This window comes from Bactrocera tryoni, chromosome 1, assembly GCF_016617805.1.
Source record: "Bactrocera tryoni isolate S06 chromosome 1, CSIRO_BtryS06_freeze2, whole genome shotgun sequence".
NCBI lineage: Eukaryota > Metazoa > Arthropoda > Insecta > Diptera > Tephritidae > Bactrocera > Bactrocera tryoni.
Window position 1 is genome coordinate 90,114,962 of NC_052499.1, and position 243,073 is coordinate 90,358,034.

Here is a 243,073-nt window from a genome sequence, read left to right on the forward strand (position 1 = left end):
TCGATACCAAACGAGGTTTCAGACAAGGCGACTCCCTATCGTGCGACTTCTTCAACCTGCTCCTGGAGAAAATAGTTCGAGCTGCAGAACTAAACAGAGAAGGTACCATCTTCTATAAGAGTGTACAGCTGCTTAAGCAGTTTCTAGGCCAATTAAGAAGAAGAAGATGGTTGGGTCATTGCACTATTTTCTTTGTTTTTGCACTGCACCCTTTTATGTTGTTGTTTGTTTGTATATACATATATGTTGTATGTAAGCACATATGGTTCTGTTTTTTTGTGTGTTACTGCATTATGTTCTCGCACTTTGTTTTTTTATTTTTGTCTTTTTGATTGTATATAAGTATAAAACTTTTTTTTTTCCTTTTTCGCAGTTTTCACCTAATTTATATATGTAAGTAGGTGTATAGGCATGTTTGTTTTTTTTTTGTTTTGGGGCACTGCACTTTTGTTTTTTTTTTTTTTGTTTTGGGGCACTGCACTTTTGTTTTTTTTTTTTGTTAAATATTTTTTTTGTTTTGTTCGCCACTGCACTTCACCGCACTGCACTTAATTTTGTTTTAATTTATTTTCTTTAAAAATCCATAGTGCCTGTCACTATGGCTCGAAGGACCATGACTAAAAGTTGACCCAATTTATTGGGGAATACCAATCACTGTATCTTGAAGGTTAATTGGCACTCACACTCGCCCGAGTCTTTAAAAGGAAAAGATGTATTTGAAAATTTAAATGTACAATTTATTTTAAAATGATCTTTTGTTTACAGTACAATAGTTTAATTAGTTTATCGCGTCGAACTGTGTTGGATCGCTGTCAGTCGGCGCGGGTGGAACGGTTTTGATTGAAGCAAGTGCGGCACAGTGTCGAAAAGGAAAGTCCAAAAAGGATGTTGATGTGCGAAAATGTAAAAACCGAATGTGTCCGCTTTCCCTTTTACCCATCCTTTTAGTTGAGTGGATTGATTGATGTAGAGGTGTGGTGGGTTGTGTTGAGTGGTAATGTATTAATATGGTGTCATCAGATTGTGAATTGAGCTGTCTTTTATTAGAGTGCGCCAGTTGTCCCGGATAGAGTGGGGGCAGGCTGAACTCATTTAAACAATCAGTTATTAATAACAAATCAATAGAAAAGTGAAACATTTTTGTACTCGTAGAGTAAAATCACGAAACTGGACGAAACAAACTACAATTTGGAATCATTAAAATAAATTTGTGGATCGTAGGAAACGTTTCGAACAAATAATCTATTATCTACTCCTAGGAATATACTTTTTAAGTAAAATTAAATTTTTGCGTACAAATATGGTGTTCATAACATTTAAAAGCAGGTTGTGTAAAATCATATAAAATGCATTCTTGTTAACTACCGGTAACGCCATTTAAATGAGAATAACTTATAAATCTGCAATAAACATTAGTTAAAAGTCAACAAAACTTTTCTTACTTGTTGTTAGGAAGTTTGAATGGGTTAATACGAAGGCATTTTCTTATGCGCAGCGCATCAGTTTTGTTCCTAACATTTTTGGCTTCGTAATAACTTCCGTAACTAAATTAAATTGTTTTGATTATTCGTTTAAAAATTTTCAGCTGTTTAATTATCTGTCAAATTATTATTTTTTAGATTGGCAATACGAATCACTTCAACTGAAAATAGTTGAAAATCGTAATTCCAAAAAAGAGTTGAGTTGATCTGAAGTTGAATTGCTCTAACTTTAACTCCACCGAGTGGAGATGAAAACCGTAATAGGGGTATTAGTAATTAGCTCAAATGAGATAAACGTGACATAAATCGGTATATTGTGTTTAGAGGAAGATTCATATTGATTGCACTAACTTTTGAGATTACTCAAGTATAGTGGAGAACCTGTATAAACTCAGCTTCATGCATATAACTCGCCCACAGACTGGCATTCATAATTGATCGTAGGTTATTCGCGAACTGTCATCATATATTTCTTATATTAAATTAACGATTTCGTATAATACGTTCATTTAATTTTACTAAGATATATTGTCCGATATATACTAAAAAGAAAGTATGGACCTGAAAGTATAGACCTGATTTTATCTATTTTTGACACAAGAGCACATTCTGCCTGGAAACTATTCTGTCTGAATTTAAATAAAATACGGTGCATAGTTTTACTCCGATAATTTCATTTGTGCTTGATTTGTATACTGTAGAGAGAAATAATCACATTGGTTAACAATTGCGATATAGTAGTAAGGAAGAACTAAGATCGGGTATAACCAAATATTTCATACTCTTATAACCGTGGAAATACTTTCAAGTGTTGGCAAAACCATATACTATGTATTAAAAAATGTTGCGATAAAATTCAACGCTCATTATTCGACGAAAGCGAATGGTTTACAATCAAATTTTATTAATTACCTACAATATATTATAAGCCAATGCCCAAAATAAAAGGCGGACATCCAAAGAAAGCAGTTTACTGGTGGACTGACGAAATCCGAAATCTTAGACAAACTTGCCTGCGCAAAAGACGACGGTATACAAGAGCTAGAAGAAGAGGAAGAAACGGAATGGAAGAACATAAGGAATATAAAGCTGCGGAAACTGAGCTGAAAGACGCAATAACAAAGACAACCCACCAGAACATACACAAGAGAGCTCTTGTCCGCCTTTCACCTTGAAGGAAATGAATACGGCAGCAAACACTCTAAAGACCAAAAAAGCCCCTGCCCAGGGGAAGTGTTAAAGCTAATCGCTACGGAACGCCCGCACTTACTGCTATCCATGTATAATGCATGTCTGAATGAGGGCATTTTCCCAGAAATATGACCCTAATAAGCAAAGGCAAAGGAGACTCAGGAAAACCATCAGCATACCGACCCCTATGCATACTATATACAGCAGGAAAGCTACTGGAAAGACTGTTGAAACCCCGCATCATAGCCGCCATAAACGATGCTGGAGGCCTATCAGAGCGGCAACATGGCTTCAGACCAGGCAGGTCCACCATCGGAGCTGTGGAAGACGTCGTGCGCAGCGTGGAGGAAACTCATCGAAAGAACAACTTCTCGAGGCCAATAATCCTCCTCGCAACAATTGGCATAAGAAATGCATTCAATAGCGCAAAATGGGAAAATATGATCGACGCACTAAAAAGTCGCTTCAAAACGCCCCTCTACTTGATGAAAATGATACGAAGCTATAGTAAAGACAGGGAACTGCTGTAGCAGACGAGTGACGGCCCACAAAGTAAGGAAATAACCTCCAGAGCAGCGCAGGGATCAATACTTGGACCAGATTTATGGAACGCCAGCTACGACGGAATTTTAAACGTTGAAATTCCTGACGATTGCTACCTCGTAGGCTATGCAGAGGACATCGCCGCCGTCATAACCGCGCGTAATACCGACATGGCCAGGCGCAGACTGACACAAGTTATGCTACGAACACAGACATGGTTGAACTCACACGGCCTCAGCCTAGCTGCGGAAAAAGCAGAACTGATCCTACTCACTGGGAAACTCATCCCGCTGGAGGTAAATATGCAAGTTCATTCAGAAACTATTCAAACGACGAGCGTCATCCCAATAGACCTTCTCGCAAAGGAGAGAAGACAACTCTGGCTATGGAAGAAAGACGGAATAGAAATACACATGCCCACAAATCAACAGGCGAGGAAGCAAACTTTTGAACTCTGGCAAAATCGGTGGACAAGGTAGAGCAAAGGAAGATGGACCCGCAAACTGATTAAAGAAATAGAGATGTGGCACAGTAGAAAACACGGCGAGCTAAATTACTACATAACACAGATGCTGTCCGGTCACGGGTATTTCCGAAAATACCTGTACAACATGGGAAAAACAGAAAGCCCAGCATGTATTTACGGAGACGAACCGCTAGACGATGCAAACCATACCTTCTTCAAGTGCCACCGCTGGAAAGAAGCACGAAGAACTGTAGAAAACAAACTCGGAGAACTAAGTACGGAAAATATTGTAGAAAAAAAAAGCGAAACTGGGAAATAATTGCCGGGTACGTGGAACATGTTCTACGCACTAAAAAAAGAGACATGGATGCGGACTCCCAATAGAGATGAGCCAAATCGCTTGATGCTGGCTACAATATCGAAGGCATCCCTGGACGCAGGGAGAGTAGAAATTGACCTATAATGGGTCCATCTTGGGAACCTTGCCCTGAAGTAATGCGAATGCGGTCCCGGCGTAGGGAAAAAATCCATGATAGAAGGGGGGAGTGTTTTAGTGGGTACACCACTCCCTATACGGTGCGAAGGCATTTTAAACCCTCCTTACGGCCTAAAAAAAATATATATATATGTATATATATTATAAGCCATAAACTAAACCTTGTCCACTTGATTTTATTAGAACATCTGACATGTTGACCAAACAAAACAAACGGTTTAAAATCAGCTGGAAATTCGGAAATCACTAAATAGGGTATATTGAGCCTGAGCTTGTCGCATTAACATTTGACATTGCTCAGGTATAAACGAGAACATATTTTCAGCATACGGCTTGTTAGAATAACGAAAATCAAAAGTATATTTTCAGAAATTCTCGGAATTAAACTAAAGTATATCGAATATTATACATTCAGTTAATTTTGCTAAGATATCTTTCATATTGACCAATAAATATTGTCTAAAGCCAATCGGAAGGATAGGAGATAGGTGTAGAATTGACGCAATTTTATCCATTTTTGGCATTACTATACATATATTACTAAAAGAAAAAGGTTCTCTCTGAGTTTAATTAAGGTACCTCACATATTATGACCGACCAATATTTAAGGAATAAAGTCAACCCGATTTCCCCCCAAATTTTCAGCACAAAGATGCATTATTATTAGAAAACTATTATCCGTAATTTGTCTATTCTTGAAAAGTTTAATAGTAGTAGTAGGTGTATATAGGGAGTAGGCGCGTTTTCTATGGTAACATAATAAGGTCAGAATAATGTTAGTCGCCAAATTTAGCTGAAACCAGTCGAACAGGTCTCGAGATATGGATTTTCACCTAAATGTGGGCGATGCCACGCCTATCTTCCAATTTCGACAGTATCGACTACATAGCCTTCTATCATGTCGGATGCAAAGTAGTATCCATCTGTCGCATTTATTTATAGATTTATCGCAATTGCAATATTTTTCATCCGATTTCACTAATTTTTGCACTGTCGATAGGGGTGCTAAAAGAATTGTTCTGAGCAACAATTTATTAGTTTTCGATTAAAGGCGTTTTGGAGGCGTGGCAGTGGTTCAATTACACTTTTGGGTAAAATTTAGAATAGCATCCCCGGATTTCGGGGATAAAATGGGTATCAATGGAAAGGTGACGTTCTCCAGATCACGAATATATATATATATAGTTGCCGCTGACTTATAGTTGTTGCTTGCATTTAAAATTGAAAAATTGACAATTTTTACATTGATAATTTGTATATTGTGAATAACTTTTTCACTTATAATATGCACTTTTCACTTACTAACACTTCACTATAACGTTTCTGTATATTAATTTTTTTAATATTTGTTGTAAATAAAGCTTTATTTTAATTATTTTATTTTAGTTAAATTCTCTGCATTTGCACAATAAGAAAAAGGTTGCCATGTCTATTTTTTTTTTTGAAGCGCGGCGCGAAAATAAAAAGAAATAAAGCTTTATTTACACAAATAAGTAAAACTCTATGATAATATTACAAAGTTTATATCATATCGGTGTGACTGAAGTACTTTCGCGTAGAACACCTTTCTGCGTTGGTCGAGCCAATACTCGGGGTGACTGAAGTATTTTAGCGTAGTACTCCTTTAAAAACGTAAGTATTTTATTACTTTATTACGTAATATTATTATTCAATACTACTTAGTGGGTTTTGAAACTTAAATAAGAAAATATCCACATGCATAGAAATATTTTTTATACTCATTTTAATTTGAAATATAATTTGTAGACACTTGTTTTTATTACAACTAAGATTGCTAAATAAAGCACGAAGAATTATAGCGAAAAAAAAGAAATTTCAGCGAATTGCTCATATTTGCTTATAATCATATGGCAGCGCTCCATTTCCTAATAATTGTTAGCACATAAATGATGCTCATCACGAATGTAAAAAGTAATTTTTAAAATATAGAGTTCTTATTTATAAAACCTGCAAAAAGTATAAATTGTGAATTTGTTTAAATGTTTAAGGTTTAATTAATTGAATTTGAAGTGAAAACCCTGCATAAAGTGTGCTAAATGCAGTGAAATAGCTTGTTGAAATGTTCGAATTTTCGGAATTTTTGAACTTTGAAGTCGAATATCTCGTAAACTAACCGTTTGCGATACCTATAACCCAATATATTTTTTAAACATGGGGAATTGTGCCAGAGGTACAAGTAATTTTCATATACTAATTCTTGCTACATATACTAATTCTTGCTACTGAACCAGACGATTTTTTTCTCACAACCGAAAGTTGCAGAGATAGTTACATTGCCAGACATTGCGGCCAAGGAGTCTAATTTTTGAGCATTTTGTATTTCGATAAATTTCTGAAAAATAAAAATGTTTGTGTCTATTGAATAACTTATAATGCAAAATAAGTACAGTTAAAAACAACAAAATATCGACTATGCTATCTGGTTGATTCTACCAAATTATCGTCGATTCTCTTTTGTTCTGGCACCCCTGATCGTCACCATACAAAAATTTTAGAATATGATATGAAAGGAAATGAAGAAATTTTCCTGAATCGAGTTATACTGTGTTCACATGAAGACTCTAGTGCTGAACACATAGAGCACGACACGACATGGCAGCACGACAGTGAACTGTAAATGGCGTCGTGAATCCTTCTACATGAACATTTGTAAGAAGGCAGCGATATAACAATGGCCGGCATGTACACAAGACAACACAGTTGTCCATTTTGCATGTACACAATTTCGTTGTGGCCATTCTATTTCACTTCAATGAAATTTTAATATTTTGTTCAAAGTGAAAATTTTTATGCAAAAAATAAGTATGTAAATAGGGAAATTTATTTGTTTTAAATTATCAATAGTGGGGATGTTCGAGTCTCAATCTTCTTCTTCTTCTTAATTGGCGTAGACACCGCTTACTCGATTATAGCCGAGTTAACAACAGCGCGCGTGACCTAGCCAGCGTAGCCGCTGTCTTTTAATTCGCTGAACTATGTCAATGTCGTCGTATATCTCGTACAGCTCATCGTTCCATCGAATGCGATATTCGCCCTGGCCAACGCGCAAAGGACCATAAATCTTACGCAGAACTTTTCTCTCGAAAACTCGCAACGTCGACTCATCCGTTGTTGACATCGTCCAAGCCTCTGCACCACATAGCAGGACAGGAATTACGAGTGACTTATAGAGTTTGGTTTTTGTTTGTCAAGAGAGGACTTTGCTTCTCAATTGCCTACTCAGTCCGAAAAAGCACCTGTTGGCAAGAGTTATACTGCGTTGGATTTCTAGGCTGACATTGTTGGTGGTGTTTACGCTGGTTCCAAGATAGACGAAATTATCTACAACTTCAAAGTTATGACTGTCGACAGTGATGTGAATGCCAAGTCGCGAGTGCGACGAGTGTTTGTTTGATGACAGGAGATATTTCGTCTTGCCCTCGTTCACTGCCAGACCCATTTTCTGTGCTTCCTTGTCCAGCCTGGAGAAAGCAGAACTAAAGGCGCGGGTATTGAGGCCGATGATATCAATATCATCGGCATACGCCAGCAGCTGTACACTCTTATAGAAGATGGTACCTTCTCTATTTAGTTCTGCGGCTCAAACTATTTTCTCCAAAAGCATGTTGAAAAAGTCGCACGATAGGGAATCGCCTTGTCTGAAACCTCGTTTGGTATCGAACGGCTCGGAGAGGTCCTTCCCGATCCTGACGGAGCTTTTGGTGTTACTCAACGTCAGCTTACACAGCCGTATTAGTTTTGCGGGGATACCAAATTCAGACATCGCGGCATAAAGGCAGCTCCTTTTCGTGCTGTCGAAAGCAGCTTTGAAATCGACGAAGAGGTGGTGTGTGTCGATTCTCCTTTCACGGGTCTTTTCCAAGATTTAGCGCATGGTGAATATCTGGTCGGTTGTTGATTTGCCAGGTCTAAAGCCACACTGATAAGGTCCAATCAGTTTGTTGACGGCGGGCTTTAATCTTTCACACAATACGCTCGATAGAACCTTATATGCGATGTTGAGGAGGCTAATCCCACGGTAGTTGGCGCAGATTGTGGGCTCTCCTTTTTTATGGATTGGGCATAGCACACTTAAATTCCAATCGTTGGGCATGCTTTCGTCCGACCATATTTTACAAAGAAGCTGATGCATGCACCTTATCAGTTCTTCGTCGCCATGTTTGAATAGCTCGGCCAGCAATCCGTCGGCCCCTGCCGCTTTGTTGTTCTTCAGGCGGGCAATTGCTATTCGAACTTCTTCATGGTCGAGTAATGGAACGTCTGCTCCATCGTCATCGATTGGGGAATCAGGTTCTCCTTCTCCTGGTGTTGTGCGTTCACTGCCATTCAGCAGGCTGGAGAAGTGTTCCCTCCATAATTTAAGTATGCTCTGGGCATCAGTGACTAGATCACCTTTGGGGGTTCTACAAGAGTATGCTCCGGTCTGGAAACCTTCTGTAAGCCGCCGCATTTTTTCGTAGAATTTTCGAGCATTACCCCTGTCGGCCAGCTTATCAAGCTCTTCGTACTCACGCATTTCAGCCTCTTTCTTCTTCTGTCTGCAAATGCGTCTCGCTTCCCTCTTCAACTCTCGGTATCTATCCCATCCCGCACGTGTAGTGGTCGATCGTATCGTTGCGAGGTAGGCAGCCTGTTTTCTCTCCGCTGCGACACGGCACTCCTCGTCGTACCAGCTGTTCTTTTGCACTTTCCGAAAACCAATGGTTTCGGTTGCAGCTGTACGTAAGGAGTTTGAAATGCCGTCCCACAGTTCCCTTATACCGAGTTGTTGACGAGTGCTCTCAGAGAGCAGGAGTGCAAGCCGAGTAGAAAATCGTTCGGTTGTCTGTTGTGATTGCAGCTTCTCGACGTCGAACCTTCCTTGTGTTTGTTGGCGTGCGTTTTTTGCTGCACAGAGGCGAGTGCGAATCTTAGCTGCAACAAGATAGTGGTCCGAGTCGATGTTAGGATCTCGGAGCGCACGCACATCTAAAACACTGGAGACGTGTCTTCCGTCTATCACAACATGATCGATCTGGTTGGTAGTTTTTCGATCCGGAGACAGCCTGGTAGCTTGATGAATCTTCTTATGCTGGAATCTAGTACTACAGATAACCATATTTCAGGCCCCGGCGAAGTCGACCAGCCTCAACCCATTTTGGGATGTTTCGTTGTGGAGGCTGAATTTACCGACCGTAGTGCCAAATATACCTTCTTTGCCCACCCTGGCGTTAAAGTCGCCAAGCACGATTTTGACTTCGTGGCGGGGGCAGACCTCATAAGTGCGCTCCAAGCACTCATAAAAGGCTTCTTTGGTCACATCGTCCTTCTCTTCCGTCGGGGCGTGGGCGCAAATCAGCGATATGTTGAAGAAGTCTCAATCACTGCGGCAATATTGCAAAGCATCATATTCGACGCAAAAATGTAGCAACTTTTGCAAATGTCAAACGTTCGAGCAAATCAAATTTTGAAATTTCGTGCGCGCAAATGTGACAAAATCGGCATCAGAAATGAGGCAAGCGAAATCGCTCTTTATTTTTGTTTATAACTAGTTATTATCATTAATTGTGTTTCACGAGTCAACCGAAAATGTGATAAATATATATCCGGAGGATAAAATCGAATTGTTTTAAAGAAGTTTTGCGATTTCACTATTGCCCTCTTCTTTAAAATTTCGGTCATAAGCCACTTTTTTTACGCAAAAAAGTTTGTTTCCTTGCTTTTTTGTATTTAAGAAGCAAACTACACTCACTGTCCACCAAGTTATCCACTGTTAAATTGATAAAAAATTCATTTTTAAGACTTCTTAAACTTCACTTCTTCAATGCACCTGCACGCCGCGCAAAATATTTGCAAAATATTTGCTTAAGTTAAAGTAAGGGGTTAACATCCCCTGTTATTAGAAATGATATAACAGAGCTATTTTATGTTTTTATTTACGTTACGTTACGTTAGTTTACACGTCAGGTTTGTTAGAGCTTTGAATAATTTTGCATATTACATACTACATACCTCTCTACTGTCAACTCTACTGTCGGTGGCAAATTTAAGAATATTTTGAAGTTAGCGAGAGCGACAACTGACGGCCTGCAGTCGTGTAGTCGTGCAACTGTCTAAATAACTGTGTCCATAAGAACGTGTGTATTTTAATATTTGACAGATGTCGCTTGCAGTCTGTCGCGCTTAGTTCTTGATTATATATATATGTTCTTCGTGTGTAACCAGCTTTAAAAAAATGCAATCGATTTGTCATCGTTAGCGATTGTTTTGATATTGTCCAGTGCATTCGATGTAATTATAAGAGGGAATATTAATAAACTAGCGTTGTCAAAAATGGTTTTAGCAAATGTGCTACTATTAAGCCAAATTGCTGGTCATGTAATATTAGTTATATTATCGTTGTGCATGATGGTGCCTCTTGGTATGAGTGTCCATGAATTTGGGTAGGTACCTTTTGGCCAAGTAAGACGAAATGTTTTGGTGCGTAATAAGTTGTTATTTTTAAAGTGGGCACTGTTTGCTTTTTACAACTGGTAAATGGCGTGAAGAGGATGGAATGTTTGAAGTAAAATGGTCTTCAAGAAGTTTTTGCAGCTTTCCACTTTTTACTGCAATGTTTCTATTCTTGATTTCAACTTTACAGATTTATCGGTATGAGTCCGCATTTTTATTTGATTTTAAATTTAATAGAGCGTTTATATTAATATAGATACTCAAGAATGAAAGAAGAAGCTTCGTTTCTTTCTTTATTCATTGACGTTGTGGTTGGTATTTGGATGCTAGCATTTTCAATTCTGTCTGCAATTATGGTTACTTTAGGATTTATTGTATGGTGTGATGGTATGACTGAACGATTTCCGTCATGTGAAACAGCAGCAGGACAAAATATAATTCACGGAGACCAAGACCATATTGACACATCTGACTTCTATATAGAAATGGGGACAGCTCAGGTAAATAACATTGTACAACAATAATAAGAATTTTTTATACATTGTATTGTTCAAAAGTTCGGCGCTTGGGGTTCTTTTGCAATATCAGTTGGAATAGGTGTTATAGCACTTCTTAAACTCATTCAAAATCATCAAGTGCGTAATATTAAAGTTTCAATGTACTTGGAACGTCAGAAACTAGTAAATCAACATCAGCATCAATTAGATGGACAATCTACAACACCGACAGTTTTTGAAGATAATAATAAATAAACGTTATATGTGATATAGATAATTTTAAAAAATTGTTTAAACACTGCTCTCATGTTGTACATTATACATATGTATATATTTTTTATGTTTGCATTTTAATCGAAATATTGAAGTTATATTACATTAGCAATTTTATCAGTTGAAAAATTCATCCTGCTCTATTATATTTATAAACTTATATAAAGTGAATTAAAAATTAAAATAAAGTGATTAAGTTTAATGCCAAAAGTTCAAGATATTGGTGTACACCTTGTATCGATATGTTATTGTGAGTATTTAGACCCTGCTTGAGGAAAGGTAATATGTTAGCTATCATCGAAGTCATTTAACGGTAAGTCCAGGTGACGAGTTGTTCGAACCAAATAGAGAAGTGTGTTAAATGAGTTGGTTTCATTTAGCATGCAAAGAGTTTAACTGGCTACAATACTCAGGACGAAACTGCGTTATGCTCCTCTATAGGAAGCATGCGGGGCACACTCTGTTGGTGTTCAATGGGAGACATCAGGAGTCATCCTGTTATAGTCTGGAGTGCGACACCTTCCTCATCTGCGTCCTGAAAAAGTGCAGACTGTCGAATTTTACTTCAAAAAATTAGGGAGATCTAAAAGTAACCATCATCGCCGGAAATGTCGAAACCCAGGATCTCTATTAGAACAGTCATTTCACAGGACGATTTGTGGTTGAGGTCACGAGCATTTATGACGCTAAGTGTTTTAGACTAAGGTGGTGTGTGAAGATCGGGAGTAGCAAGGACCCAAGAATTTTCGCTCTGATGAAAGGAGACTTATCGGCTGGTGAGATTCCTCTAGGTTGACAGGCTTCCCAGGTTTCAGTATTTTGAGATAGCTTACTACCGTCGAGCCTAGGTGTTATTTCATCAACATATTTATATCGTCTGGGCCGAGGGATTTTGATGCCTTTGAATTGTTGATGATACTCGTAACCTCTCCATCGGTGAAAGCAAATAGTGCGCAGTCACATCTTTTCGCCTCGTCCACTGAAGGGTGCAGTATAAATTGTCGACAAAAGTAGCTCGCGCACTTCTTCGTGTCCAAGGAGATACGACCATCGAATTGGATTTCGACCATCGTCGGCCTCTTTGGATTAGACTCCAAAACTTGCACACTCTGGCGGAGGGATTGCATTACTTCAGGTGCTCTATCCATTTCGTCCGCTTATGCCGATTTACCAGTTGCCAAATCTCCAAGTTAAGGTCCCTTATGTGGAGATCACAGGGATCGATCTGGCGTAAAGAGTAGCTCTCACTGGCTAAGACAGCTGCTTAAGGAAATTGAATCGTAGTTCTTGAAATTGAATCGAATTCTTGAATCACGCTGACGTCATGTTCCGTTAAAAACTCCTAAAAGCGGATTAAATCAATAAATACATATCTACTATCCCTATATCAGAGGCTTTGTACTTTTTACTTGGCCTGACCTGACTTTTATAGAAGCTGTGGTCAAAAATGGACGATGGGCGTGGCACCACCCCATTTCGGTGAAAAGATATCAGTCTGGACATACTACCTACCTTCCGATACCGACCAAATTTGGTTATAATGTTACTTTGACATTCCAATGTTCTAGTGCGCAAACAAACGACATCGGACTAAATCCACGTCTACTTCTCGTATAATCCACTTTTAAATTCCATCTGATTCCTTCACTCCAAATTGCAAACCAAGCACCAATGAATGTATCAGGGTAAAACTTTGAGCGCTCTTAAAATAGGCCACCTTATGACCAAAAAATCCTCAGATACCGAATACATTGATTAAAGGTCCAGTTGTTAACTTTTTATTTAAAATATCAGTATATCTGTGAGACATATACATATGTACATATAGAAATTCGGAGAGAATCCTCTTCGAATAATAATATGCCTGTATGCAAAAAAAGGGTTGAATCGAAGCAATAATTTGTTTAGCCCCCACATATTTTAAAACTTCCAGTTGACTTTATACCGCATATATCGAGTGTGAGTTATTTTTCTGATAACGGTGCATCTTTGTGCCTAAAATTTAAAAAACCGGGTGAAAATTTGCCAAAGACCCCATATAACTTACAAACCTTATGTACTTGAAGGTATTTCCTTGGATTTGACCTGGCAAACTGCAAGAGTATGAAATATCCGTTTACACCCGAACTTAGCCTTTTCCTTACTGGTTTTAAACGATATTTCTTCAAATGAATTAATACATATCATTATACCCTGAACAGGGTATATTAAGTTTGTCACGAAGTTTGTAACACCCAGAAGGAAGCGTCGGAGACCCTATAAAGTATATATATAAATGATCAGTATGTTGAGCTGATTTAGCCATGTCCGTCTGTCTGTATATATACGAACTAGTCTCTCAGTTTTTAAGATATCGGTTTGAAATTTTGCTAACGTCATTTTCTCTTCAAGAAGCTGCTGTCGGAACTGCCGATATAGGACCACATATAGCTGCCATACAAACTGAACGATCGGAATCAAGTTCTTGTATGGAAAACTTTCACATTTGACAATGTATCTTCACAAAAGTTGGCACAGGCTATTTTCTAAGATAATAATGTAATATGCGAAGAAATTGTTCAGATCAGCTTACTATAGCATATAGCTGTCATACAAACTGAGCAATCGGAATCTAGTGCTGGTATGGAAAACTTTTGCATTTGACAAGATATATTCACGAAATTTGGTACAGACTATTTTCTAAGGCAACAATGTAATCTCCGAAGAAATTATTCAGATCGGTTAACTATAGCATATAGCTGTCATACAAACTGAATGATCGGAATCAAATGCTTGCATGGGAAACTCCCTCATTTGACGATATATTTTCACGAAATTTGGTATGAGTTATTGTTCATAGAAATAAGGTAATATCGGTAGGAATTGTTCAGATCGGCTCACTGTAGCATATAGCTGCCATACAAACCGAACGATCGGAATCAAGGGCTTATATGGAAAACTTTCGCATTTGATGTGGTATCTTCACAAAATTTGACATGGATTACTGCTTAAGGTAATAACATAATCTCCGAAAAAAATGTTTATATCGGATTACTATAGCATATAGCTTCCATACAAACTGGACACATAGTTACTAAAAGAAATGCACCTGAGAAGGGTATATTAACTTCGGTGCAGCTGAAGTTAACGTTTTTTCTTGTTTTAAATTTATTTATGACAATCCATTGCACAAATTCTTAACAATAAAATAGTTTTGTTTGACAAATTAAAGGCAAGGAAATATTTAAATAATTAATTTTATTTTGTTGTACTAATAATAATAATCTCTTTAAATAATTATGTTAAACCTTTGGAATATGAGCATTTATTTTAATAAAATGGTTTGAATAATTTTGAAAAGTTATAAATTTTGTTGTTAAGGCAAAATAGGCTAAGAAGCGGAAAATTTGACATTTGCCGAGGGCGGTAAATTGTCTCTAGCCGGTCCAACTATAAATACACACGTTCTTAACTTAATAAACTTTTAAACTAATTTATGAAAATTATTAGGAATGAAATATTTTTTTGCCGGCACATGCCCTATAAATAACGAAATCAGTATTTTTCGCTTAACATAATTAATAATAGCCATGTTTTTGACCTTATTATTTATAAAGGCTTTTCCGTAAAATGATTGGCTACCAACAATTCCCCAAAGCACGAACACTATGTGGCAGTAAGAACATTCCATTCAAATCGAGGATTTTTCGAATGTGTCACCGGTAAACATTCCGGTTCAACCAATTTCCAGATACCGTTCTCCATCTCCTCGACAGCGCCTAAACTGCAGTATGGTATTTTATGTATCACTTGGCGCAATTCATTTGTAGTACGTGGTTCGGCACCAATTAATTGTCGTGTACACGTGTCAAGGGTAGTTGCATGTGCCACTATTAAAATGTTTCCCTCTACAATACAAAAAAAAATTCAAATGAAAAGAATCAATGTTAATCATTTCACCAATGTTGGATGATTTATAGCTCACTTGTAGTTTCAATGATTTTTCGCAAAGTTTCATAATTACGAGTATAAAACTGTTCTGTGGTTTCCTTGACGCACTCATTCAATTTAGTGTTAGAAATGAAAGGTTGATAACTTGCATCTATGTTGTAATCAGCATCTAGCAGCTCTGACTTACTCATCCAATCTGGCACACCATCTGGATACCAAGCCATCCATTCAAACAAACCTGGTTCTAGTTTAACTTTAAATTTGTTACGCAAGTGTAAACCTATATGTTTCAGGTTGTACCGAATTACAGTATTTTTATTATAGTACAGCATTAAATACTACTATATTCTAACCTTCTAATGTACTCATACATGTTTGAACACAGCGATAAGCTGGAGAGCAGTAAACATGGTCGATGCGAGCATTGCATTCAAGTAACGCTTCACCCGTCAATTTCGCTTGATAAAGTCCAATGTTTGTGAGCGGTGAATCATTTTGCCAACCGTCTGGACATCTTTGCCTTTGCACACAAAAATTATTCATTACTTATTGGTAAAGCTTCTAAAGACAGTTTTGCCATTTTAATGGGGTTATGATTTCGAGACCTGCTGTCTTACCTACCTTCGTGGTAATCTCTTGGGCATATTTAAATCTTTGCGCACATAATTGTTGAATTCATCGAAACAATAAGGTATCCAAGTACCGAAGGTAAAATCAACACGTTCACCATGTCGCATTATATATAATCTACGACTCTTGTTCGGCGATGCCTCAAGGCTTGTAACTTCATTTGAACGATCGGAATTTATACTAAGCGTGTCATCTGCACGTGGCGTTGAAATACTAATCGGCTCAACCATTATTTCCATGTCTCTTCGCTTCTTTGCCACTTCCATTGTGTGTGGCGAACTAATTTCGAAGCTGGGCGTTTCTTGTTGTAAAATGCATTCCGACTGATGTTGTATATGTTGCGGTTGTGATAGTTGACTACTGTTGGGCATTGAATTATGATTGCCTTGTACAAGTGGCAAATCTAAACAAGGTTTTAATGTTTTACGTAAGTATTTTTCCACACTGTTCTCGGATTCCTCATTAAAAGAAGTGCCCTCAATTAATTCATGCGACAAGGCAACTATCACATCTGAAATAAGACAGAAATGGATAACAAATCTATATACGGTCAACAATGTAGAAACAAGTAGTTGCACCGACTTTGATGATGCAAACGTTTCTCACGTTCGTCGGGATCAATAGAAATGCTGTGACCATCCACAATGTCAATTTCTTCAGCCGATATTAAAGATGGGGTCGTTGATTTAGATAACTGTACAACGCGGTGAAGTGTCCACGCGTCTGATTCAGCGGTTCGTTCAGTGTAATTCACAGGCAAGTAACCAACACTTCCCGTTAGCCAGGAAATACCCTCTGCCCAGCCATCGCTGGAATTGTCTACAGCATCCGTGTTCAAATAAATATAATCACCGATGCGCAACTCCAATTCATCGATCTCATGGGGGCTATGAGGATACACCACTTTGTGCACCTACAGAAGCGCGAAAATAGTGTTGTTTTGAATTATCAATGGTTGAAAAACAGCATTTATAAAAAAAAAGAAAAAGGAAACAAAATTTTAAAGAAAAGTTATTAATAAAGAATTAATCAAGAAAAAAATATATGTATAAGGGTAAATGATGCAATGTACTTGTTTTGTGGTTAGTCGTGGGTCGCGCGAATACAGACGCAGCTCCCAATTTGAGGCAGAAGTTGCATTGAGTGATTCCACTAAGGTTTTCAGTGAATTAAATTGATTCTGCGGAAACTGATATGCTAAGGTAAGATGTAGTGATTTTACGTGCGGCTCCAAAGATATTGCTAAAATATACACATATATGTACATATATTGTATTTGTAGACAAAAAAGTGGTATTAAATTTTTTATATATGTCTACGATTGCATGCGAAATTGTATATATGCATTTATATATATTAATACTTTCAGTATACCAAATAATTTTTAACACAAAAATAATGTTCGGAATTGAGTCTCCAAAACAAGTAAAACTACAGAAGCAATGAATTACAAAGAAATATAATTTCAAAGGTGGTTTCAGTATTAGAATCCAAAAATTTTTGATAATAATTTCACACGATTTTACCCATTCTATTTTATTCGAGCTTAAATTAATTTAACACTCATTTACTGGCCGTAATTTATTTATCTTTTGCATAAACATCAAAGCCAAAAGTTTTTTCATACATGGGCTTAACATTGTTCAATCAATTTGTGTGACAGCTACTTATATGCTACAATGGTCCGATCCGAACAACATACTCGGATATTGTAGCATTGCAATGAGCTTTAATCCGCATATATGTATGTACATAATACTAAATAATACATACAGACTGGCATTGTTAAATCGACGCGGCTCGTCACGCTGATCATTTATATATACATATGTATACTTTACGTTATTTTTGATATTTAAAATATAATTATGCATTTTACACCGGATTCAGAATGCTTCTGATAAATAGTGATTAAAAAATTAAATGTACATATGAAAGACAAATCACAAACACAATTTTCTAAAATAATTGTTATTTTTCTTACATCGACTACTACGCGGTATACAACGTGTACCAGATGAAACAGCTCCGCACCATGGGAAACAAGCAACTATTGCATCAAGCTGCTCGTATGTATCGCTTATGACTTTATGAAGTTTTTTTAGCAAAAACAATTTTTAGAGTTAAGCACAATGTTACAAGTTCCAATGAAAGCGTTTTAAAGATGTAGAAAAGAGCACCAAAAATTTACCATTTACATAGTTAAAAATATTTTATAATACCTCGGTCACAAAAAATATGACAACGAAAAATTACTAAAAATAATTTTCATACAAGAACAGTTTTCATACTTGAATTGGAAACCTCCTTAACATATTGTAATGAAAGTCGTTTCATATAGTTTGCGTCATCCTCGGCTACAAAAAATCCCATAAAATTTTGACTCAAATAAGGCTCTAATTTCAATGGACGATCTAGAAGTGGTCCACTCATATCAACTACTTGTTTCAAGGCTTTAGATAGATGCAATGAACTTTCGTCAGGAGCCTTCATTAAAAGGAGAAAAGTAAAAACAAAAAATTAATGATCATGCTCGCATGTGCAAGATTTAGATCAATATCTTTTTAACATTTATTTTTACCTTAAAAAATGAAACCAATGTGATATGTGGCACATAATTATGAGCACCATTCCAACCACACATTATCCGTGATTGGTTCCAAAATTCCTCCAGTTGATGTAAAAATGAGCCAGTAGGGCATGCGTACAGAATATATTCTCGCGGACAATTTTCATCCAAAGTTGAATCATTAACATGCGCAAGCAGCCAATCAGATGCGATTTGAACACCTCGATTACCAGTTGCTGCCAATGCTTTTTCTCTGTATTTAAAAAATAATATTGACATGTGGTATTATCTATATACACATAGCAAAAAATATCTTTGAAAAACATATAAGCATTATTTTCATATATACAAAATTCACATCTTGCGTGGGTCACACAATAACCGACTTTTATGCTACAAATTGCGAGCGAGAAGTTTAAATACATACAAAATATAAAGGGCGCTAATAATTTGTTACCAGCTATCTATTCGCTACAACCTATGCTAATATGCTTTGTTCTCATTATTAAACCGTGTAATAGTTTCAATACAGAGAAATATACGCAAAGTTCTTACTTACTGGAACTATTTATAACTAATGTAATTGTATAAAAAATTGTATTTCTTTAAAATCAATTATTTTATATTATCGTCTTGTTTTAACAATTGGTTAATAAAACGTATTTATGTAGCGAAATTGTAACTCAGGGTTTTGTGGTTATAATATGGATATTTTAAAAAGGCTGGTGGGTAAGAAAAAATATGTTCACATTATTGGTTATTTGCCGATACCTCTTGGTAAGTTAGAAATATACACAGTAGATTTGTCGACTTTTATAAATTTATATATAACATCCAGTTTGTATATGTATATAAACGTGAGTTGGTTTCAATTTATCAATAATTATATAGAATCACTTTTTACACATTTATGATGTTAACTTACGCTCTGTGTTTGGTAAAACCCATTTGCAGTAACGTCTGCAACGGTGATAAGTGCTGCTTTGAAATTCTAGTTGGTGTCAGGTTCTTTCGCGGCGGGAGTTGAGCCATGGTTTATGTTCCTTCTTATCAAAACCAGAACAGTGGTAATGAGGTTCCAATTAAAATTAAAAATTATCCTCAATAGTTATGATTGGGTACATACACTCTAATAACTTTTGTTTGATTTATTATGAATTTATATGATAAGATAACCTGAACCTTATTCACTTTTTCTTTCTATCGTCTACTTAATCGAAACTGTCACGTTAATGAAGCTGAGCTAAATAATCCTAATAGCAGCTACATACGTTAGATAAACTACGTCACAAAACGAAAAAAGTTAAATATACATTTTTTATTATTCATATTTAAAACAAACCATCATCCAATGTTTAAATATTTGTGTTGTGTTGAAATTAAAATATATTCCAAGAATTAATAAAATTGAAAGTTAAGAATGATCCTTTGCTAATACCAATATCAACTGATGGATATTTTACTGCTGTCCCTAAATAAAAGTGGCAGCGGCAAATTACTGTTATAATTTGCTTACGCACATAAATTTTGAATGATGCATAGATAGATAGATAGATAAATTAATGAGGATTGCACCGCGACCTAGGGTCTATTGTGCCCTCTCCTGACTCACAGAGTCTCAGCTAGCCCCAGCAAATTGATGAACTCCAATATACTGCTAGGTGCTATTGAGGCGATGTGATCCCTATTTAGAAACATGGATCCTAGGGCCTTGGTCCTGCGCCTACAGATTGCCGTGCAATCCATTAGCAGGTGTTCTGAATGAACACCATGTTGAATAAGTGCTTCTTCAGCTTGCAATGGCCGGTGTAGAAGGCGATCAGTAGCCTGATTTTATTTCTTGGGAGATTGATTATGCATTTAAACCTTTTGAGGTTATAACTCTTCATCAGCAACTTTGCGTGCCGCAAGCCTGAAAGGTGTTGCCAATGTATCTCCCTACCCACTGCTACATCATTGCGGACCTGCTCCTTTATGGTGTGGGGACCCACCGCTATGAAAGGTTCCGGTCCTACCATGCTGGTGGATGCTGCAGAGCAGGCAAGCTTATCGGCCAGTTCATTACCGGCGATGCCTCTGTGGCCTGGCACCCAAATAAGGTGCACCTGGTTGCATTCTGCAAGACTGTTGAGCCGGTCTATACACTCCCTGCACCAATAGCGATTTTATCTCGTAAGACGAGATCGCCTTGAGTGCCGCTTGGCTGTCGCTAAGTATAGCTATACGTTCGTTGCGATAGCCGCGTTGGAGGTTCAACTCTACACACCGACTTATAGCAAATACCTCCGCTTGGAATATGCTCGGAAACTTACCCATAGGTATGGAGAGTTTTGTGCGTGGTCCTGCGACCCCTGCGCCAATTCCCTCCGACGTTTTCGAGCCGTCGGTGGTACCACCTGATCGAGCTATCCCTGAGTAGCAGCTCGAATGCGGAGTCGCTCCATTCGGCCTTGCTGCCGAGGGTGATCTTAAACTTCTTAGTGAAGTTCAGCTTTTTGTTAATGCCGTCCTTGGAAGAGGAGCCAGTGGTATAATGCCACTTAGCTCTTCCATGCGTTGGGACGAGATTATTTTACCTATGCCAGTCCCTCTGCTGTCATTTGAAGCAGAGTGTGGCAACGACTTGACCAATTAGTAGGTGTGGCGGGGTGAGCTCCAGCAGGGCCTCAAGTGCAGCTGTCGGGCAGGTGCGCATAGCTCCTGTCATACAGACGCACGCAAGCCTTTGCAGTTTCGATAGTTTGAGTGCTACCGTCGTCTGCTCTGCTTTCGGTGCCCACACCACCGCCCGTAGGTGACAATTGGTCGCACTATCATGGTGTACAACCATCTGATGATCCTTGGTTTGCACCCCCAGGATCTACCAGCCAGCCGGTTGCACACCATCAATGCCTTAGTAGCTTTGACCATGTTCAGGTCAATGTGCTGCTTCCATCTTAACGTGGAATCCAGCGTGAGACCAAGATATTTGACCATGTTTGTCATCTCTATCTCTCTGCCTCCGAGTGTTAAGTTTCTCAGGCCAGGCAGAGACCTGCGCCTCGTAAATGGGACGATGGTCGTTTTCAGGGGGTTGATGTTTAGTCCAACACTGTTGCACCAACCCTTGGCTAGACCTAGTCCCCTTTGTACGATATCGCAGAGAGTACTCACAAATTTGCCTCTAGCTATGATAACAATGTCGTCCGCATATCCTTGACAGCGAATTCCATTGTTTGTTAGCAGCACCAGTAGTTCGTCCACGACTATGCTCCACAACAGGGGGGATAGAACTCCTCCCTGTGGGCAGCCCTTAGTAGTACCGAGACGGATAGTGGTGCCTCCTGATGTGGTTTCAGCTATTCTGGTGCGCAGTACAGCTTCTATCCACCTGCGCACTGTAGGTGCCACATTCCTTTTCTCCAGTGCCCTTGCCACGCTCCCGTGGGACGCATTGTCAAAGGCACCTTCGATGTCTAGGAAGGCGCATAGCGTCACCTCCCCCGTATCGCTCTGTATCTCCGAGGTTAGCTGGTACAGGGCGGTATTCGTCGACCTGCCCGCTCTGTACGCGTGCTGATTTGCATGCAGGGGTGCAGTTTCAAGTGCCTTCGATCTTATTTCCTGGTCTAGGATCTTTTCCATACTTTTCAGTAAGAAGGAGGTTAGACTAATCGGTCTAAAGGATTTAGCCAGCGAATAGTCTTTTCCTTCCCACTTTCGGTATAAAGATCACTTTTGCTGTCCTCCAGGGTTCAGGGATATACGCCAGCGCCAGACTATCTCTCATCAGCTGTACAAGGGTGTGGCAGTAAGATCTGCTCACCTTGTTGCAGAAGCGCCGGAAAGATGCCGTCCGCACACGGAGACTTGAATTTGGCGAACGAGCCGTGGCCCACCTGACTGAGTCCGCAGTAAACAGATTTCTTGCGAGCACCCAGTCCAGGCGAGATGGCTTGTGCTCTGCGACAGGTAGGCACAGGTCCACCTCAACCGTCTCCGGAAAATGCGCACGTAGGAGTACCGTAGCCCTCTCCTCCGCATTTGTCGTATAAGTGCCATCGTCTTTTGAATCGCTAATTCTGTGTTCGTCTTCCTCTTGGCCAGAGCTTTGTGCAGTCTAGCTGCTTCTGGTACTGAGGAGACGTTCTCACAGAAATTCCTGAAATTTTCTTGTTTTGCAGACCTAATCTCTTTATTATAAGCAGTTAGGCTGCTTTTGTAATCCTCCCAGTTCCCAGTACGCTTGGCTTTATTGAAAAGCTTACGTACATTCGATCGGAGATCCGAGAGTTTACTAGACCACCAGGGGCATTTACGCCCCTTGGTGATCGTCTTTAGGGGCAGCTGCAGTGGTACGCGTTTGTGATGGCTCTGGTTCAGCGCAGATATCCTGCTCTCCAAACCCAGGGCTGATGTACCTCTGACCGACTTCCCCTCTCCTGACAGATTCTGTTCTAACGCATCCCGATAAACAGTCCAATTGGTGTTCTTGGGAATGCGTTTAGGGGGAATTTTCATGAACTCCACCCCTAGCCCGAATCTCAAGATCCTGTGGTCTGACATTGAAGGTTCTGACGATACCCTCCACTGCGAGACCACCCCTGACATGAGCTCGTTGCTTAGGGTGATGTCCAGCACCTCCCTTCTATTGCTTGTGACAAATGTGGGTTCGCACCCAACATTTTCAATACTTAGATTATTGCTAATGATAAATTCTAGGAGAGACTCACCTCGTACATTGCAGTCCGTACTTCCCCATTCTGTGTGATGCGCATTCGCGTCACACCCCAGAACCAGGGGTAGCTTATACCTCCTGCAGTAGTCTACCAGGCCCTGCACCGCTTCCGGGGGCGCAGTAGGTGTGTCACCTGGTAGATAGGCCGTAGCCAAAACAAAGTCCGCTCCCTCCTCTTCTCTGACCTGCACCGCAACTAGGTCCTGTGTTAGGAATTCTGAAATACATAATACATCAATATTTCTCTTAGTTACTATGCAGGCTCGGGGTCTCTCACTAGAAAGATCCCAGATTACCTTATTGTTGTCCACATTGAGGCCTCTGACTTCGCCTCTGTGGACCCATGGCTCCTGTATTAACAGGATGCCCAGGTTATCCGTCATACTGTGCATGATCGGGATGTCCTCGCCCCTCCTGACGCAAAGACTGGGCCCTTTCCAGCTAGTCAGCTTGGGAGCGATCTCCCTTAGCCAGTTGACGCTGTCTTCATTCCTGCAGTCGATCTGCATAAATCCGCCCTTGAAGTGCACCCCAAGGAAGCGTACTGGGTTCTTATATCTACGCTGTCCCTCAGCTGCCCGCGAAGGATTCGGTGCAGGGATCTGGCCTCCAGCTACCTGGGCGTAGTTGCCCCGTTGTCTCTTAGAGTTTGGTGGCTCCTGTGGCGTAATTTGGCTGCTCTTGCGTTTGGCTGCCGGGGTTGCTATCCTGACACTACCAGTCCTAGCGGTTGGATTTGCGTTGACACGACCGCTGCCCCGAATCCCGCTGCTCCCTTTACAGTTGGATGCGATGTTTGCGCCCTTACGCACCTTCGTGGTCGGGGAGGCACTGTTGCCTCTGACTCTGTTCTTTGCCAGTCTCTCGGCCTCCTCAGGAGTTCTTCCCTCCTGGAGGTGCCTAAGGTACCATTTAGGCTGGCACCACTCATACCCCGCCTACGGGGTCATCGTTCCCACCCGGACGACCTAATGGTGGTAGAGGGGCAGTCTTCCCCTGCGCCTCCTTTTCCTTTGCGCGTGCCTCCTGCTGCGCAAGATTGTTGCGATTCCTCTGGGCTGATCCCGGTTTGAGGAGTTGCGGAGTGGTCCGCTGCGTTGTTAGCGGGTGCAGTGGATGCCGCCTGTTGAGCACCGCTGCATGAGGGCATGTCATCATCATCGTCTCTCGCATGCTCCTCAAACAGCGCTCGCTCATCAGGCGATAGGGCGTCCAGGAAGCTGAACTTACGTTTAGCCCCTGAGCCTCCCTTGCCTGCAACAGTACCGCTGTTGTTGCCGTTGTCCATTGTCGTCTGCTTTGTGGAATGATGCATACCTAAATAAACACGTCAACGCTAAGGGTTGAAATATTCGATTTTAACAGAGGGCTAAGAAGACATTTTTCTTAAATATTTCTTGTCGCGCGTTGGTTAATACATGTATAAATAAATGAACGTATTATTAATAAACTAATTTGTTTACATTTTATTTTTTTTTGGTGGATTAAATCCAGGCACAGAAAATAACAGCTATTTCATAATTTTTGATTAAAAAAATGATTTTGAACGTATATAATATATCTACGTTCTCTGCCACAAGTCTGTCACTGGCATAATTGAATCGTGACATAAATTCGAAACAGAGAACATATATAGTATTATATACATATTACTTGTTCCCGGGTGTAGGCCCGAGCAAGTCACGACTACCGAAACCGAGTGCATCGGAAAAATACAACTTTTCTGGCTTTGTGTCACAGTTCGCACAGAAACAACGAAGCGCAGAAAAAAGGGTATGTAGTAAGGGTAGCAAACTATGGTTTGGCAAAGAATAAAATAATGACAGTTGCCCCACATTTTGCTTGGCTTCGCATCAAAAAACTTTTTACGTGAACGTACATATGTGCTGTTAAACCAAATGTCTGACGGAAAACGAAGCAAAAGTTCTAGGTGAATTGGCCATTAGCTTTCACTGTTCGACACAAAACAAGCCTAAAGTGCTGAACACAATGAGCGCGACACGACATGGCAGCAAGACAGTGAACTGTAAATGGCGTCGTGAATCTTTCTCCATGAACATTTGTAAGAAGGCAGCGACATAACAATGGCCGGCATATACACAAAACAACGCAGTTGTCCATTTTGGATGTACACAATTTCGTTGTGGCCATACTAATACCTTTCACTTCAATGTAATTTTATTATTTGGTTCAAAGTGAAATTTTTTATGCAAATAATAAGTAAATAGGTAAATTTATTTGTTTTAAACTATCAATTATTATTCCAAATGATATAATAGAGCTATTTTCTGCTTTTATTTTTAAAATAACGTCGGGTTTGTTAAAGCTTTGAATAATTTTACCTTTCACATATTAGTGACCTCTACCTCATCTCTCTACTGTCAACTTTACTGTCGTCCTACTGTCGTTGTCAAATATAAAAATATAGTGAAGTTAGCGAGAGCGACAACTGTCGGCTGTGTCCATAAGAACGAGTGTATTTTAATATTTGACAGATTTCGTTTGCAGTCTGTCGCGCTCAATGTGTTCAGCACTTAATGTGCAACAAATAGAGAGCGACACGATATGACTGCACGACAGTGAACTGTAAATGGCATCGTGAAGCCAAAAGTCATTTTATGCAAAGAATAAGTAAATTAATTTGTTGTTAATTATCAATTGTTTTTACAAATGACATAACAGAGCTACTTTGTGATTATCCTTGTAAAAAAACGTCAGGTTTGTTACAGCTTTGAATAATTTTGCATATTAGTGACATCACTACTCCTCTCTACTGTCGTCACCAAGTTTAAAAATATTTTTAGTTTAGCGAGAGCGACAACTGAGAGCCTGCTGTCGTGTAGTCGTACAGCTCTCTAAGTTCGCAATTACATGAGGCAACTTTAGTTGCTAATTCTCGGGCGATTCTCTTTTGCTGTCGCCCATTACCTTCACACGAGCAACTTGTGTTGCGCAACTCTGCTCGAGTTTTTTTCTCATTCTCCTTCACTTTACTTTAAACCATTGTCTACTCTTTACTTTAACCCATTGTCGTTTCTTTTTCCTTATAGGTATTTGGGCCACTCTATCACATCTATTAATCAGCTCTGTCAATTAAGAAATACATTTTATTTATTAAAACAAAGATATATCACCCTTTTTACTATCGTCTGAATCAATTTGTATGGCTTCCTCCATACATTTCACAATATCTTTAATTAATTCGATTTTTTCATCATACTCCATTTTCTAAAATATTTATATTATATTATGTATATTTGTATACATATTTGTAAATTAATTACCAAAAGATGAAATTAAATTTTGTAAATATATTCAAAATATTAATTTCAAAAAAAAGATACGCAAATGCAACTATGTACTACGAAAGAAAGAAGACGAGTGCCGAAAAACGTCGCAGCGAACTGTTACGAATAAGAACACAAAGCGAGTTGCTGAACACTGGAAACTCGGCGCGATTCCCCTCTCCTCGTCGCCCCCTCGCCTATAAACCAAGAGTTGCCGCAACAAAAGTTGCTTCGTGTGATAAGACTCTAATAGACCATGGCGCGGCATTATGACTTATTTGGAGTGCATTTATAAGAAATGTTCCCTCTTTAAACTTATCAATCAAGTCTTGTAACGTTGAACCTAGAACCGACTGTCGTGGGGTTTATACTTTAAACTACTCATATATTTAGGGGTTTTATATAGTCTTATAAAGTTATAACGAACCGAAAACATAGCGTTGAGAATTGTAATTGCTTACACTCATTTGTGTATGTAATCCAACAATTGTTTTAAACCAGTTTATTTATGATTTTATGATGCGTTATGACAAGATGTGAGTCCTCTAAATACCAACGAAATTTGTTGATCCATTTACTATATGTATATAACTCTAGACATATCAGTTAATTTTAGGTCTTACAAAAACACATTTACTGAGCCAAAATACTGTAGATGTTAAAAAAACACAAAAATGCAGGCTTGTTTTGGTTAAGTATTTAATAGTGTATCTAACTATAATCACTTATTTTCTACATACATATGTACAAACCATGAAAAAGAATGTTCAGCTTGTTATTTCCTCAAGTTTCAGTAATTGCTCTAAAAAGGATACAACGTAAAAAAGCTCTTTAGTTTCCATTCAAACCGTGCTTAAATCATTTTACTTCATTCATATATTTGACATGGGATTTTTTAATGCAACTTTGGAAATGACGGACACTCTAAAATACATATATGTACACACATGAAAAAAGTAATTTCCTTATTGTGCTCAAATACGAGTTTATGTAAAAAATATACATTTTTCGAGTTTTACCAATTTTGTATGATTCCACAAAAATATATTTTTTTGACAGTTTAACCAAACTGAATTAAAATTTCCTTTACTCTATTCGTTACCCTATATAATAAAATATACGTATAACGTTTTATGTGAAAAATATCCAATTAAAATTTAAAACGTTGAGGAGAACGCAACCGTAAGTGGTAACTAGGTAAATATATGAATGTGTTGGATAACTTTTATTGTACAAGCATTTTTTGTATTTTTTAATTCCGTAGTTCAGCCATTTGCGCTTCGAAAAGAGCAGTATTTATTTTATGTTTAAGGCCTAATAACACTTCACGATTCGTTATGTTACGCATTTCATTAGATACATATTCGCCATAAGTAGTATATTCGTCGCGTATATGACCTGATGTATGAAATACTTGCGGTCCAGAATTCGGATTGGTTGGTTTATCCAGATTTCGTCCTGGCAAATGTTGCTTTTGTTGACTGCTGATTTTGATTTTGGAATTTAACAATATGTTTGTTGGATGTGTACCTGCAGAAGGCGTGGATGTTATAGGCACGGAATTTTGTTGTCCTGTGCTGCCATAGAAAACACGTTTATCCTCATGTGACGGGTCAGCTTCATCTTCATATTCAATCTCTTGGTCATTGCATGAATTATTATGTTGAGCTTTTATAATACGTGTAGATATTGTTTGCTGATTATGAGAAATATCACAGCCATCAGCTCCTGTCGAAGATGTGTATGTGATTTCTTCCTCTTCCTCCTGTAATTGAATAGCTTCCAATTGTTCTTCATCTCCTTCTGCGTTTATTCTATGACTATTCATTTGGTCTTCAACTTGCATTTCATTGTTATAACATTGCTGCTCCATTGTAATAGTCATTTTTTGCTTATCATCAGCTTCATCAATATCTTTGGTAGTTTCTTCAATTAACTTTTCTAATGCGCGTGATCGACTGGTATTACGGTAATGTTTAGAGTTGCTTATGGGCTCTATCGCAATAGCAGACTTTTGATGTATTAAAAATTCTTCATTTACATTGTTATTCAAGTTCACAGAACTTCCACTGCTATCGTGATGAGTATTCGAATCTCTTATAATATATTTTGGTGTCACTGTCCCATCTTCCGTAATTTCATTTTTAATACGTCCTCTCGAGAGCCGTCGCGCCATTGGAGAACTTAAAAACTGCAAGTTCTTGAAACCAAACCATTTGGAGTTGTAGGGCTCTTTACGATTCATTCGATTTATTTCGCGATGGTATTGAGTACGCAAAGTGTGGAATTTCTTTTCGATCTCGTTAACGGATATGCTTCCACCAAGACTATTACTCACTTCCATCAGAAGATTCTGTTTAATATCCTTTTTCCTATAATCATCATGTGTCATATCCCATAGACCTCGTCTTTTACGGTATTCATTAATAAGTGTAAGTGTTCTTTCTCGCGTCCATTCCATGATTTATTGTTAATATCCACAATAAAAGTTATATTGAAATTATTATCCAAATAGAACTCTTAAAGTTTCTCTAAGTCGTTAAAAGAGCTCGATTGTTGATAAAGGTCCCATATAAATTTTCGGCTAAGGAATATGATGTAAAATGTTCTTTAAAAATATGCTCAAATCAATTCATACGCTGATGTATGTATACAGATGCTTAATTAGACAATATTTATCGGTAAACAATTTTTCATTCACCTAGATGTTACAGTTTTGTTTTAGTCTCCATGTTTAACAATCGGGGACCCAGTTATCCACAAATTGTTTTGCTCCATCTTGGGAGACTTTTTGACATTTATTAATCTAAATTAGAGTTACCACTGAATCAAGTTACAAATTTCTTCCTTTAGAATAGTTACTCCGCAGTTGCACGACGTACGCAAGTACCTGCTTTAAAGCACAGTACACAGCAAGAATGATAGAATCCAAGATTAAGCCAATGACTTACAGTGCTTGTCAAAATTATGAAAATTGAAAGCCGTGACTTGATAATCGATAATAATTTCAAGACGCCGCACATAGGAGCATTTTCCTTCAAAAACCGAACAAAAATGAAAATTACAAACTTCAGCGATGCTACTCAAAATTGATTTTTTTTAGTACCTAAGTAACGGTTCTACAATGAACCGACTAAATGAATGACCTTCAGCCCTCTATATTGTCACACAAGTAGTCATTTTCCTTCAAAAACCAGATAAAAATGAAAACATGACAACATTACGTATTTAATATTAATGTTATAAATTTAATTTAGTTAATGTATTATTTTGTTTTTTTCGGGGAAACAATGAGTCATTAAAAAAATAAAATTTTTTTTTTATTTTTTTATAAACTACTACAGAGTTTCTACTTAACATATAAGCTTAAACTTTTCCCCGTCTTTCCCAACCCATTTAAAAAAAGCGCGTTGAATTAGGTTGGGCACTTGCATAAAATGAGTACTGCTTTATTTATTTTTTTAATTACTGAAATCCTGCTAAATTATTCTATACGGGTGGTATATAGATGGTATAAGGGGGTTCTATCGGAACCGGTGTAAAAATTGGACGATGGGCGTGGCTCCGCCCACTTTCTGGTGAAATCCCATATCTCGGGACCGGACTGACCGATTTCGACAAAATTTTGAACATAACATTCCTCTCATATTTTTATGCTACTCGGACTACAACCACGCCTACTTCCCATATAACACTATCTTGCGGTAATATTTCCCTTAAAGTAAGCCACCGTTTGACCAATAATTGTCCAAATCCAACCAAAACTGTTCAAGCCCCTAGGTACCGAACATGTGGACCCGATACCAATAGTTGACTTTTGACCGAAAATATCGTTTAATGTGTGAGATATGAAATTAAAATTTACACAAAACCCTTTTATGGCAATAATATTTTATTCTGTCAAATATGGGTTGAATCGGGTCAGTACTTTCCTGAGCCCCCATATACCTTTATAAAGATTTTAGAACTTATAGGTGACTTTATGCTGAATATATCCGCCAATATTTAGGCCAACTCAATGAAAATTGCGGAACATGTTTTATTCAGTATTTCTTTGCGCCTAAAATAGATACAATTGCGCGAAAACTTGAAACCATAGGGGTATTCTCTTGCTCTTGCACAACCTTTGCACGGTGCAAAAATTGCATATATTTCCTTTTGGTGCACCGGCACTACAACAAACACACTCAGAAAATTATTTGCAATGGCTGTAAAATATGTCAGACCAAAACCCATGTATATTTGCGTGCAATGTCACGCAAAAATATAATTACAACCCTGTTTTAGCTGCCATTTTATATAAAGACATATTACGTCGTTAAATTGTTGAGGAAGGTAAGTTTTAAATAGATTTTATAATTTCTATTTAAATTACAAAGATTTGTAACAGTTTTTTTTTGTTAAAAATGTATGCAGAAGGTGCGCCATTCACAATTGCCATGTATAATAGTCATTCTCAATAAATTGACCGAATCAGCGGTTCATATATCACTAGATTCTGCAATGGGTGCTCTCGAGCCCTTGTATATTTTGGTATAGTATTTTTGCAATCTGCAATCTTGCAAGAGCAACCAATACCCCTCATATAACAACAAGTATAATTGTTCTAAATTATTAGGGGTATTCTCTTGCTCTTGCAAGATTGCAGATTGCAAAAATACTATACCGAAATATACAAGAGCACGAGAGCACCCATAGCAGAATCTAGTGATATATGAATGGCTAATTCGGTCAATTTGTTGTGAATGACTATTAACCATGGCTATTGTGAATTGGCGCACCTTCTGCATACATTTTTAAGAAAAAAAACTGTAACAAATCTTTAAAATTTAAATAGAAATAATAAAATCCATTTAAAACTTATCTTCCTCAACAATTTAACGTCGTAATATGTCTTTATGTAAAATGGCAACTACAACAGGGTTGCAATTATATTTTTGCGTGACATTGCACGCAAATATACATAGGTTTTAGTCTGACATATTTTACAGCCCTTGCAAATATTTTTCTGCGTGTGTTTGTTGTTGTGCCGTTGTAAATCTGCAATTCTTGCACCGTGCACCGGGTTTTGCAAGAGCAAGAGAATATCCCTATTAAAAATAGCTGTACATATTACGCTGTTTTCTTGTTTCGTTTGCAAAATATAAAGATATGGTAACGCCATTTACTGGTATACAACTGTACTCTATCGTTCTTGTAAAAACTATTTGTTGCTGTCTGTATAAATCGAAGTGAATAAAAGGCGAAATATTAAATAAAAGTTATTTTAGAGATAATTTATACAAAAAAAGAACAATGCAAATAATTTAGTGATGGGCTAATTTATGAAAAGTGTATAATATGTAGAAGTGTAAATCTCTTTACAAATCGACAAATTACTTAATTGAAATTGGTGAATTTATGAATTGTAAATACAAATATCTGAAAAGCTAAGATCGCGGCAGCTATATAAGTATATGCATAGAAATTTTTATATAGATATTAATACAATAATATGAAAAGGCAAAATGTTCGTACGCTATCCTTGGTCGTTTGTACGTTTACATATTTGCTTATTGGTGCGGCTGTTTTCGACTCACTGGAATCACACACAGAAGCGAAGAGATGGGATTTTCTGCAAGGTAAATAAAAAAAAAAATATAAAACAACCTTGTTAAGGATGACATGATACGGGCCTCTCATTTTCTCGGGTAAATTTTAGAATACCATCCTCCGACCTCTGGGTTAAAATGGGTATGTTCGGATAGAGCAGATCGGGGAAACTTTGGGTTGGCTTACTTTAGTATCTCATTTTCATTGCTTATTCCTCTTAAATGCGTGCACGGATTTTTTTAAATTTATATAGCACGGATAGCCAATGAATTAAACTTTGGTTTAAATGTAAATTTATTGTTAAATGTTAATTTGTTTTTTAGATATAAGTAAGCAAAAAACGCACATTTTCACATTTGCTCAAACAATGGCTCTCTTCTTTTGAAGTTTTTGTTGCACTGCTTGCAAAAAATTTAACCAATTTAACACACATACATTCTTTGAAATATATTTAATTGAATTAATGATAAATTATGAATTTTAATTTGCAATTTTATGTACAATTTAATAAATAAAACAGCTTTAAATTACGTGTTATACTGTTCCTTTAAATGTAAGCAAAATTACTGAATTTGAACTGTCAAACGACGAAGAAAATAAGCACAAAAGGAAGACAGTAATAACCCAACGAATCAAAATGGTAGGTCTTATATACATTTGGGTTACTTTACATAGGACTCGTTTCGGATCGAAGGTTGAAAGTAGTAACAAAATACGTCCATATAACGAAAATTTGGAATAAAAAATCGCGCGATTTTTTATTCCAAATTTTCGCCTGCGGCGCTTGTTTCAATGTAATATATTATACTGAAAACATAATGAAAATTTTGAATAAAAAATCACTCGATTTTCAAATTTTCGCCTGCGGCGCTTTTTTCAATGTAATATATTATACTGAAAATCGCGCGATTTTTTATTCCAAATTTTCGGTATATGGACGTAATATATTGCCCACTTTTCAGGGTCTTGTGTAAATGGCTGGTTGGGTTATCTTGGTATTACCTGTATATCTATCGGTTTTTAATTTTCAGTGTTTTTATTATTTAAATAAAGTGGATTTCCACTTTAATTCATTGAAATAATAAAAATAATAAACATAGAGTCACTCTATGCGTAAAAATACATACATTTTATAATAATTAGTGAAAATTGTATGGAAAAACTGCGATTTTACACCATTTTCAGGAGGCTGCCCTGGAGCCCCCCGTGGTCCTAGGGGGGGAAGGGTGCTATTATTCAAAAGCTCCATTCATTACCTTTCAAATGAGGGGGGTACCAAGCCCCCAGCCCCCTCCCCCTTTGCGCAAAACCTCTTCAAAATGAGATACTAAACTAAACATTCCCCGAAACTTAGTATACCATCCCACTATTTCAGTGTTAAAAGTGGTATGGTTGGATAGTGTGTCAAGAGTTTTCTTCGAGTAAAACTACTTTTGGGTCGGCTTTAGTATACCATCCCACGATTTCAGGGTTAAAAGTGGTATGGTTGGATAGTGCTGATGCTCCAGATTAAGAATATATGTAATTATTGCCGCCGCAAACTTATAGTTTTCGAGATATTTGAATTTAAATTTGAAAATTTTGCAAATTTAATTTTGCAATTTCTCGACTTATGGTTAGTTTTTCTTCCGTATTATGCACTTTTTATACACTTACAATTCACTACAATATTTCTACATATTTATTTTTTATTAATATTTTAGATATTTGCTTAAAATAAGCATTTTATATTTTACATAAATATTACTACACGCACAATAACAAATAAGTGTTCCGTGTTGTCAAATAATAAGTGTTACCATATCACAAATGATTGAAAACAATAAAAATAAATAAAAAAAAACTCAAATGCATGAAAAAAATTATACTGGGCGACCAACACCTGGGTGTGTCAGGTTTTTACGATTGAAAATCCTTTTTGCGTTGGCGGCCTTCGGCCGCGCTTAAAAAAAATAACCCTGGCCGATCCAACATCGGGGTGTGCCAACACCAGGGTGTGTCAGAGTTTTCTTCAAGTAAAACTACTTTTTGCGTTGGCGGCCTTCGGCCGCGCTTCAAAAAAATACCCTGGCCGATCCAACACCGGGGTGTGCCAACACCAGGGTGTGTCAGGTTTTTTTTCGAGTAAAACTTCCTTTTGCGTTGGCGGCCTTCGGCCGCGCTTCAAAAAAATAACCCTGGCCGATCCAACACCGGGGTGTGCCAACACCAGGGTGTGTCAGGTTTTTTTTCGAGTAAAACTTCCTTTCCTATTTTTTATTCGTTTGATAAATGTGTAGATATAGCAATACTTATTATTTGACAACACGGAACACTTATTGTTATTGTGCGTGTAGTAATATTTATGTAAAATATAAAATGCTTATTTTAAGCAAACATCTAAAATATTAATAAAAAATAAATATGTAGAAATATTGTAGTGAATTGTAAGTGTATAAAAAGTGCATAATACGGAAGAAAAACTAACCATAAGTCGAGAAATTGCAAAATTAAATTTGCAAAATTTTCAAATTTAAATTCAAATATCTCGAAAACTATAAGTTTGCGGCGGCAATAATTATATATATTCTTAATCTGGAGCATCAGCACTATCCAACCATACCACTTTTAACCCTGAAATCGTGGGATGGTATACTAAAGCCGACCCAGCAGATCATCCAGATCAAGAAAAAAAATATATAATATATGATTTATGGTTTTTGAGATTTTTGCATTTAAAGTTCAAAAATTCAACTATTTAAAATGGGTGGTTCTACTATTTATAATGAATTTTATACTTATTTATTTTATTTTTTTTTTTATTTTATAAAAGCTTACATAATTACATACAATTATTATACAAACTTAAGAAAATACGCAGCACTAGCATCATGGGCTATCGGCCGACTGGTTATGTTATATGCGTCGAAGAAGGTCGCTGTCTTTCAAAAAGTTGTAGATTTTCGAAATGTTGTTGCTTGAGGGATCCATCAATAAAATTATTGGATCAGTATTATTGAAGTTTGACAGTCTATGAGTTTGAAGTGCTGGACAATGTTGCAGAAGATGCAATAGATTTAAATCTGAATCACAAAATGGGCATTGGTTGATCTGAGTGCCATTTAGTATGTGAGCGTGTGTGATAATGGAGTGGCCAATGCGAAGTCTGATAATGGAATGATAAAAGCGATGACGGAAAGGATGGTTTGATACGATTTGAATTTATTCTAGAGTAGTGGTGTCTGTAATTCATCCAATCAAGCGCCAATTTAGTGGATCTTTGTTGAATAATAAGCCGTTTTATATCACTCTTAACAAACAAGGCAGATGTAGTTGTTGGAGTGATGCACACCTCCTTAGCCACCGAGTCCGCAAAAGTATTTCCAATGATTCCAGAGTGACCGGGTATCCACATTATTTTTAGTCTATGTGCTAACGAAAACAACAGCGATCTAATGCCAATAATGACGTCATTGTAGTTACTGCGGTTTTTTAAAGCTTGAAAACACGATAGACTATCTGTACAGATGATGAATTTACCAAGGTTTTGTTGGGCATACTGGACAGCTTTGAGAATACCCGTAGCTTCAGCGGTAAAAATTGAACAAAATGGAAATAATAAACCATACGATATTCTTTGTTGGTTATCATCAACTACAGCAAAAGATGTATGCGACGATTTGGAGCCATCAGTATATATAAACTGCCAACCAAAAGATTTGAAGTGCGCAGATAATTCCAAAAATCGAGATTTATACACAGTGCTTGGAGTGATGGATTTGCGAAGAAAAGTAAGATCACTAATGAAAGAAGATTCATTTACTTTCCACGGTGGAATATATTTACTGCAAGGCAGCAATATTTTAAGCGGCAACTCATTGGTTTTAGCAAACAAAGCACTTTTAAAAAATAGAAGACGGTATTTTAGGAGACCTCTTTCTGCAAAGTGATGATTGAAAGTCCTTTTTATAGTAAAGTTCGTGCTGAGTATGAGTTTTGAATAAAGCTTATTTAAGCTATCTTCCACTGCATCTTTTAGAGAAGGTAGGCCAGCTTCCGTCAGTATGTTTTTAATTGGCGATGTTGGAAACACTCGAAGAGAACAACGAACTGAAGAATGATAGGGCGCAGCAAGCATCTTTAGACGATTCTTAGAATGATGTCCATAAATTTCCAAGCCATAAAATCTGATAGAATGGTACTGATTTCATCAAATGCAATAGTAAATAGGATCACCGAGAGCGGTGACCCTTGTGGGGTACCATTATCTAATGGTAGAACAGAGGATGAAACATTGGATATGATAACACTTAATTTACGGTTGGATAGGAAAGATTTGACAAAGTTAAAAATACGAGAACCCACTCTCCACCTACTAAGCTGTCTTAACACTACATGAATCCCAATCCTGTCAAATGCTTTTAGGAAATCTAAAGAAAGAATAGAAACATGATTTTTGTGGGACAGAGTATCAGAGATAAAGTGATCAAGGTGCAGGAGAGCATCCAACGTACACTGCCCCCTCTTGAACGCAACTTGGTTGTGCGAAATGAGATTATTAGATTGAGCATACCAGGCGAGTCTAGTAGCAATAATCTTTTCAATCAATTTACCAAGGCAAGGAAGAAGGGAAATGGGACGATAACTGCTGACCACACCAGGAGGTTTACCAGGTTTTAAAATAGGAATAATCGCGCTAGTCTTCCAGAGGACAGGGTAGTTGCCACTGAGAAAAATACTATTGTAAAGTTTGACTAGACGGGATATAAGGAATGGAGGAAGGTGCTTGATGATAAGGTAAGAGATTTTATCAATGCCAGGAGTTTTGCCCTTGACTGACGAGAGGGCTAAATTAAAATCAAGTTCAGATATATCGGCATCTAAATATTCAGCTGATTGAGGTAAGGTGGAGGGAGGATGGTAAGGAGAGCAAAGAGAAGAAAGTTTACTAGAGGAAAAATCAGAAGAGAAATTGGAGTCCAAAGAAATATTGGAAAAGTGGGTGGCAAACTCTAAGGCTATATCTTTGGGATATAGTAGAGTGCCCCGAGGAGTATTTAAATAAGTGATAGGAGAAGAAGGTGATAAACCAGCCAGTCTTTTCATATCAGTCCAGATTTTTCTAGAATCCGAAGAAGAAGTGATATTATTCGTAAATTCTTGGAAACAATGAACCTTAGCAGCCTTAGCTTTATGGCGAAAAAGTGCATTGGATTTTTTGTAAGCTATTAAGTTTGCACTAGAACGTAAACGTTTAAATTGATGCCATGCGATCTGTTTCAGATTTCTTAGTGCAGAAAGCTCATTATTCCACCAAAGAGGAGCAAGCTTGACTGGTTTAGAAGAAGAAAGGGGAAAAGAATAGTTAGAAGCAGAACGTATAATTTTTTAGATTCTAGAAGCCTCTTGATTTATATTGGAAGAAAAGGGGAAATAACGTGAATGCGAAAAACAGGCTTCTTCAAACCTATCCCAATCAGCCGAATCAGTTTTAAACCGAATCCTGGGCTTAAAAAAATGAATGAGGGCGAGAAGTAGATATTTTGGAAAGGATGGGAAAATGATCACTGCCATGGAGATCATCAATACAACACCAAGATATTTTTGAGGAGAGGGAGGCAGAACATATGGAAAGATCAATATTAGTGAAGGTAGAGTGAGTGGAAAAATGGGTGGGGGAACCATCATTTAAAACAATGCAGTTGGATCTTAGTAAGGCATCCTCAATGCTACGTCCCTTGGAGTTAGCCGAAGCAGAGCCCCAAAGGGGACTCCAAGCATTGAAGTCACCACACAAGATAAAAGGATTTGAACCGGAAGGAATAAGATTTAAAATTCAGTAGTAGAAAATGATTGATCAGGAGGGGAATAAGCACAGATGATTGAAATTTTATAGGGGCGAGGATCTCAATAGCTACAGAAGAAAAAATTGAAAGGGGTATGGGAAGTAATACGTGAGGTAGATTTCTTTTAATTAGGATGGCAACTCCCTGCTTGTTGGTGGTGTTATGTGGGAGATTAATAAAATATCCCACATAAGCCCTAGGGGTAAAAGCTGAGGCATTATAAGATAGGTGAGTTTCATTCAACAGGATAATAGATGGATTGTACGATCCCATAAGTAACTCTAAGTTAATATAATTATTAACATAACCGTTAATGTTCCATTGAAGAAGTGTAATCATATCATATGTAAACTTATAAAAGAAAAAAGTTAAGCTACGAATATTTTATTTAAACTAAATGTCTTCATTGTAAGAAGGAAATTGGGTAATGCAAGAGGATCTTGCGAGCAGGAGAGGGTGGGGAGGGTGTGATAGGACAGGAGGAAAGGATATTGAGAGGAGAGTCAGAGATGGATAAAGGGGAAAAGAGAGGGGAAGGAGAAGTGACAGAAGAGGAGGTAGGATGGGTTGGAAGGGATTGTTTAGATGAATTGATGTCTGTAGTTGTTGTTAGATTAGTTTTGGTAGGATTGTTGGATTTGTTATTAGGTGTTGTTTCATTATTGATTTGATTAGTATTGTTAGAAATTTTAGCTATAGAGGCAAAAGAGTTTGCATTAGAAGTTGTATGAGAAAATTGAATTTTATACTTGGTAACAGCTTCACGTATACTACATTTATAAATAGTTTTAATTTTTAATATTTCTTTGGATTGTTGATATTTAGGGCAAGTATTAGATGATGCCGGGTGGTCGCCCGAGCAATTTGCACACATTATTCTCTTACATTCAGTAGGTGGGGTATGATCGGAAGGGAGGTTGCATGAGACACAAGAAGGTGAATTACGGCAGTATTTTGCTGTGTGGCCAATTAATTGACATTGCTTACAACGCATAGGATTAGGGTAATACGGACGGACAGTGAGGTTCCTCCAGGCAACATCAATTCTTTCAGGAAGTTTGTATTTATCAAAAGTTAATAAAACTACACCCGTAGGATTACGGGAGCCGTCAGCAATTCGTGAAAACTTATGTACAGCAGAAACACCCTGCTCCTTAAGACCATCAACAATATCTTCTTCTGATAAGTTATTCAGGAATGGGGCGTATATGGTGCCTTTAACCGTATTCAAAGTATTATGAAGCTTGACATTGATATGACCTCCGCCAGGTAAAATTTTTGCAGAAAGAAATTTGCTAGCTGTTTTGTTGTTATTTACAAAGAGCAGTAGGCTACCATCACGTAGCTCAGTAACTTTACTTACTTCCTTACTGATTGCTTGAATACCTTTATACGTAGCGAAGCATGATAACGAATTAAGTGGCTTGTTGTCGTCCAGCGATGACATGACCAAAAATTTTGGATCATCCGTGTTTGAGACTGGTAATTCTGGAAATTGGTCTAACGGGATCGGATTTGGTTTTTTTCTTTTCTTTTTCATTATTGGAGATAATAGGGAAAACCTATTATCCCCTAATTTGGTGGCCCCAGGGGCCATAGTAAACGCGAATTTTAGTTTAACAAATTAAGAAATTAAGTGATTGAAAAGATATAAAACGATAAAAAAATTAATTCACAAACAAAGCACGAGCGTAATATAAACGCAGAACAAACCGTTATACCGTTTTAACAAACTCAATAATCACAGAGCGAAAAGCAACCGGTTACGATGACAGTTCGACGGTGTATGATTTTATACTTATATTTTTAACTTTTATATCCAATAACACTTCATTAATTCGTTTCTACCCATTTTTATTTATCATAAATAGTGTAAAAATAACTTAAATTCCAAATTAAACTCTGTTAAAATCCATTTATTCATACAATAAGAAAATGATTGCAAACAAGTTTAAAATTAGTGTTGCCATATTTTGTAATGGAATAAAAACTAGAAAAAATAGTGATTATGCCGTCAATACGAAATTCATTATCGCGTGATGAGTTATGATAAATCCCGGTGTTGGTCGAAGGCCGCCAACGCTAAAAGGTGCTCAACGCGACAAAGCTGAGCACGCCCAGGGGTTGGTCCGACCAGGGTTATTGTTTTGAAGCCAACGCAAAAAAGATGTTCAACGCGAAAGAACTAAGCACGCCTAGGTGTTGGTCCGACCAGGGTAAGCGTAAGGTAACACATTATTAGTTAAAATGCAACCCTTTTGTTATTGTGTGAACAAACAAAAATAATTGAACAATAGTTGAATATAGAATTAAAGTTATTTTTGCACTAATTAATACAAAACAAATGTGTAGAACCGAACCTCTACATATACGTACATACGCATTTTAACCCCGAAATCGGGATTTAGAATATCCTAGCTGAAACGTTCATTATAATATCATGATATTTTATAATGAGTTGTATGCCTCTTTGTTATAGTGTTATTTTTTATTATTTTATTATCTTATATGGTTTTTGAAATTTATAATATGAATACACGTATTTAGGGTTGTATATGCGCAATAAAAGTGGGGGCTTAAGGCTGTAAGCCAAGGATTGTTAGGTGGTTGTGCACCATGATTGTGCGACCGATAATCACGTACGGGGCGGTGGCCTGGGTGGGTCGGCTTTAGTATACCATCCCAGGATTTCGGGAATAAAATGGGTTATGTTTCCTGTATTTAGGGTATAATATTTCTTTATTTTTTTGTTTTTTTATTTTAGTTTGTAAAATATTTTACCATAGTAACACTGATTATTTGACACATTTATTTTTACAAATTATGTCGATAAGGTAACACTGATTGTATGACAGTTTGTAATTCATTTGTTATTCTTAAATAATCAAATTCAACAATATTTTAAATGTTTATTAAAAGCTATTTTTGCACTTTATTATATAAAATAAATGTGTGCAAATGAATAAGTGATGTGTTAGCGTATATAAAAGTGAAAAATATAAGTGCAAAATTAATTTTATATATCGAAAATATGTAATTAGAATATTGCAAATTTTCAACTTAAAACGCGAATAACTCGAAAACTATAAGCTTCCTGCCGCTATAACCATATATATTCGTGATCTGGAGAATCTCCTCTATCCGACCATACCCCTTTTATTCCCGAAATCCTGGGATGGTGAACTAAATTCTTCCCGAAAAATGTGTGAAAAGTGGGTTAACATTGTGAAATAATAAGCATTACTTTTAAAAAAATTTTAACTTCAAATATAAATTTGGCGACAAATGGATAAAAAACTGAATTACAATCACAATTGCGAGAGGGCACGGAAGCGTAAAACATTAAAGAGCAACAGAAAGAGACAACGAAGATAGAAGAAATGAACATAAGCATGATGTCAACAGAGGTGTCAACGCAAGAATAGACGCAGGTAACCTCAGAAATGGTAGTGAAGTCATCACCAATATTGGCAAAGTGCACTTAAGAATCACGACAACTTTGGAGAAATTAAACGGCGGTGCCATTAGGCTGGTTGTCGCCATTCAGTTCCGGAGAAGAAATACTAATAGGTTTAATATACGTAAGTACCAAACCATTAAAGCTAATATGACAAATTAAAATTTACTAGAATCGCGATCGATCAATAAATACACAGACATTACATTTTATCCCCGTGATAGAATGTGGGGGCTTTATAGGCGTGACACCGCTCTCTATTAGGTCAAATCTCACCTCACCAAGGTCCTCAACCTGTTGTTGATCACTATTCAAATAACCGATGTGTGGAAAATCGAAAGAGCGGTTCCACCACTGAGACCTGGGAAACCTGCCAAAAAAGGGGAGTTCTATCGTCCAGGACTGAAGAGGTGGACCATGAACTACCTGAGCGATCGTCAATCATCGGTACCCTTTCGAGGTAAAAACTCAAAACTGAGAAGAATTAAACAAGTGGGTCCGCAGGGAGGTGTCCTCTACTCGTTATTGTTTAACTTCTAGATCTTGAAGCTTTCGTAACCACCAGAGGGAATTTCTATCACTTCGTACGCTGCTGATTGCACGATATTGACGTCATGCAATGGAATCGATGGCATGTGCTCAAAGGTACACTCCTCTCCAAGCAGTTCCTGCTGAACTGCTTTTCCAGAAGTGCAGTCATCTGCTTAGAGCGGAACCGCCTCCTAAGAGCAACAAGAGATCATTCCTCAATTACGTCAACGACTTCAACAATAATGTAAAACAAAGCAAACTTTGCTCAGGTAAAATCTTTTCAGCACCTTCTCAGACAGTATGAAAATGAGTAATACTCCTCATATAACGGCATGTTTAAAACTGCCAAAGGTAGCTGATTCTCACATTACGGTATACAAATAAAGCACCAATGAATAAAACTATACTAAATATAAGGATTTCAAACTTCCGGCCACCTATAACTTTAATGCAGAAAACATGTAAAACTGTTCTACGAATTATCCTAGCTTCCATATACTACATACATATATATTATTACAAAAAAGTACCAGGAAATTGTAAATTAAACGCAAAATATATAATATACATATGTATGTTTTTCAAACCTTCAAAGTAATCCCCACCAGATGTAATACATTTTTGCCAACGATTTTTCCAGTTCTCGAAACACTTTTTACCTCTTCAATCGACTGTAAACGGGTTCCATTCCGATGATTGTACCTATGTCTTATCAACAGTTATAGTGCTCTCCATGAATGTGTGATCGGAATTCGTACGATCATGTCCAAAGAGATCCCTTTTCCCTACTCTTCGGGTCGTCCAAAACGATGCATGTCTTCAACGATCTCTCGACTGTCTTTGAAGGCTTTGTAGAAAATTGTCCGAATGAAGTTGGCGGACTCATATCGGATATTCCGCAGCGGCCGTTACTGTTTAACTTCCATATTTCGAGACTCTCACAACCACAAGAGGTTATTTCCATCTCATGCATATGCGATATTGAACAGCTGTAATTTCTTCCTTTTTCTGCCTCCCACTTTTTCACTAAATCCACAGCGGTAATATCGTATTAACGAAATAGACGAAGGAGTACGTACGGGATCCCAATATCACAGTCGATGACGTTAAATGTCCGATGTAAAATTTTAGGCGTTACATTTGAAAGCTTAAGCTCGTTTCTTGGGCCTCCCGTTAGATGACTGCAATGACAACTAACTTAAACCTTGACACCGAAGCGGGTATTAGATAACCGCTACAATAACAATAACATTTTCAAGTTATTGGTTCACATGTAGTAAACAATCCTTTGGCAGTCATGTTATTAGATGATAGTAATGAAACTATTAGACTTAAAATACAACATGTTCTATGTTACTACGTTATTAAATGTATAATTAAAATTTTTATATAAACATTTGTATTTAGAACATATTGTTATATTGTATATTATTTTTGATCTCATGGGAGATCAAAAATATAAGTCAAATTATGGTTTTGTTATCAAATTTACTTATTATTTACTAAAATAGATTGCAAATAAAATGTATTTAACAAAAAAAAAAAAACATGTAGTAAAAGCTTAAGTTCTAATTTACCTAACGTTGATATCATTTTGTTCGCTTACTGAGGAAGTTTTATGTACTATAATGTTAAACCGAAAAATCAAGTTGCAATTATAATATTAAACTAATTATAAATCGGGCCAAAACGGCAACACTGTGAGCGACACCAACAACAACCTATTTTTGTTGTTACCTTGTACGCAGACTTTTTCGACAGTATGTATGAATGTTCGTTTATAAACCATTTGAAAAGCGGTACTACCAGAAAAAAAGTAAATTGCCCATTAAGAATGAATTGAACGTCATATACAATCATTATTTGCATCAATAAACTTTTAGTTAAATTAAAACAAATTTTAAATCAGTTGTTTTATTGGCGGTCTACAAAAAGCGTAACGGAAATGGTGAAAAGAGATTGCTAACTATAATGAGCTGCTGATTGAGCTGCACACCAGAGAACTGCAACGAGTAATAAATTTTTTGTTTATACTTAAGTATTGATCCCTTACTCTGTTTGATTCTGTCAGTTCGGTTCATGTACACGAAGCGAACCGTTTGTCTTCAAATCAGCGAGAGAGAACAACTTTGAATCACTGGTGATCAGCTTATACCTGATTTGTTTATGAACGTTCGCATCAGCAGAAAATACCCGAAGTGATGCAAACTCATGCTTCGAAGATTGAAATGATCGACTGCGCTCGGTTTGTATATCATCCCCTAAACACTGATTTACTCGTGCACATCTGCTCTATTTCAAATACATATATTTGTATATTCATGCCAGCCACGGCTAACCACTTTTCTCAAATATTTTAATACGCCCTGCCAACCATGAGCGGGTAAAAAACTAGTTAATCAGTGGGTAAGAAAGTGGGTAATCCATAGGGTAATCATGTGTACTTTAGCATAGGCCGAGCGACAATTTTACCCAGTCACGTACGTATACATGTGATCATACATCTTTGTTGCGCTCATTCAGCAGTGTCATATAAAAAAGTATATCTGTCCTGCTCTAATATCCCCAATCGACGGCTGATGTAGGGTTGCATTTTCTCTTTTTAAATAGCTGATGCAGGGTTGCATTTTTTAATTCCTACTTTTAAAATTTCAAAGAAAACTTTTTAATTTTTAAAATTTTTATTTTATTTTATTTTTTACATTTTTACATAAAATTTATTATAATTTATATATAAATAAAAATATATTTAATTTAAAAAATAATTAATATCTGAAAAAGATTAATTAAAGAAAAGAATTATTACAACCTGAAAATAAAAGAGCGGAAAAATATTGTAAAAGACAAATACCTGAAAATAAAAGAGTCTCTGAGTATCTGAAAAAAAAGATTAATATTATCTGAAAGAATAAAATATATCAAATACAAAAAGAATTTACTCTGAAAGCAAAGATTAATTAAATAAAAATAGCGATAAAATCTGAAAAAAAGAATAATTAAATAAAAATAATAATAACTTCTGAAAGAAAAGATAAATATTATTTGATCATTTAAAATATAAAACAAACATAAAATACATATGTACATATGTATGTATTTATTTTTGCGTATTATATTGGACTGCGCAGTCCAATTTCAAAGTACACACACTTTTTTCACATACTTACTTAACAATTGATATTTGCCGCTTCTGATGATATAGCTGCGGCTGCTACTTCCAATTTCCAATGCTATAAAAATAAATGAAGTAATTACATAGTTTCAAAATATTGTTAAAAAATCACATAAAATTCATTTACTTACCTTCTTGTCGTACGAGCCTCCTTTACGATGGTACGATCACGAACGACATGCGTCTTTCAATCGCTTTTTTACCCTTTTCGGGATATTCTATTGTCACTATTGACAATAATGTTTTCTCCTTCGCACTCATTCAAATAAATCAAAAAATGAAACAAACTTTTTTCATCGCATTTAGGTAAACAAAAAATAACCCGAAAATCTGCGTTGATGTTAGTGTATAGAGAAAAAATGTGTAGTTGGATTGGAATATTTGTCTCAAGCGGGTAGCCGTGGTTGGCAGGGCAACTATACATTTATTGTCTATGCACTAACACCAACGCACATTTTCGGGTTATTTTTTGTTTACCTAAAAGTGTAAACACAATGACTGCGACAGACTGCAGCAGCACGACAGTGAACTGAAAACGTCGTTGTTCATCGTACTACATGTACATTTTGAGAAGCAACAACAACACAATGGCCGGCATGTACACAAAACAACGCAGTTGTCCATTTTGTATGTACACAATTTCGTTGTGGCCATACTAATTCCTTTCACTTCAATGAAATTTTAATATTTTTTTCAAAGTGAAATTTTTTATGCAAAAAATAAGTAAATAGGTCAATATTTTTGCTTTAAATTATCAATTGTTATTACAAATGATATAATAGAGCTATAATATAGCTATTTTATGCTTTTATTTGTAAAATAACGTCAAGTTTGTTAGAGCTGTGAATAATTTTACATTTTACATATTAGTGGCATCACCACTCTACCTGCTCTTTCTATCTTCCATTCTACTGTCAACTCTACTGTCGTCCTACTGTCGTTGGCAAAAATAGGAGGATATTGAAGTTAGCGAGAACGACAACTGTCGGCCTGCAGTCGTGTAGTCGTGCAGCTGTCAAAATAACACTGCCCTTAAGAACGTGTGTATTTTAATATTTGACAGATGTAGTTTGCAGTCTGTCGCAGTCATTGTGTTTACACTTTAAATGCGATTAAAAAAGTTTCTTTCATTTGTTGATTCATTTGAATGAGTGCGAAGGAGATAACATAATTGTCAATAGTACCAAAAGAAAATCCCAAAAAGGGTAATAAAAAAAACGATTGAAAGACGTACATATGTCATTCGTGATCGTACCATCGTAAAGGAGGCTCGTACAACAAGAAGGTAAGTGAATGATTTTTATGTAATTTTTTTTTAATAATTTGCAAATAAATACTTCATTTGTTTTTATAGCATTGGAAATCTGAACTGAATTATAAATAGTAGCAGCAAAGATAAATTGTTACCTATGTGAAAATAAGTGTGTGTTTGAAATTGGATGGCGCAGTCCAATATAATACGCAAAAATAATTACATACATATGTACATAAGTATGTATTTTATGCGTTTAAGGCGGCCTGCACAATCCCAATATAAGCAAATGTTTGTTTTATATTTTAAATAATCAGATAATATTATTCTTTTCTTTCAGATATTATTATGATTTTTATATAAATATTTTCTTTCAGGCATTATTATCATTTTATATAATTAATCTTTATTTTCAGATAATAATTTTTTTATTGAACACATGTACGTATTTGTAATTCTGTAAAAAATGTTTATTAATAAGAAAAATAAAAAAAATTAAGTTTAAAATGTTTAGAATTTCAAAAATATTTTAAATTAGGAAAGAGAAAATGCAACCCTGCACCAGCTGTTTAAAAAGAAAAAATTCAACCCTACATCAGCCGTCGATTGGGGATATTAGAGCAAGACAGATATACTTTTTTATATGAATATGTATACGTACGTGTGAGGCGAAAAGTGGTTAGAATCTTCACGCGGCCTAAGGCAATCTAACCTCTTTTTCACTTCTTTACTATCTACTGTTTCACTGGTTTTTAAACCGCTCGTGGCTGGCAGGGTGCTATGTTATATGTATAATGGAAATTCCATCGAGTACATAAGTACATACAACAATTGTAGGTACGCTGTGTTCATTGAAATAGCAGTGCAAGAGATGCTAAAATATATAACGGTTTTTTTGCATTAGATTTGATGCATTTGATGCTTTTTTCATATTTTTTGCGAAAATCTACAACTTTTTGGCTGTTTACTGAAATAGCAGTTTTTAATTTTTCTCGACGAAAAGTGCCGAGAAAAATTGTAAAATTTTGGATAATGAGTTCGATTAAGTTTATTATTGTAAGTTAAATGACAATACACTGTAACAATGAAAAAATTAAAATTTTAGTGGGTAAAGGACCTCACTGCTCCAAGAGAGATTGGCTTTTGATTGTTGAGCTTAAAAAAGAGGGGAAAACATACAAAGAAATACAAAATCGCTTAAAATGTTCTGCCAAGATGGTATACAATGCCATAAATTATGAATTGAAGCCCGAAAAACGTGGTGTCCTACGCAAAACTACAAATTTAGAGGACCGACGCATAGTGCGCTTCTGCAGAAACAATCCCTTTGCATCCTCTAGGGAAAAAAAAGCGTAGCGGAAATTGGGGATCAGCGACGAAACTATCCGACGACGACTGATGAATGAAAATTTGAATGAGGGAAGCCCACAAAAGGTGCCTTTACTTAGTCAAATACATATCAAAGCCAGGTTGGAGATTGCCAAAGCCATTAGAACTGGCCAATATCACAACGGGGCGATATCCTTTGGACAGATGAATCCAAAATGGCTCTAGACAGTACGTCCGTCGACCCCCAAACACGGAGTATATTCCAAATTATACGGTCAAGACAGTAAAGCACGGTAGCTTTAAAATTTTGATAAGGACCTGTCTTTCCTATAGCGATGTAGGCCCAATACATATGATCGTTGGGATCATGAAACAAAATGTGTACGTGGAGATATTAAGGAACGCTATGCTGCCATATTCCAGTTGGAATATGCCCTTAAAATGAACACTCCAGCAAAGTGGCCAAAAATCGGCTCAACCAAGAAAAAATCGATTTGATGCCATGACCAGCTCAATCCACGGATCTCAACCTCACTGAAAACTTATGGGGAGACGTCAAGAGATTTATTTCAAAGCAATCCCCATCTTCTAAGCCGCAGTTTTGGCAGGTTGTTCGAGAGGCATGGCGTAGATTCCCTTAAGCATTGCCAGGACTTGATCGACTCCGTACCACGTAGGTGCGAGGCTGTAATAGTCAATAAAGGATACACGACAAAGTATTAAGACAATACCAAAATGTTATTTAGTATAAATGAGTTAAATAATGAGTTATGTTGATTTTTATACCCTGAACAGGGTATATTAGGTTTGTCACGAAGTTTGTAACAACCAGAAGGAAGCGTCGGAGACCCTATAAAGTATATATATAAATGATCAGTATGTCGAGCTGAGTCGATTTAGCTTTGTCCGTCTGTCTGTCTGTCCGTCTGTCCGTCCGTCTGTCTGTATATATACGAACTAGTCCCTCAGTTTTTAAGATATCCTGTTGAAATTTTGCAAACGTCATTTTCTCTTCAAGAAGCTGCTCATTTGTCGGAACGGCCGATATCGGACCACTATAACATATAGCTGCCATATCACCTGAACGATCGGAATCAAGTTCTTGTATGGAAAACTTTCACATTTGCCAATGTATCTTCACCAAATTTGGTATAGCTTATTTTCTAAGACAACAATGTAATCTCCGAAGAAATTGGACAGATCGGTTAACTATAGCATATAGCTACCATACAAACTGAACGATCGGAATCAAGTTCTTGTATGGAAAACTTTCACATTTGACAATGTATCTTCACCAAATTTGGTATAGATTATTTTCTAAGGCAACAATGTAATCTCCGAAGAAATTGTTCAGATCGGTTAACTATAGCATATAGCTACCATACAAACTGAACGATCGGAATCAAATGCTGGTATGGAAAACTTTTGCATTTGACAAGATATATTTACGAAATTTGGTATAAATTATTTTCTAAGGCACCAATGTAATCTGTGAAGGGTATGTTAGCATCGGTGCAGCCGAAGTTAACGTTTTTTCTTGTTTTAATATTTTTTGTTAACACTGCTATTTCACTGAACAGCACAAATTAGCGCTTTTATTTTATTATTCATTCATACTTAAAAAATATAGAAAAAAGTAACCCAAAAGAATTTCTAAATAATAGAAAAATACATAATTTATCACTTCTAAAACATTTTTTATCTAATATTGGTCTTTATAATAGAATTTGTCCATCTAAAACATACAGGTCATCTGCACTGCTATTTCAATGAACACAGCTGTATGTATGTATGTACGTACTCCTCCATTTCCATTGTTTACGCTTCGAAAATTTGTAACATCCGCACATTTTCAAAGCTGATACATTTTTTGCCATACATGATTCAAATCAGTCCAGCAGAAAATTGTTGTTGTTTGCTCTACTCATAGATTTACTCATAGGTTTACTTATAGTTTACCCAAAGTTTCACATTAATTCAAACAATCGTCGCAACGCTATGAACTAACATGATACGATTGGAACCGAAGCCAGTCATACCGTTTACTCGATCGTGATTACCGAAGAACAGTGTGAAGTGTTTTGTTTTTCTTTTAACTTTTAAGTTTTTGAGTTGCTTACAAAATATCGGGTGATTTTTTTGAGGTTAGGATTTTCATGCATTAGTATTTGACAGATCACGTGGGATTTCAGACATGGTGTCAAAGAGAAAGATGCTCAGTATGCTTTGACATTTCATCATGAATAGACTTACTAACGAGCAACGCTTGCAAATCATTGAATTTTATTACCAAAATCAGTGTTCGGTTCGAAATGTGTTTCGCGCTTTACGTCCGATTTATGGTCTACATAATCGACCAAGTGAGCAAACAATTAATGCGATTGTGACCAAGTTTCGCACTCAGTTTACTTTGTTGGACATTAAACCAACCACACGAATGCGTACAGTGCGTACAGAAGAGAATATTGCGTCTGTTTCTGAGAGTGTGGCTGAAGACCGTGAAATGTCGATTCGTCGCCGTTCGCAGCAATTGGGTTTGTGTTATTCGACCACATGGAAGATTTTACGCAAAGATCTTGGTGTAAAACCGTATAAAATACAGCTCGTGCAAGAACTGAAGCCGAACGATCTGCCACAACGTCGAATTTTCAGTGAATGGGCCCTAGAAAAGTTGGCAGAAAATCCGCTTTTTTATCGACAAATTTTGTTCAGCGATGAGGCTCATTTCTGGTTGAATGGCTACGTAAATAAGCAAAATTGCCGCATTTGGGGTGAAGAGCAACCAGAAGCCGTTCAAGAACTGCCCATGCATCCCGAAAAATGCACTGTTTGGTGTGGTTTGTACGCTGGTGGAATCATTGGACCGTATTTTTTCAAAGATGCTGTTGGACGCAACGTTACGGTGAATGGCGATCGCTATCGTTCGATGCTAACAAACTTTTTGTTGCCAAAAATGGAAGAACTGAACTTGATTGACATGTGGTTTCAACAAGATGGCGCTACATGCCACACAGCTCGCGATTCTATGGCCATTTTGAGGGAAAACTTCGGAAGAACAATTCATCTCAAGAAATGGACCCGTAAGTTGGCCACCAAGATCATGCGATTTAACGCCTTTAGACTATTTTTTGTGGGGCTACGTCAAGTCTAAAGTCTACAGAAATAAGCCAGCAACTATTCCAGCTTTGGAAGACAACATTTCCGAAGAAATTCGGGCTATTCCGGCCGAAATGTTTCGAAAAAGTTGCCCCAAAATTGGACTTTCCGAATGGACCACCTAAGACGCAGCCGCGGTCAACATTTAAATGAAATTATCTTCAAAAAGTAAATATCATGAACCAATCTAACGTTTCAAATAAAGAACCGATGAGATTTTGCAAATTTTATGCGTTTTTTTTTAAAAAAAAGTTATCAAGCTCTTAAAAAATCACCCGATATAAAAGCCGGCATCGATTAATACAAGGTGGGTTCCACAATAAACTGGACTTTTTGAATCTAGCGCCCCCTGGTAGCGCCATCTATATGTTGATTGCGTTAGAATCTGCTATCTTTATCGATTGTCCAGTGAGAATTTCATGACATTTCATCGATTAGAAGTGAAGTTATTGCGTTTTAAGTGTCAGTATGTTTGTGTTATTGGTGCGAAATTGAGTTTCGCACAAAGAGCCAACATTAAATTTTGTTTTAAAATTAGTAAAACTTTTACCGAAACGTTTCAATTGATGAAACAAGTTTATGGCGATGATTGCCTTTCCCGAAGCAGAGGGCACGAGTGCTTTCAACGTTTTCAAAGTGGTCGTGAGGACATAAATGACGATCAACATGTGGGCCAATCAAAATCCGTGATCACCGGAAATCCATCGAAATTGTGCGTGAATTCATCAAAAATCAGCCGAAATCATCATTGAAATTCATGGAAATGGAATTGAACATCTCCAAAACATCGATTTATCGCATTTTGACCGAACATTTGGGCTTACGAAAGATGTGTGCACGGTTTGTTCCGCACAAATTGACCAACGAACAAAAATTGCTCAGAATCCAACATTAAATCGACGCTTGTGACCGATTATTTGACCAAAAATCACATTTTAACCATTAACCACTCCCCGTATTCACCTGATATGGCACTGTGCGACTTTTTCCTTTTCGGAAAAAGCATTTGCCCATGAAAGGAAGCGTTATGCAGACGTAGAGACGATTCAAAAGGCCTGCACCGGAACACACCTTGTACATAAAGGTGAAGTGTGCATATACTCAAAATGGAAGATAAAAATTAGAAAGTATTTTGTGACTAATGACTAGAGACTGTATTGTGATGATAGCAACTAGTCACAAATTCAGACTTTATTTCCAAATGTCTCCAATAGTATTTATGTAGATGCTGCTTACTGAGTTCCGCTATTAGACTACTTTTTGTAGTGGTGCACTGACAGTATGGCTTTCATAAGATTTGGGGAGGACCATACAAAGTCATACAATTTACGAACTGATCTAACTAAAAATGTATTAATTATGCAGAGTATATTAAGTATGGCACCAAAGAAAGCCCAATAATCAAATGATCAAATATAATTTCTTTTTTTTTTTTTGTAATTTTTTCTCTTCTAAATTTAGCTGTAAAAAGCAATTTCGTCAAAAAGTATAATGTTACTGCCGAAGACTATCGGATGATGGAAATAGTGATTATCGAAAATAAACCACACAAAGCCGGGCCGCAGTGGAAATTTGCCGGTGCCTTTTATTTTGCTACCGTAGTTCTGGCTATGATTGGTTATGGTCATTCAACACCAGTCACAATAGGGGGCAAAGCTTTTTGTATGGCATATGCAATGGTAAGTATTTACTTTACATTATTATACATAAGATTGCATGATATTCGTCTATTTCCTATATATTATTTTCGTTATTGTAAAGAAATTTATACTGTATACATATATTTCTCAAATTATATAGTAAGTATTAAAATTGTGTGAAAAAATTTTTCATCATACCATATTATTTATATGATAAATTGAGTTATTAATAACTGAGCTGCTTTGTACTTAAAAACGGCAGCCTAAGGCCTCAAAATGAAGCACTGGTGTTGGATAGTTAACATTGCCAATATAATGATTTTCGTCTTTCCATTTGGCTTTACATTTTACTGTTTGTATTGGTTAATTTGTATACTTAACTCAAGTTAAGTTTTTTTGTTTTCTTAACCACAATGTATCCAAACCTTGGTCCAGGCCAGATACCACTAACTTTACTTCCTCTAACACAGTCCGTCCCTCTGATTGACTTTATCTTCATGTAACCAAGTATTAAATATCGTGCCCTTGGATGAGTTTATATAATACGTATTTTATTTGACCATCATAAGCTAATAGCTAAACCATAGACAAATAAAACGCATTTAGCTTATTTCATATTTTCGCTTAATGCGGGAGGGAACAGTCAGCTGATAGTCAATTTGTTTCAAAATGTCTGATGTGGAGAATTTGAATTCTTCCATTTGTGTTTAAACGGAAGCAAGAAAAAAATACCATATTTTATTTTAAATAAGTTAATTTAATTAGCAAAAGTAATTTTTTTGTTTTACACTTAATTAGAGAATATGTAAAAAATTTAAAGGTACTCGCTACGTGCAAATGTACGATTAAAATCCACGGCGAGCGGACGAAACCAGATGATTTTTTATTAAAAAGGCTGAGCGTAGCGCGCAGGATTGTTCATTTCGGAGCGAAAGGTGTTTTGCGAATTTTTGATGGTAGAATGTTGTTGATTGTAGGTGCTGGCGAAAGGTGTCGACGCGGCGCAGTGTGTAAACGAAAGAAGACTCCTCTCCTGTGTCTATCCTTTTTGTTTAGTGGGTAGGAGCACAGGTGTGGTGAGTTGCGTTGAAATGTCATCAGCTGTGGTGAATTGCGCTGTCGTATTAGGGTGCGCAAGTTTTGAGTGAGGGGGAGGCTTAACTCATTTAAACATCCTGGGCCCCCTAGGCGAATATTTTGCCTAGTAATCATGGATTTGACAGCAAAAGTATTTAATAATGGCGTTGTAATATTATCATATTGTATATGGAAAACAGCTTTGGTTTAAAATATATCACATGTACATATTTGAATATGAATTTTTAAATGCAAATAGATTCCTAAGAGAAGCAACTTTATTTTGTGGGTTATTTATTATTTGGCTATTCTGTGTTATTGGCAATGGTTGCAATTTTTTTTATGATATTTAATTTATGATCGGCTTATGAAGGATAGTAACACCACGTCTGGCTCAGGTATGGCCAGAATGGGTACTCCTTAGCCTTGGAGTTAGGACTGTGACAATAGAGGGATCTCGCGAGAGAATGGCCGTGAATTGCGAACGGCTTCATTTCGAATTGTATCGTGGTAATTTCTAGCCACTTTTTTGAAGTGGAATGTTTAAATTTGACAACAGATTCCCATCCACTACTCTTATGAGAAGCGCTTATGTAAGAACAATAAGAACGACCTTTGCTTTTTGTAATTCTAGGTGCGTCACACTATCGCATTGGGAATATGGTGCTCGTTGAACCTTAATTTTGTTTAAGATTTTATTTATTTTGAAAATTTACGAAAAATGTCGATTTTTCGACTTTTTGATACAACTTTGATTTTGTTTTTTGTCAACTTGAGTTGTCATAGCGATAATTGGTTTTGTAATTAGTCCACTTTGCGTTTCGCTGTGCAGCGTTTGAGCTTTTTGTGCCTTTGAGCAACATGGTGTCTCTTGGCAATTTTTAAAATTGTGGATTTCAGGATTTGCTTTTGCTAAACCCGTGGTTCCTTTTGTGTAAGCGCTTCTTTGGAGTAAGTTAGGATATCTGCTGTAATGAAGCATTGAATGGTGTCTTTTGGGGCAATGGAAGCAATTAAATTTGCTTTTGCAATTTGTTCTTTTTTTTTTTGATTATTTTTTCTTCTAACCTTTCCTCAATTTCATATTGGGTGGTGAGAAAATCTTTCATTTGTTGCCACGTTGGACATTTTTTTCGTGATGAGAGCGATTGCTCCCATAGAAGTAACGACTTTTCTGGTAATGTGGCGGTACATATACTTACCAGAATAAGGTCCCAGCTATCTGTGGGAATATTTTGTGTCTAGAATCGACAAGCAATTTGAAACAGTGGCCTCTAGTTTGATGAATTCTACACTTGTTCCTTTCTTAACTTTTGGAAAGTTCATTAGTGTCGTTACTTCCCCTCCCAGAACCACCAGAAGGAGTTTCTATAACCTCGTACGCTGATGACTGCACGATATTGGCGTCGGGCAATGGAATCGATGGCATGTGTTCGAAGGTAAACAGCTACCTCTCCGACCTTTCTCGTTTCCTCACTGCACGAAATCTCACACTTTCCCCCACCAAATCCACAGCGACCATATTCACAAACTGGACGAAGGAGTATAGACTTGAGCTTAACATTGCAGTCGACGGCGTCAAAATTCCGACTGTCAACAATCCTAAGATTTTAGGTGTAACATTCGACAGTCTATGCTCCTTCTCTCCTCATACGACCGCGATTATCGCCAAAGTACAGAGCCGCAACAAAATCCTCAAGTCGCTAGCCGGCAGCACATGGGGAAAAGGCAAAGAAACGTTGTTGGCAACATACAAGGCAATCGGCCGGCCGGTCCTCAATTACGCAGCCCCCATATGGTCGCCTGGATGCAGTGGTACGCAGAAACTACAGACATGTCAGAACACTGCACTCCGGACCACTACAGGATGTCTTTTGATGTCTCCCATTGAACACCTACACAGTGAGACGCTTATGCTCCCAGTTAAGGAGCATAATGAACTCCTCTAAGGCAGTTCCTGCTGGGATGCTTTCGCAGAAATCACCCCTGCAGTCATCTGCTTGGAGCGGAACCGCCTCCTAGGAGCATCAAAAGGTCATTCCTGGATTACGTCGACGACGTCGTACAGTACGCCGACCGGACTTCGGACGCAACTAACTTCAGACAGGTACTGACCGCCATTCACAGCGGAGCCATCAACACCTTCACCTACTCCCTTCCCGTGAATGGCGTTCTTGGAATCAAACCACCACCCATCGCAGACGAAGAGCTCCAGCTGCCGCGAGAAACGCGTGTGACCCTTGCGCAACTTCGTTCTGGATACTGTAGCAGGTTAAACTCCTACTTATCCAGAATAGACCCTGACATACCCGACGTATGTCCTGCATGCAACGAGTCTCCGCATGATACTGACCACCTCTTTGCATGCCCCACAAACCCCACCCATCTAACACTCTTCTCCCTTTGGTCCGACCCCGTCGAAACAGCACGTTTCTTGGGCCTACCGTTAGATGACATCGACGACAACACAAATGACATTTACCATCCCAACGGGGATTGAATTTCCGTTAAAACAACAATAACCATTACGTCTGCTTGACCTTTAGTTTTGTATCTAAGGTGATACAATTTTTGCGCCTGTGATAATTTTGGATGGTTTATGTCCACGGCTGTGAACATGTCCCGGAAGGACGGCCATTGCTCATAACCTCCATGAAATATTTCTGTATCGCACGCTGGGGCTTTGAGATGAATGCCTGAACTTGCCTCTTGACTTTGACTTTGTCGCAGCTCTACTCTCGGGTGTGGAGTAGCTGCAATTGCTCTTAATAGCTTTACTTGATCAGAAATCATCGCTTTTGTTTCTTCGAACTGTTCATACTTGGCGTAAGCCGAGGATTCAAAATTTTCTGGTAGATCTGATTCATCAGATTCTACGATTGCGTCATATGCAGCTTGGAGACGCGTCCAAAAAGTGTCTAAATTGCCTTTTTTGATTTCTAATATCGATTCCGAATTGTCTTAAATCGGTGAAGATGAAAATCGAGTGCAGTATCGTATCAAACTGTCAATCTCAGCAATGAATTTTGTATACGAAATATATTTACCCTTCTTTGTAGCACCTTGCTTTGAGCGTGTAGTTTCTGCCGGTGTAAATGGACTTTTTTCGTCTGCCATCATTTTTGGTATTTGTAAATGCTTTGAATTTTTTGATTCTTTTGAATCTAAGTTCATTTAGAAAATGTAGTCTTTAAAATAATTATTCTCAGTGTATACTGATTATAATGATTCTTTGTAATTAAAAACGGAGACCGAAACTCTTTTACTAAATAAGAGTTTTTTTCGATTTGTTTACCAGAAATCTAAGATATAAAATTCTCGTGTCACGGTGTACGTTATTGAACTCCTCTGAAACCGCTCGACCGATTTTCGTGAATCTTAGCGTGCATATCGGCTAGGATGGAGAATCGGGCAACATCTATTTTTCATCCTCCTAAATGTTAAGGGAAATTGGAAAATTACCAAAAAGTAACATTTTTCAATACAAATTTTTTTTTAAATTTTTGTTTGTTTTGTTTTTCAATATTTTTATTTGTAAAATATTTGAATCATTCAATTTCGGTCGCATGCTTTTTTTATTCTGGCTATATACATATATATAACAAAGTTGTGTTAGTTACACCATTTATAACTCAAGAACGGCTGAATCGATTTAACTGAAAATTGGTGGGAAGGTAGCTTAGAACCAGGGTAAGGACATAGGATACATTTTATCTCTTTTTGTCAAAATTTAATTCAACTCATAAATACAAAGATTATATTTCAAATCATCCTCCTTTCCTTGAATATATGCGTACAATTTTAAACAGATTCTTCCTCAAAACTAATACAATTGCTAAGTATTTGGAATAGTAGAAAAGAACTGTAACCAAATACGCAGTGAAATAGATTGTAACTGGCTCAGTAATTCAGCCGATTTTTTCGTCTTTCCACGCCTGAAAACCGGTTCACCATGTGCAGTCCACTAGAATGACTGTCGGTTGAACTCCAGTGAGAAATGATGGAGCTATGTTTCTATTGTCACACACCGACGCAAAAATTCGGTTTTACTTCAAACACTTCTCAGAATCAGTTATTCGTTGTTCTGTTGGATTATGAACTTGCGAGGCAACCACTTTGTACAGAGCTTTCTCCTCTTTAGAGCATCATTGTCCTCGGTTCCCCAAAAAGCAATGCTTTATTATTACACGAAATGCTTTATGATCCATTTTTTTGTAAACTAACACAAGTTGCTTCAGAAAAATGCTATATCTTATTAACGAATAGTTATAATGCAACTAATAGAAATCGTAAAGATGGTAGTAGTAGTATTATCTATGTATCAGCCACAGCGAAGCGTGGACGGGTCCTATAGTAAATATATAAATTTTGAATTTTATTTTAAAATATTGCACATTACTTGTTAACCGCACTTTTTGTTAATAATATTTATAAATATGTATTGTATATTATATAAATATATACATATAAAATTTTTTTCTTTTTTGTTTATGTCCTTCTGTTGTATGTAGGCGCACCCTAATACTTAGACTTGTATGTATTTTTTCTCGTGCTATTAAGATCTCGCTGAAGAGATTAATGCACTATTAGGTGTATAAGCACGCGTTGTTTGTGCTTTAATTTTTTGTAAGCATTCCTGCTTGCCTTTTGCAAGGGGTATTGCAAGAAAGATGCCGATATGGACTTTGAAGATAGTTGAATGGTTATGGTAATTCGACCATTAATATTATATATACTTACATATGTATGTATATAAACCTTTTTTTCTCAATTATATTGAATTGGCGTAATTTTAATTTACCGTACCAGTCAATTTAAAGAATTATTATATTTATTATTATCCTTATCAGGGTATACCGGCATAAGCGGGTTGTATGTTGTTTTTGGGGGTTTGCATGGTAGAGGGTGGGTGCAGTATTGCTCTACTCCAGGAGCCCTACGCCACCAATGGTGTGGTTCAGGGTCTTCCTGGGGGCTTTAAGGTCTTTACTGACCTTAGAGCTAACGCTGCAATAGTTGTGAATAATCCACGCTACGATTTGTGGAGTTGGGAGTTGACGAGCAGATTGCTCGTCTCTATGAGGTTGTTTGGGGGGTTAATGATAGGGTTTTTCGTAGGTATGACTGTTCCAGAGAACTTAAAAGTATAGAGAAGGTGCAAATCGAAATCTGTATGATGGTTCGATTGCGCGGCTAACAGAGCTGATAGAATCAAAGTAAGGAATTCACCATTCACGCTGCTATTTAGCAGAATTGAGCATGTGCAGTGGCAGAAATATATATAAAATGAGTAAATACATGCGAGAATAAATAAAGAGAGCTAAAGCTAACACTCAACGAACACGAATACAATATTAAAAGTACCAGACTGCAGCTTTTAATTCACAGCAATAATATTGAATTTTGGGATTCCCCTTTTTACAAATAAAAGCGCGTTTGCATCAGCTGTACCAAGACTTTTGTGGAACGTCAGTAAAGAGTTGCCAACAAAAACGTAATCTCCTCGCTGATCAAGGTTGCCGAAATGGTTAATTTTATAAAAATTAAAAAGTACTATTACTAGCCATAATAACATTTTCGTTATTTGGCGTTTGAATGAAAAACACCTGCAAAGCAATACAATTCGCAAATCCAAATTCACTGTACCTTCAGTTTTGTGGAAGACTGTACATACATATATTATTTCTTTGGCACATTTGTCTGTATGTTTACGAAAGCAAATGCGAGCCACATACATATGTACATACATTCATAATAACAAGTGTCGCACGCTTCTTTCGCATCTCCGTTTTCATGGTCAACCAATGGCCGAAACTTGCGTTTTGCCAAAGAGTCAAGTGCTTAACAAATTGAGCACGACAGACTGCAAGCGACATCTGTCAAATATTAAAATACACACGTTCTTATGGACACAGTTATATAGTTGTGAAGCTGCCTCAATAAATGTGTCTCTGAGAACGTGTGTATTCTAATATTTGACAATTGTCGCTTGCAGTCTGTCGCGCTCATTGGTTCAGCACTTGTGTGATGATAGAAAATCCAAGCTGTGCCGAAAAAAATAAACGAATGGCCGCCTATTGACCGCTTCCCTTGCCGCTGTAACAGCTTCGCCTACAAACTAGCGTGCATATGTATGAGCTTGCATACATATCGACGCAGATTTTTGCGAGTCACAGAAAAATATTTTAGACAAATATTGTAAATCGACAACGGCTATGTTGCCACTTTTGTCACTTCTTTCTGTGAAGAAGCAACAGAAAGATGTTCAATTTATGATTTTTAGCTTTTGCCATCGTCGCGAAAAGACGCTTGTCGGCAAAGGCATGCTCGGGCAGATGTTACGGCGTCTGTTTTCATGAATGAAGCGAGGTTGCTTGTGGAATTTGCGCCTGCGTTTATGAATGAAAATGTTTTTGTTGTAAGATTTACTACATTTGTTCTTCGCCAATTTGGCTGCCATATTGACTTGTGGTGCTTTTGCTATGTAGACAATTGTTTTTGTAGAACAATGCTTCAATTTTGTGTTGGTGACATATTCAAATGTGTACGCATATGTATGTATTTTTGTATGCTTGTGCATTATTTGTTCGGAAGTGTATACAAATCTATGTACATTAGGGTGATTCAAAAAAAATTTTTTTTTTTTTTCAATTGGTACTCGCAAAAATAGGTTCCTAGACACCTCTAAGAAAGCCTCTCCAAATATGAGTTTTTAATTGTAACGGGAAGGTCCTCCGCCTAACGGTTTTCTATTTTTTCTTATTATCAGATAGAAAAATTTATATCTCGCTTCCAACTACTTGAAAAAATATCTTGTCAATTAGGTTTTATAGGAAATTGAATGCTCTAAAATATGGTCTCTTATGATTTTTTCGTAAACCCAACCGTTTAAAAGATATTAACGGTTGAAATTTGACTATTTTTGGAAAAATTCTTTATTTCTTATTAATTTTATAACTCAATGAAAAAAAATTATTATGAATGATGAAACACATAGTTTTGTAGGAAATTTACTGCTCTATAAAAATGGCCTACGATGATATTTCGATTAAGTTAAGCGTTTACGAGATATTCATCGTCAAACATCAATGCATATTAGGGTGGATCAAAAAAAAAAAAAATTTTTTTTCGTTTGGTACTCTGAAAAATAGGTTCCTAGACACCTCTAAGAAAGCCACTCCAAAAATCTATTCATAATAATTTTTTTTCATTGAGTTATAAAATTCATAAGAAATACAAAATTTTTCCAAAATAGTCAAATTTCAACCGTTAATATCTTTTAAACGGTTGGGTTTATGAAAAAATCATAAGGGACCATATTTTAGAGCATTCAATTTCCTACAAAACCTAATTAACAAGATATTTTTTCAAGTAGTTGGAAGCGAGATATAAATTTTTCTATCTGATAATAAGAAAAAATAGAAAACCGTTAGGCGGAGGACCTTACCGTTACAATTAAAAACTCATATTTGGAGAGGCTTTCTTAGAGGTGTCTAGGAACCTATTTTTGCGAGTACCAATTGAAAAAAAAAAAAAAATATTTTTGAATCACCCTAATGTACATACTTATAAATATGTATATATGAATGCATGAACATGCAGATCAATGCGCGCGCATGTAATACATTATATTGATAAGTGATAAAATCATGATATGAATTTCTGAATGCGCACATGCGTACATATGCATAATAAGATCATGATATGAGCATGTGCAGAGACATAAGATTGATATGATAGAAGATGTACAAACATGCATACACACATACATACATACATATGTATATATTGTGATAAATTTAATTTCAATTAGTAGGAAATATAATACAAAAATATTTATTAGTATAGTATATTATGTAAAAATCAAATTAAATTATTAAATATACAAGTCTAAATTGACTGTAAATAGTACTATGCATGCATTCATACAAAATTATACTCATATCATAATTATTACATGCCAATACATACATACATATGTAAATGCCGACGGCAAAACGCAAAAGCATACATATTTGCATACAATGCGAAAGCAAAAATTGAACCATGAAAATATCACAATGCTGTTGTTAGGATATGTACATATATTTATGTCTCTTCATATTCTTGGGCATGTGAGACAAGAACATAAAAAATTTGTTTATGTTCTCTGTGTGAGAGTGTCTTTTGTACAAATTATTCGCTGTTAAAAATGGAATTAAATATAAACAAGCAAAACGAAAATCGTCATGGGCATGTTAATATATTTATCTCTCTTCATATTATCTGCTTTGGCATATATGCCATGCCATCATATGCCGAAAATACATACATACATAAGTATATTTCTTTCTCTCATATTCTTTGTTGAATATGTGGAGAACTGTTAAAAATGTTAACATTTCACAGCGTGAATTCTGTATTTGTGTGGTGAGATTCCGTGTCGCAAATTTATCAAATGTTCGCTGTCGAACCTGCACCTTCTCTATGTTTTAAGTTCTCTGGTTCAATTTGGTTTGCTAATAGATTTTTGAGTTTTTCACATGCAATAACTGCTTCTTGGTCTAAATCCAGTTTTACTTTCTTTGACGTATGTATGTTGGGAAATTATTCCATTTTCTCCTGACAAGTATCTGGTTAAGGGTTTTGCTATTAAAGCATAGTCTTGAATAAATTTCCTATAGTATCCTGTAATTCCTAAAAAACTAATTGTCTCAAAGTAGATGGAATAGGGAAGTGTTTAATGCACTCAATTTTTTTTGGGTCTGTTTTAATAATTCCTTGGGCAACCATATATCCTAAAAACTCGACTTCGGTTTCATAAAATTTTGATTTTTCTAAAGATATTTTCATATTGGCATCCTCAAGTGTTTTGACTATTACCTGTAAGCGTTCTCTATGTTCTTCTATATTATTTGAATAGATTATTATGTCATCGATATATACATGACAAAACTTTCCTACATAATTGCGTAATATATTATCCATCGCTCTTTGAAATATGCTAGGGGCATTCCTTAATCCGAAAGGTAGTCTTAAATATTCATATTTGCCATTGTTGACACTAAAAGCTGTGTTTTCTATATCCTTTTCCTGCATTGTAATTTGATGGAAACCTGACTCTAAATCTAGAGTAGAGAAGTATTTTGCTGTTCCTAAGTTTGCTAATATAACATTTGTGTCTGGGATAGGGTAATTATCGGGAACTGTATTTTCATTAATTTTCTTATAATCTATAACTAGCCTAAGTTTTGGTGTACCATTTTCATTTATTCCTTTCTTTGGTACAACCCATATTGGTGAATTATAGGGGCTTTTACTTGGACGTATTATACCATTATCTAATAGATTCTTTATTTCATTGTTCACAAAAGTATTAACGGACAAGGGGTATGGGTACTGTTTACTCCATATGAGAGTTTCAACAATTGTGCGTATTTCAGCTTTAAGGGGCTATACCAGTGTGACACTTTCAAAAAAAAAAATTTTTTTTTTGTTTTTTCGATAGCTTATATATTCAAAAATATCCTGTGAAATCGGCGAGGTCGTATTTTAAATAGTTTTTGAATGGCAGCGTTCTAAATAGCGACCGCTCAGAGGTGCAAACATATATAAGTGAAACTTTAAACGCGTTTTTCTCGAAACGACATTTTTCAAATTTGCTGACATTATAACTCAACGAGAAATTAACCGATCGACTTCAAATTAAAACTGGATATAGTTGAATACATTTGCTATACAATAGAATACGATCTTTTTGATTGGCTGAAAATTGTCAATTTGGCATTAAAAAAACGACAATTTTTTTCGTAAAAAAACGATTTTTTTCAAAATGGCGCCATTTTCTTAATTTTTGATATTTTTCAAAGATCGTAGTCCATTGTATAGAAAATATATTTAAGTTTAATAAACATTTTGAATTTTTTTGTTTCAGCTACTCAATCGACCGGAATCATGCCAGCAGTTGAGGCACTTTTTTTGGCACTTCCGCAGACAGCACATTACTCCGTTATTTTTCAATATTTTTGTAAATTTTTTTTTTTAATATAGCTAAAAATATACTTTATTACGTCCATAGAACGTCGAAACATTCAATCTAGTACTTTCTTTTAAAAAAATTTACGAAAATCGCCTAATTTTTCATGCGTCACACTGGTATAGCCCCTTAACGTCCGTTCTAAAGGGTAAATTTGTATTTATATTTGAATGAATTTTTTCGATTTCATTCTTTGTTTCTGTTTTCAAATATTCAAGATTTCCATTTTTTAAATTATTATAAGCGGTATTATTCTTCGCTGGCTTTCTAGGATCTTTTTGTCCCAGAGTAGTACTTAAATTACATAATTGCTGGCATAATTCATCAGCGGGCGCCATAGGAGCATTTGAGCTTCCCAAGGTAGTATTAAAATTTCCATTATTATTTGTTGTGTTTTGTTATTATATTTTAATATTTAATTCTTTAAATCTATTACAACTTCTGCTTTTTTCAAAATATTAAGCCCTATTAGCATATCTGCTTCTAAATTTTCGATTACGTAAAATCTCTGTATCGTATTGAAGGTATTTACTTCACTATAATCTTCAATAGCGGTGAATCCGTTAATTGTTTTACTCTTTTAATTACATCTAATTTATCTCTATATAAAAAAGTGTTTGGTTTGCAATAGCAACAAGTGGCTCCTGTGTCAATTAGGACTTTTAGTTTTCTTCCTGTTACTCCGCAGTACCTATAAATGTATGGGAGTCCTGTCTTCAGCCTAAAAAAGCTTGTTCTTGAATATTAATTATGCGTTGAATTTTAGATGGAGGTTGTGGTGTTCTTTTATGTTCTTCAAAATTCCGTTTGGCGTATGTTTGTTCGTGTTGAGTTTGTTTGTGGTACTGGTTGTACGTATTGTTGGTTAGTTTTGTTCTGGAATCCTTGGTTATATCTTTGTGCATATTGTTGGTTATTTTTGTTTACTTGAGGGAATCTTAAATTGTTCTGGAACTGGTTATTTGTGAAGTTTAGAGGAGATGTTCGACGATTATGAACTTGCAATTTTACTGGGTTCGGCTGAGCCTGACTCCTACTGAATTGGAAAGCAAAATTTGCTCTCATATTGTTTGAATTTAATTCTCGAGCTTTCGCTAAAGCATTTGGTAAATCAGATGGGGCTAACGAGAACCAAATGTTTGATAGGGAACCGTTAAGTCTTGAAATGAATATTCTCAAGGCATTTTTCCTGTGTTGGTCATTAAGTTGATCTACTAGTCCCTTATTGGAACCATGTGAGACATTATCGTCTTATTAATTATCAAAGTCAATTTTTTATTGACTTCGTTATAATAGTCAATAATGGGCAAGTTTCCTTGTCGAAGAATGCTTATCTCTTGTTCAAGGATATGGATTGGTCGCTTATCGGCATAGGCGAAATCCAAGCGACTTATGATCGCGTCAAAATTGAGGATCGCACAGTGTTGCGAAACCGGAATTTTTTTGGAAATCATATTGCCTAAACTGTACTCGATGAGAAACTTCTACAGATTGGTCAGAATGAAATCCCAAACAGAATGAGTAAAAAAAAATTTACACCGAAAAAAATTGTTGGGTCAAATTTTCAACAAAAGTAAAATAAAAAAAAGTTGTTCCAAAAATTTACAAAAAAAATGTATTTTAATTCTTCTTTTATTTCTGATAAATACCCTATGATTTTTTTTAAATAAAGTATAGGGTGGTCCGAACAAGAATTATAAACGTCAAATTTTCATGATTTTTCGATATTTGTTGATAAACTCTGAAATTTTATATAAAACCAAATCTATTTCATTTCTTATTTGAAAGGTGGCAATAATAGCTTTAATTTGATACCGCTTTGAAGTCAATAGCTTCAGTTTTAAGAGAGTTATGCTCATTTTTGTGGAGTGCTAGAATAAATGTAGAATAAAAAAAATAAGTGATTCCGAGAATTTCCGTTCTATTTCTATGGAATAAATACTGAGAGTGATATACTAAAATCGCTATAACTCCCAGGTGGGCAGGTATGGGCAGCTGATTTTTTCACAGTTCGTTGAAAACAAATTATGTAACATTTCTGTAGTGTTTTGGAACTGGGACTCTCTGGGACTTTTTAGATATTGCTTACCTAACCCAAATTTAAAGGAAAAATGGACCTTTAGTCGGGTTTTCGCTCTAAAAAAGGTGCATATGAAAATGTCTCAAACAACATTCCTTTGTTTTACAGAAGATACTTGTCCGAAGGCAGATTTTTTTTCCGAATCAAAATATCTGTCACCAAAATCAAATGAGATCATTTTGAATACAGCCCTGAAATCCCCTCTTTTCGTGAAAATTTTTTTATATTTGACTTCTAATATCAATTAAAAATCAACGGGCCAACATAAAAATAAGCTTTAGCAACACAGTGGACCGTTCCGTGATTTGTAAGAACGTCATTTGCGTATTGTATTATTTTGTTTCTTAATATCGTTAGTGCGGCAAAGTATCTTTTGCTACCACGGTTATACAAAGATATTGAGTTATGGGCGACTTCTCGCCAGCTAACGTATGCTTCAGGTCTTCCTGCAAACTCCGGTAAGGATTTTATTACCTTTAATGATTCGTCGCATCTAACATTTGCGTCAATAGTCTGTACTGTGTATTCTGTTATATTATCTCTCGTCGTTAATTGAGTTATTTGATTTTTCAAAAGTTCTATCTCATTCTGTGGTATTGCTTGCTACACTCATTTTGCTAAATTTTTCTATAATTTTATCCAGTTTCACTAATATCATTCACACAAATTTTTCTCAAAGGATTTGTGTCAATCGTCTGTCGTATTCTAACAATTAAGTATGTGTATTCTTATTAAAGTCTTATATATATATATTATATACTGTATTATATTATGTTATATAGATATTTTACTTATACTGTTCTTAAAAATAAGCTTACGAGTATCTTTTTTTCTGTGGTTGTTGTTGCTATTACCGCTGTTCTGCTGTAGTTGCTTCTACCGTTGTTGCTGCCACTGCTGCCGCTCCGCTGTAGTTGTTTCTGCTGTTGTTGTTGCTATTGTTGTTGTTCTTTATACGCAATGTTTTTTTATTATTATTTATTTTCAAAATTTTATTAAAAAAAAAATTTAATATATTTTTTTTAAGTTTATAAATGTTTTAATTTGTTTTATTTTTCTTTTCTCCCTTTCCTTTTCTGGGATAGGTACTTGATTAATTTTTTTTACACTTTTTTCTCCCTTTTATGGGATATTCGATTTATAAGTTTGTTTCCGTTACCTTTGTTGATTCGGGTAACCTTATGGAAACTTGGAGGTTTATATTATTTTTTTATTTATGGACCCACACTTTCTATATGGACATCCGTGTCCTTTTAGTGGAGTCGAACCCCACTTGATGAAGGATATTTTAGTGCGGGTCCCTGCTCGGGCGCCAATTAATTTTTTATTTTCTTTATTGGTTTTTTTAAAAGTAACTTATAACTCTCGCTTATAACTTATAACTCATAACTGCCCTATTTATCTCTTAATTTTAGTTCTTATAGTATTATAATGCTGATCATGCAAAAGGGATGGCTGTGGCATTTCTTGTTGCGGGATCAAGTTCTTCTTGTAATTGTATTCCAATAGATTTTATGATGACTTTGCAAATTGGCTATTGTTGATTTTAATATTCTTTGTTTACGTTAATTCTATTTGTTATGATAGGCGGTTGGCTTGATCCTATGAATGAATGTGGTGTCGACTTACATCACATACATCTGTGTCTACTAGAGATGAATGGGATAGGGGTTTATTTTAGTGGGTTTGGGTTGCATTAACTTGCATTTGTAATCAATTGCCCAAACCTAAGTAAATAGGTTTATATTATTTCTTGAGTGCATGCATATTACATATTACATACGTGCCTGCATATATTTTTATGAGTTTATTTATGTATGTTTTGTATTGTCTCTGCCTTATCTAATTTATGTGGACTGTATAACTTATTACAATAGCTAAAATATTTCTTATCTTATTTAACATTTGTTTGCTGAGACTTATCGCTCTTTTAGTAGTTTTGAACACATCGGTATATACAATACCAGAAGCTCTGGTCACACGTTGTTTTAGCTATTAAATAGTATTATAAAAACGTTCCAATATAGTGAAAATATTATGTACGAATGAATACGAAACATTGTTGCCGCTACCTAATGAATTGGACTTAGGTCAAATTTTTAAATTGTTTGATATACATTTTTTCCCACTGAAAAATTAAAAAATTTTCAAAATCTAAACTGCGGTTTTTTTATATTTTGTGGTCTTGAGGCTTTTTTTATAGGCATAGCGAAAATTAAACAATGAAAAATTCTTAAAATCTACGCTATTCTGACGGTGTCATTGAAAAATACTGAAGAGGACAGATGCGCCAATGCCAAATTTTAGAACTGAATTTGTCAGCACCATTTTTTGTTTAACATCGCCAACTGCTGCAATTGTTCGAAAGTGACAGGGAAACTGTCCATTAATAGAAATCAATAGTATAATAAACAAGTAAGGAAGGGCTAAGTTCGGGTGCAATCGAACATTTTATACTCTTGCAACTTGCAAGAATCAAAATAAAAAAAAAATTATATATTTTCTGAAAGTTATCCAGTTATATCACATTATCCATATATATCACACCTTGACCGACATTTTCGGTCAAAAGTCAACTATAGGTACTGGGCTCCACATAGTACCGAATATGTCTAGGGTCTTGAACAGTTTTGGTTGGATTTGAACAATTTTTTGTCATAAGTTGACATACGCTAAAAGCATTATTCGTGCAAAGTTTAATACCATTATATTAATTGCTTCTTGATTTGTGTTCTGGAATGTAAAAGAATCAAGTGGAATTTAAATATGGCGGGGCCACATCCACTTTTTCAAAATTTTTTATCCACAGGTGCCCCTTGCTACTGTTGTCCCCTGTGCCAAATTACAGTTTTATATTTTAATTAAGTGCTTAGTTATGGCACTTTATAGGTTTTCAGTTAATGGCGATTTATGAGCGTGGCAGTGGTCCGATTACACCCATCTACGAACTCGATTTTTGTTTTGTACTAAGGAACCTGTTTACCCAGTTTCATCAAGATGTCTCAATTTTTACTCAAGTTACAGATTGCACGGACGGGCGGACGGACAGTCAACCGAATTTCAACTTTTCTCGTCATCCTGATCATTTATATACATACTATATATATATACAACCCTATATCTATCTTGATTAGTTTTAGGTGATACGTACAACCGTTAGGTGAACAAAACTATAATACTCTGTAGCAACTGGTTGCAAGAGTATAAAAATTATTTAACGAGTGATTAATCCGCCATCAAAATCAGAAAACAATTCAACAGAGTTTGTTTACAAATCCTGTTAGTTTTTTGTAAGCAAAAAATAGTAAGACTTTTTAATTTCAATTTCGCGCGAAATATTTTTTTTTTAAGTTTGTAACTTCTTCTTCTTAATTGGCGTAGACACCGCTTACGCGATTATAGCCGAGTTAACAACAGCGCGCCAGTCGTTTCTTCTTTTCGCTACGTGGCGCCAATTGGATATTCCAAGCGAAGCCAGGTCCTTCTCCACTTGGTCCTTCCAACGGAGTGGAGGTCTTCCTCTTCCTCTGCTTCCCCCGGCGGGTACTGCGTCGAATACTTTCAGAGCTGGAGTGTTTTCGTCCATTCGGACAACATGACCTAGCCAGCGTAGCCTCTGTCTTTTAATTCGCTAAACGAATGCGGTATTCGCCGTGGCTAACGCGCAAAGGACCATAAATCTTTCGCAGAACTTTTCTCTCGAAAACTCGCAACGTCGACTCATCCGTTGTTGACATCATCCAAGACTCTGCACCATATAGCAGGACGGGAATTATGAGTGACTTATAGAGTTTGGTTTTTGTTTGTCGAGAGAGGACTGATCGGACTTTGCTTCTCAATTGCCTACTCAGTCCGAAATAGCACCTGTTGGCAAGAGCAATCCTGCGTTGGATTTCTAGGCTGATATTGTTGGTGGTGTTTACACTGGCTCCAATGATCTACAACTTCAATGATTGTCAACAGAGCCAAGTCGCGACTGCGACGACTGTTTGTTTGATGACAGGAGATATTTCGTCTTGCCCTCGTTCACTGCCAGACCCATTTTCTGTGCTTCCTTGTCCAGCCTGGACAAAGCAGAACTAACGGCGCGGGTGTTGAGGCCGATGATATCAATATCATCGGCATACGCCAGCAGCTGTACACTCTTATAGAAGAGTGTGTAGTGAGTCTATTTAGTTCTGCGGCTTAAACTATTTTCTCCAAAAGCAGGTTGAAAAAGTCGCACTATAGGGAATCGCCTTGTCTGAAACCTCGCTTGGTATCGAACGGCTCGGAGAGGTCCTTCCCGATTCTGACGGAGCTTTTGGTGTTGCTCAACGTCAGCTTATACAGCCGTATTAGTTTTGCGGGGATATCAAATTCAGGCATCGCGGCATAAAGGCAGCTCCTTTTCGTGCTGTCGAAAGCAGCTTTGAAATCGACGAGGAGGTGGTGTGTCGATTCTTCTTTCACGGGTCTTTTCCAAGATTTGGCGCATGGTGAATATCTGGTCGGTTGTTGATTTTCCAAGTCTGAAGCCACACTGATAAGGTCCAATCAGTTTGTTGACGGTGGGCTTTAATCTTTCACACAATACGCTCGATAGGACCTAATATGCGATGTTGAGGAGGCTAATGCCACGGTAGTTGGCCCAGGTTGTGGGGTCTCCTTTTTTATGGATTGGGCATGCTTTCGTCCGACCATATTTTACAAAGAAGCTGATGCATGCTCCTTATCAGTTCTTCGCCGCCGTGTTTGAGCAGCTCGGCCGGCAATCCGTCGGCCCCTGCCGCTTTGTTGTTCTTCAGGCGGGCAATTGCTATTCGAACTTCTTCATGTGGTTCTCCTTCTCCTGGTGTTGTGCGTTCACTGCCATTCAGCAGGCTGGAGAAGTGTTCCCTCCATAATTTAAATATGCTCTGGACATTAGTGGCTCATCTTTGGGGGTTCTACAAGAGTATGCTCCGGTCTTGAAACCTTCTGTAAGCCGCCGCATTTTTTCGTAGAATTTTCGAGCATTACCCCTGTCGGCCAGCTTATCAAGCTCTTCGTACTCGCGCATTTCGGCATCTTTATTCTTCTGTCTACAAATGCGTCTCTCTTCCCTCTTCAACTCTCGGTATCTATCCCATCCCGCACGTGTAGTTGCCAGGTAGGCAGCCTGTTTTCTCTCCGCTGCGACACGGCACTCCTCGTCGTACCAGCTGTTCTTTTGCACTTTCCGAAAAGCAATGGTTTCGGTTGCAGCTGTACGTAAGGAGTTTGAAATGCCGTCCCACAGTTCCCTTATACCGAGTTGTTGACGAGTGCTCTCAGAGAGCAGGAATGCAAGCCGAGTAGGAAATCGTTCGGCTGTCTGTTGTGATTGCAACTTCTCGACGTCGAACCTTCCTTGTGTTTGATGGCGTGCGTTTTTTGCTGCACAGAGGCGGGTGCGAATCTTAGCTGCAACAAGATAGTGGTCCGAGTCGATGTTAGGACCTGGGAGCGCACGCACATCTAAAACACTGGAGACGTGTCTTTCGTCTATCACAACATGATCGATCTGGTTGGTAGTTTTTCGATCTGGAGACAGCCAGGTAGCTTGATGAATCTTCTTATGCTGGAATCTAGTACTACAGATAATCCGAGGCTGTCGTTGGTTTTTCATTGGAGTGTTTTTTACGTGGCGGGTTCCAAACCCAGCACACAACCCTATGTGGGGATGTTTCGCCTTCTCACTTTAGCTCGCCTTCAAACGGATGTTCTTAGGCTACCCAGAGGATACTTGGTCAAAGACCGGAAGTAGTGAGCTGCTTGAGCCATGTGTAAAAGAATTGTTTCTGGTCACTCCCAAGTGAATGGCGATCAGAGAACTTTCCTCACTTGCAAGAATTTCTACACATGACTCCATCCTTGGTAACATCTGTGCCAAATATCACATCAAAATAATCATTAGTGTTTGCTTTCTGAAGTACCTATGTAAGTGCGTTTGGCGATTTTGACGACGAGTAAATTATTCAACAAAGAAGTTCCATTAAATTTTGTGTGCGATTTACATTTCTGGTGCCAAAACGTTCAGAATGTTGGAAAAGGTTTGTCGCGTGTTTTGATTGGTACAAATTATTCAAAGAGAGTGGAGAACGCGCTCACGACAAATCACTTCCAAGACGACCATCCACATCAACTGATGATCAAAACGCCAATAAAATAAAGAAATTGGTGCTTGAAAATCGACGATTAACAGTCAGAAATCCTACTGGCATCGTTGGAATATTGGAAGGATCATTGAAAACGACAGATTTTGGGCCTAAGAAAAGAGAAAACACGATTGGTTCCAAAATCACTAAATTTTTTTCGAAAAACAGCGCCGCATTAACGTCATGAAACAATACTTTCCGACTACCAGGATTTCATGAAACGTATTATTCGCCAGTAATGAGTCTTGAATCCATTAAAACCCGGAAACAGATAATCAATCGACCGGATATAGTGGCAAAGGCGGCCGAAGCAAAAAAAAAAAGTTTGAGATTAAGTGACACTATTTTTGCGGTATTGTTCCGTTACCCTTTAGCTTCCACATTGGAAATGATGCAATATCCTTAGTTCTTGTAAATAAATTTCTTGTGTTAATTCGGGTAAACCTTTTCTTTTATTGAAATAATGGTGTGGGGCTGCTTATCTGCTAACTGAGTTGGGCCATTATATAAGATTAATGGAATTATGATTCAATACGACTACAAATGTATTTTGGAGAGTGTTGTCCTATGCTGAGTGGGAAATGCTATTGGCGTCCAACTGGACAATGACACAAAGCACACTGTTAATATGACAAGTCTTGGTTTGAAGCAAACAAAGTGGATCTTATGGACTGGCCACCATAGTTACCAGATCTCTATCCTATTGAGAACTTGTGGAAGCTGGTTAACAGGCGCATAGAGAAGAATAAACTTGAAAATTGTGATGAACTTTTTAATAGACTCAAGAAGCTTGGCAATCGATTCCGATGAAACCCATGGATAATTTAATTGCTTCAATGCCGAGAAGATGTGCCAAAGTAATAAAAAAACAATGGATTTGCAAAAAAATATTAGTAAATCTTATTTTTTTACCATTGTTCCCAATGGTTGCATATGTTTTGTCCACGTAACTTAAGAGTTAAAATTAAAATCGAATTTTTAACTTTGTTTAATGAAATTTTTTTGTTAAAAACGTAAAATAGAAGTAAAAATACCAAATTATAATAATTTCACGTTCAATCAACTGTCTGCATAGTTTAATGGCAAGATATACTTGTATATACTTTTTCTATAATAATGTATTAGTTGCATACCACTGTACGTACTGTAATTGAGAAATTGCCTAACAAGAAGTACACAGGATATAACAAATTCCCATCCATCTTCTAGTATCCAATACTAGAAGAGAATAAGGTGTTCCCAGAATATCATTTTGGTTTTCACAAACAACAATGCCAATGTGTACTTAATTACATTACTGGCTTCCTAGAATGCCTCTTAATACGTATTAATAATAAAACATAAAAATTTAGGAGGAACTATCTATTAATTTTTTTCAATACCATCATAAAATTTTCTTGGAAATACACAAAAAAAAATTCCATAGAAATTTGAGCCCTTAATATTAACATTAAGGACTGGACCAAGGCATGTAAAAATACAGGACAATCGTTATTTTTTATCTTTAAATTACGACAGATCAGAGGTATTTTATGGCATCGCTTTGCCTTTAGACGCATATTTCTCAGAATTGTTCACTTTACAAAAGTGCCCAGTGCAACAAAGTCGTAACTCGCACCGGCGAGGTAGTACGGGGCTCCAAACCTGACATTTCAGCGAAATTCGCATTTTTTTGTATATATCTCGTAAATGACAAGAGCTATAGAAAAAATGTACATGGAAATTTTATTTGCTACAAAAAAGGTCCGAGGTCAAAATCGCCATCATTAATACTTCTCGAGATATTCGACTTTTTAGGTAAGGCTGTATGGAATTTTCATAGATTTTTTATTACATACCATTTATGATCGCCGGTGTGAGTTTCGACTATGTCGCAATGGGCACTTTTGTAGAGTGTTCAATTCTGAGGAATATGTGTCTAAAGTCAAAGCGATGCCATAAAATGGATCTGAGCTGTAGAAATTTAAAGATAAAAAATCACGATTGTCCTGTATTTTGTATGGAAAATTTTTACATGCCTTGGTCCAGCCCTTGATGTTAATATTAAGGGCTAAAATTTTTAGGGTATTTCCAAGGAAATTTCATGATGGGATTGAAAAAAATGAATAGTTAAAAAAAAACACCCTAATATGTGCACATATAAATTCTTTGCCAACATCAATATTAGATTAACGACTGTAAAATGATATCGTTGCAGGTTGGCATTCCGTTGGGCCTTGTCATGTTCCAGTCGATTGGAGAACGTTTAAATAAGTTCGCTTCAGTAATAATACGACGAGCGAAACGTTATATGCACTGCACTCAAACCGAGGCAACTGAAATGAATTTAATGTTAGCGACGGGTATGCTATCGTCCATCATTATAACCACTGGCGCAGCAGTCTTTTCACGCTATGAGGGCTGGAGTTATTTCGACAGTTTCTATTACTGCTTTGTGACGCTTACAACCATCGGATTCGGTGACTATGTGGCGTTGCAAAACGATCAGGCGCTGATCAATAAACCCGGCTATGTTGCGCTCAGTTTGGTGTTTATTCTATTTGGACTTGCGGTAGTCGCTGCCAGTATCAATCTGCTGGTTCTTCGCTTCATGACCATGTAATAGAAATAAAGTGTTGGGTACATAACACTGAATTTCATTTCAATTAAGTTTCCGCACATCGATACTCGTACGTCGTTTTGTCAACGGCGTACGCGTATTAAGATGCAGGATATTTTCCTTATAATATCAGTGATGATGAAATGCATATTTCGACTAATATTGTGGACATTACTTTTACAGGCAAGCCGAAGATGCAAAACGTAACGAACAGGATGCTCAAGAAGCCGCGGCAACTGCTTTCTCTCATCAACAACTAGCCTACGACGTCGAATCCAGTAATTTCAATATGCATGGTAAAATGTTACTGAACTCAAATTATACGACAGACTTCGATGAAACTTTATCAATTTGTTCATGCACGTGCCTTGGGGGTACAAAGTGTCTAAATCATGAACCATTTGTTGATCCCGATTTTCGACCTACTGATATCGTTGAGAGTACGCTGAGTTTGAAGCGTGCATCGGTTTGATATATGGCAACAAAATAATAATGTTTTATTGAACAATGTTAATTGTCATATGTAGAAAAGCTAATAGACAGATGTACATAGGGCATTAATTAAGGTTGAAAAATTATATGATTATGACAAGGTTAAGTTAACAATTTTGTTTAACTCCAGTTATTATTATTTTTCCTAAACGGTTGCCCTCCTCTTGCCCATTAGAGTATTACTTGATTATAAAATATATAATGCATTGCAATCTAATCTAAGCTAGATATGTAAGTCATGAACGCAGCAGTGGCGACTGCCCGATACTATAATATACTGAACGAATTTTCATGAAACCTTATACAACACATGTTGCAACTCATTAACTCTCTTACATATACACAAAAGTTTCAAATAGTTTCGGAAATACGATCTAATGTAACTCATAGGAACAGAAAATTTGAAAAACACTAGGGGAATTCTCTTGCTTTTGCAAGATTGCAGTTTGCAAAAATCCTATACCGAAATATACAAGGGCACGAGAGCACCCATTGCAGAATCTAGTGATATATGAACGACTGATTCGGTCAATTTATTGTAAATGACTATTGTGCATGGCTATTGTGAATTGGCGCACCTTCTGCATTCATTGTTAACAAAAAACGGTAGCAAATCTTTGTAATTTAACACTAGAACTACCCAGACCGTCATTTTGACGGTTTACAAATTATATGCTTAAAAATTTGATTATTATTTATATAATTGTTCCAGAGTTTTATTGCGACTTTTAATAAAATATAAGAACAGTTAATTATTACTATTCAATTTCCCCTCATCGACTTTAATTTCCATAATCAGTATGACCTATATATACCTATATCTATACCTATATACCTATTTTTACCAAGACCCGTCAAAATGACGGTTATAATAATTTATATATCATCGATGCAATGATGGACATCAATACATACATATGTATATATACATATAGTACGTTCATTACATCGCCTCCAGACATTTTATACTGAAAAATCCAAAGTGTGCGGAAGACGTTATAACGCTGTTAGTTTAGAACTAAAAACTCTAAAAACAGAGCGACTTATACTTACAATGCATGCAACAAATATGTTTGTGGCAAGTGTTCAACTAATATAACATGCACATGTAAAATATGTGCCTCATTCAAATAGAAACTGTTTTTGTTTTTTTTTATAAATAATTAATGAATTATTATATTAAATGTTGTTATTGCTAAATTGTATTCTTTTATTTACTTAAACTAACTCAAAAGTTACTATAAAAGCTATAATCAAAAATCCGTCAATTTGACGGGTGCGGTAAAACTAGGTATGTATGTATATATTTAACATCGGTAGTTCTAGTGTTAAATATAAATTATAAAATCTATTTAAAATTTACCTTCCTCAAAAATGTAACGTCAAAATATGTATTTCAGTAAAATAACAGCTAGCACAGGGTTGCAATTATTTTTTTACGTGTCATTGCACGAAAATAAACATGGAATTTAGTCTGACATATTTTACAGCCATTGGAAATAATTTTCTGCGTGTGTTTGTTGTTGTGCCGGTCAGGAGGAAATATCTGCAATTCGTGCACCGTGCAAGGGTTTTGCAAGAGCAAGAGTATACCCCTACTATGTAACGTGTTATCTGCATACATATTAAAGGTTAGATATGCATATGTATGTTTTGTTTACATTACTCAGAGTCCGCAATTAGAATAGTTTAGTTGTTGAATCTGCATGAAACAAAACTCAGTTTACAGAATACTGACAAGTGATACCTTTTTGGCGGGCATACAACAACAGACAGGAAATATGTACGCTAATCTTAATATCGGTTTGTCATTCGTAAGCATAGTTCGAAAATCATAAATCGGACGAAGCCAAAAATTATTGTATAACCACAAAACGTTCGTAAAGTTCGATAGAAGAAATCTGAATGTCTGGTCTTATAGAATTGAATATACTCAAGAATAGAATGGAAAGATTATCCTTTGAATATTCTCTGTGGTTTTTATGCAATTTGATTTCGATTTATTTTATTATACTTCCCGTCATTTCAATATGAACTTTAACAAATTAGGCAGGACTATGATCGATCCTAAGTCTCAATGGCTACAATCATATTTCGTAGTTTCATTATTATATCGTCTCCGTCCCAACTAAACGGCTAAACTTATGCAGTGAATCAATAGCTCTATTAACACACTTCGTATGTTGTACTTGAATAATTTTTTTTTACAATATACAACTCCATACACACGCGCAATGACCAGACATTAAATTTACTAAACATATCTGGGTCTTATCGGAAACATCGAATTTCATCAAAAGAGTCCCTAAACACTGCCTTATCGACGGAGTGGGATAAAATATCCGGAAATGACACCAGCAATTTAGTGAGGAGTACGCGTCTACTTCTGGAAGACATTATTGTAACAAAAGAAGGGGCCACAGGGCATAAAGCATCGTAAAATCATAAATTTTTATATTAGTTTAAAAAATTTGTTGTTGGATTGCATACTAAAATAAGTTTACGCGAATACAACTCTGAACGCTATGTTTTCGTTATAACTTTATGAGACTATGTGAAACCCCTAAATATATAAATAAATAATATTATGTGGTTTGTGTTTTCTGGAGTGCTGCAGGTTGCACATTTGTCATCGTTGTAAATATTATTTTTGTTGAGAGTAGCTTTGCAAAAACTGTGGGCTGTAAGGATTCGGTTGAATTGTTTTAGTTGTGTGGTATTCATTTTGGTATTTTTGTTATGAAACCATGTTTGTTTGATTAAATGAGGGTATACATATTGCCCCGTAGTCTTTGCCCTTTGGCATTATTTTCCCTTTGTAGTCTTGCTTCCATTCTTCTTTGATTCTATTTGGGATTTCTTTTATTGCGACTTTGATTGTCCATGGTATACGTATTCGTTCTCCCATTTGTGTTGCTGCTTTCGCCACCTCGTCGGCTTTATCGTTCATTATTATATTTGAATGTGCTGGTACGTGGTGGATTTCTACTGATTCTATTCTTGAGGTGTTTATTGTTTGAATAATGTTGTTTCTTATATAGTTGTCACTATCGTTGTCTTTTATTGTTGATATTCCGCTCAAGCTGGCCGTTAGTATAGCAACTTTGAGGAAACCTTGTTGTATGGCGAATTCTACGGCTTTATCTATAGTTTTCCGTTCCGTTCCGTTGTCATTGAGGATAGATTTTTGTTACAATAAAAGGACTTAGTTGTGTGTGATTTTTCGTGTATAAATACCGCTCCTGATAAGTTGTTTTTTACCGATCCATCGGTGTATATAATTTCGAATTGCTTTGTTTCTAGTTGATGAATTTTTTCCTTGAATATTGCGTTAATTATTGTTTGGTTAGCTTCCCTTTTGCATTTGTATTTGCCTTTGAAGAATTTTGTATCTGTTGTAATTTTTGTGGTATGTGTGATCGTGTTCTTTACTGGTACTATGGTGTTAGTTCGTACTTCTGGCTTATTTTAAAGTAATTCGTTTTATTGTTGAGCTGGTTTACAAGTATCATTCTTTTGACTGGCAGGTTATATGCTATACATTTAGCCATCTCTTTCGCCGTGGCTAGTTAAAATCTGTATTTAGATGGTAGTTCTGCCGCCATATGGTATATGATGTGGGTTGGAGAGGTTCTCATTAGTCCTAGGCATCGGTCTTATATTTGCGTTACAGCAGGTGGTTAGTTTTTGTAGGGCGTATTCTAATTTTGCTCTAGCAAATGGCTTATATAATTGTAGTGCTCTGGTTGGTGATTTGCCGAAGGTACATCCGTTGATGATATTTAACCATTCACAAGTGTTGTTGGTTTTTTTAACAATGTGGTTCACGTGTTTGGTGCATGAGTTGTGTATGCTTACGTATCTTCCCAGGTATTTGATGTGTTTAACTTGCTCTAGGTATGTATTGTTGATTCGGATGTTAATTCGAGTGTTTCTTTGGTTGAAGAAAATAGTTTTGGTTTTGTTGAATTTTTTTTTTATGTTGATTCTATTGCATTCGTTTGTAAATTCCTGTAGTTTTTCTTCTAGTTTTCTTTGGGCGTTTTCATGTTTTCATGTGAAAGCAGATTATAAAGAAGTCGTCTGCAAACTGGAAGAGGATACAGTTTTCGTCGTTTATTTGGTGAAGTTTCGCCGTGTAGAGGTTAAATAGCGTTGGACTGGTCACGCTTCCTGTCGTGATTTTCTGTTGTTCGAGGATTAGTGTTCTTCTTATCAGAAAGGATGATATCCAATTAACTGCTTTTATATTTAATTGTGCTTCTGATAGTGTCTGCTGAAGAGTGTTAATATTGACCGAGTCGTATGCTTTCCCCACATCTACGCATACATCACCTGTAGTTTTCTGTCTTTGTGGTAGGTGATTGTGTTGATTAATTGATACATTGTGCTGTCGAGTAATGTTTTCTGAAACCGTATGATCTTTCCGGTATGCAATTGAGTAGTTGGATTCTGTTATCTTTATGTAATTTAAGGATTCCTTCTATTGCTTTAGCGAGGACTGAGATCAAACATGTTGGTTTGTAGTTGAATATATTTGTTGGGTTATTATCTTGACTTCTCTCCATTTTTCACGTATGCACTCATCTTGCCATACATTTATAATTGTTTTAAATAATTTTTGTTGTTCCTTGGGTTGGAGAAGTGTTAACATTTTATAGGATATTTGGTCCGCACCCGTTGATGATTTTAAATTTCTGGATTGGAGGAATTCATTCAGGTTTTCTATTGTTAATTGCGTGGGGTGCTCTTGCTATGAATTCTAGGTATTTTCTTTACTCTGTTGAGTTCCAGGAGTTTCTAATATCCTTTTCACATTGGTATTTTTTTAAATTGTTTATTTTGCCCAACATTTCTTTTATGTTTTTGGTTTCTGATATTTCTTTTATTGCCTTGTTAAGTTGTTTTTTTTTTTTGGTATTTGATGTGTTGTTTTAGGTTTGTTTTCGCGGTGATGAGTAGATTGTTATTTTCTATTGTCTTATATAGGTTGTATTTTTTCCTTGCTGCGCTTCTCAATCGAAATAGTTTTTGCGACTCGTTCGTCCACCAATTTTTGGGAGTGTATTTGTTCTTTTCGTGGTTTATGGTATGTTTTTGTGTTATTCGTTGGATGTTTTTGTTGAACTCTTCTAGATTGGCTCCTACTTTGAGGTTAGACATGTCCTTAAGTATTTTAGTAGTTAATACTTTTTTGGGCTTATTTCGGATTGTGAATTTGTCAGTAAGTGTTGTAATGATGGGACTGTGCTTGCTGTTGGTTATTTGTTGTAAGTTTTCCAAGTGTGCTGTAAGTAGTTCACGAATGTTACATCTATAGTTGATGATATATTATTATGTGTGAATGTTGGTGTGCCATCGTTTAGACAATGGTATTCGTTGTCTGTTGCTATGTTTTCTAGAATCGTGCCTTTATTGTTTGGTGATCCCAAGATGCTGATTTTGCGTTTAGGTCTCCGCCTATAACCGTTGTGCCATGTAGTTGTCTGGTATAGGTGAATAGTATATCAATGTTATTTTTAAAATTTGTTGCTGTTGCATTGGGTGGACAGTACACGTTGATAACATTCAAGTTGTTTTTCAAGTCTAGTGTGGTGATACCTATATTTTCAATGTATGTGGGTATTTTGAATATCGAAAATCTTATAGTTTTCTTTATATAAATTCCTACTCCGCCATATCTATCTTGTCTATTTGCGAAGGCATAGTTGTAGTCTTTAAAGCTTGTTTCAATGTTGTTATTTAGCCAAGTTTCTGAGAGGATTGCTATATCAATTTCGTTATTATGCATGAACACTTCTATTAATTGTTTGTTTCCCTGCTTTTTTAAATTTTGTGTGTTATATTGTAAGATTTGTATCGTTGCCGTCATGTTATGGGTCATCTTTGTTAATTTTCCATAGATCTAAACTTACTGTCATTTGCTTTAAAGTACTTTGGATATATAGTATATTAAGGTTTCGTATAGGGCCTTGTTATTAGTTTGTGTTGCGCTTTGCGTTAAACAGTTGTTTATCATTTGGTTGATTTTTGTCGGGAAGTTGTCCTGTTTTTGTATGTATTTATCTAGGTTGGTGGGGTATGCTAGCATTTTATTATTCGCCGTTATTGCGTTTTCTAGTGTTGATTGTTTCCATTCTTCCATGGTCTTTTGTGCATTGTTTTCTTCTCTTGTTTTGTTGTTGTTCGTTTTCGCGACTTTGGCATACGAAAATTGTTGGTGTATATGCTTCATAGCTTCTGCTGTATTGTTGTGTGTTTGTATCTTTCTCCTCTTTTGCAGTTGGGGAAATTCCGTGTCAAGGACAGCGTTGTTGTTAAATAGTTCGAAACGGTTTCCTAGTATATTTTTATATTTTGTTTGTGCCTCTTTGATAGTGAGGTTTTCTAGGGTGGTTATCCTCTTAATTGCGTAGGCCTTGATCCTTGCTGGGCAGTCTTTGTTTGTAGCTTGATGGTTCCCTTTGCAATTTACGCATTGTTCCTTGCTGCACTTTATATTGTTGTCGTGGGTAATTCCACATTTTGCGCAGATCGAGTTTAGCTGCTTGCAATCCTGTGCGAAATGGTTGTACCTGTAGCAACGGTAGCATTGCGCAAATGCTACAAATGGTTTCACCTTTATCTTGGTGTAACCGAAGGTTACTTCCTTCGGTACTTCCAGACCGTCAAACACTATTTTAACTCTCCGTGTGGGAAACTTCATCCATAAAAGCGCTTTGTAAGATGTTTACTTTTGCAATTCATGAAAGTTTTCCGACTGTTGTGGTTCCGACTGTGAATGGTACAGTGTGTGCAACTTTTTGAGAAGCATGCCAGCAGTTGCATTTGCTGGAACATGATAATCACTGGAAACAGACGAAGGACAATGCGATAGTTACTTCGCATGCCACTGAAGTTCGCATACTTTTCGCGAAGATCATTTCGACATATCAGCCTTCAAATTCGCGTTAATTATGGGATACGAAAAAATGACATTGCAGATGAAATTTTACATTGTATTCGCGAAGAATCGGAAATGGGCAAATTTCGGTTGATACTTCCAGTGGTTTGATATCAATTTCACATCCCTTTTGTCAATTCATTTCAACGGAAGATGAAGTCATCACGAATGTTTATCCGCACATTGGCAAAATTATCGTAACTGCAATTGCTTGAGTGCAATTTTAGTTGCCAAAAATACCGATGTTAATGACAAACTGGAAGATTCAAAGTCAAATTTCGGGAGGTTTGCGCTCATATAAATTGATCGATCGTCTTGACAAGAAAGACGAAACCGTAAATTATCCAGTGGGATTTCCAAATTCTTTGGAGAGCCTTGGTATGCCCCAGCATCATTTGCGTCTCAAAGTTGGATCTGTCATTATTATGTTTCACAATCTTCATGCGCCGAAACTGTGTAATGGAACCCGACTGATTATGACGCAGTTATCGAATACAAGGGATATCCATTTCATTTCAAACGTATTCAATTTCCAGGGAAAATTGCCTTTGCGTTGACAATCAACTGGACACAAGGAAATCGGGAAATGCTATGTTTTTCACACGGCCAGTTATATGTGGCGTGTTGACGAGTTGGAAACCGATCTTCTCTGTATATTTACGCACCAGAACAGAAATCAAAAAAATTATGTTTATTAAGCTGCGCTCCATTAAAAAAATGTAGAAAAATCGAAAATAAATCATTTTCGACACAATATAATTTCAAAGCATATAATTTCACGCAGGACAACGGCTGCGGGGTCAGCTAGTATTTTATATTTTTTCCCCTTTTTTCGGGTTTAGTGTTGGTTGCTCTCTAGTACACGTTCTTTTCACTTTCACTGTTCACTCGCGAATGAATGAAAATATATATTAATACCATGTTCAGACCGACACTTAATCACACGATTTCGGCTGTTGAATGGATTATCCCACTAATCTTAAAAATTTATCAAGATTTCGCCATACAAAAATGACAGTTCCAAATCACTTCATTGAAATGATTTCAGACTGATCCACGCCACAGAGAGATTTCTCTGTGCGACTCTGATTTTGCGCAATCTACTTGTCAGCACTGGAAATCTGTTACATTATCAGAGCTGATTTAGACACTACAAAGGGGGAAAAATGTAAACAAACACATTTTTTTTAAAGCAATGAATATAATTTCACCTGAAAATCGACTTAACAAATGAAAAAATGCATCTTTATTTCTATTATATGGAAAATATTAAAAAAAAAGACGGCTTTTATTTGAAAATGCTATATGATGCTTTTGATAAATATTAAGCGATGTGAATTCTTGAATGACAATAACAGCTGTTTTTTGATCTTTCTACCGTGGTGAGAACACTGTTGGGTTATGAAATGCTTAAATGTAATCTAATCTTTTAAATTTTCGGTCTGAACATGGTATAAAACCACAAGATATGTATATTAATCTTAAAACAGATTAGCTTGTTAGAGATTTATAGACCTAGGTGTACAATTTATGTAAATTTTTTAATCACTCTATATTGTATAAGTAATACAATTCCTTTAGAATTTGTTTTAAAAAATTTTATTTCCCTTGGTAATCCCAAGGGCAGCAGGTCTCAGCGGAAGAGTTGAAATAACTGACTACATAAGAGTGACGTTAGCGTCTAAATACCTACACTACTTTGCCCTAACTTTAGTTGCTGCACGTTATTGGTCGCGTGACTTCTTAGTTGCTTACACTAGCAACTGTTTACCCAATTCTTTGCTGTCTTGCGTTTATTTTGTTGTTGTCACGCGCAAGGCTAAAAGTGTTCGATCAGTATAGTGCTAACTTATATATGTATAATCGCATTAACGTTTGGCATTACTCAAGTAAATTATATAAATATACTAGCCTAAACCCGCGGCTCCGCTCGCTCTTTGTTGTCAATGATATCATTTATCGTGATAAATACATAAATATATATGATGTAACAACATCTTCACAGTCTTTGTATCTGAATCGACGGCTAAAGCCCAGATACTACACTTAAAAAACACAGACTTGATCGTTCCTTTTAAAATTTGCATTCTTCTGTGCAATGCTTCAGAATCATTTGTCAGCTATTATGCACTTATCCCAAATTACGATCCAACCTTTTTCTTCATTCAGTTACATTTTTATTTGTATTGTTGTATGAAATTTTAACATAAAGAGATAAAAAGTATCCTAAGTCCTTACCCTGGTTCTAAGCTACCTCCCTACCAATTTTCAGCCAAATCCGTTATGCCGTTCTTGAGTTATAAATGGTGTGACTAACACAACTTTCTTTTATATATATAAGTAGATATGGATATGGGAGCTGGGGTAAATCGCAGAACAAAATCATATCTTTGGCACTTAACTATACACTTGGGGGTCAATAAAAACGCATCAGCACTAACGATGGAAATGTAGACTTCACAATAGGCTCTACTAATAACGAATCGTATGACCTCAATTGAATTCCTTGTACCGGATCATACCGAACCAGTTCTAAAATCTGTATTCTTTATTATGTGTCATAAGTGATCAATGGAGTTTAAATCGTGCGAGTTTCCAGGCCAATTCGAGCATTGAATACTTAAATCTTTAAATGTGTATAGATATTTAATACAAGATTTGTTTCTGGGCAAAACTTAGTCATTTTGAACGATGACATGGCCCAGAGTCATCCTGGAAGATTACGCTCTTCAATTGTGGGGAACCTTCCGGCTCTTATAAAAAGTGCACTTTTTAAGTAGTCGCTTAAACTTTTACATCGCAGTAATTTGTCTGTTCTCTCAGTTGACTTTAGCAATAGTTGAATGGCTGCGACCAATTAGAGCTGTTATTTGTCGAGAATATTACTTTTCTTCCCCTAATGCTAATATGTGAACTTTTTGGTTACGCGTTAATTTCTTCTCATTATTCTCATTCCCGTCTGAAGAACAAAGCGGCAGGGCGGATGGAGTGCCGTCCGAGCTATTCAAACACGGCAACGAAAAACTGATAAGGAGCATGCATCTGCTTTTGCTCAATCCACAAAAAGGGATACCATGTAATCTGCGCCAACTACCGGGGATAAGCCTCCTCAACATCGCGTATAAGGTTCTATCAATATGAAAGATTAAAGCCCACAGTCAACAAACTGATTGGAGCTTATCAGTGTGGCTTTAGACCTGTCAAATCAAAAACTGGCTAGATATTCACCATGCGCCAAATCTTGGAAAAGACCCGTATTGTAACGTTGCCTGGTCTCTCCACGGCACTGCTCATCCAATGGTTTCGGTTGAGGCTATACATAAGGTGCTTAAAACCCACCCCACAGTTCTCTTATACCGAGTTGCTGATGAGTGCTCTCAGAGAGTATGAGTGCAAGTAGAGGTTCGACGTCGAGAAGCTGTCTGTTGTGATTGCAGCTATATACATACATATGTATGTATACATATGTATATCTTTTTGAACATACGTAAAACCAATATTCGAATCATCTGTTTACTAATGTGACAAAACTTGCAAATGAAAACATTTGTAAGCAATCCTATTAAAGTTTTTAATGAGTTCCGAATTAAAAAAAGATTTTAAGAGATAACATTTATCGAATGAATAAAGACGCATTTGGGTGTTAAATTACGTTTTGTAAATCTAATATCTTTAAATATCCTGACTTTTTTTTCCAAAATTTCAATAATTAAGACATTTCGTGTTTTATACTTATGTTTTCCCTTATAGAAATAAAGATAAACTAATTCTAAATAGTAAAATATCTTGATTTCTTATTAAAATTGGTTTCCGTGACACCCAAAACCGATACAAATTCTGTTTCGAATACGAAATCTTTGATATTCTGCCTTTGCAAAGCAATTGCCCGATGCGACTCGCCTGTACATTTGTCGGATTCATATTTGTTACTAACTTATGTTCTTGTTAAAAAGTAAAGACGTATTTGGGTGTATAGAGTCACTCCGATTCCAACTCGCTTCATCATTCTGATCATTTATATATGTATATATATACATACATATGTATGTATGTACATATATATGTATAACCCCTTATCAAACTCGATTATTTTTACCATAAGTGATAAAAACAACCGTTAAGCGAACAAAAGTACTCTGTAGCAACATGTTGCAAGAGTATAAAAATATACTATATTATTATAGGTATTATATGTATACCTATGAACTTTAACTTGCTTAGTTTACGTTATTTTTAACTATCTATTGCAAATTCAAATCGTCAAGTATATCAATCAGTGCTCTCAAAAAATTATTTACAACGGATATCAAACTGATTTTCAGCCGTGCTAAAAGGATCAGATTATTTTTAACCTGAAAAATATTTAGAGTGTGAAATATGATTTTGTTTTTTCGTAAAAATAAATGTTATTAAATATCAATAATTACTTTGCAAAAAAACACTACCTTGTTTCTACTATTTTGTGGTAGTAACGTATTTTTTAAAATTCAATCAATAGAGCTGTTTTTCAGAATTTTTTTACACAAAACATATTTTGAAAAGATTTTAGTCAGACGAGAGCGTATTAAAAATTAGTTTTTTATTTAAATTGCGAAACTGGTCCAGTGATCAAATATAATATCGAAAGTGTACTAAGAGCCCTGCAATTTTCTCTTACTAATTCATACGCTCCTCTTAAATTTAATCTAATCTTCGTTTCCAATTAATCCAATATTCTTTGCCTTTTAGTAATTTATAATTGATAACAATTACCAGTAGCAGTAAAGGCTCATAGTTTTCAGACTTTAAGCGTTAAAGGCAACTTGAAAAATGCGCGAAATCGTACATATACAGGCCGGACAATGTGGCAATCAGATTGGCGGTAAATTTTGGGAAGTGATATCTGATGAACATTGCATTGATGCCACAGGCACTTATTATGGCGATAGCGATTTACAACTAGAACGTATTAATGTGTATTATAATGAAGCTACTGGTGCCAAATATGTACCTCGTGCCATTTTGGTCGATTTAGAACCGGGCACTATGGACTCGGTACGTTCTGGGGCTTTCGGGCAAATCTTCCGTCCGGATAATTTTGTATTTGGTCAGTCAGGAGCGGGAAATAATTGGGCCAAGGGCCATTATACAGAAGGCGCAGAACTGGTGGACTCCGTACTTGATGTTGTACGCAAAGAGTCGGAAGGATGTGATTGTCTACAGGTGTCGAATGTACCGCATATATTTGAGTATGGTAAAGACTAACAATTTTATTAATTTATAGGGATTTCAGTTAACGCATTCTCTTGGTGGCGGCACAGGCTCTGGCATGGGCACACTATTGATATCGAAAATTCGTGAAGAATATCCTGATCGTATTATGAATACATTTTCTGTAGTGCCCTCGCCTAAAGTATCCGATACTGTGGTAGAGCCATACAATGCTACGCTGAGTGTACATCAGCTGGTAGAAAACACTGATGAAACATACTGCATCGACAATGAAGCTCTATATGACATCTGTTTCCGTACGTTAAAGCTAACTACGCCTACCTATGGTGACCTAAATCATCTGGTATCTGCAACAATGTCTGGAGTAACGACATGTTTACGCTTTCCTGGTCAGCTAAATGCAGATCTGCGAAAGTTGGCTGTGAATATGGTGCCATTTCCTCGTTTACATTTCTTTATGCCTGGTTTCGCTCCCTTGACCTCTCGTGGTTCGCAACAGTATCGGGCACTAACCGTACCTGAATTAACACAACAGATGTTTGACGCTAAGAACATGATGGCTGCTTGCGATCCGCGTCATGGGCGGTATTTAACGGTAGCAGCCATATTTAGAGGGCGTATGTCAATGAAGGAAGTGGACGAACAAATGCTGAATATTCAAAATAAAAACAGCAGCTTCTTTGTGGAATGGATTCCAAATAACTGCAAAACAGCTGTTTGTGACATACCTCCACGTGGCTTAAAAATGTCCGCCACATTTATTGGAAATTCAACAGCGATTCAGGAATTGTTTAAACGAGTTTCCGAACAATTCACGGCAATGTTTAGGCGTAAAGCTTTTTTGCATTGGTACACCGGGGAGGGTATGGATGAGATGGAGTTTACCGAAGCAGAGAGCAACATGAACGATTTGGTATCGGAATACCAACAATATCAAGAAGCGACCGCTGATGAAGAGGGAGAATTCGACGAGGATGAAGAAGGAGGTGGAGATGAATAACAGTTCCCTCAGATGTAAAGATGATAGCTAATGTGTCTAATTCATAAGTTTTGCTAAATTTTAACTTTGGGCGCAGAATGCAATTGTAAAATTGGATTGTAGCATGCTTAATTTGTAATTTATCCCTCAGTCAGCACTTTGTGTTCATATATAATATTTGATTCCTATCTGCTGTATACACGCATTTCAGTGGAATTTATTTTTCTTGTAATCTTTTTGAATAATTTGTCAATAGAACGAAACTAAATACACAATTATGTATGTCCAGATCAAATTAAAAAAAATAGAAAAATTTTACATTATTACTACTTCGTATGTAGCGGATGTGAATATTTGTAAATCAAATTTAACGCAATCGAACTGAATTGAGTTTCTGAATGCTGCAACAGTTTAAAACATTAACTTACATTTTATGCGGATATTGAAGCACTATTTTTTTTAGCGCCAAAAAATTCAACAAAAACAGGAAAAAAGTTAACTTCGATTGCACCAGATACCTTTATTAGCTACATTTCTTAGAGTAAATATTTGTTTAACTAAATCTGAAAACGTAACTGACCAACGGTTTGCATCCAGGAGAAAACGTTTTGCTAGTTCTCTCTTGATAAAAACCTACCTGTCTCAAGGTATATATTATAAAAATCTTTCTTTCGAACGTTAATTTTAAATGGCTGTTTTACGCCGATCTGAACAATTTGTAGCTATACCTACAAACGTCATTTCCAGTGTAAGAAACGTTGTGGTTAGAATTTGAACAACAGTCGAGTAATTTGAAAAAGATTGGTAAGTAATTTACTAATTTGTGAATTGATAACATTTGTGATAGCGAAAGAGGGTAAACCATTCTTAATTTTTAACAGTAATATATCGTCGCATGAAATGCAAAATAACGTAACATCACTCTTCATAGGTTTATAGAAGAAGTAAAAAAAAAAACTATTTGAAACAAAATTTTCATATATGTAGCACCGCAAAGCAAAGCAAAATTTTCAAGCGCACACATACCGATCGAACGCACTTGTGTGCTCGTGTATGGGCGCTTTAAATGAACCATAAAGTGTCGAACACATAGAGCGCGACAGACTGCAAGCGACAGCTGTCAAATATTAAAATACACACGTTCTAATGGACACAGTTATTAATACAGCTGAACGACTACACGACTGCAGGCCGACAGTTGACGCTTTCGCTAACTTCAAAATATTCTTATATTTGCCAACGACAGTAGAGCGCCACTAATATGTAAAATTATTCAAAGCTCTAACAAACCAGACGTTATTTTACAAATAGAAGCATAAAACAGCGCTGTTATATCATTTGTAATAAAAATTTATAATTTAAAACAAATAAATTTACCTATTTAATTATTTTTTGTATAACAAATTTCACTTTGAACAAAGCATTAAAATTTCATTGAAGTAAAAGGTATTAGTATGGCCACAACGAAATTGTGTACATGCCGGCCATTGTTATGTCGCTGCCTTCTTACAAATGTTCATGTAGAAGAATTCACGACGCCATTTACAGTTCAGGGTCATGCTGCCATGTCGTGTCGCGCTCTATGTGCTCAGCACTTAAGTATGAGAAGGGAATGTTTAAGTAAAAATGCGTACATAGGCAAGAATGATTGCAATTGATAACATTATAATTGTACGTAATATAATTAGTCTACTTGCATTATTATTCAAGATCTTGTGTCTTGCTTGATAACCTTACATAATTTATACTAAATATGAGCCAATTGTCGAAACGTAAGTAAAATATTAATATATTAATTTGTCGTCTAACATGCACCGGAGAACGTTAAATATTTTAGACGTTCTCTGCATACAGAACATTTGTATATGCTCTTAGAGATTATGCGATTGGTTCTACTTCAATTGAAAGTTGGTGAAGATAAATCGTCGAACATACATAATGCTGTTGACAAAATTGCTCAAGCTGTACATGAATATAAACCTCGCATGGTAACTTTGCCTGAATGTTTTAATTGTCCTTATGGTACCAAATACTTCAGGAAATACTCTGAAACAATACCAGATGGTTACACTTCACAGCAGCTTTCTGCCTCCGCAAAGGCTCATGGTATTTATATTATTGGAGGAACGATACCAGAGCTAGGTGAAAATGATCGCATTTACAATACTTGCACTATTTGGGACCCTACTGGAAAATTGATTGCGAAATATCGTAAAATGCATCTTTTTGATATTGATATTGAAGGAGGAATTCGCTTCAAAGAGTCGGAAACCTTAACTGCGGGTACCGATTTTACTGTGGTAGATGTAGACGGTCATAAAATTGGTGTTGGTATCTGCTATGATATACGTTTTGAAGAGTTGGCCCGAGTATACCGGAACGAAGGTAGTCCTCAAACAATATATGTACATACATATGTATGTATATAATATATGTATATGTCTGTAAATAATTTTATGTACTCTAATTAAAGGTTGTGAGATGATAATCTACCCCGGTGCATTTAATATGACTACAGGTCCTTTACATTGGGAGCTTTTGCAACGTTCGCGAGCCAACGACAATCAATTGTATGTTGTAACGACATCGCCTGCTCGTGATGAAAATGCTGAATATGTGGCTTGGGGTCACTCAACTGTAGTTAATCCGTGGGGTCAAATTTTAAAAAAAGCTTCTCAAAACGAAGATTTAATTTCAGTAGATATTGGTAAGAAAATATATAGAATACATATATGTATCAGAATTATAGCGTGTACGTTTCCAGATTTTTCAATCGTAGAACAAGTTCGTGCACAAATTCCAACTTTCAAACAACGCCGCTTGGACATGTATGTAACAACACGTTTAAAATAAAATGTATGTAGGTGGTTTTGCTATTGTTTCTGAATAATAATAAATTTTCCCAATTGTGAAATTACATTAGTAATGAAAAAAATTTTTACTAAAGCTGTCTGAGCTGTATAACCGTAAATCTTCTACATACACATACATATGTATGTATATCCATAGGTAAGTAACCTGCATACCAAGTTTCATCAAGATATCTCAATTTTTACTCAAACTCTCGTGGACGGACGGACCGACAGGCAGTCACTTTATACTTATATCTGTATTATGTACATATGTATATGTATAACCCTGTATGTCTCTCTATTAGTTAGGTCAACAAGACTATTATACTCTGTAGCAACATATTTCAAGAGCATAAAATATATACTATACTTATATCCATACGAATATTATAAATGAGAATATAAGCACATATGTTTCTTACGTCCCGCCGAAATCACGTGACCGATCTTAATGGAACTTTATTCATACTATCAGTCGTATGGTATTAGAAAGGACATTTATTATTATATTTTTTACGTTGTGAAAAACAACTATTTTGACAGATCACATACAATTGTTTTTCAAATAGATTAGAAAATTTTAAACTTGAAAAAAATTATATTGGTATATATGTATAGTATGATTAAGGTTGTTTCATAACTACTATATGATACTAGCTTGCAAAGTTTCTACTGGAATTCAAATTCTCACTTTAATTCTAAAATTAGTACAATTGAAACTAAATGCAGAATGAACTAATTTATTAAAAATACTATATCCAAGCATTAAATATCGCGTGTTAATGAATTTTGAAGAAAAATTAAAAACATTTTTAAAGCGATGTTAGACTTGAATTTTTCAACGTTCAGCGCAGCATGAGGAATTTTTCATAGTAAATTGCCGCTGCCCGTTTTATTAAGGGACGAAAGTTTCTCATACTCAAACAACACACTGAGTCAATCAACCAATTCCGTACTTAGGCACAGATACAAACACTAAAACCATCTTTTGGAGTAATTCGAATTTACGAAATTTTTTTGAATTATTAAATCAAGTGCAAAAAATGCACTTATGTATACAACCTAATAAATAATAAAGTTTAAAACCTTTCTACTCAGAAGAAAAAATCTCAATTAACTATGTGTATTTATTCCACTATATGGTCGCTGGACTTGTTCAAAAAGAGCTTTTATCGCTTCATCCGTAGCCATTAAAGGCTGACTAATGAATTGTAAGGACTTTACTGCATATTTTTCAGCATCACAAAGAGGATTTTTACTAGTGCTCAAAATGTCTATGTCACCTTCGGGAATTCCAACACCAGAGTGCAGTACCATTTGATGTACGATATTTAAATTTTCGGCACTAAGGTTAATTACATCAGTACTTGGAAGGTTTAGATAACGAATCTTTGCAACAAATTTTAAATTTTTTAAGATTTCTAGCTGCATTTCTCGGATTTGATGTGTTGCGTGGAGTAATCGCTTAGTGGATTCTTCAAGTATTTGGTTCTTCTGCATTAGGTCAGCTTTCCATCGTGCTAGTTCTTCTACCATAACGCTACTAGCAAGAAATTTGGAACGCCACACTTCGCACTGGCCCGCAAGAAACTCAATTTGCTCCTAGATTAAATATTCACTTTTTTAGATTTATTTTGAATACGAAGTTAGTATACTTAAAAGAAACGTACCGTGTGCGTTGTTAAATTTTTCGCGGTATCTAACAAGGCCCGTGCCAACTGAAGTTTGTCTTCTGTGAGCACATTAACATGTGACTGCATATCTTCACCTACAGATGCTACCAACAAATTTTTTAACTCAGAATTAACTTGGGTTTGAAATCTAAATTGTCCTTGGTAATAATCTCGTTCCTCCGTAATTTTCCTGAGTTCTTCTCTTAGTTTCTCAAATTTAACATCCAAAGAACTGTTGCCACAATATTCCTCGCTGTTCTTATCGCCTAATTCTTTGGAACGCATTGTTGACATTTGACTTACAAGTACTCCAATATCTAAATTATTTTTATTTTTCATCGCTGTTTTTGGGTTTGGAGTAGATACGATGGAACTTGTTGCGCCTGTATATGGCTCATATGGTATAAATTTTGGAGGTTTATTTTTCTTATGTGTACCCGTGGCTTTGGCTGATTTGACTAAATGAGGAATCATTTGAATCAATTTACCTCCTGGTAAGACTGGTGCAAGACTACATGGTCCTTCGTATCGGCGATAAAGTGTTTGCAGTCCAGACTGTAGGAGTTGGTCGTTTAGGCATGTTGAACTGTTATTTGTGGATTTTTTGTGAACATTTTCATGTATGGTAGCACTAGTTGGTCGACGAACGGCATAACGAGATTTGACGTTTGCTTCCTTACACGTATTAGTTTGCTCTTCTTCCATTCCATCACCACTGGTTCTGTGTCGCTCCAAAACGCCATTTGAAATTTCCATTTAACTTTCTAAAAGTTCAACAAATTGTAACGATTTTAAAAATTTAGTAGCGGATTCGGATGCAATATAGATAAATTACTAATTTGAACAATATATAAGATAAATTAAATGCAAATTGTCGAAATTTCACTCAATGATGTCAAATTTTTAGAAAAGAATGTCAAATATAGGAGGTTCGATTATAGACAGTGTTGCAAAGTTTAGAATTTGAAAAAATTAAAGCAAAGCATACTAAATTATTAATTTTAAAATTTAACGTTTTTTTAAATAATACTTTGTTTGTTATCTATTTAATAATAAGTTCTTGGAATATTTACGTTATTTTATTTCAAATATAAGGAGTATATATTAGAAAAATTCGATATTCAGATCGAATAATAAAACATCTATTAGATTTTTAGTTTCTGATTACTATCTTACGCTGTGCCCAGACACGCCAGTAATTCGATGCGATTAAAGAATACGTATAATTACCAAAAATATACGCAGTAACATGCAACTTTTTTGTGTGGCCATGCTTGCAAGTATATTTTAAAAGTGATTTCAATGAAAAAGTTACTTGCATACCATATACATTTAAAAACCGATGTGGCTAGATATGTTTTGCTTGTGAGTACCGAATTGCGTAGCCACCATGACGAATCCATTAAACATTAATACATAGGACGACAGCATCTGCCACCTATTAAAATAGACTGGTGTACAATTACACAGACAACAGACCGACTTCACAGCAGCAGGCTTGCAGTTGTCAATATCGCCATATTAGATATGTTTCTAATATTGCCGACGGCAAGAAATAAAAATACGTAAGTTACAATATATTACCTGATCAAAGTATTCTTTATGTTAGGAATCTATGTCGACTCTTTGCATAAGCAGAAAAAATTTACCAGATTAGAAAGTAATAAATGTACAAGTATAATAGCAAGTTCGCTGGGAATTCATGGCTAAATCTCGCATCCACTACCATACCTAAAATTGATTAGCGTTGATCGAAATCGTGTGCTGAACACATAAAGAGCGACAGACTTCAAGCGACATCTGTCAAATATTAAAATACACAAGTTCTTAAGGACACAGTTATGTCGCCGTGCAGCTGTCTAAATAACTGTGTTCTTAATATTATGTTCGAACCGACATTTGAAACATTTTGAAAACACATTTGTATGTCGTAGAATCTAAGTCGTTCGGACCGACAATGTGTCTTTTCGAGCGGCATTCTGTTGCCCTTGCACGATGACACAAAATGCAAAAACCCTATGCCGAAATATGCAAGGCAAAGAGAGCACCGTGATATATGACGGCACGAAAATAAACATGGGTTTTGGTCTGACATATTTTACAGCCGTTGCAAATAATTGTCTGCGTGTGTTTGTTGTTGTGCCGTTGCACCAAGATGAAAATTCTGCAATACGTGCACGGTGCAAGGGTTTTGCAAGAGCAAGAGAATCCCCCTAATATGACAATATCAACTGACAGCTGTATTTGTATATGGATTGTAAACATATATCAAGTGACAATTTAGAGCCGGCAAAATATGTTTTCCAATAAAATCGATTAAAGTAGAGCAGACACCGATTATGAGTGGAATGTAAGTTTTCAAGTAGTTTTCAGCGAAAACTGTGTTTTCGTTTGACATATTTTACATGGACGAAAACACAAGTTTTCGTGCGAAAGCCAGTTTTTCCCACGAAAACATGTTTTCGTTGTCGGTCCGAACACAGTATAAGAACGTGTGTATTTTAATATTTATTTAAGTATACATATTTGACAAATGTCGCTTGAGTTCTGTCGCTCTCTATGTGTTCAGCAGAACAATGTATTTGTTTTTGTAAGAATTGTCAAGAGCTAAACCGAAAAAAAATAACTGTAAACTAGTGTCGTAATCTTGTATTCTATCATTCTTGGTCCCAATATTGAAATGACATTTCTTCCTAATAGGGCCCATACACGACACACATGTGCGTTCGATCGGTGTGAATTCGTTTCGCCCATACACGACACACAAATCCATTTTGCTTTCGTTCTTCACACAGTGAACATGTGCGACAGGCAAGCGGAACATTTCTTCGAATTTATTTCTAATGTAGCATCGATTTCTTTGTATTTCGTTAATAAGTTATTCCAACTTTTATTTTTCTCAATTTCATTTTTATATTTATCACTTTTCGTTTGACAAATTGCCAATTAATTTTTTATAAGATAAATAAATTCTGATACGAAATCTTTATTAATCGATTTTTTTTGCTTAAATCTCGGTTTTTTTTAATGATTATTCTTAATTGGCGGGCAGGATAGAAAAAAAACTAAACGTTGTATCTTCTATTTAAACAAAAAAAAAATTGAGAGAGAATTGTCAAGTTTTAACATATTTTTAAACAATATAAAGTAAAATTTGTTTGGTCAAAAGCCACTATTTATTCAATTTTAAAAAAAGTTGTAAAATTTTACACGTTTTTTGGAATTTTCTTAGTTTAACTAGAAGATAAATTATTAAAAAATATGAATCTCTTCGAATTTTTTGTTGCCGATAGAAATTGCGACCTGCATCCTGCCCGCCGTCCGAAAAATGCACATGCGAGATGCATCGGGCAATTGCTTCCCAAAGGCAGAATATCAAAGATTTCGTATCCAAAAAATTTGTGAAAGATATAAAACTATAAAGCCTAGAAATTTCGCTTGAATCAATTATTTCTTTCCCTCCCAAAAATCCTCAAAAAAATCGATTTTTGAAGCCTCGAAAGCAGGCGCTCCCCTTAACACTTGCCATTCTCCGCGATCTTTACTGTTCGGCGACACGAGAAAAATGAGATTTTTGTGCGCACACAACGCCATACACGACACACATGTGCGCACACCGATCGTAAAAATCAAAAATTTTCGCGAACATGAGTAAACGTGTAAACGATAAAGATCCTTTTTTTACTAATATATTTCTGGCAAAAATAAGATAATAAGAAAAGGAGCAAGATCCTTTTTTTTCAAATGTATTTCTGGGGAAAATAAGAATATGGAATACCAACTAGTATGCCATATATTGAAAGCAAAAAGCTGTCACTTCGGCAGTTTGACAGCGCAGTTTTCATTTCTATGAAAATTTCGAAGAGGCAACATATCCCATTGCGCATATGCCGACGGCATTTTCATTTCGGTAATATGAAATTTAGTAGAGCGAGTATTAAGACGGTTGTGTTATGTTATAAAAATAAAGTACATTTACAAAATAACATTTTTCCAAAAAATTAATATTTAGTTTACTATTGTTAAATTACAGAAAAATTATGCAAATTGGGTTGGGAATGAGCGAAGTCTTAAATTTAATAAACTTATACAAGCACAAATCAATACATATATCATTCCTCATTTTAAATTTATTATTTTAATTGGTATATAAAATTTATGCCACAACTATTATAGATAATAGATTAATAGATTTGACAGTTAGTATGCCATAAATTTTTGCCTGTCGAGATGCCCCGTAATAAATATATACTATAGAATCCACACAGTTAAACAAATTTATCATGAGTTTTGTTGACATTAGCTCGAGTTTTCGTCTTTAACGTAGCTATTGGCAGATGGCTAACTTTAAAGAAAATCTATAATTGTCAATTGTTTTGGGGATATTAGTTATACTAGAAAATAATATTATGTCGTCTGAAAAAATCGATATCATCGCTAAAATCGAGTTAATTGAACCTACAACCGGGAAACTAATTTTCGAGCACAAAACTGAATTAATTTTCTGCCAACCACATTTAATAGCTTTAAAATCGCTATCATTAGACCATTTGGAGGAAATGCAACGTAAAATATCGCGACAATTACAAGAGAAACTCATTCATGACCCTAGCGTAAATAGTATTCACAAACGTGTCTAAAGTAGAAAAGCTGTCCGTTAAATTGTTATAACAAACCTATAAGATAAGACCCTAAAATGGCCCACTTACTTTTACTAGCGGTCGTAGCCGCTTTACTACTAGCCGGATTTTTACTCTTTCGGTATGGAAATATTCCTCGTCAACACATTATTGTAACATTGTCGGTGTTAATGGCGTGGTGCTTTTCGTTTCTTATTGTCTTCACTATACCACTTGATGTCACAAATGTAAGTACATATTGAACTTAACTTATAAACATATGTATTTATGTTTTTCCTTTGAATTCAAGACTTTGTACCGACAATGTCTCCAGGAAAATAATGATATTGAAACATCCATGGCATCTGCAGATTTCAATAACTCAAAAGTTGAAATCACATCAGAAACAAATACACATTGTCAGGCTCCATGGGGCATGATTCCTGATGATGTTTTTCCAAATCTGTGGAGAATAATATATTGGTCGTCACAGTTTCTTACTTGGTTAATTATGCCACTTATGCAGTCATACTTGAAAGCGGGCGATTTTACCATTAAAGGAAAATTAAAATCTGCTCTTGTTGAGAACGCTATTTATTACAGTTCATATTTGTTCATATGTGGCGTTTTGTTGATTTATATAGCTGCTAAGGGTGTCTCTTTGGATTGGCAAAAACTAAAAGCCATCGCATCTTCAGCATCTAACACTTGGGGATTGTTCCTCCTAGTGCTGCTACTTGGTATGTAAAGAACATATATATTTATTTAAAACACTATAGCATGAGATTTATAGGCTATGCGCTCGTCGAAGTCCCTCGCTCTCTTTGGAATAATGCAACGCCTGGTTTTACATTACAATACGCTTATTTTAAATTAGCGAAATTAAGCTCGAGCAAAGCAGAGGCGGAGGAGAATGTAGACGATGTATTGGAGTCTCTACAAGGTATAAATCGTGCTATCCCTAATGGTTATGAGCTACGTTCATGTGTAGAAACAATACTACGCAAAGTACCAACCGAACTTATTGAGCGTGCGACCCGCAACTATAATCGTGGGGGTAGTATCGGAGACACTCCTACAATTGTACCAACAGAAAAGACATTAATACGGATTCATAAGCAAGTTATTAAGTCGTTGCAGACATTACAACGTAGTGAATCCCTTTGGAGTGTGCAGGTAGAGAAAGTTTTGTACTTGGAAGATATATCACGAAATATGCACTCGACAGATAGAATATTCAAATCAGAGTTTCCTTCCCAGCGTTCGCAATTATGTAGAATCCTTTATAGCCCCTCATTACATTGGTACTGGGAGTGCTTTTGTAAAAAACACTTTTTGAAAGCTCTTTGCATAGTGGCCGCAATCATGTCCTTCATGGTCGTGTGGAGTGAACTGACATTTTTCAATCGACAACCAGTGCTTTCTATACTTGCTCAGGTTATAAATATTGCCAAGTATAATTATAAATTCTTTACTATCGAATTACTTTCAATGATTGTGTTATGCTATCTATTCTATTGTACTTATTCTACGATTTTGCGCATACGTTTTTTAAATCTTTATTACTTGGCACCACATCATCAAACAAATGAGCATAGTTTAATTTTTAGTGGCATGCTCTTATGTCGATTAACACCACCAATGTGTCTTAATTTTCTCGGTCTAATACACATGGATTCACATATAATTGAAAAGGTAAACTACTTTCTTATAATTTAATTGAAGGAACTAAATAGCTGATTGTTTTGCAGAGGATACTCGAAACATACTATACTCAAATAATGGGTCACATGGACGTTTTAGGCATAATTTCCGACGGTTTTAACATTTACTTTCCTATGTGTATGTTGGCATTTTGCCTGGCTACTTGGTTTAGTTTGGGTAGTCGCATTTTAAATGCTATGGGGTTTCAACAATTCCTTCAAAATGAAACCATTGCCACAGAGTTGGTTCAAGAAGGCAAAGATTTGATTGCGAGGGAAAAACGTCGTCGTCTACGCGCAGAGGATACGATGTCACGACGTAGAGACCCAACATCTGTTACGAATGAATATATTGCTAAATATCGTAATTTAGCTGGAACCGCCGTGCAAGTTGGTTCAATTGGCCCTTTACGCACACCAACGGATGGACTTTTGTGTGATGGAGACCGAATAGGATATGAAACTGTTTCACCACCATTAAACACTCGTATCTCACCAATAGGTGTGCCGCGCAGTCTATCAGAAGAAATAAATGAACGTTTCGGAGTTAGTACTCATCTGGAAATTGGTTTTAAGGGCGCCTCACGGCCCTTAAATAACATCGAAAAGAATTCAGATAGTTTGAATACGGATGAACGTATAAGATCCCCGCTTCGTGGTCTTTTCGATGATGTTTGATAAATAGTAGAAAAATACTATAAATAAAACTAATGAAGCTAGTATAGTAGAGGTGGTTTATTATATTCTATGAAGAATTAAATGGCAATGCTGCTACTAATTAAAATGTTTGAATCATTACTATGCTCAAAAATTAGCAGAAGTTATCTTTCAATCCAATATACTTAAATGATACTCGGTTTAAATATTTGCAGTTTTATTTATGAGTAATGAAAGTTGTTTTCTTTTAAGCATTGCATTATTAAAAGTATAGAAGTATCTTATCTTAGTATCAGACATCTTTGGCTCATGAAGATATGTTTTAATTCTTGAAGAAGTTATTTAAGTAGCACTTTGGTTAGGTTAGGTTAGATGGCTGATCGAAGATCGCACGTGGCCTGGTATATGTATTCCTTTTTCAAGCCATAGAAAAGAATTACTCCTGTGTTCGAACTTATAAATTAGCAAAACGCTTAGTAACCAATACAAATTTGCATAGGCGTTTAATTTCAACTCCCGCCAGTTCATTCTACCGATATCGGTTGTAGGGTGCTTGAGTGCAAGGCTTGTATCACTGATCTGCTATCTGAGTGGATGGTCATTTCTCTGAAGGAGGCTGCACTCTGGCTGCACCAAGCTTTGACCTATCCGTAAAGAAGCTCACTGTCCCTCTCCTTCAACGGCTACTTCCTACTCATAGTTCCCTCGTCGATATATGGGCAGAGAAAGAGCCGCCATAGTTCGGTTTGGCGACTCCATGACCTAAGTGATCCGGTATGAATTCAAAGTGTGTGAGGATAAGCGAGTATTCAGGTATGTACGTGTTCTTTTAAGAACCCAGATTCTCTGAGTCTGATAACCAATTTGGCAGCCTTACACCTTCCGACGATGTTTACGGGCACTACGTTCAAAATGGCGTTAAGTGTCATGATTGGAGTGGACCTTGTGCACCACACGTGCTGATAAACGCCGGACGTTGAACCAGACCAGCATGCTTATCATCGTAGCGTTTCACAATTCCGCCACGTCACCTGCCGGTGGATTTCAACCGGTTTCCCCCATCCTATTGCTCACAGAGTGGATTCATGAAGAGACTTCTACTGGGGTCTTGGTCTAGTTGCTGCAGTTCGCAAGCGGCGGTTTCGTCGCCCCAGGAGCAGCAGTCCCACTCAGGATAGAGACAATAAAATCAGAGCCGACCAGCGCAAAGAAGGAGTCATCTCAACTTACACTTACCACGTCAACTTAACGACGTGCTCTGAGGCTTACCAGGGTTTTAACGGGACTGCGACATTAGCCTGCCTCTGATGAGTGTCACCTCATCGTATTCAAGTGTCAAACTGCCGCAATAACCAGCCCAGGGTTCTACCAAACAGAACATTTAGCGTTACCCAGGATGCACAAACTTGGAGGCGATGTGGCACTACGCAAGAGGACATCCTTGACAGTAAGAACTTGAAGGTCGACTGCTATTTGGACGATCCTGCTGTCCTCTGTTCAGAGTTGAATCTTAATCGCCTATCCCGGCTCATAGAAAGGGCACTTGAGGACTCGTAACTGTTAATGTGGAGAAAACAGAAATCTGTCTTTTCACAAGAAGGACAAAAACTTTGCAATTCAATCTCCCTCCTTAAGGTGTATAAATATTGTACTCTTGAGCTCTAATAAATATCTTGTAGTTATCCTAGATAAAAAACTAAGCTGCAGAGAACAAATTGAGAGCAGGGCTTCCAAAACCTTCGGAACTGGAAATCCTGGTCATTACCACAAAGTAGGCTATTGACTCTATACAAGTGTCATCCGCGCCATGCAAATGTATGGTCCAATGGTATAGTGGATGGCTGATCAAAGGTTGAAACTGGATTTGGAACGGGCTCCTTGAGTAGTGCACAGAAAGCAGTTGCAAACTAAACGACTACAATTCAGTCTTTTAGGCCGAAATTTGCTCACCAGCAAGTCCATAAACATTCTAATGGATAGTGAAGCGACAATTAAGGCCATTCGTAGCACCAATACTACATAAATCTCATTGCGTTAGTTTATACGAGCAGGCAAAAAGTACACTTTTAGTAAGTAATTCGATTAATACCACATGGGTATCTGGTCATATAGAAAAGAAGAATATGAAAAGCCAGACGAGCTGGCCCGACACAATTCCCCTATGCTGTCCCAGGCCATTCAGCTCCTTCAAGGGTTGTATGAAGCAGTGGACCCTAGAGGAACATCTCACGTCTCGGAAAACAAGCAACACAGGGCATACCATAAAGTTACTTCACCCAATACTCCAACTTAAGAGATGTTCTGCAGCTGGGGTGAAAAAGAATACGATTTTTTACCAAATTAACTGAGTTGCTGGATAACGCTTAAATTGGTTTCCATCAGTAAGTGCAGCCGGGGATCATGCGTCTCCATTTTCAACCAACCAACAATATTTTTATGTGAGTGTTCGTTATTTTAATAAAACCATGCGAAGTGTTCTCGACCTATTGAAGTACGAGAATGATGTACATATTTGAAAAGGGAACTCTTATAAAAACAAGATTTAAACATTGTCTACATTTCCATTGGTTAAATGAAGAGAATTACAGTTAGCTCCGTAAAATTAATTTTCACTACTTAATGGCTTTGAAAAATTCTTTCACTGTTGTAAAGTTTCTCTATCTCTGGTGAACATAGACTATAAAACGCCAATAATGTAACCACAGGTGTTAAAAGATTATCTAAAAAATTCCTTGTATCACGTGCGCTGTGAATACTATTGTTTACAGAATAAAATAATGTATTACGACTTTGCAGAACCTAATCAAATCTTAAGAAAAACAAGTAAGGAAGGGCTAAGTTCGGGTGTCACCGAACATTTTGTACTCTCGCATGATAGCCACGCCCACTTTTCCAAAAAAAATTACGTCCAAATATGCCCTTTCCTAATGCGATCCTTTGTGCCAAATTTCACTTTAATATCTTTATTTATGGCTTAGTTATGACACTTTATAGGTTTTGGGTTTTCGCCATTTTGTGGGCGTGGCAGTAGGCCGATTTTGCCCATCTTCGAACTTAACCTTCTTATGGAGCCAAGAAATACGTGTACCCAGTTTCATCATGATATCTCAATTTTTACTCAAGTTACAGCTTGCACGGACGGACGGACGGACGGACAGACAGACATCCGGATTTCAACTCTACTCGTCACCCTGATCACTTTGGTATTAATATATAACCCTATATCTTACTCTTTTGGTTTTAGGACTTACAAACAACCGTTATGTGAACAAAACTATAATACTCTCCTTAGCAACTTTGTTGCGAGAGTATAAAATTAAGTAAAACTTAATAATAACAAAAAAAGCAAATAAATAGCTAAAAATGTAGTACCTAATATCACACGGGTTGGCTATCGCATCTTACACAAGTGTTGCTCACGTGTCTAGTAATTTGACTGTCATAGAAAAAACTATGAATAAGATAGACTACAGGAACCTGAATATTTTGAAAAATAAATTTAATTCCAGTGTCGAAAAAGTGAGTTTGAATCACTCTTGGGTGTTTCAGCAGGACAATGATTCTAATTGTTTAAGAATAGACACTCTGTCACGTACCCAAGGAATTGAATCACCCCCTCAATCACCATACAAAAGGATAATCAGCCTTAAGGACATGCTTAAAGATGTTATTGCAGAAGAATGACAACAAATTTTACCGGAAGTAACAGAAAATCTTCTCAATTCAAAGCCACATCGTTTACAAGTCATAATTAGAGAAAATGGAAAGCATACATACAAAGTAGTAAAAATATAGTTCCAGCATTTATTGTTCTTTTGTACACTTTCTTTTGCCGCCAGAAATATGGAGGAGTCAGAGGAGGAAATGCAACATAATTATTTTAGTTATTTTTTATTAATCGATTTTATTTAAAAAATATTTAAATTGTTATGAATTTATGTATATTTTTATTTTTATGTAAATACTATTACATAAATAAATAAATTCTAAGGTATCAGTATTTCTTAAAAGAAATTAAGCATTCTAACAATAGGATGAAACACCTCTGTAATGGAAGTAAAGAATTCAAAATGCTTTATTATTGAAAATTGACTTATGCTCTTTTCAAGTACTACGGTTTTTCGATTGGACCGAATTTTCATAGAGTCGAAATTATATAAAAAGGGATAAACCGACAATCTATGAAATTTTATATTAAGTAAACACATAAAAAAAAATTCCAGTATTAACACCACCAACAATGTCAGCCTGGAAATCCAACGCAGGATTGCTCTTGCCAACAGGTGCTACTTCGGACTGAGTAGGCAATTGAAAAGTAAAGTCCTCTCTCGACGAACAAAAGCTAAACTCTATAAGTCGCTCATAATTCCCGTCCTGCTATATGGTGCAGAGGCTTGGGCGATGACAGCAACCGATGAGTCGACCTTACGAGTTTTCGAGAGAAAAATTCTGCGAAAGATTTATGGTCCTTTGCGCATTGGCCACGGCGAATATCGCATTCGATGGAACGATGAGCTGTACGAGATATACGACGACATTGACATAGTTCAGCGAATTAAAAGAGAGCGGCTACGCTGGCTAGGTCATGTTGTCCGGATGGATGAAAACACTCCAGCTCTGAAAGTATTCGACGCAGTACCCGCCGGGGGAAGCAGAGGAAGAGGAAGACCTCCACTCCGTTGGAAGGACCAAGTGGAAAAGGACCTGGCTTCGCTTGGAATATCCAATTGGCGCCACGTAGCGAAAAGAAGAAACGACTGGCGCGCTGTTGTTAACTCGGCTATAATCGCGTAAGCGGTGTCTACGCCAATTAAGAAGAAGAAGAAACACATAAAAGCATTATATGGAGTGTGCTTACAACATAAGTATATGTATTCATATAAATGTCTATTTTACATAAATTTTATAATTTGATACCATGTATTGGGTAAAGTCTTTATTTTTTTATATTTATAATAATAAATAAATAAACAAATTGTACCATTGTGTAAATCGAAGTTTCGAAATTTTTAGAACGGAAGCTACACGAACTGATACAGCATCGCCTCCGTAAACTTCATAAATTTCATGTGGTTTGCTTGGCATTATTCCGTTTTTATACAAAAATTTCAAAATGTAGCAAATTTCTTCATTATTTTCACTCATTTTTGAAAACTTCCCCGAGTTTATATTTTTTTTTTGTATACGATTGTAACGACATCTATTGACAAAACACGAAAATTTTTCGGCTACCCAATATATCAAGCGCTTGTATGGCAAACTTTTTATTTTGACGACATATTATCAGGAATTTTAACATGAGTTCATAAATGATAAAAAATGGTAAATTTCAATTTACAGTCGCGAAATTTTTTATTTTGGTTATTATTTATGAAATATTTAAAATTTTCGATAAGACTCTAATAGAAAACAATATAAGAAAATCTAAAAGTTAAAATAGCCCTCCCTTCACAAAAAAAGGAGTACATGGAATTGATTTTGATCAATCAATTTGTATGACCGCGTTAAAATGATTTTTGTCAGCTTGTTTTTTTTATCAGATCATTATCAACTAACAAATTAGTATCTTATTCATTTGTTGCAAACTAGAATAATGAAATACGACAACATTTTGTTTTGATTTGTGCTTAATATCCGTTTTACAAAATCTCAATCCCATGGATTTTTATAGCAGCTTGAACAACTTCGTCTTTATTCGTAAATCATATTTTCACTATATTGAATGGTTGAAAATAACTTTAAGGATGCCTGCAGAGTGGACCCTCAAAGCCAAGCTGAGCTCAATACTTTCATACGAAATTGCATAGGCGTCGCAGGTTGGACGCTGTCCAAAGCCGATCCATGTGAAAAACAAGTTTTAAAGCGTTTTTCGGCACCAACTCGTGTGTTGCTCGGTGGTAAAGCTTAATGTCTCTGGCGTATTTAGTTATTAATTTATCGCGCTTTTAGTAGTTTAGGTTATCCTCCGATTTCATCCATTTTCACACTGTCGGCAGAAGTTCGTATAAGATTTGTATTCAGCAAATTTGGTTGTCGTAGCTTTAATTGGTTTAGGAGATGTGAACATTAAACTTGTTAGATGGCGGGGCCACGCCCACTTTTTCAAAAAATTATGCCTTGCCACTGTGATCCTTCGTACCAAATTACAGTTTGATATCCTAATGTAGTGCTTAGCTATGGTACTTTATATGTTTTCAGTTAATAGCGGTTTGCGGGCGTGGTCCTATCAAGATATCTCAAGTTTTACTCAAATTACAGCTTGCACGGACGGACGGACAGACAGATTTGATTGTAATGTACTTTATAGGTTATTAGTTAGATTTTTAGATAAGATACATATAAGAAATTATACAAAAAATAAAATGTGTTGAAACTTACATTGTTTTAATTTCGAGAAATGGATAGGAATACACATTAAAAATAAAAGAAAGTTAAATTCCACATGTATACTAATAGTATTAGTATTTTTTTTATGTGATTTAGTTTTTTCTCTCAAACAAAAGAGGAAAGGGTTTATCTTTAGTTGGTTGAAGCCAATTATCTTTGGAATATTTCACATTGTTTTCTGTCTCAATGACGTGGAAAGTGTACGCATGACGGCTCTTTTGTGAATGATTTTGTTCACTTTTATGCACCACATTGCCATGAATAATAATACAAGTACCTAAAAGAAAGATATTATATTAAATGAACATGTGACTCCTTTGCTTTACCTTTGCCTACGAGTAGTGGTGTATAACTTGATTGTGGATATATTGGTGCTGGTCGATCATAAATAAGTAACTCGTTGGCTTCTTTATCTGGATTCCGCTTGTAAAGGCGGTGAATACCACTTTTATGTGATCCTTTTATAACTTCTAAACATCCATTTTGAATAGAGCAATCTTCGAGTGCGAACCAAAAACCAATAACGGAATTTGGTTCAGTATGTAAAAACCAAGAGTCCTGGTGTGATATAACTTCGCCGCCAATACCTGGATTCTTGTATATATACATGCTTTGGCAAACAGCCGGCTTGTTGAAGTTCAACTGCCAACAAATTTCCTTAACACGATTACTAAACGTTAATTTGTTAAAAATTGGATGTTGAACATGCAGGTAATGACCAACTTTGTTTAAAGCCATCATTGGATCTACCAATAATTCACCATTTTCACCAAAAGCACCCTCTTCAAAAAAAAAACGAACTTTATCACCTGAATCGAGAAAGTATGTTTCTTTGCTGTGGGCATCTTTTTGATTTACTGTGCTGAAAACTTTCCGATTTTCTTGAGGTGCCTCCAAACAAAGAGCACAGCCGGCTAAATAAAGTTCATCGATTTCAGATGGTGTAAGAAAATCTTCGATAACAACAAAGCCATTTTGGTTCAGCTGAAAAAATAAATTTTAAACAAAATTAGGTATTGTTATTGTAAACAGAATGATTATACTATATATAAAAGGTTATTTTCTATGTTCTACATAAAATGTTAGAGAATGACTCGAACAATAGTAAAAAAATAGTGTTATTTAATAAAAGATATTTTTAACCGACAAAATGTATGTATATTTTGTTATACACATACCATTGCATAAAATGCATATGTATGTATGTACATATGTGCATCTGGATATTTCATGTAACAACCAATCCTTCATAGTACTTATTGATTTTAATTTTCCATTTTACTTTATAATTCAAAATGTATTAACGGGGTAATTAACATAAGTTAATGTACTATCATGATGAAACCGGATGGTGGGTTTTAAATTTTGGCAGAACAGCTAGTATGTACAAAATTCGTTTGTATGCTCAGCTTTTGATTGCTCTTAGCTATGAGTATATTATTATTCTGATTTAGTATCCATATTAATGTTTTTACACACAATTTTATTATACATATTTATCACCTAAAAAATATCGATTTAGATATAGGGTTATACTTATATGTATGTGATCAGGATGATGAGACGAGTTGAAATCAGAGTGACTATCTGTCCGTCTGTCTCTGCAAACGACGAAGAGATTTGCACAACAATTCACACAAAGGTGGGGCACCTGTGGCTGGGCTCTGCTCCAGGGAAATCAACCTTCGTAAAGAGATTTTCTAAGTTGGAAAGAGGCGAAACTAGCACTGAAAACAATGAAGGCAGAGAACGCCCGAAAGAGGCGAAAGCTTTATGCAAAGTGGGTGCCGCGCAAGTTCATAATCCATCAAAAACAACGAATTGCTGATTCTGAGGAGTGTGTGAGTGCTCTTTAATCGTAATAAAACCGAATTTTTCCGTCGGTGTGTGACAATAGCACCAAGGTTCCATCATTTCACACTGGAATCCAATTGACAGTCAGCCTGGTGAACTGCACATGATGAACCGATCCTCAAGGGTGGAAAGACGGTGCGTAAAAGTCGGCTGGCAAGGTTATGGCATCAGTAGTTTGGGATGCACGTTGTATAACATTCATCGAATGATTACTGAGCCATCACACTGCGTACATAGTTGCAGTTTTTATTTTTGAGGAAGGATCAGTTTGAAATTGTACGTATTTCTTTATATCTCAAATTATAATCGACTTTTTTATCACTGTAGTTATTCTGTTATTTTTTATGTTACATAGATGTCGCGTCTTCGCCTATAATCTAGTAAAGTAGCCACAATGCCTTGTTCAGAGCAACAATCAGAATGACTCATATACTATATAATATACTGTGTTGTTATTTGTATACTCTAGCAGGCAGTTGCTACAGAGTATTATAGTTTTGTTCGCCTAACGGTTGTACGCATCACCTAAAACTAAGCGAGATAGTTATATATACTATATATAAATGATCAGGATGACGAGAAAAGTTGAAAACCGGTTGACTGTCTGTCTGTCCGTCCGTCCGTGCAAGTTGTAAGTTGAGTAAAAATTGAGATACCTCGATAAAACTTGGTATGTGGGTTCCTTAGTACACTGCCACGCCCAAAAATCGCTACTAACCGAAAACATATAAAGTGCCATAACTAATCACTAAATTAAGATATAAAGTTGTAATTTGGTACTGAGGATTCCAGTAGTAAGTGGCCTCTGTGGGAAAATTTTTTTGAAAAAGTGGGAGTGGCTCCGCTCTCTAACAAATTTAATGTACATATCTCCTTAGCCACTTAAGCTACAACAACCAAATTTACTGAGTACAAATCTTTTCAGAACTTCAACCCACAGTGTGAAAATGGATGAAATCGCAGGAAAACCCCGCACATTCCCCATACAACGGCACTGTTCAAACTACTAAAAGCGCGATAAATCAATAACTAAATACGCCAGAGACATTAAGTTTTACCATCGAGATTGTATGAAAATTGGACAATGATCGTGGCACCGCCTACTTTTTGGTGGAATCCCATATCTCTAAACCCTACCAACCGGTTTCAACGGAATACAGCACATGGGATTCTTCTTACCTTCTTATACCACATGCGAAAATTTCCGAAATCGGACAACAACCACGCCTACTTCCCAAACACGCGCAATTTTAAATTCCACTTGACTCGTTCATTTTCCAGTACACTAATCAAGAAGCAATATAATAATATAACGGGATAAAAATTGAAGCCAATAAAAACTGTTCAAGCTCGCAGGTACCGAATATTTAGACCCCGTACCTATAGTTGACTTTTGATCGAAAATGTCGGTCAATGCGTGATATATACAAGTATAAGGGTAAGGTATAATAAGCACAAGGGTTGAATCGGGTCAATATTTCCCTGAGCCCCCATATACCTAATATAAAGATTTTCGAACTTCCAGGTAACTTTATACCGCATATATCGGTCAATATGTGAGTTATCTTAATAAAAATGAAAGAGCATGTTTTACTCATAATAGTGTATCCTTGTGCCGAAAAATGATAAAACTGGGCGAAAACTCGACTAGCCCTCATATAACTAACATCAGAATTGTCCATATACATACAAGTATATTGGTAATTATACCTATGTGAGGTACCTCAATGAAACCCAGGGAAAATTCTTTTAGTATGTGGCATGATAATAGTATAGGTGAAATCGGGTCGATATTACCTCAACTCCCATATAGTACATATGCATAGCGATTTTCGTTTTTCTAAGAAACCTTATGTCAGTGTATGAGTTATATAGAGTATATGTATGTATTTATAAAATTGCTTGTATTTCGATCCTCTGGTTGACGTTTTCACCTTAAGGTATTTCCCTGGCTTTGATTCTTGCAAGTTGCAAGAGTGTAAAATGTTCGGTTGCACCGGAACTTAGCCCTTTCTTAATTGTTTAACTTATTTCTTTCTTTTTTTGTAGTAATAAAATTTTAAAATGATTCTTACATGAATTCTGAACACATGCTTATGATTTGATATATAATTTTGGTATCTTTGTATTGTATTGACTTTTAACATCCTATGTCCGTCCCCTGGATCTAAGCTACCTCCCCACCAATTTTTAACCAAATCGGTTCAGCTGTTCCTGAGTTATAAATATGTAGTGTAACATGACTTTCTTTTATATATATATGTAGATTGCCACCAAAGCTGTTATTTTTTCTTAAATACAAAACTATAAAAATACGCGTTGTTATTATAATAACTGTTGAATATAGTGAAAATATTATTAGGAAATTAAGATAAAATCATTATTGCCAGGACGGTATTGTACTTCAGGTTTATTTTAAAAATAATTGGAACAAATCTTTGTGAATTGAAAAATAATGATTTTGATTTACCATATTTCTCAAATTTTGTAAACTATTTTTAATCATGTCGTTTCATCTTTTCATTAAGAAGTGCTATTGGCCATTCAAGCTTGATGAGTTTATGACGAAAATTTCAATTAACATTTCAACTAAATGTATTTTCCCACTACTTTATATAGAAATTAATTTTTAATTAATTTAATTTATATATATATATAGCACTAGCGGTTAAGCCATCAGCTTAATTTATAATTTTTATAATTAAATTTAATTTTGGTACCTTAAACGGTACTATTTCTTTTGACGACGACAGTGTGAATTTGATTAGAACTGTTTAAGTGTTCTTATTTACACATAACTTAATTTCCAAACATTCCCAATTAAATAAATGTATGTACATACATTACAAAAGATGCAGTTTCCACTTCATACGTACGTAGATATGTATGTAGTATGTAAGTACATCAGCAGACATCACTTATTTATTAAGTATTACTTTATTTAACTTTAAAATTGTGAAAGTAATGTAAGCGTTAAAACTATTAAAATAATATATTGTACATACACAGTAGCTTTTAAATACGTTTGTATGTATGTAATTAATTTTAAAATAAAATGAATAGTGATTGACTTTGCATATATTATAGATAAACACACGTGTGTGCGTACATACCTCATCTAACAATGTACTATGCATTTTTTGTTCCTTTATTCGCCTTTTAATTTAACCTTTTCTTTAATAAAAACGAATAAATTTTAATTATAATATTCATACACAATTTCTTGTTTTAATATATCTTATTACTTTGATTTTCTAACGTAATTTTCAAATTTTCACAAATATTATGCGACCAGTTGCACATTCAATTTTGAACTGAGTTGAAAATTGTTTCTACTTTTTACTTAACGATTCAGCTTTTTCACAGATTACATCCATAACGACAATAACATTAACCGAACATTAACATCACTAACCGAATGGCATCATATGTACCTATGCATTTGTATGTACATATGTACATATATACATACATATATGCATGTGTCTGTGCCCATTTGTATGTTACGAGTCAGGAAATATACATACTAGTTTACGACTAGAAGTTCGAGAACTAGTCGAACTACATCAACAGGTTATTTAATTCGACTTTTAAGTTATTAAATATTAAAAATTTTTAAATTATCTAAAATAAAATTGAATCCGGTCAAATCAAGTAATTAATTAGTTTTATTACTACATCGAGCTTCATATTTTAGATTAAATTGACTAACGGATTAGATATTATTATAATAGGTATCAAATCAACCAAAGATATGAAAATATATACTAGTATAATGAGAATACGTGGGTAAGGGAAAAGTCAAACTAATTTCACATATCTAAAAATTACACTAAGTCGACTTATCAGGACTTGTGATAAGTACAGGGCCAATATAACCATTGAAAAGTTCTAGATTCTAGGCAAAACCGTTAGGTTAACAAAACCTTTACACTATATTGTACATAGGCAGGTAAAAATTTCAATAAATTAGGGATTCTGTATATATCAGAACCAGCATAAATACCGCTAATAACTCTTGCCAACAGGTGTTACTTTGGGATCGGTAGGCAATTGAGGAGCACACTATTAAATATTACACTCTCATTATTCTCGTCCTGCTATATGGTGCAGACCATACGTAACGAGTGTTCGAGAGAAAGGTTCTGCGGAAGAATAATGGTCCTGTGCGCGTTGACCACGGCAAATATCGCATTGGATGGAACGACGAGTTGTATGAGATATATATATAATTGCTTATATCGGTCAATTTGTGAGGTCTGCTATTGTGCCGAAAATGGATAAAATCGGATAAAAACCCCATATATCTAATATAAATATTTTGGAACTTTCGATTCACTTCATAGCGCATCTTAATGAAATTCAGAATTTTAATAACATTATACATTGGATGAAATCAGGACAATACTACCCCCAGTCCCCATACCTTTTATACAGATTTAAAAATATTCTATTGACATTATATATTGACCAATCTGTGACGACTCAATACTGAACGGCTTAGAACTTAACAGTGGGCGAAAAATTGCTATATTCTGGTAGAGAACCATACGATAACCGTAATGATTAGGTCGGTTTCTTTCTAAGTAAAAATGCCCGAAAGACGCTTGTCACATGGGAGCTAATAAACAAGCGCCTAATAAGAGCGAGATTTTATTCCAAAGGTAGAAAAATCATAATCATTCATGGTTACGCGCCAACTGGACTGATGATGACTGCAAACTAAATTTCTACAACAAGCTGTCAGCCACTTTTTCAAAAACTCGTAAGGGTGATATTATTATCTTGTAGGTAGTCTGATATAACTAGATAAATATAATTGCTGTAAAGCTTCCGACCACTAAAGCTGCGAAAAAATTTGACGTCAGAATGATACAAACAGCGACCACACTTGCGAAATTTGGTAAAGCTCTTCAAGTAATTGACCCATCCGAAGCCGAATTTCTGCTCGGTTTAAAGCACCGATAAAAGTATGAGGATACCGATTAAAAAGAAAGAAAAATTGGTTCAGCGAAGAAACCTACATAGCAATCAGAGCCGACGAGAGGCAAAACACACATGAGCTTCGCAGCATTGCAGCCCAGAGCTATGGCAGGCTACTATTCAACTTATGGTATTTTCGTTAACTATAGCATGGCGCTTCGATCTAGAGGAATTCCTGAGGAGCTTACAGGTTTAATCAAAGCACAATATGTAGACTTCAGGTGCAGAGTACTTCACAATGGCGAGTTCTCAAACAGTGTTATTCGACGATTCTTTTCCTTATTGTTATCGACGACATCGTACACAAATTCATAGATGGCAAGCGCAGAGGTATCTACTTGAACTTAACGAACTTCTCGCGTATACGGATGATATTTGTCACTCGGACTACAACCAAAATTTAATGGTCCATCCGCCGGGTAGGTTAGGTTTAAAATTCAACATCGGCAAAAAAAAAAAACAATAATCTTACAAAGCAAAGAATGATGTTGATGAGTTTACCTATTTTGGCAGTACAATATCTATGGAAAACAGTGAAAGAAAGGACATTCATGAATTACTTCATCTTTCATATACTACATTCTACTGCAAGTTGCGAAAGTATGAAATGTTCAATTACACTTGGCTAACTCGACTCAGCTCGTCACGTCTGTTTAGTGTATAATAAGACACTTTAATCAAACCGGGTACCAGGAACTCGAGTTCGCACCAATAATAGTTTGGTATTGTAGATGAGCGTAATCGGACCAAAATGCCGTAAATCAAAAACCTATAAAACGCTATAGGAACGGCATCGAGGATTTGAAATGTTTTCATAATAAGTTTAGTGAAAATATTTCACAAACAAGTAAAGCTATATTAACCAAATTCGTTCAGAGAAAATCTTTAGGACATTAGTTTTCCCCCATGGACAAATAGAGATTACCCCGCCCATCCCTATATAATGGTTACGTGTACTACTAGTGTGGACTCACAAAATAAATAAATTTTACATTCTAAGAACTAGCGGCCCGGTACGCATTTAGCTACATATAAAGTGAAATAATAATACAATTTTATTTTAACATCAAATTCATTTATTCAAACAAAAAATATTTTATTAATTCGTAGCTTTTTTAAAACTTATTCCTTTTCAGTGTGACTTTACGAAAAATCACTGATTTTCGAGATTTTTTTTAATGTTTAAAATTACTAATCAGTCCGATTTTTTTATATAAATAAATAAATTCATGACGAATACAAAATTATTTTTTTTATGTTCATTTATTGAGTGTATAATAGTTAAATAAATTTTTAAAATGACACGTAAGAAAAAAGGTCCTGTATGATGTCCACGATTGCGGCCGCAATTTTAGTCTAAATTAAACATTTTAAAAATTTGATTAATCTGTAGGAAAGTCTCTATCGGGCTATGGAAGTTTTCCTTTGTTTTTTTGAAATTCATGAAAATGGTGGTGGTTTGAACAAAAAGTATCTATTTGGCCTTTTTCGACTGTTTTTCATAGAAAAAAATAAAAAGATTTCAAAAAACCAAAAAAAGCTTCCATAGCGCGGTAGCGAATGACATTAAAAAATGTTCTCTCCCAATTGGAACTAGATACCTTCAAAACTCTTCGTTTTAGAGTGGAAACCGTTTCGAAAAACACCATTCTGAGAAAACGCGCTTAAAGATTGGAGTCGCTATGTTCCCTTTCTACAAGAAACTCTGTAGCAACCGCAATAATTTGAATTTCGATTTCAAAATTTCCGATAATGCAAAAAAAAGCGATTTCTCGAAAATTTCACACTGGCGCGGTAGCGAATGACATTAAAAAATGTTCTCTCCCAATTGGAACTAGATACCTTCAAAACTCTTCGTTTTAGAGTGGAAACCGTTTCGAAAAACACCATTCTGAGAAAACGCGCTTAAAGATTGGAGTCGCTATGTTCCCTTTCTACAAGAAACGCTGTAGCAACCGCAATAATTTGAATTTCGATTTCAAAATTTCCGATAATCCAAAAAAAAGCGATTTCTCGAAAATTTCACACTGAGACGATCCCTTAATTGCAATCGTTTGAATTGAAATGACATATAAATTGTAATCACAGGGATACATGATATCAAAAAAAATAGAAACAACTTTTTTACTGCCAAAAAAAACATGTATGAAGTTTTTTATATATCAAAGTCAGGTATCACGGGCGGTCGTTTAAAACGCGGTAACTCCGTTAGTTTGACTATAATTGACTCAAAACACACAATATAAACAAAGCAAACAAATTTTTAAAACTTTACCCCCCTTTAAGATGTCCCAAGAATTAATGAATACAATGGTTCGGGTGGAGTTATTTAATGCTGGCAATCTCACTTTGCCATTCGCACAACACATTCCTTTGAACACATCACTTGAAAGTTAGCCTGATCACAATGTGGACAAATTGCAAATGTATGCGTACATACTATAATCAATCTGACTGTTGTAATTAAAAGCAGCACACATCATTTCAGCCAAAATAGCACGACGTATTCGTGATCACGGTCCAATTTCATTACAAGTACAGGGTTAACAGATTTATTTCTTGCCGCTTGACAGATTTTGCGCAAACTTACAAAATAGTGAGAACAAAGCCCAAAGATTTGGTTTGGATAGGTGAGCTCGTTCTTAAGTTATAAAATTACAACGAAAAGTGGCAATGCTTTTTATATACATACATATGTATATATGTAGATATGGTATGGAATACCAAAAATGGAGACAAGCGCGTCAATAATATAAATATAGCAAAATTAAATTAACGTATAATATAATATTAAACTATAGTTGAATTTGAAAATAAGTGAAATCGAAATGACCCCTATAATAACCATTTTCATTAATCTAGCAGACTTTATGCCACTATGTCGGTATGTGTGTGAATTATCTTCAAAAAATGCCATGGAAACATGTTAGTATACTAGAAAAATGCCAAACGCCAGATCTTCCCCTATGATCAATATACGCAATATAGTGATGTAAATTCATTTTGTCTTTTCATATGTGTGATGTTTTAATAAAATTAAGTTCTAAAAAAATACATAAGCCTAGGTCTAAATCTCAAATCCCATATACTTGTTCCCTACCCTGTGGTTTATATGCTTTCCTCAACTACCCCATATTGGATTTGGATTTATTTTCTTCTGCATCTATTATGTATGTTTATTTTTAAAGATTAGAAGCTTTTACGATTATTAGCACTAAAAAGTTAGTCTTCACACAGTCATAGGTTTGTTCATGTTTATACTTTATCAACAAATTTCACATAGTATAATAGTTTAGTGGCCTCACCCTTGAACAGATCTCACAAACTACTAAAACTATATCGTGGTTATATCCAAAAATACTAAAAGAATTAAAACATAAAAAAATATCCTTACGTTAAAGTTGAATATGAGTTGTATTCGTCCGGTTGACTAGCGCGGTCAGTTACGATTATAATTTCCTAGAGGAGCCGTAGAATTGTACTTGACACCAGCAGTAAATAAATTGCCGTAATTGTGGAGTCAGAGTTGATCAGAAGTCCCTATCTACTGTATATTGAGACAATTATCTTTTATTTTACCACAAGGGACTGGTGCTCTAAGCTGTCCAAGTGAGGTTCCTCTTAGATTCAACCTCCTAACCTATCTATCTAATATTTTTGAAGCAGAGTTCTACATTTTTATTCCTAATGTCCAGCTACTGATTAGCACTGCTATGTGGGTGGATCAATAGTTTCATTATATCCATTTACGAAAGCAGCCTTACTGGTTTGCATTGGTATACAGAATTAACGTCTTAAACAGGTATATATGTAATGTACATATAGTATACATAAAAATATACTCACTCACTGGCAGCCACAACACTATTATTATCAGCATCTACAACAATCATCAACCAAAAACAATCGACTACATTTGTATTTACATACCATACATATTATATGGTACGTGCGTATTCTTGTACGGATATAATGATCATTGCAGTGATATTCGTACAGATGTGTTCAACTTCATTTAAAATCATTGACTGCAAAGTGAAACTGTTTTCTATACTTACAAGTATGTATGTTTATATAGGGATAGGTTCTAAATAGAAAGAAGTGTCCGAAAATAGGTTTAAAGACAACTTTTTGTTTACAACTGTTTCATTTCTTTAATTCTCCACAAAATGGAGAACTTTTAGTTTAAATGATTTAAGTTAATTGCGATATGTGCAGCCTTCATTTTTATAAAACTGAGATATTGGTTACAGCATAACTTTATAGTAAAACTTTACCTTTGCACCAAGGTGAGTAGATAAACACATTTCTCTTGATGCACACCACATCTGGTACAAAAATAACAATATAAGCTCCTCAGTAAGTACCAGTACCAAAATGCAAATCCAGCACCTTGGTAACAATAACATTGTGTTGTATTAACTACGATTGAAACTACAACAGCAGCCAAAACTATGAATATCTATTGTTTTGGTTGTATGTCTGCTTTCGAGTCAGTCAAGTAGTTTCGTAGCTTTGGCTATGGCTAACCGAGTCTGGCCAATACGTTTGATGTTTATTACGGTTTGACTGTGAGTAGCAATCGGACGTGTTTAAAAAAGCAGTGCGGGAACTTGTTCGCTTTGCTTCAGCGGAATTTTATCCATTTATAGACAAAAACTTATTTCATACATATACTACATACAAAAAAAATATATATTTTACTTGTTTCTTCGCTGATGTGGTGAGCATCGATTGCGTCCGTGCTTTAAGTTGAAACTGGTAAAAAGTTGTTTGAATAACAAGAAATTTGCAAATTAGAGAATCATAGCCGAATCTTCCTTTTAATACTTTCATAACAATCCAGGGTAATAAGGGTGGCTTGTGAGCAGAATAAACAATAGTTTCATGCAACTAAGTGGCTTTCAAATTGAAAAAATAGTGTTTTTTTATTATGTTTTCCATATTACGCCTGCATTTACATCCATATACATATGTACATACATATATCTGATACTCTGTTTTATACAAGCAGTCTTCAAAGTTTCAGATATACAAATTTCAAATAATCTTAATTGATAAAAAACTGCGAATGTACCCCAATTAACGAATCATAATTCAAACGGTCGCATTACCTCAAAACATCATTTCACCAACTATAATATGGCTCCGCTCATGCAGATTCTCCAAAAAGCTTTGATTGGATTAATATGCGTTAGAAGTGAGTATTCAACTTTGCATTAAAATACAAACTAATAGTTTTACATTGTGTAATTGGGGATTTTAAAAATATAGAAATAGAAAAATAATAAAAAATAAAAAGAATATCCTTATACTATATATTATAATATTTTTCGTATATGTATGTATGTATGTACATTCATCCATGATTAATTTAACATTGTTTATCGAATAAAAATTTCTTTTGTTAAAGCAACAAAAATTACTAGCTTTTCCATATGTATGCATATGTGTATGTATGTACATACGTAAACTTCATAGACTTGCATCACTTGTTTGCAAAGCCATAGTTAGTGACATTGCCGATTACTTTACGCTCCCGCTAACAAATTTATATTGTTGCGATAGATGTATGTATATATTTATTTATATATATATATATACATATCTGTAAAGGTATGTACATGGTAACATACTTTTGCATTTACACATAGGTAGATGAGAAAAGTTAATTGCGCTTACGCTTATTTCAATTTGATTAGCATAATACACATATAAATATGTATGTATGCATATTTTTCCTTGATTCAATTTCGAAGAGAGGTGTCCGCATGTACATATGTACATATATTTTGCTAATGCTACTTCTTCTGTAAATTGTAAGTTGAGCTACTACTGAGAGGAAATCAGTTGAAGTTTTTGTCGGTTGGCCATTGGCTATTCGATTTGTTCATCTCGTCTGCATGTCTTTTGTACCCTTGTTCCAAGTTCGCATATATAACAATAATACCAAAAAAACGGAAAATGTTACGAAAAGTAGGTCATAAGCAGTTTGATGGATGCGCGACTTACCGTCGACTGAATAACCAATGGTTACGAGACGACGACCAGTGCAGTATTTTGTGTGCGCACTTCGTTAATAAAAATAAATACATATATACAGGAGTACATATGTACATACATAATTAACTTTTATAAGTTAATGTTTTTCTCAGACAAATGTTTGTACTATTAAATCTTTGTAATATAGAAAACTAGTAAAGGAAACAAAGTTCCACTACCAAATTACAGTGATATTCCTCATAAGCTGACACCCATGGAAACAATGTTTTTATCCGGTTAAAGGAACTGTCCACATACGGGTGCGTGGCAAGAATCTGTGTTTAAAATATATGTATTCTTACAGTCAGAAGCTGCAACTCAGAACTATATTTGTACCGAAATAATAAATGCGAGCCAATGTCAGTTAGGAGTGATGGAATGACAATTATAACATTTGTTTCTATAAAAAAACAAAATTAATAAGAATTTAAAATAGCGGGAACTATAAATTGTACACTCTTATATTGACAAAGGAGGAGTAATTTGACCCATTTTTAAGGAGGGATATCACATATATACTACATATATATTAGTTGTATTACATATGTATATGCGGTTAATACCTTTTTAAATGTTTTGATGATTTTAAACAATAATACCGCTAACATATGTACATACTATAGATTAAAACAATGGATATTAACGATTTATTTACATAAATTTTAAAACCATAACAGTCCAGTGGTTTTTACTAGTATTGTTTGATATACGAAGTTTTGTACAAAGATATCGAAAATTTTGAATTTTCGCAGGTTACGTTTTTTTGATTTGCGATTGTTTTATTATGTTGGTACTCATATCCTTAACGTAAGCTGTTTCGCTTGGACGCGTTTTATTTCTTTTTCGATTTTTGCTTATCCCAAAAAATTTGACAAAGAATCTGTATAAAAATTTGTGTAAAAAATAAAATAAGTCCGAATGTTGACTCTGACGTAAGATGAAGCTACCTTGGACAAAAGCAACATTTATTGGTTTTATAAAATATTATCAGAGGGTCGAGAAGGTGTGAATGACGAAGAGTGTGCCGAGCGCCCAATCACGTCAAGAAAAGACGAAAACATTAATAACGTGAAGAAAAAGTATTTGCCAATCGTTTAATCGTCAGTCCGCGACAACCCAGATCTGCTCCAGTGTGTATAACTGGTGACGAATCATGGCTATGACGTGGAAACCAAAGCTCAAAAAGCTCAATAATCTCAATGGAAGCTGGAGCAAGAGCCAAGACCGAAAAAGACGCACCAAGTTAGATCGAGCATGTAGGTTTTTCTAACAGATTTTTCGATTGCAGGGGTGTCGTGCATTATGTCAAAACGTCGTAGTGTACTGTATAAAGAACATTACCAGCAAGTTATGCACAATTTAAGCGAAGCAATTCGCTACAAATGGCGGGATTTGTGGAAGAACAAAAGTTGGCTTTTGCCACCATTTTCTCCAGACGTGGCCCCCTGTATCTTTTTTAGTTTCTAAAACTGTAAGGGTAGTGGCGTCCACGATTAAGGAGATAAGAACATGCATTGAGGCATTGGCAGAAGTGCAATATATCTGGTGGTGATTAAATTGAAGAGGACAAAATAGATATCGATGAATAAATAAACACTTTCTTAAGAAATACAAAATTATTCATGAACTCGCTGTTCGTCTGTCCATCTGTCGAGAGACTGCTCACTTGTCGGACCAAAATCAAGTTTCTTGTTTTAATAATCATCAGGACCTTCCGAATTAGCTTTATTCGTATCTTAACTTATCACCCCAAAAACTATATTTTTCTATGAAGCCGGCTCTTAGCATAGCATTATGTCGCTATGTTAAACATGGTTTACCACATCGGAATCATAATTTAGCCTTAGGGCTTAATTATTTTCCAATATAATATCTAAACCTAAGTCAAATGTCAATGGTAGTCAAAATTATTAACTTTACTAACAAATATCTAAAAAATTATAAGCAGATATTATTATAATATTATTATTACCCCCGATTTCGGAGTTTCTATAATACTATAATCGCAACTGATTTTAGTGCTTTGGAGGAAAATTATTTGAGAAATTTGTAGGCTGAAGTAACGCCAACTATAAAATTGTATTGTCGACATCAGTATGTTTATTTATATTTGGATATATTCATGTTAATATCTCAATTATGATAATTTAAACCATGAAGCTAATTCAAATCTTTGGTATTAACAGGATCCTTCATGTTATTTTTTTTTTATCATCCATCATCCAACTCACACATACAAATACCGCAACATATGATGTGTATATGTATTGTATATAATCAAAAATAAATTATTAAGAAATATTTTAGCTAGAAATGAGTATTGAATATTTACTCTAATCGCAGAAAATATTTAGAGATATAAGACAAAAATATAATACACTTAGATATTATTTTTAAAATAAGTAAGCGTAAATAAGGTTTAATTTTAAACATTATTCCAATTCACCCAAAGTATTCATTTAGTCATTATTAATTCCAAACCAACTGGTTCTAACAGTTTAAATATATACACACGTAATTAAGACAGGCATGCTATTTTCTTTTAATCTTTTCAGTTAACATCCTTGTCAGTGCTTCCTTTCCCTATTATGGTACAAAAATAGGTGCTTTAACACGACTACACCACGGCGTTTCGGGGGACGTGTATGCCGTTGATTCTCGTACATTATTTATCAAAAACTTTAATTATGATGGCGAAGCCCCAGGTAAATCCATATACATATATACAATTCATATACATACATTCAATGTAAATATAACCAAAATAGCCTGAAATAATAGCAGTGAGGCAAATAAATTAAATTTAATACAATATATAAAATTGTTCCTTTTAAACTTTCAATATTTTCGATTATATGTGCAAACGAATCTCTTTACATTATAATTTAAGGGGTTTGGATTTTGAATATCCTTGAAACCACGGTTAAAATATTACTTTCCTAATGAACATCTTCGGAAATAACCTAACAGCTTAAACACTTCAGCTTTACGATTTTTAGACAGATCTACATTTTAAGGGGTTATATACCTTTTTTAATTTCAATTTTCTTTATCTTAAAGAATAACTCCTCTTTAAGCGCTATTTTTATGAACAGCCATCAGTTCTTAGTACTCATTACTTATCGAAAGAAAGTAAAAAAATATCTTATAATTTAATTACGCAATTTTTGCTTTTATCGAAAAATAGTATTTGTTTATAAAAATGTGTGCTAGTTTGATAAAAAAAAAACTTTTTTTGACGTTTATTTTTTATTGTTTTCTTATTTTGCATTCAATACTTCAATATATTATTTTTTTAACGTACTGCATCATAATTGTTTACGATTTTATGCAGCGGCGTACTTCTATGTGGGAAGCACAGCGAAACCTAGCAACGACGGAGCACAACGCCTAAGAGATGAACGAGGAGGGGTTACTGCCCTTAATCGACGTTATCGGAACAAAGATATAACATTACCGCTACCCGATGGGAAAACATTACGTGACTTTAAATGGTTTTCAGTTTGGTGTGATGAGTTCGCCGTAAATTTTGGTCACGTTTCTATTCCAGGTGATTTGGATTTTCCTCGTCCTCAAAAAATTGCATCTTTGAAGGGTGTACATGCTGTGTCTTCAGATAATATTGTAATTGTGGATGCACAAACACTTTTAATACCAAACTTTAGCTACGATGGTGAAGCACCAGGTAAAAAATGTCATATTTTAAGTTCGTTAACCTTCAGTCCAATTTTACACGAGATTTTCTAAATTTTTGTGTTATTTTCTAAAAACATTTAAAATAACGGACCTGTATTACCACGTAGCAGAAGAGAAATGTCAGGTCATTCTTCAATTTTTTTATTTTCTTCTTTACGCAGATGCCAAATTCTGGGTTGGTCGTGGACACCGACCCAGTCCTCAAGGTCTCCGCATCCCCGATGAGAATGGGAAAGAAATTCCACTACGGCGCTATGATCGCAAAACTATTGTGCTCACTTTACCCGATGACTTAACAATATTTGACATAGGACACTTTGGGGTTTGGTGTGAAGCTTTCACAGTCGACTTTGGCCATGTTCGCATACCGGAGGGATTAAACGTGCCACCATCACTAAAAATGCTTGGTATTAGCCCGCAGGTAAAAAACCACGTGCATGCATAAATTTTAAAAATCTAATTACGACGTTAAACTATATACATATAAAAAGTTGGAAAACTACTTAGCTAAATATTTGATTTTCTATTTTGATTTTGCTAATTTTAATAGCAAAAGCACTCATTTCAAAAAATATTTTCATCAATTCATGTTTTATTATAGAAAATTACATTTACATGTACATGATATTTACTATCCCATTGCTAGAGATACTGCGACACATAAGACCGAAATACTGAAATTAATCTGACCCGAAAGTATGTACATACAAGTATGTGTATATAAAATTTCTTGCATACATACATACATATGTACATTAATATATGTAGGAAATAACGCATATTAATAGAATGTTTATATTTACATAAACTTGCCGTCAAGATATTACCACATTCTTTTTATTCGTGTAATTTCAGATCTTCATTAATTTACCACTTAAATAATTTTTTCTATTGTCCATTGTAACGGTGTATACATACCACATATACATACATACTTGTATGTACATGTTTTGTATAATTACTTTGGAACTAATTTGATGCATTTGTTGTTTTAATGTTACGGGATTTCATTTAATTTATTTATGTTTCTTCTATCACAAATATCTAATTTTTGCTGTTTGCGTCTTGTTGACATGAATCTAAGTTTATTTTGTCTAAAACTTTGATTTGTTAGAATCACTACTCTCAAATGCTTGGTGAATCGAAGGGAGCTTTATATTTCATTCAAAACTGACCGACATTTAAAACGTAGAACTATACACTTTTCAGCACAAATCAAACGATAGCTAATTTAATTATGTAATCATTACAAGTAAACTTTGTGCAAGACATGTTTAATAAAACTTTTGAGTTCGCTGGCATCACTTTGGGCCGAACTGTATTAATTAATTATAAAATTAAAACAGCCGTACCTTAATTGGTAAAAGTGTTTTCATTTATTTCTTGTACTCTGTATATTTCCTGTAACAAAAATTGACTTCTTACTTCATTAATATACATAGGTTGTTTTTAGAGGTATATAATTTACAGAAGTTACTAGCTGCTAGACGAACGTAAGGGAAAACCCCGAACGTAATGATGAAGTTTGCTTTGATATTTGATTGTAGCCTAAAAGTATTCTTTACTTACATATGTACGTAGCATACATTCGTCAAAATGAACGCATGCCAATTTAAGGAATGGTTCTTTAAGAAATAGGAACTTATACACTTCCTATCACAACGTGTAATTAAACTCAATCGCGTAAGAGGATGAACAAAGAATGCACTTTATTTGAACATATGCAGCATTGATGGGTTATGTAGTTAGTCCAAAAACAACAACAAAACCACAATTTGTTTATTCTCTTTTTATTGCGAGCTCTCATGAGGCCCCAAAAGCATCAAAATATAAACAAGAAAGACTTCAGAAAAACATAAACATTTTTATTTGATATTCGATTAAAAAATATCGTAAGAAGAGGCAAGCTCTCCAATAATACAATCTTAGAACTACATACATACATATGTATATGTAATTGAATCATGGCATGAAGCCACAACAAAGGCCAATCTTCTCATTTTGTATATGTACATTTATTTACGCATGCACAGCGTACTAATATGACGTTTGAGTTAAAAAAAACTAAAACTCAAAAAACACCTAAAGATATGTATGTATATACACTTATTTAAATTAATTAGGCACAGTTTTCGTCTGACAAAAAAGAGCGTGAACCAGAAAAAGATTTTATTAATACTCTCTGTCTACATACATACATACTACGTGTTTTTGTATAAAAGGGAATTATATGTACATGTATGTAAAAAGAATATATTGTCTAAATCAATATGTTTAATTCTATATATTTACGATTTTACTTTATACCGTAAACATTGAAAAATGGAACTTTAAGAATAAAATTCGAACCTTAAACTTAAAATGTAAAACCTACTGTTTAAGATTTTTGCAATACAATTCACATATCCATATAACATATGGTAGATGAATGCACATGTGCACGTATGTACATACATATATGTATGTACATAAGTATGTCATATAATCGTTGTTTGTATTATCTACATACATATGTAAAAATGTAAACACAACAATTTATTTGTGCAAAATCAACTTTCATAAATCCCCACACTAAATTGTAAGAACAATATGCTTAATATTGTTTCCCAGCAATATTGTAATTTTAGTCATTAAAAAGCCATTGAGAATAAAATATTTTGTTTCATTATTCCTTAGATAAATATTTAAGTGTGTAACTCCTTAATGTCTGTTTAGAAGTATTTGCATTTAAGACGCACCTATTTTCACTGTATAAAAAATATGTATATATGTACATATCTTGAATAAATGAAACTGCACATATCAAGGATATACACAAACGAGTAACTAACGCATTATTATAAATAAACATCTGATTTTCTACATTTGTATATTTTGGTATAACTGCTAATGTTATTAATAAACTTATTAATTTTCAAACTAATGTTTAGTGTGACTAATTTCAATAAAGTAATGATGAAAACATACATACATATGCATACAGTCTTAAATAATGTACATAATATGTTTACTATGTTAAGCTCCATTTAAACGATTGAGCAGCTGTAGAAATCAATAACAGTAGGTTTTGGCACAAAGTAATAAGCAGTTATGTTTATTCTGTAGCGTTAATGAATTTGCAGTAACAAATTAACTTTAATAAAGTTTCACCACATCCGAGAAGGAGCTACTTAAAATGCAATTATTTTTAAATGGTTTATTTAGGTTTGTTTAATTTAATTAGATGTGATAATAATTTGTACATACACACATACATATGTATGTACATATGCAGATAAATGTGTACCATTCATATTACAATATATGCATTTCCAATTCATTTGATCTAATGAAAATTCTTAACATGTATTTATTTTTATCTTTTGACTCCCTACATTTTTACTGCAGAAAGGTAAAACTTTGATTAATTGCGGTTAATACAGACCTTCACTATATTTTTATTTAGTACTTGTTTATTATCTAATAAAGTCAACACTAAAGTCGAATAAATGACATATCGTATCGAATATTTAGTAAAATTTTTCCCCAAAGCTCCCCCTTGTACCTTCTTTGTCCTTATATTTATTTTATTTTTTCAACAATTTTTCAGTCGAGATTAAATTGTGAAGTTCTATATGATGATTTAGCATTTGAAGTGAGATGGGCCGTTGCGGGCGATAGTATTGTCATACAACTTATTGCGAAATTAGGTAAGTATGTATATGTGGAATATCTATGCATGTATATGTACATATACATATATTAATATATGACTAATAAATTAGTTCAGGAATGCCAAAAAAGGGATTTTTAGAATTTTCAACTGAAAATACTTATATAACAAATATCTGAAAACAACAACACAATTATTCAGTACGCTTTTAGGAAAAGACGGTGTTTGGATACCTCATTAAAGTGGCATAACTGTTTGCTATTCTATCTCTATATGAGCATGCCAGTCTATGTGATTTATACCATTTTCGTATTTCGATTTTTGTTGCTAAGGTTTGTTAAGCGAACGAAAATTGTTCTATACTTGATATATTTCTTCTGTTTTTCTGACTTGTTCAATTTGAAAGAAGTTTTCTCAGTTGTAAACTAGTATATTCAATGATTATTTCTATATATAAAAATTTGTACAAAATTTATTTCTCGATGGTTTTGTGTAAATACCCCTGCCAGATTCCAGGTGTTGATGACGTTTGCCTTGCTAAGTGCATTATTGATGCGAATGAAGTTTGGCCGAATATGCGTTTGTAGTATGAACTAGGCTATTTAATAAACTAGTTTCATGTTACTTTATGATATATGTACATATTTGGTCATGGATTAAAAAAGATTGCTATAATCGCAGCGATGGCTTTCAGGATCAGGAATACTTCTGGATGTCGGGCTTGTTGGTTGTGAAATTTAACCGCGTCCAAAAGTCTTAAGACTATACTATAATCTGTCAATCTTCAGCTATGGTTAGTAGCACTAAAGAACAATTTTAAGGCTTTTAAATTGGGTTTGAACAGTTTCCGTCAGTTAATTTTATCTTACTCCGAATGTCGTCTCGACATGAAGAGGTAAAGGTCTTTGATCTCTTGGTATGCAAATTTGTATTGTTTATTTTACTTTATTGATTTATTATAATTAAAATTTACCTCTGCTAACAGGGAAGTTCGAGCTAAACTCGAATGAAAAGATGTATACTATTCGATTACTATATATCAATTATTTTATCGTAGACGATAACGAGTATATGTCCTTTGGTGTTTCTAAAACTCATGAGGAAAGCAAAATGATTGGCTCTGATGTTGTAGTTGCTTGGGTTGAAAAAGATACTGGTAAAGGTTTTGCAGTGGATTATTACTTGAGCGATAAATCGCAATGTTCTGGTGGACTTGGTGTATGTCCTAAAGTTAATATTGAGGTTAAGTATTGGCTGACCCACGCTGTCAAATTTTATATAAGCTAATATAAATTTTCAATAAATTTAAACACAGAACGGTACAAACTCAATACGTTTACTAAATGCTGCATGGGTAAATGGATATTCCATCGTCACCTATCAACGATCTCTGCAGTCCAATAACACGTTAGATGTACCGATTTTAGTAAATTTGTCTCAAGCAATCGTTTGGGGAATCGGTCCACTTAATGAACGTAATGAAGCCTCGTACCATACATATTTTACACGATATTCCACTCGAATTGATTTTGGCCGACAGCCCATTTGGAACTGTCCTTCACCTGAAGGCTCGAAAACAGGTGGTGAAAGTGAAGAGGATAATTATGATGATAATCAACAAAGTAATCTTCAGAGTTACTCAGCTCATAAAATAACTTTAAGTTCAAATAATACACAGTCTGAAGAGTTTTACGATAATCGTCCACAAGCCTTACAAAGCCCAAGTAGACGCCAAGAGACGCGACCCTTACAACAAGCACGTCCTCATCAGCAGCCCATTCCAACGCCAAAACCTACTAGCACCAATGGAGCCTGGGATATTCCTGCTATACAATGCTATGAGCCCGAAGACGGGGTATTTTATGCACAGATGGGTCCCACAGGAGGGAAACATGGATACTCTGCAATAACAGGTACACTCATCGGATATACAGGTGTACATATGTATGTACATATACATACATGTTGTGCTTTAATTTTTTTTTCTTATTTAGGACATGTTGGATGGGGTATATCGTGGTATATAAATGGATTACTTATACCAGAAATTAATGTTGTGCGTGGAAAAACGTATACATTTGTGGTAGAAGGTGGTATTGATGCCGATATACCTGCAAAATACCACCCATTTTACATTACCGATGACTCTGTAGGTGGCTACGAACATAAAAGAGAGGAAGACAAAAAGGTATGATATAATATACTTATTATTAACAATTCAACATTAATTTATGAACAAATAAACTCTTTGTTCCAATTTTAGTGAAGATCAATAGTTTCTCATTGGTATTAAAATTAAATAGTCTTCGCAATAATATTAAATGTATATACTATACTTTTCCCTTTTTTCCAACATATAGTCCGTTCGCATATTTGCTGGTGTACATCGATCTCGTTCTGGTCAAGTGTCACCGACTGGAGTTGGACGACTTTGCAATTGGACTCCGGATGTTGATGGCCCACCCGCAGATGATTATCAATCGTTCGGTGCTTATCAACGTACTCTAACTTTAAAATGTGATCGAGGTGAACCCGGTGTCATAACATGGACTCCCGATCGAAATACTCCAGATACCGTTTATTATCAATGTTTTACACATCGTTACTTGGGTTGGAAAATTCACGTTCACGATACATGCGATGATTCAGAGTTTTCTGCATCAGCTTCGGAGAAGCACGAAGAGCTCGCGCCGCATTTTAATCCTGCTGATGCTGATGCCGAAGCATCGATTCGTCATGAAACCAAGGTCAGCCCCAACGACAATTTTTTATTGAAGCACCAAACAAATTTGCTTAAAAACCATAATATGAATGGAACTCCGCCAAAATTATCTTTTGAAATAACGAAATCATCAGAGATTACTAAACTGATTTCAGATGGAATCCGAGCTGCTGAAGCTCTCGAGCAGAGCATAATAAAGAGCACAAACATCAACAACGCAAATTTCAATATGAGCACCATTCCGAAAATAAAATATGATAATCCGATGGAAATTTCACATACGCAATTTCAGCAGCAATCTAATATGAAACCAGTAACAAGCATTAAAAAAAACGCTGTAGAAACAATTTCCCTTGCTGAAACACCGCAAGAAACTTTACAATTGGGACCACTTATTTCTACAGCAGTGCCAGAAATTTTACATGGCGAAAATTATGTCAACTTGAATGAAAAAAATTCACAAATATTTTCACAAGGGAGTTCTAAAAAAACGCTATCATCCACATCATCAATTCCTCTAAATCTTTTGCATCATCATTCACAACATACACAATCTCACAATCATTTATATAACCTTACTCATATTCCAGCACAAAAACCGATAGGTCTATCTGAGTTTCTTCGACCACCTCAGAACGCTGAACTCTTACATGCCGTCAAATTACCAGGACGACGTCCACTTCTCAGACCTCTCAAGAAGTCGCCATCGGCTAAACCTTTACTACCGTATTTGCCTCAACGTGCACCCCAAATTTCCATACAACCTGTGCCACAACCATCCGTTATGGTTAGCCATTACCGTAAGACATTTCCTGGACTTTTAAAAACATTTTTAAATGAAAAACTATTTCCGATTCAATCTGTAGCTGCTTCCGTATTATTGCTTGGTGAACCAACGACTTTGAATGAACATCGGAAAAATGAAGCGACATTGGTACATACAAAATTAAGCTCCAAGATACCTGTACCATACAATGACACTGTACCACAAGAATCAAATACTACTATTATTTTTGTTAACAATGAAAGTCATACAAATTCAAAAAAACATGATAAACCCAAGTCAACAAAGATTAAGAATGGATTTAAGCCCGATTCAGTAATAATAGAAAGTGGTTTTCGACCAATTGTACGTACAGATGGTCGCCCTCAACATCTCATTATAAATCAAATAGCTCAACGGCGTGAAGACCCAGGATTGGAAATTGACGAAGTAATGGAGACGGACACACTCTTCCTTACAGCGCAAAAAGTTACACAAACACAAAATTTTGAACCAATGTTTATTCCATCACCTCTCGATAGCACCAATGTAACTAATATGATAAAAATTGTTGTTTCATCTTCGCCAAGTTCGAATTTAAATGAGTTTAGCTCAAATATATCAGAAAATTTCCCTAATAGTGCTAAATTCCACAATTTTACCAAAGAGGATAATTTATCAGAAATTGAGGATGAGCGTAGCGAAGCCACTGACAATTTTGATGGTGCAGTGAGAAAAACATCCATGAAAAATGATAACCCTGACGAAGATTCATTCATTGAACCAGGAAACCACAGTTTGTTTATCGAAGATATAATGTCCGAAATGGAACAAATCGATGATGAAAACGACCGAGAAGCTCAAGCTGCAGAGCGCATAGACACATATTATCTTCCACCAGATAATCGTAAGATTCCACATTCCAGTTTACCAAGCGGCGCTGTTGTTACATTTGACGGGAAATCCATAGTAGATGGTAATTTAGTGTTGCCACCCAAATTGGAAACTTTTGAAAGCACAAATCCGAGGCGACAAGCACACGGTCTCTCCCAAATTGAGCAGCTCATCAGAAGTACACCTCAAGTTCAGCCATTCCGAGGAGAGATACCACAACCAGTTGTCGAGTTTTTATCGAATGAACGCTCACGAAATCGAGTCACCGGTTCAGGTGGTGGGGGAATGGTAGGTGCAATAGGTTTTGAGAACCCCGGTCCATATTTACCTTTGACTTCGCTTTCACCACCACGAGTTCATTCAACTAAATTACATTTGTTGCACTCATCCACTTCTAGGCAATAGCGTAAATTAAATGGAAATGCTACCCAAAAACCACATTGAATTTAAATGAATAGAAAATTATGTATGCAATTTATATTAGTAGAATACTAATTAGTTAGTTAGTTAGTTATTCTAAAATACATTGATATAATTAATTAAGGGAATTGATCCCACGGCAGTTGGGTCTAAGTAATCGGAATGGACCCAGATTTTGTTTCGGCCAAGGACTGTCAACTCTGGTGTTTTCTGCCGCTACAAAAACAACATCACTACCCTAGAACTTAAATCTCTTTTGTATCCTAAAAAAATATAAAACTAAAATCAATCACTAAAGTTGTGCTCTAATTCTAAGTATGGCTCACAATAATTTCATTATTAAAAGTTAAATTATTATGAGGGCTGTTTTCAGTATAGGCGTAAGCAATACATATATAAATATCTATGTTCGTAATGGCGATATGTAAGCGATGACTTGAATATAAATGAAATATGTACATACTTATCTTGTCGAAGCTTGACAGAGGCTGAAAGTCGACGTACATAAAGGGCTACAAGTCAGAGAAACTCACTGGAAGGAAAATTGAGCACATACTTACTTGTGGGTCCAATAACTTATGGTATATACATACATATGTGGCTTTTTCGTGAAGTAATAACTCACAAATTTTCCGTATTAAAGACATGACAAAGTCCAAACTCTGACGTAAATACATATAATATTATCATCTTTTCTGCTTTGTTCTAAAGGGGCGCAAGGTAAATTTCATTTTTTTAACCTAAACCACATTAATTTCATAAAAATATCTCATAAAGGAAGACCAGAAAATGGATTAGTCCATAAGATAGACACAAAAGTAGAAAAAGTACTTTTTCCATTTTGTCATATATAATAAGTAAAGCAACAACTTACGAACTCATGTTTAAGCAACGAAATGAATATTCAAAATGAAGTTGGCCTCAAAATTGTATCAAATCAAAGTTGTGTCGTATGTAGCGACAAGGGCAATTTCTAGCCCAACTCAATCAACCAGCTAATTGTTGTGTGTATGCCTTCCATAAGGAAGGGAGGAGCGGAATTCGCTGTTTCTGCTATAAGCCTTCGCCTTAATGGCCTATTCACATACAACTTTCCTTGCTTTGGTTGACAATTCATACTCTAACAACGACACCAAAAAAACAAAACGCACTCATACAAAAGAATTAACGACCTTGTGGGTCAAAGCAAATTTGTGTGCGAAGCAAAAGTTCGGCTGGGATTTAGAATAGCATCCCCGGATTTCGGGAATAAAATGGGTATCACTGGAAAGGTGACGTTCTCCAGATCACGAAAATATATATATATACTTGCCGCTGACTTATAGTTTTAAAGATAGGGGAATGTTTAGTTTAGTATCTCATTTTGAAGAGGTTTTGCGCAAAGGGGGAGGGGGTTGGGGGCTTGCTACCCCCCTCATTTGAAAGGTAATGAATGGAGCTTTTGAATAATAGCACCCTTCCCCCCCTAGAACCACGGGGGGCTCCAGGGCAGCCTCCTGAAAATGGTGTAAAATCGCAGTTTTTCCATACAATTTTCACTAATTATTATAAAATGTATGTATTTTTACGCATAGAGTGACTCTATGTTTATTTATTTTTATTTATTTATTTATAAAAGTTTACATAACAATAAATTATTACATAAACTAAAGATAACGCAGCGCTAGCGACGGAGGCTTTCGGCTGGCATGTTGACTAGGGCAGTTTCAAATGCGTCGGAGTAGATCGGTCTCTCTGAGGAAGTTATATATCTTGCTAATATTATTGTCAGTAGGGTTTTTTAACAGCTGTGTAGGATTAATATCATTAAAATAGTGTAGTCTTTGGGCGTCAAGTTTCGGGCAGCAATCCAAGAGGTGATTAATGCTGAGTGAAAAGTTGCAGAAAGGGCAGCAACTAGGAGTAGCGCCTTGAAGCAAATGAGAGGTTGTAATAATCGTGTGGCCAAGTCGAAGACGGGTATATGGAGTAATGTAATTTGTCGGGATGGTCAGAGAGAAGCAGGGCTTTGTACGTCTGGGATTGATTGAGGAGTAGTGATGGCTATATCGGCTCCACTCGGATAGCAGTTTTTTTTGCCTCTCATTATTTATAATCCAATAGATATCCCTTTTAAAAAGAACGTTGGAAGTTATGGTAGGTGTAAGAACCATATCTTTAGCGATCTTATCGGCAATCGTGTTGCCGTTTATATCTGCGTGACCGGGGACCCACATGATTTTGATATTCTGGGGGTGTGAAATAAGGATGTCACGAATGTTTTCAATAACGGGATTGGTTTGGTTACATCCCTTAATAGCTTGAAAGCATGACATACTGTCAGAGCAAATTATACATTTTCCTTTATTTCGTACGGAATAAAGCATCGCGTTGAATATTGCCACGGCTTCTGCTGTGAAAATCGAGCAGAAATTAAACAAGATACCATAAGAAATTACTTCTCCATGTTCTTTCACAACAGCAAACGAAGTCTGTGATGATTTTGAGCCGTCGGTAAAAATCAGATCCCATCCAGTGGATTTATATTTAGCTGCCACTTCGAGGAAATTTGCCTTGTATACATCGTTGGCAGTATTCGCCTTCCGCAGATGGACAAGTTCATTGATAAAAGAATCATTTCTAAACAGCCACGGCGGATGAATGCTTTTGCGAATATGAGGCCTTTGGAGAGGAAGGCCGATATCCTTTGCGAATTTGCCGCATAAGTAAACAGATGATTGCACTTTCGGTGGCCGTTTGCGCGAAATCGCTAATTGTAGGTCCGTTCTAAGAAGAGCATTCGGTGAAAACATCAGCTTAGCAAAGAGTTTGCGAATTGAATCTTCGGCGTAATCGAATATTGTATTTAGCCCAGATTCTGCGAATAAATTATTTAAGGGAGTCGTTGGAAACGCGCGCAGCGATCTTCGAATTGCAGCGTGGTAAGGGGCAGTAAGCATTTTCAACTTATTTTTTGCGTGATGTCCATAAACTTCCAAACCGTATTGTATAGTTGAGACAATAAGTGCCCTGGTTACGTTAATCAACAGTGCCGGGCCGATAAATGAGCGCTTTGCGGAGAGGTACTTAACTATTAATAGTTTGGACATTAATCTATCTCTTACATATTGACAATGTTGTGCGAAAGAGTACTTAGAGTCTAATATTAAACCTAAAAACTTAAGGCTATTTGTACAATTTATAGTTATATTGGAAAAAGTTATGGTATGTGTGATACAGTTTCTTTTTCTGCAAATGTGCAACAATTTGGATTTGCTAGGGGAAATTGAAGCGCCGGAAGTTTGCGACCAGGAGAAGATTTTGGAGAGGATATCGGAGAAGGTTCTTTGCACTGCTGCTTGATCAGTGTTTTTGGAGTACACCAGAACATCGTCAGCGTACAGTTGGTGCTCAATAGTGGTAAATTTAGATAATAGTTCGCTAAGTTCATCAAACGCTATAATGAAGAGAATCACCGATAAGGGTGATCCTTGAGGAGTGCCATTATCTAGGGGAAGGATAGAGGAGCGGGTGTTCGAGATAAGGACACTTATTTTACGATGGGATAAAAAAGATTTTATAAAGTTTAAGATTCGCGGACCCACATTCCATTTGGTTAGTTGCCTTAGTACGATATGAATGCCTATTCGATCGAAGGCTTTTTGAAAATCGAGAGACATCAAAGAGATGTGATTTTTATTAGACAGAGCATTAGAAATGTAGTGGTCAAGATGAACAAGTGAGTCGATAGTACCCTGCCCTCTTTTGAATGCAACTTGGTTATGATGAATGAAATTATTTTTGCGGGCATACCAGGAGAGTCTGGTAGCAATCATTTTTTCTAGCAGTTTGCCTAAACACGGGAGAAGGGAGATTGGGCGGTAACTGCAGACATCAAGAGGAGATTTACCAGGTTTGAGGATGGGAACTATCAAGCTGGTTTTCCAAGCTTGGGGGAAAATGCCTGTAGAAAAGATATTATTGTAGAGGTTAAGAAGGCGGGATAGGATAGGAAGGGGAAGGTTCTTGATAATGGGGTAAGAGATTCTATCGTGGCCAGGTGTTTTGCCTTTTACTGAAGAAAGGGCAGAGACCAGCTCAAAATGCGATAAGTCTTCTTCTAAGTGCTTGGCAGAGATCGAAAGATTGCTGGGAGGAAACCGGGATGAGGGTGTTTGGTACTTATTTGAAATAAATTCAGGGGGGAAGTTGCAATCAGAGGAGGCCGAAGAAAAGTAGTTGGCGAACTCTTGAGCTATATCTAAAGGATATAGAAGAGTGCCGCGAGCGGAACTTAAGGCAGATATTGTAGGAAAATAAGCCATCCCAGTTAGTCTTTTGATGTCGGCCCAGATCCTTCTTGGGTTGGATGAAGAGTTAATGTTGCTGGTAAATTTTTCAAAACAGGCAGCTTTCGCAAGTTTGGCTTTGCGGCGAAAATTAGCATTAGCTTTTTTGTACTGAAGTAGATTGGAGGAAGACCTTTCACGCTTATATTCATGCCATGTACCTTGTTTGGCTTGCCTTAAAGTTGAAAGTTCAGCGCTCCACCACAATGGAGCCGGCCTACAAGTTTTGCTACCTGATTGTGGGATAGATAGATTAGCCGCACTTCTGATGATTTTTTGGACGCGGGAAGTTTCTTCGTTGACGTTAAGGGAAACGGGATAGGAGCTGCAACCATGTAGACACGCATCTTGGAACTTTAACCAATCAGCAGAGTCAGTCTGGTATTTCAACCTCGGTCGAAATGTTGAAGGAGAACGGTTTGAAGGGAGTCTGATAATAATGGGGAAATGATCACTGCCATGGAGGTCATCAATTACTAGCCAAGCGCATTTGGCAGAAAGGGAAATCGAACATATGGTGAGGTCAAGGAGGGTGAAGGATTTGTGAGTAGAGAAGTGAGTCGGGGAACCGTTATTAAGGACAAAGGAGTTGGAGGCAAGGATTGAGTCTTCAATTACACGGCCCTTAGCATTAAGCGAAGTGGAACCCCACATAGGGCTCCAGGCGTTAAAATCGCCTGCCACAATAAAAGGACTATCAGTTGACGGGAAAATACTATTAAAGTCATTGGTTGAAAATGTTTGATCAGGAGGGGAGTAGGCGCAGACAATGGATATTTTATTGGGGGATTGAATTTCTAATACCAAGGAAGAGATGCGGGATTGGAGAGGATAACATATGTGCGGGACATTTTTCTTCACTAAGACCCCAATTCCTTGCTTACAAGATAAAATATGAGGCAAATTATGAAAGTAACCAACATAGGCCAAAGGGGTATGAGCATTGACCATGTAGGGGAGGTGGGTTTCATTTAAAAGGATTACAGAAGGATTGTGTGATTTAATTAATATTTCAAGATCGATGAAATTATTGTAATATCCATTTATGTTCCACTGTAATAATGGTAACATATGTTATATAATATGTGTGTTTGAATATGAATTAAAGGGTTAGTATAAGGAAATTTATATTTAAGACTTATCTATGTTGGATGACTTGTGTGACGGTAATGTTGTTTTATATGTATTTGGTGTTATGAGGACGTTAAGATCGGGGAATTTTGCGTGTAATTGGCTGAAAGGTGACATCTCGGTATCACTGATGATTGGACTGGGGTATGTAGGGGTAGCTGGGCTGGAATTATTTTCTGCATTTCTACTTGTAGTTGCTATTTCTGGTGTACTGGCGTTAGTTGCTGTTTGTTGTCTTGCTGGGGATGTTGTTGTATTGTTTTTCTGCTGAGGTTTGGATATGGTTGAAGTTGTTTGTGTGATTGATTTAGTATGACTTGTTTTCTTGGATGCTCCGTTATTTGCTTGTGGGTTGTTGTTTGTAGTTTCTACATGGGGCTTGTTTGCTGGAGTTGTTTGCAAGTCGTGTGCTGTGTTTGCAGTTGTTGGTTCAGTCATTGTATTACTGGTGTTTTTTACAATTTGTGCGAAGGACGGCGCCTTTGTTTTTTTTTGAGGGGGTTGAATTTGATGTGTGCTGGGGTCGCTGTTGAAGATTTTCCATGCATCTCTAATTGTGCATCGGCGCTCTATTTTTATTTTATTTACTGACTTGTGTTTAAGGAAAGTGGGACAGCCTGGGTCATTGGATGGATGGGTTTCAATTTGGCAGTTTATGCAGAATGTTCTTGGGCATGAATTATGTGGGGGAGAGGTTGCACACTGACTGCATAGCTCAATATTTCGACATCTATTTTTGGTATGACCGAGTCTCTGGCAGGTTTTGCACCGCATCGGATTTGGGATAAATTCTTGCACACGAACCCTTTCCCAACCTAATTTAAGGATTTCTGGTCTACGGATTAGGTCGAATGTCACAATTGCAGCTCCAGTAGAGATTAGTGCGTCACCAACTTTTCGCATGATTTTTTTGACTTCGATCACTTTTTGGTTTCCTAGCCCTTCTATTAATTCTTCTTCGGAGAGATTGATTAGATTTCTGGAGTATATTCTGCCTTGAGTGGTGTTAAGACCTTTGTGAGAGGTAATTTTTACAGGTATAATGTCTATGCGGGTTGCTTTAATATACTTTTCGGCCGATTTCGCATTTTCGACTTTTAGGAGGAGGTCACCAGATCTTAATTCCGTTACAACGGTGTTATCGCCGCAAATGTGTTTTAAACCCCTTTCGATTTGAAAGACATTATATGATGATAATGGACGGATTTTGTCATCTACAATTGGACCGATAGCACTTGCCACTAAGAACCGAGGGATATGGTCGTCATTTTGTTTTGGCACAGGAAGTGGTACAAAGTCACTGAATTTTGGTCGTTTATTGGGACGTTGCAAATCGGGATCGAGTAACCGAAACCTATTGCTTTCGGGGGGGTCATCCCCCTTCATGGTGTCGAATGTTAACCACGGCACTGAGTTTTTTATTTTTAACTACGGCACTGAGTTTTTTTTTTTTTTATAAGTTTACACTAATAAACTAACAACTACAACTATAAGGAGTTGCGGTAACTGGATCAGTTAGACTATCGTAGTCGATCGCAAAGAGGAAAAGAACGCGAGAAACGGTCACGGGACGTGTTTACACGGTGGTTGTCCACTTTGAACTGTCTATGTTTATTATTTTTATTATTTCAATGAATTAAAGTGGAAATCCACTTTATTTAAATAATAAAAACACTGAAAATTAAAAATTGTATATGTATCAGTAATACCAAGATAACCCAACCAACCATTTATACAAGACCCTGAAAAGTGGGCAATATATTACGTCCATATAACGAAAATTTTGAATAAACAATCGCGCGATTTTCAATATAAAATATTACATTGAAACAAGCGCCGCAGGCGATAATTTAGAATAAAAAATCGCGCGATTTTTTATTCAAAATTTTCATTATATTTTCAGTATAATATATTACATTGAAACAAGCGCCGCAGGCGAAAATTTGGAATAAAAAATCGCGCGATCTTTTATTCCAAATTTTCTTTATATGGACGTATTTTGTTAATACTTTCAACCTTCGATCCGAAACGAGTTCTATGTAAAGTAACCCAAATGTATATAAGACCTACCATTTTGATTCGTTGGGTTATTACTGTCTTCCTTTTGTGCTTATTTTCTTCGTCGTTTGACAGTTCAAATTCAGTAATTTTGCTTACATTTAAAGGAACAGTATAACACGTAATTTAAAGCTGTTTTATTTATTAAATTGTACATAAAATTGCAACTTAAAATTCATAATTTATCATTAATTCAATTAAATATATTTCAAAGAATGTATGTGTGTTAAATTGGTTAAATTTTTTGCAAGCAGTGCAACAAAAACTTCAAAAGAAGAGAGCCATTGTTTGAGCAAATGTGAAAATGTGCGTTTTTTGCTTACTTATATCTAAAAAACAAATTAACATTGAACAATAAATTTACATTTAAACCAAAGTTTAATTCATTGGCTATCCGTGCTATATAAATTTAAAAAAATCCGTGCACGCATTTAAGAGGAATAAGCAATGAAAATGAGATACTAAAGTAAACCCAAGCCAATATCTTTAAAACTATAAGTCAGCGGCAACTATATATATATATTTTCGGGATCTGGAGAACGTCACCTTTCCAGTGATACCCATTTTATCCCCGAAATCCGGGGATGCTATTCTAAATTTTAACCAAAAGTTCTATATTAATCGGCTGTAAGATACTATATACATATATAGAACTTTTTACCTAAAATTCTTTACTAAGCAACATCCTAATTAGAACTGTGTCTGATGCACAGTCCGGCACCCCTTATAAAGTATATTGATACCAAACCAAGAATGATAGAAACAAAGATTGCGCAAAGACGAGTTCAAATTTTGTTCGTTCTGCGCATCTACGTCACGGTTGACCAACTTACAATCAGCTGATTTTCAGTTGGTTGTTTTTCTTTGCAATAAGAAGCAACTTTGTATTGCAGGCATACAAAATCATGAATATCATCAAATTTAACATCAATATAAGTGAATATTTTATAGTGAACATTTACCTACATATTCAATTAATTGAATTTTCAATGAATTATTTAAAAAGAGACAATCTTTGCTGTGTTTGTTTCAACCCTATACATTTATGTAAATAAAAAGATTGAATATTTTGTAACCAAGTATCAATTTATTGTTTTATTTAATTTTCTTTTTTTACTAAACATATGTTCAATTATGTTTTTATTTAAGGAACGAATCCTAAAATACATTCTAGCTCTGAAAAATAGTTCTTTTATTTTCGAGCTACAATTTACAAAATCACTTAAATCTATGTGTTTCTGGACATAATTTGTACATATAAGCAAATCATTACCATTGACGTCGTCAAATATTGCTTGCAAGGCTCTCAAATGCTCCATCAACATATCTGTTGGTTTTGAGAGTCCTCCTTCAGAAAGGTGATCCACCCAAGTATGTGACGAACAATTTTCGGAATTGGCACAAATTTCGGGGTTGTCTTTACCGAGTTTGTGGCAGATGTACCATGCAAAATTCTCAAGTCCGTCGTTGTTGAGAATCTCCAAGTCATCATTTTTTTCGATTGGGTCAGTGGAATTCAGATCAACTGACACACGTTAAAAAATATTACCTGCAAAAATATAATAAACATACATATGTACATGCGTATCAATAAATGGAATAAATTGTTAGTTATTATTATTAGTATAATTAGGATAAAAAACAGTGGTTAGTATGCAAAAACTTAGATTGTATGTAAGTACATATTTGCATTTGTTAACATCAATACAATTTTATGTATATAATAATGTTTTATGTAGTTTTAGGTTTATAATACTATGTACGTGTAATATTTTGATAATTACCGGTTAGAGATAACTAATTTCCTTCCAAATCTGGTGTGTTGTCGACTTCAACATTGCCTTCTTCTGTGATCGCTCCTTCGTTGTGACCAAGTATATAGGAACGCAGCCTATATTTGAACTCCTGCCTGTCAGGATGATCGTGAAGACCGCCTTTTGACCTGATTACGCCAAAAAAAATTTCCAAAACGTCCTGGTTCAATCGATAAGTCAAAACGTAATCAATTTTGTGCTGCTGTCTTAAGTCATCCAGCAGCAATTTCAAAGCATTATTGCTTTGGAGTATACATACCTGTAAATCATATGTAAAATCAAAAACTGTAGAAAATCAACTTATCTAAATATATATGTAGCTTGAGTATTACCTTTTTGGAATGGTCATTGATGAAACCAGCTCCATTATCTGTTTCAGTACATTATTTGAATCCATTGTTTTAATGCGGCTTTATCCTTAGGGAAATGAAAAAATCTCCACTTCGTAGCAGTATTTTTACCATTGTTATTATTACAACCGAACACTGCACAACGCATTTTAAAAATATAGAATTTAACAAATAATATAACACTTGAAAACACAATTCGAATTCACTTTCAATAGCGCGGGCGAATAATAAGTCAACCGTGACGTCAGCAAGAACAGCTGACTGAAAGCAAACATGCGCATTGCGCTATCATTCTTTCTCTATCATCTTGATACCAAACATCATTGATGAAACCAGCTCCATTATCTGTTTCAGTACATTATTTGAATCCATTGTTTTAATGCGGCTTTATCCTTAGGGAAATGAAAAAATCTCCACTTCGTAGCAGTATTTTTACCATTGTTATTATTACAACCGAACACTGCACAACGCATTTTAAAAATATAGAATTTAACAAATAATATAACACTTGAAAACACAATTCGAATTCACTTTCAATAGCGCGGGCGAATAATAAGTCAACCGTGACGTCAGCAAGAACAGCTGACTGAAAGCAAACATGCGCATTGCGCTATCATTCTTTCTCTATCATTCTTGATACCAAACATCGACCATCGAACATTCTGGCAACCACGAATTTCGCTGTGTAGTTAATTCCGGCAATTTATTGTCGATTCGATTTTGTTCTCGCATCCATGTTCCTCACAATACATAACTATATGAATCTAAAGTCACGTGTGATAAAATATGGAGGCAAACAAATTTAAGCACTCAATCAAAGTGCCAACACAATATAGGCGTGTTGCTGCTGTTTTAAAGGCGGCACTGGAACGAAAAAAATCGCTTAAGTCTTTAATTTTTGAAGAAAAGCATGCAGTAGGTTTCGTAAATGGTTAATAGTTTTTAACATAGTTTCACTAACGTGCATTGTTTCTTCAGCGTTTGCGGGGTATGCAAGCGATATTGAAGCAGTACATTGACAACCGAGGAGTAATTGACGAAGCAATCGCACAAACAAAGATTTTGGAAGAAAATCCACGATTAAGTTCTGCTCTCTGCAAAATTCTTGTGACAGAGCTTATATTTGGACGAAAAAAATTGATTGGTGAAAGCAAACCCGTTCTAACAGTTAGCCAATATCGCGAAAGGCTTGAAGCAAACTTAGGCGGTGCAGTTTATGATACCAAAAACATAAAAGGCAAGCAAACTTATTATTGGGTGATTTAAGCAATACACTTTATAGTTTTACTATGAAAAAAGGCAAATTTAATATGCTTGAAGATTTAAAAGATACATACCCATTGGAAAAGCATCACGAAGGAAGCGAAGATAAAGTCGTTGAAGATGGGCAGATTAAAGAAGATGCCGCATTTTCAAATGACACTAGCGCTTTAGTATATTTGTGGTTAATAATATTTAGTGTTCTAATGTTCACATTTCCATTCATCACTTTTTATGGTGTGCGATCTTGGCTACATGAGTCATTTGATATTTCTGAGTTTTATGTAAATTGCTGGGCAGTGCTTTCTTCAGTGCTTGTTGTAAATGTTATTATTTGCTTATACGTTTTCAAAGCAATAAGTGAGGAAAATAACTGCGACTTAGTAATGAAAAAACAAAATAAGAAAGATATTTAAATTAATAAAAATTAACTGCTTTGAAAATGTTCTGAATTTTATTACTGGTTTACGTTTCTCAGTTTGGAAGCCTCGCTATGTACGTGTTAATACCAATTTGCTTAATATGGCTGATGTTTTTGAAATGTTGGCAATGGAGGAGTGGCGGAAAAAAAATGTGGCGAGCTCAGGATCTTATAATGATTTCTTAAAAGCTATAAGGGAGCTTGAGGAGGATGAGTACATGGTTGACATGCATTTGGACGATCTGTTGATATTCCATTCGAAGCAAAAGCATTACTGGGCTTGCCATCCTTATGTAAAGGAAAAAAAGCTCATGCTTCAAGATAAAGTAAGTAAATTGTGTACAAATAATTGGATTAAAGAACAGCATGTAACTATGTTTAGGGGACCTGTCTTGTAGCAGAATTGCTACATCCACCCCCCGGCGCTTTCGTACTTGACATGTGTGCGGCTCCAGGAATGAAAACCATACATGTTTCTAATGTTATGAAAAATAAAGGAAAGATTTATGCTGTTGAGCAAAACATAGAACGTTACAATCTGCTCCGTAATATGACCAATTTAGCAGGCTGTGAAATAGTAGATTCCATTAACGCGGATGCGCTCACAATTGGTAGTTAACAAGAGTTTCGATAGTTGACGTTTTGTAAATTAAAAGTATTTAAATTACAGATAGTAATCGCTGCCCAAATGTGGAATATATACTTGTTGATCCATCGTGCTCCGGATCTGGCATGCAAAATCGGATGTCCTTAGATCCAGATGAAAAAGATCCTGCTCGTCTAAACCGTCTTGCTGGATTACAGATTAAAATGCTTTCACATGCTTTAAAATCGTTCTCCAATGTAAAACGAGTCGTTTACTCTACGTGCTCCCTCTATGAAGAAGAAAACGAACAGGTTTGTATGGGTCTATATGGTTAATATAAAAACTTTTACTTAACAACGACTTCGTTAAAGGTTATTCAACGTTGCTTAGAGTTAAATCCACAATTTAAATTGCTCAGTGGAAAAAAAGCTTTGCGCAATAAATGGAATAATGTGGGTAACTCTAACTACAAAAATATAGGAAAGAATTGTCTCTATACAAAACCAGATCAAGATCACGCCGATGGAATATTTATAGCAATATTGGAAAAGAGGCAATCCAAGGGAAATGATGAATAAATTGTATACATGATTATTTTAAAACAAAAACATCTACACAATACCATTTCCCCAAAACTTCCTCATATTTGAACAACTCAAGAAATTAGGTTTTATATTTAAAAAAAAAGAGATATTGAAATGTAATTTGGATTATTTTATTCACTACTATCTTTCATATAGTGATAAGCAATATCGAAATATTACTGTGTGACCTTCTTAGGATGGCATATATACGACTTTTTTGCTTAGACTAACTGCAAAAGGGTCGGAACTTACGCACACTAAATACAAAAGATTCACAACACAAATATGTTCAAAATGCATTTTCTTTTCTATACATCAACCTAATATAAACCTATCCACCTACACAAGAAATTTCATTGTCTTCACTATATACATAACTGGAAAATCACCGTTAGGTCTACTCATTCAATTATATACGGTTGTATCGATAGAAAAAAAACAACAATTTGTCAAAAGTAGTTGGATCCATAATCTCAAAATCAACTACTTTGTTCTGTATTATTTTTATGATTCAGAAATAAATATTTGATCCAGTAAAGTATTTTTGAGTGATAAATAAATACGAATAAATTGCAAATATCCCAAAATAATCAAAATGTAAACAGAAAATTTATATGAGAAACAAAAAATAACTGCTTTTGGCATTATGGATACAATCACTTCTTTAGTAAGTCCGTATCAACACAACCTTTTGCATAAAATTATGATTCGAATGAATATGATTATTGGACGCTCTTTGTAATTTCACTTTATTACATATAAATATAATATAACATGATTTCACATTCAATTATTCCATACTTGTACATATGTATGTATACTTTTCTAATAAAACAAAATATAAGTCTTTCATATTCCATATAATTTAAATGCTTGTCTAAAACAAAACTCAATCGAAATTTCAGATTTTAATTGGGAAGTGTACTTCAGGTATTAAACTTCTTTGCGTATATACGAAAGAAACGAGCCCTGCATGTTTAGTTTTTAATTAAATAAAAAACTATCAGAATTGTTTAACACGTAATGAGAGTGTAGATATAAATTTAACGTGTGTCTATTTTTATCGATCTTATTTGTTTGGTAGATAATAAACGATTCTACATTTTTAAAATTACTTAATAAAAATGATTAAAAATTAATTTTACTATAATGTAATACTTTTAGTAAACATGTTGAGAGTTCTGGAATATTTAGATTCTTAAATAAACTTTAAGTTCAATTTTAAATGTTCATATATTATTATGAATGTCTTAATATAGTTACAAAAATCGAATACGTTTCACGTGAAAATAAAATTAGAGACTTTTTATTCAAGTCGATAGAGAAGAAACAATTGTATTTCTTTTTCCATCTAAATAATTATTATAAAAATATCTAGGGGTTCAGTCATATATAAATACTTTCTTCTATACGTTCATTCCTTGCTTAAAGTACAAATTTTTCGCTAAACGTAAGGATTCTGCCTTAACTGCGTCTTCCATCGTAATAATCGGTTTTTGTGGGCAATATTTAACTGTGTGCGCCTTATCTCCGGAAGCCTTGCAAATCGGGCATATATAAGTGCGTAATTTTGGGCAAAGAACACGCCCTAGTGAATCACGTACTGCATGACTCTTCACCACAGCTTCTGGTTCGTTGTTATTTTCGCAAAATACGCAATGTTTTACTGCAGACTGTAAAATTGTACAATAATTAAATTTGTTCAGGTAATTAATCTACATCTGAAAAGTAAAAAGATTGCAGATAATGTAACTGTCCTGGAAACGACCTCTTTCGACTTACTTTCTCCAATGAGGAGGTTCAGAATGTCATCAACAAAGTAAAATCCCCAGTAGTGAAGACACTTGAGGCCTTGCTACTCCCGACCTTCACTCACCACCTGAGTCTAGCCAGCCACCAGCATGGCTTCCGAAAAGTGCACAGCACCACCACAGCACTTAGCGTCATAAACGCTCAGATAGTTCGTAGCCTCAACCAGAAACCACCCTGTGAGAGAACGATCCTCGTAGCGTTGGACTTGTCAAAAGCTTTTGACACAGTCAACCACACCACGCTACTGCAAGACATTGAGAAAACTACTGAACGGTCGTCAATCATCCGTACTATTTTTTTTGAAAAAAAAAGTCGAATTTTTGATTCGTCCTATTTCGAGGGGAAACATCTAAACTGAGAAGAATTAAACAGGGGGTTCCGTTGTTGGCAACATACAAGGCAATCGGCCTGCCCGTCCTCAACTACGCAACACCAATATGCTCGCTTGGATGCAGTGGTACGCAGATGAGGAAACTCCAGACCTGCTAAAATACTCCGGTCCACGGCGGGATGCCTTTTGATGTCTCCTATCGAACACCTTCACAGTGAGACGTTCATGCTCCCAGTTAAGGAGTATAATGAAGTCCTCTCCAAGCAGTTGCTGTTGTGATGTTTTCGTAGAAATCACCCTTGCAGCCATCTGTTTGGAGCGGAACCGCCTCCTAGGAGCATCAAAAGGTCTTTTCTTGACTACGTCAACGACGTCGAACAGTACGCCGACCGGCCTTCGGACGCAATTGACTTTCAACAGGTAATGACCGCCATTCACAGTGGAGCCATTAACACCTTCACTGACTCCCTTCCCATGAATGGCGTTCTTGGAGTCAAAGCACCACCCATCGCAGACGAAGAGCTCGAGTTGCCGCGAGAAACGCGAGTGACCCCAGCGCACCTTCGTTCTGGTTATTGTAGCAGGTTAAACTCCTACTTATCCAGAATAGACCCTGACATACCCAATGTACCCCTGCACCCTGCATGCAACGAGTCTCCGCATGACACTGACCACCTCTTTGCATGCCGTAACCTGAGACAATATCCAGAACGAAGTTGCGCAAGCTAACGCACGTACGAAGACTGTTATATGGAGGATATGACCCGGTTTGAATCGGTAAATAATAAGTGTTTCGTTTGATAACTACATACGAACTTGAATATTTCCAAAAGACAGAACTGCAACAAAATTCTCAAATAAACTATCAGTACAAAGAGACAGAAGCGAAAGCATTTTGGTTACAAAATATCGAGCCCCCAATCCGAACCCGATTTTTAAGACTTTTTTAGCTCGCAAAATATGTAGGTCAGAAATGTACTCTCCCCTTTTTTATAACTTCATTTGTCGGTTTTACAAATATTCAAAAACAAATTATAAAAACTAAGACTATAATTCTTTAACTAAGATAAGCCTGTTATGCTGTCAATCAGCAGGTGTTCTGTAGTTTCAGGCTCCCTCTCGCAGAATCGACAATTTGGACAAGAAGCCCCAAGTGCAAACAAAGTAAAAATAGTTTCTGACATGTTTTCAAGATTCTGAGTTAGACCGCCAGAGATGCATTCAAGGACGCGAGTTTTAGAAAGAAGTGATTACTATGTCAAAGTCCAAGAAGTCCATTATGCTCGATGCAACATCTTGTGAAAGCATACAAATATTCCTTTTATATATATAAAAATTTACTCACAAATTTATCCAACTTTGAACCGCCAAATCTTTTCTGACTTTTCTTAATATTTTGACCGTTATAGGCGATATTGGCCGCAGCAGCCACAGTTGCGACAGTAGCAGTATCGGTTATTGAAACCGCTGCAGTATTTATCTTTTGGTTCTGCAAATGGACGCCATTGTTATAATTTTGTGGTGGCGGAGTCATCATCCATAAATTTGGATCAAAATAGTGTTTCCAAACAGAAACATTATTACTGTTGCATGGGTAGACCGCGCCTTTGTTGTTAGATTCATAATTCACAGTACTAAAATTCCAATTACACTGACTACTGAAATCACTGCAAAAATATTTGTTGCTACTATTACATGTCTCTAGATGAGATGTTGCCTTCAATGTTTTTCCTTCTTCAAATGAAATCGGATCGTCTGTGACATATCCATTGCAATAAAAATCATCCATTATGTCACACACTGGCGATCCTCTGCCTGAATTTAACGAATCTGTAAAAAAAAATTAGTACAGATAAATAAAATTGAAGTGCCTGCAAGTGTAAAAAATTCACTTTTTACTAAATTCTTATAGTTGTATACACAGTACGTACAAAAATAACATTTTATTTTAATCTTTGTCTGTCTGTTTGTAATGGCTAATGTATGAAGCAGCTGAACCAATTCCGATGGGAGATAGTTGTTTAATGGGGAGTAACTTATGTTACTTTTTATGCTCTTGCAACCTGTTGCTACAGAGTATAATAATTTTGTTCACCTAACGGTTGTACGTATCACCTAAAAGAGTTTATGTAGAATTTTTATAGATAGTATGTATTAAAAAATCTATCAAAATTGCATACAGTCTTACTTAAAAAGCCGAATATCTCGAGAAGTATTAATGATAGCGATTTTGACCTTGGACCTTTTTTATAGCAAATAAGATTTCCTACAAAATAGTCATGTATATTTTTTCTATAGCTCCTGTCATTTACGAGATGTATACAAAAAAATTCGAAATTCTTGGAAAAATCGGGTTTAGAGCCCCGTACTACCTCGCCGGTGCGAGTTACGACTTTATTGCACTGGGCACTTTCGTAAAGTGAACAATTCTGAGAAATATGCGTCTAAAGGCAAAGCGATGCCATAAAATACCTCTGATCTGTAGGAATTTAAAGATAAAAACTCACGATTGTAGTGCATTTTCTATGGAAAATTTTTATAGGCCTCGGCCCAGTTCTTATGGAAGGCATACATACAACAATTAATGGAAGGCATACACGCACCAATTATTGTACCAATTTCATCGAATTGTACAACTGATTGTTACGTATATGGGGCAGTTGTATGAGTTGCACCAACTGATTGGATGAAAATCAAAATTTTTTGATATTTTGTCAAGTTGGTTGTGTTAGTTGGATCGTGTTTGGGTTGGTCGTGCGATTTCAAACGATTTCGCCATTTTATTTCGGCTGTCGAAGAGAGCACGTCATATATCAAAGTAAGGCAACAACTTCCGAACTCATGTTTAAGCAACGAAGTGAATATTCAAAATGAAGTTGGCCTCAAAATTGTATTAAAAGTTGTGTCGTATGTAGCGACAAGGGCAATTTCTAGCCGAACTTAATCAACCAACTAATTGTTGTGTGTATGCCTTCTATAATGTTAATATGAAGAGCTAAAATTTTCAGGGAATTTTTTTTAGGGTATTTCCAAGGAAATTTCGTGACGGAACTGAAAAAAATTAATAGTTCAAAAAACCAAAACACCCTAATATACATATGTATACATATATGTATGTATAAATGTTCAGGATGACGAGGAAATTTTAAATCCGTGTAACTGTCTGTCTGTCTGTCCGTCCGTGCAAGCTGTAACTTGAGTAAAAATTGGATTACGAGTTCGTAGATGAGCGTAATCGGACTACTGCCAAGCCCACAAATTAACCGAAAACCTATAAAGTGCACTAAGCACTAAATTGAGATATAAAAATGTAATTTGTTACAGGAGATCGCTGTGGTAAGGGGCACTTGTGCGAAAAACATTTTGAAAAAGTGGACGCGGCCACTCGATTCTTTCACTTTCCAGTACACAAAGCAAGAAAAATTCCTTTAAAGTATGCCACCTTAAGACTAAAAATTGTCCAAATTCAAACGAAACTGTTCAAGCCCCTAGGTACCGAAATTGTGAATCCAAGTACCTATAGTTGATTTCCGATTGAAAATATTGGTCAATATGTGAGATATATGTATAATTGAAATTCAGAGAGAATCCTGTCCCCTTTCTGTGTATCTAGTCAATGTATGGTTGGCGTTTTACATCTTAAGGTATTTCTCTGTCGTTGATTCTTGCAAGTTGCAAGAGAATAAAATGGTCGGTTGCCTCCGCACCTTGCTCTTTCTTACTTGTACGACAGAATTTAATTTTTTTTTCACAGAGTTTTATAATCCATTAAATATTCATTTAATTTAAAATATGGCATTCTCCACCAATGTTACTTTTGCTAAGCTAAAATACCATCTTCCGGAAAATAAAAGAATGCCTCCTGAAATATCTTTGCGAACTGGGGATTGTTGACAAAACGAGGTCGCAAAACCATCACTCAATTGTTTTCTGTTCTTTTCTATTTGTTTTTGGGATATCAAACACTTTGCCAACAGAAACTTCGCTAACGATTAAAAACGTACAGTTAAGGAACAAACCTTATAACATTTTAAAACCGCAGTTGAGACGTTCTTATTAGTTTTACAGATGTTACAGACAGACTCCAATTAGACAAAGTATGCATAAAAATCTACTTTAGCCAGACGGGCGCCATTAATGGCGCCTGATTTCATTTACTTACCCGTTACCCTTAATTTATTATGTTATTTCACCCGAAAAAAATTAAGAATTTATATAAATATACAAAAAGCTTAATACTGTTATAGCAAAATTATTTGTTATTACCATTTCCATATTTATACGACGCCAACATTGCAAACATTTTTAGAGACTTTGATATTTCGTTTTTGTGCTGCTTTTGAGCTAAAGTAGCTTCCGAGTACATTTGGGAATGCCTTTGCTGAGCCAAAGGTTCTTGGTCGATTTCATATTTGTCCTGTTTTAAATCTTTATTTTGTGAAGATAGAAATGGTGGTTTCATACCAAAATTTTCATTGTTGGCATTAAAGAATCCATAACTTTTAGGTCTTGTTTGACTGTTTGAAATTGTACAACCGACTGTGGAGGCTGGAGTTGACGACAATAGTTGCGATGGTGAAAATGCATACACAGTGTTTGGAGAAAATTGCGATATTGACGTTTCTGTAGATATAGGCGAAAGGTTTGGTGAGCATCTGCTTATTATGTTCGTAGTATCCAAAAATACTTCGGACATGTAATTTAAGTCCAACCCAAGTTCCAAAGAAGATGCATAATCCTTCGGCAAACGTGAAGATTTTATTACATGAATAACGGAAATTTTCGCTCCACTTACCATTCGGTTACCAATATTCAGATTTGCACCAAACATTTCGTAATTTATTTTTCTCTTTTTCCTAAACAAAATTTATCAACGAATTTCACCGTACCGTATTTATACTTTACATATATATTTGAAATACAATTTTCGTATTTTTCCGTCCAAGGACTTTTTATACTTTACTCTAAGATTAAATTAAAAACCTGCTTCGTAATATTCTACGAAATCCACTGCTTTGGTAATTTTATATTTCCTAACGGTTTTTACTTCGCGACACAGGGCAATCAAAATACGTAAAAACGTCACATTCAAAATACCAGCATATTTACTTGTAAAGTTAATTAGTTATAAACTTGCAGTATTAAAATATTTAACAAGTATATATTTATTTTATAACAAAATGCAATTTCTTGCAACAAAAATTCTCACCAAACATGTTGATAAATGATTAGTATGCACAAAATGGAACACATGCTTTCAAAAATCAAACGTTGTGAAATTATATATACATCAGATCAAATCGATCATAAATATAATATATACACATATATAAGAATAAAAAATTTCCAAAATACATTAATTTATTCTTACATATGCTCAAATTAACGGTTCGCATAATCATTGTCAATGTGACCCTAGACACCTCTGATATTGTCATAACTGATTAAAGCAGGTTTATTAATATCAGTCTAAACTGATATTTTATACTCTGAATGATGGTGATTGGACAACAAAAGTTTCTTTTCAATTTCTAAATAATATTACGAGATCGTCTTCGTGCTATCAGAAATTCTTTTTAAAGTTTGTATACATATATAAGTATAGTTCCTTATGGCCCACTCACAAACAACTTTTCTCGCTTTGCTTGAAAATTCATACTTTAACAAGGAAGCGAAGAAAGGAAATTCAAGAACAAACGCTTTGCTTTCAGTGTTTCTCTCTAATAAAAATGGCGACTGTTTCTTGACAAAGCGATAAACGATCAAGGTCGCCCAACATTTTGCTTTACTTCTTCAAAGGATATGTCTGACGCAAAGCGTAGCACAATGTTATTAGGCCTATACATAACCTGTATATGTATATGTAATAAAGGAAATATAAATATTTCAATGTTTTGAAGTTTCGTTAATCGGTTGAAAGGTAAATCTAATAAATTTATTCAATGGGACCTAAAATAATGAAAACGGCATCACCGATATTAAATAAAAAAATTGTATGGCAACATGTTAGCTCAGACAGACATTCATTCTTGACATTTAAAAAGCGTGATGTTTTCTTCATGGAATGTGTTTCAACGGAATTAGTACCAAATTACATAAATTAAATTGGATTTGATTAATCTTGACATACAACTCAATTTAAATTTATAGTTGCTCGAAAGTTATTAGCTATGGTAAGTCAACCAGTTCATAGCAATCAGAATATGAAAAATTAGATTTTCCAGACTAAGTTTAATAATTTTTAATATATAAATATTCTTTCAACATACATGTAGTATAAATTCTTCGCTGCATCCCGTGGTAATTACCACCGGTTCGTCCAAAGTTATAGTTACTGGCAAGGACTACATAACCAGGTAACTGAACTTTTATGTAGGCATATTAACATAATAATTTCTTTTTTTTTTCTAGCGTTGCTATTCTCAACCAAGCCGAAGACCTGGATTTTTTTCGCAGTTCATCGACAATATTAGATCAGAAATTGATAAAAATAAGGAAATGAAAGAGAATATAAAAAAGTTTCGCGAAGAAGCACAGAAATTGGAGCAGTCTGAAGCTCTTCAATCGGCTAGGCAGAAATTTAATATAGTTGAATCTGAGGCACAAAAGTCTTCAAATATTTTGAAGGAACAATTAGGAAGTATAAAGGACAAAGTAAGTGATGTAATAGACGAAGCAAGTAAATCCGATATTGCAAAGAAAGCAACAAAATTATCCGAAGAAATTTCAAAGACGGCTAAAGGTGTAACTGAAACTATAACTGAGAAAAGTGAAAAAATTGGACAGACATCTGCTTTTCAGGCCATATCTACAACTACAGAAATGATTAAACAAGAAATAGGGTCTCAAAGCATAAATTCAAGGGTTTATCGCTCTCCTCAAAAATTGCGAAAACGCATTGAAGTCGAATATGCAAGTGATGAGCGAGTGGTTGAGCCTAATTCTGATGCAACAGGTATTAAAGGGCGAGTATTTTAATTTGAATGTTGTATATAGAAAATGCTAATATAGTAAGTCCAACCATCTCTGTCCTTTAACGACTCGAATTGTGCACATGCCCGAATTTTTCAAAATCAAGAAAGGCATTTTATGTTGCAAATATTACTTATTAAGAGAAGCAAAATTATGTTTTTGTTAATACTAAAACTAAAAAAGTGTAATTTATGCCTAAAAACAAGGTGTATCCAACAAAGTGTAATAAGTTATAAACATTTTGGGAAAAACTAGAACAGATGTTATAAATGATCGGGGATAAAAATCTTTTGCCAAATAAAATTTGAATTCGTTGGCCCTATTCTTTTGGGAACAAACTGCGACTAGCACATTCAAATTCATTAATTATTAGTCATACGACCTTTTCATTTGCATAGAATTGCTCCAAATTGATTTTACCTTTCCTAATTACTCAAAATAGGATCGAAATATATATACATATATAGATATTATATATGTAACTATTACATTCAAATATAAGTTCGCAAAAATTGTACTTATACTTATATCTAATTATTAATAAATATTTGTATTTTGTTTTATTCCGTTAGGAGTCGAGCTTCACAAGGATTCCAAATTCTACCAATCATGGGAAAATTTTAAAAATAACAATGCATATGTGAATAAAGTACTTGACTGGAAACTTAAATACGACGAATCGGAGAATCCTATGATTCGCGCTTCTCGCCTCTTAACGGATAAATTTTCAGATGTTATGGGAGGACTTTTTTCGAAAACTGAGTTATCAGAAACACTTACAGAGCTATGCAAAATTGATCCAAACTTCGATCAAAAACAGTTTCTTCGCGACTGCGAGACTGATATAATACCGAACATTTTAGAAGCAATGGTGAGGGGAAATTTAGAAATCCTTAAGGATTGGTGTTTTGAAAGCACCTACAATATAATTGCAACACCTATAAACCAAGCTATTAAGTCTGGTATGTATTTGGATTCGAAAATCCTTGATATCGAAAATATAGACTTGGCGATGGGTAAAGTTATGGAGCAGGGGCCAGTACTTATAGTTACCTTTCAAGCGCAACAAATTATGTGTGTTCGTGATAAGAACCACGAAGTAGTGGAAGGTGACCCAGACAAGGTCATGCGAGTGAATTATGTGTGGGTTCTTTGTAGAGACCCCAACGAGTTAAATCCAAAATCAGCTTGGCGGCTTATGGAAATTTCGGCTAACAGTCAAGAACAATTTGTATAATAGGGAATTTAATGTTAACTAGCTATTAATTAGTTGCCGTTAAATATTTCTGATATTTTTATTAAGGAGATACATAATTATTGACCTAATTAAGTGTTCCATGTAGATATTACATGTGATCATGTTTTATTTTCATTTACAGAAATTTTTCTCTAAGTTTTTGTTGAAGACATTCTGTTGAGAAAAAATAAAGATAACATTCTGTAAATGAAAATATTGAACATATTAATATATGTATGTTGTAATAATAGGTTCGTCTTACATTTAAAATTCACATTTATTGTTGAAGACGCCAAAACTTTGTACATATTAACTAATTTAGAAGATTAAAGAAAAGCTTAAACAATTTGTTATAATTTTTTCTTTCTAAAGGGATATCGGGTCGCTTTGCTTCGAGATTTTTGTAGCTAATTTCAGTCGGAAGCAGCAATTAGAAAAAAGATTAATCAACTATTTAAGCATGTTCTTCTTGGTAGCCCTATGACTGTTCATAAATTCTTCCTCATTTAACGGACTGACTCATTTAGTTACTTTTTCTCTGATATTGTAGGGTTTTAATATCTTTATGTTATATAAACTAGGCCAATTCCATCAGATTCAGCGCCTAACCCTAAGATTTTAGGTGTAACTTTTGATGGTCTATGCTCCTTCACTCCTCATACGACCGCGATTGTTGCCAAAGTACAGAGCCGCAACAAAATCCTCAAGTCGCTAGCTGGCGGCACTTGGGGGGGAAATGACAAAGAAACGTTGTTGGCCACTTACAAGACAATCCTCCGGCTGGTCCCCAACTACGCCGCACCAATATGGTCGTGGACTTAGGACTTGTCAGAACACTGCGCTCCGGACTACGACAGGATTCCTATTGAACACCCACATAGTGAGCCCCGTATGCTCTCAGTTAAAGAGCATAATGAACTCCATCAGTTCCTACTGGGAAATTATAGCTGTCACAACATAATAAAAAATATGGGGCGTAGGGATGTCATTTTTGCTGCTATCATCGACGCTAGGTATGTACATGCTCCCTGTTCAAAATATTAAGGAAATTAAAACCGTTTTGTCAAGCCACCAAAATGACAATAAAATGACTGGCATGAGAGGATCTGTCACTGTGTTGGTGAGCACGAAAAAAAGTAGCCCAGTGAGAAATTGGAATTAAAATTAAGCATCTAATCTAAATAGTTAATAGTATAATAAAAATTAACAAAATGTCTTTTAAGGATATATTCCCTATTATCTTTAAAAGACTTGGAACATAAAAGGCATTGCATGGCACCAAAGGCATTTAGAATCATAAAATATTTCTCGCAGGGCATATTTGGTTTTGCGCTATAGTGTTGCACAGGAATAAAGGGATATTAAACTTATTCCAGTGTGAGATCGCCTCTAAAATAAGCGTTTTTTATAACATTTTAAATTATGGCCAGATTGAACAAAATAACAATTTTGGGCATTTATCAACCCAATATCCAACATTTAGTACGAATAAAAGTTACTAAATAGTGGTTATTTATTATATCGAGAAACTATTTAAATCTTTTTAAAGAATATTATAACAACTGACTTTTGTCCTTTCAATACCCAATAATAGGATTTAAGATTGTTAGCTCTCAATCATTAAATGTTTTTAATAATTTTCCATTGAAAATAAAACTATGATGTTTCAAATTACAAAACGTTTCATCAAATACCTTTAAATTTCACAAATTTATTTAATTTTCAATGTTTTACATTTTTTATATGTGGTCTTGAACGATACAACAAATCCCTCCGTTTACACATTTTTTTGCTAAGATTTCAATCTGGCCATCGCTCGTTTCCAATTGTTAAACGTCAAAACCTACTGAACTCGATTAGCTGTGAAAGTTCAGTAGGTTTTGACGCTTAGCAATTGCTCTCTCACTGGAAGGAGTTAAACGTCTCATTACCACTTATAAATTAAATAAATTTGTGAAATTTAAAGGTATTTGATGAAACGTTTTGCAATTTTAAGCATTATAGTTTTATTTTCAATGGAAAATGATTAAAAACATTTAATGATCGAGAACTAACAAGCTTAAATCTTATTATTGGGTATTGAAATGACAAAAGTCAGTTGTTATAATATTCTATAAAAAGCTTTAAATAGTTTCTCCATATAATAAATAACCAATATTTATTAATTTTTATTCGTACTAAATGTTGGTTATTAGGTTGATAAATACTCAAAATTGTTATTTTGTTCAATCTGGCCATAACGGAAAATGTTATAAAAAACGCTAATTTTGAGGCGCTCTCACACTGGAATAAGTTTAATATCCCTTTATAGGATTTAAGATTGTTAGCTCTCAATCATTAAATGTTTTTAATAATTTTCCATTGAAAATAAAACTATGATGTTTCAAATTACAAAACGTTTCATCAAATACCTTTAAATTTCACAAATTTATTTAATTTTCAATGTTTTACATTTTTTATATGTGGTCTTGAACGATACAACAAATCCCTCCGTTTACACATTTTTTTGCTAAGATTTCAATCTGGCCATTCGTTTCCAATTGTTCTTGAACTCGATTAGCTGTGAAAGTTCAGAGGTTTTAACTGGAAGGAGTTAAACGTTACCACTTATAAATTAAATAAATTTGTGAAATTTAAAGGTATTTGATGAAACGTTTTGCAATTTTAAGCATTATAGTTTTATTTTCAATGGAAAATGATTAAAAACATTTAATGATCGAGAACTAACAAGCTTAAATCTTATTATTGGGTATTGAAATGACAAAAGTCAGTTGTTATAATATTCTTTAAAAAGATTTAAATAGTTTCTCCATATAATAAATAACCAATATTTAGTAATTTTTATTCGTACTAAATGTTGGATATTGGGTTGATAAATCCCCAAAATTGTTATTTTGTTCAATCTGGCCATAATGGAAAATGTTATAAAAAACGCTAATTTTGAGGCGCTCTCACACTGGAATAAGTTTAACATCCCTTTATTCCTGCTACGCCTTTGCGCAAATGATTATCTTAAGATAACAAATGTTCACATACAGATTTGACAATGGCAATAGCAATAGATTTGACAGTTAGTAAGACATAGATTTTATCCTGTCGAGATGCCTTGTAATTTTTGCATCTCGACAGCAAACATTTATTTAATTCTTTATGTAAAATGACAGCTAAAACAGGGTTGCAATTATAATTTTGCGTGACATTGCACGCAAATATACATAGGTTTTGGTCTGACATATTTTACAGCCATTGCAAATAATTTTCTGCGTGTGTTTGTTGTTGTGCCGGTGCACCAAGAGCAAGAATGATAGAATACAAGATTACGACACTAGTTTACAGTTAGTTTTTTTCGGTTTAGCTCTTGACAATTCTTACAAAAACAAATACATTGTTCAACAATTTCGTGACGTAACAGTTTTGCGTTGAGAAGAACAAGCATAGAAATACATACAAATTGTAAACAGAAAAGTAAACCCTTTTTGAAATTCCCAAAATAATATTAATTCATTCGTCTTTGCAGGAAAAATTTCAGTGGAATGTTTAGAATATTGTTGCGAGAAAATATGTATATAATTAGTTTTAGGCACATCCACAATAAATAGAGTAGCATGTGTGGAGATTGTTCAAATGAAGAAAACCAGTGTAAGTGTACTGTTGTATTTATTTAAATTTCTAAGCATAAATATATTAATTTTTTAAAATGAAATGTGCAGTGGCTTGTTGTAATAATTATTATGCAATTAAAGGATCGAAAACGACTTTTTTCAGTTTTCCGGCCGATTTAAAAGTTGCCAAAAAATGGGTGTTATTTTGCAAAAGAAATGATATATTTGATACTAAATTAATAATTTCACAATTCTTTTATCATAATTTCATACATCTGAACTTATAATATATGTATATATTTATATACAACACACGTTTCTTCTCCATTTGAATCACAACTGATTCAAATCTTTTCACTCAACAATATTCAATCGCTTCACTAAAACTTTTCATTAAAATTGAAAGAATTAATAATATTTTGCGAATTTACAAAAGTGTTTACTTTTCTGTTTACAATTTGCAAGCCATTTGACAGTTTTTCACTCTTGTTCTTCTCAACACGGAACTATGACGTTTCGTAATGGCGGTCGTCGTAATCTTGTATTCTATCATTCTTGACCAAGAGGAAATATATGCAATTCTTACACCGTGCAAGGGTTTTGCAAGAGCAAGAGAATACCCCTATTATGTTATCATAAAAAATGCCCACATACAGATTTGGCAATGCCAATAGCAGTTAGTATGTCATAAATTTTTGCCTGTCGAGATGCCCCGTTAAAAATATATAACTTTATATATTTATCAAATTTAATAAAGCTTAGCTTGTTTTTATTCATTTTACTGTTTTGACTTAAAATTGCATAAAATTGCACACTACATGAGAAAATTTTGCATTAAAATTTCAATTCTCATAAAAGGTAAACTTAACAAATTTGTTAATTAAGCCAAGATATGTGAAATTATAGCTTTTACTTTAACAAACTTTTACAATTTGGATATTCCTAAAAAATTTAGTGTTAAGTTACCCTGTCAAAATGTACTAAAAAAATTGCAAATTAAGCCAGAGATATGAGAAATTATAGCTTTTACCTTAATAAAATGCTACAATTTAGATTTTTCTAAAAATTATGTATGTATTACCCTACGAAAGTGTACTAAAAAAATTTCCTCTAAAATATTGGGTGCTATTTTCGTGCGAGTGGGACAAATATTGCCGATACAAAATTTTCCCACGCTCAGAGGAATTTTCCCACGATGTAACATATGGCTTACACACTCGCTCACTAATAATCGGAGCAGCATGCTGATTGCAGCGCAGCAGACGTCAAAGTGTGCAGAATTCACATAACGTAATTAAAAGAAGCAACCAAAAAACTTTCTTCTATGAGATAAAACGATAGAGCTCTTTAATAAACCCCTGTTTATATGATGCTTACGACTGCTACACCATACATAACATATAAGTAGATGCGCCTTTTTAGAGTTCGAGGTTTTTATGTTGACAGCAGAGAATGTATAATCATATTGCACATACATTCATTCATACATATGTATGTTTAAATTCTCTGCTGCATTCCCTGCGTCGTTCATTTGTCCGTTCGTACAATTCTTCTTTGCTGTCGTTCGTTTAGTTCGTTGCTTCATCGCCTTGTGTTTCTCTATTGTGTGTTTCGCGTTGTGTTCTGCATTTTTCATTAATAATTCCATTTGACTTGATTTTATAATTAACTGACGTACATATGTTTTAATTTGAGAATATTGAAAATGTGACTGATCAAAATAAAATTGTGTGCTTTTTTTTTTGCAAATGATCTTATTAATTAAAGTGAATTCCATAGAAAAAGGCTTGGGTAATTGTCAAATATTTCTCTTCCCTTCCAGCATACACCAGATAGCTCCTATTACGCCTTTCCGATCAAGTATGGTGCACATTAATACATAAGTATGTATGCATTCATGGCCGAGGTAAATGTGTTGCATGAAAGTTTTCACCACCGTTGAGACGTTATACGTGTTCACAAATATTAGTAAACTAAAATATTTGTCTAGTTTCGGCTTAAAAGTTAGCAAAATCATGTTTGATAAAAAGTTTAATGTTGGTACCTAAGCCAGGTGCTCACTTGAAAACTCATTTAAATGTGTTTTATTTAATTTGGCGATATACATATGTATCTCATATTGTATAGCCATCGCCTATTTCTTTCCAATTTGAGTACACTTGATGGTTTTTAGTACAAGTAGTAGTTTGCAATTTCATGTGCTTAATATAAATACCAGAAAAAATATAATTTTGTGGGTCAAGTAAATTGTAGTGAAAATAATTGCAGGTACGATAATTTATTAAATAATAACATACTAAAACTGAAAAGTGCAAAATGAAAGCCCTAGGAATTTAGGAGGGTTATGAATCCGGTTGTATACATTCTACCATTGTGCATTAATAAGTTTATGGTGATATTAGGCGATGTCTTTATATAGTATATGTGTATTATATGTAAGTAATATGATTTATAAACAATTATAAGTACCAGCATAAACTCAGATGTTTTTGTTAAATGTTGAGAAGTAATATGTCTATAATAAATGCTGAAATCGGTGATAAAAAATATGTATGTATATACCTACTCGCACATACTGACAAAGTTTTGAAAATAGGGTTTTGCAGAATATTCATATTCATTATTTGCAAAATTTTCTTAAGGCTTTTAAAAAAACGACTGAAAAATTATTTGGATGATTAAAATTAACTCAGTTTAAAGATTCGGAGAACATATAAACAGAGAGAATGCACAAAAGACAATTACATTTGCTCTCCACCAAAAGGAAATTCACTGAAAAATATTTATATGAATTAATTTTGATAAAGAGAGGTCTTTATATCTCTCCCATTTTAGCAGTTTCTTTATCATTATCAAATGATTCCAAAAATATGCTTACCCCATTCCGGTTGCCGAACTATAACTTTTTGTAATCGGACATCATTCAAATCTATTGCACCGTTTATGCTGCACTATGATCCAATCAACTTTACTAGAAAATAACATCTACTATCAGAATACATATATTTCCACATGTGTGTATTCACATTTGAAAATATATCGTAAAAATATGTTAAATATCAAATGATATAATGTGCTGCACAAATTGAATATAGACTTCAATTTACTACATATACTAATTCATAAAACAAAATGGCAGTTTTGCGGAGAGTTATATATTGACTTAAGCTCCCATTTGTGTATGGATGAATATCTCTACCTTTCGTTTTTGTAAGCTGTTTAAGACCAAACAGGCCGCCCTGCCGGACTGTCTGCTTCACATTACTCTCAGTCTTGCTATACTTGTAAAGCTTTTGCATTTAGTAATTCACTTTACACATCACAATGTGTCACTTTTTGTTGTTTTATTTTTGTAGTTACATTTGTAGCTGGTGCTCAAACATCGCAATCAGTTCGATATGTTGAATATGCTCAGTGCACTGGGCATGCTGCAGTTAAAGAGATGACGAGTTGCTTGATTGATTGTTATGCATTGGAGTGGTTTGGGGCATAAGTTGTGAATGAGATGGTGTGCTTAAATTTCGTGAAATATTAAGGCATCAGTTTTTTGACATGGCTTTGAAATTCTTTGCTCAAAGGGTATTTGGAAGAGGGATATGGGCAATTAATGCGCTAGAGCACAAAGGCTTCTCTTGCAAGCAAGTTGCGATATGACTATTTTATTTATATTTATTTTTCTCGGAAGAGAGTACACGGTGAATTTTTAATCTATTAAATTTTGAATGTATACATGAGTGTATGTAATTACAACGTTGCAATATTTTATGTCGGTGCGAATTAAAAAGGCCATTACGGATGTGTAAATTTTGCATTATTTACCAATTCATGTGAAGGATATACATATTTGTGTACATATGACCATATGCCCATACACATTCTGTCCTGTACCATTTCAATAAAATAAGAACTATTTACCATTGCGAAAAAAGTGCATACACATTAAAAATTTAAACAAATAAAATATTTTAATGCAATTACGTTAGTGCTTACATATACATACATACATATGTACATAAGTATATCTGAGGTGAATTTTATATATTTGGAAGGCATGGAGTAAATAGTGAGATAAAAACATTAAAAATCGAATGCATATGAATTTCAGATCTATAATTTGCAACGTCTGGAAAATAAGGCACAAGACAATTTGCCTCTGGTTCGGCTAGCAAAACAAAGAAAACAAAAGAATGATATTTTGTATAGCACTATGATAGCAAGGGGATCTCGGTGACAAAATATAATTTATAAATAAAAAATTGTCAACAGATTTCGTGTGATCCACTAAAAAATGATTTTTTTATATAGAAAAAATCGTATTAATAATAAATTGAAAATTAATGAAAATAATTCGACAACAACAGTAAGAAAATATCAAATATTACTTATGTCGTCCTCCTAACGTTCAAGATTGTCTTGTTTACAACTTCCAAATAGTGCGCGAAATTCGTTAATTCTACAAAATTATCAAAGGAAAGAGACGGTTGTGTCGACAAATAAGTGTACTGCGAGAAATGGTGCTGTTGCAACGTCAACGACTACAAAGGACTTTAAATCGGTTCCAAAGACAGAGGCATCAAGAATTTTTAGAACCTTGTATAAAGCCGCAGCACTCACAATCATTTCAATTGTTTTATTATCGCCAATTACCAATAAATCATTGCAAAACACCGATAAAATTATGGCTGCAGCTGCTGCTGCATTGGGTTCTGGATGCACACCATCCCTATCAGCTCACCTAATTAGCGGAGTTGTTGGCAGTGGTGTTAAAGTTTCAAATATTGGAGTCATTGATTGTTCACCGAGTTCAACATCTGCTGTTACACTCAATAATAGCAGCCATGCTCTTGGCGATAAAGACATAAATAACAGCAAAACGGAAAAACTTCTGGTTAATAGAAATGGTGGCAGCAGCAATAATGACACCGAAACCTATAATTCATCTAGCAGCAGTGGAAATATTGGCGGAAGATTGAAATTTTTCAAAAGTAAGTAGTGCTTTCTGCACTTCATGGAGGATAATATTGATGAATACATATTTTTAGTCAACAATTAATTTTATTTAGAATAATGTACTGAAGTGTTCGGCTTTTATTTCAGATGGAAAAGTCATATTAGAATTGGCGCGTTCTAAAGAAGGTTCAAAGAATGGATGGATATCGGTTCCGAGGAAAGTTTTTCGCACACCGTCAGCCACTTCATCAACAGTTACCCCTACTTTGGCCACATCGATAACATGCTCTAAGAATGAAAGTTTAGCATCTCTAAGCTGTAAGTTTCTGCTGAGTTAAATAACTAATTAAGTCCTAACAAACAAAATTATTTATAGTTTCTGATGACAACAGTTCCATACAATCTTCACCATGGCAACGAGAACACTCTTGGAAACAACAATCTCCTCGTAAAAGCATTTCGAAAGCCATGTCGTTCTATTACCAGCGACCTAAGATCGTTATTTTGACTAAAGCTGCATTTGCCATTGCTCGTAGAAAACATCGAAGGCCATATGACACTAATTTGTGCACTAATGGAAATTTCATTTTAAAAAGTCATGAAAAAATGTTAGAAGAAAACCAGAGTTTCAAAGCATTATTGAACCCATCTCATCAACGTGACACAAAACCAATAAATGTTAATAAAGACAGTGATATTAAATGCAAAACATGGAAGGAAGAAATTAAATGTGGGCTAATAAATGAAGAAGATTGTTGCTCAAGCTCATCTACAGCAACGTTAACCGGTTACGATTTTACAGACGAACAAATGGAAGTTAAAACGCCAACTCCGTCATCGATTTCTTTACCACATTCACCCTGTCAAAATGACAAACCATTTGAAAATAAACCCACTGAAGATGTGCAAATCAGTGCAACAGAAGAAAATAAAATAAACGCTCCAGAAAATATGAATAATGTTGAAAATATAGATTTGATATCAACGATGGATGAGAATGACGGGACAGAACCCACTCTGAATGGCATTACATTAGAGGTACGCAGCGTCAATTCTCAATCAGATAAACTATATTTTCAAGATGTATATGATCAACGTGGTGACGATAAAAGACATAAGAATGGCAAAATCCGACTTAAGTTAAGTACAATTGTCCAAAAGTTGATTGACAGAATGCCTTTACGCCTTGCTCAGCTATCAAAGATAAATCAATCAATTGAGACTACCAATAGCTTTTGTGGTTCTACTAATACAATCTCGCAAAAGGTAAGTTAATAAGACTATATTTAGAATCCAACATTTTTAATGTGTTAATGTCTATTACATTAGGTTTCACCATCGAATGCGTCAACTGCAACGCGTCTAGTCGAGTATCCACAGCATCATGTATCACCACGAAAGCGGATCCTCCGCGAATTCGAAAAAGTATCTTTAGAGGATAATTCCAATTCAGCTGGAGGAAAGAGAAGTCGTGCGAAAAATAATGCAACATTATCGTCGTCGGCGCCACATCATAGAACAAAATCGCCCAATAGTCGTAATAACGTCAATGCAAATAGTAACATACTGTCAAAAATAAGCCAATCTTGCGGCAACAGCTCAATTCGGTCGTCATCAGCTACGTATTCAAAATCTGAGACAACAGAGTCAGTATTGACAACTACACCTACACGCCTTTACAGCTCATATAGCATTCATTCATTACTAGGGGGTAATGTCTGTAGTAGCACAATACCGTCTATATCACTTGCAAATACTGGTCCTAGTACAATAACTAACGAAACCACGGTTCTTAGTAGTAAGGGCTATCATACAAAACATCAACATGTTTCGCCCCAAACGCATTATAATGATCCGTCTTATTTGCGTTCAATGCTTGCTTCACCCAAATCTCCAGAACAATGTAATATTGGTTGCGGAGGCAAATCACCGTCGACTTCAGCTTCAAAAAAACGGTCTCCACCCTACGTTTCTCCGCACGATTTGCACATTAACAGTGATGCAGGAATGTTAAACAGTAAAACCCGTTTTGCCTCCGAACAATCTAGTAATATAGATACCACATCTACCATACTTTCCGGAAGTCATTCTCATTTACATTCACAAAATAAGGGGTTTTATGTGCCGTACATGCCATTATCAAAATATGTACCTCCTACGAGCACGTCAGTGCTCACAGATACAACAGCGTCAATATCGTCAAGTTCTTGCGGTCCTCATGAAGCGAGATCACCTCGACATCTATCAGCTTTTAGTAGAACATCTTCACCTGCTTCGATATCATCAGCAATTCTAGTTAATCAATCATCTTCGTGTTCAATTGGCAATAGTAGAGAAAACTCGCCACCAATACCGCAGACAACTTGCGATTCACCGCGTGACACTATATCAAGAACTGTACCAAAAAAGACTGCAGCAATTCGTAGACAATTCGCTTCACCCAATGTCATTGCATTAAGTATTGTCAACCCCTCGTCAGGGGATCGTCACACTGAAGAAATCTACTCAACTCAGGACCATCAAACTCCTGTTTCTCATGTGAATACTTGCAGTAGTGGGAGTCATCAATTGCTACGTGGATCGCCAAATAATAACACAGTTCCTTCACCACTTCATCACTATTATATGTATTCAGCAGTGGCACCTAATGACAACTCAAATCAAGTTCCACGTAGTTCGCCCGTCTCAACGAGTACATTTTCTCTTGGGCATGGAGGAACAAATAGTTCTGCTGGATCATACATTCCATCGGTGTTGCCGACCGCTTATATGAATCCATATTTTGCATTGGCTGCCTTGAGACAACCCCAACTATGGTCACACTATGGTGGCATGTCTTTACCTTTGCATCTGTCATCAGTTGCGGCGACGGCGACGGCTTCCCTGAGGCTTTCACCGCCAGCGTTTCATACCTTTGCTTACAATGGAGTTAATGCGGCTATGGCGGCAGTAGTACAGCAACAACAACATGTATTGGCTTCATCAGCCTTAATACATGGGCATAGCCAGAACAACGTATCAGTGGTACCTACCGATCATCCATCTCAAAATGCTTGTGGTGGAAGAAAAGTTTCAGCGGCAACAATGACTGAGCGAACGACTGATTTAGATGCTGGCGCAATTGCGAATAATGCAACGGGTCTTGACTTGGTTCCAGAAGAAATGTCTAGCAGCAAAAAAGAACATAGTTCAGGTACGTAAATAATGAATACTATATATTGATCAAAGACATCAATATGACTATTTTATTAATTATTAGACTTTCCATTTGTCGTAACTTGTGTTAAGCTAGACTTTAATTAAGTGGACAAATGCTTTGTTATTCGTCCGATTATATCGAGATTAATGAGATTTGTCGTCGCAGTAATTCCTCCTTGTTAGCTAGATACGTGGTACAGTTTTCCATCCAGTTTGTAGTAGAAAACTTGATGGATGTTTTCAGCTTTTCTTTATTCAAATGTTTGGCATTGGTTGCTGTTTCGATTAAATGGTTTACATATCAATGGTATCAGGCGCGGATCCACGGGGGTGGAACTATGGAGAGTTTCGAAAAATTCTACTCTGGATCCGCCCCTGAGTGGTTTATTAATTCATACAGGTATAAACATTATTTCAGATCAACCACGAATATCGTTAAACTTAACACATTAAATAAATGCTTCAGCTTTGCTCAAAATTATAAGGATCGTTACCTTGAATAGCTACATAAATAGTTTCTGAGGCTGTGTGTATTGAAGAAAGATATTAATATTAAATAATATTATAATTATCTAATTTTATTTTAATTACTGTTTCTTAATTTGCAGACGTGCCGCTGAACCTATCTAAGCATTGAGTGCATTTTCCATTATATAGCTATGTAAGTTCCATTCGTTTTAGGTAGATGTTAGCTGACTCACATAAAGTATTGTATAGGAGATCGATACATTCATGTAAGGATAATTATATAAAATAATTTTATAGCATGTACTCTTTCACTCATTTAAATCAATTGCGACTAACATCTTTCGACTTGTGCAATAATTTTTGAATGACATAAATATATTTAGATACAAAGAAATTAAAAAAATTATATATAAATAATAAATTTCGTGCAGAAAAGAACAGATAGTATATTTATTTACATCAATAATAATTAATATAGACTGTATACACTAGAAATTCATCAGGATTAATAATTGAAGAGGGGATTTAAATGAAATCAACACTATTCACAGAATAAAGGCTGACAGAAGAGTGTTTAATTTAATTATTGAGAAAAGTTGTTTCTTTTGTTAAAAATTGTCCCTTTCAAAACGAGTAAATTATTATTTTATTGAAGTACTTCACTTTGCTGTTACAACAATTAGTAAACCAATATGGTTAATACTTTTGATTCACAACTATAAAGACAAAAACAACTTATAAAAGTAATAATTATTTTGTTTTCATAAGCTAGAAAATGAAAGCGTGATTTTAACAATTACCACTAGCGAACGCTCTGCTGTTAGCCTTAAAATAATTATAAAAATACAAATATTAAAATACATACACATACATATATCAAATATTTTACAAAAGTTTTACGATACAAGTCTTTAGAATTAAAGAAAAAAACTTAAATTCGAAAACATTTTTCTAATAGACATAAAATATTTACACTAAAAACTAAGTAGGTAGATAGGCATAAAAATAACCATTGAAAAATTTGAGTGGAATACCATATATGAAAGATTTTAATGTAAAGAATTTATATATACCCAGCTTTCCTGTATACTAATTTAAGACAAGAAGATGTGGTCCGAATTCATGGGATTAATCAGCCGAAATGAACAAATATAAAAGCAAATATATTTGCATATATTAATGTACATACATGTGCATACGTTAAATGAAAGATTATTGTTTAATAAAAAATATTTATAGTTTTAAAAGCTCCATCTCTTTAGAAAATGACTTATTTCTTTTAAGCACTACCTCGTTTAACGTTCTGGCTTAATAATTTATTTTTTATATATCATTCCTTCATTTTCCAGTTATTATTGAAGATTTTAGTTTTAAAAATAAAAATTAAAAACAATACAATACAAAAAAATAAACGAATTTTATATACTTTTTATGATTTACAAATAAAAATAGCATGAATACATATAAAAGTTCGTATTTTGCTTTTGTAAAAAAAATATATTTAACTTACTAAAACTGTCCAAGGAAAGTAAAAACAATAAAGTACTATAACTGTTCAAGGAAAGTAAAAACAATAAAGTAAATGTTATATATAAACATAGTGCCTTTATCACCAACAGTCAATACAAAATGGCAAAAGTATAACACAAAGTTAAATAAAACTGCACAGTACACGACAACTCAAATCAGAATCACACATTTTAACACACCTATGAGATGTAGTTTTTAATAATGAATGTAAAATAAAAAAATATTTATGATAAAAATTAAAAATTTAGTAAAAGTTTTAATTTAAGGGCTACCAAATAAATTGTAATAAAACAATTTGTTTAAAACCATTAATTTCATTAGATGGGTTTATACTCCTACATACATTACTGTTGCAATTGAAAATAAAAGACAATGTTTGTATATATAAATCAGTGGAGATATTGTAGGTACTTATACATATGTATGTACATGTATTATGGTGGGTATTGTGTATGGGATTATATACTTGATTTTCAGATTATAAGCATGCCGTTATGCTAAAAATTACTATCAGTGTAATAAAAACTTAATAAGAGCAAGTGTAAAAAGGGTCTCCGTATACCAAATATACGGATTTTTATTTATCCGCTTAACTTTATACCTGTGAGGTTTCTGATTGAATTTCACAGAGCATCTATTTCTGGTAATGTTATGTGGTAATACCAAATCTGTCTTAATTGAATTTTTAAGCGTTAAAAACGATTTATTCCGATTTCCGGCAAACCTACGAGTCCTATAGAAAAAATGTTGTAGGTAATGAAAAATTGTGTAAACAAGGCTTTGTGTTTTTACTTTTATCTTATAAACATTTTTTTAACCGGAATTTTAATTTAAAAAAAATTTTTTGTCTACATTAATATTGTCGCCTTTATGATAGTCCCATTCGATGTACTTATACCAGCGCTTCTTCCAATCGACGCTTCTTAAATTCTAATTTTGGGATAGCCTTAGCTAATAATAATGAATACAGCTGTTCCGGCCAAGTAACGATCGCCATTCACCGTAACGAGCTACTTAGCTAATAATTTCCCATTCGATGAATGAATAGCTAATAATAATGAATACAGCTGAAATTTGTATTGTACTTCATGGGCATGTACAGCTGCGGTCAAATTTTTAGTGGTGCGCAAACATTTAAGAGGAACTGTGCAGACTTTTATAAAAATAAATTACAATATAAAAGCTCTAACGGTATATAAAACAAATCACAAAAAAATCATTTCAGTGAATTATAATTATATACCTATATTTAAAATTTAGGACGTATTTCGGACAAAAACTTAGTAGTGTAACAAATAAAACGCGAAATTTCGACAAAAAGTTGGTAAAATGGTTTTTTATTTTTGTTTTTAAATTGAATATTGTATTTTTATAAAGTCACTGGGAAACGTCGAAGACCCCATAAAGTATATAAACACATAGTATAAATGACCAACGTGACACGCGCTGATTTAGTCTCTTAGTTTTTGAGATATCGATCTGAATTCTAATTAAGGTTTATGATATTATTCAACACCAAGTAGTCTTCGAAGAGAATAGCCGAATACACTTATCTATATATTACAATTTTCTTGCACTCCATAAGTATCAAAAGTGAGGAATTGTGCTTCGGTTGACTACAAAACTTCATAAAAAGTGTTGCGTATGACTTTTGTCATTCAATAAAGTTAGTAATCGATTAGAATCCACCTGAAGGACGTGAATCATTGTATTTGATATATCCCCCATAGGGGATACTTAATGAACTCTATAAATTAGGTATATGGGTCTAGACCAAGAGGCTTTACTTTCATTAACAATTATATAATATATACTGTATTATGAATTATTATAGTCCCTTTTCGACTATTTTATTTGAGAATTGACAGTTTGTAATTACTATTCGTGCTAAGTTTACTGCCGTCAACCCTAAATTAGACGTCAATTACCATGGGCGTTATCTGAACTTCTTTTTAAAACGTTTAAGACCAAATTGAAAATACTACCCGAAACTTTTGTGTATGTGTGTGACCGCGCAATCCTTTCTTACGCATGGGGGTTATGAGCAGCGCTGTTGTGTTAGTCCGATCGGATCAGATGTATTTAGAATGAAAGTTAATCTCAAGGTTTGTTCGGTTAAAATTTCAAACTTTCTTGTGCGGCTACACTGGCTAGGTCATGTTGTCCGAATGGACGAAAACACTTCAGCTCTGAAAGTATACGACGCTGTACCCGTCGGGGGAAGCAGAGGAAGAGGAAGACCTCCACTCCGTTGGAAGGACCAGGTGGAGATGGACCTGGCTACGCTTGGAATATCCAATTGGCGCCACGTAGTGTAAAGAAACGACTGGCGCGCTGTTGTTATCTCGGCTATAATCGCGTAAGCGGTGTCTACGCCAATTAAAAAAAAAATTATATTTTCAACTTGTTTTTTTTAGGTATAATTATAAAGTGTCTAAAACTTCCGCAGTAAGAGTACAAAATGATAACGATGTAAGGTAAATAAAAGCTTAAACCTCTATGACATGTCAATATTGCTGTTGCAGCTGTAGCGGTTGTCTTAGTAGTAACCCAACGGTAAGCCCTGGAAATTGCTGTTTTAGCATGGTCGAATAATAGGGAGAGAGTGTTAGATGAGTGGGATTCATTGGTCATCCAAAAATATGGTTAGACTAATGTGGTGACTAATTGCACGAAGAATAAAAACATGGTATGTCGGGATCGATTCTGGATAAGTTGTTGCAGCAACGAAGATGTGCAAGGGTCAATCTAGATTATCGGAGCAACTCGGATCTCTTCGTCTGCTGTGGGTGGTGGCTTAACTCCAACTACAGTTTCTTTAAAATCATCCCAGGAGAAAGTGCTTGAAAAGGAGTCCATTGTGCAAACTTGCTAGGTCGGTCCTGAGTGTTCATAAGTTAGTAATATTCAAAATATAATTGTAATCCAATCTCGCCTTAATACATTTGCGAAATTTAATGCTTTACAAAATGGTCTCTTAATTTTTTTCGTAAACCTAACCGTTAAAAAGATATTAACGGTGGAAGTTTGATTATTTTAAGCCAAATGTTTCTCTCTCTTATGAATTATATAACTCGATGAAAAAAAATCATTTTAAATTGCAAAACTCATAGTTTTGTAGGAAATTTACTGCAAACATTATTGCTTAGGACAACATGTGTATAATATATACAGCAGATCTTCCAACAGCTAATAATGTATTAACTTCAACTTTTGCGGATGACACAGCTATAATGAGCCGTAACAAATGCCACATTTTAGCATCACGAATATTAGCGAAGCATTTAAGTTCTGTCGAAGAGTGGCTAGCGAACTGGCGTATAAACGTGAATGAACAGAAGTGTAAGCATATTACATTTTCGCTAAGACCAAAGATATGACCGGCAGTAAAAATAAACAATATTTTAGTACCCCAAGCGAACGAAGTAACATATCTTGGTATTCACCTAGATAGAAGGCTCACGTGGACAAAACATATCTCTAGTAAAATAATATGTATGAAGATTAGAGCTGCAAATTTAAATTGGCTTTTAAATAAAAACTCCAAACTTAGCCTAGACAACAAAGTGCTTTTATATAATGCGGTCATAAAGCCGATTTGGATGTATGGCATTCAACTGTGGGGTACGACCTGTGCAACTAATATTGATCTAATACAAAGGTTCCAATCAAAAATGCTTAGAACAATCACGTGTTCACCATGGTACATGCGTAACGAAAATATCCATAAAGACCTTGTATTCCTATGGTAAAAAAAGAAGTAGAAGACAGCAGAATTAAATATATATGTATCTAAACTCCGAGATCACCCAAACCCTTTGGCTAATGCTTTGGTACATTCCTGCGATCAAACACGACTTAAAATAAGAGATATGCCTGCGTATTAAAAAGCGATGTATCACCAAAACAGCTCAATCACTTGCTTGAGTCTGTCTAGTTTTTAAATAGATTTAAGATTTTATTACTTAAACGACATAACGCTGATGGTATCAAGGAGGTTTACTTCCGCAATCAGTGTGAATATGCAAAGAGCCGGGAACAACTGACTAGGCGTAAATCCTAATAAAATATGGGAACTGTTGCTTTTTATGAGTAAAACCAAAATACTGCAATTGAAGTTTCTCTCACTCAGTGCAACAACAACGAGATAGCTGGACCAGAAAGATTTTGCGATAGTGTATCAAAATGGCGAATCTAACGGTATTTAAGCCCATGATGTCTCCACTCCTACCGTTTCGTTTTTTTTTCACAAATTGGAACGGTAAGAACTTTTAGTATGTATTTTACTGTGAACAGGGTATAATGAGTTTCTAACACAGAAAAGGAAACGTCAATGAAACTATAAAATAAATAATGTAAATGATAATGATGAGCCTAGTCGATTTAGCCATATCCGTTTGTCTCTAACTTATCCCTCATTTTTTGAGGTATTGATCTGAAATTTTACACAAGTACTTTTCTCACCTCCTCCTTTGTTGGAATGGCCGACATCGATATCGGATCAATATGGCATATAGCTGCCATATAAACTGAACGATCGGAATAAAGTGTTATTACCGAAGGCAATGATGCAATCTCCAAAGAAATCATCCAAACCGCGTCAGCATAGCATATAGCTGCCGTACAGACTGACCGATCAAAGTTCGTTCCCACGATAGTCATGTCCATGTAACCGGAACGAACCCGGATGTTTTATCCGGCCAAGGACTGTAAACTCGACAGAATTCTGCCGCTACGACAAAATCAAAAAAAAGTTTAATGTTATTATTGTTGTTGTATCTTCCAAACTGATTCCGTTTAGCGGGTACCAGTGAAATATATCTTGGGTAATCGAAAAAGTCTTTTCGTATTTTGTCAATAGATGCCGTTGCAGTCGTATATCTCCAGTGCTACCAATCACAATATGTCATACCCTATAGTGCTGGAAAGATGAGATTTTAAGCTTCATTTAGATGTTCAAAAATTAGTAAAAATAATAAAGAAATTCACTATATTTTGAAATTTTTGTATAAAAAAAGCCACCAATGAAATTTGTAAAGCTTACGGAGACGATGCTATACTCGTATCAGTTCGTGTAGCACAACAATGGTTCGCTTGCTTCCGTTCTAGAAATTTCGATTTACACTGATGGAATAAGTCTTTTGCGGAAAAATGGCAAAAAGTGATCGACTAAAATGGGACATATTTGTTTATTTATTTGTTATTATAAATATAAAAAAATAAGTTGAAGTTTGAACAGAAATACGAAAAGACTTTTTCGACTACCCAATATATAAACACACAAGATAATCACGAAGTCATGCCTAGCAGAAAACTTACTTGTGAACATATGCACATACATACATATGTCGCCTTATTATCAGCTTATGAGCTTTTTTCGAGATATAGAATTTAAAAAGAAGCGGGGAGAGGACACTAGCATTATGGGGTTTCAACCTGAAATCATACTGATGATTACCGACCGCTCAGATAATTCGTTGTCGATACTTTGATAAAATGGTTAACTCCCAACCAGTCTAGAAGTAGTATATCTGCTATAAAGTATTAAATTTGTCTGGAATTGATGGAAACTTTTTTTTCTCCTAATAACATCTTGAATCTCTTTTGTGCTTTGTCGGCCAATACGTCTTTCATCCTAATCCAACAATAGGTGTAGTATAAACTGACATCTACATAAATTAGTGCGCGTATTTCTTCTTCCATAAATTAAATATCTAAAGTTTTAATAAATTTAACTACGGGCAGAGGGTCCGACGCATCAATGGACATCAGTTTTGTCAGACTACCACTAGCAATGACAATATCATTGTTGTTGTTGTTGTAGCGGCAGAATTCTGCTGCTTTTATGGCCGGATAAAAATCCGGGTCCGATAAACTAGGTAAATACGTATAACGTTAAAGTCTGTACAACTCAGAAGTTTTTTAACATGGTTTTTCGGACTGCAGTTACTGCAACTATGTCTTCCATCACACTTAGGCTCATTGTAGAACGGATCAGGAGGAAAAAGCGCTACCTTGCTGCCAGAAGTTGCTCATGTGATAATTGAGGTTCTTTGCCTAAAGTAATGTTAAAATTAAACGTTTTCATGTCGTAATTAAACTCAGTTAATGACCTAATATAACTCAGTTTTTGCGTGCAAAAATTTGAAAAAAAATTGTCAATTAGTGACACATTCTTTTTCATAATTTTTATTTCAAAAGAAACTTTCGCATTAGCTACTCTAAATAAAATGTAGTGCAATCTCATTATTTAAATAATATATTATAATACAATTCTCAATCGAATTCGATGAATTGTATTTGTGAGTATTGCGTCATCACATTATGTTTGATGTTTATCAAGACAAAACATGTTGTTTGTATATTAAAAAAAAGTTAGTAGTCCTTCTGAACTGTACCTTTTTTTAATTGTAACTTTTTGAAAACCATATTATAAATTTTTATGGCATTTGCTAATAGGGTGCCCTTGCAAACAACAACAAAAACATACGTGCACATATACTTATGTGGCTCATAATTATTACGATTGAAGTGCTGCGCAAAATCTAGAGCTAAACCAGTTACTTATTTGTATGCTTGGGTTAACTTAAACCTATGTAATATCTCATATTTTATAATAGACCTATTAACTCTGTTTGAATAGATTTTCCGAAGTCATAGTCATTCAACAGGGCAAGGATCTGTAGCATAGATTCAAGATCTGGTTTTAACACAAAAGGATTATAACACTTAACTGTGTGTGTTATATATATATAAATCCATATTTGTGGAGACAGGCTCCAATGCAAACATTAATATGCAAAAGATAAGGAATTGCATGGCGCCAGCACAATGCAAAAACTTTTTAAATAGTATGGCTATTAGAATTAAAGCTGCAATGGTTTCATAATGATAAATGCTAATCTTTTTGGTACTAATTAATTTATGTATTTGGAAAAATTTAAAAGTATTAATGAGTTTCCAAGTGTTTGAAACATTACTCATGAAGGCTTAACGTAATCAATGTTGTGAGTGGCAGCATATTACAGCGCTGAACAAAATATACGTATTAATGTATATTATCATTCATTGTATTTAATGCCAACTTACAATTACAGAGCTATTACTACCATTAGAATTTGTTTTAACTCAAATTCAAAATGCTGATTTATGCGTTAATACTTTAAATGCATTTGTCTACTGCTTATTATTTTTTGAAAAATTATGCGAAGCCCAATTTAAAGAAGTTTTCCAAGAGTTGACTAAAGCTTCGCTAAACTTTGAACGGAAGTGTTCGCGGGCTTTCTCCTCGGTATAGTCAAGAACCTAAAATGAAAAAAATTTTAAAGCTAAGGCGAAGGAAATAGGAATAGGGCATACTAGAGTTTCCTTTAAGTAATTAAGATCTTTTTCAGAGGATAGTTCTGGTAGTCCGGTTGAAATCATCATTGAAAATAGAGATAATATAAGACAGCCATGTTTTCGTAACACCAAAAATGCCTGCGATAAAGAAAGCAAGACAATTCAAAAATATATGTACTTGTATATAAAATAATTTGTTAATAGTTTTGCATAATTGTTTTCATACCTTTTCGCACATATTTTGAAAATAAAGAAATTCTTCCGAATCTCGGTCGTTACGTCCTTTACTTATGACATATACAAAATCATGCGTTAATACAAAAGGAACTCTCTCACGACGCACACCAAATTTCTCTTTAAAGTGGCCTAGTATGTGACCGAAGTCAATATGAAAAAGCTATATGGTAAAGAATTTTTAGATGCGAAATTTCTAAATTGGTTTGTATTATGATATTTACCTGCCCGTTACGTTTAACCATTATGTTATCTGAATGTCGATCGGCTACACCTAGAACATATGTGGCTACACAATATCCAGCGCAACTCAATGTAAATTCGTTTATTGCTTTATTCATTTCTTCTTCAGTACGATTATATTCCTTCAACCAACTAAATAGGGAGCCTTTCTTAAATGGTGATGTTGCTGAGAACATACCCTTCTCTTTTTGAATATTGGCGATTGTTTCAGCATTTAGCACCACTTCAATCATTCCTAAACGACGTTCCATACTAATGCAGTTGTAAATATTCATGCGAAAATCCATACTATATCAAAATAACATAAATATAAAGATTATATTGAAAATGTTTGCAATATTAGTTAAATATATGTATGTCATAGGATATTTAAGGTGCCATGATTGGAGCCATTGCCGAACACTGTTCTTTACTAATTGACTTGAAGTTTGCGTTTATTTAATTTGTCATAAACATTTTTCGTTCACATATTTATTCAAAAAAGTATAGCTTTTAATATTCAAATCTCCATCTGTTTCGTTTGATCATATAGAGCAAAAACTATACTAAACAACATTTTATTTTTTCATAAGTATATTTCAGGATATAAAACAAAAGTAATGTAACTCCTTAAATAAAAAAAAAAAACAAAATATTATATTTAGTAATACTTGTTAGACTAAATATGTTTTTATGATTGGATATCGATAACGAATTTCATATAAAAGGGGACTTACCCTTCATTTTTCCACAATTGGTCCATGACACGCAACATTTGCAATGTTAACATATCCTGCCGTAAATCGTCGCCATTTTTAAATATTATATAAATATCATTACAACTTTGATCCGCGTTTTTTAGCACAATCCAGAGTGGTCTCATTTTCGAGTCCATTACTTTGCATTTTTCTGGCTGTATACCTTTGCATCGAAAACTGGGATTCAATGGGTTTTGTATGCTCTGGAATATACTACTATTGCTTGGACTGGAAAGAAAGTCTTGCATCTCCTTTCGACCTTTTTCTTTGCTTCCTTTTTTTGCAATCAGAGAACCAGCTTTGAGGGCGTCTAAAACTTTTAGTTGTTTGCAAAGGTGAGGCACGTGTGGTTTGCAACCTTTGAGGTACCCTTCAAGTAATAGACCAAAGCGAGTCTGCATGGAAAGAGTTTGCATTTCAGATCGCAAATGCCAAAAGAAATAGTGACCAATTCGTTGATTGCGCAACGCCCGCTCGAGCAGAAACGTTACTAAATCGCAGTCTAGATAAGACTCATGTTTCATGGCTTGCACCAGTTGTAAGAGATATAGCAATAGTTCCTCATCTCTATTGAATAAAAAAAAGACACTTTATGTTTAAACCAAAATTGTTTTTAGATTATACCAACCTCAAAAAACGGAGGCAGCGTATGGCGAAACTTCGAACCGCTGGATCCGGATACGCATAGTCAAGTAATTCCAGTGATCTCTCTACAGATATTGCAGGCCATTGTTGCAATAAATTCCACGTCTCTGCTACTTCGTCACGTTCGTTCCAATTAACACAGTGCAACAAAGTAGATAACTCCTCAGGAGCTTCGGCCAAAATTTCATATCTAGAAAAAATGTATATACTATTTTTTTTAAGTTTAAGTTAAAATTTCAATTTTACCTTCTCGACCATAGTGCATTGCGATCTTGATCATGCATTTCATATACTTTATCTATGCGAAGATACTGTGAGAGCATAGCGCTGATCGGTTTGGAGTTTTCATGTAATTTATCGCTACTAAGTACTTCCCCATGATGTAACTCTTCTGCATACTTGAGTACCGCTAACATCGATGGAAACTGTATATTTTCATAACTGGAACTGTAATTTCAAATTTAAAACAAATACTCGTACAATAAGACGAAATAGGACTTACCACTGAAATGCTAATTTAACTATAGCACATCCATCTTTACGAGGATTTGGTTCAATCGTACCTAGGGGGTGGAAAATTTCCTCCGACTGAATATCATCTGCGTAAGTCCATGTGTAGAGGGATATACAGCCAGATAGCATTTGATGTTTGTAGTCAAATATGGTCGTATTAACCCAAGCCAAGGGGTTGTTATTTACATATGTATTGGCTTCTTTGTAAATATTATCGCGATTTGAGTTTGAAGATTTTTTGGATCTCGATGCTTTCGTTACTTCGTAGACAACCATGCATAAACGCGCCATTCGAGGCAAATTTTGTACTTGTATATCGAAAGAAATGTCTTTCTCGAATGTAAATGAACGATTGTTACTAATTGCTATTTCAATGGACTGTGTTGCACAAAGACGACGCTCTCCATGGAAAAGACCAATATGTACACCCACTTTGATAGCGCGAGAGAGATCACAATTTACATTCTCGATTTGATGAATTCGTAATTTGAAAGGACTTAATATGTCCCACGATGAAATGGCCTTTCGGTCTTGGCACGGATCGTTTAGCAAAGATGGAGGATTATATTCCGGCCTTCGTGTTCGCTTGTGAGAAAAGTTTAAATCATTCCTGTAGTTTATATACGATTGTAGTGTGTGTATAGGTTTTAAAACAACATTGGGAACATCGGAACCGGAAAGACTTTCCTGTATAATATATTTGAATGCAAAAACATAAACATATATTTCACATTTCCTATATATAGATAGAATTTACCTGTATATATATGAACTGAATAATCGGGTATTCACCGAAAATAAATTCGTCGCGACCACGTACTTTTAGTATATAGTCTGATGGTCGATCTCCTACTCTTATTTGAGAGCGCTGCATCTTCATTAGTGCAGATTCAATCACTGTACTTGAAGTATCGTGTTCACTAACAGGAATTGTATAGGAGCCTTCGTCATTCTCTAATTTAACAACAATAAGAAAACTTGTACCACCCAGTCGTTTACGTATTAGTTCGGGCATAGCGGGGGTATTTGCAACACGCATGGGATGTTCATAGAGCAACTTCTCTGACCAAGTGAAGCGAGACCGCACTTGTTCCATTTTATCACAGAGATGCGTCAGTTTGCGCCGAAAGTCATCTACTTCCGGTGTCCGTTGCGCGCTATATTCTTCAAATGATTTTCCAATCATATTACTAACCAGCTTGGATAGCTCATAATCACTTGATATAGTTGAGGGTTCTGTGCGTTCTCCCAAACGAAGTAAACAAAAAAATGGTTGTATTTCCGATAGACGTTTGGTTTCGTCAGTAAAACAGTCTACATTAGCAAAATTTGAAATACCACTGACTTCATAGTCACAAGGATCTTTTATTAAATGACATAGCGGGAAGTTTTTTGCCTCTCTAATAACTTCCTAAAACATTAAATAAGAAAATTAAAAATTATAATCATCACTGCAAATGATTTTTTAATTTTTTTTTACAAAATGCGTAGAATTATAAATGCTTCACGAATAATTGTTTAACAGGAAAGGAATACTGAGTTTCAGTCTAACAGAACATTTTGTACTCTCATTAGGATCAAAGCGATTGAAATATTTTCAGATGTTGCCAAAACATTACATTAAAAATTGTTGCACAAGAATTTAACATTCATTATTCGACTAAAGGATAAAGAGATTACAATCATGTTTGTTTGTTTTTTAATTCGCTTCATATGTGATATATTGGTATTAAAATCAACCTAATTAACTAAAATGAGATACCTACATATATGTGATTTAAACTCATAAACCAAAAATCGACCACTCTTGCACTAACGTGTGTGTGTCGAGAACATGCACCCAAGAAATTTTATGAAGATAACATATAGACTGTCCGAGATATGCGGCATAAATTGTGCTCCAATAATGAAAATTATTATATTGTTCAATTCACAACCTGTCGTAAAGCATCGTAAAATTATAAATTGTTACACTTTTTTTTTATAATTTTACGATGCTTTACGACAGGTTGTGAATTGCTCATATGTAGAATATGGTAGATGGATTAATTCGTTGTTGTAGTGTATATAATATATCAATGTTACATATTGAGCGATATATGTTTGCGTTATAAAACCAATCGGAAGTTTGAAATGCCAATTATAACATATAAATATATACGTTTTGCAGACTGGAGGTTATAGTGATCTGATTTTATCTATTTTTGGCACAACATATTTTTGTCAGAAACTGATGATCTCTCAGGAAAGTACATATAGTATTCGTTTTTGGCACAAGGGAACATTTTTATGACAAAAAAATTTTTCCTAACTTTCAATAATATATCTCACAGATTAACCAATATTTTCGGTAAAAATCAGCCATAGACACTGTCAATAAAATCTATTAGGAGGCGAAGTGCCTCTTGTAACTCGTTCATTAGATAACAGTTTTTCTCAAGAAACCGCGAGGGCGTTTTTTCGAAATATTTTATATTATTTAGAACACTTTTGTAATATAAGAACTATTAAAAAATTAAAAAAAAAAACTCCCCGGCGTTACCAGGTAAATTATGCACAGAAATAGTGTTCAAACTTTCAACAGAATTGTTGGTTAATAGAATAATAAGAGAGAGCAATAAAATTTTACATTATCAAAATTGATTACTTTTATTATTTCTTTAAAACGGTCCGCATGACTTAAAATAGGCGAACCGATCTTTATTCCTTTTCCCCGATACTGAATCAACTGGGGTCACTAAAGTCTAAAGTCTTACAGAAATCATAGTGTCATGATTGTAGTATGAGAAAACATTTCCGCACATAATTTTGAGGAATTCTCCGACTTGAGAGAGTCTTGGCCGGAGAAGTTAACATTTTATACTTTCCTCTTTAAAATTAAAAATATGTTTTTATTATTTTCATAGTTTTAAACTTACCGTTTTGATTTCCCGGATAGTACAATTAATGGGTACTACTGTTAGAATAAGAATACCATTTGGCATAAGGCAGCTGACTTCGGCGCGTTCTGGCATCTCATTTCTCCAGAAATCGATGGAGTCAGTTGGGCAAGATAGAGGAGCCATTCTTATGCCCTATATCCAGTGTCTCAAATAAATATTTGCCACGATAAAATTTGATAAATTCCTTATGACTCCGATAATGTAAGTAGTAAATATAACACTATTGACAAATCATATGAACTGTTTGTTGCAATTAATCTCAGCAATCTTTATAAATGTTGAAATCCCTTTCAACAAGTAATGTAAATATTCTTTTTCAATGAGAACGAAAAATGCTTTTAATATATTTTTAATGTAATAGTAACTCTATTGTTTACTTACAAGAAACTTTTTCTTGCATTTCATTTGTATTAAAAAGGTATTACTTAAGAAATATTCGAATAAATCGATTCTGTTATATTTGCAGCTACGACAGCGCCTTTTGGACCAGCTTAACAGAAATTTGTTGGTCTTCCAAGAATTATTTTAATCACACACCTTGGAAAATGCTTTGTTAATCATGCTCACATTTCACATAAAACAAATGCGTTTTCATTTATTTCTGATTTTGAATTTTCTGGGATGTGAAACAAATATTTTTCTTTTAATATAATGATCAAAGAAATATCCATGTAGTGACGTTCTTTAATTATATTTACTCAATTTTCTGTTTTTTCGGTTTTCTATGTTTTCGTTTGTGATTTATTTGACGTTATCTGAACGAAATTGCAACGAACGTGAGCGTTTGTCAAACTTCAAACAGAGAACAGAGAACGTATAAAAGAGAACGTTTATAACGTTCTCTGCGTAAAATATACGTTCTCTGGAAATGTTCAATTACGAATCTGCGTGCGAATTGTCAAAATCAACAAAATAAGAGGATTGAGCAGAGAACTTGTATACACGTTCTCTGGTGTGTTTCACAGCAAAAGCTTTAAAGAAGAAATATTAGCAGCAGAGCACAAGCCATTTTAGAAACTGATTGACGTTCTCTGCCAAAAACACGGAATATTTTGTTACTTTACTTTTATTACCAATTTTTCTCTTAGTGTGCACTGTGTTCACACAGAGCAGTTCAGGCAATTTTCTGTACAATACGTTCACGAAATTCAAAGCAATATTTTATTATTAATTTATAAGGTTTTCCCCGAGCGGGAGTAAATGTGGCCATACACGCAGCACCTATGTATTAGAATGGTATGAAATCTTTTCGCCATTCACGGCATATATGTATGTATGTATATCAATTTCACGTTCCCCTTCATTGGGTAAACATGTGCCTCAACCAAGCAAAAATTGAATTGTATTTATGATAATTAGGTACAAATAACAGCAGTTTCACGTATTTGGGTTTATTTAGGCAATAAATAATTCCAACATTTATTATTTTTTTAACTTTTAATTTAATTTTGTAATTTTTTGCTTTCCCAATGAGTAATTGTGTGCACATAAACCCAAACACCAAAAAATCTTACCTTCGCATGTACCAATCGAACGCATGTGTATTTCATTTAAAAGTTTCCAAGTCTGAACGTAGTCTTTGACATTTTTTGCTATTACCAGAGAACGTATTATACGTTCTCTGCTATTACCAACCAATTGTCATAAGGTAACTACCAGAAGTAGCCTTGGTTTTCAGAGTTTGTTTAAAACACATCAAAAGGAAGTTTAAGAACCCAAAAAAAAAAAAAAAAAAACAAACTGACAAAAAATAATGGAGAAAACAGTAAATGCATTAAAGTGATGTAAAATTAGTATGCATTAGATATTTGAAGTAAAGTTCAGAATTCAATATTGTTATAATTGTGAAGAGACTCGATCAATTAAAATGAGTGAATCTGATTCCGATGTAGGTAAGTTACATATTCGCCTGTGGAGTAGTTTTCAATGGATGATTGTAAACAAAATTAGTTTGCGTTTCTTCAAAGTGTACAGTCTAATTACAAATATATTATTTGTGGCTATTTCACCTTCATGGGGTAAATTTTAGTATTGCATCCCCCGATTTCGGGGTTAAAGTTAGTATGTACCGATAGAGGTTCTCCAGATTAAGAAAATATCCGTTCGCACGACAGGCAGGTATAAGTAACCGGAAAGGACCCGTATTTGTTAACAGCCAAGGGCTGGGATTTAGCATAGCATCCCCGGATTTCGGGAATAAAATGGGTATCAGTGGAAAGGTGACGTTCTCCAGATCACGAACATATATATATATATATGTAGTTGCCGCTGACGTATAGTTTTAAAGATATTTGCATTTAAAGTTGAAAAATTGACAACTTTTACATTGATAATTTGTATATTGCAGAGAATTGTAACTAAAATAAAATAATTAAAATAAAGCTTTATTTACAACACATATTAAAAAAATTAATATGCAGAAACGTTATAGTGAAGTGCTAGTACGTGAAAAGTGCATAATATAAGTGAAAAAGTTACTCACAATATACAAATTATCAATCTAAAAGTTGTCAATTTTTCAACTTTAAATCCAAATATCTTTAAAACTATAAGTCAGCGGCAACTATATACATATATATATTTTCGTGATCTGGAGAACGTCACCTTTCCACTGATACCCATTTTATCCGGCATCATTTACAATTAAAACAATTTTGTGGTAGGCATCCACGATGTCAAGGTTAAAGGGGTTATGGTTGGACAGAGGAGACATATATGTATATATAGAATTGTAACTGCCGTTTAAAGTTGAAAATTACGACAATTTAAAATATGCAGGATGGAGTTATGTGTACAAGTTCACACAAGTGAGAAAAGTTATCTGGGCGCCATTCTCTTGGGAGTGGCTAGAAACGTATGGCTCGAGCAGCTCACGATTTTCGGCCTTAGACCCTCTGGGTAGCCAAAGAACATCCGTTTGAAGGCGAGCTAACCTGAGAAGGCGATCCATCCCTCCCCAAGATTATGCGATGGGTTTGGGACTCGCCACGTAAAAAACGCATACAATGAAAAGGAAACAACAGTCTTGGATAAGATACCTCCTTTTTGATGACGACCATGGTAAACGCATTAAGGATTACGATTTAAGGGTATGCACCTGGAATGGTCCCTTAATTGGGAAGGTGTCGTAGCACAGCTGGCTGATGTCCTCGTAAAAATAGGGGCTCTAATTACCGCCGTCCAAGAAGTGCGATGGACGGGAAAAGGACTGAGGCGAATAGGTCCTTTTAGCATATACTACAGCGGCCATATAAAGGAGCGTAAATTCCGTGTGGGCTTCGTGGTGGGAGAGAGATTTCGTCGCCGAGTCCTGGCATTCACCCCGGAGGATGAACGTTTAGCCATAATCCGCATCAAAGTGAAGTTCTTCAACATATCGCTGATTTGCGCCCAAATCCCGACGGAAGAGATGGACGATGAGGACAATGACGCTTCCTAAGGGCGCTTGGAGTGCATTTATGATAGCTGCCCCCGCCACGAGGTCGAAATCGTGCTTGGCGACTTTAACGCTAGGTTGGGGTGGAGGTAAGAAGGTATCTTTGGTACAACGAATGGTAAATTCGTGCTCCATGATGTAACATCTCCAAATACTCGATACTAGCACAGAAAAATTCATCAAGCTACAAAAATGTCTCCGAATCGAGAAGTCACCACCGATATCGAACATGTTGTAATGGACGGAAGACACATTTCCAGTGTTTTAGACAAGCGTACGCTCAGAGGTTCTAATATCGACTCGGACCACTATCTTGTTGCAGCTAAGATACGCACTCTCCTCTTTGCAGCAAAAAACGCACGTCAACAAACACAAGGAAGGTTAGACGTCGAGAAGCTGTAATCACAAAAGATGGTCGATTTTCAACTCGACTTGCACTCTTGCGGCATTTCAAGCTCCTTTCGTACACCTGCAAACGAAATCAGAACGGCTGGTACGATGAGGAATGAAAACAGACGAACCGCACCGTTACAATCGACCACAACACGTGCGGGATGGGATAGATACAGAGAGTTGAAGAGGAAAGCGAGATGCATTTGCAGACAAAAATAGAGAGTTTAAAATACGTGAGTACGAAAAACTTGAAAAGCTGGCCAACAGGGGTAATGCTCAAAAATTCTACGAAAAGATGCGGCGACTAACTGAAGGTTTCAAGACCGGAGCATACTTTGTAGACACTCGAGAGGAGACCTAGTGACTGTTGCCCAAAACGTTCTAAAATTATGTAGGGAACACTTTTCCAACTTGCTGAAGGGCAGTGATGCATACGTTCCTTTGCCCGACCATGAAGAAGTTCGCATAGCAAATACACATTTGAGAAACAACAAAGCGGCGGGGGCCGATGGATTTCCGGCCGATCTATTGAATTTGAAACCACAATTGAGATAAAAAGTTCACTCTCGACGAACAAAGATCAAAGTCTATAAATCACTCATTAGTCCGGTCCTTCTATATGGTGCATAGGCATGGACGATAACATCATAGATGAGTCGACGTTACGAAGGTTATGTGAAAGAACAAATTTGTGAATGGTTAGTGTTTATAAAATTGACCTATGTATATACGCGTGAACCACATTTTATTTCAACTTTGAACGCAAAAATATTTTGAACCTGGAGAATCTTCTCTATCCAACCATACCCATTTTAATCCTGAAATCGTGGTATTGTTTACAAAAATTTTCCCAATTTTGTTTTGTTTTTTTTTAAAGTGGACGTGTCCCCGCCCTCTAACAAGTTTAATGTACATATCTCCTAAATCACTTAAGCTACAACAATCAAATTCGAAATCGGACAACAACCACGCCTACTTTCTATATAGCACAGTTTTAAATTCCACTTGATTTGTTCAGTTTCCAGTAGACAAATCAAGAAGCATTTAATATGCCGGATAAAACTTTGCACAAAGATTGTCTTTAGTGATCTGGAAAACTATAAGTTTCCCGCGATGGTATGTATGTATATTCTCGATCTGGAGAAGCTCCTCTATCCGCTCATACCCATTTTATCCTCCAAATCCTGGGATGGTTTCTAAAGTTTTCCCGTTCTCTCGATAAATCGATAACTAAATGCGTCAGAGACATTAAATTTTACACCCGGGTTGGAACAAGAGAGGTTGGTAGTCAAAATTGGTCCTTCGGTGAAATCACAGATCTCGGGAGTTACTAGACCAATTTTAACCAAATTCGTTACATAACATTATCCTAATATTCGTATGTTAGAGTGCAAAAGTAGGCGAAATCGTCTACAACCCATATAACAGAACTTTCAATCTTATTTCTCATAGGTACATGTTGTAATGCCAAATTTGCTAAAAAGTAAGTAAATGGTATCTTTTTTCCCCATATACCTAATTTAAGATTTTAAAATTTACGGTCAGCTTTATATCGCATATGTACATATGTATATCGGTCATTATTTAAGATATTTTTAGAAAAATGAACTGAACGTAATACTGGATATACTAAACTATAGATTAACTCTGAAAATACATATGTATGTTCATCTGTGATTTTTGTTCAGCCATTAAAAATTCACAAATTTGTGTTTTTCTTATCGTGAACTTTACAGAGGAAAAATCTCCCGTATTCGAAAATTTTCCGTAATCGTAAATTAATTTTTTTTCTCGCGAATCCACGATTTTTGTTCACAAGTTTGTTTTTTAAAAAAGAAAGAAAAGAAAGTTCATGTACTTCGAATGAAGTGAAATGATTCTTCCCACCATCGAAATTGAGAATGATAAAGGTTCAGTTTTGCTGTTTTGTTTTAATCCAAAAATTCCATCCGAAAATTGACATCCACATAATTTATGCACTTAATACCGATTCGATCAATTAACAAGTAAGGAAGGGCTAAGTTCGGGTGTCACCAAACATTTTATACTCTCGCATGGTAAAGTGATAATCGAGATTTCATAATACGTCATTTACATATTTTTCAAATACCGTATTTTTGTAAAGTTTTATTCCGCTATCATCATTGGTTCCTAATGTTTATACTCGTATTATACAGAGAAGGCATCAGATGGAATTCAAAATAGCTTTATATTGGAAGAAGGCGTGGTTGCGAACCGATTTCACCCATATTTCGTACATGTCATCAGGGTGTTAAGAAAATATTATATACCGAATTTCATTGAAATCGGTCTAGTAGCTCCTGAGATATGGTTCTTGGTCCATAAGTGGGCGGCGCCACGCCCATTTTCAATTTTAAAAAAGCCTGGGTGCAGCTTCCTTCTGCCACTTCTTCCGTAAAATTTAGTGTTTCTGACGTTTTTTGTTAGTCGGTTATCGCACTTTCAGTGATTTTGAACATAACCTTTGTATGGGAGGTGGGCGTGGTTATTATCCGATTTCTTCCATTTTTGAACTGTACATGGAAATGCCTGAAGGAAACGACTCTGTAGACTTTGGTTGACATAGCTATAGTAGTTTCCGAGATATGTACAAAAACTTAGTAGGGGCGGGGCCACGCCCACTTTTCCAAAACAATTGCGTCCAAATATGCCCCTCCCTAATGCGATCCTTTGTGCCAAATTTCACTTTAATATCTTTATTTATGGCTTAGTTATGACACTTTATAGGTTTTCGGTTTCCGCCATTTTGTGGGCGTGGCAGTGGGCCGATTTTGCCCATCTTCGAACTTAACCTTCTTATGGAGCCAAGGAATACGTGTACCAAGTTTCATCATGATATCTCAATTTTTACTCAAGTTACAGCTTGCACGGACGGACGGACGGACAGACAGACATCCGGATTTCGACTCTACTCGTCGCCCTGATCACTTTGGTATATATAACCCTATATCTGACTCTTTTAGTTTTAGGACTTACAAACAACCGTTATGTGAACAAAACTATAATACTCTCGTTAGCAACATTGTTGCGAGAGTATAAAAATTATTAATTAAATTAATAGCTCAAAATAAAAATACAGGTTTAAGCTAAAGCAGTCGCATAATTGTAAACTTAAATTAAATTTAAATATCGCGTAACTGTTTAACTACGAGTGAGTTGTAGAAAAAATAGAAGTTCTTAGAAAAATCCAACTTGCGCTAAATTTAAGAATTGTAACAGTTGCACTGGTTGGAATATTCCCTCCAATGTTGATGTGAAAAGAAAAGAAGAATAATGGCATAAGAAATTTTTCTGCCAGATGTGTTGGGCCACTACAAAATCAAAACAAACCCATCTGTGGCAGCTTGTCAAAGCTCATAATGACATAATCGAAATTCGAACGCATAAATTCGGTTCGTCACCCTGATCAATTTTATGTTACTATGAGCAAAAAATAGTTAGACTTTCTTCAAAATATTAAGATGCTTAATTTATTCTTCAAAATGTTTGTCGTCCCCCTCAAAGTAATATTGGCCCCAATACAATTGTGCCAACGTTTTTTCTAATTCTCGAATCAGTTGTTAAAGTCAATTTCCGGATAGGCTTCGCTCATCTCGATAATTGAAGAAAGTTGTCAACATAACCTTGATTTTTGACCTGTTTTGAAGTATTTCGGCTTCGGCTCACCTTTGCCACGATATTCGACCGATTGATCGGGTCGTAAGCATAAATCCAAGACTCATCACCAGTGATAATACGTTTCATGACATCTTGGTAGTCGGAAAGTCGCGACGCTGTTTTTCGAAAAAAATTTTGATTTTGGAACCAATCGTGCTTTCAATTTCCTTATGCCCAAATGATCTTTCAAAATGTTTTTTTTTTTACTGATCCTTCCGATATTTTAACGATGCAAGTAACATCTCTGACTGTTAAGCATCGATTCTCAAGCACCAAATCTTTTATTTTATTGACGTGAATAAAAATTAAGTGAATTGAGTAAAAGTCGTGAGCTTTAGAAATAGAGAAGGCTATGGTTGTATGGTTGCACTCATTAGAATTGGATGTATAAAACATGTACATATACATAATATAACCTTAATATGTACACTTGCGGGCAATAAAATCGCACCACCACTTTTGTAAACTATATTCAACTATATAATTGTAAATTTGAAAAAAGAATTTCTTCTAGATCTAGTAGGTACTGGGAAAATAATTGTTTTTTTATGAAGTTGGGTAGAACACTTTTCAGTTATAGTTGTGTTTTGGTTGCATATTTGAAAACGTGTGCAAAATGCCAAATAATGAGAAGAAATTAGCGCGTGACCAAAAATTCGCATATTGAAATTAGAAGAAGAATGATCTTCTCGGCAAATAGCAGCTAGAATTGGTTTGAGCCATTCAGTTATTGTTGTCCTTTACAAAAAAAGATAATAGTGATGCTTTGAACGTTGAGACAATTTACTGTGGACAACAACGAACACACGCAGAAAATTTTTTGCAATGGCTGTAAAATATGTCAGACCAAAACCCATGTTTATTTTCGTGCCGTCATATATCACGGTGCTCTCTTGGCCTTGCATATTTCGGCATAGGATTTTTGCATTTTGTGTCATTGTGCAATCTTGCAAAAGCAAGAGAATCCTCCTATTGATAGTTGTCAGTGAAAACTCATCGAAAACACACATTGTCGGCCCGAACGACTTAGATTCCACAACCCACAAATGTGTTTTCAAAATGTTTTCAATGTCGGTCCGAACATAATAATAAAAGTAAGGCTGGGCTCAAAAGTACTAAAATTTAAACTAAAAATGATTGCCAACAGATTATGTAGTCTGAAGAAAGTAAAATTGAAAGTTACGTGCGCCATTCAGAGGTGAGAGGTTCCAGGATAAATGTGTAGTAATGAAAATTAAGTTTCCTCAAAGACAAATGATTTGGGGCTGCTTTTTATAGCATGTTTTGAGACCTCTACAGCTTCTTGATCGAATAATCAATGTACAAACATATGCATACAGTGGTTAACAGTTTTTAGTATCCGCAATTAAAAAGCATTATTCTCATACGGAACGCCTAATCTTCTGGGATGACTCAGAGCTATGCCATCGTGCAAAATGGTCATCACGTTTAATTATCTAAGGATTCAACGCTTGGATAGGCCTGGAAACTCGCCTTATATAATCCCTATTGAGCGCTTATGGCACATAATGAATGTGAAGTTATTAAATAGAAGCCAGCAAATAAAAGTCAGTTGGTGAAGATTTTAGAACTGGTTTGGCCCGTTATAAGGAAATCAATTTAGGTCCTTGTGAATACCACAATTAAGGCAGTTAGTGAGACTAAAGGAGAAATGACTGTGATTATCAGAAGAGCCTATTGTAAAGCCTATTTTTCTTACGTTCTTGGTGAAAATTATTCAGGCCTATTAAATTAACTTCTCATTATTTTCATTTAATCAATCAAACATATCATGGAGTGTGCAATTTTGTAAAATTTTTTTTTAATTAATTGGCTATTCTTTATAAAAAGAGTTTTAGAGCATTTGTGCATAACTAAATTACACCATGTGGACAAACAAATAAAAATGGCACTAATTTTCTAATTAAAAAAAATGCTCATTAGATCTTATTTCTATTGTATTTGGTGGTGGGTTTCTATTGACCGCAAGTGTGTATGTACATATAATGGGTTGTCAAAAAAGTCTTGCGGTATTTTTATTGAATTTTTTTTTTTACTGAAATTGAAATGAATTTTTGATGACTCATGCCCAGCTCTTGACCGATGCTACGGCTGCTACTATGCTGGTCTCTTTCGACCAATTCAGCGATTTTATCGCAATTTTCGACGACAGGCCTTCCGGAGCGTGGCGCATCTTCGACCACCTCTACACCAGAACGAAAACGTTGAAACCATCGTTGAGCGGTGGAAATGGAAACTGTATCGGGTCCATAAACTGCATAAATTTTATTGGCGGCTTGAGATGCATTTTTGCCTTTATCGTAGTAGTACTGTAAAATATGCCGTATTTTCTCTTAAATTTGCTCCATGTTTGCGAAGCTATAACTCACGAACGACTTAAAAGAAACGACAATCAATCAAACACGTGTTAGCGCGTGAAATGAGCTTTCCAAAAAGGTATAGCATGACCCGATGCGACGAATAAAACTAGAACTACGCGTTTTCAGCGCCAACTAGCGAAAATACCGCAAGACTTTTTTGACAACCTAATATAATTATTATAAGTATTAATTCAATGTTCGATGTAGTTTAAAAAATTTTGCGAGTAATTTTTTTCGATACTGAAAACAACAAGATATAGACAGTGTCTTACAAAAGTATTCTGGAAGTTAATTTCAAGAAAGAAATTGCCTCCGAGTCTAACAAAAGTTTTATTATTATTTAGGCATCGCAGGAGTTGGATAAGCAAATGTGAAAATGAAAAATATACCTTTCATAATTTTGTTTATATGCGGTGTTTCAACGAACAACTCGAAAAATGTGCTTTTAAATTTGCGTCACTCGAATAGATCCAGTAATTTCAATACAAGAATTTATTTAGATTAACCTTACAAGTGTAAATGTATTCATCTTTATTTCCTCTTTTAATCTATTTGGCATTAAAAAAACAATCTTTTTTGTTGACTCCGCAGAGATTTCTCCCCATTCTTTGAGAATCGCTTCTTGGAGGCCGCTTTAGGATGGTATGTTGTGTTTGCGGATAGCATGTTCCAAATTTGCCCACAAGTGTTCAATCGAATGAAGATTCGAGAACTGAGGGGGCGTTCCTAACTTTTGGAGTGTTGTAGAATAACCACATCTTTGCATTGTAAGCTGTATGTTTCGGGTCGTTGTTCAATTTGAATATGTAAAGACCGGAAAGTCCGTATATGAGTAATACACTGCATTTTTTCAATATCGCACGGTGGAGCCAGGTGGCTTGGAATTGGGTCAATATTTCTCTGAGCCCCCATATTCGTTATATAAAGATTTTCGAACTTCCAGGTTTTAAATTTATTTAATGAATGTCATACCACCATAATTCATCATCAGTGTATTTTCATGAAATTTAGTTATTGTTTTCTTATAATTGAACAGATTTTAAATATATTGAATTAAACAAAAAAAACGAAAACAATTATTTATTTATTATTCGAGGAGCTCGCCCATTATAACCAGCAGGTCTAAACTTCATCGCTGACACGTATTCCAACACACTGAGCGAGGCTTTGAATAGTTTCTGAAGAACGTAGATTTTGTTCAATTATTCTTATGATAACGGCTTTATCAAAACTTTGAAGATTTTCCCGATCACTGCCCTAACTTCAGCGAATTCCTCTGTAAAATTCTGTGAATGGCTGAAACGCTGGTATTGCTAAATTTTAACGTTTTTCCTTCTTTTTGAAGATTAAATATTATTTTTTTCAAATACAGTTTCTTTTGATTTTCTTCCCCACATTTTACACAATTTAATTTTTCACAAAGAAATTCAAAATAATCGTATTCTACAAATTTTGTATACTGACTGAACATAAATTGCTACATTTAATGATTTGCTGTTTTTAACAGTACAGAAACAAAACTGCTGCTTTCTACCTTGCACAGCTTTCCTTATTCTTATTGATTTTTCAAAAGTTAGCTGTCAAACCATTCACTTTTGTTATTATTATTTTTGTGAGCCGATTTCAACATACTTACATATATTAGTGAATCAGAAGTTCGGTAGACAAAACTAAAATGTAAATGCAACTGTTGATGTAATTAATTTAAGGTTAAAAGGTCTGGAAAATCAGAGGGAAGTTCAGAAAATAAATATTAATTGTCGAATGCAGTGGTGATTCGGTAGTGTTTTGATTATTATGCTATGCTACAGTTGTTGCTAACCTATTGTTGAGTATTAATTTTTGAATGATGATTAGAACAACAATATTTTGAAAATATAATATCATAATTCACGTCTGTGTTTGTGCAAATTTTACTGCTAAAATTTATTTTCTGCATATTTTAGCTACTCCGTACACCGAACAATGTACACCTAATTCTGTTATTACTCGGTTTTGATTTAATACCGTTTGACAATTAGTAGTTTATTTTAATGGATTAAACCATTAAATATGTTGGTATTATAAATGTTGAAGAAGTTCCTTTCTATGGATACAAGCAAATTCGAAATGAGTTAATATTTTGTGAACTTTCGATGCAATCAAAAGTGCTTGGAAAATACGTTTGTATACTCTTGTAAGATGTTGCTGTAGAGTAAAAAAAAAAAGTTTTAGGATAGATATGGAGTTATATAGGGGTTTTCTTTAGGGCTCTACGAAAGTAGACCGATACGGACAGCATACGACGCCATATTTTTCCCGCTCTTTTGACGATCCTATAACGAGTCGAAATTTTTAAAATTTACTACCAAAATTCGGAGTCAGTGGCCTCAACTTTAAGAGCGGAGTTTTCAATAAGAGCGCTAAAAAAGTTTTTTTTTTAATAAAACCTATGAAAGTACATTCGTACGTATTCCATGAGTCACCATTTCATTTGGTTTGGTGCGATTTATGGGCCGGCGTCGTCATTGGGTCGTACTTCTTCCGTGATGATTAAGACTGGCACGTTATTGTGAATGGGAATCGCTACCGCTTAATGAAAACCGAATATTTTTGGCCCGAATTGGATTATATGGACTTGGACGGCGCACAAGCCTCATAGCGAATGTCACAATTGATTTATTGAAAACCAAGTTTGGCGAACGTGTTCAATCAGGAAAGTATTCTCTGTGAATTTCAGATATAAATATGACACCTTGATCAATATTCTCGGTAAAAAGGTCAACCATAAGTATCAGGATCCAAATATTCGATGTTTGGGGGCCCATAAGATTCAAATCGGTTTCACCTAAAAGTGGGCGATTCCATACCCATCGTCTAATTTTGACCCCGGCTCCATTAAATACCATCTCGGGGGTAAAATTTAATGTCTCTGGCGTATTTAGTTACTGATTTATCGCGCTTTTAGTAGTTTTTAACACCACCGTTATATGGGAAACGAGCGGGGTTACCATATGATTTGATCCAGCGTGGCAGTGGTTCGATTACGCCCATCTACTATCACGTACTTTTTTAGCCAACAAAATGCGCTTACCTAGTTTTATCAATATATCTCATTTTCTACCCAAGTAATAGCTTACACGGACGTGCAGACAGACAGTCAGTCACCTATATCTACCTCGATAAGGTTGAAGTGATACATAGTATAATCGTTAGGTAAACAAAACTATTATACTTGTACTCTGTAGCAACAAGAATATAAAAAATGTTGTAAAAGAATTCAACATTCATTGTTCGGGGAAATCGCAAATGGATTATATTATAGGTCATATACTCACTTAGTTTAAAACTACATTTTACTTCCTGTCATTATATCAAAATCATCCTCAAATGAAATACATGTGTATGTACATATAACACAACCGAAGAGACAAAATTTAGCAAATCTGATTTTGTATTGTCCCCCGAATTTTTATTAAAATATCACATGTTTTGGTCAACCTAAATGGTTTAAAGACAGGTGGAAAGTCAGAAATCCTGTATAGGGTGCATTGGCGGCAGAAAAACGTCTGAGTGATTGTGCTATTTTTTGATATTGCTCAAGTATAGTCGAAAAAATATTTTCAAACAATTTCATTTATATGTATTTAATTCCCACACTTACCGAGATATTATTCGGCACATAGTTTGTTAGAATAATGAAAATCATTATATGTATTGGTTAGGTTAGGTTAGATGGCTGATCAGAGATCACACGTAGACTAATAATGTAGTCCTTTGTGATGCCATTGAAAAAGAACTCCCGTGTTCGGACTTACAGATTGGCGAAGCGTTTTGTAGCCAATACATAATTACACAGACGCTTATCTTGCGCCCCCAAGTGACTAAGTCTTGACCTTGACCTTGACGCGGGACAGTCAAGCAGAAAGTGCTGACTTGTTTCTACCGCATCTTCTTCCAAACAGCTTCTACAGTTGGCATCCGGTCAGATATCCATTCTTACCGCATGTATGCCAATAGGACAGTGGCCTGTCAAGAGTCCCACCACTAATGAGAGGTTAGCCTTACTGAGGGCTAAGAGATCACTAGATCTCCTGGAATCTATCTTGGGCCAAAAGGCTTTTGCAACCGCACAAGTACCGATGCTGGCCCAGCGTTGGACAAGCATCCGCGTGGCCCAGCTATTTAATAGTAGAATACCAGCCTAATCACAAAAACTCTAGCTGCTAGAGATAGCGACGTTAGACATTTTTCGACCAACCCTGAACGCACTGTGAATGAGTTCAAGGCTAGTATTGCCGCTCTGCTATCTGAGTGAATGGTCACTTCTCTGAAGGTGGATGCACTCCGTAGCAGCAAATCTGCTGCTACCTTGATGGCTGCGACCTCAGCCTGGAATACACTGCAGTAGTCGGGAAGCCTGAAACAGGAATTTATTTAGAGCTCCCGGCAGTAGACCCCTCCACTGACCTTTTCCCCTAAGCTTTGACCCATCCGTCAAGAAGTTTGCTGCCCCTCTCCTCCAACGGCTTCTTCCCACTCATATCTCTCTCGCCGGTATATGGGCAGAGAAGCAGCCGCCAGAGTTCGATATGGCGACTCCATGATCCAGATGATCCAGTATGCAGTCAAAGTTTGTGAGGATATTCAAATGTCCAGATACGCGTTCCTTTATGAATCCAGATTCTCTGAGTCTGATAGCCACCTTCGCGGCTATGCACCTACCGACAATGTCCACCGGCGTTATGTTCAAATTGTAAGTATTGCATTCAGGATAATTTATTGCCCAAATTCAGATGTTTTCGACATTTAACTATAATATCATGTCATGGACAGAGAAGTAACACACTTTGAGCATGTAATAAAACGACGTTTATTTTTAATATAAACAAAAAACAAATTGAATATTTTCATTAGCATAGCATAAATTAAGCAATAAGTAAGTTCATATATGTATGTACAAAAAATAAAAAAAAAATTGATAGTTATTTTTAAAACAATTATTGAGTTTCCAATTGATCACTATTTTGTCTCGCCATAGAAATAGTACGGTAGGCCGCCTCTGCGGAAATTAAGAAAATTGATTAGAAATGTTTAAAGTTTTAGTGTTTTTAAACACTCACAACTACTTTTTGGAATTGCGTACTATGCTTCCGCGATCCCAGTCCAAAGTTCTTTAGGATTTTTAAATTCTTAGCAATTGACATCTCATGCTTCTGGATAAGCAGTTACAGTGGTAAGGCTATACCTTATTCTTATTCTTGCGTCCTAGCCGCGCATCCTGGAAACGTGAATAACCCTTGTGAAAGATGCGGTAACCAACCCGTGTGGAGTCTGGGGTCGGTCTTGAAAAAAGCGGGCGGCTCGCAATATAAATGTGTATAAAACTCTATATCCTCGCCTAGTGAGGTGGTGCGCTGGGTTTGAAACCACTCCCAATAAAATTGAAACAACCCCCTCGGATGAAATCACTAGGTAATGACGACACAGCAAAATTCAGAAAAAATATAATACCTTTAAAAAATAAATTTTAAGCTATTTCGACAAATATACACAGTTTTATTTTTTCAATATCTTGGTCTCTTAAGGATTTGAGCCAAGCCTCCTTGACCACTAGCAAAAGTTGTGTTGTACTTGATGGATTTGCTATTGCTAAAACTCATTTAGCATTTCCCCAAAAAATTTTCGATTGAATTCAGGTCTAGTGCCTGTGCTGTCCAGGATATTACATAGATCTTTTCTGTTGCAAACCACTCCTTGATTGTATATTTTGGATCGTTCTCCTGTTCAAACGTCACCATAAGACTAAAGCCCATACCACAATGCTCAAACCGCCGTGTTTAAAAATTTTGTAGTGTATCTAATGTTCTTATAAACACATAGTATTGGAATGAATGAGCATACTAAGCAATTTTGTTTTCATTGGTCCACATCACATTCCGCCATTTCGTAGATTGCTACATAATTGAAATGTTTTTTTGCGAACTTTATCCTTGCAGCCACATGTTTCTTCGTCAAAAGAGTTACTTTCGGGGAACTTGTTATCTTCTAATTTTTTTCAAAAATGATCCTACGATTTGTAAGATTAGTAAGCGACAATTTAAAATTTTTAGAAATAATTTTTCAAGATGATTAGGACTTGATATCGTATAATTTGTCCTATAATATTGATTTTTATATATTTTTTCACGTGATTCTCCAGTTTATCATTGTATTTTTTTATTATTTATATCTATTTTTTTTTCTAGATATGTTTTATAGGTTTATATCTATGAAAAATATACATTATTTATACCTTGTTCTAGTTTGATCATATCTGGTAAAAATTTCTTCTTACCGTCTTCAATATGTCATGGCATTTTGTTGATAAGCCAAAACCTGGCACAGAAACCGCTTTGGAAGCCTGTGATTATTTTGTGGATGAAGTCATTGAATTTTCACATTCCTTAGGTAAAACAAAACTCTGCACGAATCAATTTACTTTTTGAATTACGAAACCTTAAAATGTATGTATATCCTTTTTTATTTATTTTTATGTAATTTCTTTATATTTGCAGATGCACGAGAGCAAGTTCGAATGATAAAGCATCGCGAATTACGTAACGCAGTGATAAATGGCGATGAACGAACTGTTTGTGTTCTTTTGGAAGCGTTAGGTTCTGAAAGAGAAGTTGTCACGAATATGGCGCCGGCTGGAGCAAACACGTTGCTTTATCTGTGAGTTTCACTGTACATGGGAATGATACTAAAGTTCTTTTACATTGTTAATTGTTCCAAAAAGAATTTTTAATTTGTAAAAGATTGAAAAATATGGTAGTGAAGTTGTCGTGCTACACTTTTAATGGCCGCTCGGGGCAATTAAGGGTCTAGAGCTTAAAAGTGTATTTGAAGCACTAACACATCGCTCATTTGCGTCACCGTATATGAATTGGTTAAAACATGCCAGGAACCGAGTGTTACGAGTAATAAAGATTATTGTAAGTCAATGGAGTGCATTTTTATACTCTTGTTACAGAGTATTATAGTTTTGTTCACCTAACGGTTGTACGTTTCACCTAAAACTAATCGAGATAGATATAGGGTTAAGTATATATAAATGATCAGGATGATAAGAGAAGTTGAAATCCGATTGACTGTCTGTCTGTCCGTCCGTCCGTCCGTGCAAGCTGTAACTTGAGTAAAAAATTGAGATATCTAGATGAAACTTTGTACACAAGTTTCTTAGTACAAAAAAAGTTCGAGTTTGTAGATGGGCGTAACCGGACCACTGTCACGCTCACAAATTGTCATTAGCCGAAAACCTATAAGGTGCCATAACTCTCCTAAACCACTTAAGCTACAACAACCAAATTCGGCCAGCACGAATATTACAAGAACTCCTACCGATGGTGTAAAAATGGATGTAATCGGATGAAAACCCCGCTCACTCCTCATATATGTAATGGTACTGTTCAAAACTACTAAAAGCGCGATAAGTCAATAACTAAATCTTCTATTTTTCTTTTTTATAGGCGAGTTAATAGCAGCGCCAGTCGTTTCTTCTTTTCGAAAGGAGGCGCCACCTGGTCATTCAAACGGATTGGAGGTCTTCCTCTTTCTCTGCTTCTCCCGGCGGATGCTGCGTCGAATACTTTCAGAGCTGGAGTGTTTTCGTCCATTCGGACGACATGACCTAGCCAGCGTAGCCGCTGTCTTTTAATTCGCTGAACTATCTCAATGTCGTCGTATATCTCATACTGCTCATCGTTTCATCGAATGCAATATTCGCCATGGCCAACGCGTAAAGGGCCATAAATCTTTCACAAAACTAATAGACGAAATTATCTACAACTTCGAAGTTATGACTGTCAACAGTGACGTGGGTGCATAGTCGCAAGTGCGACGACTTTTTGTTTGATGGCAGGAGATATTTCGTCTTGCCCTCGTACACCACCAGACCCAGTTGCTTTGCTTCCTTATCTATTCTGGTGAAAGCAGAACTAACGGCGCGGTTGTTAATACCAATTATGTCAATATCATCGGCAGCTTTGAAATCGACGAAGAGGTGGTGTGTGTCGATTCTCCTTTCACGGGTCTTTTCCAAGATTTGGCGCATGGTGAATATCTGGTCGGTTGTTGATTTGCCAGGTCTAAAGCCACACTGATAAGGCCCAATCAGTTTGTTGGCGGTGGGCTTTAATCCAACACAATACGCTCAATAGAACCTTATACGTGATGTTTAGGAGGCTATCGGTTACTAGATCACCTCCTTGGGTTCTACAAGAGTATGCTCCGGTCTTGATACCTTCTGTAAGCCGCCGCAATTTTTCGTAGAATTTTCGAGCGTTACCCCTGTCGGCCAGCTTATCAAGCTCTTCGCACTCACGCATTTTGGCCTCTTTCTTTTTCTGTCTGCAAATGCGTCTCGCTTCCCTCTTCAACTCTCGGTATCTATCCCATCCCGCACGTGTTGTGGTCGATCGTAACGTTGCGAGGTAGGCAGCCTGTTTTTTCTCCTCTGCGACACGGCACTCCTCGTCGCCGCGCAAGCCGAGTAGAAAATCGTTCGGCTGTCTGTTGTGATTGCAGCTTCTCGACGTCGAAACTTCCTTGTGTTTGTTGACGTGCATTTTCTGCTGCACAGAGGCGGGTGCGAATCTTGGCTGCAACAAGATAGTGGTCCGAGTCGATGTTAGGACCTCGGAGCGTACGCACGTCTAGAACACTGGAGACGTGTCACCGTTTATCACAACATGATCGATCTGGTTGGTGGCTTTTCGATCCGGAGACAGCCAGGAAGCTTGATGTATTTTCTTGTGCTGGAATCTAGTACCACAGATCACCATATTTCGGGCCCCGGCGAAGTCAATCAGCCTCAACCCATTTGGGGATGTTTCGTCGTGGAGGCTGAGTTTGCCGACCGTAGTGCCAAAGATACCTTCTTTGCCCTCCCTGGCGTTAAAGTCGCCAAACACGAGTTTGATATCATGGCGGGGCCATCATATGTTAAAGAACTTCGCCTTGATGCGGATTGTGGCTAGACGTTCATCCACCGGGGTGAATGACAGTACTCGGCGACGGAGTCTCTCTCCCACCACGAATCCCACACCAAATTTGCGCTCCTTTATATGGCCACTGTAGTAAATGCCACAAGGACCTACTCGCCTCAGTTCTTGTCCCGTCCATCGCATTTCTTTGACGGCGGAGATGTCAGACTTTATTTTTACAAGGACATTAAACAGCTGGGCAGCGGCACCTTCCCAATTAAGGGACCGGACATGCCCTCAAGATGATAACTAAATGCGCCATAAAAATTTGACGGGGGGATGGTATGACAAGTCTTTATGGGGGTCGGGGTAAAAATTTGACAATGGGCGTTGCACAGCCCACGTTTTGGTGAAATCCCATATCTCGGGCCAGGACAAAGCGATTTCGACAAAATTTTGTATGCGGCATTCTTTTTATATTTCTATGTCCCTCTGTGAAAATGAGTGAAATCGGGCAATAACCACGCCTACTTCCTATATAGCACAATTTTAAATTCCAATTTTTTCGTTCAGTTTCCAGTACACATATCAAGAAATAATGAATATAACGAAAAAAAACTTTGCAGGAATAATTCCTTTAGTGTATGCCACCTTATGGCAAAAAATTGTTTAAATCCAACCAAAACTGTTCAAAACCCAGTAGCTTTCTTACTTGTCTGTGTTTATTTTTGTGCCAAAGGCATTAACAGCATGTTTGACTACTTATCACTACTTCTAACTAGTTGAAGTTATACTGACTGACTGTGTTTGGGTATTGTCCACGAATATTACAATGCTTTAATCCACAACATTCGGGCGATTTGTGCAAGTGATTTTTATTTCCCGGTAAATCCTTCTATTGGTATGGCGCCTGTACTTAAGGTGGGACGCAATTACAGACAAGTTATTTTCACATGTTGGAGGATGTACTTGTCGAAGTCAAGTGTTGCTTTTGAAAAGTTTCAAAGAAAGAGTTGTTTGAGAATATAAATTTATTTTATGCATCGTAAAATACCCGTCGTTTATATTAAAAACTTATGAAAAATTAAATTTCTATGTTTTTGATATAAAAATTACATATTTTAAAACTAAAGGCAATAAAGTTATTTATTTATTTTATAAAACTTTGATAGCAGTCCGTTTTATAGCGAATTTTCAATATTTTAGTGCTTCACAAGCTGGATATGAGGGCATCACTAATCGTCTTTTAGATGCTGGAGCTGACGGTCGCTCACATACTGTTACCAAATATTCGCCTCTTTATGTTGCTGTACATCATGGATATTATAATATTGCAAAACTAATGTTGGAACGATTCCCGGAATTGATAAAGGTATATATATATTTTGTTTAGTTTTTGCCTATATATACATATGTATATATGTATGTTATTGAACTTGAGTTTTATAGCAACCTACAGTGGAGCGTTGGCTGCCAATACATGCCGCCTGCATTAATGGCCATATTCCTTTACTTGAGTTGCTAATCGGATTTAAATACCCACAACATTTGTATAGTACTTATCGCGATGTAGAAGGCCAATGGGAGTGGCGTTTACCTTTTGATCCTAATGCCCAAGATGTAACTGGCCAGACAAGCCTTTATATTGCCAGCATACTAGGCAACAAGTCATTGGTAAATTTGTTACTTAAATGGCGAGTGAAATGTCAGAAAACAGTTGCAATTGAAGTTGATGGAAACGGAAAGGATGCAACACGAAATTCTAGTAGCAGTAGTACCCCTATTACGCCTACTCGCAAGCGTATCTCATTTGGTATCCAAGCAATTATGTTAAAGTTAAATATTACTGGAGAGGATGATAATCGGGTTGATGTAAGTAGTAATAATAATAAGATTTAAGTACTGCAAAGAAGTTGCTCTTGTTTTTACATTATTCTTTATTTGATAGGAAGAGAAGGAATCTGAAATATGTCCAATTAATTTAAATTTACTTTGCGGAGCAGCACGTGAAACCGCACTCTTAGCAGCAGTGCGGGGTGGTTTTATTGATGTTGCCAAACTGTTACTGGAACATGGGGCCAATCCCAATATTATAGCTAAACCAGTTGAGGATCAAAATGACCCAAAGTGCATTGAGGAAATATATGGGCTGAGTAATATTCCAATTACAGAGGCGTGTAAACAGCATTCTCTCCCGATGCTTGAATTGCTCTTAAAGTAAATTGATACTAACTAACTTTATCCTAACAAATATTTATAATTTGTTTTTATGTTCTCAGATATGGGGCTCGCGATGCAAATGGCACGGCACTAAGCGTGGCTATCTCATCAGAGGATGAAGTAATATTGAATAGTTTGCTTGCCCAACGTGTACATCCTGATTCAGATTATAAAATTCACAAGAAGGGGCTTCCTGAACCTATTGATGTAAATGCTTTTCTACCTTCAGCGGCAAACATCTCCTACAGCGCAATGTTTCCTAATGTTCCAACAATTATAGATTGGCACAATAATACAAATGTTCATTTGTCATTTGTGCGGTGAGTCTGAATAGTATATATTTTACTTATTTGCGTTGAAATAAGAATTAATGTTTGTATTTTAGAATCTATCTTTACTTTGAATGTAACATTTTTTATATAATAAGAAATTTTATTTATTTTATATTAAGTAATTCTGCTATTAAAGGATGAGAAGCCAATGTTTTCGAACGTGAATTCCTATTTTCACCGACGAGAAGGTTCAAGATGTCCTCAATAAGGCGAAAGCCTAAAAATTTATTTTGTTTTAATAGTGAGTACCTAAGCTCTCTTTGGCGGAAAGCACAGAATCAGCTGTCCATAACTTACAGGAGTCTATTCTGGATAAGTAGGGGCTACAGTATTACGCGGAAACCCAAGCTTATAGTCAGCGATGGGTGTTGTTTCGACTCCAAGTACGCCATTCACTGGTAGAGAGTTAATGAAACTAATGATAGGTGCAGCGGAATCTTAAGAAGCACAACGAATTTCTCTCCCAGCGGTTTTTGCAATAAATATATGTCTTGGATACGTTTTTTTTATGCCTACCATGGCAACTTTCTGGTTGGTGCGACACCATCGAAAAGGCTCGTTTCCAGGGTCTTCTATTAGGTAATTTCGACAGCAGTTAATTTTGCGCTTTCCCCTAAACAGGGTTTAAATACTGCGTTACAACAATAACATCAGGCAGTCTAGGAAGGAACATGGTACCTAGATAATAGAAAAATATCTTCCAAAAATAGTTGTAACTGTACAAATATCTGATTTTATGTTTGATCATCTTAGTGGGGGCTCTGTTTTGTGTGAGAAACGATGTCTTCCCGCGCGATCTAAAGTTATTTACTGTAAAGGAAACAATCGAAGAATTTGGTAGAATTTACCTCTTCCGTTTAGAAAATCATGAAAATATAGTTGCGATTCAAATCCTGGACAAGAGTTTACAACGTAGAAGATTGAAAAGATACCACTTGCTAAATCTCCCCTTTCGAATTAATTTGTATCTAAAATTTAATTTTATTTTATTTTTATTTACTTAATGTTATATTTCCATCATTCATCCTCATTGTGTTTTCATGAAATTTATTTACTGTTTTTTTATATAAACAGATTCTAAATATATTGAAATTTAGGAAAAAAATATGTGTATATCTATTTCCATAACGAATATTTTATTTAGTTATTATCAAAAGTAAGTGATCCAGGGATGGAAAGATTGATTGTAAAGAAAAAGCCGTTAAATATAGTTTATAATAATAGGTATATTGCTTTTTCATTATTATTGTTTTTAGTACCATAGTAAAAGATTAGAAGTAGTATAGTTCACTATAATTAAGAAATTGCCCTCTAGGTTGCTGCCATTCACCTTGTAACTCACGCTTGAGTTCGATTGTTAAATAAAAGTCCAAATTTATAAACTATACACTCAACTCTACACTCAACTCTACTTCTTATTCAAAAACAACTTAACGTTTATTACTAGTTATTCGAGAATACAAGTTTTTACTCAAGGCTCTTTACTAAGCCACACTCTAGTTAGAACTGTGTCTGATGCATAATCCGGCAGCCCTTATGTAGTACTTATGTCTGGCAATTTAATTCTATCATCCGTGTTCGTTACGCTGCCATCTACCTACAAATGTAAGTCTGATCGTCCCGATTTATTCTTATTGGAGTTAATTCCATCAGTTTTCTTAATACTCAGTTTCTGGCAAGTCCATTGAAGTAAAGCTGACTCGAAATTCCTTTCCATTAAAAGATGTATATTCCCTAATTTATTTCATCTGGTCATGACTCCTCAATCTTGACCGTTTAGCTACAATGTACTCCGCATATTTGGCAATTCTCTCCTTAGCCGATTGACGACAACTAACCCAATAAAACCTTTCCTTAAATTTATCCAAGGTTTTTGTGATTCTCAAATGCCCGCCACTTAGGCCGTTGTGCAACTCGTTGAGAATTTCCGGATTTGTAATCTTCGGAATAATCATCAGACACTACACGCCCGCCTCAATCGTTAGACAATGTGCCCACAAACGGTCTCCATGCGTCTCGAACGCCTGAATATAGCTTCCCATTCGCTTCCTACTGCACCAAATTTGTGATGGCATCTCTGTCATTTGTGATGCCAACTGCCTAGCCAAAATCGCGTTCACCTCCTTTTCTTCTAACTTCCTAGTCCTCTAATTCCAATTAAAAAATATATTCGTCAATAATAATGTTTTCTACTTCCATAACCTCTTGCAACCGAGATTTTAATAGCTGCTTGAAATATGAATTTCGCTGTTTGTTTGAAAATTATGGTCGATTCGATTTTGTTCTATCAGCCGTGCTCGTCTCAATATACATATATATGATGGAATTAATATAATTATATAATAACAATTGACTTAAATTCATCAGGACAGTTTTCACTTTATATTATTGTAGTATTAATTGGCTGGTTAATGGTGTTCTAAAATTGAATCCCAAGCTTCAAGGACATCCAATGGTAAATGAAATTACATTGACTGCCATAACGCGTATAGACTTCTCTCATAACAGCCTGTCCAATATTCCCATGGAAATTTTTAAATTAGTTAGCTTGAAGTAAGTATTTGAATGTTCATAAAAGTATTCACCCGGGATAAACTAATGATATTTAATTTATATTGTGTCTATTTAACAGATATTTAAATATTGCTCAGAATAAAATTTCCAGCTTACCTTCGACTGAGCAATCACCTAATACCGCTAAATATTCCTACAATTGTCCTGTACTTGAGGAGCTCTTCATGCAAGATAATCGATTAGTAACAATACCTACCGAAATATTTCACTTGCCATCACTTACGATTTTAGATATTTCAAATAACAAGCTACAAGAAATGCCTTTTGATATGTGGAAAGCGCCAAAGTTGCGTGAATTGAATATAGCTTTTAATTTGCTCCGGGATTTGCCTGTGCCTCCAATGCAGGTAAGAATATATGTACATATATGTTTTATTACTATTGCAATGTGTTCTACGGAGCAACACCTAAATTAATCGAGATAAATATTGGGTATTTACATACATATTAATATATTAATATTAAAATGATCAGCAGCGGGAGGGGATTACTTTGAAGGAAATGAAATGGAAAAAATTCAATTTGATCACAGTAGTATATAACTCAATCATCAATGATTATATCGAAAAACATTTGCCTAGAAATTGTCGAGATCAAGACATACACCCCATTTTATTGTCCCTCCGATGTGAGGTATCTTAATGCAATTAAATAGCTATATACCTTTATTTTATTGAACATGGTGTTATTTGGCATAACAAATGTATGATATGGTTGTTGTTATAGCGGCTCAAAATATTCCTGAAGAAATTTGAAGGAATGGTGGTGATTCACAGTCCTTGGGCGGATAAAAATCAGGGTTCCGGTTACTTAAACTCATCTGTCGTGGGACGGTATGATATCGGTTTAAACATTTCCCTGCTCTCGTTCACCTACTAGAATTTTTTTCGTCTCCTTACCTTTTACTTATATTTATAGGATATATTGATCCGGGTTCATAAGACATTTGCAAAATTTTTGTAATAAAATTACCAGATACCTGGACATGTTTTACACTTTTTTTGCTACAAATTGCGAAAGTATATAGTGTCCGGCTGCAGCCGAACTTAGCCCTATCTTACTTGTTATTTATTTAAGTTTAATTTTAGCAGGCTCTAAAATCTCATCTCAGCTTAGAAAAGTTGCAAACAGATTCATTTCTTAATGCTGATCCTACAAATGCTTATAATTCTAATAAACAACGACAACTAGATTTTCATCAACTTATACATCGTAACATTTGGGCTAATTCGTTAGAAATAACTGATAATGAAATGAAGTGGAATAAATCCAAACAGGAGGAGGGATTTTCAAAGTTAAATAGCTTAAATATAGCTAACAATCTTTTCACCAGCATACCGGTAGCACTACCCTGTTTGGCGGCCAATTTAACTCGACTTAATATGTCATATAACAGCTTGAGGTAAATACATAAATTTGATAAAGATATATTTGCCGTTATTATCTTCTTATTTATCATAGATCAATGGGTCATGTTACAAGCTATCCATCAACCCTTAAACAATTGGATTTAAGTCATAATGAAATTTCTTGTTGGCCAAGTTTACCACGAATCACCAATGATTCCGATCCGCATTTGTTATGTTATAGTTTTATAGATCAACATATTGCCGGGTCCGCTGACGATTCAAATGCATATGTTAAACCGGTACTTAGTGGTAAAACTACTACGTTTCGTAGTACAGTACTTAAAAGTGTTTGTCAACATCGCCGGCATTTAAAACTTGAGTCTTTGCGCACCTTAATATTAGCTGATAACCTTCTGACACGTATACAGCTATCTACTGATGATGTCACTACACTATTCAATGAATCTGACGATGCAGATTGGAGTGTTGTGGGTGTAACCAAATCTAAATTGATTTTTCCAAATTTATCTATGCTGGATATAAGCAATAATTGCCTCAAGGTAAGTTTCGTTTTAATTAATTGCATAAAATGCATTACATATTTTCAACAGGAAATTCCTACTTCACTGCACGAGTTAAATAGTCTTAGTGTTCTGAACATAAGTGGCAATGTGAATATTACCGATCTTCCACCGCATCTCGGCCTTCTTTCGCGTTTGTGGAATTTAAACACACGTGGTTGTTTGCTTCAAGAGCCTCTAAAATCTATGATTGAAAGTAAAAAGTATAAAACAATGGATATTATTGGTTATTTAAAGTCAATTTATGAAAATTCGGTTATTTACGCTCGTATGAAGTTAATGGTAGTAGGCGTACAAGGTATTGGAAAAACAACACTATTAGATCTGCTGAGACAGGGTGGTGGAACACAGAAAACACGTGCTTCAGAAAATCATTGGACTAAACGTATGGGCCATAGGCGTAATACGTCTAAATTAAATAATAAGGGCAATATTTCGACGGTTGGCGTTGATATTGGGACTTGGATATGTGAAAAGCGCAAGAAAGCACCGGGTTCACATGGACCAGTAATATTTCGAACTTGGGATTTCGGCGGACAAAAAGAGTGGGTATATTTATTGAAATAATGGAATATAATCATAACATATTTGGATGGATTCAAAGGTATTATGCAACACATCAGTATTTTTTGTCGAAACGCAGTTTGTATTTAGTACTTTGGAAGATAACTGATGGACACAAAGGACTTTCAGAAATTCTTCAATGGTTAGGAAACATACAGGTACATAAAAAATTACATTTAATTATCGATTACACTTTATTAATTGTGATACCTATGTAATTTGGAGCTTTTGTGCTGATACTATATGCATTGAGAAATATATTAATAATGTCAATGGGAAATCCAAATTATCCAAAGCGAAAGCTATCAAAATTTACTGTCATCCATTGTTTTTTATTTCACTATCTTATACATATTTCATTTGGAGTGATTACAACATTTTGCTTTATATCCAAGATATTTTTATTAAAATCAACTTAACACAAATGAGGGTCTACATACGATTTCACTATTATTTATTATCGAATGCTATAGGGCTAACAAATATTCTCTAGAAAGGCGGAACTGACTGGGGTATATCGTAATCATCAATTTTTGGCACCAAACTACAATGTATTCATGGTAAAATGTTCAGCTTATTTTAGCCAACATACATAGCATAAAATCACCAGACATTTGAAAATATAATGTTTTCGTTTTAAAGTTTTATAGCTAGCAATCAAATTTTATGTCTATTATACCGATATCACTAAGCAACATGTAACTGGGAGGATGTATATAAATATAATATTTCGAGCGGATAGGTATGTCCCGACAGTAAGGGGTAAAATCACTGCGGTCGATATCGACATCGACGGAAATGCACTGTGTTCTGCAGTATGAAGTCTAGGCTTTAATATAGGGCTATCTATACGTGTTTTCGGCTCATAAATTCCACTATCTTCTCGATCTTACTCTGGAGTCCTTTGTAGTTAAATTGAAGGAGTTGTGTTCTTCACGGATGTCTAGGTGTGATCTTGGGAGTAAGGGAGTGGCGTCTAGGCGCTTTAGAACTTGAAAACCGCGGGGCCGGTTGTCGCACTTTTGGTTTTATTTGGCGACGTCACTGTAGGGTACTCATTTACACGCATTTACATAATATATATTTATATTGGTTTATTCCAGTACTTATTTTTTTCACTTCAACTGTGTTGAAATTAATTGTTCGTTTTTACAGGCTCGCGCACCAAATTCAGCCGTAATTATTGTAGGTACACATTTCGACGCCGTGGGTGAAACTTTTTCCGCACAACAAGCAGAGGAATTACAGCAAATTATACGTGAAAAATTTATTGCTATACCAGATGCAGAAAAAATCGGACTGCCTCGTGTAATTGACTCAATAGAAATTAGCTGCCGGTGAGTAAATAAACTGCTAAAATTAAACTATATCTTTAAAAATACTTAAGACGATTGTAAAGATTTATTTTTGTTGAACCCCAATCAATTTACGTATGTAGATGTACAGTTACGTGAAAAATAAAAAAGACAGGGATGCATAAAAACAAAACATTAAAATTGTAGTAAGTCATAAAAATTTCCGCCAGTTAACGGCATTTTTTTATCACTCCTTATTTAAGAAAACAGATTCTGTTAGACAAATGCAAAGTATTTGCACACATTTCGTTAATAGCCATTATGTTGTTAACAAAGTCCGCAAGCAGTTGTGCGAATTAATAAAGACAGCGTGCTATTTAAAAACAAGTAAGGAAAGTTCGGCTGTCACCGAACATTTTATACTCTCGCATGATAAAGTGATAATCGAGTTTTCATTATCCGTCATTTACATATTTTTCAAATACCGTATTTGTGTAAAGTTTTATTCCGCTATCATCATTGTTTCCTAATGTATATATTATACAGAGAAGGCATCAGATATTGGAAGAAGGCGTGGTTGTGAATCGATTTCACCCATATTTCGTACATTTCATCAGGGTGTTAAGAAAATATTATATACCGAATTTCATTGAAATCAGTCTAGTAGTTCCTGAGATGTGGTTTTTGGTCCATAAGTGGGCGACGCCACGCCCATTTTCAATTTAAAAAAAAGCCTGGGTGCAGCTTCCTTCAGCCATTTCTTTCGTAAAATTTAGTGTTTCTGACGTTTTTTGTTAGTCGGTTAACTCACTTTTAGTGATTTTCAACATAACCTTTGTATGGGAGGTGGGCGTGGTTATTATCCGATTTCTTCCATTTTTGAACTGTATATGGAAATGCCTAAAGGAAACGACTCTATAGAGTTTGGTTGTCATAGCTAGTAGTTTCCGAGATGTATACAAAAAGCTTCGTAGGGGGCGGGGCCACGCCCACTTTTCCAAAAAAATTACGTCCAAATATGCCCCTCGCTAATGGGACGGACAGACAGACATCCGGATTTCAACTCTACTCGTCACCCTAATCACTTTGGTATATATAACCCTATATTTGACTCTTTTAGTTTTAGGACTTACAAACAACCGTTATGTGAACAAAACTATAATACTCTCCTTAGCAACTTTGTTGCGAGAGTATAAAAAGCAGAGATAAGGCAAAAATAATACTTTTAGTTTTAATCTCAATCAATTAAACCTGGTTTTTCTTCTTATTGCATCGATATGGGAAAGGATAAGCACTGCCGAAAACTCAGAAACATATTAAATATTTAGTGAAATTTGTACAGAAAGTTAGCGAATTTACTGAATGCTTCCAAAACACTGGTTGAACAAGCAGTAAAATGGGTTTCCCAGATTGAAACATGCGGTAGGAAGTCAAAAATAGCATTGCTCGTAAAAAAAAAAATATAGTTTGCTGTGTTAAGAAAAATCCAATTATGTATGTCATCAAAACTTATAAAATATGATTTGAATATTGATGTTGACCCCGCAAAGTATTTATAAAAGAAAATCTGAAGAGCCGAAGCACGAGAAAAGGGCCTATGTTGTCAAAAAGGACCGTACAACAAAATCTTAAGTTTGCTAAAGGACATGTTCTTTGGCCTAAATAACAATGACATAGCATTTTCGGGTTTGACGAAACAAAGGTTGAGGTATTCATTATGTAAAAAGACCGAATAATGCAGCCTATAACTACAAGAATTTATGCTATGGAACGCTAGAGACAATATGCCACTTTGGTGGATATTTATGCGGGATAACGACCCTAAAAACACGGCTAAGTGTACAAAAGATTGGTTTAGGGTCAATAATGGAGTGGCCACCGCAGTCCCCGGATCTAAAATCCATTGAAAATTTTGTGGAATACAGTGAAAGCGTCGTTAAGAGAAAAGTGACCAAGTAATACTGAAGAGCTTTTTCAACTTATTAAAAATTCATGCAATGCAACTCCGGTTTTTGTCTGCCTAAACCTAGTTGACTCTATGCCGAAGCGGTGTCGATAAGTAATCATGGATTTTCAAGAAAATATTAAACTACTTAGAAATTATTATTATCACAATTGAATGAAAACTAGTTACTTTTTTTATTTAGTATGGTATTTTTTATAGTAAACTACGAAGTGTCCTAATTTTTTTCACATGTTAATATCATAAATTTGAAAACAAATGCAAATAAAATACAAGAGTTTGCAAAATATGGGTAAAATTTAAAAAACAAAATGTTTTTTAGTTTGTTCTCAATTAATTTGATTAGTTAAATGCCGTTGATTCCTCCACATTTCTGGATAAACATTAATTTCATTAACTGTAGACCACCGTCCTTATTTTTTTCACATAACTGTATATATTAAAACGAAAAATTTTTTCGAAACAAGAAATGACATTGATCAAACATATTTTTTTTCTAAATAAAAACAAAAAATTCAAGTTATCCTTTATTCCGTCCACTGGTTTTTAATGTTATTCTCCGTGATTTTCATAAGTTTTCCAATTATTTTCGGCATGGATTGAATTATGATGAAACTTGAACATGTTCCTAATCATAAGAAGTTTTGTAGGTGGGTGTAATCGGACCATTGCCACGTTCTCAAATCGCTACTAATCGAAAACTTATAATTTGTCATAACTAAGTCACAAATTAAAATACTGTAAGATAATATAACGAATCGCATTAACGAGCACTTGTGGTTAGAAAATCTTCAAAAAGAAGACATGGTCCCGTCTCGGTATAAGTTTAATGTATATTTTTTTTATTCTATTTCAGCTATATGACCCAAATTTGCACAGGACAAATATTTTCAACTTTTCTTAGGACCTTGTGAAAACCTGACGCAACTCTTTACCGAAATATAGGTCAATCTGTCAGACATGTACATGTTATTAAAATTTTTAGAGAGTATCCTTCTGTGTCTTTATGACAAAAATGAGTTGAATAGGTCAAAATTTCCCTTAGCCCCCTTCTTGTCAAAAATAATTGACTATAAAACATTTCCAATACTTCTTTATTAAGAAAAACAAGAAAAACCTTCACAGGTGCATTTCATTTAGTAACTATGTGTTCAGTTTGTATGGAAGCTACATATATGCTATAGTAATCCGATGTGAACAATTTTTTCGGAGATTACATTGTTGCCTTAGAAAATAATTTATACCAAATTTCGTGAATATAACAATAACTCACACCGAATTCCGTGAAGATACGTTGTCAAATGTGAAAGTTTTCTATACAAGAACTTGATTCCGATCGTTCAGTTTGTATGGCAACTATATGTTATAGTGGTCTGATATCGGCAGTTCCGCCAAATGAGCAGCTTCTTGAAGAGAAAATGACGTTTGCAAACGATATCTTAAAAACTGAGGGACTAGTTCGTATATATACAGACAGACAGACGGAAATGGCTAAATCGACTCAGCTCAACATGCTGATCATTTATATATATACTTTATAGGGTCTCCGACGCTTCCTTCTGGGTGTTACAAACTTCGTGACAAACTTAATATACCGTGTTCAGGGTATAAAAATAGAAAATGTATTGACACTTCAAAGGTATTACAGAAACAAATAAGTGAATTATTGAAAATACAACTTAACTATACGTGAACTTTATTTAGCCGCATTACAAAAATTAGAAGGTTTACACAAAAGTTTCACGATTTTTGCGCTTTTACTTGGCAAATTCTGGCTGGGATCGAGGCAATTAATGTTGTTGTCATCGTCCATGCCTCTGAACCGTATAGCAGGACGGGAATAATGAGTGACTTATAGAGTTTGGTTTTTGTTTGTCGAGATAGGACTTTACTTCTTAATTGCTTACTCAGTCCGAAGTAGCACCTGTTGGCAAGAGTTATTCTGCGTTGGATTTACCGGCTGACATTGTTGGCGGTGTTGATACTGGTTCCAAGACAGACGAAATTATCTACGACTTCAAAGTTATGACAGTCAACAGTGACGTAAGAGCCAAGTCGCGAGTGCGACGACTGTTTGTTTGATGGCAGGAGATATTTTATCTTGACCTCGTTCACTGCCAGACCCATTTGCTTTGCTTCCTTATCCAGTTTGGATAAAGCAGAACTAACGACGCGGATGTTGGGGTCAATGATATCAATTTGATTGGCATACGCCAGTAGCTGTACACTCTTATAAAAGATTGTACCTGCTCGATTAAGTTCTGCAGCTCGAATTATTTTCTCCAGCAGCAGATTGAAGTCGCACGATAGGGAGTCGCTTTGTATGAAACCTCGTTTGGTATCGAACGGCTCGGAGAGGTCTTTCCGATCCTGACGGAGCTTTTGGTGTTGTGCAACGTCAATTGACACAGCCGTATTAGTTTTGCGAGGATACCAAATTCAGACATCGCGGCACAAAGGCAGCTCCTTTTCGTGCTGTCGAAAGCAGCTTTGAAATCGACGAAGAGGTGGTGTGTGTCGATTCTCCTTTCACGGGTCTTTTCCAAGATTTGGCGCATGGTGAATATCTGGTCGGTTGTTGATTTGCCAGGTCTAAAGCCACACTGATAGGGTCCAATCAGTTTGTTGACGGTGGGCTTTAATCTTTCACACAATACGCTCAATAGAACCTTATACGTGATGTTTAGGAGACTTATCTCCCACGGTAGTTGGTTGGTAGATTGTGGGGTCTCCCTTTTTGTGGAGTTGGGCATGCTTTCGTCCGACCATATTTTACAAAGAGGCTCTATTGTCATCGATTGGTGAATCGGGTTCGCCTTCTCCTGGCGTTATACTTTCACTGGTTTCGGTTGCAGCTGTATGTAAGGAGTTTGAAATGCCGAACAGTTCCCTTATACCAAGTTGTTGACGAGTGCTTTCAGAGAGCAGGAGTGCAAGTCGAGTAGAAAATCGTTCGGCTGTCTGTTGTGATTAAGGCTTCTCGACGTCGAACCTTCCTTGTGCTCGTGCGTTTTTTGGTGCATAGAGGCGGGTGCGAATAATGGCTGCAACAAGATAGTGGTCCGAGTCGATGTTAGGACCTCGGAGCGTACGCACGTTTAGAACACCGGAGATATGTTTTCCGTCTATCACAACATGATCGATCTGGTTGGTGGTTTTTCGATCCGGAGACAGCCAGGTAGATTGATGTATTTTCTTGTGCTGGAATCCAGTACTACAGGTAACCATATTTCGGGCCCCGGCGAAGTCGATCAGCCTCAACCCATTTGGGGACGTTTCATCGTGGAGGCTGAATTTACCGACCGTAGTGCCAAAGATACCTTCTTTGCCCACCCTGGCGTTAAAATCGCCAAGCACGATTTTGATATCATGGCGGGGGCAGCGCTCATAGAAGGCATATTTAGTCACATCGTCCTTCTCTTCCGTCGGGGCGTAGGCGCAAATCAGCGATATGTTAAAGATCTTCGCTTTGATGCGGATTGTGGCTAGACGTTCATCCACCGGGGTGAATGACAGTACTTGGCGACGGAGTTTCTCTCCCACCTCGAATCCCACACCAAATTTGCGCTCCTTTATATGGCCACTGTAGTAAATGCCACAAGGACCTACTCGCCTCAGTTCTTGTCCCGTTCATCGCATTTCTTGGACGGCGGAGATGTCAGCCTTCACTCTAACGAGGACAACAACTAAAATACACTACAATCCAGATTTTTTATCTTTAAATTCCCACAGATCAGAGGTATTTTATGGCATCGCTTTGACTTTAGACGCTATAGCTCTTGTCAGTTATCCAAAAAATGCGAATTTGGTGGAAAAATCAGGCTTAGATACCTCGCCGGTGTGAGTTTCGACTTTGTTGCTCTGGGCACTTTTGTAGAGTGAACAATCCTGAGAAACATGCGTCTAAAGTCAAAGCGATGCAACAAATACATGCGGGAGCTGTAGCACATGAAAATTTTCATTAGCTCTGCTGTGCTACCGCTCCCAATTTTCTGCTACCGCTGAGCCAGAGCATAGCGCAGAATTTAATTTTTTGCTCCCACTCCAGCTATAGTTTTTTACCTAATAAAACTCGGAGCAGAGTAGAGCACATATTTTACATTGTTATGCTAAGGCTATGCTGTGGCTCCCGACAAAGTGAGACCGGTAGCAAGAGTAAAATGAAATGCTACGAGAGTAGCGTAGTTTTTCAAACGCTGGTAAAATGTACCTATAAAACTAGGCGAGTCTAAGACCTGTAATTAATAAAATACTAAATTTATTTGTAATCTACTTACGATTTTGTCAAATAATGAATGCTGAATTCTTCGCAACATCTTTTATTATTCAGTTTTTCCACTCCTGAAAATATTTTCCCTGCTTTGATTATTGCAAATAGTTCGGTTACCCCGGAACCTAGCCCTTCCTTACATTTTTGAAAACTCTTTTTTTGTAATAATAATTTTCATTGCACTATTCTCGCAACATGCTGTTACAGAGTATAATAGTTTTGTTCAACTAACAGTGGTTTGGACGACTATTTGTATGTTTTATTGAAACATTTTCTATTTTTAATTGCTAAAATTTACATTAGTTTTTTAAATAATTTTTATTTGAATACTAGCTCACCCCGCAGCCGTTGTCCTGCTTGAAATTATGTGTTTTGAAATGAAGAGAAAGCTGAATTTGGCATTTAATTTTTTTTCAATGTAACGCAGCTTGATAAACAACATTTTTTGTTCCGTTCCGATGTACAGAAAAGATGGTTTTCCAACTCGTGAGCACGCCACGTATATCTAACCGTGTGAAAAACATAGAATTTCCAAATTTATGCCACACACTATGCGACTATCCTTGTATCCTGTTAATTGTCATCTCGAATGCAATTTTCACTGGAAACGGAATACGTTTGAATTGAAATGGCAAATTGTTAGAACTCAAAGGAATTCTTAGAATCAAGCATTCTGCCCCCTTGTATTCGATAGCGCAGATTGCAAAACATAATAACTACAGTTCCAACTTTGAGACGTAAATGATGCGGTGGCATACCAAGCCTGTCCAAAGAATTTAGAAATTCCACTGGATAATTCACGGCGTCGTCTTCATTGTCAAGACGATCGATCGATTTGTATGAGCGCAAGTTTGCCGTAATTTGACTTTGAATCTTCCAGTTTAAGTCAACAACATCGGTATTTTTGGCAGCTAACATTGCGCGTGCATCTTTCGATAAGTTCATCTTTCGTTAATTGATAAAGGGAAGATGGAATTGATATGATTTGTCGAAATGTTTATAGCGAAAAGTGTGCGAACTTCATTTTCATTCCAGTGATTAACATGTTCCAGCAATTGTAATTGCTGGCTTACTTCTCCAAAACTTGCACACACCGTACCATTCACAGTACGCAAAGACTCAAATAAAGTTGAACCGCGTACATTTATCAATAGCAACCGAAGGTAGAAACAATCGTCATTGTTCGGATGGATTGTGGAAATTTGTCCTAATGCCTTAGTTGATAACACACCTGGATGTCCATCTACTGGTTGGCCTTGCTTTCTGCGCAACTATTTCTTTGACGATGCAACCCAGGTATAATATCAAGGTATTTCCGAATAGAGCAATGTTCTCGCAAACGGATCACTGACGAAAGTTGAGAAAAAACTCGTAAATGTTAATTTTGTTGCTGGCGGTGTTTCCACTGGCTGTACTGTATTCTCTGTGTTGAAATACACTCTCCAAATTAACTGCGAGGCGCACAACAGTCGGAAAACGTTCATGAATTGCAAAAATAAATATCCTACAAAGCGCTTTATTGCAGTTCACGTATCGACCGTATCGTTCAAGGCCTATAACCGCCATGTTGCTTCCTCTGGTGACGTAGTACGTGAATATAGTACGATCCGCGTGTTGTCAACTTCGATATTCACTATTCGACGCCGATAGAAGGGGTATCCATCATTTCTAGTTGGTGTTTCCGAAAGAAAAGCTCGTGGATCGTGTTTGATGCATTTATTGTCAGGCATGGAAACTGAAGTGGGATTATGGTATCTGCAAGGCCCATGAACCATATTGATTTTCATTACTTTGTATAATACTGGATCTTTCTCTGCATCAGGATTTTCAGCAAAAATGATTTCATCAATTTAATCTGGTGTAACCACCATCCAAAAAGGAAGGTGTGCGTGCGACAAACCTCTCTTTTGCCACTCAACAGAGTACATCTAGCATCTAACAGCACCACATGTACGTTGCTTCAAGATAAAGTCCATCAAACATCATCTGTTGTTTGAAAAGTCGTGCTGTGACATCGTGACGATCGCTTCCTGATTGACCGCGATCCATAATTCCGCACGTATGTATGTCTTGCCTTGCCTTGCCTTGGGTTGCCATACGTTGGTGGCAAAAAGAACGCCGACCGATATTAGGGCGACCTCTTCGCAATTGATCACTTTGTGTGAAACACGCGTAAAGTTTTCACTGAATAATTTCAGTAATTTTCCTGTTAATAGCCGGAATAAAAAAGCAAGCGACCGAAATTGAACTATTCAAATAATTTACAAATCAAAATATTGAAAAACAAAACAATCAAAAATTTAAAAAAAATTGTATTGAAAAAAGTTACTTTTTGGAATCATGCAATTCTCCGACAAAATTGCTAAAGAGAGTATTATAGTTTTGTTCACATAACGGTTGTTTGTAAGTCCTAAAACTAAAAGAGTCAGATATAGGGTTATATAGACCAAAGTGATCAGGGTGACGAGTAGAGTTGAAATCCGGATGTCTGTCTGTCCGTCCGTCCGTGCAAGCTGTAACTTGAGTAAAAATTGAGATATGATGAAACTTGGTACACGTATTTCTTGGCTCCATAAGAAGGTTAAGTTCGAAGATGGGCCCACTGCCACGCCCACAAAATGGCGAAAACCGAGAACCTATAAAGTGTCATAACTAAGCCATAAATAAAGATATTAAAGTGAAATTTGGCACAAAGGATCGCATTACGGAGGGGCATATTTGGACGTAATTTTTTTGGAAAAGTGGGCGTGGCCCCGTCCTCTACTAAGTTTTTTGTACATATCTCGGAAACTACTATAGCTATGTCAACCAAACTCTATAGAGTCGTTTCCTTCAGGCATTTCCATATACAGTTCAAAAATGGAAGAAATCGGATAACAAACGCGCCCATCTCCCATACAAAGGTTATGTTGAAAATCACTAAAAGTGCGTTAACCGACTAATAAAAAACGTCAGAAACACTAAATATTACGGAAGAAGTGGCAGAAGGAAGCTGCACCCAGACTTTTTTTAAAAATTGAAAATGGGCGTGGCGCCGCCCACTTATGGACCAAAAACCATATCTCAGGAACTACTAGACCGATTTCAATGAAATTTGGTATATAATATTTTCTTAACACCCTGATGACATGTACGAAATATGGGTGAAATCGGTTCACAACCACGCCTTCTTCCAATATAAAGCTATTTTGAATTCCATCTTATGCCTTATCTGTATAATATACTATATACATTAGGAACCAATGATGATAGCGGAATAAAACTTTACACAAATACGGTATTTGAAAAATATGTAAATGACGGATAATGAAATCTCGATTGTCACTTTATCATGCGAGAGTATAAAATGTTCGGTGACACCCGAACTTAGCGCTTCCTTACTTGTTTTATATATTACTTCTTTGACCTTATAAATAGAACAATGCATAACGTACGTCTATTGGCGAATATCATTTACGATACCGCCTTTATGCTGCGTTCACCTGGGTCTAAAGAGGCGCTATTGTTGCAAAAGGTGCCTGCCACTTACATTGCTCTGGAAGACATAGTAAATGTTATTGCTGGTAATTTACGCTCAGCTGGCGTTGATCCTGTGCTTGATGCTGAAGAATATCGTAAACTTGTCACGGAGGAAATGCGCTTACATAATTATAAAAGCTTCCGTGATTCGGCCGAACTTAATCAAGCAACAATGTTTTTGCATGATAATGGAGTTATTTTACATTACGATGACGCAACACTACGTGATTACTACTTCCTCGATCCACAATGGTTATGTGATATGCTAGCCCATGTCGTGACAGTACGAGAAATTAATCCTTTTGCTCGGACCGGCATTATGAATATGGACGATTTGGGATTGCTGTTCCGTAGCGATAAAAGCCAGAGTAAGGAAAACCGAAGGTATGCAAAATTTTGTAGTCTAAAAAAACAAAAATACTTAATTTTTTGTATTAAATTTCTAGTTATATCGTAAGTCTGTTGAATAAATTTGAAGTTGCATTAACGTGGGATTCACGCACATTGTTGATACCATCATTATTACCTCATCATGAAGAATGTACAGCTAATGAGGGTACCACCGTTAAAGTAAAAAAGAAAAAATCAAATAAAAGGAATAAATATTTAAACTAATTCTGAATATATTAAGGTTTTCCAACGATCGCGTACTCGGAACTTGAATAAAGCATGTTCAAATAAAATAAATGTGAATAGTCTAACATTCAAGTTACACTCATTAAATAATCTCTTTGGTTGCGATGTGGGACTACGACGCATTCTTTTAATGACATATTTTCCTTCAGGATTTTGGTCTCGCATTCTCACCAGATTGTTGGCCGACGAGCAAATTACGGAGGCTATAAAATCCATGTATTTGCCTGAAAATGACGTAAGTCTATTAACATTTTTTGAAATATTTGTACATATTATATTTGTATATCCTTGAGACGAGTATGACGAACATGTTGCTAAGGATTGTTGTTGAATGCTGCTATATATATATGTATATATATATCAGTGGTTGCAAAATTATTATATATATTTATGTTCACGTTGACGAGACCAGTTGAAATCCGCATATCTGTCTGTATGTCCATCAGTCCGTCTGTCTGTGCAAATTGTAACTTGAGTAAAAATTTAGATATCGTAATGAAACTTGGTAAGGTGCCGAAACGAAGCACTAAATTAAGATATTCAACTGTAATTCGGCACAGTGCGGACTAAATATTTTGAAAAAAAGGTCATGGCCGGCACTCTAGTTCGTTTTATGTACATATATCATAAGCTACTTAAGCTACAAAACCAAAGTCAGTAAAAATTCCTATCGACAATGTATGAAATGGGAATATGGGTTCACTCCCCATATAATGGCACTCTTAAAAACTACCAAAAGTGCGATAAATTAATAACTGCATATGACAGGAACATAAAATTTTTCACCCAAGATGGTATGAGAGGGCTCTATAGAATTCAGGGGAAAAATTGGACGATGGCATCACCTAATCTTAGGTGAAATCACATATCGCCCGACCGACAATGCGAAAATGGGCGAAATGGGACTACAAACACGCCTAGTTCCAATATAATACAATTTTCAATTCCATTTGATTATTTCACTTTCTCTGCACAAATCAAGAAGCAATTAATATAACGGGAATAAAACTTTGCACGTATAATGAATCAAAGTATGCCAACTCTAACAATTGTCAAAGTCATATCGGCCAAGATGTGAGTAATCTCAATGAAAATGAGAGACGTGTTCATTTATAACAGCATATCTGTGTGCCAAAAACTTAACCAAGCTCCTATATTACAAACATCGGGAATTTCGAACATACGGTTGTGTTTACTCGATATGATTGGTGATATTTTTTGTGAGGTACTTTGTGGTATTGGTAAAAAAAAATAAAATTGGGTCCCTACCTCCATATGCTTCACATACTGATTTTCTTATTTTAATAAACTTTATAAAGAATAAGTTGGTCAATGTGTGAGTTGTATATTAAAAAAATCCCTAAAAATACGTTTTCAAGTATACCGGAACAATGTTCGAATTAATGCAATCAGCCTGTCCCTTTCTCTGCCCCCAAAACAAACATATAATGATATCTGTTTTTCCACCTGGCTTTGAACCGTTCAAGTTGGTCAAAATGTAATATTTTAATAAAACTAAATGAACAAGTTTTCTTAAAAATTTTGTGGTTCAACGCTGAATTAGAATGGAATTGGTATATACCTTGTTCAAAATATCCTCTAAATTAGAAATAGTCTCTTCGGTTAAGTTGATATCACATGTTTGTAATTTATTCACGATTTTTTCGAATAATGAATATTGAATTCTATCGCAAGTTTTTAATATAAAGTTTTACCAGCACCTGACGATATTTCCTGGGATTTGATTCTTGCAAGTTGCATGAGTATAAAATGTTCGGTTGCACCCGAGCTTAGCCCTTTTTTACTTGTTTACTATTATTATATAAATTAGCTAATTAGTAAAATAATATGTATTTATTTTTTAATTTAGAAAAGCTTGGAATTCGATTTACGCACCTCAGTGGAGCTAGATGCTAAATGGACTTTATGGCAAACTGGCGTTTCTTTGTACATAGGAGCAATTTTACTTTTTAAAATATGGGAGGTACCATTTCCTTCCACTGCTACAACTCATTTATTTCGAAATCCTACAAATCGTTTTAAACTCAAATTAGATGGTTTGTGGGGCGATGTAAATTTATCGTCTTCAAGTATATTGGAGTTATATTTTCCACTATTTAATATTGATGTTTACAAGCAAACATCATCTGACGATACAGTATTAGTTACACAAATTGAACCAAATATGTCAGTGGTTGCAAAATTATTGGCGCTTGTTGTAGATCATATAGACTTATTACTTGAAGATTGGTATCCAGCGCTAGGAACACGATTTGTTCATACATCAGAAGGACGATTTCTAATTACTCGCCTCGCTTTATGTCCAAAATGCTTACAAAAACTAGTGAGTGATAACAGTGGACAAGCCAATTATGCTGTTAATTGTAGTGGGAGTGGTGGTGTTTCTGTAGAGAGTTATAATGCCAACAAAAATAAGTTTTGTAATCAACGTATTCTGAAATTGAATGAAAGTTCTGATGAAAGTAGAATGAATTTGTTCTCACCATATGTTAATTCTACAGAGCGGTGTGAACGAGCATCAGAAGTGAGTTTTTTTCTAATTGATATGTTCTTTATATGATGTTTTTAATCCCTGAACAGAGTATATAATTTTGCGCCTACGCAAGTAAACTTGCTTGCTGTGGTCATTTTGCGTATTAATCTTAAAATGCTTTGTTTGTCATTTGATACGTTGCCAAATGAGCTTTGGAAAGCGTGACGAGTTGAATCAATCTAGACCTATCCGTCTGTCCGTCTTTTTTATTTGACAAGATATCTTTAACAGGTACAAAGTCCCACAACCAATGTTCAAAATATAATTGATGCCAATTTCTACATACACCAGATTTACAATTTAAAATATCTGCTCCATTGCAGAATCACCGTTGAGGAACCACATAAGAGAAATGGTCCAGTACAATGTAGAGTTTGCCAAGAGTAAGGACACACGAAAGCTTATTGCACCCTACGCAGTGTCTGTGTGGGTGTGGTGATCTGCATCCTACTTCAAAATTTACTGTTAAAAAAGAAGATTTAAATAATAAATGTAGTAATTGTGGGAGAAATCACACTGTAAACTACAGGCGTTGCCCTGTATATAAAAACTTAAAAAGGAAATTGTCTGTAGGAATTCAAGCACGTTGTAACCAGATGTTACAAACACCCCGTAATGAAATTATAGCAATCTCAGATAAAAGTTCAAATCCTATTACTTTTACTAATAATACTATGCAAGGAAGCTATGCATCGTAGTGGAAGGCAACACTGTACAAATGCAACTGCCGCAAAATCTTCCAAATGGAGGCACTGAAACTATGATTTTAAATCTTAGACAGTGTATGACACAATGTATGTCTACCATGCAAAACATGATCCAAGATTTAATAAAATCACAAAATCAAATGTTGCAAAATTTATTAAGTAAGAAATGAGCGTACAAAATATCTGTATATAATCTCTTGCTACATCACAGTTACAAGCTACAACAATATCCCTAAAAAAATCGGGGTTGTCACGTAAACCTTACGGCTATATACTGTCCACCTCGTTTTAAAATTACAGATAGCGAATTTAAAGACTTTTTTGGAACGGTAGGTCAAAGATTTCTGGCATGTGGAGATTACAATGCAAAACACACGTACTGGGGCTCACATCTTTTAATCCGAAAGGACGGCGGCTGTACTACACTATTATGAGTAAGCATAATAGCCGACATACTGGCCCAGTGATAGAAAAAAAATACCAGACTTAATAGATTTTGCTGTTGTCAAAAATATAGATAGATCGATTATGACAGCTGATACATGTACAGACTTATCATCTGATCATTCTCCTGTACTAATCATCTCATGATATCTGAGTTAACGGTTTCTTTAACTTCTCATAAAACTAACTGGTGGAAGTATAGAAAATATATCAGCAGCCACAACAATATTGATTGAGTATAAGAGAATTTAATGACGTAATAACTAATGCAGCTATATTGGCAACACTAAAAAGGAAACAATAAACCAATTGGTTTTAGAAAGATCACCAATAATGAATAAAAAAAACTTGTAAATAATAAAAGGCGAGCTAGACGTGAATGACAGTTAAGTCGCTCCCCTTCAACTCTGCTTCAACTGAAAGCTGTAAGTTAAAAAAAGCTCTTAAATGCGAGGAAGAACATAACACTGAAAATTATATAAAGTAACTGTGTCCAGATTCTAGCAAGCAAAACTCCCTTTGGAAAGCTCAAAAGTCTTTAAAACCACCAGTAGATTCCAACATGCCTCTAAGATAGTTGAATGGTAATTGGCCACGTAGTGATGAGGAAAAGGCAAATTGATTTGCAAATCACCTAGAAAAGGTATTTCAACCTAATTGCCCAAAGAACAACTTTGAGTTGTCAACTTTGCCCACTACCGCTAACGGGTCGTTTGTGTCTATTAGAACTTCTACTTCTGAAGTTACTGGAATCATAAAAGAGCTAAACCCGAAAAAGGCATTAGGACGCGATAAAATTACTTCAAAACTGCTAATTGAGTTACCAAATGTTGCTATAACGGTGCTCTCCTTGCTCTTCAATGCAATCCTTGGTTTCGGAGACGTCCAATTTCGCAGAAAAATTCGCAAATCATTATGATAGATAAACCCGGAAAAGACTTAACACAACCGTCTTCCTACAGACCAATAAGTCTCTTACCCTGCATTTCAAAAATATTTGAAAAAGTGTTAGTATCAAAGATGACTCCTTTCTTCCACAAAAGAAAAATAATATAATACCAACGCACCAATTCGGTTTGGTGCTAAACATGGCACTGTAGAGCAAGTAAATAGAATTACCAATAAAATCAGGAAAGCATGCGAGCATAGGGAGTACTGTTCAGCTATTTTTGTAGATTTAGCTCAGGCGTTCGATAAAGTATGGCATGAAGGCCTTTTATGGAAAATCAAAAACGTTTTACCTTCCGAATTGCATCTTTGGAGTCATATTTAAGAAACAGGAAATTAAATGTTAAAGTAGCAGACTTCATATCAGAAGAATAAGCAATAATGGCTGGTGTACCTCAGGGTAGCATGTAAGGCCCGCCTGGATCGAAGGCTCATGTGGCGAAAACATATAGCGAATAAACCAACTTGCATGAAGTTAAGTGCAGCAAATTTAAATTGGCTTTTAAAGAAAAAAAATATATATCTTCAAAAGATTTGGCAAAGCGACACACTAGCTGCTTTCAAACTGACCGATCAAAATCAAAATAAAGATTTCATAAACGATTTTTTCTTATTTAGTAACCTTAATTAGACATACAGTGTCGAACAAAACATATTGGACTCATACCTATGAGTTACATTATCATCTCCTATTCTCTATTATCATTTTAAATATAAAAAAATCACCATGATTTGAAGAATAACTATTTATTTTATGAAAACATACAAAACCTTAGAAATTATTTGATTCCATGCCATTTTATATGAAAAAAAATTAAACATATTCAATATTCAGTGCGACAAAACATATTGGAATAATGATTGTTATATAATATTTTATATCAATCATTATTTTTAATTACTATTCTATTTTTTGGTTCGTGAACTCTTCTCATTCCGTCTGAATATCTTTAATTTTGATTCATCAGAGAAAAATATTATTTTGCATTGTTTCGCTGACCAGTTGATATATTCCCGAGCAAATTGTAATCGGTTTATTTGATTTTTTTCTTGATATAAAAGGCTTTTTAACTGCCCAATAACTTGTTAGCCCACCTGCACACGCTCTTCGTTGTACAGTACTGCTACTAACTTTCAAATTTAAGGCTTTAACCACGCTCGCTACCGACTTATCTGGAATTTTTTTTAATTCTCTAAGTATTTTTGAATCGTTTTGTCGTTTTGTAGCTTTGGGTCATCCTCCACGGAGGTGAGATGGTCACAGATTTACTGTCTCTAAATTTATTTGAAATAAAGCTCGCTGTTGATTTATTGATACAAAATTTTTTACAAATGTTTTTTTTTTTTGATAATTCATTCTTGTAGGCTTTAATTGTTTTAATTGAAATGAATTTTTGTTTCCAGCCATGGCCACTTTTTGTTATTAATTTCTTCGTAATTAGTAGAATTTAAATCGCGTCACTACTTTTTATGTAAAGACACTTGGTTCCAGCCATGGCCACTTTTTGTTATTAATTTCTTCGTCATTAGTAGAATTTAAATCGCGTCACGACTTTTTATGTAAAGACACTTGGTTAAACTAAAATGTTGCTGATTCTTTATGTCGTTGTTCAATTGCAAGAAATGAGAGAATGCAAAGTCGTCAGAAAATAACGGGATTTTCGACCTTTATTACGAAAAACTGCGACTAGTCCAATATATTTGGTCGCAGTCAATATTGGGTACTTGTAATTTCGGGTGTATAACGTAATGCCGACAATGAAAATTTCGAAAATTTGAAATCCCGACAGTCAAAATACCGACGAGTCAAAACACCGACAAATCAAAACACCAACAAATAAGAACATCGACAAATCAAGAATTAGAATTTAGAATTTCGATATTTTACTAAATAAATAATATGTCTTTATATTTAAATACTTTTTTTATATCCAAAATTGTAATTTAGAGTATAAGACATGTTTTTAGCATTCATAGCCATCAGTCCAATATGTTTTGTCCGACACTGTATATGTCTATATCAAACATTGTGGCCAAAGTAGCCAAACGTTTTAAATTGAATGCACATCATGGGTCTGTTACGTTTTCATATTTAGTTATATATACATATGTTCATATAGACGCTAAAAGAAATGTACCTGTGAAGGGTATTATATCTTCGGTACAGCCGAAGATAATGTTTTTTTTTTTTTTGTAATTACACTATTCAACAAAATTTTAACTTTTTTTGCCACATAAAAACTCATATGAAAGTTTGAAACCCGCTAAACAATAATATGTGAATGACACGTCAGGTTTTCTTGTGACATTAAAACATATATGTATTTTCTTAGAAAGCACAAACATTTCCAGATGTGTTCTTCCTGATCATTCAGTTTTTCTTCAAAGCTCTTATGTTTTTATCAGTTGCCATATTTATGGACTTGCAAATATTCCCTGTTTAATTTTTGCCTCGCAGAGTTTGGGTAATTTATCTTTTAGATTTAATAATCTTTTTGGAGGTTTTGTCACAGACGAGTTGGCACTATGTAAGAGTTGGCCGAAGACAAGTTTGGACACTTTAATTGGACTTGGTTGTAGTGCCTTTTGTTTGAGTCAAACGAAAATAATAACCACTTACATAATTTTTTTTGGTTCGGGCCAAATCTTTGGTATAGTAAATGGTTTATGTCTGGGTTTTAGTTTAGTCCAACCTATTAGCAGTCTAACATATGTTACACAACATTTCTGTAGTGGAACCCAGTATTAATCGTGATTCCTAACAGGAAGTCGAAAATATTCTAAATTGCACTGTTCAATTACCGACGTGAGATTACGACGCTAAGATTTAAAAGTTAATTCTTCAAATACATGTGTAACAAACGTTTGCATTACGGATGTTAGTCGAATGCAATATTTATACAGCCGTATAAAAGAAGTTATTTAAAAAATGCACGTATATGAGGTTCAATGAATATGTAGCTGTCACAAAAAAAACTGGACGCGATTGAAACAAAATTATTATAATTATTGTTGAGGGTACAGCAACATAAACTAAAATCATTAGAAAGTTTGTGTGGCAAAAACGGTTTTGACTAGTGTTATCGGAGTTTCCAGTAATTTAATGCACTATATAACTTGAATATTTCAAGGATTCTCTTTACCATTCGGATGCCGATTCAGGCGTGGGACCTGATTCTACATGTTCCTCTCGGAACACATCTATTGACGGGCATCCTATTTATAATCTACAGGAAGGAACAAGTGTCTGTTATTGTTGGATGGTGGAGGAATGTATTCTTTCCGTATATAATGAGACAAAGATTGTTTGCCCCGTTCACTTGGATATGCAAATAAATTGGTTGGCTCCCGATGTAGTATTTGCCGATATACCCGAACGATACAGCATAAATTCGGATGATATTATTAAAGGTACTCTTCTAGGCCGCGGGGCATTCGGTTTTGTATTCAAAGCAACTTGCAAATTAAAAGCTGCACGAAACTTTAAAGCTGTAGCTATGAAAATGTTACAGCCGGTACCACCAGGACCCAGGGCCAAAGAGGTTATTTCTTTTTATTAATATATAATATGTACATTTTGCAAAGCAGTTCGAATACATTTTTTTGATAATTATCAATTGTTTTGTTTTCAGAGCGCTTTAATGGCATACAAAATTGCTTTGGGAAAATGGGATCGTGATCCCCTTCAACATTCTTGCAAGGCTTACTGTACGGCACGACAAGAATTAGCTGTGCTTCTTACTTTAAAACATCAAAATATTGTTCCCTTGGTGGGTATTTGCATAAGGCCTTTGGCTTTAGTGTTAGAGCTTGCCCCAATGGGTGGTCTTGACTTGATTTTACGGCAGTACCGACGAAGAGGTGCACACGTTGGACCGCACACGTTCCAGATATTGGTTTTGCAAGCTGCACGTGCCATTGAATATTTGCACAGACGACGCATAATTTATCGTGATTTAAAGTCAGAAAATGTGCTTGTTTGGGATTTCCCAGATCCACATAGGTAAGCTGATAGAAAAACGAATTAAAAATAAACTCTTGGTTTAGAGACATTGTTATTCAAGGAAGCCGCAAAGGTTCGTTCTGTAATTCAATTTCTGTCTATTGATCATGTCCATATCCCTATAACCATGTCCATCCTCCATTGGGCCATGACAAGAATAACAAAAAATTAAATTATGGCTTTTAATTTTTGTAACTATGCCAATTGCACTGAAAACGAGTTACAGAGAGTATTAGAAGAAAATAAAAAAAAAACGGATAACTATATTTGGAAACTACAAGGAATAATAGAATAGACAGAAATTACTCGATCTATCCTAGATTACCATTTGCTAAGCAAACGAATGAAAATGCAAATGAATAAATTAATGTTAGCCATTTTCATCTTTTTCAACGTCTGAGACTCTTTAAATTATGTATATATACAACTATGGGCACATAAACATTTCGTGCATTTACTAAAATTATTTATTAAAGTAATATACTGCTAAGGTATTTCGTTATAATTCGTTTTATGTTCACCGTTCTCAATGCTGATTTCGAGTGAACACAGATAGCTTTGCAGAAGTAGTAGTTTTCGTTGTGTTGTCGAAAAATAACTAATTAAAGGTATTTCAACGTAAGAAATATTATAAAATGGCATCCGGAAATCATACTACGATAGTAAATATACGTAGTTCATAGTAATTTAGTGTAGTGTAGCGAATAATTTAGAATATCTATGTAAAAGGGCAAAAAGTGGCCGAAATTGCTAAACTATACAACACAATGAAGTCATGTGTGACGAACCTCCATATGTTGGTCAAAGGCAGGATTCGAAAACCAGGATCACGCAAACCGGATGCGCGTATGGATGCTACTGTGGAAAAATGGTCAAAAATTATTAATTTAAATCATCGCGGCTGGTAGCAGCGGATATTAAGGAATTATTGTGCTTAAAAATATTTGATAGACTTATCAAAAGTCAAACGTCATCAGGAAAAAAACCACTCTTAAAAAAATTTTTCAAATATTGCTTTTAGAAAGAAGTCATCAAGGACGGGCGGAACCAAACATTTTTATACTCTTGAAACCTATTGCTACAGAGTATAATAGTAAAACTAATCGAGATAGAAATATATACATACATACATATATATAAATGGTTAGGATGATGAGAAAAGTTGAAATCCGGGTGACTGTCTGTCTGTCCTTCCGTCCGTGCAAGCGTGCCGACTTCTAATGAGTTTAATGTACATATCTCCTAAACTACTAAAGCTGAAACAACAAACACTCAGCTGAAATACTATAATCCCTCCTACCGACAGTGTGAATGCCGGAGACATTAAATTTTACCGCCGAGATGTTTTTATGGGAGCCGGTGTGAAAATTGGACGATCGACCGTCCACTTTTTGGTGAAATCATATATGTACATGTCTCGGAACCAGATCAAATAGTTATCATACTAACTGAACGATCAAAATCACGTTCTTTTGTGGAAAGTTCTCTATATGTGAAGTACTAACTTTTTTGCAACCGAAGATAACATTTTTTTTTAATCCTATTAATAGTGAAGACACACCGCGGAATACTGTTCATATAAAGATTGCTGACTATGGTATTAGCCGTCAAACAGCGCCAAATGGATCGAAGGGTTTCGGAGGTACTGAGGGTTTTATGGCACCTGAAATTATACGTTACAATGGTGAAGAGGAGTATACTGAAAAGGTGGAGTTTGATTACAATCATATTTTGAAAACAATTCAAAATTGTTAAATTTTGCTGCAGGTCGATTGCTTTTCATTTGGAATGTTTATTTACGAGATTATTAGCTTGCGTCAACCTTTTGAAGGCTACGAGTCCATAAAGGAATGCATACTGGAAGGTAGTCGTCCACCTCTTACTCAGCGGGAAACGCAATTTCCCTCGTATTGTCTTGATCTTATGGTTCTATGTTGGGATGAATTGCCAAAAAAACGTCCATCAGCTAGTCAAATTGTATCAATACTTAGTGCTCCTGAGTGTATACATTTGTTGGATACAATATCCCTACCTCACAACGAAAAGGTGGTTTGCGGTATTTTTAATGACTTTGCAACAAATGAGGGTTTGTAATTCTTTAAATTTATTCATAATCGTATTTAGAATTTTTCGCTTTGACACAGATGGAACAACAGGTTTTGAGATTTGGCTTCCTTCCTACAATTCACGTATCGACATTGTAGATGTTTTACCATCTGGTAATTTTCTACAGGGCAGTACCATATTTTGCGTGGATCATATCCAAATGGATAATTCCCCTCGTTCAGATTTAAGCAATAGCTCAAAGAGTAGTCGTTCACGTTCCAATTCACGTCAGCATAAAATTAATATGATTTCTTGTTGTATTATTGAAGATTGTGTTTGGATCGGTGATACGATAGGAAATATACATTCTTACAGGTATGATTTACATGACACTGGACTCACATCCACCTAATAAAATAAATTTGTTTTTTTCCAGTATCAAAAGCTATGCGCACACTTTTACTTACATGTTGGATCCAGTTATTAAGTCTCCAGTTATAAGTCTGGTATATCTTCGTAACATTGAACGCGTCGCTATTGGTTTACACAATGGTCGCGTTTTTTTAGTAGACTCTACGAAAATACCAACAAATTGTGCATTTGCTGAAGGTACATTCGTACTTACTGAAATTTGTTCCGGTCTTATATTACATAGTGCATGTTCCGTGATTATTGATAAGTAAGTTATTGTCGAAATGCACGCGTACCTAGATGACACTAATTAGTATTGTCTTCTTAATTTTCAGTGAATATGAACTTTGGTGTGGTGAAATGGCCGGTAAAATTAATGTATTTCCGCTGAACAAGAGCGGGGTTTGTGGGCATCAGTCATTATGCCACAGCGATGAACCTAATATTATTGAAGATGTAAAAGTCGCACGTATGTTCGCAACAGATGATTTTGTATTTTCTTGTCTTTATCCTGGTTTTATTGTATACCAATGGAATGTATATAATAAACGAATCGAAAATAAACTAGATTGCTCTAAACTCTTGCCTTGCTCGGAATCTTTGAAGAGCATAGCGATCGATGAGCATTTAAGTTTGGTTAAATGTCAGATATCAGCATTGGCTTCCCATAGTAATGAATTGTATATCGGAACAACGTGGGGTTGTCTGATAATCACCGAATTGAATACGCTGAGGCCGATTACCGTTTTTCGTCCATATGAAAACGAGGTAGTTTAAATTAACAATCAATTAATTAATTTGTAATTTGAAATTAGTTTTTTATAAATAACTTAAGATTTCAAAATATACATATGTATATAAATATACATATATTCTGATTTAGTATATTACAGATATTTTTATGTATATATATTTATTTATTAATTGCAGATAAAAAGTATTATTACTGTGCCTCATCCAAATTTCCCATTAATAGCAACTATTGGTCGGCGCTATCGTTCTTTGATCGCACGGTTTATGGATATAGACAACTCTCAGGAAGGAATCAAGGCTACAATTTATGAACAAGGAGGTGAAGTACGTTCGTCATATCGGGATATTGATAACCATATTCATGTTATGTTGTGGAGAACAAACAACTGGGCATAGTTAAAAACTTAGTCAATATTATTAATTTTTGATAACATACTCACATAATTCCACAAAAACTCGAATATCTTTACTATATACATATATTTCTTTTATACTCATCTCGGTATACACATTGTAATACCCAGATGTAATATTTAGAAAATTATTTAGGTTTTTAGTTATTTATTGTTTAATTTATTCATTAAAATATAAATTATTATAAAGTAATTAATGTTTTAGTGATTTATGGTCTTGTGTAGATGAGACAGATGGAATAGAATCGCGTCCGCAAGAATACATTGAAGCAGTATTTTTAAGAACTCGCGTATAGCTATTAAAATCCAGCGCAAACTTTAATTCTTCTACAAATACTTCTCTCATTGGTAACTGAAACGATCAAAAAATCTTAAAAATTACTGTATTTTATGTTAATTTATTGAACCTACGTTATAATGTCTCGCCTTTGTGTGGATATAATAAAACCAAATAACTATTCCATAAACAAATGCCAGGGCACTTCCTACACCCAAGACTATGTAAATACCTGATAAATTCTCCATTTTTAGCTCGGTGTCTTCACTACGTTGCTTACCGGACTAAATAAAAACATAACCATAGGTATATAAACAAATATAACTTAATTTAATATTTATTATAATATTATATAATTTCATTGTGAAAAATTAAAACGCGATGAGAATCAAACTGACTATATTTGAATAAGTTTTAATCAGCTGAAAAAAAAACAAAGAGTTTGAAAATGTTGCTTGCTTTCTTGTCCCTGTTTCTAATATGAAAAAGGACCGTTAATAATTTTATTATTATGTTAAATTAGGGTTTGTTGTGAAATCAAAGTGCCAATAGGTTGAGAAGATATTAAAGAAGTCTTATAGTCGCAAGTAACGAATGAACAAACAAGTCAAAAATATTCATATATCGATATACGATGTTAAAGATATGGTATGCTTAAGTTAGGAGAATAATATCTACATACATAGATACCTTTGTTATTATGATAAGAAATTGTTTTATACTCACAGAGCAAATACCGGCACCTACTTCATTCCACCATTTATTCTTCATCTTCTCTAATGTGCCCTGTTCTTGCAATTGAAGCAAAGCATTGTTGAATTTGTCGCGGTAAGGCCAGTCTATAATTACATAAACATTGTGAACTTTGATATAAATTATTTAATTATAAAAGATGGCTGATTGTTACACTATTATTAAATAGTCAAAACTTTTGATTAGACGAAATATTATTTATTATGTATATTCATATGATTTCCACATTTTCTTACTTTTCTTCATTGCTATACCATATCCTTTTTCATCCAATGCATTACCAATTTTACTCAAATTGCACATGCGCATTGTGTGATATTCAATTGAAGTGGATTCCATCAAGAACGCATATCCTTTATCTACGCGATTGACACCTTCCGTGTTAGAATCTGTCAAATATTTAGGATTAGCATTCATGAAATTGTTCATTTTAATATAACGAGGATCCTCTGATTTCTAGAATAAAATGAATTTATTAAAAAAGTTAAACGGAAATTAATTTTTTTTTCAGGTGACAATTTATTAACATAAATTGGTATTAATTAGTAACACTATATGATAATTACCTCGAAAAATTCTCTCGTTGAACCGATCTTTTTTGCACCGTATGCTACTTTTTCGTTAACGAGATCTTCTATGGAGTTAATAATGCTAGTTGGATCTTCAATGGTTAAAAAAGCGGCTAAATTTGCAGTGTAAGATGAAACCATAAGCAAAGTGAAAAACCACCAAATAGAAGCTACGGTGCGAGTGGAAATGGCTCTAAAAAGTAAAAAAAAAAAATATTTTTAATATATTTCACGTTAGGTTCCCTCATCTTATATGTAATATGCAGTATGTATCTTAAGAAAATTTTAGTGTAATAATGAGTAAGTAAGTTAATGCTAATTAAGGAATTTAGCCATTCTAACTTAAAATAAAATTCATGTATTTTACTTACTTTGGTTCCATTTCGGAACCTTGTTGCAGTAGAGCGCCAGTAGTAAACCATAAAGAATTTCCTATAGTAAATTGATTTACTAATTGTGATGGTTCTTCAATGCAGGGATGAGGATTATCCCATTCTGAAGGTGAAAGACGTCCCAATATAAAAAAACTGAATGAAACAAAAAGAAAAGAAAGTCCCAAAAGCCACCAAACTCCTTGTGAAAATGGATCCATAAATGTAAAGAATGCTTGCGTGTCTTTTTGTGGCTCTACGTGTATAATTGCTATGCCTAATGATAGTACTGTTATTATCGATTTTTGTTCGTTGTTGGTATAACTTTACCTAAGTTCATGAAGGGTATGGAGAAATCGACACCTTGTTGACGTGCTGCTGTTATTGTCAAATCTGTTATGGCTAAATGTGCTCTCTAGGAATAACAAAATTAACACTTTCGATAACATAAACATTATGTATTCATGTTAAAGAATATCTCTTCATATCTGTTTATACTTACCCCATCAATAATTTCTTTTAACATTCCAGAACCCATATTTGTTGTAGTATTATAAGATCCGTAATCGTTACCGCCATCTTTTAAGATGAAATTAAAACCAAGCTTTTGTGCTAACTCTTTTATAAGATCAACGCCATAACCTTCATATTGGCTATTTCCTTCTAGTTTTTCATAGCTTTCTACTAAGCTAGCGTAGGGTTTGTTCTAATTTGTGTTGAAAAATAAATATGATCGTTCATATACTGTGTATGCTACAAATAATTAATGTTTGTATGTTTATAAAGTAATACATCTAAGGATGTATTAGAACGTGTCAAAATAATAATAATTAAGTTTTAAGTTAAGTCAATTGAGGATATATACATATGTATACTGGCCATCAGAATGGAGGATTTTTTCTAAGTGCTATGATGACTGGGAAATTCGTTGGCATTAGTGTATTGCAGCGGGAGAGGATTACTTTGAAGGAGATGCAATAGACAAAATTCACCTTTCAATTTGATCACAGTAGTACATATACTATAGTTGTCCGATTTCCTTTATTCTCACAATCATTGTTAAACATATGTTTATTAGAAATTGTTCTGCAAAATTAAATACTTTTAACTTATTATTAAAAGGCCGGCAACTGGAAAAAATTAACTCCATTATTCAGTTGTGTGGGAGATATGTGGTATAGTTGTTCGATCTGAATATCAAAATGCACCCATGTATAAAATTTTGTTTGGATATCTCAAAAACTGACAAAGAAATTTCTGTAATCCAAGAAAAATTAACCATTTATAACATCGCTGGCTCGAGACTGATCTCAGACCTGAAGTAAAGTTGTTCAAAATGAACTACAGAATACTTCCCTCATACGCGATTATTTGGCCCCCTGTAAATCAACCCGCTCGAGTATGTATATGGTATATGCGGCCAATTGCTCTTAAAGCTCAATATTCACTCATCTAAAAAAATAACTCTTCAATTTGGAATAGTTTCATCATTGTTAACTGAAGCCTCCGATGAGAAATCCGACAAAACAATAACAATATCTTTGTCATGTTTATTTAAACACATGTTGTTCTAAAGTGTTAGACATTATCCATTCCCTTACCTTAATTTAAATCCATAGGTACATATACAACTCTACTTAAACTCATAATCTTTTAATTGAAGAAAAAAAAAAAATAAATATCCAACACACATCTTACTACCCTAATTAACTATTTGAAGTATAATGAAATAAATAAATATGTGGTTCAAATTATCTACATATTCATATTAGCTTAATTTAGAGTTCACTCATAGTTTAGGTTTAAACTATGATTAAACTAATTAGTTCGTTTTGTAGACAATATTGTACTTATTTTGTTGTCCATATTCCTATCGTTTTGGGTACACTGTATGTATGTATTATATGTATTGTATATTTACCGGGACATTCAGTAATACAACAAATGTTTTATTGGCCAGCGAATTGTCGACATTGTCGATTACAGAATTTGTCTGCGCCACACGCTGTATGGTTAGGTTTGAAATGTCGTCCCAGGTTCCAATTTTTATAATTCCAGATGGTTGTAATTCAATTATATCTAAAGTAAAACCCTTCCGTACATTCCCATCAAAGTATATCGGTCCAGTTAACGTTCTTTTCTGAAGCTTCAGCTTTGGCAAAGAATAAAAAAAAAACATTTGGGTTAGAGACATTGAATTATGAAGAGTTAGTGTTGATGCTGACATTTGAGAGTACACGTAATTGTATAGGCAATAACATTATATTGAACAATTCATTCAAGTGTAGTCATTTCGTATTTATTATTGACTAGAGAACCCGTCCAAGCTTTACTGTGGCTGATATATATGTAGATAGTACTACGAATATTATCTATACGATTTCTAGTCAACTCCTACCTTTAAAATATACGTTTACAAATTTGGCAACTGAGGAACTATTAGTTAATGAGATATCGCATTTTGGTGTTAATAAAGCATTGTTTTTTGTGGGAAAAATAATATGTCGAATTTTGGCTCCGCGCCAGGGAAATTGACCCGTTGCTAAGTTGGAAAGAGGCGAAATGAGCACCGAGGACAATGAATGCAGTGGACGCCCTAAAGAGGCGAAAGCTGTGTACAAAGTTTGTGGCGCGCAAGTTCATAATCTAACTTTCTGAGGAGTGTTTCAGGTGTGATCTATTCTACCACTCCCAATATTTAGCAATTGTATTGTATTAGTTTTGAGGAAGGATCAGTGTGAAATTGTACGCATATAGTTTATCCTTTCCGTTTAAATATTGCACTGCTCTCTGCGATGCTTCGAAGAAATTTGTGTATTTTTTTTTTGTTAGATGTCGCGTTTGGTTTGTTATGAATGCATTTGCGTCCTTCGCCCATAATCTAGGAACCTTGTTCAGAGAATTGGAATAATTAATAATTAAGATATAAAGCTGTAATTTGGTACAGGGGTTCACAGTAGCAAGGGGCACCGGTGGAAATTTTTTTTTTTAAAGTGGGCGTGGATCCGCCCTCTAACAAGTTTAATAAAATTTGCTGAGACAAAATCGTATAAGAATTTCTACCGAAGTGTGAAAATGGATGAAATCGGAGGATAACCCCGCGCACTCTCCATATAACGGTACTGTTAAAAACTAGTGAAATCGCGATAAATCAATAACCAAACGCGACAGATTATATATAATAAACATAAATTTTACCACCGAGACGGCATAAGAGAGTTTTAAAAGAGCCGGTGTGAAAATTGTATAGTTGACTTTTGGTCAAAAATGTCGATCGATGTGTGATATACATATATAACTGATGTAAAGGATAATCCTTCTGTTATAACGGTGTGTCTGTATGTCAAAAATGGGTTGAATCGGACCAATGCTTCCCTTAGCCCCCATATACTTAATATAAAGATTTTCGAAATTCGGGGTGACTTTGTACCGCATACATCGGCCAATATGTGAGCTATCTCAATGAAAATAAGAGAGCGTGTTTTATTTATAATTCGGTTGCACCCGAACGTAGCCCTTCCTTACATGTTCTTATTATTATTCTTTGTGGAAGTAATAAAATTTTCAAATAATTCTTACATGAATTATGATTTGAAATATAATTTTGGTATATATGAATTGTATTCACTTTTAGCATAAAGAGATAAAAAGTATCCTATGTCTGTTCCCTGGTTCTAAGGTACCTCCCCACCAATTTTCAGCCACCGATGTTCAGCCGTTCTTGAATTCTAATTAGCGTAACTAACACGACTATATATAAATAGATTTTTCGAGCAAAATTTAAAAATGTTCATATTATATATACATACATATGTAAATGTGTAATAATAAAAATAATGATTGATATTTCCTGAATTCTCTCTATATTAGACGTTCTCCGTCCCGTGTAAACCGAAAGGGCAACACTGAAGGAAAGATGCCGACAACCGGGAACAAAAATAACATAAGACAAACAAATATAAAAATAAGATAACATTTCAGGCAAATACCGTTCTCATGTAATTTTTAAATGAAGAACCATCATCCAGAACACTTTCACTGCGATCACTACAATTCAAAGGTATATTTCGTACTGTAAGATGTTTTGTAGTTTCCGCAAATAGCTGAACCGAGTCATATGTTAAAGCCATGGAAACAGTTATAGGACAAGATCCTATAATAAAAAAAGTATAATATATTATATGAGTTATACATTATTAAAAACATTCATAAGCAACTTACCATTTCTTAAATCTTCTAACGAAGATTTGTGTCCCATCTTCTCCATAATTTCCTGAATCGCTTTCTGTTCCGGGGAAAACAATCTAAAGCTTGTTATGTTCGCTTCTGTGTATTTATATTCTTCAAGATCAAAAGCGTGGAAATCTAAATTTGCGATAATGTACTTATAGTCCTCATTCATAATGCCAACCTGCTGAGCCTAAAATTTTGAATTATATAAGTACTTATATAATATGTGACAATTTTGAAGGGTACCTCACAAAACATGCTTATGTTTGTAAAATATTAAAAAAAATAAAGAGAATCCCTAAGTTCGAGTGAAACTGAACCTTAATTACACTCTTAATTACAAACTTTTAGAGATATTGGAGTCAGAAATATATGGAGAGTTTTGAAAATTCTATTTGGACAAGTTGAATTTAATTTTTAGGTGAGTATTATTCTAAAAATTGTGATTTATGCACAATTCATAATGCGAGTAGTTGTATAAGTTTCTTAAGATAACAATTAAACACTGTTAGGTGTTTACATGGGCCCTTTAACGAAATATATTTTATACCTAAAACCAATTTAACTTTTGTATTTAAAAGTAAGGATAAAAATTCTTTTTGGTGTAATTGTTTTTTGAATGGACAGACTTTTTTATACTATTATTTCTAGGTTACTTTACGAACGTATAGAGTAGGGTTTCATATTACATTAATTTTACATACCTGTTTTAGAAATTCTGGCATTGTGTCAGAAGAGCCAGTAACGACAATGTGATTATCCCCTAATTTTTTCACCCGTCTCAAAACAGACTTATAATTGTTGTTCATCTCCATGTCATAACGCAAAACCGTTATAGTCGGGCCATTATTGCCATAATATGATAGGAGCCCATTTAGTATATTAAGATACTCAACTTCACAGCGTCAAAAAAATATATATTTATAAACTTCTGTTATTTTATTTTTTTTTATATACCATTCATTAATATAGTTATAAAATAAAACTTCATGGTCTCTCAGAGATTTTAATATTCAATATTAGGTGCCTAATAAGACTAAAGGCTTTTTAAGTAAACAATTATTTACAGAAGTAAGAAAAAGCTAAGTTCGGGTTAGTTCGGACATTTTACACCTTCGCAATTTCCAAAATCTATTTAGAAATTTCTCCTAAAATACGGTATCTGCGTCTCTCCTTTGCCTATTTAGATGAGTTTATATCTCGTATATTTCAATTAAATTAATTGTATATTTTAATTAGCAATATGCCGTTCGGGGTGTATAACGTAATGCCGGCAATAAAAACTCGAAATTTGGGATTCCGACAGTCAAAATACCCACAAATCAAAACACCGACAAATCAAGAAAAAGTGGCGTTGCTCGTTCAAGGCCCTGCGGCCTTCGGCCACGAACACGCTCAGGATCATAACCCGTAGTCAGTAGAATTCTCTTTCTGTGCTAAGAAATAAGGGCAGACAAGGTAAAATATTTTTCACATGTCGGCATTTTGGTTTGTCGGTGTTTTGATTTGTCGGTATTTGGATTTGTCGGAATTTTGAGTTAGCTGCATGATTAAATTTTGTCGGTATTTTGATGTGTCGGCATTTTGAACTTCGGTATTTTAAGTGTATCCCATATCTTTATCTTCTCAGTGCTTGACTAAGTTTTTGGCATTTCTTCGAAAACAGGTTTTGAATGTTATGGAAAAATCCTATAAGGGTCTGCTTTTACACTTTAGACATAATAATTTTGTTACGAAATATCATTTACCAGACTCATATAAAAAAATAAAACGCGACCACTTGTAAGCATCGAGCAAAAAATATAAAGCTTTTGAAAAGTCCAAAGAATGGGGATATAAGTTGAAAGCCTCTGGGTTTTCATTCATTTCTGAAAAGAAATAGGGCACATCCTTTGCATCGCAAATTGTGGTCAAGTGTCTAGCAGTGTGTTTAGAAGAGGGACCAAAAATTCCACCTACACCATTCTGGAATAAAATAACACTTCAGTAAACGAATATAAAAAGAATGATTCAAAGTTTTAAGTTTACCTGTAATAGTTTGCATAATGTGCTATAAGCTTGAAAGGAATCTCCATAATTCACCTCCTCTTTTATAACTTTCAGAGGTATTTTTATTTCGGCATTGGCTACTTCAATTGCATGCTCAAAAATGAGACCCATTTCTGTACTATACTGATCAGTAACTAAACCTAACAAAAAAGGTTATAATATACATTATTTATATATTATCTAACTAATGCGAAAAATAAGAGGAAACATTAAGCAAATGCCTAAGTTCGTAATACTCAACTTTTAATTGGTCATCCTACAGAGTAGTTAATATAAACAAGTAAGGAAGGCCTAAGTTCGGGTATAACCGAACAATTTATACCCTTACAACTTCCAAGGAGTTAAGTCACGGAAATACCTTCAATTGTTGCAAAATTTACCACTCAGTTTAGATAGTTTTAATTACTACTTCTGTTAAGGGGCAGCTTAGAACGGCGTTCCGCTACGGTACGATATTATCACAAATTATTAAAGATTTTAGTTAAGGTTCCTCACATATCATCACCATTATATATGGATTAAACTGAACTGGATGTTTGAAAATCCTGATATTAGTTGTATGTAGGCCAGATCCATCCGATTTTATCCAATCAAATTTATTGAGATAACTCACATATTGGCCGATATATGTATGTGATATAAAGTCAATTGGAAGTTCGAAAATCTTTACATTTGGTATATGTGGGCTACTTTCCACATTCACACGATTCAACCCATTTTTGACATACTGACATACATATTATTATTACGAAAGGATTGCCTCCGAACTTCAAATATACTATATTTCTCACACATTGACCGATATTTTCGGTAAAAATTCCTCCATTGGCACTGGATCTTCGGTATCTGAACGTTATGATACGATTTTGACAATTTTAAGATTTGAGAGGACATATGTATATCAAATGCACTATGTGTGCAAAGTTTTATCCGCTATATTTATTGGGGCTTGATTTGTATACTGAAAAATGAAAGCATTAGATTGAATTGATACAATACTGATCTTCTTAAGATGCCAAGGAACATGTGTACTAAGTTTCATTAAGATGTTTTAATTTTCACTCAGGTTACAGGTAGTTCGGACGGACTGTCAATCCGACTTCAACTCTTCATGATCATTTACGTATATATGTATGGGTATGGTACGTAAATCTATTTCTTTCTCGATTAGTTTTTCGTGTTACAAACAAGCTGAACAAATCTATTATATTCTGTGGGAACATGCAACATGAGCATAAAAATAAATTATTCACTAGAGCGAGTATTCATGGTGCGCTATGTACAGTTCATGCCACCCTAAGTGCACTGTACTGAACATTACTGCCAACCTGAAATTTAGAGAAATATGCATATACGAATGTAATATAAAAGATAATTCAACTTAATTACTAAACACACCCTATTGTACAAATATTTACGCTGTCCATACTCTCATACAGTCTAAAAATAGTAAAGATTTTGTGGTATATTATTATTGTAATATATTTCAACTTTACCTATTTGTATTGTTTTAGATAAACTATATTTATCGTTATCGTATCCCTTTCTACTCCATATTTCGTACTGCGCTTTGGAAAACAAAAAATGTTTACTCAAAAATGCCAAAAGTAAATACATGTTACGTTCTATAATCATCTTTTCTTTATTTTCACTTTTAAAACTATATGTATACGAAAAAGTGATCAGCTACACATGGCGAACTTGTGGCGACTGATTCTGAATTTTTCTTGTTGACTCCAAGAAAGATAGAAACCGAAATGAAAATTGTTTATAATTACAATAAAAGTTTTTCAGCTTGTTTCGTGTATTACTTATCGTATCGCAATCTTGTACTCTATTACTCTGGGTAGTTTTCATAAGTCTGATGAATATCAAACTGATGAGCTTTTCCTCATACCATCTTAAAAAGCTTTTCAAAGTCGTGAACCACATAACTACATAAGTAGTTTCATAGAAATTAATTGAATGTGAGTGTGAGTATTTCCGTTAAACTTCCTGAAGATCTTGAGTTCGATCGGTCAATTTGTATGGCAGCTATACGAGTGGTGTTCAAAAGTAAAGAAAAAAAATTTTAGATAAACTTCTTAAATTCGATTTTGGATATAGCCTTGAATTCTAGGTAGCTTTGTGCTATAGACGTATCAGATCGATATCTCAGAAACTGGGAGAGTCCCTAGTCTAGACGGCCGGGTGGACTAAGTTCACTCAGCTGATCACGCTACACATTTATACTAACATATTTATACTTTAAAAGGTCTCTGACGTTGAGAGAAAGCAATATGGTCTTTTTAATTTCAAAAAGTTTATCTGATTCACTTCATCAAATTTACAGGAATGAGAATTAAAATCATCACATATGCGATGGTTCGTTAAGCTCAAAATTTGATCTACAAGATTACAGAAGTACAGTAAGAGTACATATATGTATATGTAAATATGCATGGTTTCGTTTAACAATATTAAAAGTAGTTCTGAAGTATATTTTACGGGTGTTGGAACTTTATGATTTTGTAATTGATTTGAGAAATGTTTAACTTTAAACAATAATTTTATTTTTTATACATATTTCAACATTTAATTTACAGCATAAAATCAATACGGTGTTTGCTCATTTTACTAAATCTTTATATTATTTCTTCTGATTCCACAGTAATGTCCTAGTTTATGTTGAGGAGTGCTAAGCCGTTCAATCTTTTCTGGAGCATCGTTGTTCTGAGCCAAGTATATGTATATATCGTCACCTGAAATGCAAAATAACGTATCATCAAAAAATTCGAAATTGAGTGTCTTATTGATTACGCTTCACTACTTCAAATTACATAAATAATATTACATATGTTCAACATTTTCACGTTCTGCGGTCAGATATAAACCAGTTTTAACCAATATTAAAATTTTGTTTCACTTATGTTCCATTTTATTTCGTGTTTCATTCTTGGCACTGCAAAATTTCGAAAATGTTGTTACGTTATTTTGCATTTCAGGTGACGATATGTATTATATATGTATATATCCTTATCGCAAGTGCTGAGGGTTTCTAAGGCAAAAAGCATTTGTATTGTCGTAGCCATTTTTTTATTGTTGTTGAAAAAGCGCTATTTCAGCTTTGAGCTTCGTTTTTTGCAGTTCTTTGTTTCCGGGAAAGATTTACCCAAAACGTCTAACTAGGCATTCAATGATTACAGTTAAATCGTTTTCTTCCAATTTTAGGTTAAATTTTGGTAACAGCTGACTCAAATTGAAACTTTCAAGAACTTCATCGGAAAACCGCGTTTTAAAATCTTGCATGACTGTGTCAATGAGTGGAATGTATGCAGAAACCCTGTAAAAGTCTTCACAGCTTTGAGATGGGTGATTGTTTCAATGACTCTGACGACCGCATGTTCTGGGTTTTTTTTCACTTCAACATCTAATTTTCAGCCATCTGTGTAGCATTTGAAAAAAATTCATTAAAGTGATGATCAGCATGTTCAGTGTTGCAACCAATGTTGTTATGACGTTTGATGCTTTCGCAAGGTCGATTGATTCGTTCTGCAGAATCACACAAAGTGGCTGCGTCAATGACAAAACATCACTGAGACAGAAAATTCCAATAATAAATTCGATGTTGCACAGTACTGTGACTAAAATCGACGCTTTTACTGCAATCGTTCTATTCTTCCATTCGCTTATTTCTGGAAGGGTGACTGTGAGTTCATGTACCCACTTTGTCTCACATAGCTGCACAATTTTTTTGCTCAAGAATTGAGCTAAAACAGTGTAACGTTTCGGTTTTGAAACTTGGAAAAATGTTGTAACTTCTCTGAATATTTCAGATATCTTTCCAATCAAAGCAATTTGAACGGATTTCGAAATGTTGGTGTTCAATTTATGGGAAAAACATGGTATCATGGTTTGCTTTCGTCTCCCTCAGTTCCTCATCCGAAATCCATCAGGAAACATTTTATTAGTATTTGGCATATTCATGTATGTATATAGCATTGGCAAAAATAGATAAAATCGGGTCGATAATACCCACATCTCCCATATACTACATATGTATAATAAAATTATCAGTTATATCCAAACTTAACTAGTTAGCCCTTCCTTACTTATTCATACCTGCACTTTACCGATTAGAAATTATCGCACATATCTATTATTAGTGCAACTCATTTTTATAAA

General features: G+C 35.3%; 18 protein-coding genes and 1 long non-coding RNA gene across 41 annotated transcripts; 11 read left to right on the forward strand and 8 right to left on the reverse strand.

Annotated features, from left to right (window-relative positions):
* Positions 1-10,433: 10,433 nt before the first annotated feature.
* Positions 10,434-11,616, forward strand: LOC120775934 (transmembrane protein 179). The gene is made up of 4 exons (XM_040106344.1): positions 10,434-10,620; positions 10,685-10,828; positions 10,887-11,130; positions 11,188-11,616. The coding sequence occupies exons 1-4, from the start codon at positions 10,511-10,513 to the stop codon at positions 11,380-11,382; spliced, it is 693 nt and encodes a 230-aa protein (XP_039962278.1). The 5' UTR covers positions 10,434-10,510; the 3' UTR covers positions 11,383-11,616.
* Positions 11,617-14,735: 3,119 nt separating this feature from the next.
* LOC120778557 (protein UBASH3A homolog) lies at positions 14,736-19,763 on the reverse strand. Of its 3 annotated transcripts, XM_040110415.1 has the most exons (10): positions 19,455-19,763; positions 18,542-18,782; positions 18,252-18,447; positions 17,945-18,046; positions 17,033-17,202; positions 16,543-16,873; positions 15,952-16,471; positions 15,684-15,850; positions 15,365-15,610; positions 14,736-15,287 (listed from the first exon to the last, which is right to left on the reverse strand). In XM_040110415.1, the coding sequence occupies exons 1-10, from the start codon at positions 19,559-19,561 to the stop codon at positions 15,046-15,048; spliced, it is 2,322 nt and encodes a 773-aa protein (XP_039966349.1). In that variant the 5' UTR covers positions 19,562-19,763; the 3' UTR covers positions 14,736-15,045. The 3 variants fall into 3 exon arrangements, with proteins under 3 accessions (XP_039966349.1, XP_039966358.1, XP_039966366.1); XM_040110424.1 differs by lacking the exon at positions 17,945-18,046; XM_040110432.1 differs by lacking the exons at positions 17,033-17,202; positions 17,945-18,046; positions 18,542-18,782; positions 19,455-19,763 and having other exon boundaries at positions 18,252-18,375.
* Positions 19,764-27,210: 7,447 nt separating this feature from the next.
* On the reverse strand, positions 27,211-29,338 carry LOC120782622. The gene is made up of 2 exons (XM_040114989.1): positions 29,235-29,338; positions 27,211-29,117 (listed from the first exon to the last, which is right to left on the reverse strand). The coding sequence occupies exon 2, from the start codon at positions 28,992-28,994 to the stop codon at positions 27,786-27,788; it is 1,209 nt and encodes a 402-aa protein (XP_039970923.1). The 5' UTR covers positions 28,995-29,117; positions 29,235-29,338; the 3' UTR covers positions 27,211-27,785.
* A 2,356-nt stretch (positions 29,339-31,694) lies between these two features.
* Positions 31,695-75,210, forward strand: LOC120772507 (two pore potassium channel protein sup-9). Its single transcript, XM_040101155.1, has 4 exons — positions 31,695-32,154; positions 52,309-52,526; positions 74,015-74,415; positions 74,600-75,210. Exons 1-4 carry the CDS (start codon positions 32,028-32,030, stop codon positions 74,886-74,888), a joined length of 1,035 nt encoding a protein of 344 aa, XP_039957089.1. The 5' UTR covers positions 31,695-32,027; the 3' UTR covers positions 74,889-75,210.
* A 10,457-nt stretch (positions 75,211-85,667) lies between these two features.
* On the forward strand, positions 85,668-88,364 carry LOC120766987 (tubulin beta-2 chain). The gene is made up of 2 exons (XM_040092794.1): positions 85,668-87,053; positions 87,115-88,364. The coding sequence occupies exons 1-2, from the start codon at positions 86,661-86,663 to the stop codon at positions 88,060-88,062; spliced, it is 1,341 nt and encodes a 446-aa protein (XP_039948728.1). The 5' UTR covers positions 85,668-86,660; the 3' UTR covers positions 88,063-88,364.
* A 1,285-nt stretch (positions 88,365-89,649) lies between these two features.
* On the forward strand, positions 89,650-90,958 carry LOC120778308 (omega-amidase NIT2). 3 transcript variants are annotated; one of them, XM_040110103.1, is made up of 4 exons: positions 89,650-89,813; positions 89,896-90,426; positions 90,515-90,748; positions 90,806-90,958. In XM_040110103.1, the coding sequence occupies exons 1-4, from the start codon at positions 89,795-89,797 to the stop codon at positions 90,892-90,894; spliced, it is 873 nt and encodes a 290-aa protein (XP_039966037.1). In that variant the 5' UTR covers positions 89,650-89,794; the 3' UTR covers positions 90,895-90,958. The 3 variants fall into 3 exon arrangements, with proteins under 3 accessions (XP_039966037.1, XP_039966051.1, XP_039966045.1); XM_040110117.1 differs by having other exon boundaries at positions 89,651-89,813; positions 89,879-90,426; XM_040110111.1 differs by having other exon boundaries at positions 89,651-89,813; positions 89,917-90,426.
* Positions 90,959-91,471: 513 nt separating this feature from the next.
* LOC120778300 lies at positions 91,472-93,465 on the reverse strand. The gene is made up of 2 exons (XM_040110090.1): positions 92,564-93,465; positions 91,472-92,495 (listed from the first exon to the last, which is right to left on the reverse strand). The coding sequence occupies exons 1-2, from the start codon at positions 93,320-93,322 to the stop codon at positions 92,007-92,009; spliced, it is 1,248 nt and encodes a 415-aa protein (XP_039966024.1). The 5' UTR covers positions 93,323-93,465; the 3' UTR covers positions 91,472-92,006.
* Positions 93,466-96,833: 3,368 nt separating this feature from the next.
* On the forward strand, positions 96,834-97,228 carry LOC120780492. Its single transcript, XM_040112769.1, has one exon. It carries the CDS (start codon positions 96,976-96,978, stop codon positions 97,204-97,206), a length of 231 nt encoding a protein of 76 aa, XP_039968703.1. The 5' UTR covers positions 96,834-96,975; the 3' UTR covers positions 97,207-97,228.
* An 11-nt stretch (positions 97,229-97,239) lies between these two features.
* Positions 97,240-99,751, forward strand: LOC120780483 (LMBR1 domain-containing protein 2 homolog). Its single transcript, XM_040112759.1, has 4 exons — positions 97,240-97,433; positions 97,496-97,925; positions 97,979-98,880; positions 98,937-99,751. The coding sequence occupies exons 1-4, from the start codon at positions 97,263-97,265 to the stop codon at positions 99,564-99,566; spliced, it is 2,133 nt and encodes a 710-aa protein (XP_039968693.1). The 5' UTR covers positions 97,240-97,262; the 3' UTR covers positions 99,567-99,751.
* A 6,202-nt stretch (positions 99,752-105,953) lies between these two features.
* Positions 105,954-111,105, reverse strand: LOC120766478 (phytanoyl-CoA dioxygenase domain-containing protein 1 homolog). Its single transcript, XM_040092020.1, has 4 exons — positions 111,032-111,105; positions 110,900-110,960; positions 106,259-106,916; positions 105,954-106,209 (listed from the first exon to the last, which is right to left on the reverse strand). Exons 2-4 carry the CDS (start codon positions 110,921-110,923, stop codon positions 106,025-106,027), a joined length of 867 nt encoding a protein of 288 aa, XP_039947954.1. The 5' UTR covers positions 110,924-110,960; positions 111,032-111,105; the 3' UTR covers positions 105,954-106,024.
* Positions 111,106-117,344: 6,239 nt separating this feature from the next.
* On the forward strand, positions 117,345-131,315 carry LOC120773438 (protein Skeletor, isoforms B/C). Of its 7 annotated transcripts, none has more exons than XM_040102367.1 (11): positions 117,345-117,530; positions 117,793-117,969; positions 121,367-121,516; positions 122,146-122,496; positions 122,669-122,928; positions 126,097-126,196; positions 127,217-127,401; positions 127,475-128,072; positions 128,154-128,347; positions 128,520-129,681; positions 129,748-131,315. In XM_040102367.1, the coding sequence occupies exons 2-11, from the start codon at positions 117,912-117,914 to the stop codon at positions 130,941-130,943; spliced, it is 4,254 nt and encodes a 1,417-aa protein (XP_039958301.1). In that variant the 5' UTR covers positions 117,345-117,530; positions 117,793-117,911; the 3' UTR covers positions 130,944-131,315. The 7 variants fall into 7 exon arrangements, with proteins under 7 accessions (XP_039958301.1, XP_039958310.1, XP_039958266.1 ...); XM_040102376.1 differs by lacking the exon at positions 129,748-131,315 and having other exon boundaries at positions 128,520-128,906; positions 129,037-129,173; XM_040102332.1 differs by having other exon boundaries at positions 117,784-117,969; positions 128,520-131,315.
* Positions 131,316-139,651: 8,336 nt separating this feature from the next.
* Positions 139,652-141,184, reverse strand: LOC120782555. Its single transcript, XR_005706267.1, has 3 exons — positions 140,622-141,184; positions 140,260-140,548; positions 139,652-140,024 (listed from the first exon to the last, which is right to left on the reverse strand). It is a non-coding gene; the product is annotated as an uncharacterized LOC120782555 (long non-coding RNA).
* A 118-nt stretch (positions 141,185-141,302) lies between these two features.
* On the forward strand, positions 141,303-143,774 carry LOC120778466 (28S rRNA (cytosine-C(5))-methyltransferase). Its single transcript, XM_040110278.1, has 6 exons — positions 141,303-141,554; positions 141,618-141,876; positions 142,378-142,646; positions 142,703-142,931; positions 142,991-143,217; positions 143,278-143,774. Exons 1-6 carry the CDS (start codon positions 141,426-141,428, stop codon positions 143,482-143,484), a joined length of 1,320 nt encoding a protein of 439 aa, XP_039966212.1. The 5' UTR covers positions 141,303-141,425; the 3' UTR covers positions 143,485-143,774.
* Positions 143,775-144,321: 547 nt separating this feature from the next.
* On the reverse strand, positions 144,322-150,624 carry LOC120778482 (protein nanos). Its single transcript, XM_040110303.1, has 4 exons — positions 150,429-150,624; positions 149,900-150,371; positions 146,979-147,463; positions 144,322-145,163 (listed from the first exon to the last, which is right to left on the reverse strand). The coding sequence occupies exons 1-4, from the start codon at positions 150,462-150,464 to the stop codon at positions 144,897-144,899; spliced, it is 1,260 nt and encodes a 419-aa protein (XP_039966237.1). The 5' UTR covers positions 150,465-150,624; the 3' UTR covers positions 144,322-144,896.
* A 1,032-nt stretch (positions 150,625-151,656) lies between these two features.
* LOC120778473 (mitochondrial import inner membrane translocase subunit TIM44) lies at positions 151,657-154,188 on the forward strand. The gene is made up of 4 exons (XM_040110290.1): positions 151,657-151,806; positions 151,909-151,989; positions 152,045-152,588; positions 153,178-154,188. Exons 1-4 carry the CDS (start codon positions 151,804-151,806, stop codon positions 153,840-153,842), a joined length of 1,293 nt encoding a protein of 430 aa, XP_039966224.1. The 5' UTR covers positions 151,657-151,803; the 3' UTR covers positions 153,843-154,188.
* A 4,815-nt stretch (positions 154,189-159,003) lies between these two features.
* Positions 159,004-166,606, forward strand: LOC120778428 (protein hairless). Of its 7 annotated transcripts, none has more exons than XM_040110213.1 (7): positions 159,004-159,235; positions 161,550-161,804; positions 161,879-162,429; positions 162,542-162,712; positions 162,771-163,660; positions 163,724-165,587; positions 166,201-166,606. In XM_040110213.1, exons 2-7 carry the CDS (start codon positions 161,782-161,784, stop codon positions 166,227-166,229), a joined length of 3,528 nt encoding a protein of 1,175 aa, XP_039966147.1. In that variant the 5' UTR covers positions 159,004-159,235; positions 161,550-161,781; the 3' UTR covers positions 166,230-166,606. The 7 variants fall into 7 exon arrangements, with proteins under 7 accessions (XP_039966147.1, XP_039966164.1, XP_039966199.1 ...); XM_040110230.1 differs by lacking the exon at positions 159,004-159,235 and adding an exon at positions 159,271-159,327; XM_040110239.1 differs by lacking the exon at positions 159,004-159,235 and adding an exon at positions 159,399-159,712.
* Positions 166,607-174,494: 7,888 nt separating this feature from the next.
* LOC120781863 (phosphatidylinositol 4,5-bisphosphate 3-kinase catalytic subunit delta isoform) lies at positions 174,495-181,030 on the reverse strand. Of its 3 annotated transcripts, none has more exons than XR_005706206.1 (11): positions 180,222-181,030; positions 178,061-178,714; positions 177,293-177,990; positions 177,037-177,237; positions 176,774-176,980; positions 176,125-176,712; positions 175,390-175,696; positions 175,158-175,328; positions 174,950-175,069; positions 174,680-174,895; positions 174,495-174,620 (listed from the first exon to the last, which is right to left on the reverse strand). XR_005706206.1 is itself a non-coding variant. In XM_040114134.1 (11 exons), exons 2-11 carry the CDS (start codon positions 180,366-180,368, stop codon positions 174,767-174,769), a joined length of 3,222 nt encoding a protein of 1,073 aa, XP_039970068.1. In that variant the 5' UTR covers positions 180,369-180,556; positions 180,627-181,030; the 3' UTR covers positions 174,495-174,766. The 3 variants fall into 3 exon arrangements, 2 of the variants coding, with proteins under 2 accessions (XP_039970068.1, XP_039970027.1); XM_040114134.1 differs by having other exon boundaries at positions 174,495-174,895; positions 180,222-180,556; positions 180,627-181,030; XM_040114093.1 differs by having other exon boundaries at positions 174,495-174,895.
* An 869-nt stretch (positions 181,031-181,899) lies between these two features.
* LOC120781628 (leucine-rich repeat serine/threonine-protein kinase 1) lies at positions 181,900-230,778 on the forward strand. 4 transcript variants are annotated; one of them, XM_040113882.1, is made up of 26 exons: positions 181,900-182,137; positions 196,418-196,562; positions 196,670-196,829; positions 200,285-200,450; positions 200,528-200,950; positions 201,027-201,295; positions 201,358-201,618; positions 204,025-204,183; positions 204,263-204,551; positions 205,293-205,606; positions 205,666-206,113; positions 206,165-206,679; positions 206,739-206,856; positions 207,854-208,035; positions 217,644-218,129; positions 218,192-218,315; positions 218,377-218,616; positions 220,252-220,926; positions 226,166-226,576; positions 226,667-227,037; positions 228,588-228,744; positions 228,805-229,123; positions 229,182-229,458; positions 229,520-229,762; positions 229,830-230,262; positions 230,425-230,778. In XM_040113882.1, the coding sequence occupies exons 2-26, from the start codon at positions 196,460-196,462 to the stop codon at positions 230,641-230,643; spliced, it is 7,362 nt and encodes a 2,453-aa protein (XP_039969816.1). In that variant the 5' UTR covers positions 181,900-182,137; positions 196,418-196,459; the 3' UTR covers positions 230,644-230,778. The 4 variants fall into 4 exon arrangements, with proteins under 4 accessions (XP_039969816.1, XP_039969967.1, XP_039969883.1 ...); XM_040114033.1 differs by lacking the exon at positions 220,252-220,926; XM_040113949.1 differs by lacking the exon at positions 196,418-196,562.
* A 51-nt stretch (positions 230,779-230,829) lies between these two features.
* LOC120782046 (glutamate receptor ionotropic, kainate 2) lies at positions 230,830-240,680 on the reverse strand. 2 transcript variants are annotated; one of them, XM_040114224.1, is made up of 15 exons: positions 240,406-240,680; positions 238,889-239,049; positions 238,609-238,825; positions 237,565-237,755; positions 236,852-237,050; positions 236,620-236,783; positions 234,552-234,782; positions 233,133-233,336; positions 232,961-233,045; positions 232,631-232,907; positions 232,257-232,452; positions 231,927-232,146; positions 231,664-231,776; positions 231,072-231,221; positions 230,830-231,012 (listed from the first exon to the last, which is right to left on the reverse strand). In XM_040114224.1, exons 1-15 carry the CDS (start codon positions 240,542-240,544, stop codon positions 230,854-230,856), a joined length of 2,706 nt encoding a protein of 901 aa, XP_039970158.1. In that variant the 5' UTR covers positions 240,545-240,680; the 3' UTR covers positions 230,830-230,853. The 2 variants fall into 2 exon arrangements, with proteins under 2 accessions (XP_039970158.1, XP_039970201.1); XM_040114267.1 differs by lacking the exon at positions 240,406-240,680 and adding an exon at positions 240,163-240,237.
* Positions 240,681-243,073: the final 2,393 nt, after the last annotated feature.

Excerpts from the sequence above, each read along its gene's own strand:
- LOC120775934 (XM_040106344.1), top strand. The coding sequence starts at position 10,511 with ATGGTTTTAGCAAATGTGCTACTATTAAGCCAAATTGCTGGTCATGTA. Across the intron at positions 10,621-10,684 it reads ATGAGTGTCCATGAATTTGG|TGGGCACTGTTTGCTTTTTA; the intron begins GTAGGTACCTTT and ends TTATTTTTAAAG. Across the intron at positions 10,829-10,886 it reads TCAACTTTACAGATTTATCG|ATACTCAAGAATGAAAGAAG; the intron begins GTATGAGTCCGC and ends ATATTAATATAG.
- LOC120778557 (XM_040110415.1), bottom strand. The coding sequence starts at position 19,561 with ATGGCTCAACTCCCGCCGCGAAAGAACCTGACACCAACTAGAATTTCA. Across the intron at positions 18,448-18,541 it reads CATTGGTTTCATTTTTTAAG|GCTCCTGACGAAAGTTCATT; the intron begins GTAAAAATAAAT and ends CTTTTAATGAAG. Across the intron at positions 16,472-16,542 it reads GAAACGTTTGCATCATCAAA|ATGTGATAGTTGCCTTGTCG; the intron begins GTCGGTGCAACT and ends GTCTTATTTCAG.
- LOC120782622 (XM_040114989.1), bottom strand. The coding sequence starts at position 28,994 with ATGGAATGGACGCGAGAAAGAACACTTACACTTATTAATGAATACCGT.
- LOC120772507 (XM_040101155.1), top strand. The coding sequence starts at position 32,028 with ATGAAAAGGCAAAATGTTCGTACGCTATCCTTGGTCGTTTGTACGTTT. Across the intron at positions 32,155-52,308 it reads GAGATGGGATTTTCTGCAAG|CTGTAAAAAGCAATTTCGTC; the intron begins GTAAATAAAAAA and ends TTCTAAATTTAG. Across the intron at positions 52,527-74,014 it reads TTTGTATGGCATATGCAATG|GTTGGCATTCCGTTGGGCCT; the intron begins GTAAGTATTTAC and ends ATATCGTTGCAG.
- LOC120766987 (XM_040092794.1), top strand. The coding sequence starts at position 86,661 with ATGCGCGAAATCGTACATATACAGGCCGGACAATGTGGCAATCAGATT. Across the intron at positions 87,054-87,114 it reads AAGGATGTGATTGTCTACAG|GGATTTCAGTTAACGCATTC; the intron begins GTGTCGAATGTA and ends ATTAATTTATAG.
- LOC120778308 (XM_040110103.1), top strand. Across the intron at positions 90,427-90,514 it reads CCGAGTATACCGGAACGAAG|GTTGTGAGATGATAATCTAC; the intron begins GTAGTCCTCAAA and ends CTCTAATTAAAG. Across the intron at positions 90,749-90,805 it reads TTTAATTTCAGTAGATATTG|ATTTTTCAATCGTAGAACAA; the intron begins GTAAGAAAATAT and ends GTACGTTTCCAG.
- LOC120778300 (XM_040110090.1), bottom strand. The coding sequence starts at position 93,322 with ATGGAAATTTCAAATGGCGTTTTGGAGCGACACAGAACCAGTGGTGAT. Across the intron at positions 92,496-92,563 it reads AAAATTTAACAACGCACACG|GAGCAAATTGAGTTTCTTGC; the intron begins GTACGTTTCTTT and ends TATTTAATCTAG.
- LOC120780492 (XM_040112769.1), top strand. The coding sequence starts at position 96,976 with ATGTCGTCTGAAAAAATCGATATCATCGCTAAAATCGAGTTAATTGAA.
- LOC120780483 (XM_040112759.1), top strand. The coding sequence starts at position 97,263 with ATGGCCCACTTACTTTTACTAGCGGTCGTAGCCGCTTTACTACTAGCC. Across the intron at positions 97,434-97,495 it reads TACCACTTGATGTCACAAAT|ACTTTGTACCGACAATGTCT; the intron begins GTAAGTACATAT and ends TTTGAATTCAAG. Across the intron at positions 98,881-98,936 it reads ATTCACATATAATTGAAAAG|AGGATACTCGAAACATACTA; the intron begins GTAAACTACTTT and ends ATTGTTTTGCAG.
- LOC120766478 (XM_040092020.1), bottom strand. The coding sequence starts at position 110,923 with ATGCATAGTACATTGTTAGATGAG. Across the intron at positions 106,917-110,899 it reads ATAGTACATTGTTAGATGAG|CTGAACCAAAATGGCTTTGT; the intron begins GTATGTACGCAC and ends TTATTTTTTCAG. Across the intron at positions 106,210-106,258 it reads ACCACTACTCGTAGGCAAAG|GTACTTGTATTATTATTCAT; the intron begins GTAAAGCAAAGG and ends TCTTTCTTTTAG.
- LOC120773438 (XM_040102332.1), top strand. The coding sequence starts at position 117,912 with ATGGCTCCGCTCATGCAGATTCTCCAAAAAGCTTTGATTGGATTAATA. Across the intron at positions 117,970-121,366 it reads TGGATTAATATGCGTTAGAA|TTAACATCCTTGTCAGTGCT; the intron begins GTGAGTATTCAA and ends TAATCTTTTCAG. Across the intron at positions 122,929-126,096 it reads TGCTTGGTATTAGCCCGCAG|TCGAGATTAAATTGTGAAGT; the intron begins GTAAAAAACCAC and ends ACAATTTTTCAG.
- LOC120778466 (XM_040110278.1), top strand. The coding sequence starts at position 141,426 with ATGGAGGCAAACAAATTTAAGCACTCAATCAAAGTGCCAACACAATAT. Across the intron at positions 141,555-141,617 it reads TTTTTGAAGAAAAGCATGCA|CGTTTGCGGGGTATGCAAGC; the intron begins GTAGGTTTCGTA and ends TTGTTTCTTCAG. Across the intron at positions 141,877-142,377 it reads TGATACCAAAAACATAAAAG|TTTGGAAGCCTCGCTATGTA; the intron begins GCAAGCAAACTT and ends TACGTTTCTCAG.
- LOC120778482 (XM_040110303.1), bottom strand. The coding sequence starts at position 150,464 with ATGTTTGGTGCAAATCTGAATATTGGTAACCGAATG. Across the intron at positions 150,372-150,428 it reads TGAATATTGGTAACCGAATG|GATTATGCATCTTCTTTGGA; the intron begins GTAAGTGGAGCG and ends CGTTTGCCGAAG. Across the intron at positions 145,164-146,978 it reads GTTCAAAGTTGGATAAATTT|TCTGCAGTAAAACATTGCGT; the intron begins GTGAGTAAATTT and ends ACAATTTTACAG.
- LOC120778473 (XM_040110290.1), top strand. Across the intron at positions 151,990-152,044 it reads GGCAAGGACTACATAACCAG|CGTTGCTATTCTCAACCAAG; the intron begins GTAACTGAACTT and ends TTTTTTTTCTAG. Across the intron at positions 152,589-153,177 it reads GCCTAATTCTGATGCAACAG|GAGTCGAGCTTCACAAGGAT; the intron begins GTATTAAAGGGC and ends TTATTCCGTTAG.
- LOC120778428 (XM_040110213.1), top strand. The coding sequence starts at position 161,782 with ATGAAAATAATTCGACAACAACA. Across the intron at positions 163,661-163,723 it reads CTAATACAATCTCGCAAAAG|GTTTCACCATCGAATGCGTC; the intron begins GTAAGTTAATAA and ends CTATTACATTAG. Across the intron at positions 165,588-166,200 it reads CAAAAAAGAACATAGTTCAG|ACGTGCCGCTGAACCTATCT; the intron begins GTACGTAAATAA and ends CTTAATTTGCAG.
- LOC120781863 (XM_040114134.1), bottom strand. The coding sequence starts at position 180,368 with ATGGCTCCTCTATCTTGCCCAACTGACTCCATCGATTTCTGGAGAAAT. Across the intron at positions 178,715-180,221 it reads CTATCCGGGAAATCAAAACG|GAAGTTATTAGAGAGGCAAA; the intron begins GTAAGTTTAAAA and ends TTAATGTTTTAG. Across the intron at positions 177,991-178,060 it reads TTCAGTTCATATATATACAG|GAAAGTCTTTCCGGTTCCGA; the intron begins GTAAATTCTATC and ends TATATTATACAG.
- LOC120781628 (XM_040113882.1), top strand. The coding sequence starts at position 196,460 with ATGTCATGGCATTTTGTTGATAAGCCAAAACCTGGCACAGAAACCGCT. Across the intron at positions 204,184-204,262 it reads TTTAAATTAGTTAGCTTGAA|ATATTTAAATATTGCTCAGA; the intron begins GTAAGTATTTGA and ends TCTATTTAACAG. Across the intron at positions 208,036-217,643 it reads TCAATAGAAATTAGCTGCCG|AACAATGCATAACGTACGTC; the intron begins GTGAGTAAATAA and ends CCTTATAAATAG.
- LOC120782046 (XM_040114224.1), bottom strand. The coding sequence starts at position 240,544 with ATGATTATAGAACGTAACATGTATTTACTTTTGGCATTTTTGAGTAAA. Across the intron at positions 239,050-240,405 it reads ATCTAAAACAATACAAATAG|GTTTAGTTACTGATCAGTAT; the intron begins GTAAAGTTGAAA and ends CTTTTTTGTTAG. Across the intron at positions 231,013-231,071 it reads CAAAGGCGAGACATTATAAC|TTACCAATGAGAGAAGTATT; the intron begins GTAGGTTCAATA and ends TGATCGTTTCAG.